Raw genomic sequence first — 288,358 nt, forward strand, 5'->3', positions numbered from 1 at the left:
AGCATCTCTCCCCCAGGAAACCTTGTCCTTGTGTTTGAAGCCAGTGTGCCCACTGTGGCCCGCTCCCGGTCTCCCATGTCCCAGAAGATGATTAATGGCATGACTGCATCACTGTGTTGTATTTAACTCTGTCCCCAAGCAGATAGATTGTCTTTGCAGATAAAGTGTTCCTGGGCCCTCCCTGGGCTGTGGCTCCTGGCCCACTCCTCCCTCTGGGTTGGCAGCCTGCTACAGGGAACTCTGAAAGGTAAATGAATTGATAAGGCAGCGGGGGCAGGGAACAGACTGTATCATCAGTGGCTCTTGTAAACAGTGTAAAGTCACCTTGATGTGCCAGAACTAATGACGCTGGAGTTGGGTGGCACAGAGCCAGTACAGGGCCACGCATCCCTAAGGCAGAAGGAGCTACTGGGGGGTGGGGTGTGCCCCTCTCTCTGCCTGTGTCCTCTCCCCGCAGTGACACACTCAGCTCTGTGTCTCAGGGCTCCACGTCTCTGTCTATTCCATACATTGACATTGTATGCCCAACCTGTCCCCTAAAAGACTATGAAATCCCAACTCCCAATACTTGTGGCTATGACTCTTGTAGGAAATGAGATCTTTGCAAATGATCACATTAAGATGAAGACCAGGCTCTTCACAAAAAGGAGCGGTTCAGACACAGTGACAGAGAGGCACACATGAATGATAACATGCAGCTGCCTTTATAACCCAAAGACACCAAAGATGACCAACAGGCCTCTTCTAGAATTCAGGGGAGGTCATGGAACAGGTACCAATATGGCATCAAAAGGAAGCAACCCTGCACTGATCTTGGAACTCTTGCTTCCAGGACAAAAAGTCAGTATATTTCTGTTGTTCTAGGCCACATATTTTGGAACACTTTATTATCTAACCTTTGAAAACCAATTCAGAGTAGTAATCCTTTCCACAGGTGTGTGGGGAGGAAGTGTCAAAGAGGGTCCCATGAAGCAGCCACATGGAACAGGAATTGGATGTTAAGTCTGGGAGGCTCACCCCAGACATGGCTGAGAACTGGGATGGCAAGAGACAGAAGACCAGAGAAATCACACACAGCACATGGCTGCCATGAGGTCATGGCCACTTCTGTTTAGGAGTTTAGGAGAGGGCTCACACACTGCATGATTCTTTGTGTATGAAGCTCTCAGGCCAGGAAATGCAGCAGAAACAGAAAGAAGATAATCTTACTGGAGGCAGAGCCACCCCCAAATTCACATAGTAAAGAGAAATTGATTTCTCTTGCTTAAGACACCCAGCCTGAGGTGTTGTGCTGGGGTGGCCATTGCAGATTAATCCAGGGAGAAAGAGAGGCACCTGTATAGTATAGGGAGACTCCTTTGGAAGTGCTGTGAACATTCTAGAAAGAGATGTGTAGTGGGACTTACTGTGCCATGTGTGGGTGAACCCCGCTCAAGTGCGTGCTTCAAGATGGTGTGCTTACGGGAAAGTGTACTGTACTAAAATCAAACCATTCCGGGATGGGAACTCTCAAGACAATCTCAGCCGAGTCTCTTTTGAAGGAGAAGAAGCCTCTACTTTCATGGAACATGGTAGGTGACTGGGTTGTAGAAAGATGGGGATCACCTTAAAAAGAAGATTTTTTTATTCCTCTCCCTCTCCCTCTCCTCCCTCTCCTCCCTCTCTCCCTCTCTCTTTCTCCCCCCTCCCCCTCTCCCTCTCCCCCTTTTCCTCTCCCTCTCTCCCTCTCCCTCTTTTCCTCTCCCTCTCTCCCTCTCCCCCCCTCTCTGTGCACGTGCATGTGTCTTGGGGGTATGTGTGCATGTGAAGGTCAGAGGACAGCCGTCAGTGTGTCCTCAGACATCCTTACTTTTTGCTTGAGACAGTATCTCTCCCTGGCCTAGGACTTTGCCATGTGGGACACACTAGTTGGCCTGCTTCCAAGGATCCACCCATCCCTGCCAGCCACCGGGGTTACAGCTGTGCATCGTCACATCTGGCTTTTCACATGGGCCCTGGGGATCTAAACTCAGGCCATCATGTCTGCAAGAGTACTTAACTGACTGTGCCATCTTTACAGCCACCTGGATTACTTGAGGTTTTAAAAAATCTGTCTATCTATCATCTATCTATCTATCTATCTATCTATCTATCTATCTATCTATCTATCTATCTATCTATCTACCGACATATATATGCCTGTGTATATTGGGGGGTGCCATGGCATGTGTACAGAGGTCAGAGGACAGCTTGTGGGAGTTGATTCTCTTCAACTGTGTGGGTTCGAATTCAGTGCATCAAGCTTGGAGGCAGACAAGCACACTTCTCTGTTGAGCCCTCTCTCTGGCACCTGAATCAGCTGTTTTAGACTGACTTCTGGATGGGAAGTTCAAGAAGGTGGAGGATCTCAACTCTTCAGAGAGCCTAGGACACGCAGAACGTGTGGACTGTTTCTGGGTGGGTGGGTGGGTGGGTGGGTGGATGGATGGATGGATGGATGGATGGATGAATGGGTGAATAGATGGATGGATGAGTGTGTGTGTGTGTGTGTGTGTGTGTGTGTGTGTGTTGTAATGAACCTGGTCATTGACGTGACAGGTAAAAGGTAAAATCACAGGGAAGGTCCAGGGTCTTCTTGTTTTGCTTTTTTCTTCCCCTGCCTGTGGTGTGGGTGGACACACTAAAACTCCAAGAGTCCCCAGGCTTCTCTTCCTGACCTCTGACCTCCAGCCAGGGGCTATATGGGCCAGAGCATTTGTCATCAGCTTGTCCTGCCAGTGCTACTTCTCGATGGGGGAAGAATCAAGCGAGGCAAGGAGGGAGGGGGTGAAGATGGGCAGGGGCCACATCCGGAAGGAATGCAGGATGCCCGTGGGGTGATGCAGATGCCCAGAGAGAGTGTTTATGCAGGACCCTCCGCGGTCCAGGAACTGTCCAAAGCCTGTTAGACTGAGTCGTTTTATTCTCATGCTGATTTTGTGAGTTACACACTTGGAGTTTCCAATTGCAAAGGAGGAGAGTGAGGCTCATAACTGTAAGGGTCTTGACTTTTGTAGTAATGGACAGACAAGGAAAGAAGTCAGCTGATGGGCTGGTTTATGGAAGTAGGTGTCCTGCCGGAGGTGGGACAGTGAGTCTCTTGAGAGCAGAAACTGGTGGTTTCCCACGACGATGACCAGCATTCAAAAGAACTCTGTTAGTTACCACTGGGGTACCCCTAACCCACAGGGTAGCACAAATGGGTAACTCCACGGCTGGGTGCAGCTAGAAGAATTGAGACTGAGATTGGAAGTCAATTCAGAAGTCAACCTGGGGTTAACAGTCAAAACCAGGATTTTATGGGGTCTCTCTAAGCAAATGCCTCCCGGAGGTACGTGTTCAATACTTCATTGTGCACTTGAATCAGAGCAGGCACTGCTCTGAGGATCTGGGGAAGCTTAGGAGAACTGTGGCCACAGACAGAAACACGTGCACACACGCACACACAGGCACACACACACAGCTTTCTGCCAGGAAGCAGTGAGGGGTCAGTGAGAAGCCAGACAGCCTGCTGGAGACGGTACAGAGAAAGACGACTATGAAGGGAGAGGCTCAGTCTGCAACAGAAGAGGAGTTTTCCCCAGGAAGGCGCCTGGGGAGGAATGTGTGCCAAGTGCCTCTGAATCCGGTCATCAGCAAGGACCTCCCTCAAGTCCCATCTCTGCAGGCCTCTCTGCTTCCCTAGCAGCAATACTTGCAAGCCACCCTGCATATGGCCAGGCTGGTTAGAGGGATGCACTTGGTGGCCATTAGCCACCCTGGCCTGGTACCCAGAACCATGCATAAATGATGGACACATCAGACCGATTCTCCTCAAGTCCCTGTCTTAATTCTCTCCTTTCCTAGGGGCGTTCTCATGTAATACACACATCTGACATCCCAGAAGAACGACTCTCAGGGCCTTGGGTAGCACTCATTTGAGCACCCATTCAAACACTCATTCATCCGTTTATTTAGTCAACCAGGAAGTCCACAATCAGGAAGCCTTGCTATGCATCCGTTACCATGGTAACGCCAGGTTACAAGCTAAGACAAACATGGCGTTTACCTGCATGAAGCTTTGCTCCGTTGGCAGACTGCAACAGGATATTCTACAAGTTAAACAGATTCGGGGTTTTAATAGCTTGGGTACCACATAGCCTTGTGGTTCCTGCTAGCCTAGGGAGGGAAGAATTGGATCTAACAGGATCCAATGGATTAACAGGATCCAATGGATTAACAGGATCCAATGGATTAACTTCTTCCTTCAAATATTGAGATCAAGATGTTTAAGGGTTTTCTACTGTGCTATCTACACCCGCAAGGGCTGGTTCCACGACCCCCTTGAAAGGGGACTGCATATGGCTAGCTCTGTGCCCAACTGAGTATCTATAGCTCCAAAGCTGAGGCCCATTGCCCTGCATGATCAAGCCATTCCCTGACGATGCTACCTTTTCCTGGAAACTTCATTGCCTGGTTTAGCACCTAGATAGGAACTGACCTGTCCCCGGGAGCTTATGTCAACTGTGTAGAACCTGGAGCAGGGGATGCTCTTTAAAGACCCTTCAGTACCCAAGGAGTGAGGCTCATTTCTGGGAAGAAGCCTGTGCAGATCCTGGCCTCCTAGGAAATCTTTCGGGGGTGGGGGTGGAGTGGGGGGGGGAGACAGGCGCCCATGACCCCGGCCACGGGCTTTTCACTCGTGGAGAATGCCACCTGCCTTTGCAAGGGCCCTGCTTACAGACAGAGCTGGGCTCAGCTTCTTCCTGGACCCCTTACCTACACAGTCTCCCTGCCCTCCTGGGCCTTCAGCCTGGCCCCACAGTCCCTCTGGCCCTCAAACCAGGAGAGCTGCACACCCTCCCTGCCTCCTGATCTGGCAGGGGGAACGGAAACTTTCGTGGAAAGCACTTGAGCTGACGAATGCTCCCAAGTCAGATTGTTGACTGCACAGGCCCTGACGACCAACCGGGGCTCAGGAGATGGGGGGGGGGGGGCTTTTCCTTCACAGGGTCAGGACCTCCTACAGACTCCTCCCCCACCCCTCTCCACAGACCTGTACTCACCGGCTCTCTGTGCCCAGTGTAAGCTACGCCACTCAAGAAGCCATTGTCTTCCCAGCTCCCACAGTACTTGCTAATCCTGGTCCTCCCCCTTTGCCCATACATGACACGTCCCCTTTCTCGCGCCCCTAGGAGACTACGAAGCTTGCATGGGGCTCTGTGGAGTTGGAAGTCCAGAGGTTTTGGCTGTTTTGCTTGAGACCTGGTTATGGTTGTGGGATTTTTTTTTCTTTTCTGTCAGCTGCCTGTTATATCAATCACGGAGTCTGGATCTATTTATAGTTTGAGAGTACTGTGTCCTTAGTCACAAAGAGACACAGACAGGGGACTGTCAGCTGGTGTTGGAGGAGCCAAGCAACGAGTCATGAGCCGCTGGAACACCTGAGGGTAACCTTTCCTTGCGCGCAGCCCCGTCCTCCAGCCAGCCCAACCATGTAAGTAAGCTAACTTCTCCTCTCCCTCCTCCCCAGACTGCCCTGTGCCTTCTGTCCTCCCGACACATCCTCCTCTCTCCTGTGTTTGCTCTCTCTTTTTAATGGATAAAAATATCTCCCCACGCCCGCTCTTTCATCCTAGTTTCTGTGCACGAAAGCATCCATCCCTGTGTGGCTGAGAGGTAACTGTTGCCTCTCTCAGACTGTCATGGGAAGGTCAGAGGGTCTCCGCGTGGCTGGATGGGATGATTACACAGACTCGTTTGGAATCAGTGGGTCCCCCTCCGGTTTTTATTTGTTTTCATGGAGAGAAAGTGAGTCAATCAAAAGGGCAAAGAAAAGTTCGTACTCGGCTCAGTGGGGTGGTTATGTCTCCCAGCGTGAAAACTTTTATTTGCTAGCAGCTCCTGGCATTTGGTGAGAGAGGAAGGTGATAAAGGGGGCCGGCCTGCGTCTCAGGGTGATGATGTAGGGGTGCTGACAGACTTGGGGGCAACCCTGGGAGCGTTCAGGTTCCCCTAGAGTCATGACAGCTCCAATAACTATCTTATTTACAGAGACTCCAAGAAAAAAGCACACACATACACATGCCTTTCCGTGGAGTGATTCTACTTTGCAAAGTGGAGACAAAAGCTGCCAACCCGATTTATCTATCTATCTATCTATCTATCTATCTATCTATCTATCTATCTATCTATCTATCTATCTATCTATCTATCTATCTCTATCATCTATCTATCTATCTATCTATCTATCTATCTATCTATCTATCTATCTATCTATCTATCTATCTATTTCCTTTTTTGCTGCCTGGGGCTGGCTTCATTGCTGGGTGTATTTTCTCAATTCTGGAAGGCGTTAGGAAGCTTGGTCCGGAAAGAGAAGGTATTAGAAAGTAGAGGGCCAGTTGTAGAGGGCTCTGCACCCTTCACTGAGGGGGGTGGGGGGGGAAGAGTTACCAGTTTTGTCAAAGCTAAGCTCAGTATGCTCAAAGTGGGCAACTGCGCATTAAGTGGCTGTGGAGCACACGCCTTCCACGTCTCCACCCCCACCCCCATCACTGTCCTGAGTGAGTCTTAGCTGCCTTGAGTTTCATGGATCCTTGAAACTTTAATTTTTAGATAATGGGTCATATTTTCCAGAATTCCTGTTCTTGGGAGAGACTGGCTTTATAGCATTTCTGAAAGAGAAGGCCTTAAACTTAAAAAAGAAAAAAGAAAAAGAAATCTATATGTTGGTATTTAATGTATACGATGTACAACCTTTTAAATAGACTTCATTCTTTTTACAATGAGTTTCTATTTACTTATGCATTGGTTACCAGATGCTATATTGCTAAGGACTACTCCTAGATTTGTTTAGGAAAACAGTATCCGAACAAAGAAACAATCCTCTCTACAATGTAAAAGCATTAAACAAAGCAAATAGGCCTGAATTGGTTTTGATTACAAGCAGAATAGGTTTGTCAGCAAAACTGTTGAGGCAAGTTAAGTAACTTGCGGGGGGGGGGGGGCCACACATAGGCTTCCAGGAGCCATTCCATCCCATTTCCATTTTGACTTTCCTTCCTTTTGGCTCCTTATTTTTACATTTGATGTTGGGTTATTAATATCTTTAATTTGCTTTTGTAGAGGGAGGGTTGGGATGAAGAAGGAAAAAGAAAGGAGAAGGTGAACAGCGTGTGGTCACCAGTGGAAAAAACCCAGAATAAAAAAAAAAAAAAAAAAAAAAGGAGATAGCCTGGTGTGGTGGTGCATGCCTTTAATCCCAGCACTGGGGAGGGCAGAGGCAGGTGGGTCTCTGTGAGTTCGAGGACAGCCAGGACAGCCAGGGTTACCAGGGTGCTGTAGGTACACTGTCTCAAAACTGAGAAGAAAAACAGCAAACAAGAAAGGAAGGGAGGGAGGGAGGGAGGGAGAGTAAAAAGAGTGAATGTCATTATTTTAAATCTAGTATCAAAAGCATAATCAAGAACCCAGGGAAGGGGAAGCTAGGCATACTGTCCATGTAAGGCTACTGTTATTTCCTATTCCAAGGTCTGTGTGACAAACCAATCCTGCTAAGCTCTCCCCTCCCCGTGTTGGAGTGGGATTTTGTGGGTTGTTGTTAATTAAGGCTCCCGTGAATCGCGTGATTGAGACATTGTGCACAGAAATCTGAGCGGTCGGTCCACTGTTTGTAAAACTGAACTTCCCAGACCTCCTGAGCTCAGTGGCTTTTAAAACAGTCTGGAATCTTTTTTTAACCTTTCAGTGTAGGAGCAAATCCTTTCCCCCACCCCAACTCCACACACACACACACACACACACACACACACACACACACACACACACACACATACACCCTCTCTCTGAGACCAGTCTGGTGGGGACTCGTGACTAAAGGTAATAAGGAGAGTTGTGTTCTTGTTAGTGTTCACTGTCCAGAGAGGAGAGCGTTTGTTGAAACATATAGAAACCAGCCACCCTTCCCCCTTGACCTGCAGAAATGTTTGGATGGGCTTGGGGGTTGCTGGGTATCATAATTGAGCCCTTGGCATTGGTCCCAGTTTTTAGGATGTGGTTTGTCCCTCTTTGGGTTCCCTATGGGGGATGCAGTTGGGGGAAACTTCAGGAAATTTGCATACAGCCTCTGATTACTTAGTTTCTGCTTCAATAACCGTTAATTTTATGTGGTCTGAGCTCCCATCAGACTCATTTTCCCCCCTAACTGATTTCTTAAATGCAATTGGTCACGGAGCTGTCTGAGACTTCCTATGAGCAGACTCTAACACTGTTCTTGGAATGACCACTCATTGCTGTGCGTGAGGACAAGCTGACTCCTATGTGAGTGCATTGTGGTTTCATGGGCCCTCCTTCCCTGGAGCACGCAGGAATCCATTCTGACCTCTTCCCGAATTGGGGACAGTGAGGCCAATGAGCAGGTGCTTTGGAATGCTGCAGGCTCAGGTGCAGGCCCATCAATCTCCAGGAGAAACGATGACAAGTGCCAGAAAGCACTCCCCTGACTCAAACAATTCAAGTAGTTGAGGTCTCTCCAAATACCCCATGAATAGAACCTGGCAGCTGGCAGGGACTTTAAACCAAAGGCTGTGGCAGAGCTTCCTCCCTGTCGGTACAGCTCCACTGTATCTCTGTCCATCTCTTTCTTATCTCTAGTTTTACATCTCATTATCTGTTCCCTCTTCCCCCACCCCACCCCCCATCCTCCATCCCCCAACCTCTCGCCTTTCCTGAAAACACATTTCTATCTGGCACAGAAAATAAACTCAGATTGTGGGTAGTTATGTTAATCTAATTCAATCCTCCGAGGGTTAGGAGCAAGATTCTAATAGTAGAGCTGTTGAGGGCTTTTTTGTTAATGGCTTGGGGATTACATTGAGTTAAAGGCTCATTTCCTAATCAAACAGAGAGGGAGAGAGTGATTCCGAATATTTATGAGTCTCCCAGTGAGAGTTTAAACCTTCAACTCCAAAAGCTGGGTTTTCTGCGGGAGGAAAGAGTTAAAACCCCTCAGGGCTGCTGGGGAGAAAGGAAAAAAAAAAATTAAACCAGTTAAGTCGTCAGCATTTCCAGGCAGCTGTAGAACTTCTGGGCTCTTCAAAGTGGAAGGTGGGATGGAACTGGGGGGTTGGGGGGGGGGGACTGAAAACTGGGGCCAGAGTCTGCTAAAGAGTTCCCAAAGAATCCTACAGCAGACTGGGTTGCTGGGTCCGCTGGAGGCTTGGAGGAGGAGTTAGTTGAACAACTCTGGCCCCTCAAATCCATCTTTCTCCAGTCTGGAGGTGAGAAGAAGAGACTGGAGTGCAGCTCAATTTGCCTCTCGTTGCCTAGGCAGCGCAGAGGACCAGCGTCTGTCCCTGTCCCTGGAACGCGGGAGCCACCATACCAGCCAGTGCCAGGGTTCTCCACTGGGTCTGGTAGCTTGATTTCTCCCCCGCCCCCAGGCTCTCTGGGCCTCTCTGGCTTACTGTACCAGGTGCAGGCAGGTAGGGAACTCTGGATCTCAAGCCAGAGAAAGTCAGGAGCAACTGGGCCAAGGTTGAGTCATGTCAAGGTCAATGGAGGTCAGGTGTCCAAACCCAGGCAATCCTGGCCTTGATCTGCTGGCTCTCTGGAGTCCAGTAAAGAAAGGAGATGGCAGAGCCATGTGACCTCTGAATAAACCCTGGGTCCCTGCAGAGAGCTGTGGCGGGCAGCGGCCCCTGAGTCGTGCATTTGCTTTCAGGGTCAAGGAATACACTTCATGTACTCTCAGTAACTTTCCGTCAAGTCTAACTCTGCTTGGGCTTTCACTCTCCGTGACTCCCTCTCTGCTGCATTCATGTCCAGTGGAATGCTTGACACACCATTAGACCTGGAGCGTCTACACTTGGCTCCCACGTTGGCCTGATGCACCACTTATCAGAGATGCCCTAGGTACCTCTGCTGACTCAGACAGCTGGGACTCTGATACCACCAATCTCCTTTCTCATGTGACACTAGAACTGCGGGACCCTCACAGTCACTACCTCCCAGGGAAGCCCTGGATCCAAACAGTGTATACACTTTTTTTTCTCTCAGTCCAGTGTGCTGGCTTCTGCACATCTTGGAGGCTAACCCAAGGAGCAGGTTGCACACCTTCCTAAAGGGCTGCTATCCCTGATGCATTGTTAAATCCTGAGTCAGAGGCACTGTCAGCTAACAGCCAGGACAGTCAGCAGCTGTCCCTCCAGTGGACAACCCCCTGGGAGCAGAGCTCAAGGTATCCTAGGGAGGCCTTTGGACCTCAAAAGAACTTGGAGTTCTAAATCACCATGAGAAAGCAGAGAGGACAGCGGGGCAGCCTTGCTCAGTCAGGGATAGGTCTGACTCTCCAGAAATTGATTTTTTCTCCGGCCTCTGGGCTCTAGTTCATACTCCCTGGAGAAGTTTGGTTCTTGGGTCTCAAGGCCTTCCTGCATCTTGTCCTGTTCCTCACACTCTCAGAGACCAGTTTCTGTTGTTACATGCAGAAAGGCTGATATGTCAGGGTAAAGCCAGCATTCCTGTGACCACAGGGCCACAGGTGACTGTCAGATCCCCATTTCTCCTGCTAGAACTGCTTAACTGATCAATTCTAGCACCAAGTGGGTACCACTCTAGTCTCAGGCAGGGTTATCCTGTTGTATGATACTCCAATCCTCAGAGCCCTGTGTGTGCCAGGGCTGTGTGTGCCCAGCCCCTGGTACAGTGCCGGGCATACAATAAGTGTCCAATGAATGTATCCAAATGAATTTCAGATTCCCTTCTCTCAAGGGGCCTGTCCTATTGCCTAACCGCAGGAGGAGGGACCTGAAGCTTTATCCATCTATATTATCCATCCAGATCAGTGCTTCTCAGCCTCCTTAACACTGCGACCCTTTAATGAAGTTCCTCGTGTTGGGATGACTTCCGCCCAAACCTTAAGATCATTTTTGTTACAACTTTATGACTGTAACTTTGCTACTGTTATGAATTGTGATATAAATATTTTTTGGAGACAGATGTTTGCCAGAGGAGTTGTGACGAGCACATAGGTTGAGAACCACGGTCTGACTCCAGCCGTCTCCCCTCCCTGACCCTCCCACTTCAGAAAGAGAGAGACACACACACAGAGACAGAGACAGAGACAGAGACAGAGACAGAGAGAGAACCAGCTTAGTCACCTTAAGAAGCTTTATCCAACTTGATGTCAGATTAATTGCTGAGCAGGTGCCTCTCCTTCACCAGTTTCTCTCCTCCTTTCTCAGGCTGTCTCCTCTCTCCTTTCTCAGTGCCCTTCCACCCACCCCCACCCCAGCTTCCTCTGACTGTTCAGACTCTGTCAGGCCCCGTCTCTGGTCCCAGGGGTGCACATAAGAGGGAGCCCTTCTCTCTGAGGCCTTGCAGAGGGTCTGCTTCCTTAAGCACAGACAAGACCTTTGAAAGGTGGTGGGTCATGTGCTGGATTCCTCCCAGAACAGCATCTCTGTCGGGAAGAAGCAGTGCAGAACCTCGGGCTGCTGAGGGTTAAATGTCAGCAATGAAAAGTCTGGACATCCCTTGGGGACCGGTGGCTGGCTGAGACAATTGATTAGCTTGTCGTAGTGATCTTTCTAGCAATATTCAGGAGCAAAATTCTTGCTGATTAGGCTCTGTGTGTGGACGTGTGAGTATTTTAGGGTTTCTGATGATGAAGGGGGCAGGATCAGACAGCAGAAAGAGCAAGTATGGGTGCATTGGTTGTGTGCCAGTCTCAGGCAGGGCCCTAATGCCCCTTGTATATGCCAGGTCAGGTCTCAACAGCATGCTTTTGTGTGTGCACAATTCAGTTGAGGGAGGCAGGAGGAAGGGATGCAAGACAGTTTGTTTTTTGTTTTTTTTTTTTTTAGTCTTCTCTTTGTGACTCCCTGGGAAATTATAGTTACTTTGAAGTTCAAAGGACACCAAAGGGCTGAAATGATGTGGGATGTGGGGGTGGGGAGAGGAGGTGTTAGCATAGTGACAGCATTTATAGTTCTGGAACTACAGAAATGGAGAGAGGCAGACCCCTGGTGCTCGTGGGGAAGCTAGCTTACCCTAATAGTGAATCCCAGGCCAATAAGAGACTGTCTTAAGAAACAAGGTGAATGACACTCCTGATAAACATGAACACACACACTAATACCCATGCACACTCAATAACATGCACACACACTCTCTCTCTCATGCACACATGGTCACATGCACACACATACTCACATGCGCACACACACTTATATGCACACACATACTCACAGGCATACACACACTCACATGCACACACTCTCATATGCATACACACTCTCACAGGCACACACACACACTCTCACATGCACACATGCATGCTTACAGCATCGTTGAACACTTAACGTCAGCTAGAGAGAGAGCCTCCAGGTTGAGGGAGTACTCTTCCATTTGATTTGCAGACCCTGGTGGTCCAAGGATAGCCTGCTGCCGTGGGAGGAGATAGATGTCAAGGGGTTAGTCCGTGGGAACATAGGTGCTCTGCCTGTCCAGAATGTGGCTCCCTTGGTCAGGACAGGGGGTCTGGCAGGAGGACTCTTAGACTCTAGCTTAAGTGGTTACATGTTGAGAAACAATGATTCTAATGAACCCGTGCCTGTAGAGTAAGTTACCAGTCTCGGTTGGGCAGCTAGCTCTCTCATCCAAAGTCTTGGACCAAGATGAGGTCTTGCTTGAGTTTTGTGAGTTTGCTCTAATTTCCTTGGCTTCCTCCCTCTTCAGTCTCATACTCTGCTACCATTAAGCACACTAGAGAACTACTAGAAAAACTGGGTAGAGCCACCTGTCCAAACACACAGATACAAAGGTTTTAATGTTTGTCTTCACTTTGCAGAGACTACAATTCTGTAGCTTGTGGGCCTCATAGCTCCCGTCCCTTCCTCCCGCTCAATGGCGCCTGTGCTTTCTCACACTTGGAGAAGCCCCCACAGCAGCTTCCCATCTACCAGCCTTTCCTGGGCATCAGCTGAAGGAAGGGAGGGAGGGAGGGACACAGTGGGGATTCCGGAAAGAAGTTAGCTCCTGGGGACTTCTGCAAGGCTTAGCTTCTCCATAGCAGGCTTTCTTTGCCTGCCAATTGGGGCTGGTCTCTGCTCTGTGTCTCCTAAGACTATTGAGAAGCTGAAATAAGAATCAGAGAAGAAACAGCCCCTGAGAAGTGGAAGCACTTAACAGTTTTGGACTAGCCCATCTCCCCGCATGGTGTGTGTCATCCTCTGAGATGACATCTGGGTTGAAATCAGGCTTCAGAGTCACCCATGGTTGTCATGGTTAGGTTTTATTGTCAACTTGGCACAAACTAAAGTCACCTGGGAAGAGAGAACTTCTTCCTAACAATTGCCTAGAACAATTGTCCTGGGACCCTGTGTCCAGGAGAGATTGTCTTGACTGAGGGTTGATGGTGTTCCCATCCCTTGGCAGGTGGGCTGGGACCGTGTGAAAGAAAAATGTCTGAGAAAGCCAGTGGTCCAGTAAGTAGGGCTCCTCCGTGTTTTCTATCAGAAGTTCCTCCCCTGACTCAATGATGCTTTGTGATCTGGAAGTGTGAACAAGGGTCATACTCATCTCCCATCTGTTGTAATGATGGACAAAAGAGCTGCTGTCCTATCTTAACCCCGACTCTCAACATCTACAAATGGAGGTGGTGAGAGCCCCTCCTTAATAGAGTGCTGAGGACCACAGCAGCCACGTAAAGGTCCCCTGGGCAGTGCTCACAGGGTAGTAAGTGCTCAGACTCATTGTGGTGGAGGAGACGACATGGTGGCGGCTGAGGCTTTGTAGATGCCTACAATCCTTCCAGAATCTTCCTGGTCAGTTTACAAAGATCAGGGAAGGTGTTACTGCTGAGATAGTTTCACGACACACCCGGTCCTGCACTGCACGTGGCAGTGTGCACGGTGCGATGCGCGTGGCAGTGTGTGTTTAAGCTGGCTGCATGTGCTGACACCTACCTCTTTTTTATAATAACTTTTGTTATTTTTTGAAATTATAATATACTTACATCATTTCACCTTTCCCTTTCTTCCCTCAGACCCTTCCCATGTATTTGCTCTCTTTCAAATTCATGTCCTCTTTTTCTTTAATTGTTATGATATATATATAATCATATATATGATTATACATATGTTTTGAATGACTTAAAGATGGAAATATGCTTAGGGTCTTGGACTGATCGCTAACTAGATTACCAAAGCATAGCTGTAGATATTTCTGTGAGGACCTTTCCAGAGACCATGGGGGCTTTGGCCTAATCAATGGCTTAATCCATTGATCGAATTAAAATCTGAATAGACTCTTGGGAGGCTGGGCCACTAGAAATGTGCCTTTAAAGATTACCTTAGCCCTGGCCGCTTTCTGTGACTTCCTGGCACAACCCTAAGCAGATGTCCTGGCTCCCATGTGGGGAACTGCTCTATGCCCCTGCCCCGGACACTTCTGCTGTGAGATTCTGCCTCTTCGTGGTTCAGAAAAGCAGTGCCCGCCAACCGTGGACTGACACCTCCATGCCCATGAGCCAATGCAAACCCTTCCTTCCCCAAGTCTTCATGTTGCGCCAGGGATTTTGTCCCAGTGACTACAAGTCTGACTAACATGGTGACTGTATTACCTACCTGGGGATTGTCTGCTCTGACAAACCCTTTCACCTTGTGTGCAAGGCTGCTCTTCCATAGGCCAGCGTATAGGACTGCTCGGATGTAGACGTAAAGGCAGAAGATGATTTGCATAAGTTGCCTTGTGTGTCTGTGAGTCTAAGTCCCCACAGTGCAGTTCCTGTGTAAGGCCAATTCTTCTCCGCTGTAAAGAGTAACTAAAGGGGGATTGCTTGCTTCCCACATGTTTGATGGGACGTCTTCTGGGAGTACTCAACAAGGAAAGAAAAATGGGAACAGGGAAGGGCAATTTCTAGTGCCTAAGTGTGTGGGGGTGCACGATGTGTGTATTCCACAGAATGGCAGAACTGCCATCCTGCTCTTAAGGGAAAATTCCGAAGCCAGGCTTGTGACCAGACTGCGTGTTTGTGTGCACGTGTGCACGTTCGGGGTATTGTGGTCAGCCATCCATGACTCTTCTTCTCCATCTCAGGCTGAGAGCAATCTAGAAGGAACGTGTAATTACTATTTACTCTGGGGCACTCAATTGAGAACACTCTCATGTAATGACTCTTGCTAATTCCACGTTCAGCCGCCCATCTGCTGCAGTTCCTTGGCAAGCAGGGAGTGAACACTGCTCTTAGCCCAGAGGAAGGGATCCGGAGATGGAAACTAGGCCCTGTGAGATGCTGCTCTTGGGCCACAGATAGACGGAGATGGCATCTTTCTTGGCAGACTCTGAACTCAGACCTCAGGCATGGGGGTTTCAAAGCAAGGCCAGCTATGACTAATGGGCTCTGCTGGGCAGTCAGTCACATTGATCAGAGAATCATAGTTTAAAAAAAAAACAAAAATCTTAGAGTCAGGCAGATGCCACTTATATAAAGTTATAAAATGTGTAAACGAGGTTGTTCGTCACATAGAGATGAGAGAAAAGATGAGAGTGGGGTGAGAAATGCCACCCTCAGGAGGGTGGGGGACCATCTGCGGGCACTCTGTATACTCATCCGTGGTATCCAGTAACTTTGGTGTTTCCTGTCACCTCCTTTGCTCTCTTGACTTAATTTTGGGAGATTTTTTCCAATCATTTAAGATAGGGAATGGGGAGAGCGAGTGAGCGAGAGAGAGAGAGAGAAAGAGAGAGAGAGAGAGAGAGAGAGAGAGAGAGAGAGAGAGAGAGAGAGAGAGAGAACAAGTGAATGCATTATAATTAAACCCATGGAATCTGTTTGCTAAAAATATCAGAAATATTACCTTGAAATATGACACCCTAGTGCTGTAGCCCGGCACTGTTGTGGAGGCGACCAAACTGTGTACGGAAATAAAACAGAGTTTTTTAGATCAGCACATTGAGCAATCGCTTACATTAGCTTCCAGAGGCTACCTACCGCCTGTTGGCTTTCTACAAGCTGTCTCCCTTTGCCTCTGTGTCTCTGTAGAAAGGATAAGAGGGGATGGACGAGCCCCAAGGACTTCTCAGCATCCTGCTCTGAGTGTCTCTGTCTGGGTCCCAGGCAGGGAACTTCTTGTTTCACAGCTACCTCTAGGGTGAAGGACTCTGTTGTAGGAATAGGGGGTCTACTTCCCAGTAGTATCTGGATGTGACAGGCACCCAACACACTTTGCATGTACTGACAAAGCCATTGTATAGCACAGGTGTGTGATTCTAGCCCTCGGGAGGCTGAGGAAGGACTTTGTGAGTTTGATGCTAGCCTGGAGCATGGAGTGAGGCCTTGTTTGGAAGAAGGGAAAAAAAACTGTCTGTGAAATAAGTGATGCCAGCTCCCCGATCCTACTTCACCCAGCAGGACCACAAGTGTTACAGGCCTGGCTGCCTGAGCTCAGCACCTCTGGTTTCTTCTCTCTATTCCTCTGTGGGCCAGGAATCAAGGGCCTTGCTCTCATGGTTTGAACAGGAGCATCTTTCAGTAATAATATAAATTGAGCTGTGTGGGGAAAGCCCACACCCTGGTTGGTGAGATGGCTCAGTAGGTAAAGGCTCTTGCCATGAAAGCCTGGCAAACTGGATTCAATCCCCAGGACCCACGTGAAAAAGTGGAAAGAGATCCAACTCTATCTACAAGTTGTCCTCTGACTTCCACATGTATGCTGTGGCGCGTGTGCCCGCCCCCGGTGGTGCACAAACAGTCACACACACAGCAATAGTAATAATAATAGTTAATAATAATAATAATAATAACAATAATAATAATAAATTAAGTAAGTGGAGCTGCCCTGTTTAGGAAGGCTAGTCCACAGGGCTGTCCTCTTGTCTCTTTCTGTCCCCTCTCTATCTTACTCTATTAATTTAAAAAGTATTACATTTGGAGACACGCTAAATAAAGAGTCCTCAGAGCAGAGTGCGTGTGCCTCATCCATTTTCTCTGTCCCCGTGTGCCCCTTTATAAAGATTATCTCTCAGTTCTTACTAAATGGCCTTGATTTTTATCATTAATCGCTGAGTGATAATTCCTTTTTCCGTGTCTAACTTATTTCTAAAATATTCTCCCCTGGGTCCTGCAGTCTACTTTTAATGGTCTCTGTACCCTCTTTCCCCTGTTTCTGCCATTTTAGAAGTCGCTTCAAGAGATTCCTTCACACATTGGACCCTTGATCTCCAGCCTTTCCCTCTTCCTCCACTGTATTTCCCAGAAGAGCAGTCCTTGTGGTTTGATTTCTGCCGTTCAGGTGGCCCTGGGTCTCTGTCTTTTCCACACAGGACCTGGGGATGTGCTTTGCTCTCCAGCCCCCAAAGCTTCATCTTTTCTTGAACCTGAAGTTTTCTCACTGGGGTGAACCACATCATAAATTTAAAGCTTGAAAAATGTCTATTTTTTCCTTCTACTTTATATTGGGAAGCCTTTAGCTCCCCCACCCCCATTCTCTCCTCACGTCAGCTGCGGGTGCTGTTACTTGAGACCTAACCATGACATCTCCTGAAGATATTTCTCCACTGTCCATGGTTTAGTGTCTCCTGCTGTCTTGGCTTCCCCATGCATTCTTTTCTTCGGTGACTCTTCTGAGTGTGGGAAAGGGACAGACATTTCTAAGGAGCTCTTATGTGATGGAGACCTTCCTCTATTTGTCCTACTCATCTTTGTAAGGACTGGAAGGTGTAGGTGTCATGATCCTTCCCATTGTACAGAAGGGGAAACTGGGGCACTGAGGTTAGGGACCTTGCTTAAGGCCAATCAGGTAGTTACACCATCTAATGTTACCTTGCAGATTCCTGTAAGATTCAGTACAACAGGCAGGCAGTAGAAAATGTGTGTGTGGTGTGGTGTGGTGTGGTGTGGTGTGTGTGTGTGTGTGTGTGTGTGTGTGTGTAGTATGTGTATGTATATTGTGTGGTGTGTGTGTGTGGTTTGTGTGTTGTTGTGATGTGTGTGTGGTATGGTGCATGTATGTGGTCTTGTATCTGTGTATGTGGTTTGTGTATTATAATGTATGTGTGTATGTGTTCTGTGGTGTGTGTGTGTTGGTGTGATGTGTGTATGTGGTGTTGTATCTGTGTGTGTGGTTTGTGTGTTGTGGTGTATGTGTTCTATGTTGTGTGTATATGGTATGTTTGTGTTTATGTGTGTGTGTGTGGTGTGTTTGTGTGTGTGTGCTCATATCAGTTCATTTTCTTGTTACTTGACCAAATACTGACAAGAAGCAGCTCAAGGGAAGAAAGGTTTATTTCAGTTTGCTGTTTGAAAGTATCCAGTCATCGTGATGGAAAAGGACTTCAGCAGGAACGTGAAGCAGCGGGTCACAGGTCATGGGTCATGGGTCACAGGTCACGGGTCACACACACGTCATGGGTCACATTACATTCCCAGCCTGGAGCCAGTGGGAGATGAGTGCGGTTACTCAGAGTACTTTGTTGCTTTTACTCCCTGTTTCTTTAGATGGGATCCCAGCCTACGGGGCTGTGTTGCCCATGTTCAGGGAGAGTCTTCCATCTTCAGTTGGAGCACCTCACAGACAGGCCCATCAGTGTCCCCCAGGTGACTCCAACCCAGCCAAGTAGACAATGAAGATTAAAGCACGCAGTTGCTCTGAGGACTGTTGAGGCCCCGTTCATGCCAGGCAAGCTTTCTATCAGTTGCACTCCCAGCCTTTTTTACTTTTATTACTTAAAATATGTGTTATATGTGTTCACTGATTTTGTGTTGATGAGTGCATGCAAAGGTGCACATGTGGAGGCCAGCAGGCAACTTATACTAGTGAGTTGTCTCTCTGAGTCTCGGGGATCAAATGCAAGCAACTCAGCTTAGCAGCAAGCCCCTCTACCCATGCAGCCATCTTGCCAGCCCACTTTCATTTTATTTTAAGATAAGATCTTGCTAAGTAGCTCAGGCTAGCCTTGAATTCATTCTGTAGCCCAGGTAAGCCTTGGACTTTTGGTCCTTCTGCCTCAGTCTACCATTTTGTACTATTGACATAGACACAGAACTTGGCCTAACAGTTTCATATTTTCATTTATTTTATTTGAAATGTGCCCTGTGTTTCCCTTCATATACCATGAGAGTCAGCCTGAAGCTCTGTTACTTATTCACGGTATTACGTCACAGTGTAACATTAAGAAAGTCCCCTTCCTCCCCCATAGCTCTTGTTTGTCCCTCTCACAGACTCACTTTTCCACATATCATGTGTGTTTGTGTATACATGTATGTGTGCATGTGTGTGCACATTTTTTTGAGACAGTCTCTCACTGGCCCATAGATCTCCAAATAAGCTAGACTGGTTGACCAGCAAGCACTGCCTGTCTCTGTCCCCCTCAGTCATGCACAGGCAACACTCTCCCCTTTATGTTTCCTGTTTGTTTTCCACACCACACTCTTTTAATGTTTGATCTTTCCAGAAACATGAACCTGGTGGGCCATCACCTTTCCTATACGAATATCAGCACACTTCTCTATGAGACCTTCCTCTCTTGGGGGCTATCCCTTCCTTCTCTAGGTACTGTCTCTTTTTCTCTCTATGTGGGCTGACTCCACTTTAGCCCACTACCAGGCTTTCTTATGGAGGAGGGAGGGAGAGAAGGAGGAAGGGAGAGAAGGAGGGAGGGAGAGAAGGAGGGAGGGAGGGTCTCTTGCCAAGGCCACAGCACCTGCATCTGGACTCCTTGCCCACTCTCCTGTGACCCTGATCTCCTTTTTATCCACCCACCTTGGCTCTCAAGATGCTAATCACATTCCCAAGGCGAGTCAGACTATCTTCCTACATTGGAAGGCGTCCAACATGTGCTCACCATTTGGGACAAAGCGTTTATCCTCTGTGTCTGTGACCTTCCACAGACAAGAGTCCACTGGGCTCCTGCTGTTCTGCCTTCCTCTTCTCTCTAGAGCTGCTGAGAGAAGACCTCCCTCCCAGACTGCGGGGCAGGGGTGTGGGCTGAGGAGGGCAGCTGGCATAGACACAGAGGCCATCCGCAGGGTTTGGCACCTCCCCCTTCTCCCTAAGCTGAAGTGTCACATTGGGAACCTCAGGGACACTGATGGGGACATGGGGACACTGGACCGTTCTGTGGGGGCCGCTTTCCCTGCTTCTCTGCTGTTTGTATCATTCCCGGTTCTGGCTTACTGTTTTGTAGGGAAGTTGCTAAGATGCTCCAGCAGAGGTATAGAGCACGGATAACAGTACTCGTGTTGTCTCTGAAACCTCCCAAATGCCAAGCTGCAGCGCAACAGGTTATCAGAGTAAGCTACAGGCTTTGACAGCTTTCCCACAGCTGGCCTGGCCTTGGGCTCTGGTTCTCTAGCCTGGAGCACACTGGGGAATCCAGAAGAACCTTCCTAGATTCTGGACCCATTGCGAGACCTAAGGGCTCTCCTCAGACTGACACAGTCCTTGCTTACCTGGCTTCTTTTCACCTGCTGGGGTTGTGTAAGGATCTCTGTCAGATGGGTTTAAGCAAATAAATATACCTTGGTGGGTTCCACTCTTGCTGCTATTTGAGGGAAGCTCTTAAGGAGCTGGGGAGATAAATGCCTTAGGTCAGGTTCCCCAGAGCAAGGATGGAGGGGTGTATGTGTGTGTGGGGTGTATGTGTGTGTCTGACCTCAGGAGGAACTTGGGAAGGGTAGAGTCAGCCACCAAGCAAACTCATGGGTTTAGCTATGATTTGTCTGTCCTCATGGACCTCTCTATGGAACTTCCCATCTTGAGGCAGAGAGACTGGCTAGTTCTACTCCCAAATCAGTTGGCAATCAGATGACAGTTGTCCTAGCTGACAGAAGAACCTATGAGACTCATCTGGACTGACTGGGCACTTCTGATCAGGGAAAATTGTCAGAGATGGCCGTTTTAAATGGAAAGGAAGCACTGTGGGGCATAGGAACTGAATGGAGCTGAGTGAAGCCGAGTGGAGCTGAGTGGAGCTGAGTGGAGCCGAGTGGAACCTAGTAGAGCTCCGACCGGTTATCTACATTTAGGCAGAGGATGAGAAGTGACCTATCGTGGCTTCTTTCCTTTCACATTCACTTATACCCTTCTAGAATCTGAATTTCTGTCACTCTCCAGGTTGGTCCAATTTAGAGTCAACATAGGTGAGGGAACCACTCACCTCCTCGTGTTTCCATTTCATGAAGAGCTGGACCATCTATGGCCTCAAGCCTGGCTTCTGAAGATGTGTTGGGCAAAAGTGTGAGGAGTAAGGTCGGGTTTGCTTTATCTACCCGGAGCTGTCTCACGCAGCAAAGTGGCGAATGTGTGTGTATGGAGAGCAAGCACAGAGGCAGAGGACCTCAAAATGCAAAGAATGATGTTGGGTGGAATTCCTGGTGTGTGACTGACATCTTCTCCAACAGTTCCTTGACATGGGTGGCATCTCTCATGTACTACCAAGGAAACAGAGGTTCCCCAATCTTTCCAACAGAGAGGATGCCGGTCCTAGGAAACATCAAAGACAATTTCAAATTCAGTTACTGAACTGTGTGGCTGTGGCTACCCTGTTCTTGGGGTACTGTGGAGCAGGGATGGGGGCAGGTCCATGACAACATGCTGGCTCAGTGACTCAAAGTGGCCCAAGCTATCTCATCCCCTGCCCTACCCCAACCAAAGCCCTCTATTTCATGAAGGAACCTCATCTTACCCCTCTCTGGAGGAGATGTAAAGCCCAAAAAGCAAAGTATATTCAGTTCATGTACCTAGTACCCCACATGTACCCATGTACCTGTGGCTCACAGTGGCTCAAGTCCACCCCCCAGGGGCTGGCTGGAACATGTGTTCATTCTGTGTTCCCCGGCCAAATGTCTGCTCAACAGCCCCTTGTTTACCTACTCAACGCCACTCACAAGCGTCTCTGATACCTGCCTTATTATCCCACTGCCTGAGTCCATGCTGGTGGAGCCCATGGCCCACAGGAACCTGGTGGCCACCACCAACATAATAGATGGAAAAAGTCCAGACTTGGGCAGATCTGGGTTTTCTCTCTGGCTTATTAATTTTATGGCCACTGGAGAGCTCACCCTATCCGTGTCCCCGCTCTCAGGGCACTGGCTTTCTCATCTGCTCATAGAGTCATTAAAAAAAACAGTCCTGTGGGAGTTTTAAGGAAGATGGGAGATGAAGCACGATGAAGCTCTAGCTCTGGGTTGGCTCAGAGCTCCGCTTTCCCTGTGGCTTCATGGCTCAAGCTCGTGCGTGGACTGTGAATGCTCTGAATGCCCATGTAGAAGAGAGATGAATACTTAGCCTCTGCTTCCTAGGTCTCTACCAGACTTTCCATTTCCCACAGGATGATCTGGAAACTCATCCGGAGATGTCTACGCTCACACAGGCGAAGCAGGGGTGAGGGGTGGACAAGAACTCAGAAAGCAAGCCTTGAAAGACTAAATGGATATGGGCAGGGAGTTTCTAGCTGTCTCCATGGAACCATGTGTAGCTGTAGTGATACCAGCAGCTGTGGGCAGTAATGGTGGTGATGAGGAAGAGGGAGAAGGCATTCCTTGCCCTGAGCACACACTGCGGAGCAAGCTCTGTTTCTGGTTCTATTCCTGACCCTTCCCATGTTCCGCAACTCAAGAAAGTAGGTGCTGGAACCACCCCCTCCTGTGTGTGCGACAGATGAGAAAAACAAGGCCCAGTAGAGTTTTATGACCCAGAGGCTCCTGAATTGCAACCCTGGAATCCCAGCCAAGGCTGTACTCAAATCCTATGCTTGTGGCTACTTTCTGGCATAGTGAATCAAACCCTGACAACACCATGGAATCAGAACACTGGAGCTGCAGAGGAGGGCCTCTAAACAGGCAAAGAACATCTTCCCATTTTGTAGGTGGGAAAATCGAGGCCAGGGTCAGAACAGTCTCAGTCTAGCAGTGCTCCAGTCAAGAAAGGAATCTGAGGAACTTTGTCTCTCCCTGGGGTGAGCTGCAGTTTGCTGGGTGTTGAGTATTTATTTCAGCTGTCACTTCATGGAGGCAGGAGTGTGTGTGTCATTGTGTGTTTTAGTCTACTTTAGCACAGGGAGGTAGAGGATTGAAAGGAGGCAACTAGATAAAGCTGTCTGAGGAGTCTGCATAAGCTGAAAAACCTGCCTTCAATCCCCAGAACCCCTGTAAAGGTGGAGAGAGAACCAAATCCACAGAGCTGTCCTCTGACCCCTATACATGTGCCATGGCACAAGAGCCCCATTCTAAACACACATCTCATACACACACACACAGAGTAATGAAAGGGTATGGAGAACTATTGAATGACGTCAATCTCAGGTTTAAGTGCCCTTTGAGTTCATGTCCTTGTCACCACCCCTGGGAAAGCAAGATACCTCTGTGCGCCTGTTTCCCACCTCATCCCTCCACAGTGAGCTGGCAGGCTCTGTGCATCTCCCCACTGATGCTGGTGATCCCAATTGGAAAGAGCTAAGACTGTGGATGACATATCCCAGCCCCAGCTGACCTATGCAAACACGGGCAGAATTACAGCCACCCATAAACAAATTAGCATCCTTTAAAAGGTGAAAAGCACCATAAAATGTCTGGGTTTTGTTTACGGCTGTGGCCAGGAGCTGGATTAAATCACCGAGGTGTCTGCAAGGAGCAGCAGACTCCCTTCTCATCCTCTTAGCTTCCCCCAGCACCCTGTAGGGGCACATGGCCAGGCACACCGCTTGCACGTACACACTCATACACACTCGTGCACATTCGGGGCCAGCTTGCAATGGCCGCTCAGTCCATCCTGGTCCTGCCTCCGTTCCTGCCAGCCTGGGTCCCAGCAGGTGTTCCCTAATTAGCAATCTCTTCATTTCCAATCAAAGCACAAAGCGGCCCCAAAAGCCCGTCTTTATGAGGGAGCCGAGCAGCGGCTAGGGATGCGAGGAGGGGGGGATAATTGTCTTCGCCAGTGGCGGCAGTAAGCGGGCTGGCTAATTCATTATTGTAATAACTTTGCTTGTCCTTGGGGAGGAGTGAGTGGGGGAGGAGAGCAGGAGAAGGGGGAAGGGATGAGAGGGCCTGAAGGTGGGGTGGATGGAGGTCTGGGGCAAAGGGTAGGAGATGGAAGACCATATGAATGGTGCCCACTCCTATCCTCCTTGATGACCTCTCAGACTCTGGCCCATGTGCAGGGCGTGTCCTCTGCTTCAGCTGTAGAGCTGTCTAGGCTGTGTTCCGTTCCGCAGGGGCAAGGACCAATTGCTGCCCTCTGAAGCAGCCACCTTGCAGTAGCGAGAAGTCCAGGCTTTGCACTCTTGGGACTCTCTTTACTGAGGGAGACCCAGTGGGTACTTGGGGCTGGCTTCTCAGGCTGTGGATGGTTGTGGAAGAAGTCTTAGGGTTGAGACTTAGAGCTCTGGATGCTAGTTTTCCAAAGACTCAGGTCCCACAAACTAGAACTAGCCCCTGCTTCTTGCCTCGTGGACAGAGCTATCACTAATGTCTACACTGCGGCTGGCTGGCTGACTTTAGAATTCGGCTAACAACTCTTTCCCTCCCACCCAAATCAGGAATTCCCAAGGTAGTGCAGAGTGTTATTAAAAGGGGACATGGTAGTGGTGGCCTGAGCTATTGGTCTGTCCTATTATACTTGTATACTAGTGTTTGTCTCGCAGAGAGCAAGGCCTCCTATATATAAGAGGTGGGGGAGCCCGCTGGCTGGGGAAGAACAAGCGACTAAGCCCAGGCAGGGAAGACAGCTGTGTGGGCTGAGTGGTCAGGTGGCCTTGTGAGGGCTTTGGGTGAGGTGCAAGGGTGAGGTGTAGAGGAAGGGTAGAAGCGTGGCATGGAAGATCAGTATGTGCCAAGGGCTGGGGTGACCTGGTGACAAGGACAGAGGAGTAGCTGAGGGCCACCGGGGAAGCTGGGACTGCAGGTTAAGACTGCCTCAAAGCCTGAAAGTCAGGCTGAGGTTGTCTCTATCTCTTCTTCCCACAAAACTAGCAAGAGCAGGCCCCCTGCTAGTCTGCTACCCTTGGTCCCTGGAGAAAAGACATCAGTTCTCTGTTTGGGGTCAGGGCGAGGTGTCAATCAGCCAAGGCTTGCTAGGACTAACTGTGCCTAATAGACTGCCGAAGCAGAAGGCTGGCCATCACAGCCCCTGCACGGCTGCTTATCTTCCTTGGGCTTCTGAACACTCAGTCCCCTGGCCTTGTTGTGTGGGGACCAGTTGGTGCTTCCGACTGGGGTCAGGCGATTCAGAGGTGGAAAGACCTGGGATCAGAACTTGGCTCTTTTATGATCATACTGCTTTGTGCCTCAGTTTCCTCATCTGTCACATGCACTCAGTAAGAGTGGCTGCCTCCATGAGCTCACACTTGTGACACGCATAGCACAGGCTGGTTCAGAGTGAACCTCTGAACAGAGGTACACTAGCTCCTCGGTTCATGGTGTGAGTGTAGCTCAGTGGTAGGGCAGTTGCTTAGAGCGCACAGGGTCCTGGGCACAGGCTCAGCACTGCAACAAGGAATAGATGTGGGGAGGAAGATGTGGAGTAGAGAGGGGAGGGAGAGTCAGACCCTCTCCTCTTCTCTTTACCTGTGTTCCCCGCACTTGGAAAGTGGAATGGGGAAGTTAAACACCCCACTCCTCTCTCTCACTCATGTGGTGTGATATATGTGTGCATGTGTGTGTGATGTGTGTGTGTGTGTGTGTGTGTACATGTACAGAGAGGGTCTTCCTCAGTTATGGTCCATCTTACTTTTTGAGACAGGATCTCTCAGTGACCCTGGAGCTCTCTGATTGGTTAGACTGGCTGGCCAAGAATTTCCTATCCCTTTTTTTGAGCACACATACACACGTATACGCATACACATGTACACACACACACACACACACACACACGCACACACACTAGCATACCCCCAGATGCATGCACATACACCCACATACACATGGGCACACACACATATACACACACATACACACTTGTGTATACATACATGGCCACACACCCAGCACTGAGGCTGCAGACAGACTAATGAGCACAGCTTTTCTGTGTGTGGGTGCTGGGCATCTGAACCCGGGTCCTCATGCTCCCGTGATAAGCACTTTACAGACTGAGCCTCTCCGTGGTCTGTGTTGCTGTTGTCTATGTTTGTTTCGTGAGACAGGGTCCCTTGTAATCCCAAGCTGGTCTCACGTTTACTGTGCAGCAATGGGTGAACTTCTGATTCCCCTGCCTCCACATTCTGAGTGCTGCATGGTAGTTTTATAGGCCTACAACACTAGAGGGGTACTTGAATCCTTTCCTGGTTGAAGAACAGGTGCTGGGGTGAGCAGCAAGCAGCCTGTCACACACACTGGCTTACCTTGGAGAATCAGTCTTGAAATGCATCTTTCTCCCCAGCAGGGAAGCCCAGCTGTGCCTCTCCTTGGCCCACTCTCTTCCTATTTGGTCTGTGAGAGAAGCCTTGCAGCAGACCCTGGACCCTAGGCACGAGCCTGCCTCTACTCTCCGCTTGGTCTGGTTCATATGGCCATTTGGTAGGATGGGGGCCCAACTCTTTCAGTGGTCACCTTCTTGGGACATTGTAGCCTTGATGAGTGGCTGTCATACTAGTTTAAGAGAGAGAAAATTCAAGCTGGGCGTGGGGTGACACACTTCTTTAATCTCAGCTGTTAAGAGGTAGAGTTAAGTGGATCTCTAAGTTTGAGGCCAGCCTGGTCTACAGTGCAAGTTTTGAGGACAGCCAGGGCTACACAGAGAGAAATCCTGTCTCAGCTCCCCTCCCTCCCAGCCCTGCTCCTGCTCACAGATCAGACTGCAGAAGCCTATGGAAAAGGCTTCTCTGAGGAGTAGCATTTCAGTTTCCAGATCAGGCTAGGTGAGACCAAACACAGTACCAGCCGCCAGCGGGCAGTGCGCACTGCTCTCAATCTCTAGCAGCTACGCCTCTTAATGATGAATTGTCTTTAACCTGACAGATGAAATGGAGATCATTTCCAATCTAGCCAATAAGAAGAAAGGCTTCTACTGAATCACTCTGCCTTCTTTTTGTTGACCTGAGTGCTCTGTAGTTCACTTCTCCCCCTCCTCCTCCCCCACCCCTCCCCCTCCCCTCTCCCTCCCCTCCCCCTCCCCTCCCCCTCCCCTCCCCCTCCCCTCCCCCACCCCATGACAACATCAACAACATCCTAAGTGGCCAGTAGCCACAGGTGCGAGTCCAGAGATGAAGGGACACAAACTCTGGAGTCACTTTATAGCTGTGTGTTGTTGGCCAAGGTGTGGAAGTTCTCAGTGCCTCTCCCCTTTCCTATCTGTGCAAATGGAGTTGGAATAGAACACACACACACACACACACATAGGGCTTTGAATTACCTAAGTTCATACACATAAGGCAGCTCAAAAGGCAACTGGCAAAAAGAGAGCAATGCCTAAGTAATAAGAAGCAAAGATAGATAGATAGATAGATAGATAGATAGATAGATAGATGGATGGATGGATGGATGGATGGATGGATGGATGGATAGATAGATAGATAGATAGATAGATAGATAGATAGATAGATAGATAGATAGATAGATAGATAGATAAATGGAAATATCATTGCTATCACCTTGAGGAAAAAAAGCTGTCAAGGCAGGAAACAGCAGAAGAGAAGGTCGGAGGGGCAGGGTCGGCATCAGGAGGGCAGAGAGACCAGGCTGAGCACATCTAGCCCCCCAAGAGCTTGGCTTCCCTTTCAGCCCTGAACAGAGCCCAAGATAGAGAAAAGTTCAGAGAGCTTTTGCCTGACACCTGTTCCTGTCCCCAAAGATGGTGCAGGAGCCCTGGGGGAGGGGCTGGTGCACACTCCGTCTCCCCCACTTGCCAGGACTTGAAACTGTTGCATGCCTGCCTCTCAGCTGCATGGGAAGCGCCGGGCACCAGCTGCAGGGGGAATATTAATGATTCAATTTTCAACCGGGTTCCACTCCAGGGCCTCGCCTGCGACATGCATTTTTAATCATAACAAAACAGAATGACAAAGGGAGACATTTGCAGCAAGGCAGCCCCTGCTGGCTGCCCCCCCCCCCTGAAGGGTCTGCTTGTGAGAGGGGTAGCTGGTTCTTCAGCACCAGGGCTGTGGGATGCAGCCTCTGCCTCTGTCTCTCTGCTTCTCTTTCTTTTTGCTTCTCTGTCTGTCTCCCCATCTCTCTGCCTCTTTGTCTCTGCCTCTGTCTGTCTCTCTGCCTCTCTGCTTCCTGTCTCTCTGCCTCTCTGTCTCCCCATCTCTCTGTTTCTTTCCCCATCTCTCTGCCTCTTTGCTTCTGCCTCTCTGTCTCTCTGCCTCTCTGGTTCCTAACTCTCTATCTCTCTGCCTCTTTGCCTCTATATATCTGTTTCTGCTTATCTCTGCCTCTGCCCCTCTATCTCTCTCTGTCTCTCTCTTTGCTTCTCTGTCTCTCTGTCTCTCTGCCTCTCTGTCTCCCAACCTCTCTGTCTCTTTCCTCATCTCTCTGCCTCTGTGTCTCTGTCTCTCTGCCTCCGTCTCTGCTGGAGTAAGACTTTTTTCTGGAGCTGTACCTCCTTTCTGGGTTGGGGAAAAGAAAAACCTGGGTACCATCAGGTGAGAATGTTGGTCTCTGGAGGTGCAGAGCTCCAACCAGACCCTCAGTATTCCTGGTTACCAGCAGGCCTGAAAGCCAGAAATGAAGAGGATGTGAGCATGGAGTTTGTAACAGACCTCTCTCGGCATCCTATGAAGCCAGAGTTCATCTTCCTTCCTCCTGGGTCTGAATATGGCAGGGTCTTCTGTATGGCCTGCCTGGAGCTCCCGGATTCCCTAACTGTGGGCCCTGGTCCATCCTTTTTAGCAAACTGAATTTGCACAGAATCAGTCCAGAGTGTTCTTCTTCACCTTCCTTTTTGTTTTATTTATTTGCTTGTTCGTTGAGTGTCACTCTACATAGCCCTGGCTATGGAACTCACTATGGTAAGTAGACCAGACTAACCTTGAACTCGAAGAGATCCTCCTGCCTCTGCCTGCTGAGTACTGGGATTGAAGAGGTATGCCACCAGGCCTGGCTGTCTTTAGCTTTTCCTGATTCCCTTGAGAATCCAGCTTGAATACCTACCACCCTGATTCTGCACTGTTCCCTTGCCAGGCTGCTGCCTTGGGCCATTAGACTGTTCAGATTAGGGCCTCTGAACATGCAGTATACTTTAGGCAGGGTCTGGGAAGAGCTGGAGGAGGTGGCCATAGGAAGGGCTGATTGTTATTAATGTGTATACTACTTACTCATCTGACATTTGTGAATGACTTACTATGTGCCAAGCATTGGGGATTGTGGGTGCAATGGCAAAGAGGATGGACAGGCTGGATCTCTGCCTTCCCAGAGCTTTCTTTTAGGCAGAGAAGGTTAAACACCACTGCCCCTTGCTCCTTCCCATGGCTTCCTGTGCCTCGTGCAGAGAGAATGTTCAGGAAATGTTCATTGGCTGTGGGTTCTCAGTTGACTGTTCTCTGGCTCACACACACACACACACACACACACACACACACACACACACCCTGGCTTGTATTTGTGAGACTGACTCTGACATTAGGCCTTTAGCTGCTTTGTCCTGGTTCGTCATAGCTTGGTAACGGCAGTGGACAGCATTTACGGTGCTCATCGTATGGTGGGCCAAGCACTTAACTTTGGCCAGTCCCTGGCATTTGTTTTTATTGCTCAACCCATTTTTATCAAAGAGAAAAGGGAAACAGGAGACGTTAAGTCACTTATTTCAAGGTTGCACAGCAAATCATGGGCTGGGCATGGGATATAAACCCAGGGAGTCTAGCCCTATGATGTCTGCTCTGTGGCTCTGTGTCATTTGGTAACCACCTCTTAATCACATGGAAGAGCAAGTCAGAAAGAGCTTTCCAACCCCATCTTCACAGTCTTATGAGTCAGCAGAAGGAAGGCCTGGCCTGAAGGCTTGTGGCCGCCTCACCTCTAGGTAGCACCCAAGCACCGTTCTCTAGGGCTCAGCAGAACCTGGATAGCATGTGACTGGTCTTAGGTGGTCACACAAAGGGGCCTGTGACCTTGACTCTGCACCTTGTTCCAGGACTCTAGCCTGTTGTTCCCTAACACCTCTCTTCACCTGGCACTTACCCCTCCCCTCTATGTCATACAACCCCCACCCCACCCTGGGAAGTGAGGAGTGGCAGAAGCTGGAGGGGTGGTGCAGTAGATGAAAAGGTGAGTTGGCTCCAGGGCTCCTGGAGGCCTCCACTCCCTCACTCAGTTCACAGATGAACTGGGTGTGGAGGACCTCACAATGAGCAGACCTCCATCCCCACCACCATGTGTCTTCTATTAACCCAGCGAGCACCAGGGGGCTGAGAGTACTTAGTGTAGGTAAGTACAGTAGATAGGAGGTGAAGCTGGAGGGTCAGGGAGTCACTCACTCTGCTACACTGCTCCTGAAGGAGGGGAGAGAGTCACCAAATCTGAGCAGCTCGAGAATGGGAAAGACACAAAAGATGCAAAGGCCCTGAGTTGGAAGTGAGCTCAGTATGTGCAGGAACAGCAAGGAAGCACACAGTGGGAATACAGTGGGCATTGAGGGAGTGTGGACAGACAGGTATGGGAGTGACCCCATTAATAAAGGCGTCTGTGAAAAGCAGAAATCACTAGTAGTAGACTGACCCTGTGGGGGCTGAGGCGTTGTGCTTCCATAATGAGAGGAAGCTAGAGTGGAGATCTAACTGTACAATGGGGCCCTCTCCAGCCAGAGCAGACTTCTCTCTTAGTTAGGATTTCCATTGATGTGAAGAGATGCCATGACCATGGCAACTCTTATAAAGGAAATCATTTAATTAGGGCTGGCTTACAGTCTCAGAGGTCTAGTCCATTATCATCATGGAGGGAAGCATGGCAGCACACAGGCAGATATGGTGCGACAGAAGGAACTGAGAGTTCTACCTCGTGATCCACAGGCAGCCAGGAAGAGACTGGATTCCACAGTGGGCGGGGCTTAAGCATTAGGACACGCACACGCACCTGCCACAGTTACATACTTTTTTTCCAACAAAGCCACATCTAATCTAACAAGGCCACACCTCCTAATAGTGCCACTCCCATGGGCCAAGCATTTGAACACATGAGTCTCTGGGGGCCACACCTATTCAAACCACCACCACATCTAACTGCAGAAGCCCTCTGCAGTTGCCCTGCTCAGCTTAGGACCCATCAGTGATATAGACAAGGTATTAGGGACAGTCAACCGTAGGTGTTTCTGGTGTCGCACCCCTACTTCCTGAGCAAAGGGGTCCAATTGCTCCTGTGACCTCTCTTTCCTTTGTAGTAATACAGGCAGAAGCTGTAGAACTTTCTAGAGATTGGGTTATAGGGGCCAACAAGGAGTACTGGAAGGAATAAGGTATTAGATTATTACTGAAACTGTCATTGGAATGCCTTACAGGTGACAGGATTCTCTCTTCTTCCTGACTTCCCTCCCCCCTTCCTTCCTTCCTTCCTTCCTTCCTTCCTTCCTTCCTTCCTTCCTTCCCCACTTCCTTCTTTCCTCTTTCAGTATTTTACATGACCTCACTATATAACCAGGGTTAGCCTTGAACCTGTGATCCTCGTCCCTCAGCTTCCATGTTGAGTGCTGGATTTACAGGTGTGTGTCACCACATCCACACAAATGTCCTTTGGCTCCAGTAAACAGCTACCCTGGACGGAGGCATACCAGTCATCGGACTTTCCTAGGACTGTAGAAGAGTCGTTCTGACGGGAGTTGTCAGGGACGGCATGCTAAATAAATGCTGTCTCATTTGGTCCTAGTTCCTGTGTGGTGGGGAGCTCCTGCTGCGCTTGGAATCTTGTGGCAACAGAAGCCATACAGCTAAGGCCATTTTGCCTGGAGGGTCCACAGCCTCAGCTTTCTGTTGTCTCCTCCTGCCTTCCTACCACCGCCTCTCTCTCTGATTTAAGGGCAGGTTTTATTCCCAAGCTGCCTCAGGGCTCCTCTTTCTGATTGCATTAAAGTCTCCGTAATTCTCCCCTCATTAATGATTGGCATATTTTTACCTCTCACGAAAGGAGCTTCAAGGCAACTCCCAGGGGGCCCTGCTCTCAGAATGAAACAATTTCATCTTGCTCCAGAAACGCATTAAAAAGGGTTTGTCAGGATCTTATCACCAGTTAGAGAAAGCTAATCAAATTACTTCTATTTATTAGTTGGTACAGCAATGTGCCATTCCAGCAAGCCCCTGGCTCCAGCAGGGTGGGCATGCACCCGGTACCCTGGCACCCTGGCTCCTTGGTTCCTGAAGGGATAGTACTAAAGGGACCACCTACTGCTTCTGCTCGCACTAAGATGGGTGATCGGAAGAGCTAGGATGAGCTCTACCAGCTACTCAGCAAAGGCGACCCCTTGAACTCACCTGTGTGTGTTTCCCTCAGCCACAGGGCAAATCTCGAGCAAGGCTGTCTGTCCTTCACAGAACTAAATAGGAACATCAGAGTTATAAGGCACAGCCCAGGAGTTGGGGTGTGCGCCACCTTGACTGGGTACCCTTTGCATCCTGTTTCAGCTGCTTAGGGAAGCATGGCTCATGGTGTTCTAACAAGCAGCCGGTGTAGTCACACATCTGTTCTTCCCAGCACTCTGAAATTTTGCAATCCACTACTCAGAGTGGCCTATAAAGAGGCAAGACTCACTTGAGGCCCCCATCCCCTGAGCAGACTCCAGCTGGAGCAACAGTGAACACCCCTACACACACACACACACAAACACACAGGGCCAGCCTGGAGCAAGGGGCCATCTCAGCTGTACTGCCTCTGTGACTCCCGGAGTGGTTCAAAAGACTGAGCCTCGTTGCCCCATCACGTCGCACAAAAGGACATATTGATTGTTCCGCAGAAGCATTTCCTGGGGTCCTTTATATCTCTCTCCCTCGTCAGGCGTAATGAGGAGGCTGAGGCACGGGGGTGGAGGGTGGGAGGGGGAGGCCAGCACACATCCATCCGGGTGGGATTTCTTCATCTTATCAATCAGGACTTTAATTAGACACGTCCGAGAGGGCAGTTCCATCTCGGGGCAGGCGGCAATCTTTATCAAGCACGCCACATCTCTAATTACTGTGTACTGACAGATAACAATTGGGGAGCATGTGAAAGGTGGGGGAGGTGGGAGGCAGAGAAAGGACGGCGGGGCTGGGGATGGCCATTTGCCCAAGGAGAATGGCCTTCAAAGACAACCTGGACCAAGTTATTGTAACCCCGATGTCCAGGGACAGGGATGTGGCCCCAGATAACACCCTTCAGAGTGACAGCGGGGAGTGTGGAGAATGGCCAGGCTGGCATCTGGGCAGATGTGAGGATCATGTCCCCAGCCCTTAATCCGTGCCCTGATACACATAGCTTTCTTTTCAATATATATAGTCTGGAGAGGGCACAGGGGTGTCTCTACACAGCTCTGGCTGGCCTCAAACTTACTTTGTAGACCAGGCTGACCTCAAATTCACAGAGATCCTCCTGCCTCTGCCTGATGAGTGCTGGAACTAAAGGCATGCGCTGCCACCACCTGGCTCTTTTCATCGTGTTAGAACTCTGTTTTTGTTTGGTTTTTCGAAACAGGGTTTCTCTGTAGCCTTGGCTGTCCTGGAACTCACTTTGTAGACGAGGCTGGCCTCGAACTCAGAAATCTGCCTGCCTCTGCCTCCCAAGTTGTGGGATTAAAAGCGTGCACCACCACTGCCCAACTTAGAACTCTGTTATTACTCAGGGTTTTTAGTAGTCTAGTAGAAATATCAAGAAAGACCAGGTCCAGGGCTATACAGAGAAACCCTGTCTCAAAACAAACAAACAAACAAACAAAAAACAATCAAACAAACAAAAACAAAAAAAGAAAGACCTAGGTTTGGATCCTACGGGTTGGATGGATTCTTCGGTCCATACTAACCAGCTTATGTGACCTCAGACAACTGTGTAAACTGGGCCCCAGCTGCCTTCCCCACCAAATGAAATGGTTCCATCCAAGGAGTTCCTTGACTGTGTGGAAATGATGTATGTGGCGCTGGGGAGGTTAAGTCAGTAAAGTGCTTCCATACAAGCACGAGAACCTGAGTTTGATGCCCAGAACCCACACGAGAAGTCAGGAACTATGCATGGCACACACTTGGAATCCCAGCGCTGGGAAGTATAAACCAGCAAATCCCTGGAGCTTGCTGGCCGGCCAGCCTAGCCTAATTAGTGAGTCTCAGATCCCAGTGAGTGATCTTGTCTGAAAACACAAGATGGACTGCAGCTGAAGTTGATCCCTGGCCTGTGTGTGTGTGTGTGTGTGTGTGTGTGTGTGTGTGTGTGTACATGTGTGCATACACACATACGAAATGACCCATGTGCAAGAGCGTGTGTGTATCTGCTTAGCCTCCCGTTAGTTAGAGAATAGTGCCTTTCTGGGATGACTCTTCTCTATAGTGTTGACCTAGAACTAAGACTCACAGGAGCAAGCCGGGTGTGGTGGCGTGCGCCTTTAATCCTAGCACTTGGGAGGCAGAGGCAGGCAGATTTCTGAGTTTGAGGCCAGCCTGGTCTACAGAGTGAGTTCCAGGACAGGGCTACACAGAGAAGACTCACAGGAGCATGGATCACCGGCCAGGCAGCAGGTACGCACACTGTCTTGGGTCACGGCTCCTTAGCGTGTATTCTCTGTAGTGGTCTTGAGTTAAGATGCCCATTCTCATGGTGATAAACTGAGGTCAACAGCTGGTTTTCCCTGAGCCTCAGGTTCCTTAAGAGCACAATGAGTGTATCATGTCCCCTTGAGGACTGGACGGTGGACACATGAAGTACTCAGACTCAGTCCTGCCCCTGGTTGCTGCCCTGACTGGTGGATTATCAAGACAGACTGCATGGATCACACTATAATGGGTGTCGTAGCTGCTAAGTGTAACATTTCTCCTTATTCTGCTCTCCCTACGGAGACAGGGCCTCCTATACATGGGGACTCTTACCCAATCCTAGTGCCCCTCAAAAAAAAGCAGCCTGAATTGTCCCTACTGCAGCCTCAGTATTTACACACTCAGCCTGAGGGCTGTGTCCCGCCATCTGCTCCTCCCCATGCTACCATGTTCCATTCTTCAGAGTGACTCAGTTCTCAAAATCTATTCTCCAGCACTCTGGAGGTGGAGGCAGAGGAACCAGGAGTTGAGGCTAGCCTGAGCTACATTAGCCCCTACCTCAAAAAACAGAAACCAAACATAAATTCACTCCCCTCTGTCTAGTCTCCAGTAACAGTTGCTCCCTGTAGTTTCTGTCCTCTATAAAGACCACCTGGTCCTGTCTGACATCCCTAGAGTCCTTGTGCCCAGGCCCCGGGTGCCAATATACTTTTTCCTGGGAGTTGACTTGATAGTCCTCAGTGCTCTGGTCTCTAGGGTCTCATGCTAGTTGGCTCTATGACTCTCCATGGGCAGAAGCAAAAATGAGCTTGGTCTCCTCATGCGATAGACAGAGAACTCAAGTCTCACTTAGAATGGTTAAAACGATGCTTGAGCCAGTATTTGAACCCACTTCAGGGTGGTGTTGGGGAGGGTTAACTAGTGTGGAATGTATCACCAGACTGAGAAGAGGGTAAAGCTGAGAGCCGTGGACTGAGGAACACCCAGGGGTGTGCCTACAGGAGAGTTCTCATAAGCTTTGACAGATTTAAAAGCCTGGATCTTCCGGCAAGTGGATGCTTGCATTCTATGATGAAAAGGTTGAAGGGGAGAGGACGAGGCTATGAGGCAAGAGAGCACATGACCTGGGGAATGCCCAGGGAAGACTGGGCTGAGGAGCCCAGACTTGGACTGATGGCGACCCCTAGGTATAGTTTCAGAATGCCAGCCACACTGGGACACCACATGGTATTGATGAGGACCTGTCCCACCTCTGAGATGTCTAGTGTAGATGAGGACACGAAGCTGTCACACAGATTTTATTTTGCTGGAGACAATGGAGGGCTCTGTCAGTCTCACAGTGGGCGAGGCAGGGGTGACCCTGGGCTTAGAGTCAGTCAGCCTTCCTGGAAAGACCCAGACACCCCTCTCTATCTCTCTCTCTGTCAGATACAGCTTTCTGGAGAGATGAGGATGAGAGATGGGGAAGCAAGAATAGCATGCACCTTCATCTGAGGGCAGCATAGATGTAACAAATCCCGAGATGACCTGTGAACAATGCCTAGTTGTGAGTGAGAGTGTCCCCTCACCCAGGACATATAAAACCTTTCCTTGGCTGGATGGTGGTGGCACATACCTTTAATCCTGTCACCCAGGAAGCAGAGACAGGTGGAACTCTTGGGTTCATTCGGGGCCAGCCTGATCTACAGAGCAGGTTCCAGGACAGTCAGGACTATAAAGAGAAATCCTGTCTTAAAAAACCAAACACACACACACACACACACACACACACACACACACACACACACACACTCCCTTCCCTTGAAGCTGATGTGGGCTCAGCTCCTCTGATCCATATGAGGCCTCAGACAAGCGGAGTGAGCACTGTGCATGGGATCTAGGGAGCCAGTGGAGCCTGGATTCTGTCCATGTGAGCCTTGCTTTCTTTGTCTATAGAATGGGAACTGTGCCATGTCGCAGAGTTGCTGGATGCATGTCCATCTCTGAGGGTATTTCCTGATGCGGATCTTGGTAGAATCTCAGCAAACAGCAACTGCCTTGGCTATTGATTGATTTATTTATTCATCAAGAAAATGCCTCTGCCAGATTCTAGGATCACAGAGCTTGGCAGCTCCATTCCTGCACTCAGGGCACAGATGTCCCAGCAGCCAAGGACTGAGGAAGCCAAGGAGGAGGCCGTGAGGTTATTGCAAAGTGAGTGGGGCCAGGATGTCTAGATTCTAATCCAACAAATGTAACCAACTCCCTGAAAAATGTGATGTTTTAAAACAACAAAATCCACTTATTAAAAATGGAACTACCAACAGAGTTCTGTGAGCATCGATCTCAGTGGCTTGTCACAGCGTCTGCCTGGGTGGCTTGGCCAGGGCTGGCTCTGTACTGGCTATGGCACTTGTCATGGACTGGAAGCTAGGCGAGGAGACTCACCCAGAAGCCCCCATTCTTTCCCACTAGGGCCTCTCTCAGACTGGGCTTCCTTACAGCATGGTGGCTGCTTCAGCATCTGGTGTTGTCAACGACATGATTTCTTCTGGCCTGATCTTGGAGATTGTGTGCAGGGCCTTCTCTGACTCAACTGACTGAGCTGGTCTCTAAGGCAGGCTACGTCCAAGGGGACAGGAATTATGCTCAGTGTCTCTATAAGTGCAGCAGTGCACTTACAGGCACGTTCAACCTCTTGACATTGCGACATGACATTGTCATATACACTTCAGAACTACATAATCAAATACTTTTTAAAAAGAGTCATGCAAAAAAGTCTCATAACATTTATGTTTTGCTGTTGTTGTTGCTGCTGGTGGTGGTGGTATTTTCCACTCTATGTAGTCCTGGAACTCATTCTGCAGACCAGGCCTGCCTTGAACTCAAGAGACCTGCCTGCCTCTGCCTCTCCTTCCTGAGTCCTGGCATTAAGGGCATGCACCTCCTTGTCCAGCCCATAGTTTATGATTGTATGTTAGGCTGCATTCATAGTTATTCTCGGCCACACGTGGTCCGGGGGGTATAGGTCGGACCTGCCTATAGTTTGGTCAGCAAGAAACTAGGCAAGATCTTGTAGGTCACAGTAAGGAGTTCTCATACTTTGATGGTTAATGTGAGGTCACTGATAGTAATTCATGCTTGGGGTTTTCTGAGGTTTTAAACAGGATCCTTCCCATCCCCCTACAGTCCTGGCTAGCCTGTAACTCATAGAACCAGCTGGCCTTAACCGCAAGGCAATCCTCCTACCTCTGCCTCCTGAGTAGGGGGGTTGCAGGGACACCCCCCCCCCCGCTTTATTAATGGCTTTAAATTCCATGGAAATGGAATGGGTTTGGGGATTTGATGGCTGAGATCTAAATGGTGCCTATCGGTATGGTTTTCACCATTTTCTACATCTTTGTGTGCTCAGTTTTCCTATTTGTAAAATAGAATTGATAAGAGTACTTACCTCGGAGTATTTCCCTCCGTCTGAGGATAAAACTAATCCAATTTCTGTGAAAGACATAGCATAGTGGTACCCGGCCCATCTTACATACTCAGAGCTTCACTGGGGTTGTTAAAGGTTTGCATTTATTTAGAGAGAAAGAGGGTGGTAGTGGCATGGAGCACATACGGAGATCAGAGGAGAGCCTTAGCTGTCTGTTCGCTGCTTCCACCTTGTTTGAGACAGGGTTCCTATTGTTTGCTATATATGCTGAGCTAACTGGCCCAGGAGGTTCCAGGGAGTCGTCTGTGTACTGGGGTTACAGATGTGTGCTACCAGGTCTGGCTTTACATGACTTCTAGGGATTGGAACTCAGGTCCTCATACTTGTATGCAAGTGCCTCACCCACGGTGCCAGCCTTAAAGGTGTAAACCCTTGACATAGCCACTTCATAGAATGGCTTCAAAAGGCTCTTAGCTGACAGAGCCAAACCTTGAACTCAGGCCCCACTCACTCAGCCTACATTATTTTGCTTCCTATGGCTGTGTGCAGCTGTAACAGTGTTTGCGTTACTTTTGCCGTGACAATTTAAAAAAAAATTTTTTTTTTCTGTAACAAAATACCCAACAAAGCAGCTTAAGGAAGGGAGGGTTTATTTGGCTCACAGTTTGAGGGTAGAGTCCATCGCGGCAGAAAAGCATGGCCGCCCAAGTGTGAGGCGGCTGCTGACTTGAAGCACTCAGGAAGCAGAGAGCGCTGGACGCTGGCACTTCCTCTTTTCCTTCAGTCCGAGACCCGCTGGAACGAACGCTTAAGGTGGGTCTTTTTAAACCTCAGTTAGCCCAGCCTAGAAGTTCTCTCACAAAAACATGCCTAGAGGTCTGTCTCCTAGGTCACTAGAGATCCCATCAGTTGACACTCAACAGTAACATGTCGCAAGCAGCCACAACTGGGTTGCTTCAAACAGAAGGAATGTATTTCATCCCAGCGCCTTCCCTGGCTTAGAGTTAATCCCTCCCATATAAGTCTCCCTTCTATGTGTCACCGTCCAGAGCGTCCTCTTCTGGCCATGTGTGGTGGTAGGTGCCCCTAATCATAGCAATAACATAGGGGACTGCCAGGAGTTTGAGACAGGCCTTAGCTACATTATTCCAGAGCAGACTGGGGCTCCGCGATACACCATAAGATCCTGTCTTTAAAATGAGGGGTCATTTTTTTTCTTTTCTTACAAGGACGTGGGGCCCTCTCAATCTATCATGGATTCGGTAACAACGTCTAGTGACACTCATAGTGGACACGAGTTTGGCAGACTACTTTTTAACTCAGGATAAGATCAGGTCTTATCAGAGCTAACAGGAGGGGTTGAAGATCCGGCCCCTGGGGAGATGGGAAACTCTACCCTAATTCCGGAACTGTCTGGTATGGGGCTTCTGGCTGTCCTGAGCAAGAGCCATTGACATTCCTAATCACTGAGTCACCTAGATTTAGCCTCTGCTAAACGCAGAAAGCCAGCCCTGAAAATGACCACCCCAGGGTGCCTTTTCCTGCCTCCCTAGGGTGGTACCCTTGTTTTAAAAGAAAACAAGATGCAGAGAATGAGGGTTCAACAAGTGTTTTTGTTTACCCGGGGCTAGCCTCTCCATCCCCACCTCCACCCCCAGCCCCTGCACGCACGTCCCCTGTGCTTAGAGCTGGCAAAACTGTCCGAAGCTTGGTAGAGCTGGAGTGCCTGTGGCCTAGCTCTCTCTCTGGCAAGCAGGACCTCGGCTCTGCCCACGCACTTCCTTTGGTGGCTGATCTGGGCCCCGTGTGGCCAGGCCGTAGAGGTGCCCACCCTGGCTAATCCTAATGGCTGGCCCTAACCAGCCCAGCTCAAGCCTTGAGGGGTTGAGGAGGATGCCTGGGATCAACGGGGATCCGTAATTGGACTGTTGTTCTCTCATTTTGCTGCGACGCAGCGTGTGGATTATAGACACCACTTGCTATAGATTTCCTGTCAGAGCTCATGAATCAAACGCCACTGACTTATTTACTGCGGCCAGCATCTGTGTGTGAATAACCCGGTGCCAGCACACACTCAGAGGCACACACTCACAAGGACACTGCCTAAGAATCCAGGCCTGAGAGCTCTTGGATTACCTATGTGGTGGCCCAATACACTGAGACGCTCTCCCCACCCTGGAGTATTGAAACCAGCAAGGGGCTGGTCACCATGCCACAGCCTCGCCTCATGGTGACTGCTCCATTCTTTGCCCATCAAACTTAAGGTGGCTTCTGTGAACTTAGGGAGAAGGACAGATTCTGACTGCACTAGGCCACTGCCACTGGAACTGAGCAGTGGGTATTGATTCATACTTGGGATACAAATCCTGGGGAGGCCTTACTCCCCATGCATGCCTGGGCTAGCATCTGGGTCTTCAGTTTCCACATCTGTAAAATGGGATGATTAACAATGTTAACTTGTGGGGCAGAGTGGAGAAAGAGAAAGGGTATGAAATGGGACTTCAGATGGGACCTTTGACACTGTTTGCAGGCCCAAACTCATAAAGAACCAAGTTACGGCTTAGAAGGAGTAGGCGATTTGCCCAACACTATATGCACCTATAGTACATAATGAAGCAAGAACTCAACGCCAGCTCTGCCTGGCCTTAGAGACCAGAGCACTGAGATTACACTTTACTGCAAGTCATGGACCCTGAGCAAACCATTCCTGCCTAGTCCATGCAGGAGCTTCAAGAGTGGATTTTTATCATCTTTATGAAATGTAAACCTGATTTTTCTCATTCAGTGCTTATTAGATATTTGCCTCTTTTTTTGGCTAGTGTTTCTTTTTTAATTTTTAAATTCATTTTAATTGAAGTAGAATTGCATCATCTTCCTCCTTCCAGCACTCACTCTGGTCCTCTCACGCCCCATCCCAAATTGATAACCTCTTTTTATTTGATTATCATTATTGCATACCCACACATACACACATATATGCACATATACATACACATACATATACACAGATATAGCCTACTGAGTCTGACTTTTGGTGTCTGCGTGTATATGGTCTCAAGGGTGATGTTCCTGAGGGAGGATATCAACAAAGAGTCTCATCCCAGAGAGAGGCTAATTGCCCTCTCCCAGAAGTCATTAGTTCCCTACAGTTCTTTGTGTGTGTGTGTGGCCGGGGGGGGGGGGGTTGTCCCATGAATTTCCCTCCTTCAGATTAGCATGTCTTTTGATATTGCCATGGCCCTGGTCAGGTTTTTATAGCCCTTTCTAGGAGAGCTACTTTCTGCTATTCTGGCTCATACAATCTTTCCAGATGTTCCCTGAGCCATAGATGCTCCGATGCACATGTGTTCATTGAAACTGGGATCCCTACAATCCATTGATCTTTAGATTGCGGTTTTTGGTAACAGTCTCCATTGGATGTGAAGAGAAACTTCTTTGATGAGGATGATAGCCACACTTCTCTGTGGGTATAAAGATAAGATTTAGAAGGTAGTAAGAGAATTATGCTGGTCTAGCAAAGTGGCTATTTGGAGTCTCTTATCTCTTATGTCATATGCTTTAGACGGAGACTCATGTGAGTTTGCTGCAGATGTAGACCATACATGTCTGGCCCACTGTTTCTACATCTTTCAGGAAGTATTTGGATACATGGTAGACAGGTGGGTGGGTGGATAGATGGATGATGGATGGATAGTGTTCCTATATATCAAAGGATAGGATTTTAATGTAAGCACCTGTCATGTTTCCCACCATCCCTGTCTTGTTTTGTCTCCTTTACTAACAGTTATTCAAAGTGTCACAACCGGAAACAATTGTCAGTAAATATAGATGCCATTGCCTCAATATTAACAAAGGAAGCATAGCTCGCGTTTCTCTCAAGCTCGGGGTGGACCTAGCCACTTGAGTTTGACACCGTTGGTCCATGGGCTGGCCATAGTTAGAGGATGGTAGGACATTGCCAGGTTTGAAGCCCATTTTCATCACAACCATAACACACATGGTTTTACTGTCTCCTCTTATGTCTTTAGATTGTAAGTCAAGAAAGAGATCCCACTACTCTGGGCTATGCTCCCTGCCAATCATTTGTACCATGACTAAGCCACCCTGGCTCGATCCATTCTTTATCTTTCTTTAATTTTTAAAAAAAAATTATGGATGTTTGGACTGTATGTTTATCTTCCCTCCTTCGTGTTAGCATGTCTCTTAGTGACTCTTGTCCCTGATGGCTATGGAGGCCAGAAGCAGGCATTGGGTCCCCTGAGACTAGAATCACAAATCGATGTGAGCTGCCATGTGGGTACAGCAAATGGAACCTGAGTCCTCTGGAAGAGCTACCAGTCCCTAGACCTCCACTTCCAGATCCACCAAAAGGGCCTGAGAGTCCCTGTATCATAGGGGGCTACATAGGAGCCTTTAAGTTTGTCCTCAAACCCAGGGTGGAAGCTCACACCTTATTTCTTCCATGTCTGGCTGGGGACATAGACGGTCGCCAATAAATATAGGTGATGGATTGTGGAGCTTTGAGGTGATGCCAAAGCTTAAGGGATTCTGAGCATAGTGCAGTTGTTTCTGCCAGGGCCTGTAACACCCCATGGTGATGAATAAATAAATATATTAAGGCCATTTGCCTAGGAAGTAGACACATTTTCTTCCTTCCTCTCAACGAGAGACTCTTGTCAAGGACTAGGCAGATTTGAGGTTGGTGGGAAGCCACTAACCTCCAGGTTTGTCCCATGAGTCATCTCCAAAGAGACTCTCCGCCCCTCCTGGTTGTCCCACTCCCACTGCGGGCTTATCACAGCCTTGCTCGTCGCCCAGAGGAAAATGCTTCATCCTCAAATGTAATTGTGTCTGAGGAGGGTGTCCTTTGCAACCAGGCGGGTCACAGAGCCAATGAGTGAGTCAGCACATCCGGGCAGAGTTAATTAAAGCAGGGAGGGCAGCTGGAGTTGTGGAGCACGGAGCCTCAAGGCAGGGACAGCTCCTGTTGGGAACGGGGCTCCCTCTGTGGTCTACTGAGAGGTAGGGATGGCTCCCCTGCAAGGCAGAGATGGCTCATTTGATAATAGGATTCCCTCTGTGGTTCGCTGGCCTCCAAAAGTGCAAAGAGAGGTCGAAGTTAGAAAAGGAGCAACCAGAGTGTGCAGAGGAAATGAAGAGTGGAGGTCAGGGCCTCTGCAGACTCTCCAAAATTGCTCAGCACAACTGCTAATTGCAGCTCTTAGAGCCTCCTTTGGATTCCATTCACAACATCTAAGAATCCCCAGGAGTCTCCCAGGATTTCTCTGTGCCTAGAGGGGATCGGGAGAGACAGAGAGGAGGAAGGAAGATGTTATCCCCTTAGATTGCTGCTGCCAACCCAGGAAGGTGTCGCCTGACAGATGGTAGATGTCCAAGCCGTCCAGCTGCAGAATGGTGCCCAGTGGTACTCAGTGGGCAGCTCTAGAGTGAATGAATGAGCGATCGTCCAACCAAGGTGCAGTCGAGCTACTACTGTTTGATAGGTGATAAGGGGGAAATGGGCTAAAAGGTAAATTTATAAAAGGGAATGAAAGAGCTGTACTCACTAGGATGATGTGGTTTGCATCGGTATGACCCTCATCGGCTCATGTGTTTGAATGCTTGGCCCATAGGGCATGGCACTAATCGGAGGTGTGGCCTTGCTGGAGGAAGTGTGTCACTGTGGGGGTGGACTTTGAGGTCTCCTTATGTTCAAGCTACACCCAGTATGGCACAGAGTCTCTCTCTCCCTGATGCCTTTGGATCAAGATTTAGAAATCCTGACTCCCCCTCGCCTCCAGCATCATGTCTGTCTGGGCACTGCCATGCTTCCTGCCATGATGATAATGGACTGGACCTCTGAAACTGTAAGCCAGCCCTAATTAAATGTTTTCCTTTAAAAGAGTTGCCTTGGTGAAGGTGTCTCTTCATAGCAATAAAACCCCAAGACAGGTGTAAATTTCACAAAGGTGAGGCGCATTGGTTCCTCGCTGCTAAGGTCTACAGCTATATCCAACTCACAGCCCACAGGCAGCCAGATGTGAATAAGGACAGCCGTGCACGCAGCACAGCACAAAAGTGGAAACTTACTGGAAACATTGAGATGGTTTTGTGGGATCTCAAAAACTAACGTCATTGTGGGGCTCTGGAGTGTGAACTTTGTAAAGGACAAAGTCATATTGCAATATGAAAAAGTTGGATGGACCTGGCCCTGGGACAATACTCAGCTTTTTTGTGGATGCTCAGTAAATGTTTGCTTGATAATGAGTGGACAGAAAAAGAAGGAAGGAAGGAAGGAAGGAAGGAAGGAAGGAAGGAAGGAAGGAAGACGGATTGGAAAAGGAAAGTGACTTAGCCCCTAGGAAAACACTGTTGCACATCTAGGGATGCAGGGCCCCTGAACCAGGGTTAGTCTAACAGACCTTCGAGAAAGGTTGATGTCAGCAACAGCATCTTCTATGCCACCTTCTACCCATTTTTCAGATACCCGTTCCTATGGAAGAGCATTAAACAATCTTTCTCCTCCTCTGCATCCTGAGGCCACCCACCTTGGAAGTGTCCACCCAACATGTCCCATGTCTCAGGCAACAGTTCTCTCCTGTCCTACACATGGCCCTTCTTGAGTCTCTGCTCACTTCCACCTAACAAGCAAGGCATGGCATTTCAGAAGGCCTCTGTGGCTCCCAAATGCATCCTTCTCTGTAGACCAGACTGGCCTCAGACTCACCTGCCTCACCTGCCTCTGCCTCTTCTGAGTGCTAGGATTAAAGGCATGTGCTGCCAAGCCAGGCTAAGTGTACCCTTCTGAGGCCAGCAGGTGCCGTGGGTGGGGCCAGTGCTGACTCTGGGTTTTGAAGATGCTGGGTTAGACACTGATGGCTCTGAGCAGCCCTGCCTGGTAGAGTTTGCTGACTTCCAAGGGAAATGAACACGTGGACGCAACATCTTTGTGCCCAGTGGAATGTTGAGCTGAAGGAAAAGCCAGAGAAGTGATGTAAGGCTGCCTCTGAGATAGAAAGAAGAACTTCCTGAGCAAGCCAAACAGTGTCCTGCCTCCCTGAGTCTGGAGCCTCAAGCTGATCTAGCTACAGTGACAGCTCTATCAAGGCTCTCTCTGGGGACACTGCTGAGTGAGAGACCCAGATAGGCATGGCTCACCAAAGGACTGGCCTCTTCCTGCTACTGTCACAGACCACCTGGACACAGCGGGATTGACTACCCCGACACGATCTCTCCCTTTGTCCTCGTCCTTCTCCAGGAACCAAACAGGCAATACATCAGCGACAGGAGGCTTTGGCAATGCCGAGAGAAGCTGGCAGGGCTTCGGTTGGCACACGAGGTGCAGGGGCCCTGGGCACACCTGCCTGCTGTCTACCCTGCCTCTGCCAGCTGAATACACCTTTGTCAGCCAAGCTGGGAACTGGAGGGTTGGTTCTGTCAGAGACAAGACAGGGATCGTGACCCTGAGGTCACTGGCTTGGACTTGAGGCCATCGTGGCCAGAGACCTTCAAACTTAAGGTTAGACATCCAAGAACAAGGTGTAGGTAGGCCATGTTCCCTCTGAAACTAGAGGGAAGATTCTTCCACGCCCTGTCTTCACTTGGGCCGTTCACTGGTGGTCGATGGCATTCTTCGGTGGCTGTAGCTATACTCCATTTTCTAACTATTATGAGGGGCAGGTGGTCTGACCTTTTCTCCTAAGGACACTAGAATTAGATTAGGCCTCCTGTTCCTCTATGCTTCATCTTCACAACACAGCCATTCTATTTCCAAATAAGGTCCCATCCTCCGGGACCAGGGGTTAGGTCAGTGTGTGCCTTGGGGAACACGAATTGCAACAGCCATCAGTCCTCTACCTCCAGGGGAGGGGCAGGCGCATTGTGTCATAAATGTCACAGTGAGCAAAAGGCTGGCTTCTTTTCTGTTGAGTGCACATGTCCTTCCTCATGAACCCTCAGGAAACACAAGCCAGGATAATGTCGTGGGCATCCCTATGGCTAGTGGAAGATGGGAAACTCCAGGATCTGTAATTGGTCCTGCTCACTGTGGAGACGGTCACCTAAGCAGAGAGTGTGCTCAGTGTGTGTTGAGTGAATCATGGATGACTAAGGTGCCGGCATCTCCAGAGAATGGGAGGGGCCTCAACCATGTGACGGAAAGAAAACCACTTGCCTCCAAAGTTTCTCTGGGGGCTGAGGCAGGAGGATCTTGAGTTTGAGGGCAAGCTGAACTCTACAGTGAGTTCTAAATCAAGACTAAGCTACATAGCAAGATCCAGTCTGGAAAACAAAAGAAGTTTGCAGTGTTCGAAGTTCCACCGTCATTGGTAGGGTGTTCACGAGACCCCATGGACATGCGTGAACTGCAATGCTGGTATTCAGGAAGTGCTCAATCAGATTCTGTTGGGGACCCTGGGTGTGCTGGGTCTTTAGCCTGCTGCGGTGATTTGGGGAGGCGGGGGCACCAGTCCCAGGAGTGGGTGACGTTGGGACTCACTTTCTTTGCTGCAGGGACTGGCTGGACTGTCTCAATCAGAAGTCATGACAAATCCTCCGAGAAGTGGGAGATAAGAGCAATGTGCCTTTGGCGACTGTACCACAGATCTTGACACATGAGTGACCAGTTAGTTTTGTTTTCTTGGCATCCGTTTTCGATGTCTTCCTCCCTGGCGGCTCGGAGCTAGATCATCAGAAAGCCCTGAGCGCCGAACTTTGGGCTGACTGAGGCTGCTGCCTTTCTATTCTGGCTCCCAGTCGCTCACCTGGATGCTCACCCGGGCTGCACAGCTTGCCCACTCGCAGCACCTCTGCCGACCCGTCGAGCACTCTGAGACCCAGCGCGCCCTCTGGTGGCGCACAGACCCGGACCGGCTACAGTCCCTGAAGCGCTCTTGCAGCCCTGAATGTTACCGGTGGTCTGACTCCAAGGTTTCCTGCTTTCAGGAGCCAGGCACCCTTGACCTTGGGTTTCCTCCCTCAGTGGCATAGGCGTGATCTTTCTTTCTTTGTCCCGAGTGCAAGTGGGTGGGACCCGGGCGGGAAATGGATGAGGAAGGTGAGGATGATGGGTGTTGTCCTCCCTGACCAGTATGAAAGAGCAAACAAGCACCGTTGACCGTGGCTCTCTTGAGAGCTCCAACTATCTCGCCTTTTTCTCTTTTACTGCGATATCAAAACCCACTGATAGCTAAAGAGATCTGGCAGCTGCAACTCGGCTCTCGGGAGAGGGAGATGAACACGCAGCTATTGTGTAGGAGACCACTCAGCCCCATCACCTCTGAGCCAGGTGCTGTGCTAAGTACCGTGTGTGTGACCCAGTTAACCCCGAATAGTGAGACCTATCGGTATAGTAGCACCTACGAGGAAGCCGAGGCACAGATACGTTAAGGATGGGTTCAAGATAACACAGATGGAAATGTTTATCCTGACAGTCAGGCTCTACGCTAATGTCAATCCCTGCCCTGCTTCTAGCGTCCATAACCAAACACTGTGCAGTCTCTTGCTCACCTGCCCCTGAAGATGGTACCCCTCATCTGTCCACCTAGAATGTCCTACTGTCCTGCCCTGATAAATAAGCATGGTGGGCCATCTTCCTGCTCCCCGTTGTTCCCAGACCCTGCACTCTTCCCAGTCTCACCAGGAGGCTGTTCTCTTTGGGACTCTCCCGCTTTTTCTGGGAGACACGGATCCTGCCAGCAGCTGAAGCTACTGGCTATCTTTGCACCCCAGCACGCAGCAGGAAATTGTCCCATGCTAATTTCCTATCTTTCCTACTAACCATTTCCTGCTGGATCCCAGCATCCTCTCCCACCGGGGAAGGAATAGCGAATGGTGTTCTCTTGGCCTCTGAGGGTCCCCAGTGACTGGGATTTTTCAGTCTTTCTCCTGGCTTCTCTATCTAAGGATTGAATCTGAAGCAGAGGGAAATAGCAGGGGGCTTATTGGGCTCCAGCAGAGTGGGGATGGGTCTTGCTTGTTTGCCCAGCAGGAGCTTCAGGTAGAAGTTTAACTATTGGCTATTGCAGGCCTGACCGTCTTAGGAGCCCCTTGCCGCTTCCCACCTAAATAGCAATGTCTGGGTGGGGTTAGGGACAGCTATGCAGGGGGCATGAGATAACCCTTCTCTGCCCACTTGTGTCTCTGTGTAAGGCTCTAGCTCTTCCTGGCCTATACAGGGACAGTTTCACTGATGCTTTCTTGCCTTCATCCTAGAAGGCAGATGCTACTTCTGACAGGCAGAGAAATTGAACCACAGAGAAGCAATGGGACACGCTCAGCTCATGCAACGATCCCAGAGAGTCCCACTCTGAGGCTGTGGTGGCCACTGCTATCCTATGCTGTCTCCCAGGTGATAGAGAACTTAAATTCTACAGCCTGATTTCTTCTTGTCAAAGCCTGCCTTTTGGTACAGGGCTACATGGGCCAGCTTGTTTCACTTGGCCCCATGCTGTTGTTCTGAAGACCTTCCCCTTACCCCCTTTAAAGGGAACACTGCCCCCTGGGGACAGAGAACAAGTGGCCTACCAATGGTGGTCACTTCATCTGGCCCAATAGGTGATATCCTGAGGTGGTCCCGGGGCTGTAACCTCTCTTATGAACGTTTGTGCTCTACTATGGCAACCACAATTTCTGTCCCTCTTAAAGAAAGGGGCTTGGCAGTCACTGTCCTAGTTTCATTTCTGTTGCTGTTATAAGAAACCCTGGCAAAGCCAACTTAGAGGAGAAAGGGTTTCTCTTAGCTCATAGCTCCAGGATGCCGTCCGTCATAGCAGGGAAGCCATGCTGGCGGAAACTTAAGACATCCTGCATATCACAACCAGAGTCAAGGGAAGGGAGAGTGGCATGCGATCAGGCTCGGTGCTCGGATCTCTTTCTCTGCTCTTAATCCAGAACCCAAACCCAGGTAATAATGTTTCCCGTTTCCAAGCTGGGTCTCCCTGCTACAAGACAACCCCCTACAGACGTGGCCACACGTGAACCTGATCCAGTCAGTCCCTCAGTGAGACTCTCTTCCCAGGTGATTCTAGATCATGTCAAATCGAGAATTAAAACCTGCCACCACAGTTGCCACCCACTTCTGCTTGGACCACCTTGCCCACCAGGCACACCAGTGAGAGAGGTTGTCTGGGCCTCTGCCTGGGGTCCCTGCCACACTGATGCATACCTAATATCTCCTATCCCTTTCTGATGGTACTAAGCAATTTTTTTAAATCTAAATTTATGACAATTGACCAGAGTATCTATACCTAAAATTCTAAGATGCTAGAAGGAGCCCAGGAAACCACAAGAGTGTTATCCAAATGGTCTTTGACTTTAGAAATATAGTAAAACTAAATATCGAAGAGCTCTAATACAATACCGAGGGCTCTTGATTCCTTAGTTTGCTTTACAGAGCTGATCTCAGTAATTTCAGGAGGCCAGGAGGGTTCGATGTAGAATAGAAACAACCTAACTATGGAGGGATTGTAAAATGATTGACATGCCTGTGTGTGCCATGTAGGATCCTTTTAATGGATGCTGATGAAGAGTATGTGACAAGGGAATGTGGGTGAAGAGAGAAAAAACCCAAAATCTGTGATGCTCCCATGTGCCAACGGGAATGGGCAAATGGAAACTGATCCTAGAAAGGGGGAAGGGACTCTGGTGGTAACTGCCCTGCTTTAACGTAGTTGGCCTTGCTTAAAATTATTCCTTAGATTTAGAAATGGAAGTAAACAGGGCAGGGCCTATCTCAGCTAAGATCTCTGCTGCTGTGCTAACACACTGATCAAAAGCAACTTAGAGAGGAAGGGATTTATTTCACTTTGGGCCATCTTCAAGGAGAGTGGAGGCAGGAACCTGGAGGCAGGAACTGAAGCAGAGGCTATGAAGGAGTGACTTACTGGCTTGCTCTTCATGGCTTGCTCAGCCTGGCTTAATTGCTTAATTGCTTTCTTTGTTCCTCCCTCCCTCCCTCCCTTCCTCCCTTCCTTCCTTCCTTTTTTTTTTTTTTTTTTTTTCCCAAGACAAGGTTTCTCTATGTAGCCCTGGCTGTCTTGGAACTCACTCTGCAGACCAGGCTGGCCTTGAACCTAGAGATCCACCTGCCTCTGCGTCTCAAGTGCTGGGATTAAAGGAATGCACTATCACCACCTAGCAGCCTAGTTTCTTATAGCACCCAGGACTACCAGCCTACAATGACTTGGGCCCTCCCATATCAATAAAAAAAGAGTTGTCCACAGGCCTGCTCACAGACAATCCAGTGGGTGGTATTTCTCAGTTGAAGTTCCCTCTTCCCTAATGGTCCTAGCTTGTGTCAAATTGACATAAAATGCAACTAGACAGCAATTGAACCCTTATTGACTTGACACACAAACATATCACTATGCAACCAGAACCTTTCTTCTCTCGTTTGCCCCCAAAATGGTATGTTAATATTAATATCACAATATAAAATAGTTCAACTTTTAAAAGTCCCACAGTCTTTAAAATTTCAAACAGTTTAAATATTTAGTCTCTTTAAAACATTCAAAGTCTCTTGCAAACTTTAAAGTCTGTCTAAAATATCTGTAAAATTCCAACTTTTCTTACTCTAAGAGAGAAAAAACAAGGCATAGCCCAAAGTCCAACAGTGGCAAGGTACTGTTCTCAAAGTCTGAGACCTATTCATGATCCTTTAAGCTCCAAGGGCTTACAGCGGTTCTCTGGAGTTACACCTGTAACTGCAGGGTATCTGGGCCACTTCTCTAGCTCTGCCCACTGCAGTTCACACAGCGTGTCTCCTAGGCTCAGGACAGCTCTATTCCATGGCTGTTGTGCCCAAGGAGACACTAAGGATGCTAGCAATATTTGATTTCTTGAGGGACATAACTGAGTTTGTTTCGTGAAAACTGAATTCATTGAACACCTAGGATAGATGATTATTTCTGAACGTAAGTTGTTCTTAATAAAAGTAAGGAAACAACCTGACTCTACCTGAATTAAAAAATAATAATAATAATTTGTTAATGGTTGTTGGGTTTTTGTTTGTTTGTTTGTTTTTTTCGAGACCGGGTTTCTCTGTATAGCCCTGGCTGGAACTCATTTTGTAGACCAGGCTGGCCTCAAACTCAGAAATCTGCCTGCCTCTGCCTCTCAAGTGCTGGGATTAAAGGTGTGCGCCACCACCGCCCGGCAGTAATGGTTGTTTTTAAAAGATGCTTTTTCCTTGAATCTGAAGACATCACCATTTGGCTATGAGAAAAAAGACTTAAGGACTTAAAATATTGCTGTTTCTGAAATTTAGATTAGTGATTCCAACACTGAAGAAATTCAGACATCTGCAGGGTGGGGCTCAAACACAGATGACAGCAGATGTGGGCCTGAAGATATTGAACAGCTGTACCTGCAGAGCCCCACCCCCACTCCTTTGAGACAGGGTTTTCCTATATAGCTATGATTGTCCTAGAACTCTCGATGTAGACCAGGCTGGCCTCACTCTCAGAGATCTTCCTGTCTCTGCCTTCCAAGTGCTGGGATTAAAGGCATGGACCACCACGCCCACTTCTACAGAACGCTCTTAAGAACCACTAACCTGCAGAAGGATCAGAAGTTTATCCTCTGCTACATAATGAGTTTGAGGCCATCCTAGGCTAGGTGAGATTCTCTCTCAAAAAGCAGAAAGAGGAGTAAGAGACACCACCTTCTATCATCCCTGATGGGGTGGGCGTTGCTGATGTATACCAAGACATGTTCCTCCTTCTGCAAGACTATAACTGCCACTAGGTCTGGATGAGAGGATTACCCACTGTTCCAGAAGCAGTCAATGGCTGGGTGTGCATGCCTTTAATCCCTGCACTCAGAGGCAGAGGCAGGAGGATCTCTGTGAGTTTGAGACCAACCTACTCTACTTAGTAAGTTTCAGGGCATCCAGGGCTATGCAATGAGACTCTGATTCAAACCAAACCAAACCAAACAGAGGCTAGCAGTGCCTGTGATCATCCAGAATTAATTTATGTTGAAGGCCTTATTCATGCATGCTTTCTCTAAAAACTCAAGCCTACGCTGCTACTTGAGGTAGGAGGAGCCTTAATCCCTAAATCTGAAAAACTTTCAAAGCACCAGTTTGACAATGCAAGTAGAACACTCGGCCAAGGGGCACACTAAAAATTGTATGGAATTGCCTGCAGGCTGTGTGCATGAGGTGACTATGAGACATACATGAATTTTACATGTAGACAGGGCTCCTATTTCTCCACCATCTCCTTATCTGTCAAATCTTATCAAATCTGTCATATCTTATCAAATATGCCCTAATGAGAAATCTAAAACAGCTCCGGTCTCAGGTCTCAAGCACTTTCAGTTAGAGATCTACACCTGTATTGGTATTTCTAGATATGAAAGGAACATGAAGGCACACTTGTGTAAAGACAGGGAAAGGCACAAATTTAAATTATTGACATTGAATACTTAAACACAAAAGGATGAGTTTTTCCCCCTAGGTCTGTCTGTCTGTCTGTCTGTCTGTCTGTGTGTATGAATACACTGTCACTGTCCTTAGACACACCAGAAGAGTTCACTGGATCCCATTACATATGGTTGTGAGCCGCCATGTGTTGCTGGGAATTGAACTCAGGACTTCTGGAAGAAGAATCAGTGCTCTTAAACACTGAGCCATCTCTCCAGCCCAACCAATGCAACTCTTTTTAGGGGTGAAAAAAAAGGACAAACTTTTGTTGAGCAATTGCGTGGTGCAAGGCTCTAGGGAAGGCAGGCATGTTGACAAGGGGGGAAAGAACATGTATGGGCAGAGTGTAGCCCTTATTGGCCAGGACTCTTTGGAGTAAAAGACATCAAGACCCAGGAGAAAACTTCCCTAAAGGTCATGCTGCTTCTGTGTCTAGGGCAGATCCCATCTTCAGGGAGAGCTGGATCCAGGAACCATCAGGGCTCCCTATGTCATCACGCCTTTTCTCAAGGGACACAGTAGAAAAGGATGGCAAAGGTAACAAAGCTGGTGTCCAGCTGCCAGGTCCCCATTTTCAACTGTTGGAGTGACTTGCTGAAGTGCTTCAAGGCCTGAAAGTAGGGATGTGTCTGACTTCCCAGCATCCCTCCGTGAGTGTGGCAGAGGGAAGGCTTGTTTCTGAAAGCCCGTGTCCTCGACTCTCCGCACCAGTGTTCTAATCTGGGTTCCTTGACCCATGTCCTGGGCTGCACACTCTCAAGGTCTCTGGAGCAGACCCTGGTGTCTCAGCTGTAGACAGAGGAGGTAGAAAAAAGCAGACACTGAGATCTTCAGAAAGTACAGAGCTGTATTTCCCATGAGACTGGGAAGTCTAAGGTCGATAACTTGTATATGGTAAGAGTCTTCTGTCTCTGTCCTCCAATGGTAGAAAGAAGGGGAGGAAGAAGACACACCCTGGCTACCTCTCCCATTCCACCATTACAGTAAGGATTACGTTTCCTACACGTGAGTTTGGAGGGACACCTTCAAACTACAGCAGAGACAAAATAGAAATACTGACCTTGGAGGTGGCTCCTGGAAGCCCCGCAGAACATTTGGACAAGTGAAAGCTTTGACAGATGTATAATCTTTAAATAATACACAATGGCCTGAGTACCATTGGGGTGTGACCCCGAGAAGGTCCTGGGTGCTGACCAATCAGACCAACAGTTCCTCCCTCTCTAGTGGCTGGGGGCAGCAATGTGGGGAGAAGAGGCTAAGTCTCGCCCTTTCTGTTTAGCAGTCATTGCCTTTGTTGGTGGCACCTCCCAGAGTTCTGATCTTATAAGCTGCTGTTAGTCCTTCAACTAAGATTTAGATGAAGAAGATTTGCCATGTCTCTGCCCCAAGAGGTCTCAACTCTGTACATACCTGGTTACCTTTCTGGGTTGCTCCACCCTGTCCTAGGACACACTACTCATCAATAGCTTTCTTCTTCAAGTTGCCTTGGTCATGGTGTTTTATCCCAGCAATAGAAAAGTGACTGGTGCACACCTCATACACGGCCTCCATCATGCCTGGATGTGTTCCTTCTCCGCCCCTCCTGCAGAAGTTGGGCAGGGGGTTCTCCCACATTATGGGTAGCCTAGAACACACTAAGAAGCTCTATCTGTGTTGTCATGTTCAGACAACTGCTTGGAAGAGGTGGAATGGTTGGCTGGGGTAGCGTCCAGACAAACGAGGTCACAATCCACAATCACCTCCGCCTACACTGTAGCCTGAGCCACTCATGGGGAAAGCACTGGGCAGTCCATTGACATGGGAGACAGTCAGCTCAGCTCCATCTGCTGGAGCAATGAGCTGGCAGACGGGGGTTGAACCAGGCTTTCTCTCTCTCTATTCCCTCCCAGGGTCCTTGGCAGCAGAAATGGTTAAAGCTTAAACTTGCATATTGATGACGCTTCTTCCAACATGAAGGGTTGAGAGTAACACCTTGTCTGCACAGGGGACAGACAAGGATTTGCAGCCATGGCTAAGTCTTAGGCTTCTGGAATGGCAGTTCTTTTTATACCTGTTGAAAGACTAGGTTCTCTCTCGGGGGATGAGTTGCCATGAATCACAATAAGACTCAAAATATACCCACAGCAACTCGCAGGATGATCTTGCCTCTGTGGTCTCATCTCTGCCTCTGTGTGGGAGCCCGTGGCTCACTGTGATCAACCATGCCTTGGGTTATTAAGTTGGGTGCTTACACGAAGTGGAACAGTGGGATGATCACGCTCCGGGTACATCTTGGAGAAGGGTTAGACTCTTCGAGGGTTTGCAGATAGAATGGGAGAATCAGAAGCATCGAATATTACTCATTGTTAGTAACGGCAGACACTAGCTAATTCCTCAGTTGTGCTATGCTCTCTGTGGGCACCTAGCCTCATCAGGCTGGAGTGCAATGTGGACTGAGGGCATGTTACAGTGGGAGACACCACTTTGGAGATCAACCTCGCTGTCTTCCTTCCTCTATTTAGGAAAGGAAGAGGTAAAGGCAGCTGTGTACTAGGCATATGCAAACTGCATACCCACCTGCACCAACCTTACATTGGTTGATTAATTGATTGATTGATTGATTGATTGATTGATTGATTGATTCTCTGTCATCCTAGATGGCCTGGAACTCACCATGTAGGCTGGTCTAACCTTGAACACAGAGATTTGCCTGTCACTGCTTCTGCTTTTGCCCGCCCACTAAATACTAGAATTAAAGGCATGTGCTTCCAGCCCAGCTTTAGACAAACCACAACACTGAGGTCACATCACAGACGTATATATTGCTGCAGAATCATGTTGTTAACAAAGAACATAACCAAGACTTGAACTAAGCTTTGCAAGACTCCAAAGCCAGTGTTCTTTGCCAGTGATAACATTCACAGTAACAAGTTCTGTGTCTGACTCCAATCCGTGTAGACATTGTAACACTAGGCATGAACAACCAAGTCACAGTATCCATCAGGATGAGCCTGGTACTTGTCATGAATGTGCTTCAAGCCCAGTCATGGAGATGATATCAGCTTGATGCCGAATAGATGGAAAAACAAAACAAAACAACAAAAGCAAAGCAAAGCAAAACACACACATAAGCAATGGGGTGGGGGAGGTTCCCCAGACTGAGTGTTTCATTTTTTTTCCCCTTCTTGTCTGAACTTGGATAGCTACTTTTTGGCTGCTTTATATATCAGGGTCCTAGGTTCAGTTTCAGTGGAAGGCAGCTATCTGGGGGCTTTCTTTTAAAATCTTAAAACCAGTGCTCTCAAATGGTGTTTCTGCAATCCCACAGGCAAAAACATGTCTGCTAGTGGCACGTCTCTCTTCTGTGGATTGAAGACATCAAGAGCTATGAAGGAATCAAGACACCATAAAACTCCACACGCTAGCTCATCCTTTGATATTGGGAGCAAGGAAACACTCTCTATACTGGAATGGATAAGTTAGCCAGGACCCACAGAATTAAAGGGAATGTGCACTGGTTGAAGTTGGAAGAAACAGGAAAATAAAATCACTTGTTTGTGCTTGAATAGCCTTTCGAGTTGGAAATGCTCAGGAACTTCCGTATGTAATCCTAGGACCTATCCTAGTGGCAGAAGATACCTCCTGGGTACCATTTCTTGGGTATCTGTGCAGAAAATTGTGAGAGCATCCATTTGGCTTAGAAGTACTGACCATTTGAGCTGCCCCAACCAAGCACATTGACCCTGATGAGAAACTTTGGCTTAGCAATAGAAGGTCCTCTTTTTCATCACCTCCTCTGTCTTCTTCTGTCAGCACTTCACTTTCTCTGGGTCATGGAAAGCTAAAATATACCCTCTGGCTTCTATCCATAACTGGGTAGTCCCTTCCTCAACACCACATTCCTTCTCAGATTTTCTCCCCTCCCTGCTGATAACAAGCCTCATTCCAATTTGAAAGAACTCTTCAGTAAGAGCTAGGTGTGTTCTGTTAGACCCATGTGCCATGCAGAGAGGTCTGGCTCACAAGGGCCTCCCAACAGGCTGTTTTGCTAAAGCCCTGACATAAATCTGTTGGCTGTACAAAGCATAAATTTCCCCTGTTATCCATTCTGATTAGATTCCCAAGCTAGCCCCCAAAGCCACTGATATTGATTCCGCTGAAGGTAGCAGGGTATCAGAGAGTAAATTCAGGGTGGATTTGACTTGGTTTTTAACTCTAGATTTTCTTCTGGCCCAAGCAATGTACCTGCAGACCTTCAGTTCCCTCCTGAGGCAGAAAGAGGAGGGCACTGGTACCGACCCTAGCTGCAGAGTGTCTTGTTTACCCTGTGGTAAGAATAAACTGTGGGGCAGTGTCTAGTGGCCGGTTCTGAGTGGACACTCAGAAATGTTGGCTTGCGCACCTTCCAGCTCACTGAGCCAGAAAACACAGCATAATTAGTACACTCCTTGTGTGGCTTGAGAAGTGAATCACAATGAAAATGAATCTTTAATGATGAACTGTGGTGGGTTTGAATGAGAATGGTCCCCATAGGTCCATATATTTGAAAGCTTAATAACCAGCTAGTGGAAATGTTTGGAAAGGATCAGGAGATGTGGCCTTTAAAATTTCAAAAGCCCATGCTAAGCACAGTAAATCTCTCTCTCTCATCTATCTCTATCTATATATCTATCTATCTATCTATCTACCTACCTACCTATCATCTATCTATCTATCTATCTATCTATCTATCTATCTATCTATCTATCTCTGCCTGCTGCCTGTGGATCAGACTGTAAAGCTTTCAACTACTGCTCAAGCTCCATGCCTGCCTGCTGCCTGCCATGATGAGCATAACCCTGTGAAACAGTCAGCAAATCCCTAATTAAATACTTTCTTTTACAAGAGCTTCCTTGGTCATGAAACAAGAGCTAAGGCACAGGCCCAAACAGAAAGTCCACCGTAAGACTAACTAAGAAACAGACTGTCTTAAATCCAGCACTTGAGAGGTAGAAGTAGAAGGGTCAGGGGTTCCAGGCCATCCTTGGCTATCTAAGGGGTTTAAGACCAGTTTAGGTTACATGACCAACAGTGTGGCTGAGTAGTGAGAGAAGGGAGGAAGGGAGGGAGAGAAGGAGAGAGGAAGAAAGAAAGAGAGGGAGGGAAGGAGGAAGGGAGGGAGGGAGAAAGGGAAGGAAGAAGAAAATAGAAAGTCTTCATTGGTGATATTTGACAAAAGGCAGAATTATTCAATTTGGAAAATAAGAGGGGCAGATCATGACAGTTCTGTGAGCAGCTCTGAACCCTTTCAGGGCCTTGGAGATGACCATTATTTATCTATGGGAAGAAGTTCTCAGAACTCACTGTGATATCTCCTGGTGGAATCCTTTGAAGACAGGCAAGATGATTGGGAGTTTAAGGCAAGAGCCAGACAACTGGCTTGCCTGCTAGAGGCTCGCCTGCTAGAGGCACTTGCTATCATGTCTGGAAACACTAGTGCCAGTGCCTGGAACCCACATGGTGGAAGGAAAGAACCAACTTCCAAAAGTTGTCCTCAGGTGTCTGTGTGCACAACGCAGCAGGTGTGAGTACCAGCAGCTGCAGCTTCTGTATGCACATCACAGCAGGTGTGTACACCTTCAACTGCAGCAATTGCTTAGGACTTTGGCCAGCAAAAGACTTTCTTGGGAGGAGGTTTTTTGTTTTTTGTTTTTTGTTTTTTTTTTAATCAGTAGTTTTGATTTGCTGGAGAAAATGCTATTTATTAAAAAGCAACCTAACTTTCAGTCCATTTTATTTTTGTTTCTGTATCCATATAAACTAGGGTCCTATTTATGTTCACAGACATGGTAACCTGATCCCATCACCTGCCCATGACACACCACCAGTTGTGGGAGACTCTACCGGAGTTGCCCACCCATGAACCACCTCTACTTTCTTTAACAGAACTGAATACCTTGGTTTTAAGCATTCATGTGTTCAAGAAAACCGAGCCTTCCCCTCCTGTGAGTAAATACATTTTTAAGGTAGTCCTGATAGAATAGTTCTTCATTGGCAGTGAATGATTGGAAGGTGAGTGTGTGACTGAGTTCTGGCCACTTTAGGAGTGAGCATACTGGTGTGGCTGCACATGTTTGTAATCTAGGCACTGAAAAAGCAGAGGTGGGCAAATAGTTCCAGGCCAGCGGGGGCTATATAGCAAGACCCCGTCTCAGAAGGATAAGGGCTTGAAGGCCTACCACACTGTGGTAGACAGCTTGTCTAGTGTTCAAGGCCCTGAGTTCCATCCCCTAGAAAGCAAGCATGAAGATGAATCTTCTGCAATAGGAATGGAGAACTCCCAGGAAAAAAATCTGTCTGGATCAAATACAAGTCGAACTAAGCAAAGCAAACCAGAGAAAGGAGGAACAGTGTTTGCTCAACACAGGCAGGCAGGCATTCAGCCCTTCCTTAGAGTCTACACAGCAGGCAAGTGATTCAGGACCACAAGGACCACCCTTCACCTATAGCCCCTTCCCACCCAAAAAGGCCCAAGGAGAGTAGCAGGAGCTTTAAGTAAGAAGTCACAGACCCAGGCAGTTTTGTTTTGTCTCAGCCCTGGTACTTCACACTTATAATTCCAGCACCCAGGAGCAGGAGGCTTGCCCCCATCTTGAAGACCAACCTGGTCTACATGGCAATGTCCTGGCCAGCCAGAACTATGCAGTAAGACCTTGTCTAAAACAAACCAAAAAACTAGAACAAAAGAAGAGAAGAGAGGCCCTACCCCCAAAGCCATCCATAGAGAACACATGAATCCAAAAGGACAGAGTTTGGGAGACTCTGGAGACAGCTGCAGGTGAGAGAAAGCAGGGACTAGTCAGTGAGTCTGAGACCCAAACATCTGTGCTTCGGTAGGCCAGAGAGCCCGCCCCTCCTTGTCCCGTGTTTGTCCCTTTCTCTCTGGGGTTCACATGCCCTCCACAATGCTGCTGACGCCTCCTTTCTCCAAGTCCCTTCATTGCCAGGTTTGCAGTTGTCTTTCAGAGCAAGTCCCTGGGGTTGAGTATAAACCTCACCGGCGCCTTCAGTCAGCAGGTGTAAAGAGGAATTACTGCTGTTCCCTGCTCTGCTGGGTCTGGCGGAATTACCCCAAAGCCGTGTTTATCATGCCATTGAACCTTGTGCCCATGTTTAATGTGCTATCTACGCTGACCCCAGGTGTCTCTCTGCTTCACTGCTCTTTCCCGCAGCCATCCTACAGTCTGTGGCTCGGAGGGTCATCCCTGACAAGTGTATTACTGGTGTTTATCCATATTAAATCTTGGATTGGTGACTGCCTTTTTACTCATCTTTCTAAACTCGCTTTGGTTCTCCTGCAGCCTCGCTTTCTGCCTTGTTTCCTCCTAAGTCAGGGAACCTATTGTGGTCTCCGGTTTCCAGGCGCTCATGAAGAAGAAAGATGCTATGGATGGTCCTGCCTGCAAAGCTCCAGCCTTCATCTGGAGTTGCTACTGACCCATTCATAATTGCATCATTGAGAGCAGTGGGGGAGCTCACCAAGGGGATTGGTTTAGTTACATCATACATCTGTAAAGGCAATGGTGGGCCTGAGTTTTCGCCTATCAGAACTCTATTGAAGGCTATCTTCTTTATCATGTCTTGCATAGGCATAGCACGTTACACTTCACAAAACCTTTCATATTTTCCCCCTAAAGCCTGGAAGCCCATGCCAATCTCGGTAAGACATTCCGAGAGAGCGAAAGCAAAGTGCATTTTATTTAACTGCATCATTAGGAAATCAAAACATGTTACACGATCCCTAGTTGATCGTGGGCATCTATTTGGTTTGTGTTTTTATTTTGCCTTGTTGATGTGTTTTGTCTCAAACTTCACACTCCCCTGGCCTCAGTTGCCCCCTGGCTGGAATCTCAAGCACGTGCTGCCACACCTAGCTCAAATGACTCCAATTTTGATTTTCCTTTTCTCTTGTTATGTAGCCCTGGCCTGGAACTCACCATCCCAGTTTTGAATTCTGGTGTCAGTACTGAGACAGGTTCAACTGATGTGATTTTTTTTTTGTTCTTACTTGATAATAACATTTCAGTGTTAGGTTTAATTTCCCCCAAAGTTTCATGTATTTTATGTTTTATTTAAAATAATTATACTTGAAACTAAAATGTAAATGGGGAAAGTAAGTGTGTGTGTGTGAGTGTGAGTGTGTGTGTGTGTGTGTGTGTGTGTGGTGGCACAGTGGGTAAAGGCACCTGCCACCAAGCCCAATAACTTGTGTTTGATTCCTGGGCCCTACTTGGTAAAAGGCCAAAACTAACCCTTAGGACTTGTCCTCTAACCTCTTATCATCTGCACAGGGTCTGCAGGAAGAACCAATCTGAGTGCTGAGCAGAGAGCTTTAATATACTATTCAGCTGTGCTAGGGAGCAGGGGATCTTTGGGGTGTGTGATGGGTGAGCAGGTAACAGAATTTTGACCTCCACATATGTCCCAGCGCGCGCGCACACACACACACACACACACACACACACACACACACACACACACACACACACGGACTTTTAAGAAAGAAATGTAAACAGAGTCCAATTTTCCATTTTCTTCGTGGCGGGAGGACTTTGACAGCGGGACATTTGTAGCTAAACTATCGTCGGTTGAGAAGTTTTTCTTTACCAATAATACCCCAGATGAATTGCTTATATTATCATTTCTAGTCAAGGATGTTTTGTGCTCAAATTGATGCCAGAGTCACAAGAAATTGGATGATAAATTAATATGTGACACAGACAAAAATAAGGTCAAGTTTCTTTGTTATAAGAGGGGGAAAAAAACCAGAATGCACTGTAATGGAAAATACTTAATTAGATCATTCATCCAGTCAATAGCTCGTTGTTCAATGCCTCTTGGCTACCAGGTACTGTCAAGGCACAGTTTTCCTTCTTGTTCTTTCTCCTCTCCCATACTTCTCTGTCTCCTCTCTCTTTGTGTCCTGCCAACACTTCTTTTCCTCCCCCAGAACTTTGTCAACAATTTGATTACAGCCATGATGCCCTCTGATTGTCCTGGCGATAGGGAGGAAGGAAGGAAAATCTTCATTTCTCAATTTTCTGGTCCTTCATTTTTCCCTACTGGCTTCTATTGTCTTCTGCACAGGACCTACAGGAAGACTCAATCCGTGTGCTAAGCATGGAGCTTTAATATACTATTCAGCTGTGTTGGGGAGCATGAGATCTTTGGGGTACATAATGAGGGGGCAGGTAACAGAGTTTTGAAACATCTGGACTTTCTTCCAAGACCCTTGGTATGGATTACAGATAGTAGTATTAAGCAAGAAGCCTAGCATTTATCAACCCAAGATCCCCCTCCCCCTTCATAGTTTTTGGTGTTATGGTAACAGTGCTAATACAACACAAGCTTTCTAGCCCCAATAATGGCCCATTAGAGCTTCAGGAAAAGCCATCATGTTTCTGTAGCATTTGTCTGTCAGCAGGAGACTATTACAGAGCACAAACTCACATTGTATTAGTGTTATCAGTTCCTTATGATCCTTGGCACAAGTGCCAGCCAATGGGCTGGCAGTCTGCTGGCCCCCACTGGATGATATAACTCCATACCCAGAGTCAAGCATGTGAGAAAGCAGCAGGTCTGCAGAGGTGTGTGGCTGAGGACATTCCTCCAGCCTGGAGCCCATGACACATGGTTCTAGAGATGCTCAGGCTAAGGTCACTGTCTTGGTCGGGACTGTCTTAGTCACTGTGGACTGTCCATGGATGCCCTCCCAGGATCTGCCTTCTCCAGTCCTCACCGTGGGCTGGAGCAGAGTTGGGTTTGGCTTATGATCCAAACAATTCCATGGAGTCAGCCTCCTCTTCCCAGACTGGTGGTAAGAAGCGTGGGTGTACACGTTGGGTGTTTCCCCCACAGCCTTGTTCTCTCCTGCACCCTTGACTTCAGGAGATGTGGGAATGGATGAGGGATGGCAGAACCAAACTGTGAACCCTAATATCTGCTGGACTCAGTGACCAGAGGATAGATTTCCTAAAACTGCCTGGTGTGTCTTATTCAATGATGAGGCCATTGAGCTCTCTGGGTGTGGGGGAGAGAACAAACTGGGTCCACCAGTTCCGTTGAGTTTTTGTGGCTTGAGAGATACAAACAACTTCATTTAGCAGTTGGTCCTAGAGCATGTGGGAGGAGGAAATTATGGAACTTGCCAGACATTTAACTACCACCGCCTTATTTGTGGAAAATAGAAGGCTGGTTTGGGAAGGCTGTCCCAAGGGACGGAGGATAAAATCGAAACTGGGCTCTGATGGAACAAAGGTGTGCTTTGCACCACACCAGGGACAAGGGCTGCTGTGCTTGGAGTGGTTGCCAAGATGGCAAAAGACCCCAGGTGCAGACATGTGGCAACACTAAGGATGGAGACCAGGTAGGATGGATCCGTGTGGACCTGTGGATTGATTGAACTCATGGCGTACTTGGAGCTTTCCATCCAAAGGGAAACACGGGGTTTTGGAGTATAGTAGGCTGCATTAAATGGCCAGGGTTGTAGACCGTATATTAGGTCAGGAGAGCAGGTCATGAAATTGGTCTTTACCAACTAGCAATCCCTTTTGCCCTCTCAGGACTCCACCATGATGTAAGAGGTGGACACAGATGCCCAGACCCCAGTGTAATACACCCAGAATACGCCCAGAAGTTCATGCTACTGACCTCACAACTAATGAAAGAACTTGTGCTCAGGGAAGGAGGAGGCAGGGAAAGGAGAGAGACCCGTCTGCACACATTGAGAGGTGGTTTTAAGCAGAGATCCAGACCCGGGCTGGCATGTTTTGCCAGTATTTGTTGTGTGACCTGGAGAAGGACAATTCTGCACACAGGGAAGTGCACGAATCTCTCCATTTATCGAACCTGATTTAGAGTTCTAAATGCAGGTGCTTCTCCGCTGAGGGTGGGGTTACATCCCCATCAACCTATCATGAATCAAAAGGCTGGAAAGGCATTGAACGTACCTATCCTAGTGAACCTTGTGGCAAAACTACACAGTGCACTGCGGGCCCCTCCTCCCCCTGTGTTTTGGGGCTGAGTACGGGCTGTAGCTGTCACTGCCTGGCACGTCGAGCCAGTATGGCGTACATCTGTGTGCTGGGAAAAGGATTTCCCACCCCCCAAAAAACCCTTGCTGTGTAACCTTTGTCCGTGAGCCACTCTTCACAGTGCATTGCTGGGTACAGGATGCTGGAATTCTCCAGTGAACATCATGCGTGCGCGCGCAGTCACTCCTCTCATGAGACTTCCAATCTATGGAGAAGGGGCGGTACCTCTCACATCAATAAAGTCGTGATTGCTAACTGTGTTAAGCAACTTGAAACAGTGTGACTGGCAGAAGATGTGGGTGCTGTCTGGGAGGGAGGGGGGAGTCTATTAGATGGCAGTTGTAGTGATGGGCTGCGGAGGGGTACAGAGTCACCTACAGCATTCTTTCATGTGTCCATGGCCATACAGGCCAAAGAGCAGGCTTCATTCCCCACTGCGACAGGAGTCATTAACTGTGCATTTTCAAAGCCCTGCCAAGCCCTGAGTGTGCTCAGGGAAAGGAAGAATTCAGAGAAGCCCGTCAATGAGGCCTTCACAAGAGATGGGAGTCATGTAGAAACCAACTCAAGGACAATACCTCTGCGTCGCTTTGTCTCTAATAAAATACCTATTGGGTTTTGTTTATTTGCTTGTTTTGTTTTAATGATGCAGGTCTGCTGGAGGTCTGTTGATAGGGCAAACATCCCTGTCCATCCCTTGATGTGATGCCTCAGGTCCACCCCACACTTTCCTCCACTTCAGCACATGTGGACAGTGTCAGCTGCCCTCGCCAGCCTTGACTAGTGCATTTGTTCAAGTCAAACATCGCCCCTTGAAGCTAGCACCTACTCCCTAAGTCCCTCCACAGTGGCTAACCCCTCCTGAGGCTCTCAGCACCCGCCCTCTCGCCCTCTCGGCTTTATTCCCCAAACACATAGCACTGCCTACAGGTACACTCTGCTTAGACATTATTTTGGTGATAAAATTATATCCCCCTTCCCCCACACACACCCCAACACTGTTCATTGTCTTTTGTAGAGACTAAGGTAATACTCTCTCCTGAGGGCTTTTCCTCCCCCTTTTAAATAATTCTGTATCCACACCAGCACACATAATCAAATTGATTATTATCCCTGTGGCAGGTATATCCCCAAGGTGAAAAGCCCCACAAGAAGAGTTGAGACTTGACTTATGGCTCATTTTGGTACAGTGGCGGCCCATGGTACAGTGGCGGCCCATAATGTTCTGGTTCATAGAGGGAGAGGCAGACAGGGCTGCAGGTGCGCTGATAGCTGGGAATTCAGGTGTGCGTTTGAAAGTGTCAACGAGTGCCTGGGAGAAGCTGTGACAGGTAAGTTGGAGGTTTTAAAGGCCAATCATGTTTTCCCAAGCAGACAGGGATTTATGCCTGGAGCCTAGGGCCTGAGTGCACTGTTGAGATTTGCCAATGGGCAAAGCCTGACTTTTGTAGTCTCGAGGCATTTTATGGACACACACCCTGCATCAAGCCACATGGCAGAGGTTCGGAGCAGACTGGCCCAGGTGATAGGAGCAGGGGAAGGGGAATCTGTCTCTCTCCTCTGGCTGGCTGCACCTCACCTGCTGGCCTGACCCTTAAACACGAGGTTAGAGCCTGCGAATTTCTAAGCCACTGGCCGCTTCTCTATGGTGGCGATGGGGAGGAATGTGACTCGTTTTTAATTTAGAGAACAAACCAGTTCCAAGAAACTCAGAGGGGGTTTGCAAGCCTGTCGGTTCATAGAGCTGTGTACCGGTGTTGGTGGAGGTGGGGGCGGGCTTGGTGAGTATGTTAGCACCCTCCCTTCCAACAGTCCCACCAAGCAGTTTGAATTTCCCCTCTGTTTTTCAGCTGCAAAAGCAAGAACACAAGCTTTAGGACTCTAAAACCCAGCCTTCCTACTCCACAGGAGGTGGGGACCTTGCATGCCCGCCGGAGTGTCCTATTCCATTGAAGTCTCTTGGGCTGGCCCCCCTTCCCCCACCCCAGCTCGATTCTGTCACTTTAAGTCCAGCCCCTGAGAGATAGCCAATAGGAGCCAAATCATACATCAGTCTCTCAGCCTTAAAGCTACAGTAGGGTTAGTGGGCTCCAAGTGTCGGGCGCCCCAGCCTCCTCCACGGCTTGGCGTCCCCTCTGCCCGTTCGCTGAGCGCGCGGATGAGTGGGAGCGCGGAGCTGCGCGCGGCTCTCTGCCTCCGGCTCCCCCGCCGCGGCCGCGTCCTCCCACTCCGCCTTCTCGCGCTCACCGTGCCCGCCGGCCGGGACTCGCACCTCGCCTGTGCCCTTCACTCGTCTTCCGCGTGATTTGCCCGCCGCCTTTCTCCTCCAACTGGGAATGCTAAAACGGGACTGATGGACGTGTCCGAACTCTGCATCCCGGACCCCCTTGGCTACCACAACCAGTAGGTGCCTTACTTTTCCTTCTGTCTGACTGTCCTTCTGCCCATCCAAGTGTCTCTATCCTGGATGTCGCAGTTCCTCTTCTACACATTCCTGAAGTGGCAGGGACCTAGGAGGGGCGCTCCGGACGTAGGAGGGGGCAAACCGCACACTTGCTCCGGGTTTCTTAAACCCTCCTCTTAACTTTTCCCGCATCATCTTTCATGAGCCCTTACTTTTAGACAACAGCGGCGCTTTCTCGCTCACTCTGAATTTGCTCCGCGGTGACAAATATCACCATTTCCGTGACGGGCAGGCGGAAGCCCAGAACAGGTGCGGGAAAGTGACCGCAAGGGTGTTCTGTCCCGTCCTAGGAATCCTCCCCACAGGCGCTTTGCTTTCTATCCTGGGTACCCAAAATTATTTCAGCCAGGGCCAGAAAAATCAGGTGTGCTGGGGGTCCAGTGAGGGGAACTACAGGCGACCAACGTTGTGCGGGCGCGGGGCTCCCAGCGGGACGCCCTCTGGGTGGCGGTCCTCAGGAGCCCCTGGGGCACGGCAGGGCCCGGAGCGCTGCGCTCCGCACGTCCTGCTTGGGGACCAGTGTCCCACCGGGAGCCGGGTGGCTCGCTCCGTGCTGCGGAGGTGAAGTCGGGTGGACGTTCGGGGCTGCATATCGGGTGTTCGGGCTGAGCAACGCCAGTACGTCGGTTAAGTGAGCTATATGGGTGGTTGAGGCTGCGGGGACCGGACACGACTCTGGGTAGCTCCTGGTTCTTGGGACAGTTTTCCGAGTGTACCGGGTGGGAAGGGGAGAAATGACCCTAAGCCTCGATTATCACACGGGCCACCCGCGCTCTCCAAGGTGGCTGTGCCACCTGCTCAAGCACCTGCCGGGGTCTCCCTTCTGGCGCTCCGCGTCCCATCGCGCTTCGGTGGAACTCGGAGCGTTCGTTGTGCGGTCCTGGAAATGATCCTCCGCAGGCTTAATAATTAAGATTAAAAAGAATCTAATGAAAACTCTAGCTTCTCACCGGCAGGTTTCCTAAGTAACTTTCTGTTTTTCTTTTCTCCACCCTCAACGCCCCCCTCTCTCTTTTCTTTTTTTCCTTCTTTTTTCCTTTTTTTCCCCCCCTGAACGAAACGTACAGACTCAGGTTTTCTTCCCTATCACGGTCCTTTCCTTTCCACACCACCCACCCTTTCCTCGCACCATCCGGCCAAAGAACTTGAGTGACAGCTTTAAGATAAAGGCTGTGTGTGGACCACCTCTGGTTAGGTGAAGTTTCGAACCCTCCACCTCGCTTCGGAGACTACCTCCACTTGCCGGGCCAGCGCGAGGAGGCAACTTAGCAGCGAGGCTGCTGTGTTAATAGCAGGACTGTCCTGCCCCCTACCCTCACCCCAGAAACAGTGACCCTTTCGCTTCAGGGATTTTTTCCCCCTGGCGAAGAGTTCTTTTTAGATACCTGCAGAATTTAAACAGAGGTTCAGGAGGTCTTGAGGGAAAGGAAAGCGGTCCTTAATTATAATGGATTCTGATTTCCATCAGCTTGAAAAGTGGCTTTTCAATTCTCTTTCAAGGTTATGCCGCTTCTGGAGCTGCCGGGTGGGAGTAGGGGTTCTTTGCTTGGGGAAGGTCAGGCTCCTCCCCAAGGGAGTATGAGAACCTCGGGAACCCCGGAGAGAAGAAGAGGGTTAGGGGTGTGGACTGGAATGCTTGATGGACATTTCCTCACATAAAATTACCAAGTACGTCAAATATTGGATATTTAAATTATTTAGGCTCCCTTTCTCCGGAGGTGACCTCTTCCCTTGAGCCTGAAATATCTCTGTGTTTGTCCCTAGCTCAAGTCATCATCGATCAATATGAGATTGTGTGTGCAAGCAGGGGCCGGAATGTATGCATGGATAGTGTTGAGCAGACCCTCAGAAGGCCTGATTACAGTTTGGGGAGAAATGTGGATTAAGAGGCGACTCCCAGGGAGGCAACAAACAGGACGATGGAGCCAAGGTCTTAGAGGTGTAAGGCGAAAATCATTTATAGAGTAGCCTGGTGTGGATTCTTTCCCCTTTCTGGCTCTTTTCTTTTCTTTCTTTCTTCCTTTTCTCCTCCTTCTTCTTCTTGAAAATAGTAATAACAATAAACAATAGCTTCTCCATCCATGAGTCATACCAAAAGTCAAAAGTATGCCTGCTTAAAAAGAAAAAGCAAGCAAGCAAACAAACAACCCCAAACCCAGGACCTGCCGAGCTGCAGCTCTAAGCTATAGTTCATTTGCAGGTGTTTGCTGAAGCTGTGGTTTGCATTTGCCTTGGTACAGAGGTGCCGGGGCATAAATGTGAGCATGGTGAGGACAGAGGCTGGTATGTGGGGGAAGCAGGCAGCTTTGGAGCCTCCTCTAGCAAAGTAACAAAATCAGGGAGAAGGGGAAGTAGGGGGGGTGCTGCACACTCTGGTGTGTTGGAAGGATGGTGGCATGCATGCATTTATTACAGGCTGATGTTTCTCAGGGAACCCGTGATGGGGTGCTGTGTGTGTGTGGTGGTGGTGGTGGGGACATCATGTGCTCTGTATAGATGGTTTTTACCCTGTGTGGATTCATTGACATTCTCAGACTTTAGAAAGCCCAAGGGCACAGGGAATGTGAGTTGTGGGTGGGGGTGCTGCTCTCCTGTCCCCTCCTAAGACAGAGAACATTTGTCACATTCTCTGTGTCATCCTCACCATCCCAGGTGAGAAATGAACACGCACGTGTGTACCTTCCTGCCTTCCTGCCCTTCCTTTTCATTTCCCCATAGTCTGTCCCAGAGGTGACTCCCTCTCCTTTCCAAATCAGTGTTTTATGTACACAGGCAGGCTGAGTGTCCTCTCCTGTGAGTTGCCTGTGTAGGAATGACTTGATGAGGCACTGACTGGAGACCAGAGGCACAGAACCCCGATTTGTGCATCTGGGGATGGGGTGGGGTGGGGGTGCAGTTGCCACCTTCTGAGGAGGAGGACCATTGCACTCCGATGTTGTTAAGGAAACAAAGAACAAACTGTCCTGAAGGTAAAATATGTGGGTTCACACGTAGGAAAAATGCCACATGGTAATTCAAAATCAGTGACCTGGAGAAAAACAAAGGGGGGAATTAATTTTTAATGGTACATTCGAAAATAAATCAGAGAGAAGGCATTAGTCGTGGTTTTCCAGGGGAGGGGGCTCCAGAAAGGAACTCTTTATGTGTCTGCACTCCTCTGGAGGTGTCCAGAGGGGTTAGAGGATAGTGGTATAGCTAGCCGGAGTTGGTCAGCCCTGAGGAAATAAATAGAAAAAAAACATTAGGTCAGTGTCACAGGGCCCTAGTCAGGACTGAGGCCCTTCCGGGTCGGTGACAGCGCTAATCTCCTTGGAAATTTCCTCTTGGGATAGATTATTTTACCAATTCCTCCTCTCATCTTAGAAACAATTTTCTATTCTGCCAATAATTATAATGTGTGTGTGTGTGTGTGTGTGTGTGTGTGTGTGTGTGTAAGAAATTTTCTTTTATAAGAGCATGCACGAGAGAAAAACTTGATCCCCCAAACAGGAACCTTTTCATTCTATTGATTTGGAGTGATCAATAAATATCCCATTTAGTCGAGAAAAGGGACAGAGGAGACTTTCGGGACAGCGGTGTATGTAGGAGGGGGTGGAAGCTGTGACAGTGTGTTGATGTCGCCCTCAGCCTTCTTGGAGGGCCCTGTCCTCAACCAAGCTCTCACAAGTCCGTGCTTGGGCCTCGAGTTCCTGTAGCCGGACATTTTGTCAGATGGCTTTTGAGGAGAACCTAAAGTCATTGAAAAGTTTCTCTTCTTCCTTGGTCCTCTGCAAAATGTCTTGCTTCTCTGGAGCAGGGCTCTCTATCATTTCCAGGCTGTGGTAGTACCTGAGAGGGTGACTGGGGAAGACCTGGGAGCAGGCAGGCTGCAGAAGGAGAGTGTCAGGCCAACAGCACACAGACCAGGCACAGGGTGCTATTGGCCTGGCTCCCTAGAACTTAGCTGTAAGAACTTGTCATCTCAAGATGATTAAGCCACGGTCCAAATTTTAAAGGAAAGAATGGTAGATCTTTAGGCCATGACCTACCTTTTCAAATAAACCCAGACCCGTACCCTGAATGGCCTTGACTCTGATGCCCTCCCTCACCTGCTAGCTTTCCTGAGGTCTGCCCATCTCTCTCAGCAGGAGACCCTCAAATTGTTCCTCCCGCATACATAGAAGCTCTGCCCAGCATTAAAGAGCCCTGCTGATGGGCTCTGGGAATGTTGGGCTTGGATTCCGATGACTCTGAACTCAATGTTACTGCAATGTTCCAGCTTGGCTGGAATGTTTAGCTCCTAGTGTCCCTTCTCTGTAACTCCCCAGGGGTGCCTGGGCAGGCATGGGCAGTGGGTGCAAGGTGTGCAGATTGCTCCCTGGAAGCCATAGGGTAGAGTGGAGGAGGATGGGCTGTAGCCAAACCAGTCAGTCAGCTTGGAAGCATCCTGAACATTCTGCTGTGTGCCCTTGAGATGCCTGCTGCTTCCAGCTCTGAAGGGGAGTGTGTGTGTGTGTGTGTGTGTGTGTGTGTGTGTGTGTGTGTGTGTGTGTGGTATACATCTGTGACCCCTTAAAGAACCTTCTTTAAGCCTGCTGAGTTTCCCATCTCTGTCCAACACACTCATACCTCTATGGAATGCTTACAGAGAGGACCATTCCTCAGAGGTACGACCCACAGGCTTCAGCTGGCCCTAGTCTCTTCTGGTGGAACCAGAGTGGCCTGGGGCCGGGTTACATCTGGTTGCCCCATTGGCCCAATGTGGTCGGGTCCCTGTGCAGGGAGGCTGTGGTGCTTATAATTGCAAATGTAATTAGCAGACCAGCCATGGGGGACTGGGATGCTCAACTTCTCTGCACATCTCAGTGACCCCTGTGATAGCTAGCCTGGCAGATTAACCCTCGAAGGACCAGCCTGCCTCTTGCCACCAGTGGGGCCCACTGATCTTTTGCTGACCACAGCAGAGCTGTGCTGAGACCAGACCCCTTCCTCTGAAGGGCCTCTCCGGGCAATGAGTGGGAGAGGTTGGTACTTGGAGATTTTTCTTCCCTTGGACACTGTGTTAGTGACCCTCAATTCTTGTCTGCTGGGACATTTCCTTCCCCGTTTTCCTGGTCACACCGTGACACGGTGGTGGGAGCCTTTGGCTGCATACTAGTTGGTTCTGTGACCCTGGGAGTCACAGTACTGGAGAAAGCAGAGCTCTGGAAAGAACTCCTGATGACTGCTGCCCAGAGCACTGGGGATCAGGGGCAGGGGCTTATATTCACCCATCTCATCAGTCTCCGCCACAATCAGCTTGCAGGAAGTGATTGCTTCCCCCTAGCGTGAGCTCTTCATGAGTGTGTGCTCTGCAAGGCAGCCCGGCTTCTGCTGTTCTACTCGGAGATTTGTAGAGAGCTGGCCATTGAGTTCATCACCCAAAGCTAAACACCAAACACATGCATCAGCCTGTCTTCTCCCTACCCCACCCCCACCAAGAGCGCCTTTCCTTTTTTTTTTTTTTCCCTTTCTGCCTTGGTCAAGATTAATATCAGAGAGGATCTTAAGGAGATTTTAATTTACAAGAACTGGGGTAAAGAAGTGTCAAGCCTTTGGGTGATCCTATCAGGAGCTGCATCCAGCCCTGGGTCACTATGCTCTAGAGAGCTGTGTGTGCCCATGTGTACAAGCATGCACTATGGGCATCGCCCCCTTTAAAAGGAGTGACAGTGTTAAAAAAAAAAAAAAAAAAAAAAAAAAAAGCTGCCTGCCTGTTCCTTGCCTAAGCTGAGATCAGGTCTGGCGACATTCCAGTAAAAACTCTCACCTTGACATCCAGAGTATGGAAGGGACCACAGAGGGACCCACTGGCTGGTGTTCCTGTGGTACAAAGGATTCTGGCTTTTCTCAGGGCCTCTTTCCTGTCTTTACCCTGAGCTGGACTGGGGCAGACTGGAGAGTGAAAGCAGACCTGCCCCCCTCTAACAGATGGCCACATTCCGAGGAACACTTGAAGACGTGGGCCATTCTACTGCAGGCCTCCATGTCCTCTGCTCTCCCTGGATAGTTATGTCACCAAAACCTGAAATTTAAAGGGTAGGATGGCTTCTTAAATGGAGGAAAATAAACTGTAGTTCATCTGTCCTTTCTGTATGGGATCTGATAAGATAAGGCAGGGGGATGAATGGTCAGCTGAATAGCTTACAATTAGGATCATCTCAGTGTAAATTAAAATTATGTAAATCTAAAGTTTGTTTTTCAGAAGGTGAATATATGTGCGTGTGAGTGCGTGACCACTCTTCATTTTGTTGTGTTTTAAGACCTGTATAGATTTTGATCTTAAAAAACAAATTTCCCTTTTTTGTTCATTAAGCCCCCCCCCCCACACACACACACAACTGACTGTTCCATCTTACATTCAGCTTTGTCCAGAGTGGGGTCTTTTCTATTCCCGGCTTCCATTCAGCATTGCTGGCCGGGATGGAGCCATTTCTGGGAATGGGCTTCTAGAATATGTTATTTTATTCTTCAATATCATCTTATTCGGGGGTCAAAGGGGAGGAGTTGCACGAACTCTGACGAGGTTTTGTTTTTATCATCTGGCTTCAAATGAGATCAAAATTTTTTGTTTAACAGATTAGCATGGTCCTCTCTAGACCATTACAGAAACAGCTAGCTGGCAGCCGGTAACTGGCATTTTACTAAAACATGGCATTTTAAACAGAGCAAAGGTGACACACCAAAATCACACCGGGCACTGCCATCCCAGAGCTTCAGATCTGAAATATAAAGCATTCTTTACATGTGGCACTTTAATTTTCAATTGCTCAAATTAACTGGAGTTCATGTATTAGTTTTTAAAATTATTGATTCTTTTGCTAATTCACTTTGGGTTTCTGGTTTGAGATTTTATTATTTTTGTTTGTTTGTTTGTTTTTTGTTTTGTTTTGATCTGACTGTGTAGCTACCTGAAACTGGGCATAGCGGTGCATGCCTGCAATCCCAACCCTTGTGATGACAGGAGAATCAGGGGTTCAAGGCCATCCCCAGCTGCATATAGAGTTGGCGGGTAGCCTGGGCTACAGGAGATCTACATTAAATGAGGAAGACTATGATCTATGTTAAAAGGAGAAAGAATAAGGCAGGGGAAGAACGACCTGGAAATGTGGTTTTGAACATCACCAGTTTTTCCCTATGCTCTTGGGTCTGGAAGGATGGAGAACAAGGTCACACAGTCCTAAGGACACATCCCGGGGAGAAATGGGGTAAAGGGGGATGTCCTAGGTGACCTTTTGCTCATGTCTTACAACTCAGCCTCATCTTCTGTCTTCATTCATCAACCCTCGCCGTTTCCATCCCAACCTGATACAGCATGCCCTCGTCAGCTATCCTGTTTCCATTTCACTGTTTGGAGGGAGACTGTAGGTACGTGAGCACACATGCCTTAGTGCAAACCGCGTTTGAGCTGTCCTGGGGTGGAGCGGTAAAGTCTGATACAAAGTATCATCGGCCATTCCCGTAAAGTCTGATACAGAGTATCAGAGTATCAGGCTATTCCACTGTGACTCACTCATCGATCTCTTTATCCACTGTTGCCCACCTGCTCACCTGTTTTGGTAAAAACAGCAAGAACAGCAAAGAAAGACCCAGTCTTCATATTTCATTCAAGCTGGCTGTGTCTGTTACCTGGGAAACCAGTGATGGAGTATGAATGGAGGTAGCAGGAAACGAGGAAACTCTTCAGAGTCAGTTTTCAACACCCCCCCCCACACACACACACACTGCCTGGTCCTGGCTGCCCTCGTTTGAGGTTCCTGGTGAATCAGAGTAAGCAAGCTTGTATGTCCGCATGTTTCTGCTTCCCTGATCGACCTGCAGAGAACATCGTTAGTGATAAACCAGACCTTCGGCATGCATGAAACAATATTTAGGCGTCTCCTTTCAGGCTGACTCTTTGTCAACCATTTCCTGGGTCTGTTGACACCGCCGTCTACCTAAACAGTCAAGCTAACAAGCACTGTCAGAAAGAACACCGCTTTTCACAGAAATAATAGCAAGAAGGTGGTGGTTGTAATGATTATAAGAATGGTAATAACAGCTTTCACCTTTTCAGTCCCCCAGAGTGCCAAGCAATTCACATGATCTGCGTTCTCACAGTATCTGGTTAACGGTGACCACATTTTGCCTCAGAGCATAAATATATTTGTGGGAATGTAAACTACGCAAAGGCCTCGGGCTTGCATATTTGAATTCATCCAGGAGCAAAACCAGCCCAGTATCTGGATATGAGCAGGCAGGTGGCAGAGAATCTGGTTGGTATTAACCACATGCGCCCAACTCCAGAGAAATGCCTCTCTTTAAGGATGCCGGTTCAGTGGCCCCACTACATCAGCAGCCGCTGTGCGGTTCCAATGTCTCCTATTGCCATCGGGTGGCTCTTCTGGCTGGGTTCTCACATGTTTGCAGGTTGGGGGCCTTTGAAGGACAAGGGGGCGGTGCTTTGACGTGGACGTGGAGCATCTTCAAGAGTGGCATGAAGTGAGCAAAGTCACCTCCCTAGCCTTGGTTGGTCACCTTCCTGGCCATTCCATTTCTGCTAGGCTCTTGTCCCAGCTTGCAGGGTGGGGACCTCTCTAAGAGCCTCTGAGTTGCTCCTGCATCCCACAACACCACAGTTGTGTTCTCTTTCGCTTGCTTGTGTCCTTGCTTGTGCGTGCATTTTATGGAATGTAAGACACAGCTCTGTCTCCCCCTAATACGTCAGGGGCCCTGATGTCTGCATTCTTTTGAACAACATAGTTATCACTATCACTCAGCTTCTTACCCTCCCCGCAAGGAAAATAAAATCGAAGTTTAGGATTATGAGTTGATTAGTAAGCGATTTAGCAAACAAGCCAGTCCCCTCTGGAAAGGCAAGCCGGGGGAGCTGTACAGTTCAGGTTCAAATCTGATTTTCATTCAATCCGTGAGAAATTTTATAGCTGCAATTCCCTTGTTGGATTCAGAAGATTTGCTTGTTTTGTTTTTAATAGTGAATAATAACAACCGATCAGTTTTGTTGAATTTAAGAACGATTAGGAGAAAGTTTTTTTTTTTAATTTTTTTAATTTTTAAATTTTTATTATTTTCTTCCAAAGAACATTTTGGAATCTGTGTGTCATTGTCACTGAGAGTTCAGGGATGGCCTGAGCACACCTGCCTGCCGTTGTAGCAAATGAGCTAGCTGTTCATTATAGAGAGTCATAACAGTATCTTCAGCATGTGTAAGGTCAACTTACTATTGGCTGTCGGGGCATCCCTTCTGTGTGTGCCACATCCTATACTGATTCCAGAGGCAACCGGTTGAAATGAAGATATTTTCCTCTATCACCAGCACACAACCAAATAGCCACAGCTGTGGCACTGCCTGCTTACTGATTACGCAGGATCTTTCTGGTTTCTTTCCTCTCTTCCCCAAGAAGTAACTAACTGGAAATGTGCATGCCTTTGGAAGAGTCGTGGAAATAAGATTCATGGATTTATAGGGTTGCATATGTTGGCTTTTATTTGTTTTGAGACAGAGTCTGACTAGTGAGCCTGCTAGGTAGACAGTTTGTCCTCCAACTCAAGGAAATCCACCTGCCTCTGCCACCAGCGTGCTAAAGCTAAAGGCATGTGCCACCGCACCCAGAGTCACAGGTTTTTGCAGAAACTTTATTCTCTCTTTCTTTCCACAGATAATATCTTTAAGTTGCTGTGGTGAACAAACCAAATCATTGACAAGTGCCAGGCACTTAGCAGGCGTGCAGTAGGCGTGCCTCAAATGTTTCGTGTCAATGAAAGTGGGGTGCCTGAACTGGACTTAGCTTAATGTGGTCACTGTGGCTGGGATTTCTGTATGTGTGACACAGGGGATTAGAGAAGGGATTAGCGGGGGTGGAGGACTGATGAATAGGACATTTTCGTCTGAATGAGTATGTTTATTCTCAGCCTGTGGAGTGGAGTGTTTGATGAAATAGAGGCTGCCACACAGTTTTTTTTTTTTTTTTTTTAAAGATTTATTTATTTATTATATGTAAGTACACTGTAGCTGTCCTCAGATACTCCAGAAGGGGGCATCAGATTTCCTTATGGATGGTTGTGAGCCACCATGTGGTTGCTGGGATTTGAACTCGGGACCTTCGGAAGAGCAGTCGGCGCTCTTAACCACTGAGCCATCTCGCCAGCCCTGCCACACAGTTAAATGTAATTTTGACTTGGATAATTTGATTTAGTTTAGATAAATAATGATTTTTTTTTAGTGTAAATCTCATGCAATATTTGCTAAATCTTAAATTTGTCTGATTAAGTAATGCGCTATCATATTTTCCTTACCATTATTGTTATGGTGGTTGTTGCTTTGGGCAAAACATCAAAGAGTGGTTATATGTTTAGGGTTTGGGGAAAGAGCAGGGTGGTGCGGGGAGGAGTTCCTTTTTGTTTTTTTAATACAATTATCTTTTTTCTTTTCAACTTATTTATTTGTTGAATTTATTTTTGGCGTTTTCTTACAGAGTCTCACATAGCCCAGGTTGGTCTGGAGCTCACTGTGTAGCCTGTGAACTCCTTACCCTCCTGCTCCTTCTCCCAAGGGCTTGGATCACAGGCTTGCAGTATTACGCTCCCGGCTAATTATTTCTAATTACATTTTTATTAATTTATTTTGTGTTTCTGTATGCATGTATACGTAGGGGCACGTGTGTGCCATGGTGCCATGTGGAGGTCAGAAGGCAACATGTGAGAGTTGGTTCTCCCCTTCTGCCACGTGTGTGTCTCTGGGGATCAAACTCTAGTCCGTGGGTTTAGCAACAGGTGCCCTTACCCGCTGAGCCATCTTTCTGGCCCCTCAAAGTATTAAGTGACCATCTCCCGCATCTTGCCTATATTAATCATTTAGATTGGTCATAGCCTCGGGGGTTAGCGGGTATAAGTGAGTTCGGCTCTCCCAGTGTGTCAGTGAAATCCTGCTTGTGTAAGCAAGTCCTTGGGGTAGATAGCAGCCACAGCTGTTGAGTTTTGCTTTAGAGAGAAGCAGAGGAAAAACTCTTTCAGAGACCTGTATTTCCTTGGTGTTCTGCCCTCCACCCCACCCTCAGACATTGTTGGACAGCATTGTTGGACAACTGCTACAAGAACCCAATGCTCAAGCAATGAGAAGGGACCCTTGCTCTATCTAAATGGCCAAGAAAGATACTATCCCGTCTTCCTATGGAGAACACGGGTAAGACGCTGTGGAAAATCCACTCGCATCAGTGTCGTCATTTTGGAAGCAGAGGGGACTAGGGATCAAATCTGAACAGGGCCATCTGGGAGGAGGTGCAGATAAACTAGGACCCAGCTAGTAGCAGAATACCAGCGAACCCCAGCTGCTACTCACTCCCAGAGCTAGTAAGTACCATTGTCTTACCTAAGGTCTCCTCGCTGCCTGGATACCTGGAATAAAAGGGCTCTAGAGCCCCCTACAGGCTCTCTCCGACTCTGCAGCCTATGGACACCAGTCCTACAGCTGGGCCTTTCTAGAGCAGAAAGGAGAGGCACACGGAGAGCTCAGAAGCCAGGATCACAGCTCAACCCTAGTGTTCTCCTTCTGAGCAGTGGTGTAGCACTGCAGCCGCCTCCAGCTGTGAAGCGTCTTCCCCTACCGCATGCGCGCATGTGTGTGCGCGCGCACCCCGCACCTCCCTCCCCCCCCCCCCCCCAGCAGGACAGGACACACTCACTGCCTCTGCGGCTTGCCTGACCTTCAGACAGCCTGGCAAGTGTTCCAGCCCCACTTATTCTGAGGAATGCCCTCTGGCTGCTGAATATGCAGAAGCATTGCTGCCAGGTGCGGAGCCCGATGGTGATGCTCAGATCCATGGATGATCTTAATAGTAATAGTAATAATAATAAATAGTAATAATAGTAATAGTAATAATAATAATAAATAGTAACAGTCACAACAACTGACCTTAATCGGGTGCTTCCTATGTGACACATGTTCCTCAGAGATATTTTACATATTCACTCATTGCTTCCTCACAACAGCCCTGGGGAATCTCACTTCACAGCTGGATAAACGGAGGCGTGGGAATACTAAGTCACTGAGCCCTTCCTTGCCTGCTGCCCTTTCTCAAGCATCGTAAGGGCATTCCAGATAGAACCCTCTCTTGTGGCCTGCCTTTCTCCCTTCCCATGCCTCCCAGCAGCTCTGCCTCACTCCTTCTCCATCAGCCCCCAAGTCTGTGTGTGATGCTGGAGCCTGCCTTGAACCTCGTCTATGCCTGTCAGCAGTGCACAGCCCCAGTGGCAGCAACTCCGCCATCCTCCGTGGATCTTCCCTCGCTCCGCCCAGTAACCCAGGGATTCCCAGCGAGACAGTCAGTATCTTCAGTTCTTTTCCCTCTCTTCTTTGTCTAAGGTCCACTGACACCTGAAAACTTATACAAACACTCACTTGAGATCTGTTCCTCCCCAGAAGGCCTTTTCCCATCCCTGAGAGCATCTATGGATCCTGTGAAACCCCGCCCAAGTATATTCTTCTTTGTGAAGCCATCTCTTACACTCCCTATTAGACTGGATCTCTCTCCTTGAGGCTGCCCGAAGGCCCTGGCCACAATCCTGGCATAGAGCAAGTGCTTACAAATTGCTGTTTGAGTATGATAGAGAGGAAAGCAATGAGGAAACCGGAGCCTTGGGACACAAAAGGGACTCTAGACCCCTTAGTGATGACCAGGACTCTCTGTGGCTCCACACCAGTGCCGTCTAGCACAAGGGCAGGTAGCTGGGAGTGTGCACACTCTTCTGAGAAGCAGCTAGTTCTGTGGCTGAGAAGAAACCTAGCTCTAGGTGTCCAGGCCCCAGGAGACTCCATTGTTAATGTTTCAGTTTTCTTGAAGCTAATCATTAAACACAATCACTATTGAGCATATAAACGTGTAATTCAACACATTATAGTAAAACCAAAGATCATAATACAAAAAGTTCAGCATTTCCTGAGGCTGTGGGACACTTTGCTTTCAATGTTTGAAGCAGGTAGCCATCTCTGAGCTTGTTGAGGGGCATGCTGTACCGTACAGTGGCAATTTGTGGTCCATCCCTCTCAGCCTCTCAAAGTTGTCACACTGATCGCTTAAAATAGGACACCACAGAAACTCGAAAATACTATCGGTCAGTCATTACCTCCTCTGACTCCTGAATGTGTTCAGCGTCGGCCACCAACACACTGTCTGGCTCCCTTGCATCCTGCTCTGTGACTCTGGATAAATGACTTGACCTCTCTGAGCCTCCGATTCCTTATCTGCAGTGAGCCTTCTCGTGGCGCTGGCACAACTAAAACATGGTAAACATCAGGAGCTTAAGCAGAGACTGGTACACAGTAAGTGCTCAATAAGCATTGACTCATCGTACTTATGCTCCTCCCTGTCCTGAAACGTGTCCAAATCCCACCACCACGGAAGACTTCCCAGATAGAGGAATGTGCTCTGTGTGTCTGGATTCCAAGGCTCATTGCTTTTCCCTTCTGCTCCCCTGCCCATGGCGTTGAACCTGAGTAGCTCAGAGCAGGAAGCAGAAAGGACTGAGTGTCCCAGAGGAACAGCCCTGTAGACTAGAGGATTGTGCCCCAGGGCCTTTGAGGCTTTGAGGTCAGGGCTGCAACAGACTGGGGAGCCGGTGCGGAGGCACAGATGAGGTCAGGTGGGTGTGGAGCTTAGTCAATATACATGAGCAGGGAAGGTTGGCACACCGAAGCACTGAGAAAAGACTCCTGTCCTCCCTGTGAGTGTAGGACACGGAAGCTGTGCCCCAGCAGACAGCGACTCACTCCCCTGGTACTGGGAACAGAAGCCGCGGTCCAGATGATCTCAAGGGGAGCATGCGCAGTGAATGTCCTGGCTTGACCGTATGGACTGTGCTGTTGTTTCTTGGGATATCGAGTGAGAAGCTGAAAGACCAAGTCAGTCCCTGGGCTGCAGCGACTCAGGAAGCAGAGGCCGAGTGGGCAAAGGTGCTCTGGCTCTTAGTCACCTGGCTCAGCTCTGGCCCTAAAGAGCCGTTTGCTCTCAAGTTAGCCGACATTGCTAAGTCACACCCAGACAGGCCCTACCCAACCCCAGCCCAGCCCATTTCCAATAGTAAGCTAACTGTGAGCCTAGGGATTCCCAGGAAGGGTTACAGCTGCCTCGGCATGGGCCTGAAGGTACGACCCACTGATTGTTGTGGTCCCGTTTTGGTTTTTAACTCTGGACTCATAGATCAACGCCCCTGGAAGTGTCTAGAATGGGCAGCCTTGAAAAGTCTGTCCCGGACTTGCTACTTCTCATGAGATTCTGGTCTTTCCCTGAGCAACTCTGGGGCCTGCCTGGGTCAGAATTATCTGTGGATTGGAAGAGCCTCCAATAAGTGTGATAGATCTGAGAACGTTTTGTTAAGCTGGGCTGCTCCAGTGTCTACCGTATAGCTGTACAGGTTGCTCACGGACCATGAAGGCCTGTTTGAGAGGATTGGTGACATCCAAGGCTTGATTTTTCCTTAGTCTTGAGGCATGTATAGCAGGGAGAAGAGGGGAGAGAGTGTCTGAGAACTGAGGGTGTAGAGAGGCTGAGGAACCTGGGCCTATTCATTCGATGAGGGCAGCCCCATCACTAAGTCACCCTGGCTTGTTCTTACTGCTGAGAATCCAGTGGTCAGGGATAAGAACCATGCTGACACCCTGAGTTGACCATTCCCTGGCTGACAGGGGGCTGGGGGTGGGGCTTGGGGAAGAATGTTCTGGAGTAATACTGGGCTCCTCGGGCTCCTCGGTCTTAGTGAGCAGGTTTGGGAGTGTGCCGGTACTCCAGAGGATTGGGGGGGGGGGGGGAAATGACCTCTGTGCACAGTACAATTTGCTCTTAGGTTCTGACAGTGACTCTAAGTGGGAAACCTTGCCCCGCTTTACAGAGTACAGAGGAGGAAGGACCTGCCCAGGTAACCCAGGGGTCCACTGGAATCAGGCCCAAAACAAAGCCATTTCCTGCAATAACTCTGATACCCACAACACCTGGGAAACACCGTGTCTGGCACAGCTCATGGTGGTCCAGAATGGACCAGTTCCCACATGCTCCCTTCCTGCTTGTGAACAAACAGCTTAGAAAGATGCTCTAGAGCCCCTGAGAAGGCCTGTGGCTGTTCAGAAGATCTGAGCATCTGGAAGTGACCCAGTCCACGGTGGTCCCTTGCCGGGAAGGAAGGAAGAAGCCCCTGTCACCTCATCCTATAGGGACAAGAAGAGTGCCTATCATGGTGCCTATTATTAGTGCTGTGGAAGGCCTCTGTGAAGACATATGGCCACTGCTCTATTACATAGACACACTACCCAAGCCATCTTTATTACAGTGAAAATATTAGCTGGGTGTGGTGATGCATGCCTTTAATCCCAGCATCCAGGAGGCAAAGGCAGGCAGATCTCTGAGTTCAAGGCCAGCCTGCTTTGCAGAGCAAGTTCCAGGACAACCAGGGCTACACAGGGAACTCTGGAAAAAAAAAAAAAAAAAAAAAAAAAAAGAAAAAGAAAAAGAAAGAAAGAAAAGAAAAAAATAATTAAAGCATTCAAAGCAGTTCTATCTAACAGGGCCCTCAGGAGGTAGTAACAGATCTTGGTACCTATGGGGAACTGAATCTCCAGAGCCTTCATGTGTCCCAGACACCTGCAAGACTTGGACACCCTAGCAAGCTCTGCCACCCGACCAGACAAGAGAGAATACTTCAGATCCTGCGCCTCTGCTTTCCTAGTCCTGGCACATGGACCAGCCTGAGATTATGCCTGTGACAGGCGGGCCTTCTTCCAGACAGAGCAGGAAGCAGGGGGCCCTACTTGGCAGCCTACAGGGATCTCAGGGGATCCAGGGTGAACCCTCAGAACAGAGGAGCCCGCCTGTGTGGCCACTAGCAGCACGCACGGGGACTGCCACTTATCTCTGCCATCATCACCAGAAGGGAACCTTGCAAAAAAGATCTGTGGCGCAGAGTAGTGTACAAGGCAGGCATAGAAAGAATGTGAGACGGGGAAAGCCCAGAGCAGGAGCAAATGTGGCTGTGTTCTCTGGCTACCTCACTGTGGCCCAGTGCTCAGTGCAGAGACACTGATGCTGCCCTACTACGTTCCTGCTGACTCCCAGCTATTACAGCTGTCCATGCTCACAAACTCACTTGGCCATCCTTATTCAGAGGTGGCCTCTGGGACTGTGTGTCTAAGATCTCTGACTGAGGACGAAGGTTGTAGAGGAGGAGGTGGGGAGGGGACTCGTGACCCCAGCAGCTGGGAGATGCCCTCACGGATGGAAAAACAGGCGACCTAGGTGGTTATCATCATCATCATCATCATCATCATCATAAGTTTTAAAAGTAATGGAATAATATAAACAGTGAAATCAAAGATCTTTAACCTCTAAAATGCCAGATATGAGCTTTGGAAAGTTCTAGAAGGAGACACACAATATTGTCACTTTGAAGGACTTGTGGAGAATGGGTTTAGGAGTCCTGATATTGATATTTTTTGCTTTTGTATTTCTTATGATCACACATGAGTATTCATCAATAAAAGCAATAATTTGTGCTAATGAAGCAAGGTACACAAAAGCCAGAAGAAAAGCAAAGTCCCAAAGAACCCCTAACCCAACATGGAGCCCAAGTTCTGGGGCCTGAAGAAGCTCTGGCTGTCCTTGTTCCAGTGTTCTCTCACTCTGCCAGCAGATTGACACCTCTGCTTGCCTCCATGACAAAGTCGTGTGTGTGTGTGTGTGTGTGTGTGTGTGTGTGTGTGTGTGTGTGTGTAGGCTGGATCAAAGGCTCAGGTCTTGGGGTGGGCGTTAACAGTGGATGGATACAGTGGCCGGCTCTGCCTGCTTTGTGAGGGCTGGCCTCCCTGCCAGGCTCTTGCTACGCTGTGTGCCTCACACAGCCTGCCTGGGCCATGGGAGCTGGCAAGGGACAGCAGATCACCTGCCTCAAATGCCATTAATCTTGTGTCTCTGCGGGCCCTTGTCATCCTATGCCAGCCTGCCTGGCACTAACTGTGGTGGAGAAGGACATGACTTGGGCCCTGGGCTTCTCTCCATGGGAGGCCAGGACCCTGGAAAATACCATCTGCCTTGTTTGAGTCTTCTGACACCCATTCCCCAGGTCAGGATGCATTAAGGAGAGTCCTGCCTGGTGAAATCTCATTGTTATCCCCTTGGCAAGACCTTATCATTCAAGGTCATGGCTATAAGGCACCCTTAGAGTCGCCTGTGGGTCCCCACTACACATACCTCCAAGGAGGCTTCCAGAGGATGACCTGGAGGCTTTCTGCAACTAGCTGAGCAGCTTGCACATGGAGCTGCAGAGATTCTAGTTTCCTGCTCTGGCTCTCCCTGTCTAGCTTATCCTTTCCCCACAGATTGACCAAGTGCAGACCACAAGCCATCTGGGTACCAGATAGATGGAGTCTGAGCCTGGCCATGAATATCTCAGCAGTAGCCTAGGAACTCTATCTTCTTTACGCTAAGAAAGCCAACATTAGGTAGGGGCTGGAGAGATGGCTCAGCAGTTAAAAACATCGGTTGCTCTTCCAGAGGATCTGGGTTCAATTCTCAGAACCCACATGGCAGCTCACTATTGTCTGTAATTCAGCTTTGACACCCTCATAACAGACATACATGCCGGCAAAACCACCAATGCACATAAAATAAATCTTTTTTTTTTTTTTGCCAAAGCCATCTGCATGGTAGAGATACGTTCCTGTAATTCTAGCTCCTAGCCCTCAGAACCCAGCACTTGGGAGGTGGAGGCAAGAGATCAGAAGTTCAAAGTCTTCCTCTGCTACATATCAAGTTGGAGGAGAGCCTGGACTACATAAGACCCAGTCTCAAAGGAGAAATAAATGAATAAGCGTTCTTGTTTATGCTCTTTACCCCGTAGAACGACCTCTTCATCCGGGTCAATGCGCACTGTTGAGGGAGCCCCTGGCATGGTCTCACCATTTCACTCCTGATGTTTGAAATGTGGACAGTACCTCCTCAGCCTGCTTGTGGCCATTGGAAAGTGGTTCTGTGGTGGGGGTGGGGGAGATGGGAGGTAAGCACAGGTGTGTTTTACTCTGCCCCAGGCACACTGCAGCGTGCTTAACTCCCTGTTGTGCACGTACATTTTCCTTATCATGGTGAGGGGTCGGGAGATGGAGCAGTGGTCCCAAAGGCACAGAGCTGGTTTCTATCACAAGCCTGGGGATGGAGAGATGTCTCTGTGGTTAAGAGAGTTTGCTGTGCCAGAGAATCTGAGTTCTGCTCCAAACATTAGTGTATGGCCGTTTACAACTGCCTGCTAAACTCGAGCTTCAAGGAATCTAATGCCCTCCTCTGGCTTCTATACACACACACACACACACACACACACACACAGAGAGAGAGAGAGAGAGAGAGAGAGAGAGAGAGAGAGAGAGAGAGAGAGAGCACAAAAATAATAATGCTTTAATTCCTTTTTTTTTCTTTTTAAGAGATTTATTTATTTTATTTACATGAGTACACTGTCGCTATCTTCAGACACACCAGAAGAGGGCATCTGATCCCATTACAGATGGTTGTGAGCCACCATGTGGTTGCTGGGGATTGAACTCAGGACCTCTGGAAGAGCAGTCAGTGCTCTTAACCGCTGAGCCATCTCTCCAGCCCCCCCCCCCCCCCCTTATTTAATGTCAAAGCAAGGATATGAACCCAGGTCCACTCTGGTCCACCATGCTGGGTGCACCCTCAGATGACGATTCCTGTATCCCTCTCCCACCTGATTTAAATTTTGCTCACTTATGTAGTGTGGGGTGCACATGCCCCAGCCTCAGTCCACAGGCTGAGGTCAGAGAACAACTTTCAGGAGCTCCCTGTGGGTCATGGGGATGGCGCCCGGCTCATCAGGTTTAGTAACAAGGGCTTTCTCTAACTGAGCCATCTCAACTGCCCCCACCCCCATTAGACAGAGTGTTGTGTATCCCAGGCCCTCCTCAAGCACACCATGTAGCCTAGGTTGACTTTGACTTCTGATCCCCCTGCCTCCACCTCCCAAGTGTGGGGATTACAGGTGTGTGCCACCAAACCCGGTTTCCAGGGAACAGGTGTGTGCTTTGTGCTTCATGCAGGCCAGGCGAATGAGTGCCTCCTTTTGTGACATTCCCTCCACGCCCCACCCCGCTAGAGTTCAGAGGCCACCCAGAGAGTGAGAGGTCTCTGTTTTGCTGCTCACAGACTGGACTTGTCACCTATTCCTAGCAGGGGTCCAGTGAGTGACAGCCTTAGACATCACTTTCCCAGCAGTTACTGTGGGTGCCAGATAAATTACACATGGGGCCCTTGCAACAACCCCTGAGACAGAAGCACCTCTGTTCCTTGTTTCAAGATGTTGCAAATACAGCGTGGAGAGGTTCTTTGACTGGCCCAGCGTGGCTCAGCATTACAAGCACAGAGCGAGACTCAAGCTTGAGTCTGGCTCACTAGCCGTTCCTGTGTTCTGTACAGCCAGCCCGCTGGCCCCCGTTTGCCTCTTTCCAGGCATGCCCAAAGCACAGATGCTGATGCTGTGGAAGGGACTAGTCACCATGGTGGTGCTTAAAAGTACAGGATGGGACAGTTTGTGGGTGGACTGGTTGATACTTTTGTTGCTTTTGTTTTTGAAAGGGAATTTTGCTTTGTAGCCCAGGCTGGCCCTGAACCCCAGGTAGTCCTCCTGCCATCACCTGCCAAGGGTTGCAATTACAGGCATGAACTATTGCATCTTCATTGATTGTTCTTCAATTCGGGGTGAAACCTTTGTTTAAAAAGAGGCTTTGGGTAATGTAAAGAAAGCTCCCCGTGATGGGGTACAAAGCCTCTCTGGGAGCTCTGGACTCTTAGAAAGGCCTTCATTTGTAACCTTGTGGACTCACTTAGAGAGTGGGTATAGCAACTAGCTCATAGGAGAACCAAGGAGACAAAGCATACTGTGGGTAAGGTATGTTAGACCCAGGTCTGGGGTTCTAACAGCCCCTTCCTCCCTCTCACCCCCATATTCCCTGTTTCTTACCCTCACTATGAGCATTGCTCCAACTAATGGTGAATTCTTTCCAGGAGGTGGGGGGCAGGGTGGGGTTAATGTGTCCAAGGTCATTTATAAGACACGGCTGGGGGATTAGGTAGGTGCCAAAGCTTAGCAAAGTTTCCAGGACAAAAAGAGGCTGTGACTCTTTCTCAGAGAATCTGACCCCCAAAGGCAGTTCCCAAAAGAAGCGTCAAGAATATGACCAAAGGCAGCATGGCTGGGAACAGAGATGTCCAAGGTGACCATTTTGAAGGGGACTGCACTCTCCAGGTATATAAATATCACCGGTCACAATGGGTCTCCTGACTTCACAGTCACAGTGGATGTCCTGGACCAGCTGTCCCTGCTTCGTGCTGTAAACTTGGTGGGAGTCCGTGTAAGTCTCCGAGGGAACAATTACTTCATGAGTAGCTGTGGCAGCCACTGGTCAGGTTCCATCCAGTTCCATGCAGAATAAGCGATGGCCCAGCAAGATATCTGTAACTTTCTCATCGCACCTGCAAATTGCCAGACAGAACCCACGCTGGTTTGGCCTGGAGGACCAAACGAGCCAGAGCTCATGGAGCTTGCTGAAGGCGGAGGAAGGATGCTTAGCACAGTGGCTTTCCTGCTCCGAGCCCATCCTCTGCCCTTGACAATTAGCCTGGCAGTGGGACCCCGAGTGGGCAGCTCACCCCCCTTTTCTCGTACTAGCATAAGCTGGCATTATCCTTCTGGAAAACCTTCTAGAAAAATCATTTGGAGAGGCAGAGACCTAGGAGTTTTGAATAGGAATGTAACAAGCCCAGAGATGACCTCAAAAGCAGGCCTGCAGGTTTGAGAACAGAGGTAGAACATTGAAGGCAAAGAATTTTCCAGAACTCACTTCAGCTGAGATGACCAATGGTCTAGTTTTATTCTGTTGATGTGATGAATTCTGACCAGACACAACCTGGGGAGGAAGGGATTATTTGGCTTATACTCTCTGGTCTCATCACTATGGGAATTCAGGGTAGGAACTCAAGGTAGGAACCTGGAAGCAGGAGTAGTGGAGGGATGCTGCTTGCTGGCTGAACTTCTGGCTCTTTTACATGCTTATGCTGAAACAACTTTCCCTCCCTCCCTCCCTCCTTTCCTCCCTCCCTCCCTCCTTCCCTCCTTCCCTCCTTCCTTCCTTCCTACATTTTTGTTTTGTATTTTGAGACAGGGTTTCTCTGTGTATCCTGGAACTCACTCTGTAGACCAGGGTGGCCTCAAATTCAGAGGTCGACTTGTCTCTGCCTCCCAAGTACTAGGAAGATAACTTTCTTATTACAAACAGACCACCTGCCTAGGTATGGTATCACCCTTAGTGGACTGGGCCCTCTGACATCAATTAATATTCAAGACAACCCCGCCCTCAGATGTGCCAACAGGCCAATCTGATGTGGGAAGGTCCTCATTTAACGCTTTGCTCTCTGCTCTAGACTATATCAAGTTGGTGATTAAAGCTAAGTAGGGTAAGCACCTTCCTTATTTTGGCAGGTAAATGGCCTTTTTTTTTTTTTTTTTTCCATGAAGGATGGCTGTGTGGGCACCTATTCACCTTTAATGTTGTTACTTGACACAGTGTCATCCCTGTATTAGGGGCAAAGTTGATTGACCGTAGACAGAGAGGGTAATGCCCTAGAGATTGAAAGATAGGGGAATCCTCTCACCCAAACCTAGCAACCAGAAGCTAGGTGAGGCCATGTAGGGAGCTCAGAACAGAAAGCAAAGATGTGGGAACACACATTTGTGTCTGGTGTCCCTGAAGGTCCACCTATCCTGCAGGGCTCTGGCCTACCTCATGACTGTGACCTGCCTTTCTGTGCTGAGCCTTCAGCTGGTTGGCCAAGGCCCGCCAACACTTGGGATGACAGCATGCTTTCATTTGACAATGTCAACTTTAATCTTATCCAGTTAAACCTTCAAAGAAATGTGTAAAACAATGGCTGGACAAATATGTTGACATTCTATAGGCCAGTTGAGTTGACACATAAAATAAAGATATAATTAGTTAAATGTATTTGTGAAATACTATAAACTATATACCATACCTCTGCCTTTTGCCTTCTAGGCCCTGTTATTATATAAAGGCTTTAAGAAATTCCATGCCAGGCGTGGTGGCACACACCTTTAATCCCAGCACTCGGGAGGCAGAGGCAGGTGGATTTCTGAGTTCGAGGCCAGCCTGGTCTACAAAAAAAGTTCCAGGACAGCCAGGGCTATACAGGGAAACCCTGTCTCAAAAAAACAAAAACAAAAACAAAAAACAATAAAACAAAGAAACAAAAAAAGAAATTCCACAGTGCCAGGCAGTGGTGGCGCACGCCTTTAATCCCAGCACTTGGGAGGCAGAGATAGGCAGATTTCTGAGTTCAAGGCCAGCCTGGTCTACAAAGTGAGTTCCAGGACAGTCAGGACTATACAGAGAAACCCTGTCTCAAAAAACCAACCAGCCAACCAACCAACCAACCAACCAACCAACCAACCAAACAAACAAAAAAGAAATTCCACAGTAAAACAAACAAAAGCCTGTCTGACTTATTTACTTCAAATAATTTCTTTTTGTCTGTCTGTATTTCTTTCTCCTTAATTTTTTAAAGATTTATTTATTATTATATCTAAGTACACCATAGCTGTCTTCAGATGCACCAGAAGAGGGCGTCACATCTCATTTTGGATGGTTGTGAGCCACCATGTGGGTGCTGGGATTTGAACTCAGGACTTTCAGAAGAGCAGTCAGTGCTCTTAACCTCTGAGCCATCTCTCCAGCCGTTCTTTCTCCTTTTTAAAAATTCTTTTTCTTAAGACAAGGTTTCTCGGGGCTGGTAGATCAGGCTGGCCTGAAACTCACAGAACTCTGCCTGCCTCTGCCTCCTAAGTGCTGGGATTAAAGGTATGTGCCACCACTGCCTGGCACTAGTTTATTTATTTGAACATGGTACATTTTGGGGAAAAGAACATATTAAGTCCCATCGAGTTGGGTCCAAGGCATAATATACCAGGACTGCTAACTCTGGCACTGTGTGTACTCAGTGTTGCTCAGAGCCTAGGTTTGGCTTCTGGCTTGCTCTCTTCCATGCTTTCTGCTCTGCTGTGCCAACCTACGATCAAGGACATTGTGCAATGGAAGCTCCCGGGTCCCCCTCATGATCTCCGGACATCTAGAAGTGAAAGGTCTCAGAGAATTTTTAAGAGTTGCTTTTGGTTTTTGAAACAAAGTCTCACCGTGTAGTCCAGCCTGGACTAGAGCTTTCAGGAGCATCCCAAGCCTGCCTCTGCCTCCCAGCCTCTGGGATCACAGGAATAAACCCCCACTCCTGGCTCGGCACTTGCTAGGTACTCACTCAGGCCTGAATGCTCAGCCTGGCGCACACACAATCATCTTTCCAATTAGCCTTTGAGGCCCACGAGAGTATCCTAGTTGACAGATAAACGGACTGAGAGAGGCTGTGGGATTTTGCCACCCGTCAGGTTTTAGATCCTGACCCATGTTGAGTTCAGAGCAGTGATCTGGCCACAGCCTTGCCCGGGTGGGTGTCATGGGTAAGGGCAGCTCTGCAGAGTAAGGGAGCTACCCAGCCATACTGTTTGGGTGACTCAGTTCATCTGAAAGCCCTTGGTCGACAAGCAAGCGCTTTGGTAGCAGAAAGGGATAGGAGAGAAGGTCAGGGCTGGGGTGAGCCTAGGGCTGTGTACTAACCTGATATTCCCACACCCAGAGGCATTGTCAGAAAAATAGGAACACTGGGCACAGACTGTCCTGAGCTGCCATCTGCCTCGCTGGTGAAAGATCTTGCTGAGTTCTGGTTTCATTAGCTGTGTGAGGGACCAGGATTCTTCGGAGGCAAACATGACAATGGGCAGAAAGACCAACTAATGAGGGGCAGGAACTTCTGATCTAGTGCTAGGTGTATCTTGGAGAAGTCTGCCTACTCTCTAGCACCCAGCGTGTTCTCTGCTTGTGCCCTAAGTATTCTGATTTTCATGAGAGCATTCCATCAAGAACTATGTGCGTGTGCAGGTGTGCATGGGAATATGTGTGTGTACGAACCATGTGTATGTGAGCATGTGAGCCTGTGTGTGTGAGCATTTAGTGTGTATGCATGTGCAGCCAAGTTGTGTGTGTAGATGTATACACAAGTGACTCTGTTACCTGCTTACCAGGGACTGGCCTTGCCATCAAGGTTCCCTTAAATAGTATATCTACATCTATAGTGTGTAGACTATATGTAGATATATCCCTGCCTGCCAGTGAACTTTAAAACTATATTCCAACAGCCTTCTGTCCTTGTTCACCATCTGCCATTCTTACGACTGTAAAAACACACAAGTGCTCTAAACGTGCAACCAGGCTCCTATTATCACCACCCGAACAGCAGCCACATCCCCAATATACGAATGAATAACCAGACAGATCTGGTTACAGGGTGATCTTTTGGTCAGTATTCTAGAATTTTGTGGACATATGAACTGTTGTCCTTCCACCAGCTCTTCCCAGGACACTGTAGTTTACTGCCTTGGCCCCAACCCCAGCTTCTTCTTCACTCTTCTGCACACTGTGCTCCATCATGCAGTGCCTAGAATCATCGTGGCCACAGCTCCTGTCTAGTCTTTTGAGTAGGCCTCATGATGGTTTGGCTTTTCTCTAAAAGCAACAGAAATCATTCAGAAGGAGGCATTTGAGTTGGCCTGCTGGCTCCTTGGTAAATCCCAACCCTAGAAGTGACTGTAGCCATGAAACAGTTATTTTTGCCAAATGAGGCTCATGCCTGTAATCTCAGCACTTGAGTTCAAGGTCAGCTGGGTTACACAGCAAGATCTTGTCTGAGGAGGAGGGCAGTGAAGACTGGGAGTGGAGCTCCGTTGGGAGAGTGCTTGCTTGCCTAGCATTCACAAAGCCCTGGGTTTCATCTGCAGCACCTCACAACCTGGGTGTGACGATACACACCTGTAATCGCAGTACTCATAAGTTAGAGAGAGGAGGATTAGAAGTTCAAGGCCACTGTTGGCGATATAGTGAGCTCAAGGCCAACCTTGGACCCAGCATGAGGGCAGAAGAGAACCTGGGGGTCCTGGAACTGGAGGCCACACCAACAGAAGTGGAAACTCAGGCGGACACACTTCTCCAAAGCAAACTAAGTGAGGAAGACGTTAAGGAGAACGTAAGTTGTCTGGCAGTTGGAGGGGGAAGAGAGTTTTCAGAGTTCGTAGGGTCAGTCCTGGGGTAAGAGCCAGAGGTGTCTCAGGTCAGTTTTCTCTTGAAGCAGGAATGGGACTCTACCTTGAGCCTGTGAGTCCACAGGCTAACCAGAAGAGGTATATGGGTCTGGAGAGATGGTGCAGAGGTTAAGAGAGATGTCTCAGGGAGTTTGTACTGCCCCTTGCAGAGGACAGAGTTTAATCTGTCCTCTTAGCACCAGGATTCTTAGCACCCCTGTCTGTCTGTAGACTCATAACTGCCTATAACTCCAGTTCCAGGAGATCCAGTCCCTCTAGCCTCTGCAAGGATCCAACTCACATGCACACCACGCTACACTTTATTAAAATATAAATAAATAAATAAATAAATAAATAATCCAACCTGGTCTACAAACTGAGTTCCAGGACAGCCAGGGCTATACAGAGAAACCCTGTCTCAAAAAACAAACAAACAAACAACAACAAAAGTGTGAATGAATGAATGAATGAATAAATAAATAAATAAATAAATAAATAAATAAAAGCTGTTTCTATAGCAGCAGCACACACTCATGAGTACCTCCTTCAGAGTGCAGGAGGCCTATTGTAGCCAGATGTCAAATACATACAGAGTTTAGCTGCCTCTCTGGTCTTTTCCTGTCACTCTGGACATTACGAACCTTCTTATAAGAAATGGTCTTTAAAGGGTGGCCTTGAACTCACCAAGGTATCAGAAAATGACCTTGAATTCTTGATCTTTCTTCCTTTACCTCCCTAGTAGTAGAGCTACAGGTATTCAATACTGACTGACTGACTGATATTGATTGATGATGGATTGATGGATTGATTATTTGAGTTTTATTAGAGTTGCTTACGGAGCATGGGTTAGGGGTGGTTAGGGGTGATCTACAACAGTGTGGAACCTTCCTAGTAACTACACTACTGAACAGAATATCTCTCCCTCCCCCAAACCATTAACTATTAACCTCACCATGGAGGGTGGGGCCTTGTGAGCTCCTCCTTCCAGATTGATTTTTGTTTGTTCTGAGACAGATTTTGGATGCTGACATGGGTATAAATATCTCCTTCTACCCGAGTGCCATTTGTAGCTTGAATTTTCTTAGAAAGAATCTCAGAGGCCAGCAGTGGGAGCGCACATACATAATCCCAGCACCTCGGGAGGCTGAGGCAGCAGAATTGCTGTGAGTTTGGGACCAACCAGAGTTATAACGTGAGACCCTATCTCAAAAACAAAATACAGTAAAAGAAAGGAAAAACTTGGTTTGAGACTAACCTCCATGTCAAGTTTCAACTCACCCTGGGGTACTTTAGTTCTTGTTTAAGAAAGAAAAATGAAAAGGAAGAAAGAAAGCCTGGTGTGGTGACCAAGACCAGTATCATAGGACACTTGGAAAACATAGGAGAATTAGGAGTTCAAGGTCACCTTCAGCTACAAAGCAGGTTTGAAGTTACCCTGGCCTATAGGACACTCAGACCAAACAACAAGAAGAAGGAAGCCATTAATGTTCTACAGACAGATAAGCAGTTTAGGAGAGTGGGGCATGACCCTTTGTCACTCCAAGCTGTCAAAAGACTTCTCAGTACAAAAGTCGGGTCCTGTTGGGGCACTAGGGCAGTAGAATTTGGGCTGAAACCCTTGCAGCTGATATGGATGGGAACTGTGCTGTTCTGGAAGTGTGGCTTCTAGGAGTGCAAAGGCTCTTCAGGAAGCGATACAGCTCCTTGAAGCTTCCTTGGCCTGTGTGGGCGGCCTATGGTTCTGTCTGGTCTAGCCACAGCATGGGTGACTGTGGTACAGGACCACAGGCTCCTGGCAGTCTAGTTCTCAGATAGATGCTAACAACGCATGGAGCTGAGGCTCTGTCAGTCACCATCCATGACAGGGCCCATCTTTTCAGTGATGGGGTATCAGGCTTGAGATGTTTACGTCCCCAGAGTGCCTGGGTCCTGGTCACCAGACAGCTTTGAGGAGCCATCAGGAAGTGAGAAGGGATTTAGTGTAACCTATAGTGTAGGGAAAAGGAATAAGATCACTTTGGCTGAGAATGGTTGTTCCAGAACATTCTATTTCCTTTCCCTGTTGTCCATATTCCCAGTTTTCAGTTACACAGCTGCAAGATCAGGAAAAAAAAAATCAAGTTCTTATCTGAGGCCACACAGTCAACAAATGACCATCAGGTATAATCGTGAGATCAAAAGATTTAGGGGACAGCAGGCAGTGGAGGTGTACACCGTTAGTCCCAGTATTGGGGGACACCAGACAGTCAAGATGTCCACCTTTAATCCCAGCACTCAGGAGGCAGGAACAGGTGGATCTCTGACTCTGAGGCCACCCTGGTCTATAGAGAGAGTTCCAGGACAGCCAGGGCTACACAGAGAAACCCTGTCTCAGAAACCAACCAACCAACCAACCAACCAACCAACAACCAAACAACCAAACAACCAAACAAAAGATTTTGGAGAAAGAACATCCTGATTAACTACTGGGTCCCTTCCTGGATTTCTGGTGGGCAACCTTAAGTGACAAGAGACACTGTGGGAAGAAGTCAGGTTTGGGTGAGGGAAGGGAAGGCTGGGAAGGAAGGAAGAGGAAGGACAAGGGCTGGCAACAGGCTTTTGCTTGATCCAGCATGGCCATTTTATCTCCCCAGACTTCACTCAGGCAGGCTCTCAGTAAAGATTTCAGCTCAATACCATTAGTGTCTATCTGCAGAGGCCCCTCATAAAACTGATTAGAAAGCGGGCTTTTGCATGTGGGGTGGGGACTGTGGGCCTAATCGCATTTGGGCATGAGATGATATCTAATTCCCTGCATAGAGCAAGCAGACTGGGGGGCCTCCCCTGGAGCCAGGGACCCCCTAATTTGGTTTGCGAATACATTAGCTAAGCAAGCTGAGGGCACTCCTTAGGGGAGTGGGAACAAAGCACCCCTGGGGCCTGAAGGAGAGGAGTGACCACTGCTCTCATCCTGAGGGGTGAGCTGTGCCCGACATTGCCCCTGGTGTATTTCTGATGATGAGAGGAGCGGGCATTCAAAAGACTAAAGCAGCCATATAAGGATGTTGTTATTGATTGCTTTGCCATCTTTTGAGCCTCTTTGTGTATTTTCCTGTTTTATTTTTCCATATAATAATAATAATAATAATAATAATAATAAAAAGGGCCCAGAAAGGTGGCTCACTTGCTGCTCTTCCAAAGGACCTGGGTTCATTTCCCAGCACCCACATAGCAGCTCACAACCATCTGTAACTCCTGTCCCAGGGGATCCAATGCCCTCTTCTGGTCTCTACAGGCGCTTGAATGAATGTTGTGACCAGACGGACATGCAGACAAAACAGTCATACACATAAAACGTTAAAATAAAATCTTTTTAAAAAGCTATGCCGTGATGGTGCCAAGAAGAGGCAGAGGCAGGCTGATCTCTGAGTTCAAGGCCAGCCTGATCTACAGAGTGAGTTCCAGGACAGCCTGGGCTACATAGAGAAACCTGGTCTAGAAAAACAGCAAACAAAGGAACATGGTGAGAGGAGTGTGGTTCAGTTGGCTAAGTGCATGCCTGTCAGGCACAATGCCCAGACTTCAAGCCCCAGCATCCCATAAAATCAGTCACTCAGGAGGTGGAAGCATTCATAGGCAGCTTTGTAAATCTCTCCAACAAGGGCTGGCGAGATGGCTCAGCAGTTAAGAGTACTTGTTGCTGGGGAGTTTTTGTCAACTTGACACAAACTAGAATCACCCAGGGAAGGGGAAGCTCAATTGAGGAATTTCCTCCATCAGATTGGTTGGGGGTGGAGGTGTGGTTGTCTGTGAGGCAGGATCTAGCTTAACGGTAGATGTAGGAGGCTCCAGCCCCCTGTGGGCGGTGCCACCCCTAGGCAGATGGTCTTGGGTTGTACAGGACACCTAGCTGAGCAAGCCGTGAAAGCAAGGCAGGAAGTAGCCGTCAGCCTTCCTCCTTGGGCTTTCTTCAGTACCTTTCAGCTACCTGCTTTGAGTGCCTGCCCTGATGTTCCTTGGTGATGGGTTGTGACCTGGGAGCTGTAAGTTCAAACCCATTCCTCCACAATGTTGCTTTTGGTCAGGGTTTCATCACAGCAACAGAGAAACAAAGTAGAACACTGATTTTTCCAAAGGACCTGAGTTCAATTCCCAGCACCCACATCAGGTGGCTCGCCAGCACCTGTAACTCTAGATTCAACAGATCTGAAACACACCACAAACACATATCAATTAACTAAAAATAAAAGTACCTCTCCAATAAACTTATAGGAGAACCCTAGATGTTCCCACTTTGCAGATGGGTAGAGTGGAGGCTCAGGTTAGCTAGGTGACAATTGCTGAGTGACAAGCTGAGTGACAATTGCCGAGTGACAAGGTCTGGTTTCGGATCCTGGGATCTTTCAGTGATTCAAGGTCCTCAATGGTGTACACAGGAGACTACTGACAAAATGAAAGGACATACTTTGGCTTTCACTTCTAGAACTGTTCCTTGCTGTTACTTTTTGGCTTGTGCTTTCTCAGAGTGGGATGGAAACTTTCAAGGGCTTCTTTGTCAGGGTCTCTTTTGGTGGGGGGTGTGCTGCCTTTGATGAGAGCTTAGGGGAGTGACTTGTGTGACATTCAACAGCTTTATCTAGATCTGTCTTCTTTCCTGCAAAAAGCTGTGAGTTGGTTGAGACAAAAGGATGTTCAGGACCAATAAGATGGCTCAGCAGGTAAAAATGCTTGCATCAAAGCCTGATGCCCTGGGTTGGATCCCCGGAACCCAGGTAAAGATGGAAGGAAAGAACTAACCCCCTGCCAGTTGTCCTGTGACTTCCGCAGTGCACCACAGGAGGATGTGCAAACACACAGGAGCTAGTCATTACTAGTACTGTGAGCTTCCGTTCCTCTAGAACCCTGCCACCGGTCTGTTTAGACCTCCTCAGGACCGCAGGAGGCTGGTTTTCCTCTTCCCTGTAGTGAAGCCGTTCTCTGATCCTTGTGTCTCAAGCACACTCATCTTTTTTTTTTTTTAAAGATTTATTTATTGATTATATGTAAGTACACTGTAGCTGTCTTCAGACACTCCAGAAGAGGGAGTCAGATCTTGTTACGGATGGTTGTGAGCCACCATGTGGTTGCTGGGATTTGAACTCCTGACCTTCGGAAGAGCAGTCGGGTACTCTTACCCACTGAGCCATCTCACCAGCCCCAAGCACACTCATCTTGAAGCACACTCAATCTATGCCCAACACAACCCACCCAGCTCCATGGCTGCCCCTGTACCTCCTCTCTCTCTCTCTCTCTCTCTCTCTCTCTCTCTCTCTCACACACATACACACACACACACACACACACACACACACACACACACACACACACGCACACCCTTGGCTACTGGGGTATATGAAACCTTGTCTCCCAGCAAACAAAAAACCAAAGAACGAGAAGCGAGAAGCCAGGCCCAGCACTGGGGACAGAGGCAGGCAGAGCTTTGTGAGCCAGGGATACATTACTTCCTTACTCTGTGCCAGTTGCTTCTTCCGAAGTGTAAGAATACAGTTGTCCTTATATTATTCTGCTTTCGATGGCTTATGTTTAAAAAAAAATGCATTTACGTGGTAAGACAGTATTGCTTTAAATAAAATTAGCATCATGCCAAGGTCTAGGAGAGGCCCAGGAAGTGTGACTTCTCACCCCGTTCCCTTACTGTAAACTTTAAATTCAGAGACTGGCCAATCATGGTGTACACTTTAATCCCAGCACTCAGGAGGCAGAGGCAGGCAGGTCTCCATGAGTTTGAAGCCAGCCTGGTCTACATAACAAGTTCTAGGCCAACCAAAGCTCTGTAGTAAGGCTGTGTCTCAAAAACAAACAAGCCAACAAATAAATAAATAGAAACTACTTTTACTTTCTCTGTATTCTGTATCTGATTTTAGGTTCTTCTTAACACAATTATTGAGCGCTTGCGGTTTGCTCGCTGGGCATCTGGTTGTATGGTGGGGCCGCAAGGTTGGACAGTCCCTGAATGGAGCTTACTCTGGAATGCCTGAGTGCAGAGAGGAGCTGTGGGGAACAACGGGAGCGGGAGGGGCTGGGTTTGGGAGTTTGGGGTAACCAGTACAGAATGGACTTTGCGACTTGTGATGTGCATCTCAGTTTTGCATTCTGAGAAGTTTGGAAGATGTGTATCCACCTGGCTGATAACGATTTTTGTCCTGTTGGGGCTGGAAGCACTGAGTCAGGCTTCTTCCCTACAACCAAGTAGCGCCAACCCCCTCACCACCCTCTCTTTGCTCCCTCCTTCTTTGGGAGCCTACAGGCTCTGAAATGCTTACAGACCTGCAGGAGCACAAGCTTCCTGCTCTTGTAGTGCCCTCTGCCCCTATCCTACTACAACCCACGCCTCCTGGCAACCTGCTCCGTAAAGGACAGACACATCTTATCATCCTTTATCCAGAACCCATCCTCCGCCCCACCCCCACCCCCCAGTGAAGAAAGGTTTGTAGGGACCAGGACACCCCAGCCTGAAGCTGTGCTGTAAAATCCTGAATTGCGTAACAGCTGCATCATGGAGCGATTATTAGCCTTACTTAAAGATGTTCCATTTGCATGAGGATTAGCTTTGCGGTCCTTTAAATAGCTAGCTAGCTTTGCTGAAGCCTTCCTTGATGCTGAGGAGAAAGGAGGGGCTGGAGAGAAAAGGGGGGCCTGTGAGGCAAGAGGTTTTGAGGCAGCCATAGGCCTGAGAGCCTTCCTGTCCTCTGAAATTCACCAGCTAGTCCTATTGCCTAATGACACCTTCTTATCTCTCAAGCCTGGCCTCACCTCCTCCAGGAAGCCTCCTCTAACCTCTTCTCCTCAAGAGTGCAAGTGGACGCTTCTCTGTGAATAATACTGCATTTTGTGACCCAATTGGACACATTAGGACACTTTACCACCTACCTAATGGCTTTATTGTCACTAATTATCTGGTGGTTTTTTTGTTGTTGTTGTTGTTTTGTTGTTGGTGGTTTTTTTTTTTTTTTTTTTTAAGATAGGGTCTAACCAGGTAGCTATAATTGGCTTGGAACTCACTATGAGGCTACATAGGCTGAGTTCAAGCTTAGGGTAATCCTCCTGCCTCAGCTGAAGTGAGCTTACCTGGCTTCCCTGAACATCTTTAGGTGCAGAGCCTATTGTATTTGACTCAATAAATGAGTGGAACATCAATATTAAATGCATAATACCTACTGCTTGTAGGAAGGACATGTGTTTCCCCATGGGTGTAAGGGATGTTTGTGGAGAACCTTGTATCGACTCCCACAAGACCAAGAGAACACCAGCTCTGCTCTGGAAGGTATAAGCCCTCCAAAATGCTATCCGTGACTCTTCCCATCTATAGAGCCAAGTGCTCACTGAATAGGTTTTCCATTACAGACCTCAGCATAGCACTGAATCCCTGCATGCCCACCATGAGGCTTTCTTAAGCCTCGTGTCACCATGGCAAACGTCAAACTTATCCCTGCTAAGAGACAGACTTTGCTCCACCGCTGTGAGCTGGGTAAACTCCTCACTCTTCTCACGTTCTGTTGGTTTTTCTGCCAGATGCCTCCTTCTCCAAACCCCACTCTTACATTTTGTTGTCATGTCTCTTGAGTCATCCCTGGTCCGTGACATTTTCTCAGTTCCTTAGTTCTTGTGCCACTAATAGTTTTAAGGCACACAGGCTAGGTCTTTTCCAACTCTTAAGTTGTGATGCTGAAAGGCCGTGAAAGGTTAAAGTTGAATCCAGAACTCAGAAACAGTGGCTCTTTAGGAGTTCTGTGGGTGGGTCCCTGGAGCAGTGATCTGCAGATAGAAGTTCTTAGCCTCTCCCTAAACTAAGGTAATAAAATGCAGATGGGGAAGACTGAGAGGGTGGGACAACTTTAATGGAAGTTGACACTGTGCAAGGCTTTTGAAGATAACACTCTAATTCAGTCCACACAACACATATTCTACCCTTGGTTTTGTTTTGTTTTTTAATGGCTTATTCCGGTTTGAAAAGAAAAGCTGGGACTTACAGAAGGTCAAGCAAGGACTTTCTGGAGGTAAGAGGGAGAGAGAGCAGGCAGGTATTTGAACCTGGCCCATGGGCCCTGGTGTTCCTCCCTTCTCATGGGCAAAAGGTTCCTGGGTGTTGTAAGTGGCAAAGCCTTGCCTTTGGCTCCTAGGCCATGGTCCCTGGCCCCTAACTCCTGGAAGCATGGCATTTTGACTGGCCAGGCACAAGGAATAGAAGACAGTAAGTGTGGATTCCCAGTCTCTGTCTGTCATATTGACTCCAGCCATTGTTTTATCCGGCATTTGATTCTGTCCTGTGGGTTTTCTCTACCTTTGGGTGATTTCACTTTTTGTTTGTTTGTTTGTTTGTTTTTTCAAGACAGGTTTTCTCTGTGTAGCTTTGGCTATCTTGGAACTCACTTTGTAGACAGGCTGACCTCGAACTCACAGAGATCTGTCTGCCTTGGTCTCCGGAGTGCTAGGATCAAAGGCCTGTGCCTTTATGTATGTGAGTACATTGTAGTTCTCTTCAGACACACCAGAAGAGGGCACCAGATCTCATTACAGATGATTGTGAGTCACTATGTGGTTGCTGGGAATTGAACTCAGGACCTCTGGAAGAGCAATCAGTCTGTGCTCTTAACCACTGAGCCATCTCTCCAGCCCCAAGCTTGGGCATATAGAACACTGTACAGATGTCAGGTTGTTTGTTTGTTTGTTTTTCTGGTGTCCTTACAACAGGCCAGTGCCATGGAATTATTTCCTGGGACCAAGTTTACTGGTGCAGTATCTAAGGCTCAGTGGCATGTGGTGGCATCTGAGGTATTGCTGCAGAGCTGGGAGCTCAGGCTGGACCCCCAGGTCCTACCCTTGCTGACATGACTGGCACTCTCCTTCCTCCCTCTCATGCTGATTTCCCCAGAAGCAGCGCCTCAGTCTCTTCAGTGCTGGCGGAGGATAACCACCTCCATCTCCCTAGCTTGGGGCAGGACCACAGCCACAACCAGCAGCATCCCTGCAGGATGAGCTCTGAGTCCCGAGCCAGCCATAATTGAATTGCGGAATACCATTTTGATGGAACCAACCAGCTGTTAATTTATCAGATCAATAGTTAAACGCCGGGGGTCAGTCAGTGGTGAGTGACAGCGTAGCCAAGGGCAATCCTTGCTGCCCCAGCCCATCCCACAGCGGCTTGGATTAGGGAGGCCAAAGCCGGTGATGATGTCACTCCTGCCTCCCCTTTTCAAGTGATAAAGTAGGGCCAGGAGATCTAGCTTAGTGGGCGAGTGCCTGCCTAGCACACACAAAGCCCCAGGGTCAAACTCCAGCACTGCCTTAAATAGGCACGGTGGCACAAGCATGAAACCCTAGCTCTCAGGAAGTAAAGGCTGGAAGAGCAGAAGTTCAAGGCTATGCTCAGATACATAGCATGCAGAGCATGGTTGAAGGCTAGCCTGGGCTATATGGGCTTATGCTCTGACAAAAAAATAAATATTACAAATAGGGTGCACACACGTGCACACTGCTTCCTCATTCTCTTCTTGTATCTGGTTCACTTTGTAGACCAGGCTGGCCTCAAATTCAGAAATCTGCCCAGCTTGAGATGTCTAGTTTTAATCTGGCATGTTAATTATGTAAGTCAAAGGGGGCTTTTGATTGCTGGACCTCAGTACTTCAATAACTGAACCTTAGCGGTCAGCCTCAGGAGGAGGAGGAAGTGGCCAAAGGAAGGGATAGACCCTGGTGTCTAGCTTTAGGAATGTAATGTTTTTTAGCAAGGCAAAGGGAATGGGGGAAGAAGGGTAAGTAAGGTCTGTCAGAGCCACGTTTGCCAAACCTGGGCCTGTTAGAGCCCTTGGTACTTCAAATGTGAAGTATCTAAACAGAGATTATTGGGAATCTGATAGAGTGAGGGGGAGGTAGATCTGATAGTCACTCTCAGAAGACTGGGGGTCCAGCCTCTGTAGAGCATTGGCTGTCCCCCTTCTCAGACCCTGTTTCTGTACTGATACTCAGCCTGTGACCTCCACATCTTCTCGGGACTATCTGAAGCCAGTTTGGCACAACCAGTTCTCAGCCTGTCCTTATTACTTCTTATTCAAATAATACTTGTCTATGTTTTAGTTAGGGTTTCTATTGCTGTGATAACACACTATGGCCCAAAGCAACTTGGGGAGGAAAGACTTTCTTATAGCTTGCAGTCCATCATCCAGGGAAGTCAGGGCAGGAAGTCGGGAAGTAGGAACTAATACAGAGGCCATGGAGAAGTGCTTACTGGCTTGCTCCTCATGGCTTTCTCAATCGTCTTTCTCATACACCTCAGAACCACCAGCATAGAGGTGGTGCCACCCACAAAGGGCAGGGCCCTTCCACATCAATCAACCAATTTTTAAAATGTACCAAAGGTTTACCCATAGGCTTCTTTTCTCAACTGAGGTTCTCTCTTCCCAAATGACTCCAGTTTGTCACAAGTTGACATAAAACTAGCCAGCGCAGTCTATCAGAGTTCTAGGCATTGGTGGAAAGCAAGGGAGAAGCCAAATGGAACTCCTAGTCTCATGGAAGAATAGGACTTGATCTACGCAGCCAGAATAGGGCAGGTGGCTGTACCTTGGTAGAGCCAGGAACTGGTGTGGTGCAGACCCTTGACCCCAATCCCAACACAAGTGAGGGAGGAGGTGTTGTGTAACAATTTCCTCTCATTAAAAACAAACAAACAAGCCGGGCGTGGTGGTGCACGCCTTTAATCCCAGCACTCGGGAGGCAGAGGCAGGCGGATTTCTGAGTTCGAGGCCAGCCTGGTCTACAAAGTGAGCTCCAGGACAGCCAGGGCTGTATACAGAGAAACCCTGTCTCGAAAAAACAAAAACAAAAACAAAACAAACCAACCAAACAAACAAACAAACCATTCCCTCCTGCAGGGAGGTTCCTTAAGCAGGTAAACAACTAAAAAGTAGCCCCAGGAACTCCCTGAAATTGGTAGGATTCACTAGGCTCCTCCCTGCCAGGGTGAATAAAAGCAGAGAGTTGCTTAAGAGAAAGTAAAAGTTAAGCTGTCAAGAAGACTCTCCCAGGAGAACAGCTCAGAGTTCTTGGAGATCAGACCAGCTGCCTGGAGGAGGTTAGACCGACAACCACCTAGAGAGGACACTCTCCAGCTTGTTGAGCTGCCTGCAGGCTATGCAGTGTGTTCCAGGTTCCCAGCTTTTGGGAGCGTGCTGGGTGGGTTTTGGTGATGCAGCTGTCTTTGAGTCATCTCTGCTCCTGTGAGTCCTTGGTTCATCAAGCTGAGCTTTGGTGGTATCCGTACTTTGCTTTGTTGTGGGTTCCCTTTCTATCTGGGGTGAGAAGACCAATGTTATATCTCTCCAAGGAAAGTTTTGTCTCACCGCAGAAGGTTATCAGGCTGAGATGGGGCAACCCTGAAGGCAAGTGGACAGGAAAAAACAGCAGAGGCAGTGGGCTGATCTTGGATGGTCCCAGGCTGGGTAAAATTCCTTGTTTATGAGTATGGGACTGTCCCCTTTGTGCAATAACACACTTTAGTGTTTCTCTGACTTTGCAACCCCTGCCAAGATATTGACTCTTTCCCTCCTGGGCCTCAATTTCCTCAGTTGAAAAATGGGAAAACAAGAGCTAGGCACAGTCACACATGCCTATAATCCCAGTTGATGGTAGGGCTGAGACAAGAGGATTGCTATGAGTTCCAGGCCAGCCTGGTAAATGAAGTGAGTTCTAGACCAGTCTGGCTATAGAATGAGATCTTGTCTCAAAACTGTTAAAGGGCTAGAATGAGTGTGGGAGGCAGTAAAGAGCAAGGGAGTGACAGAGCCCACCTCAGCAAATTACAGTGAATGAACAACCTCATACATATGTGTCCTATTCCTGGCAAAGAGCAATCCTTCTCTAACATTGTCAGTGATGCTGTTACCAAGATCAATCCTGGACTGCCAGTTGACTGCAGAGCCTGGTCCCAGTCTGAATGAAGATGCTTTCTCATTTGCCTAGATAACACAAAGATTAAAAATTGGCCAAGGAAAAGGGAAGAATGCTGAGCCCCATACGCAGCTAGTGTCACCTGTGCTGTGCATAAGGGCACATAGAAAGGGCCACTTCTGAGATCAGAGAGTGGATAGAAGTGTCCTCTCACTGAGCTTGCACACACTGCTTTTGAGGACTATGCATGAGCTGGCAGTAGTAATACACATGAGAATCTGGTTTGTGGCAGGATGGGGCGACAGCTGGGGTGTGAGGGGAACAGAGGTCGGCAGTGTGCACCAAGCACCTTAAGTGCTGACTTCTCTGGCTGTCCCTGGGATCCATAGACAGAACTACAGTGCCTAGGGAAAAGAAGGTGCCTGTCATTCATTGCTATCTTTCTCAGCACTGGTCGGAGCTAACCAGGAGAGCTCTTCCACTTTAACAGCCATGGGTCTCCCTGGCCCTCCTGCAGCAGAGCTTCCCCTGAATAGCTTCCTCCTTTATTTAGGCCTCTAGTAGTGAACCACCTAATCTGAGAAGTCTCCTCTCTGGGCACACCCATTGCCTGTTCTTTAGGATCCTCATCACTGACTGAATTTGCACCATGTGGTGCCTTGCTATTGGTATTAGGGGCAGCACTGGCTCTTACATCCTATAGTCAGAGTATTGTGATTGTAACCCAACCAGAAGTGGGTCTTGTTCCTCTACCAATTCAGGGAGGGTGTTTGACAGGGAAGCTTTATCAGGTGATCTGTGTCCCAGGATCCTTCCACATTGTGACTCTGCTATCTCTTGAGTGCCCTTCTGAATCCTCTATACGTGGCCTGCTGATGGGACATGGAGAAAGGGGATACAGGGACAGAGTCAGGGAGGATGAAGTGAAGAACAGAGTGCTCTGGGAGATTTTTATGTGCCAATAGGAGAGTGGCTTACATCATCTGCCTGTTCTTATTTCATTGGCTAAGACCTGGTTGTATAAACTGATGACATGTCACTCTGTGGTGTGGTAGGGGAAGGTTTTTTTATTGTAGATATGAGAACAAGAACAGCCAGAGGTATCTGGAAGAGTCCAGATCAGAGAAAGAAAAAAGTAGCCTGAGTATATATAGCCAGCAGACTGGATACAGCCAAGGCTGTCCGTGAGAGAGCAGAGTAACCATGGATCAAGAGTAGAGAGGGCTCAGCAAGAGGAGAAGGAGCAGAGCATGGAGAACATGGTGAGAATAGTAGGGTTATATGGAGAGTGAGCTGCTGGGGGGAGGAAGCCCACGAGCTGGAGGGAAGGGAAGAGGTGAGAAGGGCTGGGATGCCAGCCCAGGCTCTGAAATGTGAAACAGGGACTTACAGAGCCTGCAAGCCAGCATGGACTTTGATACTGTAGAGGCCACAGGTAGCCATGTGTCCCTTCTGCCAGAGGTGAGGAAAATGATTCCCTTTGGAAAAGGGGAGCTAGCTTTACATGTTCCTGAGAAACGCTAGCTTTTATCTATCCACCAGAAAATCCTCCTGTGGTTCAGGTTGAGCTCATTTCTGGATAGTTGGACTGCCTTTTGGAGTCTGGGGAATTGGTTCCCCTTTGGACCTGACACTAGTCACATGGTTACTTCCAATGCAAGGGCATCTGGGAAGGAGGATGGCCATTGGGTGAGCTCTTTGCTGTCTCAACTGCATTTTGTGTGTGTGTGTGTGTGTGTGTGTGTGTGTGTGTGTGATGTTTCATTGCATTAGTGACATCTTTGAGGAAAAGCCCCGTTATTTTCTGAACCACCATTTAAACTACACCTCATGATTAACTTCAGGTGCATTCTCGTCACCCAGATGGCAAAATGTCCGGTGAGGGCGGGGCAGGGAATGTGCTGCCTAGAATTAATGCAATATGGTATTGTCTGCCCTGGAGGGCAGAGGCCTGTCAACTTTGATGACTAGAGGAACAAACAGTAGGTTGTATTGTAGATACTCAAAGAACAGCCATTGAATCATGCTTTCAAGGGCCTGAAGCCCCCTGTGTGGACTCACCTCAGGGATGAAGCCATGCTCCATGGTTTGAGCAGAGATGCAGCAGAAGAGCCTCCCAGAATTCTCTGCATCTGACTCTTGTTCTTTGTTGCTGCCGGCTTCAATAGTCTCCTTTTCCACTGCACATTGGAAAGGTACATGGCCTTACTCAACAGTGGAACTCTGTGCCTTGCAATCCCTGGCCCTGAGGAGGCAGCTCCAACACCAGAAGTCTTCTGGGAGGACTTGGTAGCCTGTTGTGGGTCAGGTACCCAGCCCTGTCAGAGAGAGAGAGAAGTGTGTTGGGATTGGACGCCAGTCAGTTCCCCAGAAGTGCCTGAATGATGGTACCTTTTGCCTGTGGGAACTTTCTCAGTGGAAGCAGCAGGTGTGTGAGTCTATGATTAAAGGGGATGGATGGACAGATATCTGGAGACAGATGCATGGAGAGAGGGTAAGTATAGACTTTCTCCTCATTGCTAAGTAAGGATGGCAGAACTCCTCATGCGGACGAGAAGCTACCATGTGCCAGGGTCGTCTCTGTGTCAAGGTGTTGATTCTCAAGACTGCCCTGAGAGATGTGCACTCTCGTTCACACCCCCATGCCATGAACGAGGAAGCTGACGGACACATCGAGAGGTTAAATAACCCAGATCATGACCGACAGAACTGGGGTTCAAGTCCCCACTGTCCAACTCCAGTTCAGCGCTAAGTCCCCGCCTGTGGCTCCTGCGAGAAGAAAGTCAAGCGTATTCCAGCAGCAGTCTGTAAGGTATCTAGGCCACATCACTAACTGACCCAGGGTGAAATATATAAACAGGTTCAAGACCGGTTGTAATAATTCACAAATGCCATGTCGTCTTCAGTAGTAGGACTTGAGAGGTGGGATAGAAACAATTTTAACATTTACATTTTTTGCATTATATGTGAGTGTGCCCGTGCCCACCCACATGTGGATATGTGTGTGTGTGTGAGTGGTTTGTTCTACCATGAGGGTCCTAGGAATAGAACTCTGATCATCAGGCTTGGCAGCAAGCGCTTTTACCTACTAAGCCATCTTGCTGGCCCTTTGAAGTTTTTTTTGTTCATTTATATTTATTTTTATGTGTTTGGGTTTTGGTTGTTTTGCTTTTCGGTCCCTTTTTTTGTTGTTTCTGTTTTATTTTGTTTTATTTTTGAGACAGAGTTTCTCTGTGTAGGCCTAGCTGTTCTGGCACTCACTCTGTAGATCAGGCTGGCCCTGAACTCAGAGATTGGCCTGCCTCTACTTCTAGAGTGCTGGGATCAAAGGCACCCTGCACCCCCCCACCCCGCCCCCCAGTGTTTGGGGTGTTTTGCTTGCATGTGTGTCTGTGCACCAAATGTGTGCCTCATACCCGCAGAGGTCAAAGAAAGCATCATATGGTTGTGGAGCTGGGGTCACAGATCATCTGAGCTGCCACATGGGTGTTGAGAATCAAACCATGGTCCTCTGGGCTGAAGTTTCTTAAAGGTAATAGTGGCCACCTGCGCCACTGGACAGGGACCTCATAGCTGTCCCAAGGCAGCCACTCTGTCTAGTGGTTTCTTCCAGACATCCCTTCTTCCTGCTCTGGTGTATATGGCCTGAAAACAGATGGATAAAAAGCCCCAATTGAAAGGCGCTAATTACCTATCATTATTTTCCCTCGCTGTAATTTGCGTGCAACGAGATTTCCATCAGTTGTCTGGGATCAGCCTGGTTTTGACTAATCTTTCAAGCGACACGGTACTTAATTACAGATTTCTGCCTGAGCTCTGGAGCATGTGAAAGGAGGAAGGATGTCACTGGTGCTGTTATGCTGTTAAGCATTCAGTTGTCCTGGGTCCCAGCGAGCCCCAAGGCGGGGGTGGGGGTGTGTGGGAACACCCTGTTGGGAAAATATTCCCAGGGAGGGGACTAAAAGTAAAATCCAGACTTTACAGAGGAAAGTGTCTGAATAGCAAGGTGACCTGGAATGATGGCAGGTGGGTGTGGCATCCTCTGTCAGCTTGGTTTCCAGGGCAATTCCCCCAGCTCAAGGCATCTAAGCCCTACACTTCTGGGGCCCTGTCTATCAACCTGTCTAGTCCTCTAGTGGCTGGGACAAGCAGGTTTCCCAGGCTATGGTTACCTAATCTAAAAGTGGCCAGGTTAGGCAGAGAACTTGAGAACCTGTGGATCAGTGGCTGCTGCTAGGCAGGTGTGTGCCTGTCAAACTCACAGCAATGATAAAAAGCATCTTCTATTAAAATGAGCAATTCGGGCTACTAGAATTAATGAAACTTCCGAATTTAAGAAAAGAACTGCATCTGTAATTAATGAACATCAGTGCATAGAACCTGGATCATCATAACGCTAACATGCATTATCCTTGGCCCACCCATTTCTTCTCTTCTCCTTCCTCCTCCTCCTCTCCTTACTTCCATGTAGTAAGCACCAAGAAAGCTGGGACTTTGACAGTCATTTACATCCTGTGCACTGTTAAAGGCATGCTGCTTTGAGACAGGGTCTAATGGCCTTGAACTTTCTGATTGGTGAGGCCAGCCTTGCATTTCTGATCTCACCACCCCCCTCCCCCCGCCCCTGCTTCCATCACCCCAGTGCTGGGATTTTAGGCATGTACCAATGTGTCCAACCTTCAATAAGGGCTGGTTTTAAAGTGTCAGGATCTCATGTGGTTGAAGCTGGTCTGGAACTCTCTGTAGAGCCAACCTGCTGTGCATCCCTTGGCAGGAAGTTTAGGTGTGATCCTCCCAGGTGCCCGAGGGTCTGAGGCTCACCTAAGGGTCCCTGGCTTCCGGTTAGGTCAGTGATTACTGAGACGTGTGAGTCAGTATCTCAGACCCCCCCCCCCCCCAAGGTGGATTCGAAGTCCAGGTCTGTCGGTCCTCTTCATTTGCCAACTCCTCCTCATACTAGTATTTTGGCAAATTCCTTTCATTTTACCCTCAATTTTGGATGAGGGTGGGGTTTGTCAGCGAGCGCAAGTCAGCTAGGTGCTAGATTTCACCGGAAGCTCTCCGAGGAAATTAACACAACCGCAGCACCCGGGCTTTGCCGGCTTGGGACCAGTGCTGTTTGGAGCTGGTTACCTCCTCAGCTCTGTCATCGATACACCCCTGGGAAATAGAGGCTGTTCCACTCATGAGCACCCCAGGTCCAGAGAAGGCACTACCTGGCTACTCAGAAACAAACATACTTGGAGGCAAAACTGGTATGCTTGGCACAGATGTTTGCCCCTGCCCTCAGGTGCGAGGCATTGCCTGAGCAGAGAGCCAGATGGCTGTAGCTAGGGAGACAGGTTTTTTTTTTTCTTTTGTGACTCAGATTCTTTTTAGTGGTGGGAAGACCCCACCCCACAGTAGAAAACAGGCAAGCCAGTCTAGACTGCCTTCCACCTGCCCACCCACTAGGAGGTCACCTCAAGTAGACCTGTCCCAGGATTCTTCCTAAATTTATGAGTACCAGTTCTCTTCCCAGCATTTGAGGTTCTCCTGGTCCCTTTGTAGGTAAAGAATCTTCAGCCCTGTGTAGTGATGTCCAGCAAGATGGAGGCCACATTTAATCAGAGGGTAGTGACATTGAGGCCAAGGTGGCTCATTGGGCTCCAGTTACCAGACGGATCAAAGAGAAATGATGCCTCGTGGGGCTTCGACCACCAATGATTGCTCTTGCAAAGGCCATGAGATGGGATGCCTCTTCCCTTCCCACGAGGAGTCAATAGTTATTGATCCAGCCGGTCCCCGATGAGGGACTGGCCTGAGCCCCCGCCTAGAGCACATCAGACTTGCCTCATACTCTCATCCCGAGACGGTGCCCTTCCTGGACTTGCGCGTGGCAACCTATCCACAGTCACCTCTAAAATCTTTTCATTTTTAATTTTCTTCTCCTTTGTTTTATTTTATTCTATTTTTTACTATGTTAGCCCTCCTTGGCCTAGGACTGACCTGTATACCAGGCTGGCCTTGAATTCACAAAGATCCACCTGCTTCTGTGTCCCAAATGCTAGGATTAACGGTATGTGACAACTTTTTGGAGCAGAGTTTCCAGCAGCCCTGGCTAGCATCCTACTCAACTCACTGTGTACCTGAGGCTAGCCTTGAACTTCTGACCCTCCTGTCTCTACCTCCCAAGTGCAGAGTTATTGGCAATCACTGTCAGGCATGAGTTTTTGCAGTATGGGGGATGAAACTCAGGCCATTATACAAACTGGGCAAGCACTCTACCAGCTAAGCTATATGCCCCACCTCTCCCCTACCAGCTAGCTATATGCCCCACCTCTCCCCTACCAGCTAGCTATATGCCCCACCTCTCCCCTACCAGCTAAGCTATATGCCCACCTCTCCCCTACCAGCTAAGCTATATGCCCCACCTCTCCCCTACCAGCTAAGCTATATGTCCCACCTCTCCCCTACCAGCTAAGCTATATGCCCCACCTCTCCCTTCCCTTCTTAATATCAGTAACTGACAGAAAGCGCAGTAGACTCTAATCTGAAAATCTGAGATCAAAATTTGCCCCCAAATCTGAATTCTTGTTTTGTTTTGTTGAGTCCAAGGTATCATACACGGCTTTCACCTGAATTGTATCCGAAGTAGTAGGCAAGTATTTCTAATAATTTAAAACTTGTAGCCATTAAGTCATTAGACTTGTAGCATCAGGATAGTTCTCCAAAAGTTTGGGATTTGGGGGCTTGCTCCTGGGTTTCATCCCCAGAATTAAAAAAAAAAAAAGTATAAAATTACTTTCTGGCAGATTGATAGCCTTTGGAGAAAATAAATCCCTTGCATGTTTAGACTTTCCCATCTTCCAGGTCATATTATTTGTATTCAAATATTCCAAAATCTAAACAAACAAACAAACAAAAACAAAAAACCTCAAATCCAAAATACTTTTTGGTCTGAGGTATTGCATTACGAACTACTCAATCAGTGATCTGCAGTCTGTGTTGAGAGAAATGGGGAGGAAGATTTAGTGGGGCGGAGCTAAATTAGTGGTCCCGGGAAGAACTGAATTGCTTGGGGAAGACTGGAAAGTATGGACTGTTATTCTTAAATACCTTAAATTCTTTCCATTCTCAGTGAATGGCCTCTCATCCCAGATGAGACTCACACCAGTCCAAAGTGCATCCTGTCCCCACACCCTGCCTTGTGTGTAAGCAGGTGCTGCTGACAGCTGGTAAAGAAGGCACTTCCTTCCCCCCCCCTCCCCTACCCTCCCCCCATCCTCTACCTCCGGCAGCCAAACTTCCTGAAGAATTGTCTGCCTTCACTTCCCCTCTGGCCATTGCAACACCACATCCATCCCCACCATAAAGGTGAGCCCGCTCTGGAGCCAGGCCACCTCCTAATGACTAAAGGAACAGAGGACCAGCCCCTTCTTCCTCGGTTTCACCTTGTGGCCCCATCTAATGTGCTTCCAGACAGCTCTGACCATTGCATTTACAGCAGGCTCTTTTTAGTCTTTTCAGTGTGCATGTGTTTGAAGAGGGGGTGCCTGTATGTTTATGGGGGCTAGAGGTTGACATTGGGTATCTTAATTATAATACACTTTTTTTGTTTGTTTTGAGACAGGGTCTCAGCCAGAGGAGGTGGCACACACCTTTGATCTCAGTACTCAGGAGGCAGAGACAGGTGGATCTCTTGAGTTTGAGGCCAGCCTAGTCCACAGACTAGTGAGTTCCAAGACAGCCAAGAATATATAGATCCTGTCTCAAACAAACAAACAAACAAACAAACAAACAAACAAATACTTGCCTACTACTTCGGATACAATTCAGGTGAAAGCCGTGTATGATACCTTGGACTCAACAAAACAAAACAAAACAAAACGGGCATGGTGGGTCACGCCTTTAATCCCAGCACTCGAGAGGCAGAGGCAAGCAGATTTCTGAGTTGGAGGCCAGCCTGTTCTACAAAGTAAGTTCTAGGACAGCCAGGGCTATACAGAGAAACCCTGTCTCGAGACAAACAAACAAACAAACAAACAAACAAAAAACACTAAAGAAATAAATGCAAAGAGAGAAAGAGAGAGAGGGACAGAGGAAGGGAAGAGGAGGGAGGGGTAGGTGTGGGAGGAAAGTAAATAATGACATCGTTAAATCATATGCCCCTCTACTGGGATACAGATACTAAATTTCTGGCTGCTTATCCTACACCAACTCTGACTGAGACCAGGATCCAATGAAGGTTTCTGAATCAAGACACAAGGCTGGAGAGGAAGCCAGGGCTTGGGAGCACAACCTGACCCCTCGAGTGTCTTTCAGAGCAGGCTGAGTTTCAAAACTGGGAAGGCAGTGGAAAATTGTGGCCCATACCCTCCCAGGAGAAGCTGCAGCCTCCCCTCCCCTCTCCCTCCTGGAAAATGCTTCTTGTGCCTCAGAGATGAAGGGGAGCAGGGGCTCATAGGGCACACTCAACAGAAGCTGCTACTGAGACTTCCTGTGTCCGGTGTAAATTGGGAAATCTCTGGTGCTCTCAGAGCCTTTGGAAAGTTGGGTGGAATTACAGGATTTGTGAGTTCTGGTTCCCCCAGGCCTTCACACTGAGCCCAAGGTGCTGTGGAGAGGAACACAGCCCAAAGCAGTCAACAGGGAAAGCTAGAGAGGGTCAGACATTCAGTCGAGAGGAGTCAGCTGCCCAGCAGAGGAGGACAACGCTTTAGGCCGTGTGCTCAGTCAGACTCCCCTCCAGATGGTGCCCTGCTATTCCCTCAGGATACCTTGTTGGTGGTTAGACAAGGTAGCCATACCCAGGAAGATCACAAGGCACCAGCCAGAGATGCAGAAAGGATCCAGAGGAGACCCTTAACTGGGGACCCGCCGCTTATGATGCAGAGAATGGGGGGTGGGGGTTCGGAAGGAGAGGATTCCCAGGGTTAAAGGAACATTCCATCTAGAACAGTAGGGACCTGGGGACCCAGTCTTTACCAACTACGAATGTGGGCTTGTAAGCTGGAGTGCTGGGCCTTTAGTGGGCCTTTCATTCCAATACCTGAAGCTCGCCCTCTCTAGACAAGTTCATGTGCAGGTGAGTGAGTGACACCCTCAGGAGGTGTGCTGAGTGTCATTGCACTTTAGTGAGACCAAAAGCCCAGTCACATTACCAACTCCGTGGTCTGGGTTTGAGGCTAGACCAGGAATTGCTATGTGGGTGCAATGATAAAGGCTCCGTCCCCATTCCCTCCGGAGTCACCCTTTTTTGTGGGCACTTTACTAAAACGAGGAACTCACAAGCAAGTTACCTGCAAGTGGCACAGGAGGAACAGACCGCCACCCACCCCCGCAGCTCTGAGGTCTTCCTTCCTACCCAGGAGTCTTTCTTTCTGTGTTGTTTCCCCTGCTCTTTTCCTTGTTCTGGGTGCCTAAGCCAGTACGGACTCTCTCCACTGAGGCAGGCCTGGGATCGAGGCTACTTTCAGGGATCATACCTCTAGACAGTTTTGTTTCTTGGAGACAGGGTCTCTCTTTGCAGTCCTGGCTGTCCTGGGATACTTTGTGTAGACCAGGCTGGCCCCAAACTCGAGATCTTTCTGTCTCTGCCTCTGACGTACCACAATATTTGAGACCATCTACTTAGGCCTCCTGCCTCAGACCCAAATCCTAACTGAACATGTCGAACAACCAGGTTCCCCTGAACGGTCCTTCAATCCAGTCCCCTTTACGTGAACTTGGCTGGAGAGACAGAACTCCCAGTAATGGGAAAGGCATGGTTATCCTACAGTTTTCAGGGGTCCCAGATGATCTGCCTCATTGGTGAGGCCCCAAAGCATTCCAGAAGGTTCTGGGCTAACAAAACAAAACAAGGTGAAAGGATGATAGTAGGTGATGAGCAGAGTGCTTTTGAGCTTTATGTGAGTTAGGGGTGGGTGGGTGTTTAATCTCTAAAAGAAAAAAACAACTCTGGCTAAGTATTACATGGTGTCATGCCAGGCTTTGAGGAGCATGCCTTTAGTCCCAGCACTCAGGTGGCAGAGGCAGGCAGATCTCTGTGAGTCTGAGCCTAGCCTGGTCTACATAGTCAGTTCTAGGCCAGCCAGGGCTACACAGAGCGACTCTGTAAAGTTACACGGTGGTGCAGACCTGTAGTCCCAGTTTGTTCCTGGCTGAGGCAGTAGGATACAGAGTAGGATGGGGGGGGGGGCTTCATGCGTTCTCATGGAGACAGCCTTTGGGGACTGGGGGTGCTGGATGCAAGCTGGATTATCTCAGAGCTAAGAAGGAAAAATAAAAGCCAGAGCAGATCCCCCCTCCCCGGGGCAGGGGCAGAGACTGGGGGATCTCTGAGTTTGAGGCCACTCTGTTCTACAGAGCAAGATCTTGGTGGCCAGAACTACACAAAGGAACCCTGCCTCGAGAAACAAAACAAAATAAACAAAAAAGCAGAAAAAGAGAAGACAGGATCAGGAATCATACTTTAGATGGGACCGCCATTATCCAGCCCGGACCACGGGGAAAAACTCACTTGGTGCCTTTTGGTTAAACGGTCTCTCTCCGTCCAGTTAGAAAACTTGGCAGTCTTGGTGACTGTGAAGTCCTATTGAAGCAAATCCCAAGCTTGGACTTCACAGCTCTTTGGGACAGGCACACGGTCAGCTTCCACTTTTTGTGAGGTAGGCAGGTTGGCCAAATATTTAGGAGGGACAGCTAACATCTTGCCATCCTTAGGCCAGCAATTTGCAAAAGACAGGGTCTCTGATTTGAAGTTTACGAATTCAAAGTTTCTTAGAACTCTGAAGTCGCAGACTTTTCTGGAAAGCAGCTACAGACCTGGCCACCCTCGCAGCTCTCCTACGTCATACCCGTAGACACGCCCATGTGGCCCGCCCACTAGGCCATAGCCCCGCCCAACCTCTCACCTCACTTAGAACTGACTCCCGCGTTCTGTGTTCGCAGGCTGCTGAACCGAATGTCGTCCGAAGACAGGCACCTGGGCTCTAGTTGCGGCTCCTTCATCAAGACGGAGCCATCCAGCCCGTCCTCGGGCATTGATGCCCTCAGCCACCACAGCCCCAGCGGCTCGTCGGACGCCAGTGGTGGCTTTGGCATTGCCCTGAGCACCCACGCCAACGGTCTGGACTCGCCGCCTATGTTCGCAGGTGCGGGGCTGGGAGGCAACCCGTGCCGCAAGAGCTACGAGGACTGTACTAGTGGTATCATGGAGGACTCCGCCATCAAATGCGAGTACATGCTTAACGCCATCCCCAAGCGCCTGTGCCTCGTGTGCGGGGACATTGCCTCTGGCTACCACTACGGAGTGGCCTCCTGCGAGGCTTGCAAGGCGTTCTTCAAGAGAACCATTCAAGGTGCGTGGTGGGCAGCTCAAGACCTGGATTCAGGCTTTGGGTGGGGGCCTTGGTCTACAGGTCTAGTTGGGTTATTAATTCCAAGTCTCGTTTCCTGGGGGCAGAGGTGCTCTAGAAGTCTCCTGATCTGTGTCTCTGGGATCCTAGACAAGGATTTCAACTCTAAGACTCATAGATATACCATGTTTCTTCCTGCTTGGTCCCTGAAACGCCGTAGAAAGAGCCACAGGAATACCTGCTCTTGGACAGCTCTCAACACGCATGCTGTCCACTGCATGAACCCTCCCTCCAAAAGCCTATTTGTGTGTGTGTGTGGGGTGGGGTGGGAGGTTGAGGGGAGGAATAGGTGCTACTATTATTTGACTCACTATCTCATACTTTTGGCTGTCTTTTTGCTTCTATCTTAATCACACCTGTAGAAAGGTAGGCCCGATTTCACGTGGGCAGGAGCTGACTGGGATCCTGGAAGCTCTGGGCTATTTTTCCATACATTTGCATATCACTAGGGTCACATGCTGATAGCCCTGCGGTATTCAGCTCTTTCATCTCCATGAATGTGTTTGGGAGTCCTGGAGCCTCCCTCTGTGCAGGTGAGTGGAGGATAATAATGGTGGATCCAGTCCTCACTGGGCGATATTCTTTCTGGCCCTGTGGGGCTGGGAACGAGACTCCTAATGCTTCAAACTTAGTGGTGAACACTTAACTGACAGCTGTTGGTCAGTCAAAACATCTGGCGAGCACCTCCTAAGCACCATCTATGCAGGTAACCTACAAGGGCCAATTCCTCCAGCCTGGGCGGACTCACCGCCATACCCAAAGATGCTGGCCATTCCTCCCATTCTGGCTCCCCACCCTCACCCCCCACCTACATCCCACTTACCTCCCCACCCTCCCATCCCCTACTCCCCCTCCACCCTACCCCACCCTCTTGTCCTGTCTTTTGGCTTCAACTTCATTCTGTTCAACTAGTCTCACATGACCACTCTGGAAGGCATTGGCTAAGCTTCCCTAGGGTGATTCTGTTTATTCAACAAGCTTATGTTTGTTAATCTCATTGGATAATGATCTATTAGACCACTTGAGGGCATTAAATGTTGGGTATATTTACAGTTCTACTTAACCATTTGGAGGCTGGGCTAACCCACCAGGCTTCTGGGTCAGACTGACACTTGAACCAGCTCTTACCTGTGAGCTCAAACGTGGGTGTGCTGCCTCAGTTCCCTTATGTGCTTTACAGAGTGCGTTTTATTTTTAGGGTTTTATGTAGCCCTCTGTAGGCTCAATTTACTGTGTCAGCAAGACTGGTCTCCGATCGCCGTCTTTACCTTCCAAATTTCCATGTGCAGGGACTATGGGATGGTCTATCACCACCACACCTAGATTTTCCTTCCTCTTCTTCCTTTCCTCCTTTTCTTTTTTCCCTATACACTATTGAGAATTGAACCTAGGAACTGATTGTCTGTGCTTATCAAGGCATGCTTGTAGAAGTCAGAGGACAACTTGCTGGAGCAGGTCCTTCCTTTAACACGTGGGCAAACGCGTATCAGGAGCCTTGGCAGTAAGTGTCTCTCGCCACTGAGCCATCATGCTGGCCCCTAGCTTAATGTTCATTGCTATTTTTACTTTTAACAATATCACTTACCGTACACTTTTACTATAACATCAAGTTTCATTGTTCAGAACAAGCTTTGTCATAGGTGTATATTTAAATAAAGTAGTATAATTACTTTGATCTAATAAAATTTAGATTACTAAACTATTTTAGGGCCTCTGAGATTGCCTAGTGTAAATATGCCCGTCACCAAGCCTAATGACCTTTCGGTCCCAGTGACCCACGTGGTGGGTAACTTATGACCTCACATGCACACACACGTGCACACAAAATAACTAAACTACATTTAGTCCATTGTGGTCATGAATGATATTTATTTGGTGTTTTGTGACAGGATCTTTCTGTATAGTCCTAGCTCAGCCAAAACACATGAGACCCACCTGCCTCAGTTTCCTGAGTACTGGGATTAAAGGAATACACTAGCCGGGCAGTGGTGGCGCATGCCTTTAATCCCAGCACTTGGAAGGCAGAGGCAGGTGGATTTCTGAGTTCGAGGCCAGCCTGGTCTACAGAGTGAGTTCCAGGACAGCCAGGGCTACACAGAGAAACCCTGTCTCAAAAAAAAAAAAAAAAAAAAAAAAAAAAAAAGAGGACTACACTAACAGGCCTGGCCACAAATGATTCTCCCCTTCCTACAGAGTTTTGCTCTGTAGCCCTTGCTGTCCTGGAACTTGCTGTGTAGACCAGGCTGGCCTCAAACTCAAAGACCTCTGTTTGCCCCTGCTTCCCGAGTGCTGGGACTTCAGGCCTGTGTCACCACAGTGAGATATGAACAAAATCTCCCTTAGAATCTTTTTGCCGAGCCAGCCTGCCTATGTGTAGGCTGAACACATAGGGCCATCTTGTTGTATACTAGGAGCAGAGGCAGGCAGTAAATGCCCCCTGGGCTGCTCCTGCCTTGTAGCCCCCTTTTGTTGCTGGGGTGTGACTCAGGATATGGCACCTGGGGCTTTTGCTGCTCTATACCCCCACCCTTGGGTGGAGGGGACCTCAAGGTGAAATGAATGGTATGGCAGACAGTTGTGTCTCTTGCTTCAGCCGGTGCCTAGAGCTTACATTGAGCAAGTGCTGGCCACGTATGTTTGAAGCATGGCATGCCACCGAAACACGGGCTTTTCCTGGTTAAATTGGGAAGTGACCTTGCAGGTTTGTTTTATACTCCTTAAAATAATTTTTTTTTTGAAAATGGGATTTTAGAAGACAGTCACGTTTTCTCCTTTCCGTGGGTTTCTTTAAATGGGGCAGAGATATTCTAGATCCGGTTTTTCTAGAAACCAAGGCTGGTATGTATAGACCCAGCTCCTCTGCTACCCCCTTTCCCAGGGACCTAGGGAAGATCTGTAAACAGTATTAATTACGTGCTACCGTGAAAAGGATACAGATCTTCTTCCTAGAAGTTGGCTGAATACCGTGGCCCTTATCTCCGGGAGAGGTCTGAACTCATTACAGGACTCGCTCCTCTCCAGAGTCGGGGAAAGCTAGCTTGAGGCCAGAAGTTGGCCGGATGCTCTCGCCTTATTAACTCTTTAGTTTTGTGCTGACGGAAGATTGCTATCGCCCTGTAGCCCTTGCGGGCTAGCTGTTCTGCCTCTGCCTCTCACCCCGTGGTCCCGTGGTTTCGCAATTCTCTGGGATGGTTTGATTGTTTCCAAATGGAGTCAGCAGCACAGGAGTGAAGCAATCACCTAGACATTCCTACACAGTACCCAGCAGGAATTTGAGACCGGAGATGTAGTGTCTCCAAAAAAAAAAAAAAAAAAAAAAAAAAAAAAGACAATGCTAAGTGCCTAGGGTCTGCAGGATCTGCAGGTGTGACAGTCAGCTGCAGAACACGGCAGCTTTCTCCTAAGCAGGGCGATCCAGACCATTTTTCTTTGTGTGCACGGTCAGGGAGGGTATTTCCAGGACTGAGGCGCTGTGTGGGCTCAGTTTTGTTTGTTTGCTTAACTTTTGAGACCTGGTTAGCCCAGAATTTTGCTATGTAGTCCAGGCTGGCCCTGAATTCATAGATCCAGCTGCCTCCTTCCCGTGAGCTGGGATTGGAGCCAGCACATGGGAAGTGCCAGACTGGAACCTAAACTTCCTTGAGGGCAAAGCTAGAGTTCTATGGAACTACACACCTCAGCTGCGGGCCCTCTTTTAAAAGTCTGGCTTTGTGAGCTGGTGTAGTGATAGAAGCCTCTGAAACCCTGGGAGGCAGTGGGAAAGCCAGCCTGGTCTATATTAGCACGTTTAAGGCCAACCTGGGCTACGTAGAAAAAGGCTTAGTCTGTGGGTTGACATCCAAGCACCTGTAAAAAAAAAACATCTGTAGGCTCTGAGCACAGCAGAGGCCCCGACTCTGCTATCCCTTCCAGTTTGAAATTTCTGTCTGTTCCTTCCTTTAAGGAAGGAAGTTTACAGAAACCAGCACGTGATGACAGACTTTGGGAGACCACCCCTGGTGGTTCATCCTCTGGGCTTGGCTGCAGATGAAGAAAGAGGGGTGGCTCGCCTGGACTAGCGACTAGTGACTAGCCTGCCTTCAACTTTTGTAAATCAAGTAGTTGCTGGGACCCAGACACTAGCATTGACTTACTGTCCCCAACACGTGACTGAGTTGAAACAGCTGTCTGTTGGACCCCAAAAGCCTAGACCTTTATTTTACTAACCACCCCTTCTAGAGAGCAAGGCACGGTCTGTCCCCCAGCTTCTGCCCTTTCAAATCAACTCCAGCGGTGTAAGTGGAATGTCAGAGCTGGGAGCTGTTAGGAGCATAGCCCAGAACAGATGAGCTCAGAGATAATCAAAGGCACCTTACTGCTGACAGACCAGTGGCTCCAGGCAGAGGGAAGATGGGGGTCTGATTGAATTTGCTAGCATATCTAAAGGAGGGTTTGTGACTGTCCAGGACGATTAGCCTGCCCTTGGAGCAGAGAGACTGGCAAAGGTGCCCTCCTGCCCAGGGAAAGGGAAGCTGAAGCTAGGGGCAGCCTGGGTGTGATGTATTAAACGTTCATGTGATATGATTAATATCTTCCTGATTATGACCTAGTTCTCTCAGTCAAGTTATGAACTTTCTAGCTAGGTAGACAGATCAGTTTCTCAAGTTACAGGCTTTGTTTCTTTCTGTCTCTGGGGCTTAGACATCAGGCTCTTGAACTTGGGCAATGGGAGTCTGCCCCCTCACAGACAAGCCCCTTTCTGTGGCTGGTATCATCTGACTTGTGGGGCCTTAGGGATCAGATTCCTGCCTGTGACGCTGACCCCAATCCCATACTGATGAAGGCTGTAGATGTTAGGTCTGAAGAGCAGCTCCAGGGCCCTGGCAGTCAACCTTGACCACACTAGCAGTGACTGCCTACCTTTTCACCGAGCGGGATCCTTCTTTTGCTTTTAAATGCATACGAAGGCGCCTCCAGTCCTCAAAATGTCCTCAACCCTCAGCCTCCCTCCCTTCTTCCCTTCCTCCTTTCAGTTATTTTTAGTGGTTACGATAGAGGGGCCATTTTCAGTGAGGTTCCCTCTTGGAGCCTCTAAGTCTTTACCCATTTCCAGCCCTTAGGATAACTCAGACACTGTTAGCACTGGTCTGATTTCCTGAGAGGGTAGGAAGCTTAGATTTGGAATCTCGTGATGCAAGACAGTTATTTTTTAGACAGAACTTCAAACTTGCAGTAATTCTCTCCTGCCTCAGCCTCCTGAGTGCTGGGATCACCATGCACAGATTTTGTTGTTGTTGTTGGTGGTGGTATTTTTATTACATTTGTTTACTGTGTACCACCACAGTTTGTGTCGAGGTCAGAGGATAACCACCCTGCGGGAGTCAGCCAGCCCTCTGTGTAGATCCTGAGGATCCCACATAGGTTTTCGATCATGGCAGCAAGTGCCTTTACTTGCTGGGCTGTCTCCAGTCCTTCAAAAATTAAGTGTGTGTGTGTCCCAATGTGTAAGAAGCCCTGGCAGGCCTCAAATTTTCTGCAGCTCATCTGCAAGTGGAGAGTGGCGCCACACCCAACTGATACTTTGTTTTGTTTTGAGATAGTCTCCTGCATCGCTGGCTTCCTTCCACTTTCCAAGTACTAGGGCCTGTTTTCATTTTTGAAAAGCTTTCCTGTGCGCATTTTGTGGGGTAGACTTTATCGAGTTTGCCCTTTGAATCTTGGGTCTTTGCCAGCCTTTCGAGCTACATTTTGAGTTGTTAGTGTTTCAGGTCCCTCTATCCTTCCGGGTTAATTGAATGTGTGTGATGCTCTTGTTTAGGTTTTTTAAAAAAAGCCATAACACATGTGTGTGTGTGTGTGTGTGTACACCATTAGGAAAAATTCTTTTACGTGTTAGTTTCCAGGTGTTGGGCTTAACTAGGCAGTACAGTGCTTTTGACTCCCAACACTTCAACTCACAATCCTGAGGGTACTAAAATTTGCCTCACATTTCTTTGTTTGCTTGTTGTTGCTGATTCATGCAGGTGACCAGTGTTGATTGCAGTCTTCAGACAGTGCCATTGATTTCTAGGAAGTTACTGAAAGGCCAGGCATGTTGGTGCATACCTTTAATCCCAGTACTCTGGAGGTAGAGGCAGACAGATCAGAGTTCAAGGCCAGCCTGGTCTTTAGTGGGAGATTTTATGTATGTATATATATGAGTTTGTGTTGAGTGCCAATCATTGCACTGGGGACTGAGCCAGGGCCCCTACTCTAGCCTCTCCGATGTGACAAAGAAGTCAAGGAACAGACTGAGATGGATCAGCCTTTAGTGACAGATGGAGACCAAAGGTGAGGGAGGGTCTGGGAAGAAATAGCTCTCAGGGTAAGTTGAGGCCCAGGTAAGAACTCTGGGATCCAGTGCTGTGAGCAGAGGAAACTTCAGGTGTTTCAAGGACCAAACTGTGACTTTGTGAGCCAGTCAGTGAAAGCTTCATCTCAGCTGCTCCAGAGGCCGAAGCAGGATTGCTTGAATCCCGGACGTTCAAGGCCAGCTTGGATGTGAGGTATCATAAAAAACATCTCCTTAAAAATGATACTTGTGCACCTGGGGGAAGGTTGTCTGCACATGCATGCCTGGTGCCTATGGAGGCCAAAGGAGGTCCTCAGATCTCAGGAGCTGGAGTGAGAGGCAGTTGTGACACACACACACACACACACACCTTTTTATTTGAGACTGATTTTCTCTGAGTAGCACTGGCTGTCCTGGAACTTGCTCTGTAGATCAGACTGGCCTTAAACTTTGAGATCCTCCTGCCTCTACCTCCCGAGTGCTGGGATTAAGGACACCTGGCTAAAGTTGTGAGCCCTTTAATGTAGGTTCTAGGAACGGAACTTGGGTCCTCTGCAATAGCAGTATGTGTCCTGACTCGCTGAGCCATCTTTCCAGCGGCCACCTCCACCCCTTCATTTTCTTTCCTTTCCTTTGCTTTGCTTTAGGGATAAGGTCTCTTTGTGGTCTCGGCTGGTCTAGAACTTGACATGTAGAGCAGATCTTCCTGCTTCCACCTTCCAAGTGCTGGGATCAAAGGTGTGCATTACCTACGACCTCTGCACTGATTTTTTTTCCCCAAGAGTGGGAACTGAGAGTGTGGCCTAGTGGTGGGACAGATACTTAGCATGTGTGAGGCTTGGGTTCAGTCCCCAGCGCAGGAAAGAAGGGCAGTGTGGGGCACGAAGCCAATCTGTACCCACCCAGACCGCCTGGAAGAGGTGATCAATGCAGCAGGAGTGAGACACCCTGCTGACACCTACCTGGATCTGTCATTTAAGACTAGGAGCAAGTGAGGAGTCCTGGCTTGGAGCGCCTGCCCACCAGAGGCACAGCTGCAGGCTCAGCTCAGTGGGGAAAGTCTCCACGGAGCAGGGCTGAGCCATGACTGATGGGTTGTTCTGTCTGGGACCACCTCCAGGCCTTTTGTCTTAGAGAATGAGGCTGGTAGGTGAATCCTGGGGGAACCCAGGACAGGCATGGGGACAAAGCCCAGGATCTGAAGCAGCTTGCAGGCCAGTGACAAGCCAGCTGGCTGACCTTGGACAGGGGCTCGAGTCCCCTGGCCTCAAATTCCCTGCCATCAGAGTCTGTTAAAATGGAGCCACCAGAAAATGGGAAGAGCAGCTCATGATCCTCTGTTGAAGACCGGTGGATGCACTCAGGATGTGGCTTTGACTTGGTGAGAGTCCAAGGAGGGCAGTTTAAACAAATTCACAATCATATCCATACAGTTTTGTGTTTTTGTTTTTTGAGCTGTATCCTTGTGAACTGTATCCTTGTGAACTAGTGACTCTTTGAACTTTCATTTCTTTATTAGCAAGACACTGCTATTAAATATCTCCGCCCCCTCAAGTGTTATTGCTGAAACTGAGCCATGGGCATAATGTGTGTAACTTACTGCCCGCCCGGTTTGTAATCTCTAGGAAATGAACAGTTCACTGGGCTTGACCTAAGGAAGCGTTGAAGGTTTCTGAATAGGGAATAAGATGTCCTCTTAGCAAAAGAATTTTGGCAGTGATGGGAAGGAAGGATCTAGATGCCAAGTATATCTGAGGGAAGAGGATGGAGTTAGGTACCATTCAGTCAGAGGAGAGTCCAGAAGGGAGGAGAGCGGCAGAGGGTTCAGAGCACAGTGGCTGGTGACACTCTGCTAGAGGCAGGTGCAAGGGCATGTGGGAAAAGAAACATAGATGGTGGGATCGAGGCTGAAGGGTGAGGAATAGAGGAAAGTTATGAAATAGATAAGATTCTGGATGCACACAAATCTGATCAGTTCAGGGACAGTTGAGAGACACTGGAGTCCAGGACCATGTGCTCTGAGCTTTAGGTAAAAAAAAAAAGAGATCCAGGGCTGTGGCTATCTCTCGTTGTGTGTTGTCCCCCCACCCACCACCACCTATTTGGCTTCCTTGGAAATGCAAATTTAGGGTCCTACCCCCTGGACTGAACAACTTGTGAGAGACTTGTGACTACCACGCCCAGCCAGCTCTGTGGGCAGGTAGGGAGGTGGAGGGGTGATGGGAAGGAGGGGTGATGGGAAGGAGGGAGGGAGAGCCCTAAAAGGAGTTGAGAACACCATCCCATCAGTTCTGAAACACTGGCTCGCCCTGTTTGTGGCTGAGCACGCACACCTGTCCGGATGATGGTGAGGTGAGCAGCCTCATGTGCACACAGGAAACTCCTAGAATCTGGGGAAGACTGAGGTAGCAGTGGTTGCTCCTGTAAAGGAACAGATTGTCCACTCCTCCTTAGGAAGTTAAGGCCTGTGAACTGATGACCTTAGTAAGCAAATACAAATAAAAAACTCCTTAGAAGGAGCCAGGCGTGGTGGCGCATGCCTTTTAATCCCAGCACTCGGGAGGCAGAGGCAGGAGGATTTCTGAGTTTGAGGCCAGCCTGGTCTACATACAGAGTGAGTTCCAGGACAGCCAGGGGGATACAGAGAAACCCTGTCTCGAAAAAAACAAAACCAAAACAAAACTCCTTAGAGCATATAAATATATATGACAGGGTCTCTCTACACAGTCTGGCTGTGCTGAAACTTGCACTGTAGACCAGGCAGGGTGGATCTCTGCCTTCAGGGTGCTGGGATTAAAGGAGTGCACACCACACTGCCTGGAGCAGAGGTTTTAACTGGTGGAGTTCTCTTTTTCTTTCTTGGCGCCACATTGAAAGTTCATTTTAAGACCTGTGGTGGCACCTTCAAGGTCAATGGCTACACAGCAAGTTTGAAGCCAGCTGGTCATAAATGAGACCCTGACTCAAAAATATCGAGTGTTTTTAATCCCAGCATGCAAGAGGCAGAGGCAGGCAGATCTCTATGAGTTTGAGGCCAACCTGGTCTATAGTGTGAGTTACAGGACAACCGGGGCAGCACAGGGCCATCTTGAAAAACCAAACTAAACCAAACAAAACCACAAAGGACTCTAAAGTCCTTACAGAATTCTTCAGTTCAGATAGGGAGGGAGAGCAACACAGCCGAATTACATCAGTTGCTGTCAGTGGGAAAGATGGAAGGGAGGAAGGAATTGTCCTGAAGGCCACATGGACAGACCCAGAACTGGGAGGAGATTGCCTGGAGGGACAAATGAAGGAGTTTGGGGTGTAGGGAGTTGACAGGTTCCAGGTTTCACGGGCGTCATAGATGGTATTGGTTATTCAGGTTTTCCCGGAGCCTCTGTGAGGAAGGATAAGGTTACCCTGGTCAGAGGTCCCCGCATAAAGGGCTTTGCTCTGGCGTTTTGATTTCTTCCTTTGCATGACCGACTGATATGCTGTTCTCTTAGTTCAGAGTTTGCAGAGGACCAAACCTAGGGCTCTCGGCCTGCCAGGTAAAAGGCCTCTCTATCACAGAGCTACACCCCAGGCCACAGAATTTCTTAAGTTTTCATCAGGTATCATTTAAAGATAACTAAAGACCATATAGAAACACTGGTTCTCTTTTTTAAAATTGGTGTTCCGCTTTGTTTATCATGTGTGCGCCCTTATGCCACAGCGCACACGCACACATGTAGAGATCAGAACTTGGAGGACTTGGTAGATCTCTGCCCCGGAAGTCTTGATCCTTCTCAGGTTCTCAGGCCTGGACACAAACACCTTTACTCACAGAGCTATCTTATCTCGGTGGTCTTAGAAATACAAATGTCTAAGGGAAGATAAGAGCAGAGCCCGGCCCATCTCGGTACCTTATCCAAAGATAATCTTTAAAGAAACCCAACCCAACCAAACCAAACCAAACAACAACCAAACCAAAACAAACAAACCTAACAACAACAACCAAACCCCTCTAGCATATTCTCTGTTACTGTCTTTATCGCTTCCCTCCGGTACTTACTGCCTTAGATAGCTTAACTTTTTCAAAATAGGGTCACTTGCAGTTCAGGCTTGCCTTGAACTCCCAACCGCTTAGCCCTGAAGTTATAGTTATATGTGTGTGTCATTACACCCAGTCTTCCTGTTTGTCTGTCCCTACCCTTGTCCACCACCCCCCCCCCAATCATTTCCTCCACTTATTCGGTTAAAACCTATTTTCCTGTTTTCCTTCTTGCTTTGCCATCCTCTTGTTTCTAGGTTAAATGATGGTTTTGGTTTCTTCCACCTTTTGTAGTTTTTGTTCCCTGTGAGGCCCGGGCTGCTTGAGCATGCTGGAGAGGACTCGCTTCTTTTCTTTTCTTTTCTTTTCTTTTCTTTTCTTTTCTTTTCTTTTCTTTTCTTTTCTCTTCTCTTTTTAAAAGATTTATTTATTTGAGTACACTGTAGCTGTCTAAAAAACACAGTAGAAGAGGGCATCAGATCCCATTACAGATGGTTGTGAGCCACCATGTGATTGCTGGGAATTGAACTCAGGACCTCTGGAAGTGCTCTTAACCACTGAGCCATTTCTCCAGCCTGGAAAGGACTGTATATATATTTTTTTAACCCTTGGACTCCTACTATATTCACACCTTGGTTTATGTGGGATTCTGGCTGACTGTCACCACCACCTGCCACTCTCCTAACCTGGACACTTGTTGTTAAGGAGAAAAGCAAGGGCAGGGAACGCGATGCAGGTACTTCCCCTGAGAGCAAAGTGCAGCTCAGGTTGATCTGGGGCTCACCGTGTAGCCTGTGCTGGCTGGGAACTCCATTCCAATCCTTCTGCTGTGATATCCCCAGAGCTTGGCTGACATAACCTTTATAACTCTTGCACACCCTGGAAATCGGTAGAGATGCAGTTCCCAGGTTGCCCTCTCTCTGGCATGGGGTTCTGAGTGTGACAGGGCATGAAAGGTGTTCCTTTGCTTATCTTACCCTGTGCACATGCTGTTCCTGCAGAGCAGAGCCCTCTGTATCCCTCTCTTGGTGTGTGGGGGAGTCCTCTGGTTTGGCTATGGAGGGGGCCGAGCAGTCCCACCGTCCATTCCCGTTTTGTCTCCCGCTTCCCTGCTTCACTTATCTTTGCCTTTGATCCTGTGTCTAGGACATCTTTGGTTCATGTTCTCCACTGACTGTCAGTTTCCTCCTGTGTAGACCTTGGAGGGACCCTTGGTGGCCAGGAGGAGGCTGCAGAGCTGGTTTGCTTCAGCCAGACACTCCCTCTGCACACACTTCCAGGAAATCTGTTTTCCGCTCGGGCCGCCACCTATCTTGCATTATCTTGAATCTTCTGTGCCTGAGGCCCTGTGAGGGAGCGGATCTTCCTCCTTCCAGGTCCTTCCTTTTTGAAGCTATTCCCTTTATCCTGTTTTGTTTTGTTTTGTTTTTCGAGACAGGGTTTCTCTCTATAGCCCTGGCTATCCTGGATCTCACTCTGTAGACCAGGCTGGCCTCGAACTCAGAAATCCGCCTGCTTCTGCCTCCCGAGTGCTGGGATTAAAGGCACGAGCCACCACGCCCGGCTTTATCCTTTATTTTTATCTTGTGTCTGTATGTGTGCGTGGAGGTCAGAGTACAGCTTTCACGTGTCTGTTCCCTCCTTCCGTGGGTTCCAAGGATGAAATCCAAGTCTTCCAGCTTAGAGGCAAGCTCTTTTACCAAATGGGAGGTGGTCTCGAAGATCCGACAGCTTCTCATCTGCATCCATTTGAGCTTTGGGACTTTTTACTTTCTCCTCTGTCCTGTTCCTCTCCCCACCCTCCCTTCCTTTTGAGAAAGGGTCTCCCGTATCCCAGACATGCCTCGTACTCAGTACATAGCCAAGAGTGGCCTCAACTCTTGGTCCTCATTTTTTTTTACTGGGATCATGGGTGTGCCATGCTCATGCTATTTTGGTGAACATCACAGGGCCTGACAAAGCTAGACAAGGACTCTGACAACTGAGGTACATGCCTAGTGCCTCTACCTGCTCCATTCCCCAAACTCTCCCTGTTGGGGCAACCTTTAACAAGCTTGGGGAAGGTACGGAGATGTGTGTTTCATTGTGGCTGCCTGGAAGGGACGGAGATAGCAGAGGCCACACTGCTTTACAACACAGACTGAGTGAGAACTGGCCCATTGGAATGTCGCCTCTGGGGAAGAAGGAGGCTGGAAAGGGCCTTGGGAGCAAATTGTGTAAGACTCCAGAAACTTCCTTCCTCAGTGTTGGACCCAAGAGGCAGGCTGGGGAGTCACTCTCTTTGACATGCCGAGGAAAATGGAGCAGGACTTCCCGAGGATGGTTTCAATTTGAGGAAGCTGAGAAGCCCAGAGGCAGTGTGCAAGTCCAGGACAGACAGACCATCTGTCCCAGTGCAGAGCACTGCCACGGTGTGATGGAGAATCCACACAGGACAGAGGGTTGAGGCCAGGGGACCACACAGACAGAAAGGGATGTCTGTGGCCTACAGGACTGAGGTGAGTGAGAGCTAAGCCTTTCTCTGCAGCTGCTCACCACAGCCCTTGAGGTCAGCTGGGGCCTTGGAACCGTTTGAGCTTAACAGCTCCTCGGAGCCTGAGCGGGATGGGGCTGCTGGCTTGCTTACAGCCACAAGGACAGCTGCTGGGGCTTCCCCTGGGGTTCCCTTCTCAGGGTGGCCTAGGATCAAAGAGACTACCCCCTCTGCCTCAGGGTCACACTGAGTTCCAGCTCAGCTCCGAATGTTCCTCAGGCACAAACAGGAGCTGAGGTCCAGCCACACCCATAGATAGATTATAGTGCTCTCAAGTGTCCTTGGGTGGACAGGACAGCCTCTGTGTGGCACTGATGGGCCAGATGCCAGCATCCTCTGCATCTATTCCAGCAGATCTGCCTGGATGTACGATTCAGTTTGCTAGCCTTGCCTGCTTGGATGCCAGGGGTCTGGTGTGCTGAGCTCATCCAACTTTGAGATGGAAACTATACCCATTTTATAGATGAGGAAACTGAGGCTCAGACAAGTTAGGAGACTCAGTTTGGGACCTGAGCTTGTGCTAGCTGTTGGCTAATGTCCCTGTCCTATGAGGATCTGTTCACTAACTTAGTCACAGCTGAGTCAATGGTGATGTGTGTGCGCGTATGTGCCCCACCAATGTCCCCTCCCTGTGCTGAGTTCTCCCAGACTTCCCTTGAGACCTCGGGAACAATGATGAATTAATCTCATCACTTTATCAAGGAGGCACTTAGAGAAATTACAAGAGGAGGCCACCAGCCTGGTTTTGCTGGCAGCCAGCCGCCGGGCCCATAAAACAAATTGAAAGGAACCAAATAAATAAGTAGAATTAGGGACACACACACATGCACTCCCGTGTGTCTGTGGGTATGCGTGCGCACACTTGTACCCTGAAAGGTCAAGAGCATTGTTAGCACTCTGGCCCCAGGAAGCCCTCTTGTCCTGTTTGTCACCTTGCCTTAGGAGGACAGCACAATCAAACCCACCCCAACCCCGTTCTGAGCAATAGCCCATGGCCCTGCAGCTGAGAGCAGGGCACAGAGGTTTGCACTGTGCAAGTCCCAAGCAGGCCACCAGGGTTCAGTCCTTAGGCTGTTTCGGCTAAGGACAACAAAATCCCCAGACTCTCATGGTATAACCTACCCCAGCCTGATGTGGCCTTCCTACCACACTATCCCTGACTCTCATCTGTAAGAAGTGTGGGATGTTAAGTTAAAGACAATTTATGTTGATCAGGGCTGCAGCTGGGTTACTCAACGCCTGGTTATTTAGTGGTTAGCGTCCCATGGGTACTTATGAGTGTCAGGTACTTGATCTGTCAAGAGGAAGTGGCAGCCTGCATGAGGAAATAGAGGACACAGACAGCTGGGCAGCGTGGCGAGGTCAGCACAGAGAAGCAATACCTTCCCAGTGGGCTCTGGATTGGTGGCTGCAGGCCTGGGACAGAGGGTACTTGGTGGGCCTGCCTGTTTGCCAGTTCCAGAATTAGGCATGTACAGTGCTGGGGAGTGGGAGGAGCTTGGGGCTGTGCATGCTGTGGGGATGGTGGGGTGGGATAGGGGACAGCCTACCGAGCCTCAATACCTACACACATGGAACAGATGCATCAGCGGAGCCTGTGTGCCTCCTCTCATTTATCTTTTAATATTACCATGCATAGCCTGGTGTAGAGACACATCTGTAATCCAACTACTGAGTTTGAGGACAGCCTGGGCTACAGAGTAAGACCTTGTCTCAAAAATTAAAGATTACTGAAAAACCCCCAACAAACAGAAACTGCATTTATATAGGTTGACATTACTACCACACCTCAGTTGACTTCCTACAAAATTTCACAAGTGAGTTCTAAGAAATAACACTAGAGGGGTTGGCGAGAAGGCTCTGTGGGTGCTTGCTGCTAAGGTTGATGATGACCTGAGTTTGATTGAGCCTCAGGGTCCACATGTTGGAAGGAGAGAACCAGAAGTTGTGCTCTGATCATGCAACAGAGAGAGAGAGAGAGAGAGAGAGGGAGAGAGGGAGAGAGAGAGAGAGAGAGAGGGAGAGGGAGAGAGAGAGAGAGAGAGATCATTGGTTGAGGGCTGGGGAAAGGAATGAGAACATGTGTGAGAAAATAGTCCCAATGTCCACAGGGGTTGGGGGGTTCCCCGGCCTGTGCTGTGGAGCTAAGGGGATGCTGCAGTGCTGTGGTAACTTGGGCCCATCCCTGACACTGCGTCAGAGCCCTTATGGTCCAGGAGTCATAGACCTGGCAGAGTTCCCATATCCCACACCAGGAGGCTGTGGTGTGCAAAATGCCCTGGGCCACTTACCTCCCCTCCCAGTCACCAGGCCACCCGAGCTGTAGGTTATCAACAGCCTGCCTCTGTTGGTGAGGTACTTCCCAATTCTGTCAAGTTCCTTGGGAGGTACAGGGGAGGGGTGTATATAGGGTTTCTGGGCCTGGGGTAGTTCATTTTGGCTTCCTGAGTCTCTGTCTTAGTCAGGGTTTCTATTCCTGCACAAACATCATGACCAAGAAGCAAGTTGGGAAGGAAAGGGTTTATTCGGCTTACATTTCGATACGCTGTTCATCACCAAGGAACTCAAACAGGTCAGGAAGCAGGAGCTAATGCAGAGGCCATGGAGGGATATTCCTTACTGGCTTACCTCCCCTGGCTTGCTCAGCCTGCCCTCTTATATCCAATATTACCAGCCCAGAGATGGTCCCACCCACAAGGGCTCTTTCTCCCTTGATCACTAATTGAGAAAATGCCTTACAGTTGGATCTCATGAAGGCATTTCCTCAACTGAAGCTCCTTTCTCTGTGATAACTCCAGCTGTGTCAAGTTGACACAAAACTAGCCAGTACAATCTCCATTCCTTGGTCTGTGAATTGGGCACTGATAGGCCAGCTCAGAGTTGTGCTAAGGGTCTAGAGAGCTGATCCAGAGGCTGCACATAGTAGGTAGACGGGGAGCCAGGGCAGGTCCCCAGCTTCTCCCTCGATCTCTGGGATGGATTGAGGACCTGGTGCCTTTCTGTTGTTCCTCTTCTAGTACCAGGCGTGTTGTAGGCACATAGCCCACATTTGTTAAATAGGTGTTGAATAGACAGGGAAGCCAGAGTAGACACTGTCCCTGTGTCAGGAAGGCAGCCATATTTGCAGGATGAACATGTGTTTATAAACCAACCAGCCCATGTGCTGAGTGGTTTGTTGTTTGAGACAGTCTGGATGTGTAGCTCTGGTTGCCCTCCAACTATTGAGCATCCTTCGTTATCTCCCCAGGTGCTGGGACAAAGTGAATGGGTTGCCGTACTTAGACAGTGGTTCTGTATGAGACAGGCTATGTAGTTTTTTGTGTTTTTTTTTTTTGTTTTTTGTTTTTTTTTTGAGATAGGCTGTGTATCTATGGTATGTGTATATCTAGACTGCCCTCCGACTCCTGGTCTGTAGCTAATGGTGACCTTGAATTTCTCACCCTCCTGCCTCTACCTCCATGTGCTAGATCACCAGCAGGCCTGGTGTATGTGTTGTAACCCGCAACCAAGGACTTCGAGACATTAAGCAAGTACTTACAGCCGAGTGATGTCTTCAGACCCATTTTGTTCTGAAGACAGGGTCTCCTAATTCAGGCTGGCCTTGTACTTGATTCCTAGACAAGAATGACTTGACCCCTGACCTTCTTCCTGCCTCCACTTCCCACCCAGCTGCTGAAATTGCAGAGCCAGTGAGATGGCTCACTGGGTGAAGGCAGTGTGCCGGCAAGCCTGAAGACCTAAGTACAATCCCCACGAACCTCGTGGTGGGTGGAGAAAACCATCTCCTCAAAGGTTGTCTTCACACACACACACACACACACACACACACATAACCAAATGTTTAATAGTAAAAAAAAAAAAAAAAAAAGACAGGAACATAAACTATCATGTCTAATCTGGGCTACAATTTTTATTTTTATTTTTTTGAGACAGGGTCTCACTGTGTAGTCCTGGCTGACCTCAAACTCAGAGATTGGCCTGCTTCTGCAGGCATTAAAGGTGGGCACCACCACATCCAACCTAGGCTACAATTTTTTCAAGACAGGGTTTCTCTGCAGCCCTGGCTGTCTTGGAATTCAGGCTGGCCTTGAACTCACAGAGATCTGCCTCCTGGATGCTGGGATGAAAGGCATGTGCCAAGGCTACATTTTTTGTTGTTGTTGTTGTTTTTCCTTCTTTTTCTTTTGGTTTTTTGAGACAGGGTTTCTCTGTGTAGCCCTGGCTGTCCTAGAACTCACTTTATAGACCAGGCTGGCCTCGAACTCAGAAATCTGTCTGCCTTTGCCTTCCGAGTGCTGAGATTAAAGGTGTGCGCCACCACTGCCCAGCTGTTTTTGGTTTTTCAAGACAGGGTTTCTCTGTGTAGTCCCTGGCTGTCCTGGAACGCACTCTGTAGACCAGGCTGGCCTCAAACTGAGAAATCTGCCTGCCTCTGCCTCCCAAGTGTTGGGGATTAAAGGCATGCATGTGCCATCACTGCCTGGCCAAGGCTGCAGTTTTTAAAAAGTGATCTTTCACATAAGATTTTGCTTAACCCTTCCTTCAGGAGCTAACAACTGTTTTGTAGATGAGAGAACTAAGGCTAGGTGACCAGAAAGTGTTTCCTAGACCCAGTGGGGGACAGAGTCCAGGTCCTTCCAGAGTTTCCTGGGCTTTTCCTAGTGACTGGTGCAAGGCAGCGTCTGGAGGAGGAGCTGGGGTGGTCTGTGTTAATGTTCAGCTCTGCAAGGTGGCTCTTTTCCTGAGGTAAAATGCTGACTCAGCATATTTTGATTCCACCCCTCCCCCAAATCTCGTGGCCGTTTCAGAACTCTGAGAGACCATTCTCAGAAGAACATTTTTCTGCAGGTGGCTTTTTGGCCTCCCCCTGCTCACTGGCTGGAATTGGCATAGGAGAGTTTGAAGCATTCTGACAGCCACTTAGGACCCTGCTTCTAGAAACAATTCCCGATGCAACCCTGGGGTGGGGGGAGGGCAAGTCAGCTCTGGCCAATTAATGCCCAGATTGTCAACCTAATTGGTCGGGGATCCTGGACAAACCACAGATACCTGGCAACCATCTCTCTGTCATTGCAGGCAACATCGAGTACAACTGCCCGGCCACCAATGAATGTGAGATCACCAAACGGAGGCGCAAGTCCTGTCAGGCCTGCCGATTCATGAAATGCCTCAAAGTGGGGATGCTGAAGGAAGGTAAGAGGCCCATAGCCAAGCACCAGGGTCGGGGCTCCACTTGGTTTGTCTTGGTGGGGAGGGTCAGACCTGTGTAAGGGTGCTATAGGCTGAGGGCCTCACCAAGGACCTTCCCAAGGGCAGTATGTGCGTACATGCAGCTATAGGCTGCTTTGCATCATAGCTGTCATATCATAGCCTGCTGGGCATCTCTTCTTAGAAAGCTGTGGGCCAGCAGTATGGAAGCCCAGAGGTCCTAAGGATCCTTTTGGGACTTCAGACCCTATTTGGAGCCTCAGCTGTAAGCTTGTCATTCTGGGACATCCTCATTTGGACTAGCAGCCTCTCACCCACATCTACCCCCACCCATCTTGTCAAGTGACCTTAGACTGGTCCTCACTCAGGTTTGCAGGTAAGCCCTTGCACTCTCCAGAGTTGCTCCATGCCATAGGTGACCCAAGTGCCAACTGAGTTTTATTTAGTTCCATGGAGCCCGGGTGTTTGGTTCTTTTATTTTATTTATATCTTTGGCTCTATGAATAGCTTTTATCCTTCATAGATTTTTTTTAAGATAGCTTTCTAAGGAAATTAGCCTTACAAGTTTGTATTTATTCTGTGTGTGTGTGTGAGTACCTGCATGTTTGTGTGCATACCTGGTGCTCTTGGAGGTCAGAAGAGGGCATCCATGCCCTGGGAGTAGTTGTAAGTTGCCCAGTGGGTGCTGGGAACTGAATCCTGGTCCTTGGTTGAGTTAACTGAAGCGCAGTGAAGCTAACAACCTGTGAGTCTTTTTCCTTTTAAATGTGGCTCCTAGGAACTGTGAAGTGATGTCCGACTTACTCTATGGCTGCTGTAAGGCCCTTCTTTCTTCATCATCTCTGTGGATGGGCCTGGTTTGAATCTTATTCAGTACCATTTTGGGAATGGCATGCGTGCGTACATATGTCCATGTGTATGTGTGTGCACGCGCGGTTGCATGTGCACACATGCACATCCGTTGCATGTGCCCACATCTTTGCATGTGCACACTTTGTCTCCCTCAGAGAGAGCCAGAGTAAATTCTTACAGATCAGCTTCTGAGTCTTGATCCTTCTTAACACGGAAGGAAACAGGGGATGAGGAACAGGGCAGGCAACAAGAAAGGGGCACGCTGGGGGGTGCGGTCTTCCCTGAGAAGGGCAAGATGGGGTCACTCACCTCCCAAACCTAGCTCAGCCTTCAGCAGGCTGGGGACTTTCTCCACCCCTCTCCTGTGCCCTGGAGACATGTCTGCCTCTGAGCTGTTTTGCCTATGAGACAGCTTGGGCTGGACCTTCTAGTGTGAGGGAAAATTCCGGGTCCTTTCTCTCCTCACCTGGGCTCAGCTTAGCATCTGCACCGATGAAGAAGCTCTCGGGGCAGATCCCAAATGCCTCATGGGTCTGCGGTGTGATGAAACAACACCACGACCAAAGCAAGTTGGAGAGGAAAGGGTTTTATTAGGCTTACACTTCCACATTGTAGTCCATCATTGAAGGAAGTCAGGACGGGAACTCAAGCAGGGCTGGCACCTGGAGGCTGTGCTGCTTACTGGCTTCCTCCTCATGGCTTGCTCAGCCTGCTTTCTTATACAACCCAGGATCACCAGCCCAAGGATGGCCCCACCCACAGTGGGCTGGGCCCTCCCACATCAATCACTAATTAAGAGAATGCCCTGCAGGCTTGCCTGCAGACTGATTTTATGGAGGCATTTTCTTAATTGAGGTTCCTTCCCCTCAGATAACTTTATAGCTTGTATCGAGTTGATGTAAAACTATTCGCCACAACTCCCTTCTTAACCCCTTGGTGATGTGTTGGCTGTGGTTCGGAGGGCTCTGTGGAGGAAACAGCTTCCTTCTCCTTTGAAATGGGCTGTGTTGGGCCTGCTGTATGGAAGACCGAGGCATAGGTTTGGTCTTGGTTGTATGTGGGTGTGACTAAGATGGAGGTTGGATTCGATCCGCTGCTGCCCACACCAGACTCTCTCTCTGGTGAGAGCTTCCTGGTGTTCACAGATGAGGAGGCCCACAGAGGCAGGCCTGGTTGGTCTCCTTACACACCATCTTTGGTGCCGGGAGCCGGAGAGTTTCTAGGATTTGAAGAGCCATAAGCCTCCTAAGCCGCAGAGATAGAGCTGCCATCTTGTTCTGGAAGCGGAGTCAGACACCAGTCCAGGCTGGAGCCCGTGAGCAGATACTTCCTTGTCTGGAGTGTGCCTCATTCTCTGCCGGTTCTCCACATCTAAGGAAATCAAGGCAAAGGCAGCCTCTCACCCTTAGAGAGATGATGGGCTGTTGCACTTCAGCCACCCTCTCGCTTGAGAAGATCAGGCCTGGGTCTGGACTTCCTGTTCCATGCCTTCTGCTCTCCCCTATTCCCCATGACAGAAGCCATGAATGCGGGAATGGCTACTCAGCCTCTTGACAGCTAGCTGGAATGCTCAGGATTCTCTTTAGGAGTTAACCAGTGCTGGAAAGAGGAGGATACTTTCTAGTGGTCCCCAGGAAGGTTTCCTGTCATGTCACCAATGACAGGAGAGGCATGACCAAGCACACTGAAGGGTGGCGGTGGCAGCGGGCAGAGGCGGTGGTGGGGAGATCCCTGGGCTGGCCCCTGAAAGATAAGCCCATGGATAATGCAGGCCTCCAATGGTGGGAGTCGTGCTGGGAGGATGCACACTGGCCAAGTGGGAGGACTTGCAGGGTGATCCCAGAGTTGCCTCCCCTCCAGGAGTGGCTTTCCCCATGGGCAGCCAGATGTCTCTCTGTCCTGATATACTGAGCCTGATTTGGCTATTAGGGAGCTTTACTTGAGGGAGGAAGAGACAGTCACCAGGGCACATCCCACCACACCTCCAGTGCTGGCAGGCCTGTATCTGAAAGAGAAAAACTGACAGGAAGCCCCCTGCGTGTGGATGAAGCTGAGCTCTTGGCTTGGTGTGGGTCCCCATAGAGCTCTGTGGTACCTGGCATCAGAAACCCCACAGGGACCCTGCCTTGGAGGAGCCTGCAGGAGTCTGGGTCTCTGCCAGGAAGAGCTTTTGGCAGTAGTCCTGGCTCCTGCTTTGTTTGGGTGTCCCTCCTTGCTTACATGTTCAAGGTCTAGTCCCTGGGGGCTAGCCTGGGCTCCTGCCCCACTCTGACTTGATTCTGGAAACAAACGGCCCACTTGGCTGTGCTGCTTGCTCCCTGTGTTAGGGTCTCACAGTCAGTGGAATAACAGTGGTTCCCGAGTCTTCAGGGAAGCAGGGAATAGAAACATGCCCTCCCCTGCCCCTGCCCCTGCCCCTGCCCCTGTTCTACATGTCACAAATGTCAGAACCATATTTTCCATTATAGGGAGTATTTTTTTTGCTACCCTGCTTTAAGCTGCTGGGCTCTTCTAATCTCTCACAGCTATTGTGCCCTTCCCAGTACTCTTAGCTCAGCACCCTACAGCAGTTCAATACGCCACCAATAACTTTCTTAGTAAAATAGTTCATGTCACTGATCCATGATTTGGGGGCTCCAGCCATTACTAGGGATAATGTCAGATGTGTGGTGTCTCTCTGTTGTGGGATCAAAGCTGTCCCATTCCTTAGCTGGTTGGAGATGGATCCTGTTCCCCACGTGGCTTCCTTTGGCATTGCCCTCTCTATCCTGGGGTGATTGGAATAGTCAGTGAGTGAAGGCGGTGTCCTAGAGTCTTTGTGCAGATCCTTTGAATGGCAATTCATATTTTCTTGGAAAGTCGACCTTTTTCAGAGTGTAGAATTGAATATAAAGTGTGACTTGGGTTCGGAGCCGGTGACTGGCATTTGTGGTTCCTGTACGGAACACTGGACCCTTTCTTCACTTGTATTGATACCTGCTGTTCACCAGGTGTGTCAGCTCCCTGGCGCCAGTTCAGCTAGCTGTTAAATTCACTCAGGCTCTGCTTGTCTTTCCTTCGGCTGCCCACAGAGCTGAGTGAGGTCAACAGGACCCATTGATCTCCTTTGGATCTGTTGGGGGCACTCTAAAGGGGGTGGCATTACTTTAAGCAGATCCTCTCTAAGTTCTGGGATCAGAATGGAATGAGACAGGCCTCCAGAAGAACTCTGAAAATCAATCCACTTGCTGCCTCTACCAGGCACCCCCACCTCCTGGACTTGCATACGACAACCGTCCCCCCTCCCCCGCCACCCTCCCCCACCGCCGTGCCCCCCACAGCTACGCCCCCACCCAGGCAGGTTGTCCCTGCCAGCCCCACCTTCTCCTCTCCCGACCTACCCACTCTCCAGCCACTCCTGCTGTTTCCTCCCTGTTCAGCCCTGCCTGTCTCTTCCCAAGTGTTTTCTGAGAGAAATTTGATTTCAGCGAGAGCTGGGCTGACGGCCATGCAATATGCTTTCACTTGTTCCGTGCGCGATGGAAAAGTGGAAAGATCCTCCAGGGATTCTGGGTAATTGGGTTAGTGGCCAGCTCATGTCAGGAAATTAAAAGGGGGCCTGATCAGGTTCCTGCTGCATGGGCTCTAATAGTTTTGTATTTATAGAGTGCTCTGCCTCTAGTCTGCCAGAAATACTACTGCTCTTCTGGTCTTGTGAATGAAGGAAGAGACGTTCTCTTGCTTTTCCAAAATATATTAATGTTTTGAAACAAACCAACTCTCCAGCATGTCAGAGGACAGACAGTGTTGAACTACTTTCTGCCTATACACATGTGCCCTCCAGCGCCGCCCCCCCCCCCAAATCTGATAGCTCAGAAGGTCTCCCCAAAGCATCCTGGACATGCAGGTACAATGACCTCTGGCTGGACAGGTGTTGATTGAATACAGACAGCTGCTTCTGGCTGTGTGGAATTCTTATTACCTTTCACTCCAGGCATTTGACACCAGAGCATTGGATCACAAGCTCAGCCCATCTCTTCAGACCCTGCTTGACCATTTAGCAGCTCCCTGGGAAAGCTACTTAGACCTCCCTAGGCTTTGCTTCCCTCCAGGAAAATGAGAGTCATGGTGTGCCCATTGTCATCTTGGGATGACTCCTGGGATGGCTCTTGGATTCCACCATGATGTACAATGTTGATTTTTTTTTTTCTTGATAAGAGATAAGTGTAATAGCATTGATTTTTTTTTTTTTTTTTTTTTTTTTTTTGCTGTTGTTGTTTTGTTTTTAACTGGTGGGTAGCTTTAGGTATATACTATATGAAGATAGTATTCAAGCAAATTAGTGAACATACCTATCGCATTGCCACTTCATTTTGTCTGGTTAAGAACATGAAAGTCCTTTGTTAGCAGACATCTGAGTGCAGTGCTTTGGTCGTTGTGGATCCAGGTAGTGCAGGGCACAGACTAAGCTTTCCAGACTCACCAGACTCTGTCTGGTGTTTGAATCTTCCCTTTCCCAAAACCCCCCAAAGTGATTTTTCTCTTTTTTGTATCTAGCAAGCAGTTTGGGGTCCCCATACATACACACTTAGCTAATGAGCCCTGCTTCATGTTGTCTTGAAAATAGAAATAGTAAAATAGAATTTCTCAATGGTAGTACTGGGATAAAACCCAGGACCAAGTATATACTAGACAGCTGCTCTACCTATCTGAGCTACAACCCAACATGGTTTCACTAAGTTTCTTGGGCAGGCCTTGAACCCTGACTTTCTCTGCCTCTGCTTCCCAAGTAGCTGGGATGCCACCACGCTGGGCCAAGTGGAAACTTTTTATCCCGCTACCATGGAGTCTTCCCAGTTTGAGTAGTAGGTCTTCTGCCTCAGTCCCTTGTATAGATTTCTGTTGTTTGTTTTGAGACAGGGTTTCTTTATGCAACCCCAGCTGTCCTGGAGTATGGCACTGTAGACAAGGCTGGCCTTGAACTCACAAAGATCCTCCTGCCTCTGCCTCCCAAGTGCTGGAATTGCAGGCATAAGCCACTACCACTCAGCTCCATTAGTGTCAATTTCCTGATTCTCTTTAATAGTAATGTAGTCGTCCAAAGGTCTCTGGCTGTACAGGACGGGTAGCAGCTCCACAGTCCACTCAAGCCTGTGACCCACACCTATGACTCCAGTTCTCCAGGCAGGACAGTCAGGACACAGGGTCCTTTCATTCACAGACTTGGCAAAGTCTAATCACATGGGCGTCCCGCTCAGTACTCTGGGGATCGTTTTTAGCTGGGATGTTGTGGGCTCAGCAAAAGCCTGGTTGGTATGGAAGAAAGTACACCCATCTTCAAATATACTTTCTTACCTTTATTTCGTGTGTGTGTGTGTGTGTGTGTGTGTGTGTGTGTGTGTATAGATACTATGGCATGTGTATGGAGGTCAGAGGTCAACTCTCGGGAGTCAGTTCTTTCCTTCTAATGTGTGGGCCACAGGTTGTCAGGTTGGTTGGTGATGTCCTTCTCTGCTGGGCCATCTCAGGCGAGGCCAGGTGTGAGCATATGCCAAGCAGGAAAAATACCTACACCCCTACCACAGGAAGGCAGAAGCGCCATTAAAGGTCCCGTCGTCATTCTGTCTGTCGTTTCTTTTCTTCATTCTTGGAGGAAACTGTTATCCTGGCTTTTATGTTTCCCTGCAGGTTCATCTGGAGGTTTTTGTTTGTCAGAATGGGTTTTCATTCTGTAGCTCAAAATAGTGTTGTCAGCAACCCTCTTGCCTCAGTTTCCCAAAGGCTGGAATTGGAATTGGAAGGCTGGAAGATGGATGAGCCATCTTACCCAGCTTCTAGTTTTATTCTATTATTTTGGCTTTTAGTTTTTAATGACTTTATAAGTGATTTTTTTTGGGGGGGGGAATGGGATTGGGTGGTTGTTTTTTTGAGATAGGGCTACGTAGCTCTGGCTGTCCTGGAATATACGCATGAGTTTGTCTTTAATTATTATGTATGCTGGGTGTAGCCCCACACGCAGGTCTTTAATCCCAGCATTTGGGAAGTAGAGGCAGCCAGCTTATGGAAACTTATTAAATTTCCATACAGTCTGAGACCCTGCCTCAAGACAAAACAAAAGTTGTGTCTGTGTGCCATGTGTTCATTGGGTACCCTTGGAAGCCAGAAGAAGGCCTTGGATCCCCTGGAGCTGGAATAGCTGGGAGCCACTTGACACTGCTGCTGGGATTTGAACTCAGGTCCACTGATCCTAGCCTTAGGATCCTGGACCAAGGTAGCCAGTAGAAACTCCTAGGCGGTGCTGCTTCTCACAAGGTTTGTTTATCTTTTGTTTCTCTGAAGTAGAAGCCACTAAACAGGATGTTTTTTCATAAGTACTCAACACCACTGATGTAATGATAGGCCGAGCCGTGTTTTCATAAAGGGCAGAGGTTGGACTTGACCAGCGGACTGGAGTTTACTAACTCCTTTGCTTAGTTAGACCCACACAACTGGGCCATGACGGAGCTGGGTGTAGACTAGGCTGTCATAGAAGCATTGTGCTTCTGTTTGTCTCCCAGATGTGTATGTGGAAGAGTTAATCTCCCAGGAGAAGGGCCTGGAATACATCTTCAGCTCCTGTGTGTGTGTGTGTGTGTGTGTGTGTGTGTGTGTGGTGGTGGTGGTGGTGATGGGGTGTAGTATACAGTATATATATGGTATATGGTATATAGCACATAGTACATAGTATGTATATACCAATGCCCAGGCCAGAAGAGGACACTGACCACCCTGCTTTCTCACTTTTTCCCTTATTCTCTTAGACTGTCTACAGAGCTTGGAGCTAAGCAGGCAAGCTGCAGTGGTCTTCCCATCTCTGCTCCCATGCAGTGCTGAGTTAGAAACCATGCTAGCTTGTGTGTGGGGGTGGGGTGGGATGGGGTGATTCAAGATAAAAGGTTTCTCTGGCTGTCCTGGGACTCACTCTGTAGACTAGGCTAGCCTCAAACTCAGAGATTTCCCCTACATCTGCCTCCCAAGTGCTGAGATTATCGATAATGTGCCACCTCAGCCAGCTCAGAACAGTCTTTTAAAAGCCTTAGTGAGAGTCTGCCATCTTGTTTTCCATCCTCTTAGAGTTCTCCATTGCACTTAGAATAATGCCAAGAATCTGACAGCAAGGTTCAGGTGTGCCCTGCTACTCTGCCATCATCCGTGCCACCATGTCCTATCCGAGTTCCTTCAGCTCCAGCCTCAAGGGCTTGCTTTCAGTCAACTTCTCTCCTTAGAAAATCTCCATACTGCCCTCCCTTGGAGTGCGTTCCTGAAGGCAGGTTTCTTGTCCTTTCAGTCTCCGTGTAGATGTCACCCTCCCCATCACTGGCTGTCACAGACCCCCATCACTGGCTGTCACAGCCCCCTGTAGACCTTGTCATTGAACTTCCCCTCCTCAAGAAATGACCTTGTTTGTTTGTTTATGCACTTGCCTTATTTTGTTTACTCTGCGGTCTCCTAACACCTCCGTTCTCAATTCAAGAAGCAAGGTGGCAAATTACCTTTCCACTGGACTGTCAGCTCCAGGGTGGTAGTGTGCATGATTGAAAGGCCCCAGTGGAGTATCTGAGACCAGCCGGCCGTGGTGCTGTGATTGATTAACAGTGTCTATCACAGGCAAGAAAATGCAAAGCGGTGGCCCTGGGATGAGACCTGCCTTGCTTGATCTGGCCCAGGTGCACTTGGGTAGTTTTTTTTCCCCCTAGACCCACACAGAGGGGACATGACAGCTGGGTGTGGTCTAGGCTCCTTGTAGGGAGCTGGTCCTAACCTCAGGGTGCTTTCCATGCCCAGCAGGAGTCTGCAGTTCTTCCACAGCAAGCTTAGATCAGGTCTTGGCTGGACTGACTTTTCCATGGTAGGTGTAGTTTTAGGCATTGGCCAGTGGGAACACAGGGATGACACAGGCGAAATGTGCGCACTGGTGTGATGTCATCGACCAGAAGGGTCTAGGGGAGAGAGAGTGATGGTAAATAGACATTGATAGCTAGAATACTGGAGTTCCCCCTTAGATGTTTGGGTAGCTGGAATCCACAGAAGAGTTGGCAGGAGCGCCCCCCTCCATTCCCCCCCAATCCCCATCCCTAGGTGTATTGGTTAGTTTTTTGTCAACTTGACACAAACCTATCTGGGAACACGTATCTGGGAAGAGGTAATCTTAACTGAGAAAATTTCTCCATCACATTGGTCTGTAGGCAAGTCTATGGGGTGTGTTGTCTTGACTATTTATATAGAAGCACCTAGCCCACTGTGAATGATACCATCCCTGGGCTGGTGGACCTGGGTTGTATATGAAAGCAAGCGGAGCAATCTGAGAGGAGCAAGCCAGTAAGCAGCATTCATTCCTCCATGGCCTCTGCTTCAGTTCCTGCCTCCAGGTTCCTGCCTGGAGTTCATTCCTTGGGTTTCCCCCAGTCACTGTAGCCCGTAAGCCAAATAAACCCTTTCTCCCCAAGTTGCTTTTAACCATAAGCTTGTTTATCACAGCAAACTGGGACACTAGGTTAAGCTTCAACCCCTAATCCCTCCAGGAAAGACTACTCAGAGCAAATAAATGTATCCTAAAGACCCAGATCCAGTATTCAACCACCAAAGAGCTTTGAACAGATACTTGTTCTAGACAAGACCCCAGATCCCCCAGACTTCAAGGAACAAGTCCTCCAGTCTCCAGGGGGTTCTCGCCATGCAGGACTGAAATGGAATGGCATTTGGTCACCCACAAATCCAAGTGCAGAGCCTTTGGACTTCCTGGCTGTGTGGCCCTGACCAGGTCCTATGTATCCCAGGCTAGCCTTTGAACTTCGCTATGCATCCAAGAATGAGCCTGCATTCCTGATCATCTTGCCTCAGCCTTCGAGAGTACTGGGATTACAGGCAGACCCCATCACACAGGTTTATGCCAGAGCGGAGACCGAATGAAAGGCTTTACGTGTTAGTGTGTTAGTACACATAAAGTGGCCAGGACTCCACTGCCCAGGCTACATCCTCAAGTCCACCTGACCTTTCTCTAGTCTTCTTGTTGTCTCCCCATGACAGCCATGAACAACCCCTTCTCAAGAGTTGCCGTGCAGATCAAAAATGAGATGATCAGCTTTGTAAGCAGAGTCCCGTTCAGTTCAGGACCTGCTTCACTTCATAGAGAAACAGAAGGTGGTATAGTCAGTGGTGCTGCTGGGTTTTGGAGAGGAAACATGTCAACCCTGAATACTTCAGCAAGGTCAACAGGGATTTTTCCTGGGACAGAAATGAGGGAAGGATACTGGCTTCCAGGCCTGCCACCCCCACCCCATCGCCCCGAGGGTAGAGAGAGAGACACCTGATAGTCAGAGGGCAGCACCAGGACAGGCTTGGGGCCAGGTGGTGGGACCGAGCTTCAGCTGGCTATTTTTAGTGTAAATGAAAGAAACTTTAAACTGGCTGCTGCCCCAGTGCAATCAGCTATTTTTGCATCTGAAAGACTGGGATCCTGTCCAGCCTTGGGGGAGGGGGTTGCGATTGAGAAGCAAGGCAGGAGGTGGCGGGAAGTGGGAAGTGTTGCTATTCCATTAAGAAAGAACAGTAGCCCAACTGGAGTAAAGATGTCCATTTAATCCGTGTAGGGGATCTGGAGCTCTGAGGTGCCTGCAGTGAATGGCAGAGGCCAGCAGGTGGGCATAGTTTGAGACCCTTCCCTCCTCTAGTGAATCTTTTTTTTTTCTTGGTTTTTTGAGACTAGGTTTCTCTGTGTAGCCCTGGCTGTTCCTCTAGTGAATCTTGTGTGCTGATTTCTGGGCTCTGAACTGGGCCCCTGCAGGTCCCTGGGCTAGTGTCACAAGGCTGGTGAAGGGTGACTTAGAGCAAGAGTGACTTAGCCAAGGCCAACAGTTCTGTTCTTGGGTTGGACAGAGGTGGCTGCTGGGTTCTGTTGCTGTCCTGTCTGACAACCTGACATTTTTACTTTTACTTTTTTTTTATGGTTGGAAAGGCCAAATGGAAGCCTTTAGAGTTGCCTCTGCCAAAGAAAATAGTGAATCAAAAACAGTATCGTATTCCTGGAGGAATTGCAGAAATTACTGCCACTATCAAGGACTTGAAAGATGCAGGGGTGGTGGTTCCCACCACATCTCCATTTAACTCTCCTATCTGGCCAGTGCAGAAAACAGATGGATCATGGAGAATGACAGTTGATTACCGAAAACTAAATCAGGTAGTAACTCCAATTGCAGCTGCTGTACCAGATGTAGTTTCCTTACTTGAGCAAATTAACACATCTCCTGGCACCTGGTATGCGGCTATTGATTTGGCAAATGCCTTCTTCTCAGTACCTGTCCATAAGGACCACCAGAAGCAATTTGCTTTCAGTTGGCAAGGCCAACAGTATACCTTCACAGTTTTGCCTCAAGGATATATTAACTCTCCTGCCCTGTGTCATAATTTAGTTAGAAGGGATCTTGATCGTTTGGATCTTCCACAAAATATCACATTGGTGCACTATATTGATGACATTATGCTGATTGGACCAAGTGAGCAGGAAGTAGCAACCACTTTGGACTCATTGGTAACACATATGCGTATCAGAGGATGGGAAATAAATCCAACCAAAATTCAAGGACCATCTACCTCAGTGAAATTCTTAGGAGTCCAGTGGTGTGGGGCATGCAGAGATATTCCTTCTAAGGTGAAAGATAAGTTATTGCACCTGGCCCCTCCTACAACCAAGAAAGAAGCACAACGTTTAGTGGGTCTATTTGGATTCTGGAGACAACACATCCCTCACTTGGGTGTGTTACTTAGGCCTATTTACCAAGTGGAGGTCTCAAACTGTAGCTGAGGCTGACCTGGAACACTGTAACTCCCAAGCTAACTTGGAGCTCATGTTGATCCTCCTGCCTCAGCTTTTCAAGTGCTGGGACCACAAGCACAAAACCCTCATGCTTGCTCTTAGTGGGACTAAGTCTACATTCTAGATTCCCAACTCTCCCTTCCCCAGGTTTTCTGTGTCTGACCATGCTGACTCCAGAAACCTCAAAGGCAGAGCTAGGCAGTAGCTGCCTTTCTGTCTTATTTCACTCAGGATGACTAAGTCGTAGACAAGTACTTTAGGCCACATTTGTTTGCCTGTGGCATCTGACGGCCACAAGGCTGCTCCCTGCTTGGAGCGTCCATGAATTGTGCTGCAGCTAACACTGGGTTATTTCCATCTTCAGTTCTATGTTGGAGTGGAAACCCAGGAGTGGGGTTTGTGGTGATGCTGGGAAGTTTTTTGAGCTACCAGCACACACACTATTCTACACCTCCACCAGAATTTTCTAGAAGTTTTTAAACTTTTCATTTTGAGATCATTGAGTTATAGTCGTCAGAAAATTCAGATGCCACATACTTACCCTTCACCCAGTTTCCCCATCATGGTGTCTTGGGGGGGAAAAAAAAATATATATATATATATATATACTATGCAATCAAGACGCTGGTGTTGGTAACAGCAGCAACACAGAACCTCCTTCAGGTTGAGGTATTTTGTTACTAGCATGCATTTAACAGATACTGTTTGCCACTGAAGGTTTTCAAATTCCCACATGAAGTCACATAAGGATTAAGTGAGCTGTTGGCCCTGTGAGGTTGCCTATTACCCCACCTTAGAGGCCAAGAAATGGAGATACAAGAAGTGTGTGTGTGTGTGTGTGTGTGTGTATTCATGAGGTACTGTCTAAGCATTAAAGTTCTCTGTACATCTGAAGGGGTTAAACAGTATCCAACAGTAGTTAGGACAAGGGCCACGTGTTACTAAGTTAAGTATTTGGAGATCAGCAAGGATTTTCATATTAGCATTATTAATACCTTTTTATATTTGGAAAGTCTCAATGAGATGATAGACTCTACTAATCTGAGACCGCAACTATAAGTTAATTAGTATTTTATTTGTTCCTCCTGACTGCTTTTTAAAATATATATATGTATATATATATATATATATACACACACACACACACACACACACACAATAAGACATTTTTATTTAAAGACTCCCATTTTCTCTCTCCCCAGGTTTGAAGTCATATTCTAATTTAGAAGTAATTGTCTATTGTATCAGTCAGTAGGGATAACTCTTTACTGCCACACCCTTTGAAAATGGAGATGTTTACCCCCTCTGTCCCTAGTAGCCCAGACGAGCCTCAAACTTGGCTGTATAGCTGAGCATGACCTTGAACTGTTGCTCCTTCTGTCCCGGATTCCCAAGGGCTGGCATTACCGGCTGGTATCACCTGATTTACGAGGTTGCTTTCTTTTGCTGGTGGTATTCAACTGCAAAGTTGAGCTATCAAGTCATTGGCAAAGAGGACAAAGCCTTTGGATTTGGAGGTGGCCCACGAATTCCACAGATCCGGGAAGCACAGGCCCACGTCCTCCACTCCAAAGGATCATTAACAGATCCTGACTGTAGTGGTGCTGACGGCAGGGAGTATAGAACCCACAACGTGACCGGAACAAGCCTGTGGTGATTGCCCGGAAAGCAGCCAGGCCACCTGCAGCATCCCTGCTTCAAGGTCAACTGAAAAGCCTGGGCTCCAGCAGAGTGGCTTTGACCACTGCTGCCTCCTTTAGCCAGAGGGTGACACTGGAGCGTTGACCCACCTCCTCCAAGGGTCAGGAGTTAGATCAGCCTGAACAGGACCACTGGGTCCTCATAGGCTTTGTAGGTTTGAATGGGACAGGAGTTTCGAATGAGAACAGACCCATTTTGTACCAGTCCTTGATGTGCAATCCTTGATTAGTTCCAGTCGACACATTCATCCTTTGGATGGCTACCTGGCTATAAAAGATCTGAGGTGTTAGTGCAGAGGAGAGTTTGAGCCCGGCGGTGGTGGCCCACGCTTTTAATCCTAGCACTCGGGAGGCAGAGGCAGGCGGATTTCTGAGTTCGAGGCCAGCCTGGTCTACAGAGTGAGCGCCAGGACAGCAGGGCTATACAGAGAAACCCTGTCTTGAAAAACCAAAACAAAAAAACAAAAAAAAAAGTTTGAGAGGTGTCCTGGGAGGTCACTCCTCAGAATGGCAAAGGAGCATGGGCAAAAGGTACTGACACTTACTGGGCCAACCAGCTAGCTCCTCAGTCTGTCTGTTCCTGTTGAGGGTAACCACAGCCACTCCACGTTGTGGGTTAAACAGTGTATATGTAAAGTCCTCTGTGAACCATGCTGTTAACCATTGTTGATATGACTTACGAGGGAGTTGAACACAGTCTTTCTTCTTAAGCACCAATGGTTACCAGATGCCATGGCAGAACCTGACCTTAAGGGACACCTCCCTAGCCAGCAGGGGAGGCCCCGGTGCTGTGAAGAAACACATGGTGTGTGGGGTATGGGTTGGGGATGGGGACAGGGGATGAACAGCCACTTTAGGGTTAGGAAAGATAGGGGAAGAGGCGACCCCCTTGGAGTGACTTCTGGGCAAAAGGAGTCGGGAAAGCAGATTCAGAGCAGAGAGCCAATCAGTTGCTGGTACATGCTGGGCACCTGGGGGTTCTCAGATTCAGAGCAGAGAGCCAATCAGCTGCTGGTACATGCTGGGCACCTGGGGGTTCTCGATGTCCACTGTGAAGTTGGTAGTAGCGCTTCTTAGGTTGTGTTGCCATTTCAAGGAGTGAGCGGAGCTTTAGTGGGAGAACCGTTAAGCAGGAGTCTCCTGTCTACTCCTGTCTCTGCCTCTACTGCAGGGGATTTCAGGAGTGAGACAAAGGCCTGTGCTAGGAGGATGGAGCTGTTTCCTTTGTCCCTAATGTCCAGGACGATGGAGGTGGAAGCTGGAGCAGGTCCACCAGAGTGTCCTGTGGCGGTTACCCACACAGGCCCTGCACATCATAGCTCATCTTGATAAGATGCTCATTCTGGGGCTGGGGATATAGCTTGGTTAGCAGGGTCTTTGCCCAGCATGCACAAAGCTCTGACTGGAACCCCAGGTATTGCATAAAGCGCATGGTGTCCCAAGCCTAAAATCCCAGCCCTGGGGAGGCACAGGCCGGAGGATCCGAAGATCAAGGTCACCCTTGATCCTTCACTTCTCAGCAGTTAGGAGGTCAGCTAGAGGGGCATGAGAGTGACAGGTTTATTTGATCCTCCTGCCTGGGGCCTGAGAAATTGGTTTGCTCTTCTAACAAGCCCCAGATGTTGGTGATGCTACTGGTCTGTGGATCACACCTTGAGAAGGCGACGACCACCCTTCTCACCTGTCAGCACTAGCCATCCTCTGTGTGTGCTGATTTAGCATCCTGTGGCCACAGTTCTGCCCCAGCGCTTTGGCTACCAACTGGCTCGGCCTGGGCCAGACCACCAGTTACTGACCGCAGTGTGGGCTGACAGAGCTAGCGGCGGAGTCCAGAACAGGCCTTTCTCTTCTCCCTCACAGCCTCCTGCTTGTTAATCCTTTACTCAGGTTCTGCTCTTAGAGAGATCAACGCAGAGGCAGTGGGTTATCACCATTTGACCCTCTGAACAGAGGTAGGGAGTTGCTGGTAGCTTCTCAAGAGGTCCAAGGATCAGACTTAGAATGTGGAATGAGAGTAACCTGGATGGTGCGGCCTGAGGCTGCTGTCATACTCTGTACCATTCTTGCTTCCCATTGGATGGGCCTGTGTCATCGGTCTCACCTATAAGGGTAGAAATAAAGAGCCCATTTCAGTGGAGTGCAGCACAGGCCCTCCAACAAGACCACCCTCCCTCCATATGGGAGTTGTTAGCATTAAGGAGAATGGGGGGGGGGGATCCTGAGATACTCCCCCCCCCAGCCCCTATCCAGCGTTCATTATAGCCTTGTGCCTCACCTGTTACAGAAGTTCCAGTGAGGGATTAAAAGGCTGAGGGTGTAGCTTCCTTGGAGAGTTTTCCTAGCGCAGAAGGAGCCTTGCCCTGCCCTCAGTCCCCACCTCACCCCCTGCATTGTGTAAACCTGGGGTGGTGGCACACACACATTGCTTTCTGAGGTGAAATCTGGCAGATCCAAAGTTCAAGGTCAGTTTTGGAGGCCAGCCTGGGCTGGATGTGGCTGGGAAGTAATTGGTTCAGTAAGAAGTGGTTCTTGCCGGTTATGGCTCCAGCACCTTCTTTCCGCTCAGGGAGAGGATGTTAGTTACAGCCTTTAATTGGAAACTGGGTGTGGATGTGTGGACATCTTCCCCCCCACTTCTTCCCCCCCCCCCAAAGGAGTTGCCCCACCTTCAAAATCTTTGCACTTTCAATTGCTCTCTTTCTCTGGTCCCTTCCTCTTTTCTCTTAGACTGCTTGCACATAACTAGTTGTATGTACTATCAAAGAGGTAACCAGAGGCATGAATGGGATGCAAATCTTCCCTCTATCAATGGCCTCTTTAGCTTTCTCTTCTGCAGGGTGGTAAGAGTCGAGTATTGGCGAAGGCCGCTGACAACCACCCACCATCTTTTTATTTCCAGATCTGCAAGTCTTCCTGGAGAAGGAAGGGCCGACTTTTGAGGCGCACTACCTTCAGGGGAAAGTACATAAGCACTTAGGCTCGGAGGCAGTAACCTGTTTTCTCCTCAGGATTCTTTCTCCATCCACCTTTTTACTTTTGAGGCAATCTCATGTAGCCCAGGCTGGTCATAATTTCCCTCTGTTGCTGAGGCTGACCATGGGCTCCTGGTCCCCCATCTTCACCGAGTGCTGGGATTACAGGCATTTGTTGACATCTCCCCCTTTTAAAAGGTGTGGTGTTAGGGATTGGACCCAGAGCTTTGGGTATGCCAGGCAAACACGGTACCAACTGACCTACATCTCTAGCCCTCCTTTCCCAGCTTAACGAACCCAGCTCTCCCTGGATGCAGAGCAGAACTGAGACACTTGGTTGGCAGAGAGCTTTGTTGAGCCTCCGCTTGAGGTCTCAGAGGCTAGAGGTGTCAAGGTGATTTTTAGGATGGAGCTGTACCTGGAAAGGCAGAGCCAGGCTAGCTGGTGGGACGGACTTCAGATGGTACTTCTTGTGGCATGACGCTGGCCATCTGGGCATGGCCATGAAACTCTCAGTCAGGGCCGCAGTTCTAAAGTCAGGGCCCATTCACCTGGAGATTTGGAACAACTCTTTTGTTGTTGTTGTTGTCGTTCTTGTTTTGTTTTGTTTTATTTTGTTTTGTGTGTTTTCGAGACAGGGTTTCTCTGTGTAGCCCTGGCTGTCCTGGAACGCACTCTGTAGACCAGGCTGGCCTCGAACTCAGAAATCTGCCTGCCTCTGCCTCCCAAGTGCTGGGATTATGGAACAACTCTTGATGCCAATATCTTTCTTGTCTGACAGGTGTGCGCCTTGACCGAGTTCGAGGAGGCCGCCAGAAGTACAAGCGACGGCTGGATTCGGAGAACAGCCCCTACCTGAACCTGCCGATTTCCCCACCTGCTAAAAAGCCATGTGTGTATCAGGCAGGCCTGCTGCCTCTCTCAGCCCGGACCACCTGGCATCTTCCTGGGGCGGCTCTGTCTTCCCTCCACTGGGTGGTGGGCAGTGTGGATCTAAAGATGGCCAACAGTGCCTGCTTGCTATTGCCTGGCTTCATCCGAAGGCCTGTCTATATGGGATGACATAAACCCTATTTCCATGTGAAATAAGAGCCCCAGTATACAGACCTTGTCTCCATGGCCACCCTCTCCAGTTCAGGGTCCTCTCAGCAGCTTCCCATTGCAGGAACATCTCAGTGCTCTCATCCTTGTTACTAGCAGCTTTGTGATGCTAGCAGACAGACAGACAGACCCCAGCCATATTTGACCTCCCCATGGGCTCTGTCCCCACTCTTCCCCAGGCATTGACTGTTTGCTCCCTGTTTGGTCGTTACAGTGACTAAGATCGTCTCGAATCTACTAGGGGTTGAGCAGGACAAGCTGTATGCTATGCCTCCCAACGATATCCCCGAGGGAGATATCAAGGCCCTGACCACTCTCTGTGAATTGGCAGATCGGGAGCTTGTGTTCCTCATCAACTGGGCCAAGCACATCCCAGGTGAGTCACGGTAGGGGTGGGGTCAGGGCAAGAGTGCTAAGGGGCTCTCTAGATTCATCCTGTCCCATAGCTGTGCCTCTGGTGCCTGGTACCTGTCCCAACAAAGCCTAGAAGACCTTTGCCAGCCCATGTTTCTAAAAGGCCTCTTTCTCTTCTGTGGGATTGAAGGGAGTAGCATTTGGAAGGTTCAGCAGTGTTTATGAACTGCCAGGGCACATTAGAACCACTTAATCCAGGGCTGGAGAGATGGCTCACCGGTTAAAAGCACTGACTGCTTTTCCAAAGGTCCTGAGTTCAAATCTTAGCAACCATATGGTGGCTCACAACCAATGAAATCTGATTCCTTCTCCTGGAGTCTCTGAAGACAGCTACAGTGTGTTTACATATAATAAGTAAATAAATCTTAAAAGAATCATTTTGGTAGATTTTGCAATTAGAAGTTCACAAATGGAACCCCCAAGAAAACAGTAGATTTTCCCTGTAGAGTTCACAGCAATGGTAATGGAAGACAGCCCTCTTCCTTCCCATTAGCTGCAGGCAGATAGAAGGAGTTAGGAGCAGGTTGGAGAGTCGGCTCAGATTCTGATTCTAGGCCTAGAAGCTGGGGGCCTGAGCCTACCACTCATCCTGTCACATGGGAGTATAAGAAAATGACCTTTTCAGTTTAACCCAAGGGCCAAATGAGGTCGTGAGTCCCAGGTGTGGCATCTGGCTGGCATGAGCCAGTGTCACTTGCATGCTCACCATGGCCACCTGCTAGATCTTTGCCTTGAGATGCCATGGCAGAAAGTGCATGCGTACTGTGTTTCAGGCCCCTGGGCCTTTCACTGTCTGGACCCAGGCCCTACTGTAAACCTCTGGCTGAGTCCAGGTGAACAGTGGGCGCCTATGTGATTCCGTATTGCCCTCACATGGGGGCTTCTCTGTACAGTTCAAGTCCTGCCCCTGCGGATTGTGTGGGAGACATGCTGTAAGCTCTGGCAGCGAGCCCCTCTCCTGTGGCCTCTTCCTAGCTGTGTGGCACATGGGTTCTTTCTGTGGGCAGTTATTTTTTCCCTCAGCTGTGGCCCTTAAAGATGAGCATAGCACATAGCAGAGGTCTCCTGGCCTGTGGATACAGCAGTTAACTGAGGTGCTTCAAGTGGCTCGCAGGTCCCACTGGAAGGCACCAACTTGTGGACAGGAGATGCTGCTGCTGACACTAAGCTTCGGGAAGCCGAGAGGTTTCTGACATGGTCTCCACTCCAGGCTCTTTCACCCCTGAGTGGGTGTGCCAGGAGCCTGACTAGTACGTCCTCTGTAAGATGCTCAGTCTCCTGGGATTATACACTCCGTAGTTTTGAAATCCGGCCTGTGCTGACTCAGCACAGATGTGGCATCAGGCTGGCGCTTAAGACACCTCAGCCTGGATTGCTCCACTAACCCCAAGCCAAATTGGGCACAGCCCTAGAGACTACTATTCCCGGTCAGACAGGTCCAGGTACAGAGATGACTCTGGAGTGACACCTGGCGGTCTCCTGGACATTCCTTTTGTCGCCCTTACTTACCTGCGTAACACCTGGAGGAAGGGAGTGTCCTACGTCTTACAGATGGTTTTCACATCTATGCCAAGTAAGAGGAATAGGCGAGTAGGGTGGTTTCTGGGTACATAGGCTCTGGAGCCAGACAAGGAGGGCTCCTGTCCCGGCTCTGCCCGTGGTGACCTTGTGTAAGCTTTTTCTGAGCTTCATTGTTCCCATCTGTAAAATGGGAACCACAGAAGCCCCCACTAGGAGTCTCAGGAGGATGTTGCACACTCAGAACTGCCATACCCGCCATGGTTGTCATGGATTCTAAGAGTGACACAAGCCTTCACCACCCCGGTACTTCATCTCCAAATCCTGTGGATTAGAGGCACTAGCTGGTGTGGTGGCTCACCCCTGTCATCTCTGAACTCTGGAAACAGAGGCAGTGGGCTAGCCAAAGGGTTGAGGCCAATCTGTTCTGCATAGCCAGTTCCAGGCCAGCCAGAGAGGAAGCAGGCGCTTGCTTGCTTGCTTGCTTGTCCCATACCCTCATGCCTATTTTGCATAAATTTGCATGTTGAATCACTGGGACTTGACTTTCAGGTGTTTAAGGTAAAGCTAATTAATAAGGGTCTCCCGCCGCTGGTTGTAAACCTCACACTAAGGGCAAAGAAAGAGCAAGTGTCTTTTAGAAACAATTTTCTTTTATGTCTTTGGGCAGGTGTTTTGCCTGCATATCAACCTGTGCACTGTGTGCATGCAGTGCCTAAGGAAACCAGAAGAGGGCGTCATCCCCTGGAACTGGAGTTACAAATGCTAGTGATCTTCCATGTGGGTACTGGGAGTCTACCCTGAGCTCTCACTATAGGAGCAGCAAGTGACCTTGCCTAGTGACCATCTCTCTTAGCCTCATGTCTAGTATCTTATTTTTAAACTGTTGACTGAATCCTATTTCTGATTACAGGGAAGACAGGCTTACAGAGGGAGTAAGTGAAGGTTGGTTAGAGGGCTAATATAGTAGAGCCTACCCCAAGACCATGTTTGAGTCTGTTTATTCTGGTCAGGGACACTGAGAAGGGAGGACTTCAGACTGCCTAGGACTGTGGCTTGTCCTTCAGGGTCTTTATCCTATAGTCTGCAACCAGCGACACAGAAGGTGCTTCATGCTTGTGGAGTAAGCCTGGGACCGTGGGTCTCTCCCAAGATGTGGCTTAGACAAAGTTGTAGGCGTGCCCACTCATTGACCAGAGATGATTGGAGACCCCCGCCTCAAGCTCAGAAGCCTGAAACCCATACCTACTGTATTTTTATAATCCCACTGCTCTAGATTTTATTTATCCTTTATGTGCCTGTGTCCCGGTGCCTCCTCTTGCACCTGGGGCCATTAGTGAGTAAAATGAGGTCCACCTGAGCATAGCTGTGCACTGCGTTACCCTGATGCTTCACAACCGAGGTGGCTTTGTGGGACAGCCTGGGAGGCAGCACACACAACTTGGCTACATCAGAGAACAGCTGGATTGATGTGGGGGTGGGGGATGACCCATGGGAGCCAGAGATGAGAGTCAGAGCCTGCAGCGGCTGTAGCTAGGCTGCTGGCAGTACTCAGTGAGTTTCAGTCTCCTGCATCATTGTCTGCCCCTCCCCAGGCAGCCTGGATTCCACCTTGGCCAGCAGAGCCCTTCCTCAGGAGTCACCACTGCTGCCCCAGCCCAGGCTGCTGTGTGCAAGGGGGATCCCCAGAGGCCACTTCAGGGAGGCTCTTTGGACAGCCTGCTCCCAGGGAACCGCTGTCTGGCTGGATGAAGGATGAGCTGCCCGCGCAGCAGCAGCAGCTGTGTCTGAAGTGGCCCCAGATCCTATAATTACATCTCCCTTTATTACCTCTCTAATGGCCCTCCAGGTCGGCAGAGACCATCATAAATTAGCAGATTATGAACTCCACTTGCTACAAATTATGTGCCTTTTTTTTTCTTTTAAATTCTAGGAGCACATAGTGTCAGTGGGGGGATGGGGGCCTGCTGTCATAAGATCCACTGGTGCAGATAACGCAGTTTTCCTGGGGCTGAGGCGCATACGGAGGAGACCTGAGAGCCAGGGGTCCTGGGCTGGGCAGAACCACCCAGGGTGAGTTGCAGGGAGGGCAGGCCAGCCTTGCTGGTCCGGAGCCCTGGCCACCTGAGCCTCTCTCAGACTTTCTCCTCCTTGCTGGCCTAGATCCCGATGAGTTGTTCAAGGCCCAGCCTGATTGGAAACACTAGTGGAGGGTGTTTTCCCAAAGTTGCTTGTGTTTTACACGACTGGAGAATCTACTCTGCTAATGCCAGGTGTAACAGAAGTGAACGCAAAAAGCCTGGAGTCTTGGGGGGTGGGGGGGATGAGCCAGCAGCCAAGGTGTATTCCCTCCCCTCATGGGCTCGCATTTAACACTCTATTACTCTACTTTATCACCCAATGATAGTAAATACTTGAGCACTTCCTCTGTGCTAAGCAGACCAATAAGTCTTATGTGTGTGCGCACACATTTAACCTCTGCACCTCTAACATGGGCACTGTTGGCCCCATTTGACAGGGGAGTGTAGAGACAGAAGGTGGCCTTGCCTAGGGTCACCTTTGGTGGCCAGCAGAGTGACTACTTTGACCAGTAGTTGGCTCTGGAGTCTGTGCCTCCAATGTGTCTTTGCACATCTACATAAATAGTCCTCCCTCCCGTGTTGGATTTATATAATAATACATGTATCACATTACATTTCCATAGTTTCCTGCCTGGCATTTTCTGCATGTGAGCTAGCAACAACCCCTTCCTCACCTCCACCCTGGTCCCTCCTGGAGTTGACTATCCCCGTTTTCTCTTGTAGTGTTTCTTTTCTCAACTGTTAGAAAGCATTCCAATGGTTTCAAGTAGTGCCAGCACGCACTTGCTGCTGCCTGGTGGCTAGGAGGCCGCATGTGTGTTGGCGTTTTTTTGGGGACCTCTCAGATGTTGGAGAGGAGGAAGGGACTCTTTCCCAGGGATGAGCCCGCTGCTCAGACCTCCCAGCCAGCCGGCCCAGCGGTATGAGAGTAAAGCCTTCGGCACGTTCTCTCCCACAGCAGCCTAGAAATTTCCAGGTGGCTGTTGTGCCCCCACCCCTTCCCATGGCACTCCAGCCTCTTACAGGGGATCTAATGGGGTCTCTAAGCAAATGTTTTAGGTTGTTTTCCTGCTGTCCCAGGGTCAGGCTGTGGCATCTGTCTGTCCTTCACTGTGACTGCTTTTGAGGCTGGGTGGGTAGGAAGGCAAGCTTAAGGCTCGGGAGTTTCCCTTCAGAGCTCAGCCCCCCAGGTTGCTTGTGCAGGGATTCACTCCCTGGACTGTCCTTAGTTAGCATCGATACGGGTTGCATGTTCTCAGAACCTTCCAGTCCAAAAGTCTTCTGAATTTTTTTCTTTCTTTTTAAAAGTCTATTTATTTTTTGGTGGGTTTTTTGAGACAGGGTTTCTCTGGGTAACTCTCCCTGGTTGTCCTGGAACCTACTCTGTAAACCAGGCTGGCCTCAAACTCAGAGATTCACTCGGCCTCTGCCTCCCAGTGCTGGGATAAAAGGTGTGGGTCACCCCGTTGGTTGGTGACATTTAGTGACTGTGACGTCATCTCCACCAGTGGGAGTTATGGTTTGGGCAAGCCATCAGTCTTGCAGAGGCCATGCCTTGAGAGATGAGCCTCACCAGCCTGTCCCCATGCCCAGAGCCTGGCAGTACCCCACTCCCAGCATGCCTGATGCCTTCCAGCTCATTTGTCTGTTCACTTCACCCTGTGTGCCTCCTCCTCCCTCCTCGGTCGGTCCTTCTGCTCGGAGACTGCCCCTCCCTGTGCGGTCCACTTCTTCCCCACCCACATCCTCCCACGCCAGCTGATTGGTATCTGTTAATTAATGTCACCCAAAGCCTCTCATGGACCTGATAAGGGAAATTGGATGCCCGTTTCTATCTATCTTTTATTACCTCCAGCTTTCTGCCCCATCCTCCCAACCCCCACCCCTACCCCCATCCCCGCAGCCACATACCCTCCGTGGTACTACTGAGAATGTGGGCAGATACACAGTTTAACCCCCGTGTTCTGTCCTGTGTCCTCTACCCCCAGTCCCAAGGATGCATGTCACCAAAGCATTCCGTGATTGGTCACCCATGGAGTCTGACTGCTAGGAGGTAATCCAAGACAAAGGCCCATGATGGTTGGACTTAGAAAATGGAGGCGAGATAATTGGCCTTCAACCTCAGGTTCCCTCAAGAGGGAAGCGACTTATCTTGGGTAGGTAACGAGAAAAAAAAAAGAGACCACACAGGCCCTAAAGGTCATCCAGAAACTGGGCAAATCCAAAGAGGAGAAGGAAGAAATAATGACTGTAAGGATGTTGGCAGCCTCCTCGGTCATCCTTGGCAGTGGGATGCTGGCCTACTGTATGCCAGAAGTGGTGTGAGGTCTTCCCACGTGCCATTCATCCTCAGGCCATGAGCAGTGACTAGGTGGGGCTAAGTTCTACTCCAGCAAATTCCTTCACTGGCAGGGATTACCCAGAAACAAATCCCTTGATTTCAAATTGCACACGGCACATTGTGCAAATGGTGGACTCTTCCTGGGAGTTGAGTTCATAGCCTTACAAATGACCTATAGTCTCAGCCCTGTTTTGTTTGTTTTGCTTGAGACAAAGTCTGGCTTTGAACTCCAGCTCCTCCCAAGTACTGGGATTATAGGCCTATATCCTTCATGTCCAGCTATCCCCTTCTCTTAATAAATGCTTAAAATTTGACTAACCTGCGTGAGCCCCCCCCCCCAACTTACTGCCTCCTGTTTAGTGGTTATGATGGTTGAAACTTACCCTTTTCTGTTGGCTTCTCATAAATCATGCTGTTAGGTAACTTTGCCTAAATCAAGTCCACACAGTCCAGTCTCGGTGTGTCATCCTCATCTGGCAGACATAGACCTTTGTTTTGTCTCACCATTAATAAGAGGAGCTTATGTTTTCTATAATTGTCTTCCCGTATAGTGCACAGCCAGCCACTCTAAAGCACACTCTGCTCTTGGGACCGCTCATCTGTTCATTCCAGTGACAAAGAGGTCCAGGTTTGCAGAGGTTACATGCCCTAATCAAGTTCCACCCACAGCTAGTATTTGGGCCGTCAGGGTCAAGCCCAGGCAATCTTTCATAGCACATTGGACAAAGCAGTGTCCTGATTCTAGAGACTACTGTCTTAGTTGGGGTCTCTATTGCTGTGACAAAACACCACAACCGAAAAGCAAGTGGAGGAGGAAAGGGTTTATTTGGCTTACACTTACAAATCATGGTACATTGTTGGAGGAAGTCAGGACAGAACTCAAGTGGGGCAGAGATCTGGAGGCAGAGCTGATACAGAGGTCATGAAGGGATGCTGCTTATTGGCTTGCTCCTATTGGCTTGCTCAGCCTTCTTATAGAGCCCAGGACCACTTGCCCAGGGATGGCACCACACACCATGGGTGGGCTGGGCCCTCCCCCATCAGTCACTAATTGACAAAAAGCTTTACAGCTGGATCTCATGGAGGCATTTCCTCAAGAGACTACTTCCTCTCTGATAACTCTAGCTTGTGTCAAACTGATAACACAAAACCAGCCAGTATACCCTCTTAGCTCCCATTTCCCCTCTCTGGAGGGAGGAGGTCGCGTTCCTGAGTAGTAGTGTCCAGAGCACATCTGCTGAGTCTTCTCAAGGCAGAGTGACGACAGTCCAGGCAGCCAGAGTACGCACAGGCTGTCTTTGGAGCCTTGCCCTCCCAGTAGCCTTGGCCCAGGCCATGGGCAACTGAATCCACCTTCCTGGCTGCAAGGATCTGGTATTAAAGCAGAGAGCTTTCCTGGAGCTTGCAGTATGTTGGAGACACCCATCTTGCCACCCCCAAATCCTGCTATTAATTCAGCAGCTCCTTCAATTACAAATGCACCTTATTAATCAGTGTTGTCTCCCCATGCTGGGAAAGACCTAGCTAGACCCAATGGGCATGGTGATAATAACTGTCAATATTGACTCAACTCTTATTATGTAAGTCTTTTCCATGAATTCCAGTGTGACTGATTGACTAAGGGGATAGCAACAGGCACCCCCAGGGCTCCCCCCATTACTCCCCACCCCTGCCTCCAGCTGGGTCTGAGGATGCAAGGACACAGCTCACCCTCCCTTGAGGCTGCCCTCCAGCAAGCGCCAAGGAAGCCCCTGGGACCATTTCTGATCATTGGCTTCTTCCCCTTCTGCAGGCTTCCCCAGTCTGACACTTGGGGACCAGATGAGCCTGCTGCAGAGTGCCTGGATGGAGATTCTCATCTTGGGCATCGTGTACCGCTCGCTCCCATACGATGACAAGCTGGCATACGCCGAGGACTATATCATGGATGAGGAACACTCTCGCCTGGTAGGGCTGCTGGACCTTTACCGAGCCATCCTGCAGCTGGTGCGCAGGTACAAGAAACTCAAGGTAGAGAAGGAAGAGTTTATGATCCTCAAGGCCCTGGCCCTCGCCAACTCAGGTAAGGGTGGCACGTGACCCTCAGAGGGCTTCAGGGGTTCTGTGGGAGCCTAACAAGCGCCGCAAGCGCCGCACCGCTGCTCAGTCTGTGGGCGGGGCTGGCTTACGGATGTGGGAATGACCAGCATTGCTTTTATCAGCGGAACACGGCATTAGTTACTTTTCTTTTCTGGTGATGAAAAGCAACTTACAGAAGAAAGGGTTTAATTTTGTCTTAGGATTCCTGAGGGATAGAGGAGGTACTGGAGCAGGGAGCGAAGGTTCCGTGTGGCAGCCGGAAGTGGAGGGATAGCGTTTTATTCACACACAGGGAGCAGAGGGAGCGAACTGGAAGTGGAATGAGGTTATAAACCTCAAAGCTGGTCTTCCAGCAAGTCTATGCTTCTGAGGTTCCATAACTTCTATATACACCACCAGCTGGGGATCAAATGCTCAAATCCAGGATCCTATGGGGACCGCGCCCATTTAAGCCACTACATCCCGCAAGGGTAGCCTGGAGTTCAAAGGACAGTAGTCATGGAGGCCAGCACTGGTTTAGGATTTTCTAGGACTTTGACTTGCACAGATACCAAAGGACATTGATTATTGCTAAAGGTTAGGTCTGTGTCTACTGCTCTTATGATTTGCATCACTCTGAGCCCAAGTGACCATAAGTAGTTCCTATTCCACAATTTATTTATATATAATTATGTTCACCGCATAAGTAACACACAGTAGTGAGGGCTCAGCTTGCTAAGTTGGCTAGGACATTATGTACACAACTCTTATTATAATCCCATTTTACAGATGTGGACACCGAGGCTGGGAAAGTTGTAAATTTGTCCAGGGTAACACTGTTTAAAGATGTCAGGGTAAGTTCAGGCCTTTAATCCTAGCATTAAACAGGCTGAGAGGCAGGAGGATCTCTGAGTTTTAAGCCAGCCTGGTTTATGCAGTGAGGTCCAGGTCAGGCAAGGTTACACAGTGGGATTCCATATATATGAAAAAAAAAAGTCAGAATTAGGATCCAAGCCACAATCATGCAATTCTCAGAGAACATTGGCTATTGGCTACTCTTAGAATCTTCCCATCACAGATCACCCAGGTGGAACACATCCAACTTCTCATGTGGTGGCTTAACCTAGTATTAAAAAGTTCGTAAATTATTCTGAGTTTTAAGCCAGCCTGGTTTATGCAGTGAGGTCCAGGTCAGGCAAGGTTACACAGTGGGATTCCATATATATGAAAAAAAAAAGTCAGAATTAGGATCCAAGCCACAATCATGCAATTCTCAGAGAACATTGGCTATTGGCTACTCTTAGAATCTTCCCATCACAGATCACCCAGGTGGAACACATCCAACTTCTCATGTGGTGGCTTAACCTAGTATTAAAAAGTTCGTAAATTATTCACTATTTCCTAAGCTTCCTACAACTTCAACTGGATTATCTGGGTAACTGGCAGATCTGCCTGTGCTTGGAGCCTCTATCCTACTGGAGGTACTCTGGGTGCTGGGGAAAGAGAGACATACAGGGTCTCTATGTGCATGAGAGTAACATTAGAAACACGCACATACAATTGTAATTCCACTGCAGGGGCACTACGTGGCAGAGTTCTTGCTCTGGACAGGGCCAGGTGGACCTGAGTTCAAATCCTGTCTCTGAGGCTGAAGAGAGAGATGGTTTAGCAATTAAGAGCACCGGCTGCTCTTGCAGAGGACCAGAGTTTAGTTCCCAGCACTCACAAACTTCCAATTCTAACTCCAAAGGATCCAATGCCCTCTTTTGGCCTTCACTGGCACTGCATACACATGGCATATATACATACTGGCACACACACACACACTCTGTCACACTAACAGCATGACCTTGGTTAGCTCTGTCCTTGAGTAGGAGGTATTCCCAGATACCTCAAGTACCTGTGAGCTTTAAAGATCAATTTCGGATAATGCAGTCCAGTGCCTGGCCTAGAGGAGCACTCAGTAAATATTGATTATTGTCCCTGCTGTTACAATGTCATGAGAAATGGTGTTCCCAGCACATGATGCAGGAAAGCTGACTCCCAGGTAGAGACACTCGTACCAGCAGACTACCGCTTCACTGTTTGTGCTGGGCTTTCCCCGAAAGTCTCTTATCTCAGGAACACCCAATCCTTAGCAACTTGGCTTTGCTGCTGTTAGCTCCCCAGAAACACCCTCTGCTGCCTTTCCTGAGGTCAGGCATTGTCAGCCGATGGAGACTTCACACAGCCCAGCAGTCTGCCTTGGACATCTGTGTTGGTTCAGGCCTTGACATTGTATTGTTCCTTTTGACTTCCTGCCTCCTTTTCCTTCTGTAATCCTCTTCCACTCCCTCCCCCTTTCCCCTCCTCCTTTCCCCTCCCCTTCCCCCTCCATAAATCTTTAACCCTAAACCCCTGCCTTAGGCTTTGCTCCTAAGGACCTAACCTAATACCTGTTGTTGCGTTTTCTTTTTTGCTGTAGCTGTGTAAACGAACAGCGCATGGAATTCCATGTGTCCTCCCTGTCCCTCCCCATCCTCTGTACACTCTCTCCACTCTTCCTGTTAGGTAATTTGCTGCAATTAGTAAGCTAATGAGGACTGACGCCTCTCCAGTTTTTGAGACAGTTTCAATCTGTCGCCCAGGCTGGCCTGGGATTGACTCTATATCTCAGGCTGATTCGAAACTCACAGAAATCCTCCTGCATCAGCCTTCCAAGTATTGTAATTATAGGTGTTTACCAACCACTCATGGCAGTGGCCCTTGCCTGCTACCAGAGACTCCTTACTCCTGCCTTCCATAGGTTTCTAAAACCCAGTACCTTGTGGTCTAGGAAGGGAGATCTGGATGGACATGCCCCTGCAGGTCACAGTCCTGAGGCAGAACAGTGACCCAGGAGCCTACAGAGCATATTGGATGGAGAAGGGATGTCTAGGAGACCAATCAGACGCCCCCACCCCCCATGGCTAAAGTGGATAGGGTGACTCAGGTACCTGGCAGAAGAGCAAAGCTCATCAGAGGCTGACCGGGTCCCCTTGAGAATGTGCCAGCTGTCACTCACTTGCATCCCAGCCATCTCTAGGGCTCTCTGACAGCAGAAAAAAAAAATTCATAGCCATTGATTTTGTAATTAACAGTTTATCAATGCCATTGATACAGACTTGCTGATGGATTGCAAAGAAATTGATCTTGCAATGTTATTTTATTTCATTTTTGGTTGAAAGCACCTGCCAATTGTGGCTCCTTGGGGAGGGTGACAGGATGGAAAATGGGGTCAGAGGTGGCTGGGGCCCAGCCCTGTAGGAATTCCGGAAAGTACAGGCTGGGAGGAGATCCCCAGGGGGCATGAGCAAGCATCGCTATGCCCAGCCAGCTGATGCAGCTGCCTCGGCGCTTTGGTTCAGGCGAGCTCTGAACTTGTGCACTCCAATGAACACAGAAGGCTGGCTCATTGCCCTGTGTCCACACAGCAAGCTTTGAGGCTCCAGTTCATGCAGGCATCACGGGTTGTTTTAAAAAAAGTGTTTGGGTAGTTCTCCCACAAGACTGGGAGGTTCCCTTTGTTTTGCTCAGACCTAGCTGTATCCCAATGTTTCAGACGGCCGGCCGAGTTCATGGGCTGTAAGCATCCCAAGCCGATGGTGCTAAGGATCCAGATTCAAGCAAGGCCAAGCAAGGGATACACTCATCCCTGAACGATATCCCCGCCGGCTCCCTCTATCAGCACACCCTCCCCTCGCCCCCAAACACCTAGACATTGACTTCCATCCCTTTATATCTGTTCTGAGTTGTAAGGTTGGTGGCTGTACTGCATGTGAGTGGTACCCATGGCCCAGCATCATCATGAAGACGTGATGATGTCAGGGTTAGGTGATAGCCGTGAGGTTCCTAAGACCCAGGTGCTTAATTGTTGCTGTATAACTGTATGAGGTAGGTATGGCTAGGAAAATGGGGGACAGAGAAGTTATATAATGTCTCACATAACTCAAAAGGGACTGCCAGCCAGATCCCAGAGTCCCCCGAACGCCTCTGAGACATCCAATAGGTCTGCCCATGTTCATCGGCAGTGCCCTCCTGGTGGTCTCTCTATGAGATCTGAGCTCAGTTCTACCCTCCTCAGTCTCTGACTCAGCCCTGCATCAAAGATCCTCATTCTACTCTGAATAGTCAGTCAGCAGACAGACAGACAGAGACAGGCTGGCTGCTGGTCTGTCCTCCACTCCAGAAATGCCTTCCGTGTTGGGGGGTGGCAGCCAGCCCCTGCTGACACTGCCCCTCTCCTGTGTCCACAGATTCGATGTACATTGAGAACCTGGAGGCGGTGCAGAAGCTCCAGGACCTGCTGCACGAGGCGCTGCAGGACTATGAGCTGAGTCAGCGCCACGAGGAGCCGCGGAGGGCCGGCAAGCTGCTGCTGACGCTGCCCCTGCTGAGGCAGACAGCCGCCAAAGCCGTGCAACACTTCTACAGTGTGAAACTGCAGGGCAAGGTGCCCATGCACAAACTCTTCCTGGAGATGCTGGAGGCCAAGGTGTGATGGCCCAGCACATGGACGGACGGACACGATCCAAGTGGAGACCTCCACAGCCACCAGCCTCGACTTTTTTCACACCCGCATCGGGGCTCTGAGCTGTCCCAGAAGAAGGGGTCTTCTTGCTTCCTGGCCATGTGCAGACTCCTGGGGACAGCAGATGGGGAGGTGGGGATGGGGAGGGTAGGGGCGGGGGGCTCATCTGTCACCCGCATTTTCTTTGGAATTTTTTTTTTCCTTCTCCATGGGCAGTGCTAAGGCTTGGGCCAGGGACGACTTCCCTTAGAGCTGGAGACCACCAGAGGAAGCAGCCTTCCTGCAAGGGATCCATTTCTGGACCTCTCCCTATTTAGGACCTGGAGGTATCTGGATGGGCAGTGCTTAGTGCCCGGGACCCAAGAGACATAGATTGGGGGCTCCTGAAGGTGTTGGTGTCACGGTGGGCAGTCCCTTGGGGCAGAACGTCTCTGTGGCCTATCCCGAGGCTCTGTTCCTCCTCCATCTAGCTGGCTCCCTCCACTTTCCCCTTTCTTATTGTCCCAGTACACCCAGTTCTCAGTGGATGCTCCTGCTAGAGTAGCCACATCCCCACCCCGAAGAACCCCTCCCCTGCTTCCTGCCCCTACCTCAGCCAGCCGGAACTCACTGGCTCAGAAAAGAGTTGGGTTCTGTACCCACTGCTCTTTTTGCCTGCTGTTTCTCCTTCTCCTCTTGGGCATGGCCAGTCTAGAAACCTATGGAGAATTCAGGACCTGGCCCCACCAGAGGTCACTTGAGGGACTCTCAAGGTCAGTAGCTTAGGTTGGGGTGTAGGATAGCAGAGAGACCCAGCGGTAGAGGGAAAGTCTCATTGCACCTCGGAAAGGAAGGAGCTCTAAAGGTCCCCCTTGGCCCCTCCCTTACCTCATAAAAAGGCAAGGCTTGGCTTTGTGCCATAGGAGGGCAGCCTCCTGGCATTTGCACCAGGGATGTTTGATGCAGCCCTCCTGGGTCAATTCCCGGCAAGACCCTGCAGTCTGGTTGTCGTATAGGGTGCTCCACCAACCCACCGCAGTCCTAAAACCCCTCAGCCCTAGGCACATGAATGCACCTTTCACCCACCCAAAAGGCAGTCCCAGGCTCATGCTGTGTGTGTCCTTGGGTTTGGGTTGACAGGATGTCCTAAAGATGAAGCGGTTCATTCTGGAAAATGGACACGCCACTTTCATGACAAGTCCTCCGGCTTTACCTGCTCTGATCCCTTCCTGGAGTGCAAGGGTCCCCTCTTTCAGGCGTTCTGGCACCTGCCACTACTGCTGGCTCTGCCTCCCGGGTGACACCTCTAGGAGACTGGTCACTTCACAGACTTAATGCTAAACTTCCCCAGAGAGCCTTTCCCTGCCCTTTTGCCCACAAAGGGGTTCATGCCTCTGCATGGGCTCTCCTTGCCCATGATCCAAGGTAGATACCACTTTTGTGTTAAACTGGGTTAACTCTTAGGGGCTGGGTTTAGCTATCCTGGCTTCTGAAAACTCCCCCCAGCCACACTGTGGAGAGGGGGTGTCACCTAAAATTCCACCTAGTTCTCAGAATGTCTTCTGGGCCTATGAACACACCAGCAAGGGTTGGACAAACACCCACAGCTGCCTGAGCGGACACACTGCTTTGAAGCAGCAGCAGCAGCAGTTAAATGGGCACCTCGGCTCGGCTCCTTGATCTAGTGATGCAAGCACCCCATACGGCTGCTTACCTGCCGAAGAGAATGGACCAGTGACAGTTGGGTGCCCTGTAGGGAAGCTGGGTGCCCTGGGCACCTGGAGTCAGAGGGTAGAGCCCACTTGTTCAAAGACTAGCCAGATGAGAGACATCTGTGATGCCAGGGTGCTCAAAACAGGAAAAAGCAAGAGAGACCCTCTCCTATTCCCACCTCCCCCCAGTCAGAGCAAAAACCCAGGCTACCTTCCATATCCATTTCTGGAACCCATGGAGAGGAGGCCTCTCTCTGCTAGTGTGTATTCAGATAAAGATTATTTCAACCCAGAAATATAAACATAGCTAACCTTGTACCTTGTAGAAGGAGGTGCTGGCTGGGATCTCTTTCTCTCGTTCCCTAACCTTTCTGAAGATTCTGGATGGTTCTGGCGTGCCTCCCAGGTTTTGCATCCGTGAACAGATGACTTCCCATGGACAGAGCTTGAGAAATACGAGGCTCTCATTTGGGCCTAGCAGGGTCAGAGCCTTTACTATCTGTGCCTGGTCCTTCCCTCCAGACTTGACTACTCATGAGAAACAGGTGGCAGGCAAGGATGACAGACGTGTGACAAGGAGACAGGAGGGCCCAGAGTCCAAGCCCATGGAACAGCACCAAAGAGAAGCACTATGTGGAGAGATTGCTTTATTTTCTGATAATGACGTTGTGGCTGGAATGACTTAAGATGTATATATTTTTTAACCGGCAGTCCTTCGTGCTGTCTCACCCCCCTGTATGGACATGTCCTCCCACGGCCCTCATGTAAACTACATGCCCTGGGATTATCTCCCATCCAGTCCCATGTATCTGAAATCTAATAAATAAGGAAAGGTCTGCTGAGTCGTTCATGCGTTGTCTGTTGGAGTACACGGCCCTCTGGACAGCATCGCTCTTAGGGCTCCTGTTGATAACTGGAGAGGTCAGGGAGAGAGCACCTGTGCCTGAGAGGCCTCGTGGGTCCCGGCTGCATGGATATTGCAAATGTGAGCAGGGCTTAGCCAGCATGCAAGAGGCCCTGGGTTTAATATCCCTAGCGTCGCATGCATTGTGAGCAGCAACAGTTGGGACATCTGATGGAGGTCGGGGACGCCCCGAGGCTGCTCTCCAGGGAGATGTTCTTCTCCATGAGTGCCTGAGAGGTGGGACATCACCCACCTGAGCACCGCATGCGTCCAGGTTCTTGGTGTTTTGTTTAACGCATTGAAGTTCCCATAACTTGCAAAGTCACAAGGAACTTCATTCAAAAGTAAGGTACCGAGCAGACATGTTGCTTTGCAGCAGGCTCCTTAAAAGAACCCAGAGCCCTGGTTACTTAACCTGCTTTTGTGGGTAGGAAGAGTTGGTTGAAGGGACATGGGGTAAGTGGGTCTCTGTTTTCATTGACTGGCTTGGGTTATTTAAGACTTAGCTCACTGCTCATATGCCATGGGGCCTCTGATTTTAATCATGCTTGTCCAACTATACATAGGTATAACATGGTAAATAGGGTATTTTTGCATTCAAAACTAGTTCAGATTGGATTGGTGCTCCGCCTCTAGTTTCCAATTGTGTTCTGGGACATGTTTGAGTGGGAACTGATCACAAAAGAGCAGTCACTGAGGGGCTGCTAGGAAGGGGGCCCCTTTCTCCATTGTTTGAAATGGGTTATATCTGCAGCTTGATGCTAGGTGCATTTTTGGGAGAGGGGGTGTAAGGATAGCCCGAACTAAGCAGGAGTCCAAGTCTGCTACAACCTCATGATGCTTGCCTGCCAAGATCAGGAGAATCCAGGATTATAGCAGGATGCCTTGTTAGAAGTAAAGGACAGCAGACCAGTGTTATCTAGAATTGCAAAGTCAATATAATTCTAGTTTGACTTTTTTTGTTTGTTTGTTTTTGTTTTTGCTTTTTTTTGTTTTTCGAGACAGGGTTTCTCTGTGTAGCCCTGGCTGTCCTGGAACTCACTTTGTAGACCAGGTTGGTCTCAAACTCAAGATATCCGCCTGCCTTTACCTCCGGAGTGCTGGGATTAAAGGTGTGTGCCACCACGCCCAGCCTAGTTTGACTTTTAAGAATCTAGTAAAAAGGTCTATTAAGTTGGCTTTCATGATATAATTGTTGTTGTCAACAACTCAACTTTTCTGACTCAGTTTAATCCTGTTCTGTCTGCTTCATCTTTAAACTAACTTCTTTCATGGGAGCAAGAGACTGTTAGGGTTTTTTTGTTTTGTTTTGTTTTGTTTTGTTTTTTGTTTTTGTTTTTGTTATCGTTTCTGTTTTTTTTTTTTTTATACCCTGGGAGGGGGTGGGAGATTCTCACATTGCAAATGTGGCAAATGCCTGGGTCTCATCCTTGATTCCAGTGTTTCGAGTTTTTTTTTTCCCCCCTGGAGGAATCATTAGTCATCTAGGGCTCAATAAATCCCATTCAGCAAACATCATTGCTGCTAAGCAACTGGAGAGGAGCAGGCTGGAAACCCTCATAAGCAGACCGCAGACCCCACATCTGCGGACAGCTCAGAGTCTGGCCAGCTTTCAATGAACCGTGAGAGCCACCAACATAGGGTCCCCATCATAGTCTGTCCTCTAATCTCAGCACACTGGAATGCACACAGCAGCTACCATGCTTCTTCCTAAACGGGTGTGAATGTGTGTGTGTGAATATGTGTGTGTCTCGGGGGCGTGTCAATCATAACACAACAGCAAATGAACTGGAAGAGGGGGCTGGTATCTCTTGAGGTGGGAGGACTTGGCGAAGGTTGGGGCCAGAAGAACTGATGTGATGTTTAAGATGCTATTGCTTATCTAGGGAGACACGATCAGGGTAAAGAGTAGCGCTCCCGCTAACCAGGAAATGCCATGAGCCTTCTCAGTCACAACTTCCACAACACACAGCTTCCACTGTACAGAGGCAGGCTCTCTCTGCCAATACCGCCTTCTGCAGGGTTCAAGTTGCCAGTTACCAGGCTGAAAACACTATATGGAAAGTTCCGAAAATAAGCAGCTCCCAAGCTTTAAATAACCTTTATTACACTGCATTGTTAAGATTGTTGTATTCGTTAGTACTACTTGCTTATCTCCTATTATGCCTAAGTTGAACTTTATCATAGGTGTGTGTGTGTGTGTGTGTGTGTGTGTGTGTGCATGCGTGAGCATGCAAGAAAAGCAGTATGCTCTGAGGTACATGTCTGCATTGGATCAGGGACCACCTTGTATATCATTATTTACCAGTACGATTAAATAGGACCAAAGAGGTCTTCTAGTAAAAATACTTCCTGGAAAATCCAAGCTGTGATCCAAGAATGTCCCTGCACAGGAGTCTCAGGAACGGTCTGAGTGCCATCAGGCTCACCAGACCCTAGTTATTTTTTATAACTGGTTTTCATTTTCTTTAATTTTTTAATATTTATTTATTTATTTATTTATTTATTTGAGACAGGGTCTCTCTACAGAACGCTGGCTGTCCTGAAACTCACTATATAAACCAGGCTGGCCATGAACTCAGAGATCTGCTTTCATTTTCTTTAATTTTTTAATATTTATTTATTTATTTATTTATTTGAGACAGGGTCTCTCTACAGAACGCTGGCTGTCCTGAAACTCACTATATAAACCAGGCTGGCCATGAACTCAGAGATCTGCCTGCCTCTGCCTTCTGAGTGCTGGGATTAAAGGCCCGGCTTCATTTTTATTTTATTTATTTATTATATATGAGTACACTGTAGCTGTCTTCATACACCCCAGAAGAAGGCATCAGATCTCATTATGGATGGTTGTAAGCCACCATGTGGTTGCTGGGATTTGAACTCAGGACCTTCAGAAGAGCAGTCAGTGTTCTTAACTGCTGAGCCATCTCTCCAGCCCCTATTTTATTGTTTAGTGTTTATGTGCATGCGTGCATGTGTGCGTACAAGTGTGCATATGTGTGTGTGTTGTGTGTGTGCATAAAGAAACCAGAAGTCAACTGTATGGAGTCGCTACTCTCCTTCCAGCATTGCATGGGCTGTGGGGATTGAACTCAGAACATTCATCCAGCTTTCACTGTTGGGTGGCAAGTGCCTCTACCCACTGAACCGTCTAGCTGATTGGTAGCTGAGGATAAGCCAGGAAGAGAGAACACACACTGTAGGAGTCCTGGCTTTGTCAGCCTTGAGGCTCTTCAGCAGTGTTGGAAGAACAATGGCAAACCATGTCCCAAGCAAGGCATGATGGGTCAGATCTACCAGTAGATGTAGGAATGATGTAAGACCTCAGTCCAAGGCTAGCAGGATCCCAGGAGCCAGCATAACTCCTCCCCTTACCCCTGTGTAATAGAGCCTCACACTGGGCACAGCTGCCCATGATCAGTGTCAGTAGGTTTCTTGATAGATCCCAGATGTGTTAGATGCAGTGACCACAGCCTTTACTTGATGGGTCTGAGACTTCAGCAAGGCTTGAGGTTCCAGAGGTCAGGTTCATATCCAGACTTGTACAAGTGCAAAGGAAGTCTCTTCTCTAATCCCCCCTCCCCCCATCCCAAATCTGGCTATGGCTAGTCACTGAAAGGACTGAGTATACAGTAGCCACTCAACAAATCCCCCCATCTTTGCCTCTTCCTTGGTTATGATGGAGCCACAGTAGCCATCTCCAGTCACAGATGTCTGCTCCCACCGTGCCAGGGCTAGCTCAGGCACATCCATAAGGACAGGTGTGCTCAGGCACATCCATAAGGACAGGTGTGCTCAGGCACATCCATAAGGACAGGTGTGCTCAGGCACATCCATAAGGACAGGTGTGCTCAGGCACATCCATAAGGACAGGTGTGCTCAGGCACATCCATAAGGACAGGTGTGCTCAGGCACATCCATAAGGACAGGTGTGCTCAGGCACATCCATAAGGACAGGTGTGCTCAGGCACATCCATAAGGACAGGTGTGCTCAGGCACATCCATAAGGACAGGTGTGCTCAGGCACATCCATAAGGACAGGTGTGCTCAGGCACATCCATAAGGACAGGTGTGCTGGGGAAGGGATCTAAATGATTTACTGGAGGCTCTCTAGGTGCCCCACAGCCTACGCACACCAGTGGGGCCACTGGAGGAGGCGCTGTTGTGCTGGGTTGCTGGCGATGTGACTACCCTAAGCCATGCCCCACTGAAGTCCAATCACTGGTGGACCACATTAATGGGAATAAAAATATCAAGACTTCCAACCTTATTATTTTTTTTTGCTCTTCATCTTGGAAGAAAACACTAAATCTAACCCCGTGGCTAATATGGTGGCAGTTTTTTCCTCATCATACTAAAGGTCCCTGGATGGAAAGCTTAAACTCATTTATAGCAGAAATTACCTCAGCTGTGCAATGTCCAAGCTTAGCAGTCAGACAGAAGGCGTATGAGTCTCCAGACATCCCAGAAGGATCAAGAGGCCAGCCCTGGGCTTGCAGCTTAGGGGTGGAGATGGCAGAGATTTTGTCATCCTCAGCCAGGTCTCTTGGGAGCTGGCACTGGCTACAACTCCCCTCCTGTTCTAATCATAGGCCTCCTGGGCGGTGGGGGATGGGGAGAAGATACCAGCACCAGGTAAGGAAGAAGGCTGAATAACTCTGTCCTAGTCCTGGCCAGGGGCCATTGTCCTTCATCCTGCGCCCCATGCAGCCAAGCTGGCGCCCCTGCAATGCGGGAGGTTAGTAGATGAGAGGGACCCAGGACCCACGGGGGAAAGTGTTGAAAGGAAAGGGACTTTGACTCCAAGGAAAGATTCCTGGAAAGAGACCAAGCTCCCCCAGCTTCCCCTGGAAATTGCTTTGTTTAATATGCAAAGTACAACTGTCTTCAGAAGACATCTCAGCATCCATCACCCTATGCAAATTCCGACCCTAGGGAAGAGAAGCCCCTGTAAGTCACTCCAATCCTCTAATCAGGTGTGTGTAGGTGACAGCAGTTGTGCCCAAAGGAACAGCACAGGGCAGACAATAGCTTAGCACAGCCAGTGACTAGATAAGGAGCCCAAACGGGTGAGAGCTGGCCCTAGGTTGGCATGTTCCCATCTATGCCCAGTGGTCACTTGCATCCTTGATTCCATAGGTCTTGGATACAGGATGCTATAGGCAACTAAAAGGTGGGGAATCTAAGCACACTGCTGGTGGGTCAGAAGCCTTCCCTGGGAGTATAGGGGATGCCTGACTGTGGGCAATGTCCACTTCTCTCTAAGCCTACTATCTTTCGGCTCAGGCACTCCCCAAACTCCAGCCTTCATAGACAAGAGTGCGTCAGCCTTGGCACCTCTTCGGATGAAACACACAAGGCCAGTTAACTTTGTTTCAAAGATATTTTAAATTACATGTTTGTTAGGGAGTGGGGTATGCCCATGTAAGTACAGTGACCTTGGTGGCCAGAAGAAGGCACTAGATCCCCCTGAGCTGTCATTCCTGGCAGCTCACAGCTCAGTGTGGGTGCTAGGAACCAAATTAGGGTCCTTGCAAGGGCAATACACACTCCTAACTGCTGAACCATCTCTCTGGCCCTGTTTTTGTTTATTGAGACAGGGTCATGCTGTAGTGAGATGGTTTGCAGCTCACTATTTTAATTAATCAATTAGTTAATTAGTTAGTTGATCAGTTAAATGTATATGTGTCCTCACAGTATACACGGGGAGGTCAAAGAGTAACTTACGGGAGTTGGATCTCTTTCTTCCATGTAGAGCCTAGGGATTGAATCTAGGTAAGCAGGCTTGGCAGCAGGCACCTTTACCCCCTGAGCCATCATACCAGTCCTTAACACATGAACCTTGAACTTGCCATTTTCCTGTTTTAGTCTTCTGAGTACTGTAATTACAGGTTTGAGTCACCATGCCTGATGAGTCTAGATAACTTTGAATTTCAGGTACATGAGAGCGTAGTTTTTTTTAAAAAAATTTATTAGGTATTTTCCTCATTTACATTTCCAATGCTATCCCAAAGTCCCCCATACCCTCCCCCCCATTCCCCTTACCCACCCACTCCCCCTTTTTGGCCCTGGCGTTCTCCTGCACTGAGGCATATAAAGTTTGCACAACCAATGGGCCTCTCTTTCCACTGATGGCCGGCTAGGCCATCTTCTGATACATATGCAGCTAGAGACACGAGCTCCAGGGGGTACTGGTTAGTTCATACTGTTGTTCCACCTATAGGGTTGCAGATCCCTTTAGCTCCTTGGGTATTTTCTCTAGCTCCTCCATTGGGGGCCCTGTGATCCATCCAATAGCTGACTGTGAGCATCCACTTCTGTATTTGCTAGGCACCGGCATAGTCTCACAAGAGACAGCTATATCAGGGTCCTTTCAGCAAAATCTTGCTAGTGTATGCAATGGTGTCTGCGTTTGGCGGCTGATTATGGGATGGATCCCCGGATATGGTAGTCTCTAGATGGTCCATCCTCTTTTGTCTCAGCTCCAAACTTTGTCTCTGGCTCAGTCGTTAAAGGCTAGGCTCACAACCAAAAATATGAGAGCGTATTTTTACAAAAGTATATTCTGGTGCAGTGTGGGCTTATGTTTTGTTTATTGGAAAGTCACATTTCCTCGCCTGTAACAATGGTGGCTGGTTCTGGGACTTAGACAATGCGCCTTTGACATTGCACATTTAGTGGTGGAAGGATCTTATTTCTCTTTCTTCCTTCTATTTCCTCCTATCTGTTCTTGAAACAGAATTGACTCCCCTCCACAGCCAGCCCTCTCCTGAACGACCTGTCTCAACTTCTCTTCCGTAGGATTCATGTGTAGAATGTGCAAAGAGCCCCAAACAACAAAACTGGCCAAGAAATCAAACAACCCAATCAACAAATAAACTAATGACATGGACAGATAGTTCTCACTGGATGACATAAAGGGGACTAGAGAGATGGCTCAGTGGTAAGAGCACTGGCTGCTCTTCCAGAGGACCTGTGTTCAATTGCCTGCATGCACATGGTGGCTCATAACCATCTGTTACTCTAGTTCCAGGGGATCCAATGCCCTCTTCTGGACTTCACTGGCACAGTACACACCACACACATGGTACTCAGACACACATTCAGGCAAGCGACTCTAACACATCAAATGAAAATAAATTAAAATGTCAAAAAAAAAAAAAAAAAAAAAAAACAAAACCCATGCAACTTGAAGCTATAGTAAGATCCCACCTTGGTCTGGTTAGAACAGTAGCTATTAAGAAAATGAGTATCAACAAGTGCTGGAAAAAATGAACAAAATGGAAACCTTGTGCGGGATTGGAAGGCAGTTCGGCCAATATGGAAATTGATATGGAAGTTACCAAAAAAGTGAACAATAATAAGGCCTGGCCATTCTACCCATGGGCATTCACCCACAGGACTCCAAGATGACTTATCATAGGGATAGCTAACTGCATAGCAATGCTAATCATTTCATTAAATGTAACAACTACACTATGGAGCCTACCTAAGTGTCCCCCAACATAGGATGACTAAGGAGAACACCATCTGTAATCAGTGGGGGCTTTTTTCATCTATAAAGAAGAATGAAACCATGTCATTTGAAAATAAAATAGGTACAACTGGGGCTAGTCAGATTAAATGAATTAAACCAGTCTCAGGCAAGTATCACATGATTTCTCTCATTTGTGGGTCCTAGACTTTATATAGGGACATAGGAAGGACTAACCCAGCTATGAGAGTCAGGAAACCTTCCTGACCTTGGGCTTATCTTTGTCACTTTGCCCAGGACCCCAAGGTAGAAAGTGTCTTTGGTTCTGCTATCCTAATCCCTTACTGGCTGGGCAGAGTAGGAGAGATAGCTCAGTAGTTAAGAGCATTAACTGCTCCTCCAGAGGTCCTGAGTTCAGTTCCCTGCAGCCACATGATACCCTTTTCTGGAGAGCAATGGTGTACTCATATACATAAACTAAATAAATTAATTCCAGGGTCTCCTTGGGGTACTCTTCAACACTCCTCTTGCTCATTCATTCATTCATTCATTCATTCATTAACTCATTCATTTAGTTACTTTGCTATGGTGTCTTACGTAGCCCAAGCTGGTATCAAGCTCACTATATAGCTGTGACTGGCCCTGAACCCCTTATCATTCTGCCTCCACCTCCCGAATACAATGATTACAAGTATCATTTTACCACTTTACCAATCATACTGACCTCCCCATGGGGAGGAACTTGGCCAGTCAGACCCGGACCCTGGCATAGTTCTGTGATTGCAACTTTTGAGGGATCTGCTCAGGTTGCAGCTACTCAGGTTCCTCCCCTTCCTGTGAACAGGCTGTCATCAGGAGTTGCTCTAGGGAAATGTCCTTTTCTTGGCATCAGTACCTGAGCCTTGCAGACAGTGAATTCTGAATCCAAGAAGTGACTATGGACCATATCACAGGGGTGTTGATCTCAACATCTATCAGCAAGGATGCTTTTAATAGAAAAACAACAACGAACGGGGCTGGAGGTGTGACTTAGTTGGTAGAATGTTTCTTAGTCTGGGTGAAGCCTGGGACTCAATTCCCAGCATCACATAGACTGGATGAGGATTACAGCCGTGATCCCAGCAAGCAGGAGGCAGAGGCAGAAAGATAGGAGTTCCAAGTTATCTTAGACGACATGCCAACTTTGAGGTTAACCTGGATGGTACAAGACACTGACAGGGAAGGAAGGAAAGAAGGAGGGAAGGAAGGAAGGAAGGAAGGAAGGAAGGAAGGAAGGAAGGAAGGGAGGGAGGGAGGGAGGGAGGGAGGGAGGGAGGGACACACAGCCACTGGAGATCCCACCAGTTCTTGGAGGTTTACCAGATTCTGAGGTCCCATGGCTGTGATTCTGCCTTGGCATGTGTGGCACCTGTCACCCAGATGATGATTCTTGTTGTGACAGTTTGTGCCCAGGTGAGCCAGCAGTCAGAGGCCCAAAGCAACTGCCCTTCATCCTGACAGCAGCAGCAGGCCCTTTCCTGGGCTTACAGAGAGATCGTACCCTGGCCTCCTAACTCTCACAGTTAACAATATGTGCTCACTGCTTGTACTGCTTCTGCCTAGCAAAGACCCAGACCAGCCTTTCCAGTTCCCTCAACACGAACAGTGACTGAACAGCAGCAGCTGGGCCAGGCTCCAGGTGCGGAGTATGGTCTTTGTGCTCCCCGCTTGAGATTTAAGCATCACATAGAACCATGTGCTAGGTTGGGTGTGAAGGCACGTAGCTGTAATCCTTGAAGGTAGGAAGAATGAGCTGAAGGCCAGCCTCAGCTACCTGGCAAATTCAAAGCCAGCCTGAGCTACACGAGACCCTGTCTCAAAACAAAAGAGGCAAAACACTGCAGATTCCAGACTTTGCCTTATACCCATTACTCTTCATCCAGCCTAATTAGGATTCACAGAATAACTGGACTATTCTCATATACCATATAATGATTAAGAATGATGGCGATTCCCGCTTCTCTTTCCCTCTCTCCGAATCTCCCCATTTTCTCCCTCCTATAAGAGCTGCAGCTTCGTGTCTCATCTTCTTTGATCTTACTCTTCCGATGCCCTATTACCCAGACCATAGCCGTGTGATGAGTGTGATGGCCACGCCCTGTGGCGTTTTTTCCACCTGACTCTCAGTGGCAGTTCCAAACAGATTGGGTGATTTAAGATCTGGGGGTTTTGGAGTTTGATTTTGAGTTCCTTATTCTGTGTTATATGTTAACCCCCAGTGAGTATGCCAATGGGGTGAACAAAGCTTTCTCTTCTACTCTGTAAGCTGTACCTTCACACACACACACCCTTTTTTTTTTCTCAGCATAAGCTTTCTAATTTTATGCAATTCTAATGATCAATTCTGATGTTTCTTAGGTTCTCAGAATCCTTTTCAGAGAGTCCTTGTGGATGGGCCTATCTGGTATTATTTTTTCCCTATAATTTGCCTTCATAGCTTCAATGTTTCCTGTCTTGCATTAAGGCCTTTTAACAAGTTTGAAATGATTTTGAACAGGGTGAAAATAGGGATCAAGCTTCGTTCTACCAGTGGATGACCAGTTCCCCCGTCCCCTGTCCCCCCCCCCGTCCCCCCCCCCCCCCCGGCATCATTTATTGACTCCTCTGCTATGGGTTTGGGCATGTTTGCCTACAGCCGGCAGGTTTAACTGTGTGTGTTTGTTTCTGGGTCTCTGTGCTACTCTACGGGTCTGTATGTCTGTTTTCGTGACAGTACCTACTGTGCTGCGTTTGTTACTATGGCTCTGTGGTACAGTTTGAGATCAGGTGTGGTGACATGTGTTTCTTTTTTGTTTGTTTTTTAGATTTATTTATTTATTTATTTATTTATTTATGTCTATGAGTACACCATTACTCTCTTCAGACACACCAGAAGAGGGCATCAGACTCCATTGCAGATGGTTGTGAGCCACTGTGTGGTTGCTGGGAATTGAACTCAGGACCTCTGGAAGAGCAGTCAGTGCTCTTAACCACTGAGCCATATCTCTAGACCATTTTTTAAAAAGATTTTTTTTATTCATTTTATGTATGAGTACACTGCCACTGTCTTTAGACACACCAGAAGAGGACATTAGATTCCATTACAGATGGTTGTGAGCCACCATGTCGTTGCTGGGAATTGATCTCAGAACTCTGGAAGAGCAGTCACTTCTCTTAACTGCTGAGCCATCTCTCCAGCCCGATATGTGTTTCCATATGGACCTTAGGATTGATTTTTTTTTAATTTTGTGAAGAATGTCATTAGAATTTTGATGGAGATTGTATTAAATCTGTAGATCACTTTCAGATATATATATATATACATATTATCTGTTTTCACATTGCAAGTTCTGCCAATGCTTGAATGCCAGAGATCTCTCTATTTTCCAGGTTCTCCATCCCTTACTCTTTATGGTACTGAGGACCGAATCCTGGGCCTCATGTGTCCTAGCCCCCACGTCCCAAAGCCTCTTTGTCCATCTTCTAATGTCTTCTTTGGTTTATTTCTTCACCATTTTAATGTTTTCATTATAGCTGTGTTTAACCTACCCAGTTAGGTTTATTCCTAGATGAAAATTCAAGGCTATTGTAAATGGAATTGTTTTCTTGGTTTATTTCTCAGCATTTTTATTACTATTGCATACTATTTATACTATTGCATAAAACTACTGATTTTTCTATAGTGACTTTGTGTATGTGTGTGTGTTTGTGTGCAAGTGCACACATGTGTGTGTTTGTTTGGTGGAGGCCAGAGATCAATATTGGGTGTCTTCTGAAATGACTTCTATCTATCTTACATTTTGAGACAGGGTTTCTCTTTTCTCTTTTCTTTTCTTTTCTTTTCTTTTCTTTTCTTTTCTTTTCTTTTCTTTTCTTTTCTTTTCTTTTCTTTCTCTCCTCTCCTCTCCTCTCCTCTCCTCTCCTCTCCTCTCCTCTCCTCTCCTCTCCTCTCCTCTCCTCTCCTCTCCTCTCCTCTTCTCTCCCTCCCTCCCTCCCTCCCTCCCTCCCTCCCTCACTCCCTCACTCCCTCTCTCCCTTACTTCTTTGTTTTGTTTTCCAAGACAGGGTTTCTTTGTGTAATATTCCAGGCTGTCCTAGAACTTGCCTTGTAGATCAGGCTGGCCCTCTGTCTGCCTCTGCCTCCCGAGTGCTGGGATTAAAGGCGTGCCCCCACCAGACAGGATTTCTAACCGAAGCTGGAGCTCATCATTTTTTTCTGGCTGGCCAATAAGTTTCAGGGATCTGCCCATTTCTACCCCACCCAGTGCTGAGGTTATAAATGAACCCTGTCCTTGGCTTTTTACAGGGATCTGAACTCAGTTCCTCATGTTTGCACGGAAGACCCTTTATGGCTGAGCCATGCTGGAATCCCATCTTCATGTGCTGACCTTGCCTTGTGTTAATTACGTTGATAAAACCATCAAAAGCTAAGGGTTTCCTTGTTTTTTGTGTTTTTTTTTTTTTTTTTGGATAAGCATTCACACACTGTATTAAATAAGAGTAGAGAGAGGGCACATTTGAATCACTCATTACTTTAGAGGAAACTTGAATTTTCTCTTATGTTGGCAATAGGTTTCTTCTATTCCTATTTCTTCAGGACTCTTATGAAGGGGTGCTGAATTTTCCCAGAGGCTTTTTCTGCGTTGTTTGAGATAGTCATATGATCCATACCCCTGAGTCTGCTTACATGCTGCATCGGTTTTATTGATTTGCACATGTTGAACCATCCTTATGTTCCTGGGATAAACTTGATCACAGTGTGTCATATTTTTTAATGTGATTTTTTTAAAATGTGATTTGCAAATATCTTATTTCAAATATTGTTGTTGTTTTGGTTTGGGTTTTTCAAGACAGGGTTTCTCTGTGTAGCTTTTGCTGTCCTGGGACTCACTCTGTAGACCAGGCTGGCCTCGAACTCAGAGATCCACCTGCCTCTGCTTCCCAAGCAATGGCATTAAAAGCCTGCGCCACCACCACCCGGTTTTCTTTAGGATCTTTATGTCTGTGTTCCTCAGTGAAACTAGTCTATGTTTTTTGTTTATTGGTTTGTTTTTATGTTGACCATCTATATGTGGTTTGGTTACCAAGGTAATACTGGCTTCATAGAGTATTTCTTCCCTTTCAATTTTAAAATCTAAATACAAGTGAAATGATTTTCTTTATTGCAAGTGTATGTGTGTGTTCATATGCATATTTACATGTTGCATGTGTGCATGAGGGAGGGAGCCTGAGGCTGATATTGGCAGTCTTCCCTGGCCATTCTCCAGTTGAACTTGGAGCTCATTGTTTGGCTACTCCAACCAGCCAGCTTGCTCTGGGGAGTCCCCGTCTGCCTTACCAATGCTAGAATTACAGGGAGCTGTTACACACACGGGGCATTTGTGTGGGTGCTGCTGATCTGAACTTTAGTCCTACACACCAAGCACTTGACCTGCTACTGAGCCATCTCCCTACTCAATTGTTCTCAGAATAGTCTGAAAAATCATTAGTGTTATTATTTTTATTTTATAATCTTTTAAAAAATAATTTTTATTACATTTGTTGACTTTGTGTGTGTGTGTGTGTGTGTGTGTGTGTGTGTGTGTGTGTGTGTGTATGTATAGACAGACACCTGTGTGCCATGGTTGGTGTGCAGAGGTCAGGACAACTTGTGGGAGTCAGTTCAATCCTTCTACCATGTGGGTCCTGGGGAATCAAACTCAGACCACCAGGCTTGGTGGCAAGCCCCTTCACACAGACTCGTCAGTCCCAGTGTTAATTCTTTGCATGCTTGGAGGACTCAGTAGTGAATTTGTCTGGTCCTGGGTTTGTTCTGGTTCTCTCTCTCTCTCTCTCTCTGTGTGTGTGTGTGTGTATGTGTTGTGTCTATGTATATCTCTGTGTCTGTGTCTGCCTGTATTTGTGAGTCTCTGTATCTGTCTGCATTTCTGTCTTGTCTGTCTTTCTCTGTCTCTATTTCTCTCTGTCTCTGTCTTTCTGTCTGCCTGTCTCTTCCTCTGTGTGTGTGTGTGCGCATGTGTATGTGGGGTTGGTGCTGGGTGTCTTCTTTAACTTCTTCCCACATTTTTTTTTTTTTGGAGACAGGGTTTCTCTATGTAGCTTTTGCTGTCCTGGAGCTCACTTTGTAGACCAGGCTGGCCTCGAACTCAGAAATCCGCCTGCCTCCGCCTCCCGAGTGCTGGGATTAAAGGCGTGCGCCACCATGCCCAGCGTGTTAAGCTCTTTTATGGGGTTATTGTTGAGGTGTATTTGCTGGTTTTTTTCCTGACTGCTTCAGATACTGTTTGTTTGCTCCTCCTACCTTTTCTCAATGTAGGGATTTCCTGGATTATTAATCTGAATACATTTTACACTTTCTTAGTTTTCATTTATTCATGTATTCCTCTCACGTAGTTATTCTTTCCTGAGTCTCTGTGTTTGATACTGTCTTTCCCCCCTCCTCTGTGTGTAGGAGGCCTTTAAGAATCTTCTATAAATGGTCGTGAATTGCTTTCCTTATGTTAACCTGAAAGCTATTTTCTACATCGGTTTTAAAAGGCCCCTGAGAGATGTCCTCGAGGTGACTGATCCGTGGACCACACACTGAGTGGAAAAGTAGGGTATGGACATTAGAGTAAGCACTCCAGTTGAAGATGTGCGTTACCAACCGTCCACAGCTCACACGTTCTTACAGCGACAGTGGTAGGAATCCTGATTCTCAGCTGTGTAGCAAGGGGTGGAGGAGCAGAAGCCAGAGTAAAGTCTAGAGACCAGAGACTCTACTGTGTCTTCAGCCACCTTAGCCCAACCTCAGCCGAAGGACCCAGTTCTCTCAAAGGGTCTATTTCCAAGAGTCGATTACGGTTAAGCACCATTAAGAATGCTATATTACGTCTTTGCTGTAAACACCCTTTTAATTCTTCTCCTTCAAATCAAGTAGGCTGTTGGGGCCTCGTTGATTTGACCCTCTGACAACAGCTGGCAGACCCTTCCTGACTGGTCCATGCAGCTGTAAGGCTCACTGCCACCACAGCTGCTGTGGCAGCCCTGACTTCTGCTTTAGAAGCTTTGCTCGGGTCACGGCTGCTCCATGGGACTTGCATTTGCTTTGGAAGGCTCCACTCCAGGCGAGCAGCCTTCGGTGAGCTTCAGATGACCCTGCTCACCCTGCGGGTTCTCGCTGCTGCAGCATCTCTATACTGACTCAGCAGACGCTTGTGGCTGGTGGGTGTTTGAAGCCATGCACACGTGGGGCCATTGCTGAAAGAACTGTGATCTAAGCAGGTGCACGCCACACCCCTTACGGCTCCCCAGTCTTGCAGGCTTAGTCATTGAGGCTTCTCTCCCTCAGACTAACACCTAGTGTTGAAATAGTAGGTCCCACGACAGTTTCTCCTGAGGAGTTTTGGGGGTTGCTTGGGGTCTTTATCACGGGCCTAGTGGGTTGAGCTGCTTGCACAGAGAGCGGATAAATCCCCTGGCTCCCAGTCCTGATGGCACCACTGAGGAGAGAGCTGAATAGTCCAGCCACTTAGAGCTGAGTCCTCCAGTGCCCAGATTTCAGGGCTATAACACCAGGAGAGGCTGAAGAGTTCTAGAAACTGACTAAGATGGCCAGCATTAATAGTCCACTTGATTGTTAACTCCAAGTTAGTAACCACTCAGGAGGTGGATCTCTGAACACACCTGTAGGGGGGATTATCTTGAGCATATTAATTGATGCTGGAAGATATATCTGAATCATGGGAGACACCATTTGATGGGCTGAGCCCTGGACAGAGAGAGAGTGAGAGAGAGAGAGAGAGAGAGAGAGAGAGAGAGAGAGAGAGAGAGGAGAACAGTTATGTATTTCTCTTCTGGCTGCGTGTTTAGTACAACCAGCTGCTTTAACTCCTGTTGCCTTTCCTGCCATGGTGGATCACAGGTTGAACTATGAGCTAAAATAAAACCTTCTCCCTTAAGTTGCCTTTGTTAACTTGTGCCCAGCCACTGGAAAAGAGCTAAGAGAGTGGGCAAGCATAGAAGCTGAGAAGGGAAGAGCATGAAAGTTAACAGTCTTGGGAGTAGGAAATGGGGGAGGCTGAGGTTGTAGCAAACAGGTACAGGTGCATAAAGAGGGGTAAAAAGAGGCCCAGGCTATTAGGATTCAAAGCCGTGGTCACTAGAAAGGTTTGAAAGAGAAAGAGAAGCCAGGGTGTTCTGTGAAAAAAAAAATTTCCCAGGGAGATGCAACATACAAGTCTTCTCACCTTTTAGGGAGCCCACGACAGATCAAAAGTACGTTTACCAGTGAGTTTTATTGGGGTTATTTATAGGAGTATGGAGGAGGTAACTTACAGCAGCAGGGATGGCTCAAAGGCAGCTGTATTATCAAAGTTCACCCAGCATGGATGACACCTCACAAAAACCAGGAATGTGGTTCACACTGCACAACCTGCAGGCAGCTCAACAGGTTGGGGAGTGTCCTTTCCAAGTGACTCTGGTCTAAATTTCTCCCAGGCAACTCAGCCACCGGTTTCTGCTTTTTCCAGGCAGCTGGTCTGGTCTCAGAGCCTTCTTTGCTGCTCAGCTTCCTTCTGTCAGGGAGGGGCCTAATAAATCTGCTTGGTTTCAGGAACTACCTGAAGCTGTGTTATTTACCTTCCTGTTTAAGAAGCTTCCTTCAGGATAGAAGGAATGCTTTAATTTCTGAGAAAAGTGTTACACAATTTTCAGGGTATAAAGAGATGAGGCTCAAGAGCTCCAGCTTTAGCTGCACAATGTTGAAACTGTCAGTTCAGAGCAATACTCCTTAAACAATAGGCCTCTGCCTTGAGCACATAGAGCAATATACCCCTGGCTCTGATGGCTAGGAGCCATAATCCTCTACTCTTCCAGGGTTAGAGCTATAAGCCTCTGAGTTTGGCAGTCCAGCTTGTGAAATTCTGAAACTTGAGTCAACCAACACTAAGGGGCTGTTTCTTGGCTATCTGATTTCTGTCCAGATAAAACCCAGAGAACCCCTAGCCAGCTGTTAGTGCCTGCAGGATTATATAGGACTGGAAACAGCACGCATGGGGTTAAAACCTCTGTTCTTGCTGGAGACAAATGTTTTGTGTTGAGGAGTTGCTGCTGGGAAGGGGAAGGAGGGGGAGAGAGAAAGCCCCTTTTTTATTATTCTGAGGTGCATTTTAATTTGCACAAGCGATGCTGTGTCTGTGATGGATGACACAGAGGGAAAAATTACAGCCCAGAAAGCCCAGCAAAGGGGGAAAAAATAAAAGAGATTCTAAAAGGATTAAAATGCAGTCCGTTGTGATGCTGCATCCTGATCAGAGGCTGGGGGGGGGTGTTAGGGAGGCTGGGGAGGCTGGGGAGGGGTACCTTGGTGGACCTGAGATGTCCAAGGACTAGGCACTAAGGGTGCAAGGCAGAAGTAGGAGTCTGATGGGAGTTCAGCCTAGACTGCAATCACCCTGGTACCCAAGGCAACATTCCCTCTGCAGTCCGGTCAGTCCAGGGTGTGGTCCATTAGAAGAAGGTGCTAGCCCAAGCCAGCTCTTGGCCTACTGAGAATTTGCTGGAAGTTTGCTTTTCTTCCCGCTGGATCTCTGGATCACCTTTTCCCTCTTTGCTGAGCACTTGTCCAATCTAGAAGCTCCCCCTCCCTCCCCAGGGGGGTGGGGTGTTTGGAGCAGCCAAGAACTGGAATCTAATCAGGCAGCTAGCTCACTTTGTGATTACCCTAGAGCAGATCCCAGAAGGTAGCCTCCAGCAGGGGTAGAGATGTTTGTTTTTCTGCGGTTTCTAGTCAACAGTTTAAAGAGGCTGCTCTGGAATCAGATGCCAAGAGCTGGTTTGAAGCCTGCCTGTTTCATAGCTGTGTGACCTCGAGCAAGGTACTCAAGCTCTTTAGCGATCCTGTTTCCCCCAGTCTAGAATTGAGATAAAATAGACCTTACTTCCTGGGGCTCCTGTGAAGATCAAATAGAACGTTGAGATCCTCCACACCGGAAGAAAGCAGACCCACCAGGGTGCGTGCAGGTAGTGACACCCTCCAACTCCCCATCCATCACCTCTGGCATGGAACCAGCTAGTCCTAGTGAAGCTAGGTGGTTTCAATACTCACTGTCAAGACCCTGAAGGGAGAAGGAGCCAGAGCCTATGTGATCAGTAGCTACCCTAACCAGACTCTGTGACAGTGATAAGGGTAGCTTCCCCCCAAACGAGTTCTTGGAGGAGAGGAAAGCAGTCAGCCACTGACAGCCACCCAGAGAAGTTATCCTCAACCTTCCCAACACTGGGACCCTTTAATAGAGCTCCTCATTTTGTGGTGACCCCAACTATAAAGTCATCTTTTTTGTTACTACCTCATATCTGTACTCTTGCTACTGTTATGAATTGTAATGTAAATATCTGTGTATTCTGATGGTCTTAGGTGACTCCTGTGAAAGGGTGGTTTGAATCCCTCACAAGGGTCACGACCCAAAAGTTGAGAAACACTTTCCAGGGACCCAGCCAAATGCCCGTAAAGAGTACTGCCAGGTCTACATAAGTCCATCACTGATGGCAGGATTATCCTGGGAGACTGCCCATGTTTGCCCCAACCCCGGGAGGAAAACTTCAGCAAATCTCAAAGTTCCTTATGCAAGAACCCCAACCCTCAGCCAAGCTTCTCCAGGGCAATAGGTAGTCAGGGAAACAGCAGCAGCAACAGCTCCTGCCGGCAGCTCACCAGATATTGATGGCTCAGTAAGAAGGATGGCTGAGAAATCTTAAGGCGCCCTCCTGGGACACCCCTTCTGCAAAGAGCTGGCCCCTTTCAGACAGCATTCTCTCATTAATAATCTAAATGGCCGCCATTTGTTGAATGCTATGCGCTGGGCTCTGTTTTAGGCATCCTGTGTTACCCAATCACTTCCTCTCCAGGGCAAGCACTATAATAGCCTGCCTCTGGCAGAAGAGGAGATGAAGGTGCCGGAGAGCCCACGAGTCTTGCCCAAGATCTGGAGGCATCAGAGCCAAGGCTCATACCCAGGCAACCTGGCTTTGGGGTCACATGTGGATAGTACCTCTGCCCTCTGTTAAGGCTTATGAGAGACTGGAATACTTCATGAAAGGCTTACAGCCCCCTTTTCTGAAACTGAAGCTTACTACACCCTGGACATCAGTGCTGGGAACCCCCCTGGGGCTTGGGGGTGAGAAGGTTAGGGTGGCACACCATTCACTTCTATGAAAGCCCAGAAGTGCAGCTGTCAACTACCTGGGAGAGTCCTGCTTCCCAGAACATTTGGAAGCATTGTCTTGTGAGTATCTAAGAGAGCACAGATGGGGGGAGATACTCTATCCATAACTGGAAAATCAATAAAGTGGATCTAAATGTTTAAAATTAGGATATATTAATTGAACACGGTGACAGGTCTTATAAAGACATTTAGACAGAGCTCGGTAGAGTCTTGCTTCTGCTGTGTTAGCTCACTAAGCCTCAGTTTTCTCATCTCTAAAGTGGGGGCTAATAGTTCTTCCTGCCTCTCAGGTTACTTGGTGGTCCAGATAAGGTTGACATTGTTTTTAGCTGTAGATCTGTTGTTTCATATGTAATACCCATAATGGTGAGCCCTGATGAGAAATATGTTAAGTATGGCCTTTCTCCCCAGAAATCTCTCTCACATGAACAGCTCCTGTGGAGACTAAGATTAAACCATTAGCCATGTTCTTGTTTCCACCGGCCACCGTCCATTCTAAGTCCTGATTCTTGAGCTCTTGAGCTGAGTGTACCTTTGATTAGCTCACCCCCTAGACAAGTTGCTCTTACAATTCTTGGCGTCAATTCAAGACTTTGTCAGGGAGTCTGTGCATCTTCTGTATCTCCCGTGCAAAAACATGCACACTGGGGGATGGAACCCAGCACCCAGCTCCTTGTGCTGTTCAGAGCTCATGTATTATCAGGGGCTCAGCTGCAGTCTGTGTCTACACTATGCCTACCCTGCATTCCTGTTTCCCATTGACAACCTCCTCCTATCTTTCCTTGGAGACCCTTTATAGAGAGCATCAATGACCTGCGGATCTTCCTTAAGCACTCAGTTCCAGGCACACATCGAGGTCTTAACCAGAGCCCAAACACTAGCCACCGTGTATGGTTGGCTCCCTGAATGGAGTTGGGGCCTGCATTGAGAGTTAATGACCAATGCTCTTCCCTCAACCAGTGATGAATTCGTGTGCTGGTAAATATCCGTCAGCTTCCCCTGCACCGTGTTCCCAAGGCTTCGGTGGAACAGAGTCCCCCTTGTCCATGACATGGCCTGTGCAGTGACTCACCCTCTGTTGCTTTCTTCTTTCCCTAGTCCTTCACTTATATGTTCTTGCTCCTGCCTCCTGGGCTCATCTCCTGTACAAAGGGCTCACTCTGAAGCCCTTGTCTCAGTGTGTATGGGTGGGCAAGCTCAGTGAGAGCTGCCTTCAGCTTGTCACTCTGGACTTGTGCTTTTCTGGTAGAGCAGATTCTATCCTAGTCCTTAATGTGGACACCAGGCCCAGGAGCCATTGACAGTCACGGCTGGGGCTTTTGATGAAGCCGCAGGAAATGTACCTAGAGCTAGTCTCTGGGGTCGCTGATTTCCAAGGAAGCTATCAGGGTTAAGGCCAGTCTTACTATCAAGTTGAGAAAAGCCAAAACAAAGGAAGGCTAGCAGAAAGCTAGACTTCTGACATTCTAACTGGGCCTTTCCTGAACTCACCCTGGGTAGACTTTTCAATGGTGCCCCAGGGAATTCATGTGTCTCACTGGGTCTAATGCTCCCCAGGTAGCCTATTACACAAAGCCACAAACTCCCCTTGCAAGTAGGCATGCCCTCCTCAGTGCAGAAGCTGTCCTGTCTGCACTGTGAGCCTGTGGCTCAAACCAAGGACCATCTTCTCCATAGTAGGCCAGCAACCTGGTCTGCACAGTGAGTAGGGACACCCATGTTCAGGGCCATATGCCGCTGCAGGACATGTGCACATTGGTGCAGCGGGTGGGGCAGGACAGAGGCATTTCACACTAGGGCACAGGCCAGGGTTATTTGCAGTGAATCTAGGTTGTACCTGGATTAATCCTAGTTCCTCCTTCCATAAGGAAATGAAGATGAAGCCATCAGCAAGTCCCTTGGCACATAATGAGCATTAGTAAGTGAAAAAGTCATCCCTATTGATTATTGACAAACCACCCAATGGCATTTCCATGCCCTTCTTGTCATCACTCTTGCCTGGGCTCTAGCATCTACCTACCGTCTATTCCTTTTCCAATTCAAGATCTGTCCTCAAGAGCTTCCATCCTTCCCTTCCCGGGCCCTATTCTTGCTTTCTAACACTCATTTCCATGGGTGCAGCTACAAACTCTTTCCATCCATGTGACCCCTTCTTCCCCTGGCAGCTCTGCCTGCTGGGAATAACTCTCATATCTTCTGGTCAGAATCCCACCTCCCTGAGTGATCTTAGCAATTTCTGAAGACAATAGCACTGAATCACAGCACTCAGGGTGACTTAAACAGGAGCTGTTCCCATCGCCCTCCTGTGCTTGCCCAGCACTGGCTGGGGGGTAGTCTCCACTCCATCTTTGTTAGTCAGGTTTTTTCCACTGTTCTGACATATACCGCAGAAACACAAAGAAAGGCAGGGAGGATTGTGTCGGGTTCCAGCTTCAAAGGTTTCAGTCCTGTACACTATTTTGCTTTTGGGCTATGGTAAAGCAAAACATCATGGGAAAGGGAAGCTGCTCAATGAATGAAGCCAGAAATAAGAGGAGGAAGAAGAGGGGGAGGAGGGGGGAGGAAGGAGAGTGGGGGAGAGGGAGGAGAGAGGGAGAGTGGGGGAGAGGGAGGAGGGAGGGGGAGGGAGGAGGGAGGGAGAGGGAGGAGAGAGGAAGAGAGGGAGGAGAGAGGAAGAGAGGGAGAGAGGGAGAGAGGGAGAGAGAGGGAGGGAGGGGGAAGGACCGGATAGCAGGAAGCAGCAGCAGGGGCAAGACATGCCTTCCAAGTCAGAGCCCAGTTGTGCACTTCCCCCAGCAGCCCCTGCGTGCTAACAGTCATTCAGTATGTACCCCCATTCTGGGATTAACCCATTGATGAAGTTAGCACCTTCCTCATCCAATCACCTCTCATTAGTGCCAGCAACTGGGAACCAAGCCTTCAACACAGGAAACTTTGCAGGCCTTTAAAAAAAAATTCTAATTCACATGAACTCTCATAAAGAAACAGGGGCTACGGGGGGGGGGGGCATTTCTTTTGGAGTGCTTGGCCTGTGGCTGTTGCTCCATTTCTCTAAGATGGGCAGCAGCTGTGCAAGCTCTCTCAGGATGGTTTCAGGTCGAGGCTGGGCTCTTATTAGCCAATCGCAAGTCTAGGGAGGTTTCCTTGGAGCTTTGGAAGCTCTTCACTCTGAGCTTTCCAGCACACAGCTGCTCCAGAAGACACCCAGCTTCCCAGCAAGCCTTGTGTGATCTCCCAGAGACTCTTAGACTAAGGCCCCACAAATGAATATTAACACAACAGAAACCGCATTCTCCTACAGTTCTGGAACAGCACGGCCAAGTCTTTCCAAAGGCTCTGCGGTGGCAGCTTCCTCGCCTCTTCCACTTCCTATCTTAGTTTGGATTACCACTGCTGTGACGAAACGCCATGGCCAAAAGCAAGCTAGCAAAAGAAAGGGGGTTATTTGGCTCATACTTCTGCATGTAGTCCATCACCGAGGGATGTCAGAGCAAGAACTCAAACAAGGTAGGATCCTGGAGGTAGAAGTTGATGCAGAGGCCATGGAGGGGTGCTGCTTAATGGCTTGCTCCTCACATCTTGCTCATCTGGCTTTCTTATAGAACCCAGGACCACCAGCCCAGGGATAGCACCACCCACAATGGGCTGGGCCCTCCCTCATCAATCACTAATTAAGAAAATGCCCAAGTTGGTCATGGTGTTTTATCACAGCAATAGAAACTCTAACTAAGACAACATATATCCAGGCAAAACCTTCATGCACATAAGAAAAAAATTAATTAAAAATACAAAACCCAAAAGTTTCAGTTTTCCTTTATAAAGGATCCACATGTGTCTGGACATGAACATGGCTTTTTGGGGGGTTGGGGGATCAGCTTCACCTCATTAGTCTCATTATAGGCATTGCTCAGTCATATGCAAAACCAGCTTTAGGCCAATATTAATGGGAGAATGGGCAAAGCCAAAATATGGTAAAGAAAGTAATCCCAGATCAGGTGGCCGGGGTGGGTGGTGGGTGGGGGTGGGGTCAGTGGGTAAAATGTTTGCTTGCAAGCACAAGGACCCAAGTTCAATCTCCAGAAGTCACTGCTTTAGAAAGGAGGGCATGGTGGTACGTATATGTAGTCTCAGCAGCGGGGGAAGTAAAGACGTGTGGATCCTTGGGGTTCCCTAGCCAACTAGTCTAACACTAAAAAATCGCAGGTCAGAGAAAGACCCAGTCATAAGAAAAAAGGTAGACAATGCCTGAGGTTACCCCAATTCACCCCATGCCCACCCCATGCCCCAACTCCCCCACAGAGAGATAGGGAGAGACTGTGGTGGTTTGAATAAGAATGGTCTCTCTGTGGCCTTTATATCCGAATGCTTGGTCATCAAGGAGTGACATCACTTGAGAGGGATTAGGAGGTGTGGCCTTGTTGGAGTAGATGTGTTAGTGGAAGTGGGCTTTGGGATGTCAGGAGTCTGAGCCCAGTGGCTCTCCCTGCTGCCTTCAGATCCGGATGCAGAACCCTCAGCGACCACGTCTGTCTGTGTGCTGCCATGCTTCACTGCTGAGATGATAGTGAACTCAATCTCTGAAACTGCAAGCAAGCTCCTATTAAGTGTTCTTTTAAAAATAAGAATTGCTGTGGTCTCGGTATCTCTTCACAGCCATAGAACACTGACTAAGACAGAGGATGGGAGGGGTGGGAGGGGAGGGAGGGGGAGGAAGAGAGAGAGGTTAAGCCAGGGCCTTGGGGTCCAGGCCCCTCGAGGTCCCCTCTGTCTTACCTGGACTCACACTTCTGCTCCCAGCTGGGAGTTGCTGCTTCAGGTACTGGGCACCCTGCTGTGCAGCGCACACTAATTTGGGGTGAGCATTTTGCTCTGTGTCCATCTCTCCTGTCTTCCTCCCTTAGCTTTCCATGTCTGCCTGGCTGAATTACACACACCCATTTCACCTATCGACTATGAACCTCACATCTGTGAAGACGGATACTTGATGAAAGAGTCTGCTTCTCTCATCCCGCCCCTGCCAGCTGAAACCCAAGCCTCCCCCTTACCCCCCCCGTCTGTGCCCCCCCTCACCCCGTTTATCACACCTGGGTTTATAGACTTTCAGCCAAGCTCCATCTCAGGGACGATCCCTGTCCGTGCCAATTGAAATTAATTTTGCCGGTCAGATTTCACGAGACACTGAATCAAAGGCTTTTCTAAAATCAAAAAGCACTAAATCTTCAGTTGCCCCTCTTCCCACTCATGTTACAAATTAGTTAGCATAAGAAGGCATCATGGCTTCCCGGCATGGCTTCTGTGTAAACCTGCCATCGGAGTTGATGGCTCCGGCTTCTGTTACCCTCCAGCTGCTTACTGGATTTTCTACTCATAAAATTTATCATAAATTTTTAATCGTAAAAATTTTTTTCTATGACCTGTCTACAAACAGAACTTACAGCTTCCTTGGGGTGGCAGGAGATGGGGTGTGTGAGGTGGGGTGATGCTAGAATCGGTCTTCCTCCTGTTTTTCAAGTTCCCTGTTTTTCTTCTCCAACTATCTCTTGTGTCTGTCCACTCTTGTCCCCTGGAAGCAGATGTCAAGGGCTCTCTCAGTTCATCAGCTAACTCTGGCCAGACCATTCCATTTGCGTGCCACAGAACCCTATGATTTATATATCTCTCTAGCATTTAATTTTTCTAAGTGACCCTTTACCTGTTTTTTTATTATGACTTACTAATTGCACCCATTTCCTAACTTTATTTTTCTTATTAAAGACAGGTTTTAATAGCTAGTTCATTTCTCAGCCACTTAAGGATTCTGATTAGTTCCACAAGCCTGCCAGTCACCTAGGAATGGATCTTTCCTTATGATGGGTGCTTTGTCCCTGAGTTGGAGGGTCTGACTCTGAGAACCAGAGTGAACGGCCAGTTAAGTGTGCCCTGAGGTCAGGAAGACACACAGAGCTCGTTTAGTTATTAGTCTCTTCTTAGCAAGCATTTGAGCAGCATCTCAGGTTTCAGAAGTGGCCCCTTATGAAGGGCTGACCCAATAGCAGTGTTCCTAGAAGTGGCAAGAACCTGCAACTTTCCTAGTCTAGTTGGTTCGCTCATCACGAACCAGTGGAAAACAAACAAAGAACCCCCAATATTTTCCAAGACCTGGCTCCTCCTCATTTCCCAGCTGTCAGTTCTACTTGCCACACTCCGGTCAGTTTTCAGCAACTCGAATGAAGTGCAGTGCCTCACTTGGCCATCTGCTGCGGTACTCTGGGACGGCCAGTACAGGGGTGTTGTGGTTCTTTCTCAAGGACCTAGCCCAACGCCGAGGTGGAAACATCCCTGTAGATGTGGAGTCTGAGCTTCTGTGGAATGAGCTTTTTCCACAGAGGGGAGAAAGCTGACAGGAGCCTGAAGGCCAGCTACAGCTTGAGCCTGAGAGCCACGGGGGCAGACCTTGGGTGCATTAGGGCTGGCTAGGCACAGCCTGGAGGGAGGCTTTGAGTAGAGCAGAGGCCTTGACCAGGGAGAAAGCACCTGTCATTAGCAGCAGACTCCTCTAAGATCCTGATAGAAGCCTAGTCCCAGGATAGATTCAATCACAAATAAAGGCATGGCTAGGAGGCCCCAGCTGGGGAAGACATCAGACAGGGCTGTAGCTGGCTGTCATATGGGAGACATATGGAGACCCTCACAAAAGCAACTATCATGTCAAAGAAGGGAGGCTTTGACCTTTAACCTTACACCACTTTAGAATCTTAGCCCTGGCATCTAGGCAGGAGAAGAAGGGCCAGAGTGAGGAGTAAGAAATAAAGAGTAAGCCGGGCGTGGTGATGCATGGGCGTGGTGATGCACGCCTTTAATCCCAGCACTCGGGAAGCAGAGGCAGGCGGATTTCTGAGTTGGAGGTCAGCCTGGTCTACAAAGTGAGTTCCAGGACAGCCAGGGCTACACAGAGAAACCCAGTCTCAAAAAAAAAAAAAAAAAAAAAAAAAAAGTAAGAAAGAGAGAGTACGTAGGCTAAGGATAAGCCTTTTATTTTAATTCTTTTTATTTCATGGTATGAATATGTGAGTTTTGCCTACATATTTATCTGTGACCAGAAGATCAGAAGAGGGTGTCTGATCCTTTGTGGCTGGAATGACAGATGTTTGTAAACTTCCATGTGGATGCTGGGAACTAAACCCTGGTCCTCTGGAAGAGCAGCCAGTGAGTGATCTTAACCACAGAGCCATCTCTCCAGCCCCAGCATAAGCTTTTTGAGAAAATCATCTCTCCATCCTAACGCGTCCCTGGCAAGCATGATGGACACATTACAGGAACACAGCACTGTACCCCAGTTCCGTGTGTACCCACTCGAGTGTAGCCAAACTCTGGATCAGACAGTAGGAGATCTAGACATAACCCCAGCTCTGTGCCCCGACGGAGGGGGACCCTCGCGTGGGATCAAGTACTCAAAATTACCATTCAGTTCCTGCTATTCCAGTAATTCTCAGGATCGCTACATCCTAAGATGGTGAAGGCTAACACCAAAGGAACGAGGATCAGAGAGGACCAGCCGGAGCCAGGTCCTGATGCTCTCACATCTGTAAAATGTTGAGATTAAAGTCGGCTTCCAGCGCTGATCTTTAAGTACCACGGACAGCAACCAAACTCTTCCCGCAGACTGGGCTGCCTTCTGTCCAATTTCAGGCAAATACATGAAAGACCAGAAGGGACCAGTCACATTCCTGAGTGTGGATGACCAAGAAGAAGGTGAAGAAGGCAGTCTCACTGTTGTCCCATGGCCACAGAAGAATTCAGAGATAGGAGAAACTTGTTCCCAGCCGCCACTGCTGGATGGAGCCCTCTCAGCCAAGGGCTGTTCCTGACAGTTCTGCCTGAGTCTCACCTAATCTTACAGGTGTGTGATGCCTTTTCCTGTGCCACCCCCAGCTGCAGGCCTCTTCCCCAGAACTCTACAGGGATTCCATGCAGAAAGAGTTGACTCCAATAAAAAGGAGACATTAGAAAAACTGTGCCCAAACAGGAGAAAGTAGTTAATTAACTTGAGTATGTCATTTATTTAATCCTCCATTTAGCAGGGAGAGGTAGTTTTCACCCTACAAATGACAGCTTCAGTCTTTATAAGAGACCCTGTGGGAACTTTCAGCTTTCCACACTGAAAAGTGAGGAACTGAGGGCAGATTAACAGCACAAAGTGCCCCCAGATGCGAGGCAGCCAGGATCATACTGTTGTGAGTGCCTGCTCTGCGGTGCTGCCATCACGGCCCATCCTGTGAAGATATGGTGGCCAGGTAAAAGGTAAAAGTTCTCAGCAGTGCTCTGCACTCACAGGGTCACACCAGGAAGCTCCTACCCACCAGAAAACACCTGCCATATTTACCAGGGAAGGGCTTGCCCTCCCAGCCTGCTTGCTGGCATACAAATGCCCTCCATTTGTTTATATAAGAAATGTTCCTTGCTTAGTCTGTTTAGCTTCTTCATGATGTCTCCCCTCCTCCTGCACTCATTCCCCAGTGCACGTACTCCCCTGGCTCCCAAGATCTCAACAAAATCGAATGAGTCTTTTCTGCGTCTAGCTTGTGGTCTGCTCTTTGATAGTTGGTGGGTAGATATAGAGATCTACATGAACATGGGTGACATGCAATATTCTTTGGCAATGTGGAATTTCAAAATAATGAATTATTAAGTCATGAAAAACATGAAAACTCTGGCTTCCATTTGAACTCATCCAAGAGATGGAATAAATTCACACACACACACACACACATACACACACACACACACACACACACACACAGAGAGAGAGAGAGAGAGAGAGAGAGAGAGAGAGAGAGCAGGCCCCCAGAACTTAGCACAACTGACACCATGACAGAAGTACCCAGCATGTAGGCAGCAACAAAAGTAAAGACCCAATCCATAAAAGCCCATAGTTCCAGAAAAGTTCCTAAATGTACTACCCTTGTTTTTTGGTTTCTTTTCTGCTTCAGACTAATCGGTCGTTCTTCATAACCGAGGTACCTCAATCCAGGATGTGATTTTTGTGCTTAAAGATGCTGAAAGGGGCTTGAGACTGCACTCATGTCACTGGCCAGCTAATAATTTTCTATTGGCTTAAATTATGTCTGAGTGGTTTTCTGTGGTGGCCACCTTACAACACATAAGAGTTCTCTCTCTCTCTCTCTCTTTCTCTCTCTTTCTCTCTCTCTCTCTCTCTCTCACGCACACACACACACACACACACACACACACACACACACACTGTTGCAGTGGTGTTGATTATACATGCTAGGTAATTGCTGTACAACTATGACAGGGATCCATCCTAGCCTCATTTTTAATTTAATTAGTAAGTGATGAGAAAGAAAAAACCACCTAGCCTCCTTCCCTCCTGTCTTTCCTCCCTGCCCCACCCCATCCCTGCCCCCAAATGTTTCTTAAATCTTTCATTTGTTTGTCTGGTTCATTGGTTGGTCTCTGCTCTGAGCCTCGAACACTGTGTTCAACCAAGGGAGAGATGCTATGTCCTCTCCTAGCAGAAGGAAGACAGGCAAGGAGACAAATTCCTTTCATAAACGTCCCCAGCTTTATTCATGGGGACAGTCCCTTTAGGATTTTATTGTCTCCCAATGGCCACACCTCTCAACACTGCTGCATTGGAGATTAGGTGTCAACCGAATTTTGGAGGGGACAAAAACCATAGCAAATGATAACCCAAAACTGGCCTGGAATCCAGTGTGAACCTATGCTTTCTGGGGAAAAATAAGCCACATCCATCAAACATTCTGCCAAAGAGATTGGCTAACCATAGAGACTTGGAATGTAACATGATTGGATGTTACAAAATTGGCTGGGGTTACCTTCAGACCCTTACTGGACATTTAGTGCCTATCTCTGTGTCTTATGTTACATTCTTTTGGAGTGTGCAGACCCCTATCTTCCACTAATCTAAAGGCTAAGAATGTCATTAGCACTTAAAGCCTATACAGCAAAGACTCCCCCACTCTGCTAAAACCCTCCTACTTGATGGCTCCCATTCCATGTATTTGAGAAGTGCCTTAATTTCTAGCTTTCTATGTTCTATTACTGTAAACATTTTATGTGGGGCTGAAGAGATGACTTTAGTTAGCACCACTTGCTGTGCAATCCTGAGGATCAGAGTTCAAATCCCAGCACCCACACCCAAGCTGGGTGTCCCACAAACACTCCATAGGGTTTAGTGCCCTTGTCTGACCTCTACAAACACACAGACACACACAACTTAAACGCACATGTGTGCATATGTTCATGCAGACACATTAAATAAATAAATAAATAAATAAATAAATACCTTTCGAAACAAACTTCATGAAATGGTTAGCAAGTTGGAATATGATATCTGGGGTAATCTGAATCTGTGTTTCCAAGTTATGGTCATTCATATTTGGCTCCAGAATAAACTATTCTTTATACATTTTGAGGTGACAGCTATATTTTTACACCGACATTACTTTAGAATTTTCAAATTTCCAGGAATGTATAATTCTCAAGTGCAGTCACAACCATGAGCTATCAGGAAGGCCAGCACGCAGAAGCCCATGGTGAGATTCGATCTCTGTCCCGGGCAGGTGCAGAGGGGAACAATCGACACCGCCCTTGTTGGTTTTAGAACTGCCCTGGAAACCCTCACTCCTAGGCTGACCTGGCCTTCTCTGATCTCCATCAGGGAGGGCAGAAACAAGTAATAAATGGAAAAATAAGTCCTTTCCCTAAGGTTACAAGGTAAACCAGATCTAAAGACCAGGCTAGCCCAGTATGTCTCAAAGTGTGCACAGAGACACCTAGTAAGCGTGTCTACCTTTCTAGGCCTGGGGTATAATCTTGAATTAAAGTCCCTTGGAGTGAAAGTAGCTTGGCTATCAGGCTCTTGGGCCAACTAGTCCACTGTGAAGTTTTAGCTTTATTTTGGATGGGAAGATGGCTTGGTCACTAAAGTATTTGCCATATAAACCTGAAGACCTGAACTCTAATCCCCAGCACCCACATAGTCAGTTGCAAGTTGAATTTATGGGTGCAGCAGCTAAACTCTTGCTTTCCCAGCTATTGGGGGGAGTTAAAATTCACCTCAAGCACACGCATTTTTGGGAAGGACAAAGTTAGGCTCCTGAAAGTGAACTAATATAGAGTTCATTTTAAGAAGCAAAGAAGTAGGTAGTAGAGTGGCACAGCGGAAGCATGCTGGACCCATAATGCAGAGGTTGATGGATCGAAACCATCCTCCGCTATCAGAGACTTTGTTTGCCAGGCAGTAGTGGCACATGCCTTTAACCCTATGCTTGGGAGGCAGAGGCAGGTGGATCTCTGAGTTTGAGGCCAGCCTGGTCTACAGAGTGAGTTCCAGGACAGCCAGGGCTACACAGAGAAACCCTGTCTCAAAAAAAGAAGAAGAAGAAGAAGAAGAAGAAGAAGAAGAAGAAGAAGAAGAAGAAGAAGAAGAAGAAGAGGAGGAGGAGGAGGAGGAGGAGGAGGAGGAGGAGGAGGAGGAGGAGGAGGAGGAGGAAGAGGAGGAGGAAGAGGAGGAGGAAGAGGAGAAGGAAGAGGAAGAGGAAGAGGAAGAGGAGGAGGAAGAGGAGAAGGAAGAGGAGGAGGAAGAGGAGGAGGAAGAGGAGGAGGAAGAGGAGGAGGAAGAGGAGGAGAAGAGGAGGGGGAGGAAGAGGAGGAAGGAGAGGAGGAGGAAGAGGAGGAGGAAGAGGAGCAGGAAGAGGAGAAGGAAGAGGAGGAGGAAGAGGAGGAGAAGAGGAGGAGAAGAGGAGGAGGAAGAGGAGGAGAAGAGGAGGGGGAGGAAGAAGAGGAAGGAGAGGAGGAGGAAGAGGAGGAGGAAGAGGAGGAGAAGAGGAGGAGAAGAGGAGGAGAAGAGGAGGAGAAGAGGAGGAGGAAGAGGAGGAAGGAGAGGAAGGAGAGGAAGGAGAGGAAGGAGAGGAAGGAGAGGAAGGAGAGGAAGGAGAGGAAGGAGAGGAAGGAGAGGAAGAAGAGGAAGGAGAGGAAGGAGAGGAGATCCAATGCCCTCTTCTGACTTCTGTAGGCACCGAGCATATATGTGGTATTACGCGGATACATACAGGCAAAACACCCATAAAATAAAATGAACAAATATAAGTGTATTTTTTTAATAAAATAAAATAGGATATGTGTGGAATTGAAATGTTGCCATAGTCCCTGAACCACTAATGGCTGAGGTCTGGCTGGTTCTGGGGTGGAACAGGAGCTTTCCACAGTCTCACAAACAGCTTCAGTGGCTGACTCACATCACAGGTTTTGTTTATGATACTATTATCACCGTGAAAAACCTAAGGGAGGACGTAGCCTCTTTCCAGGGAGAGCCAGCCTTTTCTAGCCTTTCCTTACCTCCGCAGCTCAGGAGAACCCCAGAGGAAAGCTCTGTCTGAGTTTATAGACCAGGACATAGGCTGGGCTTGGATTATTGTTGCTACAAACTCCAAAGGTAGGGGATGTCACCTTCCCACAAGCGATCACCGATCACAGTGAGTGCTGCTAGATCTCACAGTGGCTCAGCTGCCCACAGTCAGACTGGCCAGAACCTGGGAGCAGAGGACAGGTAAGAGGCTGAAGAGGCTGAAGGGAGAGGAGAGGACAGAATAGAAGATTGGGGAAGGGGAGGGACCAGAAGAGAAAGAAAGAAAGAAAGAAAGAAAGAAAGAAAGAAAGAAAGGAAGAGGAGGGGGCCGTTAAAGCATTTGTAAAATGAAAAGGCAAAGCGCTTTGGACTGCATTGGGCAGGGGAAGCGTGGCCCAGGCAGGAGTAATTGGTAATCGGAGCTGATGTGAAGAAGGGATGATTTATGCGAGCATGCAGACAGGGGTGGAATAATTTTTGGAGCAGAACGGGGAACTTACTGAACGCCTGAAACTCAGCTACTTATCCACTCGCACGGTGATGAATTAGCTCTTGTTTAAAGTAACCGGGGCTCCATTTTTCATTCTGATTACTACACTTGATATCTTTCTCTCTCTCTGTTTCCTTCTGACCACTGTCCCCTCACTAGGCTCTGAATGCAGAAATACTGGGTTTATAAAGACTCACCCCCCCCCCCCAGCTTCCCCTAGACCCTTTTACACACACCCTTCCCATGGCAACATTAACTCATAAATAGCCAGGTTAAAGCCTAGCCCTTTGAGATACTGCTGGGATTAAGACTGTGGAATTAGCAGAGGCTTTGGTGGTAAGGCCAGCCTACTTATGAGCCCTGCCTGGGTAATTGTCATTCCTTTGCCTATCTGATGCACAAAGTCTCACTCTCAAACTGCCAACAGGATAGAATGGAGAAAACACCCCTTCTCACCTGAGAGCGCCATTCATTTTAGAAGTGGAGAGGCCTCCAATGACCCGGAAACTAAAATGAGAGGTAAAACCCTGGTGAATTTTCTATATCCCTTTCCTTGCCAACATTAAAAAGAAAAACAATAACAAACAAAACCAGGCTTGTTAATACATACACCCAGGAGGCAAATGGAGGTAGATCTATGAGTTTGAGGCTAGCCTGGTCTACATAGCAGTTCTGGCCAATCAGGGCAACATATGAGATCATGTCTCAAAACCTAAATAGCCAAATGAATACTTTTTAAAATTAAAAGTCAGGTTTTAATTGTATAGGTAGGGGGGCAATCTTTAGGCTTAGTCTCTGAGTGTGCAATTATTATATAGTTTGATTATTTTAAGCTTGCTTTTATTTAAAAATACAGCCCTCCATCATGAAAGCTCTCGACAGGCCTTGGCTCCCCAACTTCACCTCTGTCTTGCACAGGGTCTTTTCCTCTGTGTTCCATGTGTATTTCTTTATCCTGATAAAAAGCCTTTCTTGACTGGCTGGAAATTCAGAGTTTTTTTAATGGTCCAAGTTTGACATGGATTTCCATTAAAAATAAATCTGGTTTGGAAAAATGTGATTAAAAGCTTTGTGTGATGGCGCCTGTCCATTTTCTAGTACCCGAGAGGCTGAGACTAGAGGATGGGGAGAATTTAGCTGGACCACATTGTGAGTCCGAGGCCAACCTTGGGTCCATGGCAAACCCCTGACTCAAGACCAAAATGATTAAGGGCTTTGAGGTGTAGCTCAGTGGTAGAATGTTAGCTTGTATAAGGCTGTGGTTTTGACATTAACAATACATAGTTATTAAAACAACTGAAATAAGGCCAAGTAGGGTGGCACATGACTTTAATCCTAGCAGAGGCAGGTGGATCTCTGAGTTCAAAGCTAATCTGGTCTATAAAGAGAGCTCCAGGACAGCCAGGGGCTACACAGAGAAACCCTGTCTTGAAAAACAAAACAAAATTAAAATATTTATAGCAGTTACTTGTCCAAATAGCAGACAAAGATATTCACCTAGTACCCAGTACTGAGAAATGCACTTCTAAGGCACTCTTAGCATCTGTTTTCTTCCCCAGTGATCAACGGTGACCCAAGGAAGCCCTGGAAACACCAGCAGTGACTCTGGGTTAGGAAATGACCGTGCCATCCTGTGTGTCAATAGATTCCCTCCTCCTCTCCATCATAAGGACGCCCTGCTCTTCCTCAGTGAGTGCTGCCCGCACCTCTCTGCCCGAGTCAGCCTGAGTTTGCAGATGGTGCCTTCCCCTTTCTTCCTCAGGGGCTCTGTCTCCACACCACCAGGACTTCTGCCTCAGCAGATCCTGGACTCTGCTAGCTTCCCTTTCAGAGCTACCCCAACCCCAGCAGCCTCCTGGACAGGGCCTTCTCTCACACACTTCCTGGACCCATCCCAGCCGCCAGCAAATTTCAGATTCCTTCTTACTCCTGCCTGACTCCATCTTTAAAACAGCTTCATGCAGACCCATCCTCACCTAGATTGTTTGACAACACCTTGCTGGTGCTCGAAGACCCTCTCCCCTGCTGACGTCCCACTAGCTCTGGGACAAGGGAGGGGAGAGGAGCTGAGTTCTATGCGTAGCACAGCAGAGGAAAGCAGGGCATGAACACGGAGGATACTGTCCTAGCTCTGCCACTGACTCCACTCCAGGACAAGGGATTGCCCTGTCTGTAATGGAGGCCCGAGTGGGTTGCCACTGAGACCCTGGATCAAATCTAGGAGCAGGTTTTCTGCTGGTCTCTCTGAGCCTCTGCAACCCCAGCTTCCTGGATTCCTGGGAGCATTAAAAGGAGAGATGCGAGCAACAAAGTGCCTGGCATGAGGTGAATACCCTAGAGGCACCAGCTGCCAATGTTGTCCCTTATCGATGAGTTCATTCTGCAAGGCTTTAAGATTGGCGTTTAACTATGCTTTACACCGTGGAAGATGTAGTGTCTTGGCCTCAGCCACTTTCCTGCCTCTTCACACTTGCTAAGAGAGGCCTGTTCTCAGTAGTCCACTGAGATGGCTCCGTCTATCAGAATCTATGGGGAAGAAGGAAAGTGCCACAGGACAGGCAGTCAGCCCTTAGATGTGTTGCCTCCTCTAGGCAGACAAAGCTTGTTAAGGAGCTGAGACAGCCTGACAGCCATCCACAGCACAGCCAATCAGCAGCCAGCACTTACAGAACCCTCAGACTCATCCATCTGCAGGGGCTGGAAGTCCTATTTGGACTTTGGAGAAAGAAGATGGGTGCGGGGAGGGCCAGGTTGGTTGGGAGACTGAAAGCTAAACTGAGAGTCAGTCATTAGTATAGGGGGAGCTGGGAGGAGAGGTGGCGCAAGACACAGACACCTGGACCCTACCTCCAGGCCTCTGCACACCCATCTACACCATACTTTGGACAGCTCCTATACACTGTTGGAAACTGAGCCCAGAGGGATTGGGTGCCTGGGTGGCAGACCTCCTCTGCTGGCTTCGGTACTGGGAGTGTCAGACCCTTAGGCAGACAAGCTAGGAATAGAAGACTCACTCTGGTTCTGCCCACAGCAATGAAGTCTTTAATGTCTCGCTGCCATCAAGCTACAGTGGATACTTCCTTTGTATTTTGCTGGGTTGTCACCTTTTGTGACTAGCGCTTGGACGAGGATACTTCCTGTGAGCTAAGCTGGTGGCTCTTGCTTTCTAGAAAGCAGGCTTTCATTCCTGGGGCCTCAGGGAGAGACTCTGCACTTACTCTGCTCACCAAGGTTCAAAATTCCCTACTCTGGTTACCTTCCTTTCCAACTGTGTGCATTGACCATCCAACTCAGGCACTTAGTGGGAGTTGAAGCTGACTCCTACGAAGGGCTGGGAAAGCCAGTGAGCTCCCTCATCTTGGGGGATTAACGCATCCATAGCAGCTGGGTGGTGGTAGGTCACACCTTTAATCCCAGCACCTGGGAGGAAGAGGCAGCTGGATCTGGGCAGCTGGGGACTGGATCTTCAATGTTGTTATGTTCTCAGCACAACACTTAGCCCAGCTCATCACTTAGCACTGAGTGCTCTCAGCATTTAGCATCATGCCTCGAAAATACCAGGCACTCAGGAAATGCCCCTGAAACTTCCTGAGAGGGGTTGTGGGTTGGTGAATTGCGTATTCCAAATGAACCTTGGCCAGTATTGACAACTGGCACTACTCCACAGCATGTGCTCTGGGGACACCGACCAGGCGCGCCTCTCTTGCACTTTCCAGGATGTCCTCTCCCCTCCCCTTTCTAACCCAGAGTGGATGACATCATCACCACGCCCCTTTGAGAAAGGGGAGGAGTCAGAAAAGATTACTAAGACTGCCAAGATTAGCATATGAAAGAAACCAGTGAGAGGAAGAGGAAGTCAGGCAGAGTACAGAATAGGAAAGAAAAGCCCACAGGACGCAGATACAGATGGTGGGCACTGTGTAAATGAACCGTCTTAGTCATCTGAATTCAACATGTCACCATAGGCTCAGGTGTTTGAACACTTGGTCCCCATTTAGTGATGCTGCTTGGGTAGCTGTGGGCTGTGCTGAAGGAAGTATGTCACTGGGGTTGGGTTTTATAGCCCGCCTCAACTTCCTGTTCTTTGCTTCTTGACTGCCAGGCTGCTCCTGCTGCCAGGGCTTCCTCACCACGATGGACAGTATCCCCTCTGGAACCCAAAGCCAAAATGAACACTTCCTTCTCTCTGTTGCTTTGGTGAGGGTATACTGTCCCAGCAATAGAAAAATGGCTAATATATTTATAAGGATCACAACACTTGGTGGCCCAGTGTCACTGAGCCTTGGCCTCTCTTCAGCTATGGCTTACTTCTACCTTGGGAAATCCTTTTGCCTCTATTTGTGTGTCTGTTTACATTTTTGTTCAGGGACACAAAAACCTGGAAGTCCCAGAGTCCTCCAGACTCTATTATCTGCCTGTGACACTACCATAATTGGATAATCCTATAAAATGCTTTCTAGGCACCAGAGCCAGTTGCTAGGGTGTGGTCAAGCCCCAAAGATGGATTCAAGGCATTCAGAATGAGGCTGTGGAGGTTGGAAAATGAGAAAGAAGGTGCCCATGATGGCGCCTTTAATCCCAGCACTCAGGAGGCAGAGGCAGGTCAGTTCCAGGCCAGCCTATTCTACATAGTGAGTTCCAGGACAGCTAAGGCTACATAGAGAGACCTTGTCTCAAAAAACAATGGCGGGAAGAAGGCAGGTGTGGAAGGTACAAAGAGCACTGTTTTGGAGCTCTGCAGCAGGAGGCAGCCAGGACTCAAGACGTACCTTTAGGATGCTGTGTGTGCTTCTCAGAGAGGGCAGCGTGGTCCTCCACACCCTTCATCCCTGTGCTAGACAAAACACTGCGAAGTTCTGATTGGCTGCCAGCTTGCAGTGGGTAGACAGGGTGCAGGCATGGCAGGATGGAATGTGGACCTAGCTGCAGTTTCCTCCCAGTGGTCAAGTGGGATCTGTTTTATCGGGGATCTGGCGGCCCAACCACCAAACGCCCTCTTCCCCGGAAGCCCCACTCTTTAAAGGTGAACTGCGCATCTTAAGTTAATAATTAACTTGTCATAAGCTTCATCAATGCCCCATCTGGAGAGCACTAGAGGGAAAAAGGAGGGGGTAGGAGGAAAGAAAAAAAGACCCAGCCCAGCACCCCAGAGGCCAGCCTCAGCCCCTGCTCCTTTGGCCCATAATAAATAGGATGAAAGGCACTCCTGATAAATGCCCGTGTCCAGGGGAGATTTTACCTTCACTCAGAAACAATGTAATATCTCGGCTATTACCCAAAATAATTTATCAATGTGTAATAGCTTTGTGCAGGCCTCAGATAGGAGGGGAGCCGCGCTATCAGAGATGGATGTGGCCTACCTTCGCCTTTTAATTTTTAATGTTCTCAGCCAGCTTTGCATTAAAGGCCAGGTGTCATATAAAGACTTAATGTAAGAGGGGAGTTCATGAATTCTAATCAAGGGAGGAGCCCTCCCTAGCTGGCTGCTGTCATTTCCAGGCTGTTCTTATTGATCTTTTGTTTTCGGCCCTCCTGGTTTCTCAGGCCTACTCCCCACTCCTTTCCATTCACCCTACCTAGTACACTTCCCTATCCCGTTGGTGAGCTCCCCTTTATCCAACAGTCCCTCTGTTTCTCCCTTTCCCGAGAAGGAGGGTATGGCTTTCTGGACTAAGAGAGCAACTACACTGGACAAGACACCCAGGGCACCGCCCCTTTCACTTATTCATTCATTCATTTAAAAGATACTTATTTACTTTTATTTTTGTGCTATGATTTACCTGCACACATGCGCATGCGCGAAGTACTTGCAGTGCCTACAGAAGCCAGAAGAGGGCGTCTGATTTGGAACCAGCATTACAGACCTGAGCAGCTATTCAGGTGCTGGGAACCAAACCAGGGCCCTCTGCAAGAGTAGCCAGTGTTTCTAACTGCTGAGGCACCTCTCCTGCCCCTCATTTACTTCGTTTCCCCCTTTTTATTTGTTCATGCATTCACTGCGCCCTTCTGTGCCTTAGTTTCCGCAGAAGTATTTATCGCCTTCTCCTATAGTGCACTATGCAGATTGACTGTGTTTTACAGAGTTTCACGGACCTAGGATGTCCTTAATCTTTTGATTTTCTTGCTACCACATGGGATTTGTGCTGTACTGGGACTTGAGCCCAGGGCTCCATGCATGCCAGGTTAACACTCTACTAAATGAATTACATCCTCAGCTTTTCAATTGCCACTTAATGAAACTGACCATTGTGGTACACTCCTGTAATCTCTGCTCTTGGGAGGCAGAGACGGGAAAGATCTACGCATGTTCAAGGCTAGATTATACAACATGGTGAGTTCTAGGCCAGCTGGGACTATCCAATGAGATTATGTTTTAAGATTTAGTTTTTATGTGTCTCTGTGTGTCTCTGTGTGTGCCTGTCTCTCTGTCTCTGTCTCTGTTTCTCTCTCTCTCTCTGTGTATGGAATATGTACATACATCTCTATAAGTGTGTGTCTCTGTGTGTGTTTGTGTATGGAATATGCACATGTGTATGTGCAGGTGCCCTTAGAATCAGGTCCCCTGGATCTGGAGTTCCAGCTGGCTGTGAGCTACCTGACATGGGTGTTGGGCACTGTACTGGCTAGTTTTGTGTCAACTTGACACAGCTGGAGTTATCACAGAGAAAGGAGCTTCAGTTGAGGAAATGCTTCCATGAGATCCAACTGTAAGGCATTATCTCAATTAGTGATCAAGGGAGAAAGGCCCCTTGTGAGTGGGACCATCTCTGGGCTGGTAGTCTTGGGTTCTATAAGAGAGCAGGCTGAGCAAGCCAGGGGAGGCAAGCCAGTAAAGAACATCCCTCCATGGCCTCTGCATCAGCTCCTGCTTTCTGACCTGCTTGAGTTCCAGTCCTGACTTCCTTTGGTGATGAACAGCAACATGGAAGTGTAAGCCAAATAAACCCTTTCCTCCCCAACTTGCTTCTTGGTCGTGATGTTTGTGCAGGAATAGAAACCCTGACTAAGACAGGCACTGAACTCTGGTTCTCTGCAGGAACAGTACGCACTCTTAAGAGCAAGCTACCTTTCCATCCCCAAGACAATGATTTGTTTTGATTTTGAAAAAAATGACAAATTTATTCACATTAAACTTTGTTTTGAGCAATGAGAGAGTCAGAGCTAGTGAAGTGTCCCCTAAGCAGCAGGGGACAAGGTCTATGGAGTCGCACATGGTGAGAACTCCCCCTAGGTGTCCACAGACAAAAGACAAAACAACTACTGGATGATGGGTTAACATGGAAAGCTAGGGGTTGGTTGGCTGCTTCTTGGTTTGTCAGAATTAAGTCTTACTGTCCTACCTGTGAGCATCCTCTCTGAATGGCATCTCAGTGTGCACACTTGTTTATTGTGCTTGTAACCTGTCTCCTCATACAAGCATTTTGCTCATGTTAGATCAAATTGGGGAACGGGAATGAGAGGAATTTAAGAGAGATGTGTGTTTGTCTCCTAGGGGTTTGAGATGTCCTAAGGAGTTGTTAACACTGTGTACAGCAGGGAAGGAGTCTGGAGATAGCCCTCAGTTCCAGCGCACGAATTGTGGTTCGAGCTCTGGTAGGTTTCTAAAGGACAGGCGGCCCCAAGGATGAAGTTAGTAAGTGGCCAGCGGTGTTTGCTTCTGGTGCCCAAGCAGCATGGTGGAGGGGACAAGATTGACCCTTTGTGACTGCAGGGTCACCACAGATGGCTGCCCACTGCCTGAGATCACAGCATCTGTGATCTAACAGTTCACTGTAATGGCCCTTGTGCAGGGAATGGTGCTCAACAGTAGCAGGGGCGTAGAGTGAGACACCAGCAGAGTATCCTGAGTACTAGAGGGGGCACTGCTGTGTGATGGGGATGGAAGGGGTGCTCCTGCCTGCAGTCCTCAGGCTTTTTGCTCACTGTCGGGTTCCTGCCCTGCCTGGGCACCTCACACCTCTGTAAAGTGCACCATGCGTCTCTTCTCCCTCTCTTTGCTAGTCTCTCTCTCTCTCTCTCTCTCTCTCTCTCTCTCTCTCTCTCTCTCTCTCCCTCTCTCTCTCTCTCTGTCTCTGTCTCTCTCTCTGTCTCTCTCTGTCTCTCTCTCCCTCTTCCTTTTTCCAATCTCTACTACTTGACTTAGATCACAGGATGCTGCAGAGCCAAGAGACAGATGTCTACTGTCAGAGAGAAATGCTGTCAGGGCTTCCATGTGGGTCTTGAGACTCAATCTCAGGTCTTTAGACTTGGCAGCAGGCACCATTACCTGTCAAGCTATATCATGGGCTAAACACGGAGGGATTTTCGGTTTGTTTGTTTGTTTGTTTGTTTGTTTGTTTGTTTTTAATCTATATTGTCTTGTCTGGACTTCTTTCTCATCCATAAACCTAAATATTGCCCCCCAAAACACCTTAATACTTTATTTATGAAAAAAAATCCTCCTCCCTTCCTCTCTCCTTTCTTTCTGGCCCCATGTATTGTATTTGTGTATAGAGGTGTGCTCATGGGCCAGAGGAAGGTGTTCACAGTCTTGCTCTATTATTCTTATTCCTTCAAGAAAAAGTTTCTTGCTGAGCCTGAAGCTCCTAAGACCTTCCTTACAAGCACAAATAAACATCCCTGCTTGCTTGCTTGCTTGCTTCCTTGCTTGCTTCCTTCTTTCCCTCTTTCTCTCTTTCTCTCTTTCTCTTTCTCTCTTTCTCTTTCTCTCTCTCTCTTTCTTTCCTTCTTTCCCTCTTTCTTTCTTTCTTTCTTTCTTTCTTTCTTTCTTTCTTTCTTTCTTTCTTTCTTTCTTTCTTTTTTAATGTGGGTTCTGGGGATTCAAACTCAGGTCCAGCTATAGGCTGTCGGCATCTTTATTCAGCCAATAGTTTTAAACTAAGGAGGAAGGCCACATAGCATCACTTTGTGTAACGTGAGCGTTCTCTCGTCCCGCAAGCACTCTTAACCACGAGCTGTCACTGGAGCCTCCACAGAAAAAGGCTTCAGATAAACAATAAGTATAGCAGTGGTAGCATGGTGGTTCATACCTATAACCCCAGTATCTGAGGGATTGGGGTTGGTGGATGATGGGTTCAAGGCCAGCCTGAGTAAGATGATGATGATGATAGTAATTGTAATCAATTTTAATCTCAAACGGGGGTTTCTGTCCTGCCTCAGATCATTCAGTTCCCAGATAGAAGACACAAAACTTTTATATTTACAATAAGCCTTAATCAGGACTAGAGCTGGGCTCTTCCCTATAAACTACTAATGTCTATTACCCTATCAATAACCCCGAGTTATTACTTTCCATGTTCTATTTGAACTGCTCTTACCTCCAATTGGCCAGTCCTCCCTGCCCCGCCTCCACTCCCCCATCCCCCCCTCCCCGAGTCTTCCCCTCTCCCTGTCTTTTTTTTCTTCTCTCCATTGATGTCCTCTACAGACCACAAGCCCAGGAACTGAAACCCCACCTATGCCTCTTCTGCCCAGCTATAGGCTGTTGGCATAGAGCTTTATTCAACCAATAGTTTTAAATTAAGGAGCAAAGTCACATAGCACTACTTTGTGTAACGTGAGGATTATCTGGTCCCCAAGGCAACCAGGGACAATATTTAGCATTACATAGCAACAGACCAAACCTCAACAGGTAATGTATACAATTTTTTTTTCACTTGAGACCTGGATACAGTGTAATTCCAAGAGCCACACGATCACACATATATAGCAAGAGCCTGAGCTTATTTCTTTTCCTGTTTTAGCCGGGTGCTTACTGTGTACTTTCCTTTGCTTAGGAAACTTCAAGTTTGCTATCAACCAGCTCCCATGGGCATTCCTTTCTGCAGTGTAAGTCAAGAACCAGGTTGCACCCAGTAGGGGTCTCTGAAGAGCGCTATGCAGCCGGCAGTTTCTGGTTATCACAGATTTTACAGCAGCAGGGCTATTCGCTGTACAACTGGGTTTTAGCTAGTTAGCTATTAGCAGGCTTTGGGGCTGAGCCTCCTCCCTCATAATCAGCAGCTTGTGAAGGAAGCCAGGAGCTGAAGCTGCAGGACTGTTGTCACTGGCCAAAACAATGGGATCTGAGTGTATGGTCTGCCCTAAGTGGAAACTGGGCCGTCTAGGTCGCCTGGAAGGTCCTGGGATTGATTGGTTGATTGACTGATTGATTGATTGATTTCTTCCCATCTTCATTACTTCTTTCTTTTTCTTTTTCCTCTCTCTCTCTCTCTCTCTCTCTCTCTCTCTCTCTCTCTCTCTCGACAGGTTTCTCTGTATAGCTCTGGCTGTCCTGGAACTTGTTCTGTAAACCACTCTGGCCTCAAACTCATAGAAATCCATTTCCATTTATCTGCTTCTGCCTCCTGAGTGCTGGGACTAAGGGCATGCACGACCACTGCCCGGGTCCTGAGAGTTCTACCCAGATGGCAGCTTTCTGGTAAAGAACAAAGACATATTATCTCCTTCCTAAAGAGTTAGTTCAAACAGATCTGTCAGGCACCCGGACAAGAGAGCAACCCCGCAGGAAACTGTTACAGAAACCTGAAACAGTACAAACCCAAAGCCTACCTAAAGCTCTAGGTTGGCACCATGGTGGCATTGCCCACTTTCAGCCCTGAGAGTGTCCTCACTGGTTACTGCCCTGTGTCCCTTGAGAGGGCTTCACCCTATTCTGCTGTCCTCTACCCAGCACTTTGAGGGCCTTAATGGAATTCATTAAAGGTGATCACGGGAGCTGAGGTCACAGTAAGGTCCTGCTAGTATCACGGTTATTTTCTATTTTGAGAAAATATCTACCAAATATCCAAATCCAAATCTGAGTTGTTACCTGCTATCCTTTCAGATAAAAATAGTGTTCCAGAAGGAAAGTCTAAATCTACTCTTCAACACAGAGGGCCTCGTGTATGTGTCTCTTTAAATACTCACCAGAAAAGCTATGTGTGTATGTGAGGTGTGTGTGTGTGTGTGTGTGATGTATGTGCTCTGTATGTGTGTATGTGGTGATATATGTGTGTATGTGTATTATATGTGTGTGTGTAGTATATATGTATGTAGTATGTGTATGTATGTGGTGTGGCATGTGTGTGTGTATGTGTTGGACTCCATCTCATCACATGGGATATCAGAAAGCAGGGACTTAGAGCCAATGAAGCGGCTCAGTCAGTAGGTAAGGGCACTTGCCACTGAGATTAACAGCCTGAGTTGGAGCCTCAGGACTCGTCCAGTGGAAGGAAAAGAGCAACTCCTGCAGCTTGCCCTCTGACCTCCACACGTGCTGCTGTCACATGTGTACCCACAAGCTCAGACCCCATCCCAACAGATGACTAGGTAGCAAGCAAACAAACAAATTCATGAAAAGATGAAGACTCGGGACACAAGTTGTTTTTGTTGTTGGGTTTTTTGGTTTTTGTTTTTTTCCTTTTTTGTTTTTGGTTTGGTTTGGTTTGGTTTGGTTTGGTTTTTTCGAGACAGGGTTTCTCTGTGTAGCCCTGGCTGTCCTGGAAATCATTCTGTAGGCCAAGCTGGCCTCAAACTCAGAAATCCACCTGCCTCTGCCTCCCAAGTGCTGGGATTAAAGTGTGCCACCACTGCCCGGCATTGTTTGTTTGTTTGTTTGTTTGTTTGTTTGTTTTAAATCTGGGCACCCTTTTAATCCCAGCAGTCAGGAAGCAGAGTCAGGCAGATCTCTGTGTGGTCGATGCCAGCCTGGTCTACATTCTGAGTTCCGGGACAGCCAGGGCTACTTAGAGAGATACTGCCCCAACACCTGCCCCCTAAAAATGATTTAAAAATTTTTAATAATTATCTATGTATAGTCCCTCCCCCACCTCTCTCTCTGTCTCTCCCTCTCTCTGTCTCTGTCTGTCTCTCTTTGTGTCTGTCTCTCTCTGCCTCTCTCTCTTTCTCCCTCTTTCTCCCTCCCTCTCCCTTCCTCCCTCCCTCCTTCCCTCCCTCCCTCCCTCCCTCCTTCTCTCTCTCTCTGTCTCACTCTGTCTCTCTCTGTCTCTGTCTCTGTCTCTCTCTCTCTCTGTGTGTGTGTGTATGTGTGTATTACTGAGCTGCTGGACACAGGTGCTGGAAACTGAACTCAGGTCCTCTGCAAGAACACTACTCCATGCTCTTAATCTCAGCCATATCTCCTGCCTCTGGACTCAAGATGTTTTTAACTTAGAGTTGCTGCTCAGCCAGCATCGTTCTTTAGTAAAATGTTTCCCTTGTGAAGTGCTTGTTGGTAGAAGACACCATGACAACTGTACAGTTCAAGGTCACTGCCTGGGCTGCTAACATGGACTCACTGTTGTCTTACCCTACCAGGCCAAGCATCTTCCAAATGGCAAATAGCATCTTGGTGCTGTTCTAAGAGTTTTAACCTTGAGACCCCCCCCCCCCCTTTGGAAGCATCTCAGAATTCCCTGGGGTTGGGAGAATCCCACTAAACAGATGCTATCATTAGTGATTGGTTGTGTGCCTCTGACACGGACTGGCCCCTCCCACAAGGCTGCTGAGCAGTCCTTAGCCTCACTCCAGCCAACAAGGTGGGAGCAATCACCATGCCCTGGCTATCATTTGGTGTAAGCCAACTCTTAGCTGCCCACTGCAGTCAGTAGGAAATGGTATCTCATTGTTACACAAATCAAACAGAACATTTCAAATAGGGTTAGAATTATCAAACATTTTAATGATTGGTAATTAAGTGGCATTTTCTTCATTGATTAATAATTGATATCATTTACAAGGGTAAAGGTATAAGATCTCTTTCAATGTGTTTAAAATGTGTGTGCGTGTGTGTCCTAGATTTCCTGTTGGCAAAATATGTCTAAGTTTAATTTTCCTTTGCAATTTACCAAATGGCACTGCTTCTGGGAATGCTATTTTAGGGTTTTAATCGTGTACACCCTGTATGCATTGCTAGCCCATATGTGATTTGGGTTTTGAATTGCAGCTGATTACACAGCAGATCCGAGCCTGCTGTTCTCCAGGCTGGGGCTGCTGCCAATGGCTGCTCCATGAAGCTTCTGGGGGAAGCTGGTGTTAACTGGAGTCTCACGTACCTCAGGCTTGCCCCAGACTTACTTTGTAGCCACAACAAGGACTTGATGTCCTGATCACCTTGCCTCTACTTCTCAAATGCTGAGATTACAGGTGTCTGCCAACACGCCAAGCCAGCTCTAAGCATCTTGTGGACAGATGAAGCTGAGATGTTCAGTATAGATTCCTTGTTATAGGTAAAGCTGGCTGCTCTGGACTTAGTAGAGGGAGAGAACTTTCCAGACAACTCTAAAAGATTGCCAGACTTTTCAGTACTGATCCCATGGTATGCATTTTAGGTTTCTAGAGCCAACTCTTTCTGTTACAACTCCTCAATTCTCCATTATAGGGAAAACACTCACACACATTTTCCTTAAGAGCTAGCTAGGTGTGTGGCACACTTCTTTTTTTTTTTTTTTTTTTGGTTTTTCGAGACAGGGTTTCTATGTATAGCCCTGGCTGTCCTGGAACTCACTCTGTAGACCAGACTGGCCTTGAACTCAGAAATCCACCTGCCTCTGCCTCCCGAGTGCTGGGATTAAAGGCATGTGCCATCACTCCCAGCCGTGCTGGCACACTTTTAAAATCCCACTTGGGAGGCTAAGGCAGGAGACTGTCAGCATTTGAGGCCAGTCTAGACTATAGTGCTAGTTTCCCACTCAAGAAAACAGGCAAAGACTCCTTTAAGAAGGTGGGTACAGCCAGGCAGTAGTGGCCCACATCTTTCATCCCAGAGACAGGTGGATCTCTGTGAGTTCGAGGCCAGCCTGCTCTACAGAGTGCAGCCAAGTACAGCCAAGGCTACACAAAGAAACCCTGTCTAGAAAAAATAAATGAGAAGATGGTATGGTGGGTGTTTAAGAGGGTAGGCAGGTCAGTTTTCTAAGATCAATTCTAACACGACCCCTTTTCTGAGTCATTCCAGCCCAGGAACACTAGAAATTCAAGCCTCTTTTTAAATGTATGAGTGGGTTTTGTTTTTGTTTTTGTTTTTGACCCCTGGGCCTTCTCATTGCCCAGGCATGGAGAAATGTCTGTTATTATAGATCAAAGCTTCTACCTGTAATATTACTGTTATTTTGGGGGAATGGCAGAGAGAGAGAGAGAGAGAGACAGACAGACAGACAGACAGACAGAGACAGACAGAGACAGAAACAGAGAGAGAGAGGAGAGAGAGGGAGAGAGAGAGAGAGGGAGCAAGAGCTGCCTTCCCCCAGCTCCTGGCACCTGAACCCTTGCCTGGCTTTTTGCAGCCAGCACCCTGGCACCCTCACTACCCCCCACATTCCCTGCCCAATGGCTGATAGAATAACTGGTCCTAATATCCGCTAAGGTCTCTGGTATCACTGTAATTCTGATCTTAGGTCAGGGCTCCAACAGAGCTCTCCCGGGTTCTGCTGGTCTCAGTTGCTTCTCCCCAGGTCTCTGGCTGTTGAGCCCCGTTGCTAACCTTGTGACTCCAGCTGCCAGTACTACAAATTAATCCTTTCCTGTAGACCTTGCTGCTCAGTAACTGGCTGTCACTGCAATCACCCTAGTCACCCTGGGAGCTAATTGAGAGTTGTGATCCATGGCTGTATTTCCATTAGTAGCATGACAGTCACTGTGTATACACAAACACACAGCGAAGCACAAAAGATAGGCGCGCACACACACACAAACAAAAACAAACAAACAAACAAACAAACAAAAACCCAACTCAGGCAAGAAAACACAGGTGGGCTCAAGTATGTTAACTCGAAGACAGTCGGGAGGCCAGGTGATGTTTAAGTTCAATTGCCAGCTTGATTGAAAGATTAACTAACAGACCGGGCTATGTGTGGGTCTCTGAAGCACTGAGGAGAAAAGACCTTTCCTCAGAGTAGGAGGCACCCTTAGCAGCTGGCCAGAAACAGGGAGGTTTGTAGTGTGTGTGTGTGTGTGTGTGTGTGATGCAGGGGATTGGGGGGTGAGGGGGATGGGAGAATGGCTGCTTTTGCCTGCCTGCCTTTATGTCCTGGTAGTGAATCCATCTCTTTTGTTAGTGCTAGTCTGTGGCTGCTCTTGTCCTTCGTTAACATTGGCACCCAGCTTCTTCAGCTTTCCAACTTGAACTCAAGACCATTGACTCCCCAAGAGCGTTCCAGACCTTCACTGACAGGCAGAGACTACTGAGATATCCAACTCCATGAACTGAGCAACTGCCAGGCTCTCAAGCCTCTGCAGTGTACAGACAGCCACTGTTGGACCATCCAGTCCGCAGAGTGTAAGTGTGTCTAACAGAACCCGCTTTGTAACATGCATTCATGGATTCTGCTCCTGTGGAGATCCCAAGACACATGGAATTTTCTAGAAGAAGATGTAGCTCTGGGAGCAGACCACTGACTGCTGTTTGGAGCTCAGGGTCCTCCGCCATTTTCATGCTGCTGCACCTGGGCTCAAAGGTGTTTCTGTGGCTTTGATTCAGGCCACTTCCTTTAGCAGGGGGAGGGCAGACTGGGAACCACCTGCACCTCTGAGGGGTCAGGGAGGTCTGCAGTGGCTGGTGTGGGTGATTGCCACAGTTTTCAGTTCACCCAGGGCTACCCGTTCTCCATCTTGTGTCCCGGTGCAGACTAGCGCACCTGGTGCTTGGCTCTTGCTGTCCTTGATTGATACCCGTTCTCTATGATCCATACTGGAACTTGAATGGCTTCCAGGAAGCAATCTAGGTTACTATTTGATGGGGGACATGGACTAAGGAGGAAAGTAGGAGATGCCAGAGAAGGAGGAAGGAAGGGCTAAGGGAAGGAGGGAGGGAGGGAGGGAGGGAGGGAGGGAAGGAGAAAGGGAGGGGATCTTGGGAGGGTGCAGCTCACCACAACAGGCACCTGGAGCCCATTATTCTGGAGTCTCTGAGTGCCTAGAAGCAGTGACCAAGGGCGCTAGCTACACTGAGCAGAGATTTGGGGAGAAGGTGTTGGTCTTCAGCCATCTTTGGATGTCAGTTGAGAGTTACTCTCAAGGCTTTACGCTCTCAAGAGACTAAGCATGTGCCACAGCTGCTCAATGTCAGAGTCAAGGTTCCCCAGTGAGTGCCAAGAGGGAAATTCAGGGGTGCTAATGGGCAAAGGGGTGCTGTGGAGAGAGGTATGGAGGAGATAGTACAGGGGAGGGGAGTGGAGAGGGAGTGGGGGTCCCCATGCAGAAAGTACAAGGCCAAACTAGCCCATTACTTAACTCTCTAATTTCAGACATACATAGTCTACCCCTGACCTTAAGGGTTTTTGGTTCATGAGTCAGGATAGTAGATGACTCTAGGCACCTACTGGAACAGGATTGGGAATGCCTCTGCCAGTCCTCCTTCTGCTGTGCTCCCTGGAGTGTTGGTGCTCCTCTTTTGTCAGAAGTCCTCTGTATCACACCCTAGCCCATCTCCCCCAGTCACTTCCCTACACCCACAGCTTCACTCTCCAACAGGTGGTCACCCACTCACCCACTCCTGGCCTCTTCTCTGGGCTCCCGAGCTCTGTACCCATCTGACACCCCACTGAATCTTAGAAAACCTTGGAAGAGTCAAGTCAAAAACAATCTCCCCTCCCTCTCCAGGTCTGCAGGAGGCCTGTGTTTGTGCTCCTTGACTCTGGCAGGCAGACTCTCTCTTCCAAGCTAGAATCCCAGAATGCAGCCTGGGTGCCTCCTTTCCACATCACTTCTGGGGGACCAACATTGAGTTCTATTGATTTTTACCTCCTAGCGACATTCGTTTGGTCTCTACCACCAACCCCCTAAACTAAACCACTGCCCAAGGCTAGAACATACAGGCATGCAGATACCTGCCAGGCAAGACGTGCTGCAGATAGATGGCTTGCACTCCCAGGAAAGCCAAGGCCTTCCACCACACACACTACCATGTGGAACCAACTTTCAAGATAACATTTAATTGCATTAACTCAAAACCTATGTCTACCCTAAACCAATCTTTTGGATTATAGGGGTAGAATGTCCTGACTGGAGAGTGGAAGCCCCCAAAAGAGAGTCTGAAGGTTACTCATCAAGGAATGGAGACCGGAGGCCAAGATAAAGATTGTGGACAACAAAGATTACTGCATGTCTGAAACAGGATGGAACTCTCCCCCCGACCCCCAGTAGTAGGACCTTGGATAGAAGGCCACTGTGTGTTCAAGTCCTAAGGAGGAATCCTTAGGAGCAGGTCATCTCAGACACCCATGTTTCATTTGTACCGTAGTGGGGGGGGGGAAGCTGAGGGTTGTCCCGTGAGGGTTACAAGACTCACTGGGATGAACTTTGAAGGTGTCTGGCTTCCAGAGGAGGGAGGCACAAAGTCTCAGTGGTTCCTCCCTCTTACATGCTGTGTGCTTAGCCCATACATGCTACAGGTACCACTGAGAACCACGATGAGAAAATGAGAGAATAGGGTCCACTCAAGGCCACCCGGAGACTCCCCTGCAAGGAGGTGGGATCTATGTAGACAAGAGACAGCATCTCAACCAGGTCTAGAGCATGCACAGGAGACTTCAAGAATTCAGTATCAGTCATGATAACAATGGCCCTGCAGGGACAACAGAAAGGAAAAAGGAGGGGGAAGGAGACCCTATAGATGGAGCAGTCAGTGTTCAGTCATCCACACTCCGTGGGTGGAAATTTAACAAAGCTAATTGATGGATGGCACACCACGCCGTCACAGAAGCAGGTGTGACGTTCCAGCTCATTGGGCCATGGTGATAAGCTAGGACATCCTGGGCTGTCAGGACAAAGGGCCTTATATATATAGGCCAGAATTTCCCAGACATTTGCATGGTGTGAGTGGTCCTGGGTCTGCAGCAGCACCTGAGACCCTGCATCTCTGGTAAGCTTCAGGTGGTGCAGAGGCTGGTCCTTAGCAGGAACCTCATGGCAGGTACTGGACCAGTATTCATTCAGGGGCGAGGGAGATGGCATATGGGTAAAGTGCTTGCTGATCAAGCATGAGGAGTTGAGTTCAGAGCCCCAGCACCCATGCAAATGCCAGGCATGTGATCCTAATACTGGAGAATGGAGATGGGAGGATCCCATGGGTTCAATGGTCAGTCTGGGTAGCCGTTATATTGAGCTCCAGTTATATTGAGAAAACCTGCCTCAACAAACTTGTACACATGGGCAAGCATGTGTGTGTGTTTGTGTGTGTGTGTGTGTGTGTGTGTGTGTGTGAGAGAGAGAGAGAGAGAGAGAGAGAGAGAGAGACGACAGATTGCAGGCATCTGATCTCTCCTTCTACCCCGTGGGTCCCTGGGATTAACCTCAGGTTGTCAGACATGGCAGCTCTTACTCCTTGAGCCATTTCACTGGCTCTAGATTCTTCACCTGCTTAAGGAACCTATTCCAGCTTTCTTTTACCATCCTAAAGATTAAATTAAAAAATACACACATGTAAGCCAGACACACAATACAATGGCCTTGTTCTTCTCTCACTGGAGAGTAAAGGTACTTCTGCTTGGGCCAGGGTCCTCGTGCCCTGCCAGCCTGGAGCCGCACCCCCCACGTGCCTCACCCCGGTGCCACACAGCTGCCCCACGGGTGGCACAGCCCACTGTGAAGTGCTCTGCATCTCCCCACCCCAGCTGCCTGCTGATAGCAGTATTTACTTTTAATCTCTCGTGCCTCGATGCCCGATAAAAACTTTGTCACATTAGATGGTGACGGATGGGGGCAGAAAGAGGGGCAGGCCTTCGCGGGAGCATCTGGGCCACTCCACCATCCTTCACCACTCCAATTACGTCCTTCAGTGCTCGCTGGCGTGGGCACCCATGTCAGCGTGGAGGGAAATGGAAAAGCATAAATAAAGACAAAACCAGGCTTAGTGAGGCTTTAATCTGCAGAATAACATTTCTCATTTGTGTGAAATATCACTAGGTCCTTTCCCTATGCTCTGGGGTGCTCAAGAGTGCACTCTTACACACCCAGGCGGGGAAAATGGGGTCTCTGGGTTCCTGGGAGGGGGGTGACGTTAACTATATATTACTAGCCTGGCTTTGAAACTGGGTTAACCTGTCCCTTTTCCTTAAGTAGCCTGTGGAATGGTCTCTGCAACACATTCAGAGACCGGGAGAAGGGAGAGGAGAAAGGAGAAGAATCATTATCAGGTACAAATCAGGACTGCATGATGGAGACCACCCCTGCTATGGTGGTAAATAGAATTATTTCCTAATTGGGTGTGATTGGTGCGCCACAGTTTCCAAGACCTGTCTCTCATCTGCTTTGCCTTTCCAATCCTCAGTGACTCTGTGAAGCAACGAAAGCCAAATCCTTCATGTGCTTCTCTCTGCATGCCCCTGGTGTTGCAGGGTGCTTTTGGTTCAAGGCCTTAGTAGCAAGGTGTCAGCAATTGGTTGGATCCAAATGCAAATGCTTACTGTCTCAGGCTCCTGGAGGCCAGAAGTCAGAAGCAGGGGGTCTAGCTTTGCCTTGCTCCCTGCAGAAGGCCTGGATGAGGGGTCCCTCCTGTTTTCGTATGGCTCAGGGCTGTTCTGGTGCCTGGTGACTAAATGCCTGAGTATTACAGCATTGTTTCAAGTCCTTCTTCACTATAGCACACGTGAGATCTTAGTTCTTTTTATGGCCTCATAGTATTCCACTGATGCTATGCCACATTTTTTCATCTTATTTTGAGATTATAATTAATACCACATTTTGTTTATTCATCCACCCATGAGCATACTGTCATCTGGGATCCATCCATGGTGCTGATTCTGGCCCCTTAGATAGATTGGGGCTGCCTCCTGGTAGCTGTACCCAGACTTCTCTCTTATGGAGACTTCACCGTCATGGTTCCGTCTTAGCTTGATTTCGTGGGCACAGATTTCTTTTCAGATAGAAGATCGAGGTCAGAGCTCAACCCTGTCTTCTGCAGGGGACAAAACTCCAGTGCACAACCCAGATGTACAGTGATTTCAAAATGTTTTGAAGTCTGACATATTTATGTTTAACCTCTAATTTAGAGAGAGCTATACAGTAAGGGGAGAGAGATACTATCTCCTAGACCGTGCTCCCTCCTGTTTTAGACATGGAGCTAAGATGTTGGGTCTGGTCTCCAGCTGCAATAGGAGACTTTGAAATGAGCTCCTGTGATTTTTTCCTGTCTACCTCTGCACACACGGGGGATGCGGGGAACAGCCTCAGAGGAAGGAGGTGATGCAGGCATGGATACAGGCATGAAGAGGGGAAACCACAGTTCACAAGAGCCATCATACAAAGGCGGGGGCCTGTTTCAGAGAGATCCGGAGATGCAGGCAGCAGAGTCAGGAGTAGGAAGCCCCTTTAGATCATTTTGACTCCTCAGAGTAGAAATAACTCAGAGCTGAGCGGACTGTAGTGGCGCTGAGGTGGGACTGGATGATGGAGAGCCAGCCAGGAAAAACTGGATGCTAACAACTCCAACCCCTCCTGGTGACAACTTTGCCAGAGCCCTAGCAGGATAAGAGTAGGGACTAGTCGCTCCAGGGGTTCATGCCAAATTAGATGGATAGAAACCGGCTTAGAGAGAAGGAAGCTGAGGTCTGGCTGCCGGCAGGGGAACAGGTAGGCAGCAGGGCCAGGAGAGGTGTTCAGGCTGGTGAGAAACAGAAAGGGAGGTGAGGGTGAGTAGGGACTGGGTTATCAGATACTGCCAGTGTTGCTAAGGGTGAAGGAAAGGGTACTGAAAAGTCCTGAGCCTGTTAGATACCACTGTGATGGGTTCCTTTCTTTCATAAGAACATCTTTTCAAGCACTGGGGTGAAATCCATATACCAAGCCAGGCACTAAAAGGATTGCAAGTGAGTGACCCTCCGGGGCACACAAGGCACTGCACATCATCGTGTCTAGAAGCCAGCCAGGCTTCTAGTTACGCTTATATCAAATGCTTGTATCACTCTCAAAGTAGACCTAGTGTTCCTCAAACAACATCTAGTCATTGTTCTTTCCCTGGGGGTCAGAGGGGACCATGACTCTACTGTCTGTTTCCAGGGCTTTGCCTCCTTGGGATATTCCCTATAATGAAATTATACATAGGTGTCTGCCTTCTGCTTATCAGCATTTTAAGTTTATCCACAGTGTGGCTCGTGTGAGACCTTTATCCCCCTTTATGGCCTCACAGTGCATGGACATGCCACATTTTGGATACCTATCCACGGGCTTTGGATGCCATCTGGGCTGTTTCTATGGCTTGCTTTTTATGTGTGACACACAATTTTGATGGGGGTCTCTTAATTCTGCTGCTGCTTCCAGCCAGGTAGAGATTGAAAGGAAAGAGTGGATTGCGTTCTTTCTGGACATGCCATCCTTTCCTCCTAGCGTTCGCCCCCTCCCCGACTCTGAAAGCTCAGTGTGCCAAGCATACAACTTTAGTATCAGAGGGTCTGGGTAGCATTACCTCCAGAGTGACACCTTCCAGCAACCCAGAAAGAGCCAAATTTCAGAGCCTGTTCCCGCCTGAGGGCTGGCTCCCCATTTGCTCTTCAGAGAAGTAGAGATAGTGGCCAGTACCCCAATGGGCTTCTCTTCAAGGGTGGAAAGAGTTCAGTCCAAAAGACAGAGCCCAGGACCCTTGAAAAGGACTGTCCCTGTCTCCCCCCAACCCTCAAGGCCTATCGGTCATGGTCCTCCAAAGCACAATGAGGGCTTTACTTGTGCTGGCCTCAGAGTTGGGGGCAGTGAACAGCAAACCATGCTTCTCATAACTTGGTACATGCGCGAAAGGCAGAGAGCCAATACAGCAGCAAGGAAGGGGAGGCGGGGGAGAGAGAGACAGAGACAGAGAGAGAAAATAAGTGAGCGTGACTGATGACATAGTAAGTTCACAAGAATGAACTGAAAAAAGGTGATGTGACTCCACAATATAATTTCTTTAAGCAAAGTGTATTTGTATGTTTATTCAAACTGGCTATAGCTTATTATTATAGAGGTCTGCCTATTCTGGAACAATTCCTTTCTTGTTCTCCTAAGATCCTGAGTTAAAATCTGCCATTTTAACTCATTGGTGGGGACTTATGTGAACAATCCCCAGAGATTTTCTCCAAATGGAACAACAGACCAGGCTTAGCTAGCTGCTCAAGGATCCATCTCAGGGAAGCTGTCCCACAGTGATGCTTACAGTAAAGGTCGGGCCAGGTCCTTTGTTTGCTTAGATCTCTCTGATTTACGTTCCACCCCCAGCATCTCCTTGCTCCTCTGTCCACTGGCAGCATCACATCTCCTCCTAAGAGCACTTTGCCAAGTCCCCACTTGAAGGAGTGGGGACAGTGCAGTTCTGACAGAATTATTGCATCCCTGCTGGTGAACCCCAAATCTGGCTCCACCTGCCCTTTGGGGAGGAGCCTGATTAACAAGTCAGCTACTGCAACAAGTTGCAACTTAATGCCATGAAAAACCAAGAAACAGATTTATTATCTTACAGCTCTAGAAGGTAAACACACAGCATGGGTTTCCCTGGAGCAAAACCAAAGTATCAACATGATTTTTTTTCCTCCCAAGAAGCTCTGGAAAGATTCCATCTTCTGACTTTTCTGGTTTGTAGAAACAAGAGTTTAACTTTTTTTTGTATGTGTGTTTGTCGGAGGGAGTGGGATGCAGTATGCCATAGTGTATGTGTGCAGAGGTCAGAGGACAATTTGGGGAAGCTGGTTCTTGCCTTAGACTTTGTTGGGGCAATCTCTCTTACTGTGTGGCATATTCCAGGCTGGCTGGCTCAGGAGTTTCCAGCCAGGTCTTTCTCAGCCTCCTGTTGCCCCAGAGGTGTTCTGGGAACATGAATGCTCACTGCTGTGTCTAGTTTTTCTCATGGACTCTGGACTCAGGTCATCAAGGCTTGCTACCCCTCAAGTCGTCTCCTCAGACCTTTTCTAGCTCGAGAGGCTGCTCAATGTTTTGTTTTGTTTTCCCACTGTGGAACTGAGAGCTTCACTCACAATAGGCAAACACTCTCCAAACCCAGAGATGCACTCCCTTCTGCATTTCTGCCCTCTACCTTCGAAGCCAACAAGGACAGGTGTGGTCCTTCTCAGGTCACAACCTTCTGACTCCTCTGAGGACCCGCCGGGTTCTATGGGGTCACCAGACAAGCAGAAGAACCTTCCTGCAAAGGTCAGCTAATAGGTAACACAAATGTCACAGCAACCCCCAACCCTTTCGCTGTACACTAAAGCATATCCCAAGGATCAGAAGACATGGACGGCTTTGAGGGCTGCGACTCAATGTCGCTTCCCTGTCAGAGACCCAGCAGACACGTGATGGATGGGATCGGAGGGTCTTTTCAAGGACAGAGACCCAGATACAACTGAGAGCAATACAATACCTCAGCTCCTCAGCAGCATGGCTGTTTGCCTCAGACAGAAGGCAGGCCACACTGTAATTACTTCTTCGTCTATTGGCAGCAATTATGCCCAAGTCAGTAGGAGGTCTAGAATTATGTAGACTCAACCTCTTTCTCAGGAAATTCCATTAAATGTCTGTGTAACTAAGAACTCATTATAGAGCCTTGGAATTACAGTGTCACCCACCCTGGAGAGCTTCCCTCCATCTCCTGGAGAAAGGATGAAGAACGGGAGGACAGTAAAGGGGGGGGGACTTATGGGTGGTCTTCAGGACAAGTCCAAAGGTTCCGTAAAACCTGGAGCATCCTAGATCTTAACAGAGTGCAAAGGTGTGTGTGTGTGTGTGTGAGAGAGAGAGAGAGAGAGATAACATTTAGTCATTGTTACCTCTTGATGGGAAGACACAGAGCTGGCCTCTGCTCACCACAGAGCCAAGTTCCTGAGTGATGTCCATTCCAAAGAGGCAATGGACATACACTCAGTGTCCCCACTGCAGACCAAACATTACCTCCAGGAATGGAACTAAGAGGGCCAGTGGTGGCTGAGAAAGGCCAGGGCTCAACGTGCCACACACTCCCATGAAACCTTAGGTGCTAGTGAGAGACAGACAAACCAATCAAGAGAATTCCAAGGATAAAGCATGAAGTTTGGAGCAGAAGGTGGAGATCAGAGGGGCAAAAGACAGGCCTAGCTTCCCTGTGAAGCCCCACCACGGAAGGGTAAATGTTGTCATAGAGTATATATTAGTGTGTCCTTTAAACAGAGCCTCTGGTGATTGTATGAACCAGGAGTTAGCGAAACATTGTTTTGTAAAGGACCAAATAACAAAAATTTTTAGGTTTCGAAGAACAGAAAGCTCCCATCAGCAGCAGACCTAGATCATATGCAAATATGTGCTCAGCTCTGTGTCTGTAAAACTTTATTGACAAATCAATCAGATTGTGAGTCAAGGTTTCCAACTAGTTGTGAACCACCATTCACTAGCCTTGTTTGTATATATGGACTGGTTAGATTGGTTTACATAGTGTGGACCAGGCAGTCCAACAATGGCTGTCAGCATGCTGGAGAGGTGGATGCCTTAGCAGTCCCGAACTGGTACCCAAGACCTGAAAGGTCCCTGCAGAGCTGCTCTTCAGTCCACATTGGAAGGCTGGTGAAGCTAGGTTCTGATGTTGCTCTTCATCTCCAGCAATAGATGAAGGCAAGCATCCTTTTGCTCGGACCTCCTTCTATTTAGGACAGATCTTCCCAATTCAATTAACCTAACTAAAAAAAAAAAAAAAAAAAAAAAAAAAAAAAAAAAAAAAAAATCCCTCACCAGTGTGTCCCGAATCTAACCCATTCTAGGTAGTCCCTTCCAGGCAAGCCCAGAGGCTGATCTCTCTAGTGATTCTAGATCCTGTCAGCCTGACAATCAATATTAACCATCACAGACTCTGATGTGCAGAACACTAATGGATACAGACCCAAGAAAGTAACTGGGAAGAGGACATGGAGCCAGTTCCTAACAAGGGGGTGACTCAGGGCAGCTGGCATTGCAGGCCCAAGTTCATGGCTATGGGTGTGAAGAGAGTCAGCCCCAGTGTAAGGGATGAGTAAGAGGCTAAGTAGGGACCTGTGGTTTGGATTCTTCCTTCTGGGAGGGAATGGAAGACACTGGCACTCTCCCTGGGTGTCAGTGGATGCTCTAGGGATACCAGCTCCTGGACACACATAGTGTAAGCTGCACAAGAAAGACCACCTCATGACGCTTGGGAACTTGAGTGCTGCCTGGTCATGTATGTGAGGAACTTGCTCTAGGCAGGTCTGAGTCTGGAACTTTCTATTTTAAACATTGCTTTGTGTTTACAAAGCTACCCCCTCCCACGCCCCCTAAATCTTAACATTTCCAAGTCTTCCATGAAATCAACTCTTGTAAATTAAGATAAACTTGGATTTGTTGTTTATGACATTGATAAAAAAAAGCTGCATTCAGGGACACTAAGTATTTTGTTTATTTGACAGGATTGGTTTATAGCTGTTAAATTCACAATGAGTCCACCATGATGGTGTACTTCTGTCCTCTTAGCACTCAGGAACTGGAGGCAGGAAGATCCAGAGTTCAAGGCCACCCCTTGGCTACATAGCTAATTAGAGGTTAACCTGGGTTCCAGGAGACCCTGGCTTAAAAACAAAACAAAACAAAACAAAACCAGTGAATCAACAAATAGATGCAAGCTTCCAACTTTTAAACCATTTTTAAAAGGCAAAAGATCTGCAAGATCTGAAAAAAAAAAACACAGAATATATTGAAAAATATTTGAAGCTTGTGTTTTGAGATGGTCTCAGCCTCATAAGATGTTGGGTAAAGAGTACCTGTTCCCACAGTGTGGAGCCATTTCTTTCCCATGACTCAAGTTCTGATCAAAACAGAAAGCATCAAGTATCTGCAGCCTTCCCTCAAGTGTTACCCGCCGTCTCCAGCTTCCCATCACTCACAGATTAAAATAGACACTTCTTATTGCTAATGACCTGTGCTTTGCCATTTTTTTTTAAAAAAAATTATACCTAGCACTGCACTTTAAAAACTGCATTAGTTTTATTGTTTCTTCTTTATGTTTTATTTAGGATGTGAGAGTACCTGCAGATTACTCAATTTTGGAGACCGTATCACTATGGATTTCATTTTTAAATAGAAAATAAAATATTGTCTACTGAGATCTTTATTTAGGGGGCAAAAACGCTGTGGCAAATCTAAGATGTCACGTAGTACACAGGCCCTTCTCCGGTAATATGTCTGACCCGGCCTACAAGCTTTGCTGTTCCTTCACTGTGAATAACATGCTACAGGGTGGCTATTCCCATCTTTACTTTGTAAGCAGAAACACCTAGGAGCAGACAGGGTATGTGGCTTTTCTGAGACCTGGATAAGTAAGCCATAGAGCCAGGTGTCATCTGAAACCACAGCCATGAGCACGGATGTCTCCAAGCCACTCTCATTACCTGTGTTTGTGATGACCTCTTTGTTATGACCAAATACCTAGCAAGAACAATTTAAAGCTGGAAGGGTTTATTATGTCAATCTAGTCAGCCATGTTGGTGAGGGCATGGCTGTGGCAGTGGCTTGAGGTTCTTATGGGAGGAAAGGGAGGCTGCTTGTTCACTTCTTGGTGAACCAGGAAGCAGACGAGTTCTAGACTTACTTACCTCTCCTTTCTCCCTTTTTCTTCAGCCCATGGTACCAGCCCATGGGTTAGCACTGCCCACATTCAGGAAGTCTTCCCTGTCTCAGGTAAGCCTCTCTGGATACACCCTCACAGATGCACCCTGACATGTGTCTCCCAGGGGATTCAAGTCCAAGTGAATGGACAACAAAGATTAACCATTATATGACCTCTCCTGACCACACTGTTGTCATAGTTGTTGTCTTGGCTACTTTTCTAATGCTGTAGTAAAACACCATGACCAAGGCAACCTATAATAATAGAAAGCATTTAATTTGGGGCTCACGATTGCAGAGGGCCATCATGGACTTGCATGGCAACAGGCAGACAAGCACCCTTTGGTAGTGGTCCCCTGCTTGGCAAAGAGCTGCACCCTCTGAAATCGTATTGAGCCAACACCATGCTGGGGTCTGTGGTTCAGGCCTGAACACTCCTAGGTGAGATTGGCCTTATTGATTGGCCAAGGGCTCCTAGTCCCAGCAGACAGCCACCAGGCAGAGACCCATTGAGATCAGCCCCTCATCTCCCCACCAACCCCTGCCTGCTGTACAGGCAGGAAGAACCAAAGGCCAAGCTTGTCAGCTGTCTGAGTCGTGTGGGGTGGGCACAGAAGTGGCACGCAGAAAGATTATCTCATAGTTCCAACTCTTTAATGAAAGAAATAAATTAACCAAGCTCATTTTTCAGGGAATTCTTGTGTAAACTGGAAATTTTCCAGTCTGTGAGCCTTGTGCCAGGCCCTCCCATAAATCACAGCAAGTCAGCTGCTGGCTCTGCAGAGGGGGAAAGGCAGAGGGGAGAGCCTGAGACAGAGGGATGCCAGCCGCTGGCCAGGGTGCTGGTGGGAGGGGGAATGGGGCTCTCATGGTGACCTTTCCTTCCATGAGCCACAGAAAATAGAAAGAACAGCCAGCCCAGCTCTGCAGGTGAACAGGGTCAGGCAATGTTACAACACTCCTGTCCCCCTAACCTGGGAGCAACCCCCCAAACAGGTCATTTTAAAATTGAATACAATATTAATTACTGAGTGCATCATTAACGGTTTGTGGGATTTGACTAATTAATGTAATAGTTTTTGAGTCACGCTCATTAAATATGAAAATTACGCTGTTGGAAGGTATTGGTTTCATTTATCAATCTTATATGGACAGGATGGGGGCAGGGACCGGCGAGAGACAGACCCCTGCCCATTTACTCCTGTCATGAAGCATTGTGTGGTGATCCACACTTGAGAGGAGCCCATAAAGAGAGATGGGGAAGGGAAGGCGGGCCAGGAGAAAGTTGGGGGGCAAATTCTCATTAAGCCTTGATTCAGCAGCTGTGGCTCTGACAACTAGACTCCTGGAGCCCTTTCTACCCTGTACATGTCTTGGTTGCAGCTCCTTCCAATTGACTGATTGATTGATTGATGATTGATTGACTGATTGATGCATTGATTCATAGACCCTGTCAGTTGTCTCTCTAGCTCCATGTCCACTTCCAGCCCCCTCCCCTTCGAAGCTCAAGAGGGAATTTTTCTATACCTAAATGCCTCATATCATTTGTGCTGTTATAACACAATACCCCTTTCTTGGTAGCTTAGAAATAACAGAAAGTCCTCTTCACAGTCTAGAGGCTGAACAGCTTGAAGTCAAAAAGCACCAAACAGTTTCCTGAACCATCATCTTTTCAGGAGCCCTCACATGGTAGAAGGAGTGAGGGAGTTCCCCAGGGTCTCTTTCATGGAGCTTGACCTTCAGGATCCAATCCCCTCCCAACGGACAACATCCTCCTTATAGGTAAGAATGTTGACACTTTTGAGGGTCAGGTGCTATGAGAAACCCAAGGAGGTTTCCAGTGGTCGGGACAGAGAGAGAGAGAGAGAGAGAGAGAGAGAGAGAGAGACAGAGAGACAGAGAGACAGAGACAGAGACAGAGAGAGACAGACAGAGAGACAGACAGAGAGACAGAGACAGAGAGACAGACAGACACACACACACAGAGAGAGAGAGAGAGAGAGAGAGAGAGAGAGAGAGAGAGAGAGAGAGCACAAAATGAAGGAAGGTTTGAAGAGTCCCACATATAAGGATGATAGCATCTATGGTCTGTGGTTTGCACTGGTAGCCAATCTGGCAGAGCCTTATGATTTGCAGCAGACAGATTCTTAACTAACCAGGGCCTATGCAACTGGTGAGCAAGGCTCAAATGGTCACCCTTAAGAGGCCACTGAGCCACATGAGGAAAACCAGAACAGGGTCTGACATCTGGGGTCTGGGTGGATTTGAAGGATGATGGGATTTCTAGAAACTGACTCAGGGGAGGGATTGCAGTCCTGAGCTCCATAAAACTTAGGGTGCATGAGATGAAAAATAGCCTCAGTAGGTCCCATGGAGGAAATGTGGGGTGCTTGCTCCCCACTGCACCCCAGTCCTGACTTGTGGGTTCTTTGCACTGTGACTATTAACTTTCAGGGATTCTAATCTCAGCATCTGGCTGGCCTTGACCCAAGGAAGGCCTCTTTTTCATCTTGTGTTCTTTGAGCTCTTGCCAGGACCTGACCCATGTGTAGCTCGCATTTCATTAAAGTTAATGGAATAAACAAACATGAACTACAGCAGTAGAAACAACGACATCTTAGTTTCCTTCCGTGTTTCTGTGATGAAATGCCCCATAAAAGCATCCTAAAGAGGAAAGGGCTGGAGGGAGGAAAAAGACAGGGTACATGATGTAATTATATTACAAAAGTAAAAGAATGTTTTTTTTTTTTAAAAGAAGATTTTGGGGAGTGTGGTCTTTATTTAAGCTCACAGTTCAAGGCATTGTCATCATGGTGGGGAAGTCAAGGCAGCAGGAGCCTAAAGCAATGTCCATAATCAAAAGAGAGCAATGAGTGCCTGTGCTCTACTACTCTTTCTATATCATTCAGGAGCACCACATAGGGAATGGTCACACCCACAGTGGGCAGATCTTCCCTCCTCCATTGACATGATCAAAATAACCCCCCCCCCAAATCACGCCCAAAGCCCTGTCTTCCAGGTGATTCTTGATTCATCAAGTTGACAACTAACATGAGCAAAGGCAAACATCTCTTGGTAAGAGCCTCTGTTGGGCCAGGCACTTCATCGCCTCGGCTTTACCAAGCAGGTTTAGTTTCCCAGTCAACTCTATCCCAAACTGGGTTATCTTCACCAATCTCTGTCACTCTTTGAGTATCAGTTTTTTTTTTCAGCTGGATATGTGAGTGGGACAGAGCTTTTCAATGTATTTGTTGTAGTTGGGTAGATGGGTGGGGCAGCTGTGGCTTGAGTCTTATTTCTCCCCACCCCCTCTCTTCATGTGTATGTTTTAAACAGGGCCTTGAACTTGTGCTGGGATTTCAGACCCCACCTGTTGTGGTGACTAATGCCACCACACCACTCAGAGCCCAGTTTTATTAGTATATGCCCCCCTGCCAGCTACTGTAGCAAAGGCTTAATGGTCATTGTTCCATCTAGTCCTTATAATGAGCCTCAGAGGGAGTGCATTTATTATGTGCTTATTATAGACAAAGAGCTCAGGGTTTAGAGAGGTTAAGTAACTTGTCCAATGACATAGCTGGCAGTGGGAGATGCCAGAAATACCGATGTGTAGAGGATGCTATGGGAAGTCACAAGAAGGAGGTGTGGATGCTTTCTTTGGAGAGCTGGATATGTGGCCAATGGTCAAAAAGGGGATAAAGAATCAGGCCAAAAAAGTCAGAGTGACCTCTTCCAGAGGAGGAGCTGGGCAAGAGAATGAAGCTCCATGGGTTGGAAAGTATAACAGCCAAGATGGGTGGGGCAGCTGAGGCTTTGAGTCTCCAATCTTCACAGCGGAGCCAACCCAACACCCACACGTTCCGGAGATGGATGGTTTGGAAAGTCCAGAAGAGTAAAGGCATCCTCGGGTCCAGGTTAGCTCTACCCTGGGCTTAGAGTTGGTGATGTCTGCCAGATTCACCTATGACAGACTCCCATGAGCTGGGGGGTGTACCACCTCAAAATCTCCTTACCACTCTGGAGATCAGAGCCCATATGGATCTAATGTAGCTAAATCCAAGGTCGTCATGGCTATGGGACTTTCTAGAAGCTTTTGAGAGGTCTGTTGTTCTGCTTTTCAGTTTCAGGAGGCTCCCTGGGTTCTTTAGTTCTCAGCTCCTGGGATGGAGTTTCTGGTATGGAGCCCTGGGTGACTCATGTTCCCAACCTCCACATGTTGCCTGTGGGTCTCACCCAGCCCAGGGTCTCCAAGGTGAAGCATCACATTGAAAGCAATGTTCTCACTGGCATGAGACAGGGTATCTTGCCTCCTTCTCCATTCTCATGTGGCATGGTGGTTGGCTGGACTAAGGGATACCCAGTTAGCTGGTCAAGTGTTGTCTTTACCCAGGGTGTGTCTGGGAGGTGTGTTCATGGTAGATTGGCAAGTGAGGCACAGACTTGATAAGGAGAATTCACCTCTCCCAATGAGAGTGCTGTCCAATTGACTGAATAGGACAAACAGACAGAAAGATGAGAGTAAGCTTGAGATCTAATTTTTGTGAGGTGGGGACATTCTTCTTCCTGTGACTCTGGACATTAGAACTTAGTGTCTTAGTCACTGTTCCATTGCTGTGAAGAGACACTATGACGAAGGTAACTCTTTCAATTGGGGGTTTGCTTATAGTTTCAGAAGTTTAGTCCATTATCATCATGGTGGGGAGCACGGTAGCATGCGAGGCACTGGAGCAGTAGTTGAGAGCTACATCCTGATAATTGGCAGATAGAGAAAGAGAGAGACCCTGGGCGTGGCATGGGCTTTTGAAACCTCAAAGCCTGTCCCTAGTGGCACACTTCTTCCAACAAGACCACAACTCTTAATCTTTTCAATCCTTTCAAACAGTGACACTCCCTGATGGCTAAGCATTTAAATGATGAGCCTATGGGAACCATTTAAGCCATCACAATTAGGTTCTCTGGCCTTTGGATTTTAGGACTTGTACCAATAACCCCAGTGTTCTCAGGCCACCAGCCCTGGACGGAGCTGCAGGATCGGCGCCCCTGTGTCGATGGTGATGCTTATACGGGCCAGTCAGAGATGAGACTTTTGTTGTGGTAACCAGGTAAACTTAAACTACAGGTCACAATAAGCTCGGTGGAGCTTGGGAGCAAGAGGAGAAACCTTGGGTCTTTCCCACTTCCTCCTGCTTTTCCCACTTTCACAGCAACACTGGGGGAAGGTGGACAAAGGAATAGAGCAATGACACAGACACACGCGCACACACACACTTATTAGAGAGCCTACCCATCTCTATATAGCAGGGTAAACAGGCTCCCGATAAACGAGATTGTAAGATGCTTTGGGGAAACAGAGAAAGAGGATTTTAATCTCCAGCTCCCACCCGGAGTGTGGCACTCAGCCAGCTTCTGGATGCTTCAGAGAAGGAAGACTGTTCCTGAAGTTTGTCAGAGGAGACAGTCGGAGACCAGCCACCTAGCAACCAAACTTGCTCAGAGTTCCCAGGGGTGCTGCCCCTGCTTGCTTTTTAAGGAATTTATCTCTGCCATTGGGGGTGGGGAGGTAGGCCACTGCTTCAATCTCAAGACCCATCATTCCTGCTGTTGTCTTCAAGACCTGCCAGAGACAGAAATCTGCCTCTCCAGTGGCCTGATTCTCTGGCTGCTCTCTCCAGTGACCTGTCTCTCTTGCTCCTCTTTCCAATGACCTGCATGTCCTGCTGGTCTCCCCCGTGACCCGACCTCTGCAGACTTGTTCTGCAATGGTCTGCTTCCGGTTGTCATCCTGGATGCCGTGGCACTTGCCAACATTCTCTCAGCTGGCACCGAGAAGCCTGCTGAGAGCTCAGAGCTGTGACATACATAACCTCTCTGATGGCATCTACCTGCCACCGAAAGTCTCAGAATTCCTACTTTCCCATTCATATTTTTGCTTACTTGGCTGCGAAGGTCTGATTGCCTTTGCACCCAAAGTCTTCAGCCCTGGCTCCTGCAGTAGATAGAACTCAGATTCCTGTTGGTACCCTCCTGCTACCACCTGCTAATATTGCAGATGTCTGCTTGCTCTGCTCTTAGAGGGAGGGCAAGACGAGAACCCAATCAGAGAATAAAACTCAGTAGAGGATTCCCCTAGAGACCTGTATGTGCACTAAGGAAAAAGATTGTCCCAAGGTGACCCAGGACTGATGCATATGGATGGAATCTCATGCATATGATTATAACGGGATCATGAGACAATGCACATGTACTAAATATGCAGTTACATAACCCACAGTGCCAATCACCTATGTCAGTCAAAGAAGTATCCTCCCTTCAAGGAACCCCTCCCTTCCCTTTAGTACTTAAAGACCTTGAGCCCAGAAAAGAAGAGGCCCTTAAGCCACATCTTTTTCTCAAGTTCATTCCTGCTAGAAGATATTTTTGCTTTTATTTTCACTTGATAAAGCTACCCTATCCTTATAGCTTTTTCCATATTTTGCTTACTTCTTTGTTCAAGACACAAAGCACCTTGAAATCGTGTCATGGATGACCCCCAGCATTCCTCTCCAATAGTAAATTTAATTCACTAAAATTACACCTTAGATTTGGGGTCCTTGCTTGTTCTAGAACCTGGATGGCTAGTTGGCTTCCAAGGTATGGTGACTGTTAGGGAGGGTGGTGGAATTTTATGTGTCAATACTGGAGCTAACAGTGTAGGAGGTGGCTTCTAAAAGAGAAAGGTGGCGATTTTGATCCCACCAAGAAAATAGTAGATGGACAAGGTCTTGAGCAGGAAGCCAGGAAGGATATCTTGACCTTAACCACGCCCCCTACCCCCACTCCCACCCCAAACAGAACAAGAGCTCAGAGTCAGAACAGGAGGCCTGGAAAACGGCTTCAGTGAAATTCCTGTAAAGTGGCCAGCTTGGGGAAAAGAAAGAGACATGGCTGTCAGAGTTTTCAAAAACCATAATTATGCCCAAAGCCAGAAAATTAAAAAGCAAGAAATTAAAGCCTTTCTGGGAGAAAAGAGTGAATGGAAGATTTTGTTCACACAAACTGATATGGGCATAATGGTTACAGATAAAATCCTCAAGTTCTCATGAATCTCTCCTGAGAAGCCTACGAAAGATGAACTCGGACCATCAAGATGATTGGAGTGTCTCCTCCTCAGGTGGGTGCTGAGCACGAAATGAGGGCATGTGCTGATAGAGTTGGCTCTCCTTAGAACCATATGCATTTTGAATTTCTGGTTTTCATGATTTTGGAATATTTGTATATATGTAATGGTATAGATTAGTCATGAGTCCCAAGTCTAAACATGGAATTCAGCTTTGCTTTGCATATACCTCATATACATAACCCATTTCATGCGCACCTTACACACCTAACCTATATCATATGCACCTTCTACGCACTGCCCAAGGATGATTTCAGACACTTTGGTGTGGTGCGTGCAAGTCATACAAGGTCAGGTTGGGAGGTTTGGATTAAGAATGTCTGACCTGAATGCACACACACACACACACACACACACACACACACACACACACAATGTTTATAAAAGTGTATATGAATGCAGTCAATGTCAAAACAGGAGGTTGACACTAAGTGTACCCTCGATGGGCAGAAAGCACAAACAAAGGACTTTGCAAGGGAGGAAGACAAACGGCTCCCCAGCCCCTCATGTGCAATCTTGAATGTATGGCTTCTTCTTTCTGATGCTCTGTGACTCTAGACCAAGACTGGGAATAAAGCTTTCCTTACCTAACCTGTGTGTTATGGAAAGTGACCAGTAATCTATAAACACTGGCTTCTGGTGTTCTGAGGCCTGGAAAATCCACGTTCACCTAGAACTAAGGAGACCAGATTGGGGTGGGGGTGGGGTGCTCTACACAGGCACCTGATGGTCAAGCAGCCACCACAGGACAATGCAGCCAGCCCAGCGATGTGCAGATCTCAGAGCCACCCTCTCTTCCTCCCTAGTAGGAAGGGACACGTGACCTTTCTCACATACCAGCCACATCATAGTGGTTCAAGGCATCTCCAAGACCTCCAGAGAAGGTGAAAAGTGGGGAATCCACGTTCAGGAACCTGGGGTGCTCTGAGACCCACGAGGCAGAGCTGGTGACTGAGACCTGGCTTCAGCACTGCCACCGTGTCCCCAGGTCCCTCCCCAAGGAACGCCACACTCCATTTGTCAATTGTAAGTGATACTTTCTATTCAATCTGATACATATTATAAGAATATAAACAAATGCCTCTTCCCGTATCAGTGCCATAATCACTTTCTTTTATAGGTATCATTTATTATAGGGTGACAGATGGCCAGTTTACAGAATTCCAAAGAGGCCCCCGCAGGCCAGTCACCTGGGAGCGCCACACATTTACATTTCTCCAAAACAGATGGGAGAAGGAGGGGGGAAGGAGGCAGATTCCTGTCAAAACTTTGGCTCTTTCCAAAAAGTGTTCCCTCTATCCCCTTGTCTTCCTCACAGATGGTACCAGCCCCCTCTCGTTCCTTCCCAAAGCGCTCGGTAACCTCCCACTCCCTCAGTCCAGCAATATGGTAGCCTCAATGATTGAGATGGGGTGGGCACTTTGCAGACCACCTTCTGGGGACTTCAAATCCCACCCTTTCCATCTTAAGTAAGAGGCCATGGTAGGCTAAGATGTTAGTCTATGGATAAGATGCTGGGGTCTGCCATTTGTCACAAAACTACAGCAAGGGAGTTCTTAGACCAGGAAAGCATACAACATTACCTGAGGAACTTTTAAAAATCCATACACACACAAGTAACAAAAAAGTCTCAGAAGGTTGTATTTATATATTTTGTGCACATATATTATATATATGTATATATATACACACACACACACATATATATGTATATATGTATATATACATAACAATAATAATCAAATAAAAAGGCTATCAATTTGAGGGAGGCATGGGAGAGGTTGAATTGAAAGGAAATGGGATGCGCTATAAAGAGAAAAGAAAAGGGGGAAAGTGATGTAATTATATTTTAATTTAAAATGTATTTTTAAAAAAGGGTATGGGATCAATGTGGTGGCACATGCCTTTAATCTCAGCATTTGGAAGACAGAAAGCAGGTGGATCTCTGCAAGTTCAAGTCCAGCCTGGTTTGCACTGAAAGTTTCAAGCCAGCCAGGCCTCTGCACTAGGACTTAATATGTTATCTATAAATAAATAAAATAAATAATACAGTGATGCCAGGGCCCCAGGAAGACGATTAAATAAGAAAGCATACTGTGAGAGAGAAAGTCCTGAGAGATGTGCAGATAACTTTGAGAATTCTTTGCCATGGAACAAAGGACAAAGGACCAAAAATGGAAGCGGCCATGGAGAAGAGGGAGTGTTGCGCACCAGTGCATTGTGGGAGTTGTAGTTAGAAATCAATGATGGCAGGTCCCTGTTCAAAGTCCATGTGGCTAAGGCAAGTAAATGGAGTCCAAGATGAGAAAGGAATGGGCAAGGGCCTCAGGGATGGCTCCCTAGAGAAGAGAGTAGCCTAAGTGAGCAACAGGTAGGAAATAGGATTCCTCTGTGACTTGTGAGGCAGAAAATGATTTTCCTATATGCAGAGAACATAATCGGTAAGGAAACTGACTGGTACGTTTCCCTACACGAAAATGGAGTTCTTTTGCTCATGCACATATCATGGAGGTGAAAGGAAAGCCACACACTAAGAGATGATTGTAACATAGGTGGCCATAAGAAGACGAATATACATGGACTATAAAGAAGGTATGTGAATCACAGAAAACCAGCCCAATAAAGGGAGCAAAAGACACGAAAAGGAGCCATAGGAACTAAAGGAAACAGGAAAAGACCTTAAGTATAGGAGACAAACCCTTGGCTCAGCTGATACAGATGGAAAGCTGTCGCACCTTGCTACTAAGGTTGTAGTCTACCATGTCTGGACAGCTGTCTTGAGGTCAGTGCAAAATGGAAGATTCCCTTCTCTTACCAGGCCTTCCTCTTCTCCACCTGATCTGGGGAGCCCAACCCACACTCTACCTGAGGGATGTCACCTAATCCCTGGGGAAAGTACAGGTTCAAGTTCCTGAATGCTTCTCCACGCTAATGAGGTACCCTAGTACCTTAAGCCTCAGCCAATAAAACTTCACCCTAAGAAGAAGCCCCTTCCCACTCTCCAAGGTTCATATATGCATATATAGATATGCATATTATATATGTTTGTTTGTATGTATATATACATATTATATATGTATGTATTTATGTATATGTGTTATACAAACACACACAGCCCTGAAAAAAAGTGTATTCGTATAAGCCCTCTCCAAATTCATTAAAGATCATCAAAGGCAGCCTTAGAGCTCTAACACTAAGATCCTCAGAGTGGGTCTCCCCCACCCCAGATCACTCCCACCTGGACCAGGATCCTGTAGACCCCACCCATTCTGGACTCCACTTCATCCTTCAGTGATGTCTGGATACCCTGAGAGGGAAGAAACAGAAGGCACAGAACCACAGCTGGACTCCAACATGCATACCTCAGAAAGGAGCTACCACCTCAAGGAGCTACCACTGCACACCCATTGATTTACAGACTAACTCTGACCACGTTGTGAGATAGTGGGGGTGTAAACTGATACATCCACATGGTAAGAACCATTCTGTGATATATAGTAAGGCTCAGCACAAGAGTGAGGTATCTGGAGGAGGCAGGAGTGGGTTTCCTTAATGATGTTAGAGTACAAAGGTTTATCAGAGGGCAATGCTGGGTTAGTGAACAGGTAGCTCCTGACTCCAGAATAGGACTTGTCTTCAGAGGCCACAATCTGCTGGTCCCCAAAAGAATGGGAGCTGGATTCTGAAGAAGGTATCTCCTGGTGTGGAGTACGAGGAAGACCTGGACAAGGAGAGAGAAAGCACAGCAGCGACAGCAGGGCCAGCTTCAGAAGCTGGATGGTGCTGATGGCACAGAGGTGGTCTGGGAGCTTCCACGGAGGGACCCCTTCCTGGAGAGGCAGCCTCAGTTCTGCATGCCCACTGGTGGGCAGGGCTGTCGGGTGCCAAGAGCTCATGAAACCACGGTGTAGGGAATGAGAGGCTATGAACAGATACACCAGTCACCTCACAATGGATCTGAGAGCTCAGCTAGGTTTGCTTCTGTGTCCATTTCACAGAAAAAGGTTACCGAGGCACTCAGGTGGGTGAAGGTGGAGGTAGCTGTGACTTTGGGGTCTGACTTCAGACCTTCCACTTGCTCTTCTGCCTCTGATCACCTTGGAACCTCCATACCTGCTCCAGGAGTTTTTAGAAAACAGATGGTTTACAGCACATAGTTAATTGACTGTAGAGTAGAGAATTGCCCATGATGCTCGATGGTCCCTTTTGTCTTGTTCTACTGCACTGCATGGGGTAGGGAGATAAACTGACAGGACTGAGGCATCTGCCTGGCAGGCATGGAATTGACCAGAGTAAGACCACTGCTGAAATGACCTTTGCATCAAAGGAAAAGGCCATGAAGCCAGCCATGTCCTACTGCTCTGTGCTTAGCAGTGGGTTAGACCCTCAGTTAAAACCTGAAAAAATATGAGATAAAGGAGCCCCTCCTGTGTTAGCTGCCTTTCTCACTGCTATGACAAAACACCAGGCAGACACAATTTAAAGAAGGGAAGGTTTATTTTGACTTATTGTTGAGAATACAGTCTGTCATAACTGGGAAAACAAGCGGCAGGGGCACCGGGGACTGGTCACGTTGTCTCCGCAGTCAGGAAGCAAAGCGAAATGGATGCCGGTGCTTAGTTCAGTTTCTCCCTTTTATTCATGCTGGGATCTCAGCCCACAGCATGATGCTGCCCACGGTTAGGATGGGATTTCCCACCTCAACTGCCCTAATCTACAAAATTCCTTATACAGACATGCCCAGAGGCTGGTCTCCTGGGTGATGATTCCAGATCCTGTCAAATTGACAGTCAATATTGGCCATCACACCTCCCAAACCCCTAGGATTATATAACCTCATTCCATTTCACCTAAGAAGAAACTGAGTCTGCCCAGTAAAACATCTGGTTTGGGCCCTGGGAGCTTGATCCAACTTTGGAGCTGTGTTCTAACTGCCAGGTCTTAGGGTTTTACTACTGTGAACAGACACCATGACCAAGGCAACTCTTAGAAGGGCAACATTTAATTGGGGCTGGCTTACAGGTTCAGAGGTTCAGTCCTTTATCATCAAGGTGGGAGTGTGGCAGCATCCAGGCAGGCACGGTGAAGGAGGAGCTGAGAGTTCTAAATCTTCATCTGAAAGTTCCTAGAAGACACAGTCAGGAGGAGGGTCTCATTGCCCACTCCTACAAGGACACACTTTTCCCAACAAGGCCACACCTACTCCAACAAGGCCATGCCCACTCCAACAGGGCCATGCCCACTCCATCAGGGCCATGCCCACTCCAACAAGGCCACACCTACTCCAACAAGGCCATACCTCCTAATAGTGTCCCTGGGCCAGCATATTCAAACCACCACATGACATCAGGCTCCACCTTTTGTCATTGCAAAAGCAGCATGCCCATGAACCATCCAGTGATGGGTAAAGACTCAGGACTCCAGAAACACCCAGTTATTTCCTGTGTGCTGCCTGTTGTGGACAGGAGAGGGTCCACATGTGGGTCACATTAGCTCTGTGACTCTAGAAAACCTGGCAGCGGACTCTCCATGGACCCAGGTTCCTGGAGTACCCAAAGGTGGAAGATGGATGTGGAAAACAGTTTCCTAATCATTTCTCCAGGCAAGGAATCTGGGTGTGGCAACGTGCAGCTACAGTACGATGGGATCCTCTGGAGTGTAAGAGAATTTATTTTCTTCCTGTGGCCTCATCTCTCCAGCCTCTTACCTGCTCTGTTGTCACCATCTCAGCCCTCAGCACAGGAAATGAAGATCATCACTCATGACATCGGTAAATACAGGCATCTCAGGCATCGGTAACCCTGAGCACAGGAAGTGGAGGTGGGAGCCAGAGGCTTGCACTCTCCTTCCTGCCCAGCTCACCCGATCATGACTCGTGGAGCTCCTGATAGCATTAGATGTAAACCATCACTGCATGTGAAGATGTGTAGTGTTCAGGCCATCAGAGCAGAAGCTGCCCCTAAATGTCTGCCTCGCACTCAGGGCTGAGGTCTGACACCCACCGGGACTCTTTCCAGGGTTGTTTAGACACAAGACTGATCACTCACTGTCAGGCATTTGCAAACACAGGGAAGCAGTATTTTACGAGAAAAGAGCTCTCTGGACGCACAGACCATGCCGCCCGGAACAGTGGTCTCAAGACTCCCAGTCATCCTTGGAAGTGCTCCCTCTTCACACGCTGGATGTTAAACTCAGCAAATGCAGCCCCGAGGGGAGCCTGGCTGTGGTGTGAGCCCTGTGTTCCTGGAACCCAGCCATGCCCACTTGCTTACCAGGCACCTTGGCAGAGATGAATAGCTTCCAGAGCTTGAAATACTGTGGCCCTTTGCAGAGAAAGATTGTTGTTTGGAGAAGCTGGGATGCTTCCTTTCACTTGATATCAGCGCATTCCTATAAGTGAGCTATGCTATTATTCCCACTTAACAGGTGTAAAAACTGAGGTCAGAGAAGGAAAACAAACAACAAAACCATTGATTCCAGATGGAAAAGCCAATGACTCACAGCAGCAGCACTGGGGACCCTCCAAATCATGCTAGGTGGGGATTCTTGCTCTGTGGGGATTGTCAATTTAGCAGTTAGAAATAAAGGACGTCCAGAGAACTCTGGATTTCAGGCAGACCGCAAGTCTCAGTTTTGGCATATGTAGGTCATGTGTCTTATTTAGGAGTTACACTAAAGCATGATACGTTGTTCACCGGAAACCCAAATTCTACTGGGCATCCTCTTATTTGACTAGCATCTCACTTGAGGATCTCAGCAAAAAAAAAAAAAAAAAAAGAGGACACCATGAGCCTGACCATGGTCAGTGCCCTCAGGATCTGGGCCTAGCGAAAGGCTCTCCCCTTGAAGGCTAATCAATGGGTCTTCCCTTATACTTCAATCCCTTCATTCCATCTTAGGGCTCTTGGGGAACACAGGACCCTCAGCTCAGGTCAAAGCATCCAGAAACAAGGTGAAGGCCTCCGGACAGGTGCTCAGCCCTTCTCTCTGATCCAAAGCCAAGAATCCCCCTCCTTTCTCACCATAGTGGTCTCAGACTCTTGTTCTCTTCTCCTGAGCCCCATCGTCCTGGTCAAAGGTCACAACCAACCCTCTCCCTCCTTGAGACTATAAAGGAATTTAAGAAAGATGGGGAAGGCATGACAAAGTGGAGTGACAGTGGCTCAGGGCCAGAGGCCTGGAGAATAAGGAAGATGGGAAGAAGAACAGGGTATGGGGGTGGGGTGGGGAGATGGGAGAGGGTGTCTAATTTTTAATGGACAGAGACATAAATGCAACATGATTCACTCTGAGTGGGCCACCTGCGTTAGATAGAAGTTAATTAAAACAATCCCTCATTTCTCCGTGTTTCAAACTTCTTAAGTCTCACTTGGGGAAGGGTGCGGCAGGACTTTTTATTACTCTTAGATGGTGCTCAGAAGGCCCATAAATACATCTCCTTTCCCCGTGATCCCATTAATCTTGCCGCCTCTCCTGCTCCTCTCTGCCAACAATCAGATCCCAGTAAACAACCTCAAGTGAAATTTGCAACTGTCAGATAAACATTAAAAATGCTTCCCTTGTCCTTTCCCATTGATAGTCCCATTAATATTGTAATGGAACAAAAAGTTATGAAAATGAATGCATGCTGGTTTGGGAAATGAATGATGCCGACAGCGGCCAGGATACAGACATGCATATGGATGGGCTCAGTGGATCACGGATGCTGCCCACATCCATGCTAGGTTGCATGCCCACAGGACCAGCCGGGACCAGCCGCGTGTGCACCGGGACCAAGGACACCTCACAGAGCTGGCACACATGGGCACCCCTGAGTCAGGGAGGAGACGGCTCAAGAACGGAATAAAGGAACTGTACCAGAGAGGATACCGGGCACCCAGCACCACCCAGCCTTACGCAGAGTAAATTATGGCCCCCTTTTCACTTATCTCAGCTTTTCTCCTTGCTTATCTCTTTGCAGTCAGTGGTTGGGTCCCTCGAAAGATAGCGAGATCTCCGTTGATAAGGCTTCTTGACATCTCTTCCTCATTTATTTTCTGAGTGGAGACCTTTTTAATACACATGCATGCTAGTGTGTGTGTGTGTTTATCTATCTGACAAATGAGGCTTGAAAACCAGAAGGTATCTGCATGAGAACTTTTTGAGCACAAAGTTCTTAAGGAGTATTTTAGGTCAAAGAGGCACCTCAGAGGTAGCAACAGGGTACAAGTTTCTTGTATGCACATGTTTACTGGAGACACATCAATTAAACAAACAAAAAGGCCTTTGCCCTTTATACTGTAGCTCTTTAATGCTTCATTCTTTTTATAAAAAATATTTTTAGTGTGTATGTTTGCCTGCATGTATGTACATGTACCATATGTGTGCTTGGTGACCTCAGAGGCCAGAAGAGTGCCGGCTCTCCTGGGACTGGAGATTCAGATGGTTGTGAGCTTTCATTTGGGTGCTAGGAACCAAACCTGAATCCTCCCTCCAGCTCACCTCTCCAGCCTTCATCTCCCCCTCCTTGGCTAGCCTGAAATTTGCTACATAGAATGGGCTCGCTTCAAACTCACAGAGATCCACTAGCTTCTGCCTCCTGAGTGGTGGGATTAAAAGAGTGCACACCACGCTCAGCTCTTACCCCCTTCTATGAAAAAATTAAATTGTGTGTGTGTGTGTGTGTGTGTGTGTGTGCACATGCACATATGTCATATTGTACATGAAGAGGTCAGAGAACAACTTTTAGAAGTCATTTCTCTCCTTCCACCATAGGATCCAAGGATCCAACTCAGGTGTCAGGCTTATGTGGCAAGAACCTTTGTCCACTGAAGAATCTCACCAGCCAGCCTTTTAATGGGTATGGGTGGCCACTCTCTCTAGGTCTTGTCCTGGGCTCTTATTGGACAGATATGGATTTGGGCTACATCTAACTTAGAGCTGAGCATTTAGAGGCTCGAGAGCTGTAAGCTGGAGTGAGGAAGAGGAATCGAGGGGAAGGGGATTAAGACCCATGTGAGTGGCCAGGGTGGTCTGTGAAGTTAAGGCCTGGCTGTTAGACTCTGCTCTGTCTCTGGTTTCCATGCCCTTTCTTTCCCAGCTCTTCATCATACCAATACATTCCCACAAAGAGTAGACAGCCTCATTGAGAACAAGCCCCCCACAGACCACATCCCCTTCTCAACCCTATTAGGAGTTGGGAAATTCAGCCTAGTTGGTTTTCTGTCCTCTAGGCCTAGCTCGGTGTCCTCCTTCTCCTGTGGCTGTGATAAAACACCCCAGAAAAGCAGCTCAAGGGAAAAGGGATTTGTTTTAGCAACAGTTCCAAGATGCAGTCCGTCATTGTGGGGAAATAAGAGTGGCAGAGGCTTGGGGGAATTGATCACATCACATCTATAGCCGGATACACGGACTAATGCATATGACTATGCTTGCTGGGCTTGAGCTGCTGTGGTGGTCTGAATGAGAGTGACTCCCATAGGCTCGTATATGTGAATTCTTGGTCACCAGGGAGTGGAGCTGCTTGGGAAGGATTAGGAGATGTGGCCTTCTTGAGGAGATGTGTCGTTTGATGTGCTTGCTCTCTCAGCCCTGTGACAATATAGACTCCCAGCTACTGCTTCAGCACCATGCCTGCCTGCCTGCTCCCATGCTCCCTGCCATGATGGTCGCAGACTCTAACCCTCTGAAGCTGAAATCCCCAATAAATGTTCTCTTTTATAAGTTGCCATGGTCATGGCATTTCTTTCTTGTTTTATTTTAAATATTTATTTATTTATTTATTTATTTATTTATTATATGCAAGTACATTGTAGCTGTCTTCAGACACTCCAGAAGAGAGCATCAGATTTCGTTACAGATAGTTGTGAGCCACCATGTTGGTTGCTGGGATTTGAACTCAGGACCTTTGGAAGAGCAGTCGGCACTCTTAACCACTGAGCCATCTCACCAGCCCCGGTTATGGCATTTCTTCACAGCAATAGGAAAAGTAACTAAGACAGCTGGCTGTCTCCTTTTCATTCAGTTCAGGATCCAGCCCATGAAATGGTGCCGCCCACATCCAGAGGGGGGCTTTCCATTTTAATTAACTCAGTTAAAACACACACACACACACACACACACACACACACCAACCTGACATAGCAGTTCTTCATTAAGATGCTCATCTGAAGGGATTCTAGATTGTGTCAAGTTGAAAATTAACGATTATGGAGCTGCAGAGACAGCTAATTGGTTAAGAGCACTGGCTTCCCTTCCAGAGGATTTGGGTTCTAGTTCCAGTACCTACCAATAGCTCACAAACAATTGTAACCCCCTCCCAGGGGATCTGATGTCCATCTCTGACCTCTGAAGGCAGTAGGCACATAAGTGATACACAGACATACATCCAGGCACAAAACTCATACACTCATACATATAAAACATACACACACACACACACACACACAAAACCCACTAACCATCATACCAGGAAACCTTTTGCTCCCCTAACAGGGGTCAGCTTACCATCTCTGACTTCCCACAGTGCCTTCTCCTTACTCTTGGGCAGCAGCCCACATCACTTGCCTAAACTATAGTTACCACCATCGTAGAAGCCTGGTTCACAGCATAAGCTTCAGCCAACAGGGCAGTGACTTAAACAGTCATGAAACTCTCCACATGCCTATGTCATTTATAATGTGATAGTAGAGGCCACTGGCAGTTGCACAGGGGCCGCCATTCTGTGGTGGAGCCATTGCACAGCAAGTGTGAGGTGTTAGGTTCAATCCTTAGTAATTTCAACCAAACCAAAAGAACGTTACTAGCAGTTTAGCCAACTGAATAAATCCTGATTTGGCCCCCACATTTGAGCTCTCTGTGCCTCAGTTTTTTTCTCCTGTCTACCAGGGGGCTTCATATATAATACAACTCTGAGGTAGATCAAAACTTAATGAGATACCGACCTAGTCACTTAGCTCTTCAGTAAGAGACTCCAAAAAAAAAAAAAAAAAGTAAATAGGACCTGAGTTTGGCCTCTGGCCTTTACACACATGCATGCACACATGTATACATATGTACACATACACGTGCAAAGTGACAATTTTCAGCCAGACGTGGTTTTGAGTGCCTGTAATCCAAGAACTTGAGAGCCTGAGACAGGAGGATTGCTTCAAATTCAAGGCTAGCTTGGTCTACATATTGAGCTCTAGGCTAGCCAAACTTCTGAAGCAAAACTCTATTTTGAAAAATTAGAGAAGCGGCAACAAAAAGCCAAGAGTACCAACATCCAACTCCAACTTGAAATGGAAAGTGGAAGATTTGATTTTGGCTCAGGGTTTAACATTGTGCAGAGATAGAAGAACATTGAAGAAAATTTTACGCTTGCCTCGTTAGCTCCACCAAAACGGAGGGTTTTTTTTGAGAATTATTTGCATATTTGGGAAGGTTCTATTTGTTAGCTCAAGATACTGGCATACTCTGTTAAGGAAGGAAATAAAATATATGACACTCATAAATTCTGTTTAAAATGCTTGGGAGTATTTGATGAGCTCAGCTTCTCTACAGAACAAAGTAGATTCCAAAGGCCACTTAAAGAAATTACTGAACTCAGAACAGAAAGACGGCCTCCCTCACAGCTCCTTCCTCTTGGACCTGGGCAGTCAGTGAATGGAAAGTCTAAGGACTGAGTGGGACAGTGGAGGGCTTTGGCAGGGGAGAGACACTGGTAATCACTCCTCTGACTTGCCTCTGCTACTTTTTTAAAAAAACTTTTTTTTTGATTCTTTGTGAGTTTCACATCATGCACCCAGTCCCACTCATACCCTTCCCTTGCAACCGCCCTGCCAATAGAATACACACACACACACACACACACACACACACGCGCGCGCGCGCGCAAGCTGTAGTATATCACAGTGTGTCCCACAGTACATCTCTTTGTCCACACATCTTCCCTGGCAAATGTTCATTGCAATGGGACATTGGTCTGGTTCCAGGTCTCTGGCTTCTGTGACACCATCCGCATTGGATCCTCACCGGGACTCCTCCAGATCATCCCGTGGTTACCCTGTGTCATGGAGATCCTGCCACTTTGGATCAGCAGGACTGGCCTTTCCATGAGTCCCAAGCATTCACAGATGATATAGATCTTCTGGGTGGACCAACTCAGAGCCCTGAATGGAGCTTCCTGGGTGGTAGCTCAGCCTCCTCCTCATCAGCAGGATGAGCTTTGCTCCAGCACTGCTCCAGCTAAGGCTACCCAGTGCTACCATGGGCTACCCAGTGCCACTATGGGCAAGAGGCTGTGTTCTTGCTCTTATACCCTCAGGGCCAGCTCCACTGTGCTGCCCAGTGTGTTGCCCAAATAAGGTGCAGGGCCAGGCTCTCCCAAGTGCTACAGCCAGTCAGGGGGCAGGGCTAGCTCTCCAAGTTCTCATGCTTTAGGGTCCAACTCTCTGGACTACTGCAAGTAGCAAGGGAGGAAGCGTGAGGAGGGGAGGGCATCACCCCACACCCAGGCCACCTTGTGGCAAACAAGTGCCAGGGCCAGCTCTCCCATGCTCTTGTCCTGGAACTGGCTCACCCGAGCCCCCTTGACCAGGGCCAATGCCAATGTACTGCCAAGGTCTTATTCTTTTCTTCTTTCTTTTTAAAGATTTTAAAATTTTATGTATATGAGCACACTGCAGCTGTACAGATGGTTGTGAGCTTTCATGTGGTTGTTGGTAATTGAATTTTTAGGACCTCTGCTCACTCTGGTCAACCCGGAGTGACCGCTCCGGTCAACCCCACTTGCTCAGTCCCTGCTTCCTCTGGCCCAAAGATTTATTTTATTATTATAAATAAGTACACTGTAGTTTTCTTCAGACGTCAGATCTCATTACAGGTGGTTGTGAGCCACCATGTGGTTAGTTGCTGGGATTTGAACTCAGGACCTTTGAAAGAGCAGTCAGTGCTCTTACCCACCGAGCCATCTTGCCAGCCTATGTTCTTCTTTGCCAGCCCATGTTCTTCCTTTCTAACAGCAGATTGGTCAGGTCTCCAAGAAAAATGTTTCATGCCCCCCGCCCCCCAGCTTCAAATACATAAAAGAGAAACCAGAGAGAAGCTTGTATTGGAACTAAGGAGACACCTAAAAAATGCCCCCAGGATTTCAGAGCACACAGGTCAGATAGGCTCTTCTCAACAGAACAAGATTCCAAGCAGGCTAAGCAAGCCCTTTTACATCCACTACTTTATATTTTATGTCTCCCATTTGAACAGTTTGGCCAATACATGTCTGGCACCCAGAGCCAGGAAATGCTCTCCACCTGAGCACTGGGGCATGGAGGGAGGGAAGAGTCTTGGCTGACTGCTGGCATTGGGTGAAGGCCAGCCAGTCCTGGCTAAGTGTTTTGCTTGTAGTGATCTACTTAAATCTCACAGCGAGCCTTAGGGCTTCAAATCTCTACTTTCTGAATGAGAAAGCCTCCCCTGGGAGAGATTAGAGTGGCTGCCCAGGTTACAGGGTTTACAAATGATAGGAGAACCTCACTCCAGGATCCAGTCTCTCACCTGAGCTAGTCCATTGCTTCAGCTCTCAGCTCAGCTCTGGTGCTGAAAGGGAGCCTCAGGGAGGCTGGGTGATTTGTTCAGGCTGCTTGGCTGATTCTGGAAACATTAGCCCAGCCCCCCACCTCCATCCCCCATACTATGTGCTAGGCTGAAATGTAAACCCAGAAGTTTGAGTGGGACTTAAAGAGTGCCAGCTATTAAGACACTTTCTTTCCATTCATTATTGACCTGCAGATCTCTCTGTTGTCACCATGAACCCACATTTTTCCATGGTGGTGAGAGAGGCCACATTACTATTGAGTGCACTAGCTCCTAACAATGGCTCCACTTTTAATCCCCCTGGGGCGCTTAATAAAATATGGATACTGAGGCTCCATGTCTGACCAATAAATCAGCATGTCTAGGTCATCAGTATTTTATAGATGCCACCCAGATGAATTTAATATAGAATCAAGGCTGAGAACTACCAACTGAGCCAGTCCCCAAACACATGTGGGGTTCATAGACTGGGACGTTGGCTCCCAGTGTGGTGATGTTCAGAAGATAGGGTTTCTCAGTGTAACAGAGCCCTGGCTGTCCTGGAACTTGCTTTGTTGACCAGGCTGGCCTCGAACTCACAGAGATCCACCTGCCTCTCTGCCTTTGATGTGCTGGGTTTAAAGGTGTGCACCACCATGCCCAACAAAGTAGTAGAATCTTTAGGAGAAATGAGTCCCACAGGTAGATTATTAAGTCGGTGGGACACACGGTCCTTGGAAACAATGAAGTAGTTCTTGAGGGACCCTAGTTAGCTCCCCCTGAGAGGATTTATTTTAAAAGAACAAGATTTGAGCTAGGGAGGTGGCTCATTTGATAGGGTGCTTGCCTGGCATGCACAAAGCCCTGAGTTTGATCCCCAGAACTGCATAAACAGGCAGTTAGATTTAAAATATCCAGCCTCAGGTATTTTGCTGTAGCAATGAAAAGTACTAACACAGCAAGAATACATCAAAAGGGTAAAGACCTTTGGGAGAGCTACAAAAACTACTCAGTAGACATTTTCAGAGTTTTTAGGAACTTTAGGATTAGGCACTATAACAGAAGAAAGAGGCTAAACTTGTAGTCTATGACATATTCCGCATAACAATAATTCTTAAATAGAAACTGCTCAGGACCTATAAAGTCCTTTCATTTTAAACTAGTTCCTTGAACTAGCAAGGACCATGGGACAAAAATTGTACGTCTGAGTCATCTGGTGGAGTAGGATTTTAATCCCAGCACGTGGGAGGCAGAGGCAGGCAGATCTCTGAGTTCGAGGCCAGCCTGATCTACAGAGTGAGTTCCAGGACAGACAGGGGTACATAGACAAAGCCTGTCTTAGAAGCAAAAATGCACTTCTGTTCCTGGAATTAATAATAAAAGGAAAATGGTGTTTTAGGATGTCACTATTGGCATCGAAATGTGGGCTCACCACACTAATATATTCTTCCAGTGTTTGTAGGCACCAATTGAATGTCCTGCAATTTAACTCAATTCTGACACCACAAAGAGTTAACACAAACACAGTAACAAAGGGCTCAGTCCAAGGAGCCTGCCTCTCTACTTCAGATACCTCAAGGTACCTTCAACTCCTTTGTAACTTGATACAAATCAGAGGTTCCAATGAACCTTCTCTAGAGGTTCACTAATGTGCTATGACAGTTCTATCACATGGGTAGGTCTCACTTCCAGTTGCTCAAAGGGAAAGCTGGAGAAGAGGAAAGGAACCCTTTTAAGTCAGGAGGTTAGGTCAGGAGTATTTATGCGGTGATCGTTCATAGAGTCAAACTCAGCTGTATGTACAGCAAGTCTCTGTGATCAGTGGTAATTATGTCATCACTGGTATGGAAAACTCACAGTGCAGTGACCTGGAGGATCCCGGTGTAATTAACTTATACACAACTTGTCCCACTAAAATCAACCAAGAAATCAAAGGTTGTGTCAAACAGCTCATTTAAGCCTTCAGGAAACAGACATGGTGGTACCGAGAAAGGGAAGCGATCATTCATGGAGCACAGTGCAGACAGAGTAGGAGACACACAGAGGGACAGAAAGAAACCAAGCAAAGAGTATCAGTCCTGAGTTCAGTTCCCAGAATGCACATGGGTTCACAACCACCTATAACTCCAGCTCTGGGAGACTTGATGCCCTTGTCTGACTTCTGTGGTGAGTACCTGCATGTATATGCTACACATAAATGTATATGAGCACGACACAACCAAGCACACACACGAACACTACAGAGAGGGAGGAGGGTTGCTGGAAGCGCTGCATATTTAGGTAAATACGAAGCTCTTGCTCTTATCCAGCTTCCTTTATTTAAAAACAAACAAGCAAAATCAACCAACCAGACAACATCAACAAAACAATTGCCCAGTTGCACCATGAGAAACTCCACTCGGGAGGGAAGATGGAGAAGGCAGGCAACTTAACCATCCCTCTGAGTCTTGTCACATTTTTCTTCTGCTCAGCACAGTTTGTTTGATGGTACTGTCAGTGGTTCCTAGCTAACCACCACAGACCACTTCCCAGGGTGGGTCATGCCACTCCCAATTCAAGGATGGTCCAGTCTCACAGCCACCCTATCACACATCATAGCTTAAAATGAAATTAGAGCCTCTATTGAACCACCGTCTCTCTGAAATCTGTTGGTGGCAGCTTCCCTGTCTCTTTCAGCTTCTTGCAACCTCCTTTGTCCCTTAGCTTACAACAACATAGCTCCCATCTCTTCCCCAGCCCTCCTCATGTTACCCCATTCTCTCTATGGCTGCACCTCTGCCTCTGCAGTTAGATTAGGGATCAGCAGTTTAGTATGATCTCACATCTCTATTCCCAAGTGAAATTACTCTTACAGGTACTCAGGGTTAGAGCTTCAGCTGGTAACACCAGCTCCAAAACCACTTCCAAGATGGGGAACGGTATGGACTGTGTCCTCCAGAAGTCTATGTGTCCCCAGTGGGGTGACATAGGAGGTGGTAGGACCTTTGAAGGGGTCTCATTGGAGGCCCTTAGGTCATTGGAACTGTGTACTTGGGACGTATTAAAGTAGCTCTTGTGGTAGACTGAGAACCCATCCCCTAATCTCAAACCAACCAAAACAAACAAACAAACAAACAACATTAAAAAACAAACCTCCAAACCAGTCATTCTCTTGCTTCCTGTTTTGAGATTCCTTCCTGTCATTTGGCATGGGGTCGACCTTCACCAGAGACTGTACTTTGTATTTTGTTATGATAATGAAAACATGGTCTTACACAAGGAAAGAACTTGCCAGCTAGGGCAGAGTCCACTCTAGAAACCTTAATCTAGCAAGGATTTTGCTCATCTGCTCCTTTTCTCTCCAGCGGAAGGCCTTTCCTACAGCTCCTGGGCTGGGATGTCATACCTTAGTCACTGTGATCACACGCACACGACCCTTGGTTCCAGTGATATTTCTCCACTGTAAAAATAAATTGAAGGGTACGTGGTTCGTGGCTACCAAGATTGTTGTGTGGATGCCAGGGGCCAGGTTGGCTACATGGATTCATGACTTGCAGACCGTGAGACCTTGGATAAGTGGCCAATCATCTCTGGGTTTCCTCCCCTATCAAGAGACCTCCCAACACTGCCATCAAGATTAAATGGGTAGGAGACCTGAAGTTGAAAACTGAAGAGTATGAGCAGAAGTACGTGTGCTTTTGATTGCAAGCCAGGGCCTGAGGTGCTCCGTCCGTCCTTCCGTCCGTCCGTCCATCTCTGCCTCAGATACAGGAGTTCCGGAATGGAAGAAACCTTAGGGATGACAAATAAAAGGATGATTTCAATGATGCCTCCTGCATTAATTTTCACAGCTAATGCTGAGCTGACTAAATTCTTTTCTTAAGGACTTTATAAGTCCATCATTAATAAAATCAGACGTTCAATTAGAAGGAAACTCCGACTGATAGCAGATCTCTTCATTGATACCTTTCTTCTCATTCTTTGCAGACTCCCTGGGTTTCCCTGGCCTTTTCCTGCTGATGTTCCATTTCCCATTTCCAACCCCCCCCCCCATGCTTGTCAGTGCCCCCAACAAAAGCCAGAGAAGAACACGGGCCGATTCCATTAACCTCTGTCATTGCTTAAATCTCTCTCTTAATTAACATGAGTTAATATGATTAATCAAAATAATGAGACAAACCTATTAAATTAGGGGCTCAGATGACAGAACTCAGCAGGCGCAGTGACAGCAAGAGGCCAGGTGGGTGGTGAGGCCAGAGGTGAGGAGGGCAGGGAGCCAGCACTACAGCCCCATTCAAGCATGGGGTGGGGACGGTGGGGAAGATGTGAGTGGAGGCATGGAGCGATCACCTTCAAGGACACTAGCTCATCTCGGCTAGCTATTACCTGATCCCCACATTTGGGGAGGGGGTGCTGCCCTCCCCAGTCAGCTTCTGAGTCCTTGGAGTCAAATGGGGTGCTATTTATCTCTGAAGTTTGTCCCCTTCCTCCCTGAGCTCTTAGAACTAGCTGCTCTGCCCTAAGGACCAATGACTAAGTCCTGCTCCCTGCTGCACAAGAAGGGTAGAAGCAGACCTTACATTCTTGGAGCCCTGGGATCACATGCACACACACAAATGCATAAATATATGCACACAAATACAGATACATACATATGCACACACACAAATGCATAAACTTAAATACGCATACACAGATACATACGTATTCACATATGCACACACACACACACAAATGCATAAACACTCAAACACACATGCATGAACACAGGCACACATGCACGAGCACCCTTCTACTCCTAACATCAAGTGGTTTGACGTTGTTCCTGAAGGGCCTGGCCCCATGGTAACACTGGTCCTCATCTGCCACTGTGGAAGGCCTAACTATGTCCTTCTCTGTGCCTGTCACACTCAAGTCTGCACTCAGCCTTCTGAGCTTAGTGCCATTCTCCTTCATAGCGGTGAATGGGGTACAGCACATGGGATTGAGGCTGTCTCCTGGTGTCCAGCGCTGCCCACGACACCACCGGTTAAAATGATTGCAGTGATTTGTAACCAAAATAATACTAATTATAATAAGATAGATCTTGAGCAGGAACTGAGGGCAACCTCAATTCTGATGGCTTTAAGGCGATTGGCAATCCTACACCTAGATGTGTGCAGAGTATTCCAGCTTTCCCTGGTTTCTCCCAGCCTTTCTCCATCAGCTGAGGTAGCAGCTCTCTGGGTCACTTTCTCACTGCCCTTATTCTGCCTCCCCTGCATGTACTACTGTGTAATTGACATCAGCCTGGGCATTGTTTTCCTGCTAACTCTAGAATCTCAGTGCCCAGAGCCGTGCCTGGCACACAGTCACTGAGTATACCCGAATGACAGATTTCACCCACCATGACACTGTGATAAAAAGGCAGGAGACTGCACAAGACAGGGAAGTTCCCCTAAGAAACCCAGACCACCATGAACCTGCCCACCACACACTGGTATGCTGAAAACTTCCCATGACTAAAGGAAGTGATTATCTCAGAAAATGACACTGTCCTAGGGACACTGTGGAAGGACACAAGAGAAAGGAGCCTGTGGGACTGGATAGGAGTTCAGTTGGCAAAGTGCTTTCACAAGGGACGACCTGAGTTGGATCTGAGTTAATAAACAAACAAAAAAACTGGGCAGGCTTAATCCCAGCACAGAGGAAATGAAGCAGATGGTAACCTAACAGCCTAAGATACTTGAGGAGCCTCAAATGAGGGAGAGACCCTGTTTCCAAACAATAGAGGGGGGCAGCTGCTGAAGAATGACACCCATTGACTTTTGGCCTCTACCTGAGTAAACCAAAGGTCATGTGTATGCATGTATGTATGTATGTATGTATGTGCATGCGGGTGCCCGCATGCACGCGAGCTCGCGCACAGACACACACACACACACACACACACACACACACACACACACACACCAGAAAGGTACATCCATCCAGAACTGGAACTGCTACTCTCTAGTCCATATTTTCAAACTTAGTCCCCAGACATGGGGCCATTTACACAGTGCATACAGAGGCCCCACATACCCATCCTTTCCAGTCCCCTTGCTCCTTCTGTAGAGGCTGGAAGGCCACACACATTATATTTCAATCTTGCCAGTTGCTGGAGGTGACTAGGTGATGGAGTTTTGCTGTTGAGGTAAGTGAGTTCCCAGGAAAGATCACAGGGAAGCTAAAACCTTACAATGTGGATTTTTTAAAGAAAACTGCTTTGGTTAGTGAGTGTCCTTTGTCTTAGGATGATGATGGAATGGGGAGAGATTTATCACACATCTCATCACTGTGACCCTTGCCAGCACAGAGTTCATAGACACAAAAACAGAAGGGATTGGACAAATTAGTCACCAACATCTCACTCACACATTGTAAAATGCACCAGACAAGCTCAAGAGAGCCCAGGTCCAACTGTAAAGCAGCCATGTGAGTACCAACCTGCTCTGGCTGACCAGGGCCTCTCATTAATGTTTCAGGCATTCTGAGAGTCAGCTCTTGCATTCAGACAGAACAGCAGGTCCATCATGAGGGTACTTGCACCAGCAAAGATCTCTCTCTCTCTCTCTCTCTCTCTCTCTCTCTCTCTCTCTCTCTCTCTCTCTCTCTCTCTCTCTTTGTTTCTCTGGAGAGGAAAGTTGTTAGCATACTCCTCCCAGGAACAGCCATGTTTGTGGTGGAGACTTGCTTTCTGCAGAACGCCGTCTAGTCCATTAGAGCTTAATGCTGACTTCTCTTGCTTTGGTGCTTTTTTGTATTTACTTTGCAAATTGGGCTTAGTTGTATGATCCACAGACAGGAGACAGAGGTCTGTGGGGAGACCAGTCATGAGAATTGGTTTGGGTGATTCTGGAGGTCCAGAATTCCCCAGATGGCTCTTTGTGATCTGGGGGATGGGGGCGGGGGTGGGGGTGGGATGGCATAAGTCACATCACAGTGAAGTCCGGCAAACAGAGTAAGTAGGGTACTGGTCAGAAGTACAGACACAGGAAGCAGGAGCTCCCAGGTCTAGGGACAGCAGGTGTCTCTGTTCAAGGAGAAAAAGAACTCACCATTCCTGTTAGTCAGCACTCCATTGCTGCAGCAGATGCTTGGAATAATCAATTTATAAAGAGAAAGGGTTTGTTTTAGCTCACAGTTTGGAAGGCTTCAGTCTATGATGGCTTTGCCTCATTGCTTTGGGTGAGTGGTGGCCAGGTCCATTATGGTGGGAGCGAGCACAGCTTGGAGAACATTGTTTGCTTCCTGACTGGAGCATGAAGAGAGAAAGAGGGCCAGGTCTCATAGTGCATTCCTGTAATCTCACCACTTGGGAGGCAGGAGGATAGGTTCAAGGTCAGCCTGGGCTGCCTGAGACCTTCTTATGAGAGGGGGGGAGGGGGAGGGGGAGGGGGAGGGAAGAAGAAGAAGAAGAAGAAGAAGAAGAAGAAGAAGAAGAAGAAGAAGAAGAAGAAGAAGAAGAAGAAGAAGAAGAAGAAGAAAAGGAAGGAAGGAAGGAAGGAAGGAAAGAAGGAAGGGAGGGAGGGAGGAAGGAAGGAAATAAGGAAGGGAGGAAGGAAGGAAATAAGGAAGGGAGGAAGGATGGGAGAAGACCTATCCCAACCTGACTTTTCCCATCTCGAACTCTCTGCTGTAGCCAGTAGAGGCCTGTATCCCTCCTGGCATTTAAGTGAGATATCAAGCAAGGAAATATGGTACCTCACACCATAGCCTTCCACCTGACTCCATTGGCCCTTTGCTGCCTGGCTGGGCTGTGTGCTGTCCCATGGAGATGCTTTTGTTCCTCAAGGAATGATCCTTTTCTGCATTTGCCGCCTGCTCTGTGTGTCTTTATTAAGTGATGCCACTCACTCTTGATTAGAGGAAAGGGTTATAGCAGGGAGAGTTCTGACAGCCTGGCAGTCACTCTGAAAGTCTCCCTCCACCTCTTTTCCATAAGGGAAAGCTATGCTTATTTTTTCCCTAAGCCATATCCTTTAGCAATGGCCCTGAGTGTAATCATTACAACCAATCCACCAACTCTCTTCTATCTTCGTCTTACATCTTTAATCTTTCTCTTCTTTCTGCGTTATTCCCTTAACCTTAGACATCCTTTATCCCTAAAGTAAGGTAAGCCATCAATGACACTTGCAGATGCGTTTAACATAAGTCCCTCCATGAAGCTTTACATAATAGTGAATGATTAGCCCACACTAACAAGAAGCTGGATAGTGGGCTATCTCCAGGGCAGGCAGAGTCAAGGCTGAGCTCTGTCATGCTCATATGGTCACCATCACCAGCTGAAAACACACACACACACACACACACACACACACACACACACACTAAGAAAAATTGTCCCTTTGATCAGTCTGATCGGACCACAGTTAAATGTCAATGCCTGGACAATGAGCCAGTGACCGGGGATACCACACTGGTGGGCTTCAGCCAGTAGTTAATGGTCAAAATTACAGCAAAGAGGACTGGGGTTGCCATGATTGTCTTGAACTCATCAGCTCACATCTCAGAGACTCCAAGTCAGAAAGGTGACACTGGATTGTGGTGGACCACGCAATAACTAGGGTTCTGAGACTGCGGCAACAGCTCAGTGAAGTATTTGTGCAAGCTTGAGGGCCTGAACTAGATGCCTGGCACCCTGAAAAGCTGAGTGCATCAATAATGGCTGTAGCCCAAGCACTGGGAAGGCAGAGACAATAGATCCCAGGAGTTTACTGGGGGTCAGCCTAGACAAATCAGCATACTTGAAGTTCAGTGAAAAGCCCTGTGGTGCTTAACAGTGATTGTCAACTTGGTAGGATCTAGAATGACTATTCTAGTTAGGGCTTCCATTGCTATGAAGAGACACCATGATCAAGGCAACTCTTATAAAGGACATTTTATTGGGGCTGGCTGACAGGTTCAAAGGTTCAGTCCATTATCATCAAGGCGGGAAGCATGGCAGTGTCCAGGTAGGCATGGCACAGGAGAAGCTGAGAGTTCTACATCTTCATCCAAAGGAAACCAGGAGCAGACCACTGTCTTTCAGGCAGCTAAGAAGAGGGTCTCAAAGCCCACACCCACAGTGACACACTTCCTCCAGCAAGGTCACACCTGCTCCAACAAGGCCACACCTCCTAATAGTGCCACTCCCTGAGCCAAGCATATTCAAACCCCTACAGTGACCTAAGAGACAAGCCTCTGGGCATGCCGATGAGGGGTTATCTAGATTAGGTTAACTGGCATGGGGAACCCACCCACTCTGTGGAGCACCTTTCTGAAGGCTTGAGTCCAGGACTGCACAGAAGAAAGCTATGTCCAGGCCAGCATTCATTTCCATCTGCTCCCTAAAAACAGGTAATTAATGTAGACCTTGTTGTTATCAGGACCTCTGAGACCCATGCCATCACATAGGCAACAATGCAACCCGAACACCCATTGCTAAGGCAACAGCCACCATATTCCCAGAATCCACTTGGCTTACCTTCCACCTTTACCTATGGCTATGTCACTGTCCATATATAAAGGAAGGCCCCTCTGATCTCGATCTCTGTCTCTCTCTCTCCACCTCCCCATTTCCACTGCCATCTTGCCCTTTTCTCTCTCAATAAACCTCATGTGGAACTGTTTGGCCTGGTGTGGTCTTTCTGGAGTCTCAAGATGATCACAACTGACCTCGTCTCAAATGACAAGGTGAAAAGTGATTGAGAACCTGAAATAGATGTCTCCACTCCATGCGCATGCATACTGTACCCCCACAAAATTAGGGTTCTCTTAGGAAGTAAGAATGGAGAAACAGAGTGTTGGGAGACACCATTGTCTACCATCCCATGGACTCCTAGCCTCTGCCTACTCCTTTGCTTAGCTCCACACCTCTTCAAAAAGCCACTGTAGCCACTGCCTGTGTCACCAAGTGCAGCAGACTCCGACCCCGCTGCTCAGCTGCCACTGCTCTTCTGGATGTCATTTCTATCACAATTTGGGCTCTTTATGCTGTGCCACCTCCATCAAGCCTCTTCTTGACCCCCTCCCCCCATCGGCTTTTGCATACCTTCACATGACCAGTGTACCTTCCTCCTAGTATGCCCCATCTCCTCCCAGATGTTCATCCTGCAGACGCTATCTGAGCACCCATCACCCACCCCCCATTCCCCACCAGTGCCTCCTGTGCATCGTGTTTTACAAATTACTCTTGAATACCTGCTTTCATCTTGCCATTTTTCACTGCAACAATTGCAGTGACTTCCCAGCGGGTCCCTCTGCTTTCAGTCCAACACCCTCAGCCATCTATCTTCCTGCTGACGAGTGAGTTTCTCAATGTGAGTATGATCATCACGGTTTCTGGAACAGACAGTGGAAGATCCCAGTGCAACCCCCAAGGCCATGATAAAGAGGAGTCTCCCATTCTCTGCTCTGAAGGCCACTCACCCTCATATTAGGGGCTTGGAGTGTAATGGCCGTTCTCTCCCAGGCACGGTGTGGGCTTTCTTTGTTCATGTTGCCCTCCCCTTACTTCTACTGTGAGGGGCCAACCCCACTCACTTTCCAAGAACAGGTTCAATGTCACCCCCAACCCCCATAATTCTTCTTAAAGGCCAAGTCCAGCGTGTCCTCTGCAATCCCATGCGCTCTGTCAGTATCAATCACGAGAACGTCTCATGGTGAGTGCAGTGAGGTTTACACCACAGAGTTCCTGAAGGAGAAGGATGAGACCTAAATCATCCTTCTGTACTGAGCATAGCCTCCTGGCAAACACGCTCAACACTCCACTGTATAGTTCAGACTTCTCATTTCCCAGACAGGCACCTGAGAGAGACAGAGAGACAGAGACATAGACAGAGAGGTGATGAACAATGGCCTCATGTATTTTTTGTCAGGATTATTTCATGGAAAATGGAGTGTACTGGGGGGGGGGGTGAGAGTGGGTAGGGTATCTTTAAAGTCAAAAGGAGGAAGCCCAGTGTGGTTGCACATTTATAATCCCAGCAATCAGGATATAGAGGCTACAAGGGCATAAATGAGAGGCCAGTCTGGATTATATAGTGAGACCCTATCTCAAAAGCAGCAAAGGTTGGGGTGTGGCTCAGGTACTAGAGTGCCTTGCAAGTACAAAGCCCTGGACTCAACCCTCAGCACCACACAGAGGGGTGTGTGGTGCACACCATCGACTTCAGCTCTTGGGAGGCAGAGGCAGGAGGACTTAAAATTCAAGGCCATCGTTGGCCACAGAGTGAGCTGTGTTTTATTTCTTTTAAATATATGACTCATGGAAGGGAGCGTGAAGGAAATGAAGGGTGAACACAGAATGGAGAGAAGGACGTTCCTCTCACAGAATTGAGAACTCTCTCTCTGCAAGCCCAATTGCTAGCTGAAGATTTGAGAAGTATCTGCTTCAGAGACTCCAGGGTGGAGCCTGGAAGGTGATGGTCCACAGCCCTGCAATGTGAAAACTTCTCCTCTGATCATCAGACCACTGGCATCCCAAGTATCATAGGAGTGGTCACATCCCCACGCCTTTGCTCTTCCCACTGCATGCCTGGACAACCAAGGAGAGCCTTTCTCATACACTGAGAGCACATCCCTTCCCCATCCCTACAGTGAATGATAGCTGTCACCTCTTCTGCTGTCCCTGTACAACACAGATGCCGTGCTCACAAGCCTATCTCCACAGCCAAACCATGAGCTCTTCCGAGATGACATCACTGCTCTGTGCTCCAGCCCCAGCATTCACAGGCGACTTGATCAATATTCAGTGAATTGATGAGTGAATGTGTGGACTTGGTCCAGACTATAGCGTGAGGTCAAGGCTGAGTCCAAATCCCAGGGTTCCCTGTCAAGTGACCACCATGGCCTGGGTGGTTCAGGTAGAGACTGGACTGGGTGATAATCCAGCCATGTACTTGGCTGGCTCTGTGACCTTGTAGGATATACCCGAGCTCTCCAAGTCTCGTGACATCATCTCTAAAATGAGAAATCTGATCCGGTGCACTGACCTCACAGAGCTCTTCTGAGGCTTAATTGGGATGAGCCCCGGAAGCTGTGGACACTAAGGAAGCATTTGATACATGTTCATTTCAGTTCTTGTGTCCTCTGATGCCTTTGTCTGAAAGCCAGGCCAGGCGCTCACCCAAGAGGGAGACTGACAGGAAGCCTCCTCGGCCCTTCTGAAGTAAGGGAGCTGTAGGGACAATTCACACTCAAATGTCAAAGTCAGCCAACTCCTTTTCTTTTGTCACTGAAAGCCTCACAGCAACCAGAAAACAAAGGAAATCCCCATGGCTTAGGGCTGCCCATTCAGATACAGGAATTTGGCTTCTAAAGTCGGGGAACCCCAGCTCATAGACCAAATCAGGAAGCTAACCACAAGCACCAGCCAGCTTCCCAGTCTTTAACAAGGAAGGTGCAGAAAGGGAGGTATCAAGGATGACTCGCAACAGTGGACTTGGCAAAGGGCTGCTCTCCGGGTGGAGCAGTCGTTAGCACTACCATATAGCACTGCACATGCGCTCTGCTGGAGAGCTTGGCCGAACTACAGGGGAGACAAGCTTGCCATGGTCTGGGCCTGTCCCACACAGGCACAGCATGGCACATGTGGGGACTCAGGATGAGGCTTTCCCAAGCAGAAGTCCTCTGTGGTTGTGGGGACTGGATTACAAGCTTGGTCATGAGGGCTTTGTCCTCATCACTACATCCATGCTGCTATCCTAGGAGAAATTAGTAGTGACGCATTCCTGACAGACTGTCAGCCCTGTCTGTCTCCCTCTGACACACACACACACTGTCTTGCCATTCTGCCTCCCAGCCTAGGAGGAGGTGGCAGGAAAGCCCTCACAAGAAGTAGGCCTCTCCCCAGCTCTGCCTTGTACTTCTTGGCCCCCAGAACTGTAAATTACATAGGTGCAGGCACTTGGTTAGTGTAGTGCTAGAGTCTGGTGTCCTCCACACAGTTTGACATGGTGCACTCTTCAAACCTGCTGATGCAAGTTGTCCTTTGACTTTTACATATGTGCGTAAGTGCACACACATACACACATGCACACACACCATACATAAGCACATGATAATATGTGTAATTTAAAATTAAAGCACAATGAAAATAAATAGAAAAGAGACTCAAGAAGATGGGGGCGGGGGCTCTAACCAAAAGGAAGCTTTAACAGCCATGAAAAGGCACTATATTTCTGTGTGTGATTTACTGTCCAGGACTGGGGTCTTCTCCATCCCCTGACACCCCTGGGGCCATACTCTGGATAACCTGTAGTTTTTCTATGATGTAACCACAGAGGGCCACATGGAGGGACATCTGAGTAACAAGACTTTGTTTTAGGAAAACTCAGAGCACAGGGCAGGCCTCAAAAAATCCAAGCAAGGCCAAGGCATGACATCTCACCCAAAGCACAGAAATGTCTTTTGGAAAGTCAAGTAGTTCTTTAATCAGAAAGTAATTGTTGAGGACTCACCATTACCATTCAAGATGTGTCCAGTGGCAGTGAGGTGTCCTGTTTCATGAACTATCTATCGTAACAGAGGTTATGAAAATAAACGTCATCACTAACCCCTGCCTGTTGCCCTTAGATTATGTACAAACATCTTCCAGGAGTTCTCCAACCTTGGGCATTTTCAGACACATGCCCTGCCAGCTGTGGTGGGGGGTGCCATCTACATCTGAACCCTAGAAGTATCTGAGGCTGCTGAAATGCAGCAAGGTCCCTCCCTGGTTAGACAAAGCTAGATGTACAGTTGAAAGAACACGTTCTCTTCAGAGACCAGTTCTCTAATAGAGTGATGAGAAGCAAATTGGCTCTTCTGCCAGGGACTCGAGCCTAGCAGGTGCCTTGGTTGACCCAGGACAGTGAGTGAAACCAGGAGATTTTCCAACCATGAATGGGCTTTTAGATGACTAAGGGATGGAGCATCAGAAAAGTGAGCCTTGGCTGACCCCTTGTGGTCCCTGGCTCTCAAAGACTGCTCATGGCTGTCCAGTGAGGTTAGGCAGAAGATTCAGTTGGATGTGAACAGAGTTCCTGTCCTGGAGTGTCACTTGGAATGATAATTGGTCCCAGTATGCTCTTATTTGGGAAAAAATACATCTGAAGATGTAATTAGATCAAGGATCTTAAGATGAGATCATTATGGATTACCCAGGCAGGTCTTAAGCCCAGTGACAACTGCCCTTAGCATAGACAGAAGCAAGACACACAGAAAAACCACATCGGTCAGAAACTGGAGCCTTTCTAGAAGTTACAAAGGAGGCAAGAATGGATTTCTCTTAGCGTCTCCTGAAAGAACCAACCATCCAACACCTTGCTGACCACCAAATAAGGAAGTAAATTTCTGTTTGAAACCAGCAAGTCCAAAGTGATTTGCTTCAGCCACCTTAGGAAACTATGAATTAAGTCTTTTATAGTCTTTTGGGAACAGGGTTGCCCAAAGCAAGTTGTTTCTCAATAGTGTCCTGTGGGCAGAGCACACTGGGCTCACCTGGACACTCACTGACTCTGGGTGATGGCTCAGGTTAGCCCTTTCCCACCTGCCCAGTTCTGAAGAACTCGAGGGCACCTTCATGATGGTTGTTGTTACTCACAGGCTGCTCCCAGGTCTTTCACCTCTGACAGATCCAGTTGTTATTACAGCGTAGCCTACCCCAACCTACTTAAGTATAGCATGTTTTCTTTCATTTCAGTCACCTGCCTGAGGCACACCCGGGACAGTGATAAATATTTTGAGTGTATGGAGAAAGATGCCCCAGACTCACCATATCTGTGCCTTCCCAAATCTTAGAGGACTGAACTAAATTTGAGTTTTAACTCTCAAATGAACCCCACAACTCTTTTTCTTATTATTTTCCTAATTCACTAGAATGAATTCTTTTCTAGCCAATATCAACTTGAATTTGCATACACAATCTCAGAGACTGTTAAATATACAATATAAAATTCAATAGTTTGGGGCTGGAAAGATGGTTTAGCAGTTAGGGCATTCAGATCTTGCAGAGGATCCCAGTTTGGGTCCCAGAACTCACATTAGGTAGCTCACAGTCACCTGTAACTCCAACACCAGGGGGATCAGATGTCTTTGACCCTCGTGGTACCTGTATCACCTGCACAGACATACACAGACTTACACATAATTTTTAAAAGAATAAAAATAAATATTACTGTATTAAAATTCAGTAAATCTAGCATGATAGACTGTGTTATCAGTTCTCATGCCAAAGCATATACCACAGACTGTGTGGTTTGAGCAACAAACATTTATTTCAAGACAAGATGGAAACCTGTTTGGTATCTGGGGAGAACCCACTTTCTGACTTGTGGGCCATGTAAGAATGTGCTTAGAGGCAAGAGCTGTGTCTTCCTATGGCAGTCAGCAGAGACCAGCTCTCTTCTTACAAGGGCACTGACCCTATTCATGGGTTGACCTAATCACCTCCCAAAGACCTTACCTCAAACACCAGCCTTTAGGGAACTAGGGTTCACCATATGAATGTGGCGGGACCCAGGTATGAAATCTATAGCAAATACATTTCAATGTTCTTCCAACCTCAGACCATTCCAGTTCTGCCAACCTGTGGCTCACATTTTCAATAGCAAGGGACTACTCTTAGCATGAAGTGATGAATAAACTAAGTTGTAACATTCATAATCGTAACAAACCACATCTGTAAAGTCAGCTGGGGTTTCACATCTGTCCAAATGTAGCCTCTTAATGGCCTTGTCCGTGAGGAGTGAACAGGTAGGCATTTTTGCCTTACTTTTGGGCAAAAACAAAAATTAAGAGGGATGAAGCTCATTCCTCGGGGTGATGTCACTGGGGATGTCAGAGATCAGAATCAGAATACAAATCTTGTTTATGCACTGTAATGCCCTGGAAACAGTTCCCATTATTATCTGAGCTGCTCAGCAAGATTCTATATATGGTGTGTGTGTGTGTGTGTGTGTGTGTGTGTGTGTGTGTGTGTGTGTGTGACTGGAAACCATTTCCAACCCAAATGTTTTAGTCATTTCTAACCCAGCCACTCAGTTGTACTCAGCAGGTTGATTGGGAATCCCTTCATTCATGGAGAAAACATTGCCATCTGGTGGACTTTGAAAATATTAATTCTCAGGACACACTCCTAGACCATTTTCTGTGGCTATAACAAAACACCAGAGACTAGGTAATTTAGAAAAGAACTTTATTTTGATTCATGGTTCTAGCGACTTGGAGAGCCTTTGGGTGCTTCAACTCATGGCAGAAAGTTAACCAGATACATTCGCAGAGACACTACGGTCAGACACAATTCATGGCAACCTGTTCCCTTTGTGAGTAATCTAGCCTTATAAACAAAAGCTCACTCAGTCACCTAATCGCATCTTAGAGGTTCCATCTCCCGACACCATGACACTGGGAATCAGATTTAAACATGAGTGTTTACCACACCTGGATCACAGAAGACACTGAACCTGATCGCATCTCTTTATCTTCCCAGTTCTTCCAGCCCAAGTGCATTCTAGAGTCTGAGATACAGACATGGCCTATATTGTGGGCCTTAGCTTCTAAGACTATTGAGGGAGGCAAGGAGATAAGACTTTACATGAAATAATTTGTCCACTGTATAAAGAAAATGGCTATGTATTAATATGTGTGATCTTAGACATGACCCTTGATCTTTGATCTGCAGTTTTCTTGCTTATAAAAAAGAAGATAAAAAAGGCTTGCCTATCCAGGTGACTAGGATAGAGATGGGAGATTAACCTTGAAAACCATGGGATTTGGGAATGGGATTTTATAAAGACTGGAGGTCATGATTCACGATGGCATCAGGACTTTGAGCTTGGTTGGTAGCAAGAGTGATAATCCCACTGGGAAACAAGAAAGATGGCTCATTTGAAGGAGGAAATGGGAAATTTAGATTTATATATGAGTATGAAAGGATGCCAGGACAAGTAAGTGGCGATATCCAAGATGGACAGGAAGAGATGTGGAATGAAGAAAGATATGGGTTGGGAAACAGAGGAGCATGTAGTAGCTGGAGCCAGCGTTGTCTTGCTCTGTAAAGCAAGTTATCTTAGCTGTAAAGTGTAAGACCAATGGTTGCTGTGTATTAGTCAGGGTTCTTCAGAGACAGAGGACTGAGAGGGGGAATATAGATGTATTAAAGGGCTATTTAGAGTGGCTTACAGGCTGTGGTCTGACTAGTCCAATAGTGGCTGTCTCCCTAAAGAAAGGCCAAGAATCCAGTAGTCATTCTGGCAACAAGGCTGGATGTCTCCGTAGGTCTTCAGTCTACATTGGAGTCCTGAAGAAGTAGGTGCTAATGTCAGTGACAGAATGCCTCTGCAGCAGAATAGATGAACTTACCATCAAGAGTAAGGCAAAGCAGGCAAAAAGCAAAGGTTTCCTTCTCCTATGTCACGTTATGTTATGGCTGCCACCAGAAGGTGTGGCCGAGATTTAGGGTGTATCTTCTCAGCTCAAACGATCCAATCAAGCCCAGTTTTGGTTGATTCCAGGTACAGCCAAGTTGGCAACCTAGATTAGTGGTCACAGTCTGAGACTGACAGGAGAAAGAGAACCTGCATGGCTTATGATGCAAGCACCCGTGTGGCTTATGGTGTGCGTTCACAGTTCTCTGCCCCTGGAAGCTAAACTCCCCTCGGGCAAGCATTCTGTCATCTGTGTCTCCATCTCCTGACGCATGTAGGCACTCAAAAAACAGTAACAAGTAAATGAGCAAACAAAAGAATCAAAGGCAGAGGCAGGTGGATTTCTGAGTTCGAGGCCAGCCTGGTCTACAAAGTAAGTTCCAGGACAGCCAGGGCTACCCAGAGAAACCCTGTCTTGGGGGAAAAAAAGACATCCACACAGGGATTGTGAGCAAGAAAAGCTCCTGAAGGGATGAGCTGATGGGGAAGCCAAAAAATGCTGTACACTTGCTGCAGCCCCCCGCCCCCCAATCCCATTGTGGTTTTTCAAAATGGTAAGATGGAAATTCTTTCCACAGAAATGTCTTCAGAGGAAACTGGTGGGGGAGGGGAAAGCATTTCCAGCAATCATGAGTAGGAGCTGGGTATGTGTTAAGCAGCCGCACTGCACTGAACAACACCTTAAGCACTGCCGTGCTGCAAATGCAGACAGCACTGAGGCCGAAAGGCCCTGAAGTCAGTCTACTCCCAGGCGTTTTGAAGTGATTCTGTGGCCATGGCCATCAAGTTCATTCTGAGTTTCCCTCCTTATCCATCAGTGGGTTTATAAAGCACAGGATGATGGAGAACAGAGCTCAATTGTAGCAGTAGGCCACGATCCTTCTACAGTTCTCATTAGTCATTGACACTTGACATTGACAGCAGATAACCTAAATAAAGCCTCATCTTTTGGGAGAATCCCCAAGAGCAAATCATGTTTACAGAGCTTGAGTCATGCCCCTTTGAAGAAGCCAAAGCCACTCATTCCAGCTCGCCAGGCCTCCATACAAAAGCCAGGCTGCCAATACAGGTCTCCAGCCTCCTTCATCTATGTCAAGAACACGGAAGAGGGTACAGGGCTGGGGATGACCGCCGACCTGTCATTCATATTAAGACAAGCTGAGACTCCTGCCCTTACCATTGGGTCAGACACCGCTCCATACACTCCAGGCCTGACCCAAGGCACACGTTAGCCAGACTGAGTGTCCCACCAACCACAAAGCATGCAGTCACTGACAACATGTTATGGCGGGGGGTAAACTATCGGGATCATAGGAAGGATAAGGTAAAGTCCCCATCTTTGCTGGACTACTGTCATTCTAGACACTAAGCAATCCTGTGTCCTAGCCCTGTCCTAGCATTACGTTCTCCCTCCACGTACCACTTAGGAGTGCTCTTCCTTTCGATCCAAACCTATCAATGAGGGAGATGAGAATCGGAGTGGGAGGTGGTATGCACTGCTGAGGGTCGCTCATAGAGCAGGATCTGGCAGGGAACAGCAGGGTTTACAGGAGATGCCTTTGCAGCAAAGAAATCGAAGTCTGGGCAAGGCTTAAGAAGGCTGCATTCGGCCAGAGGAGGCTGTTGGGGGTTGCAGGTGGATAACCTGGCATGTCTGTGGTGGGTGTGTACACTGCACTCACATAACACCTCCCCTACCCCTGGGCCGAATCCCAGCCCAGGATGGTGATCGTACCCAAAGGGTGACTTTTCCCTCCAGCACCTCCATTTAGAGATGACTGTGGCTGAACAAAGGCATCTTCATTTTTATGAGGGGGACAGCCAAACATCTGTCCTGTGCCCTCAGGAGAGTTGGGTAAGGTAGGGTGACACAGGACATTCGGGGAGAAAGTAGAGGATAGTGAAGATGTAAGAAACAAAGAAGGTCCCTCCATAATTAACATTAGCTAAGGTTTTCTGAGAAGCCCTTCACCTGGATTGTGCTGATCACCTCATCCCTGTGAGCTCAGCGTGAGCTTTACAAAAAGAGAGAGGGTGCCCTAAGGATTGGGGTGCTGGAACCCAGCCCATTCTCAGTCTATGTAAGGGGGTTGAAAGAAGAGTGTTATTACAGAGGGCTCTTCCCACCCAGCAACTCCACCCACACCCCCCTTCCTGATGACTAAGGTTGTTACCATGGCCAGAAGACAGGGAAGCCACAGGGACTCACAAGCAAGGATGCTAAACTCGACCCTGGGTGAGTGTCACCGGAGCTTCAAGTGCCAGCACCTCACTCTACATGTGAGGATCACCTACGCTAATGAGGAATGAGGATTAAACAAGGAGGCCATGTGAAATGTTCAAGATCCCACAACATACACTACTCTAGGTTCCCCCAGCCACACCCGTCAGCATGCAAGATTCCCAAGCAGCCAGACCCACCTCCACTCACTGGCATCTGTGTCTCTTCCAAAGGCTTCCAGTCATGAAACACACTGTACTCTCCTCCGTAAGGAAAGTGGATAAGTGTTAACTCTAACTCTCAGTGCCCATGTTGGTTTGTGAGTCCGATCCCGCTAGAGCTGACAGGAAGGGGTGTTTGTCTCCATGTAGTGTTGCTCATAACTGTATAACGTGAATTATGTCAGTTCCTCTCTCTAGGTCATCAGCAATATCATTGAAAATTGGGTAGGGAAGGTGGCTCATGAAACCTCACAAAACGTTAATGGTTCTTTCCCAGATATCATAAGCACCACAATCTTCACCTCTACCCTCTGCCCTCTGCCCTCTGCCCTCTGTCCTCTGCCTGTAAGGGAAAGTGGATCCTTGAAGGACAACATCAAAAGTACTCAGGTAGTGAGTGGCCAAGCAAGCTCTTGGGAGAGGCCTGTCTGCTCTCACAGGAGCCGTGGGGCACCACTGGTCAAACAGCTCCTCTTGAACACCAGAGGTGGTTTACGAGGCACTCAGAGCAAGGTTCTGACTAAAGGGGCAAGCATGCCACAATACAACCCCAAACCTGCCTGTTCTATGAGCCCTGAGCTGGCTCTCTGCACCCTGAATCTGCCCCGATCTTACTCATTGCCCACCTCTCTCTCATTAGCTGCATGCGGGTTTAGAGGGGCACCTGAGCAGGTATGACTTCCTCATGGTGGAAGGTTGCCTGAGGATGATAACGAGTGGCGGAGCTTTGATGAGTTGTCACCTATGCTGGGACTCTGCATTTCCTAAGTCACCCATCCTCCCATAAAAAACCCCTCACTTGTACTTGTATAACTAATTTCAATAAACTCATTGGCTCACCAGGGCACAATTGTTCCTTTGGTCTATTGATGTCCTATTGTGGCTGAGTGGGCGTTTCTGTATAGCTTCCTAGAGAAAGTCACCAACTCTAGCTGTGATATGCCTTCCTCTGTAAGCCCTCAGTGGCTTGCTTAGCATTTACCTTCCATATGCCTGCAAGCAAGAGCTTCAGTTATTCAAGTCAGATCCCACGAGTGTGGCAGGAAGTTGTAGCAATAAGCCCTCCCGATCATGGCTTTATGGCTTAGGAGAGATATCTAAGGAGGGAGGCATGAGTTTCTGGTGTGTGATATCCTCTTAATAAATGGGAACCCGGAGTTAAGGCTGGCAGCAGAGGAGAACCAGAAGCCTCCATAGCATGAATTCTGCACATAGTGCTTGCTGAATCCACATCCGTAAGGAAGAGCACGCCGAGGCAGGCTGGGATTGTAACTCAAGCTGCTTCGTGCTTACTGAGCCCTTAGCAGACAGTGGGTTCTTCTTCTGTCTCTTTAGACTGTTTCCTACTTCTGTGGTTTCCTTCTTCCTGCTGAGATGCTGCTAGATCTCCACCTGCCTCCGTCTTCCAGGGAGGTACTCATCAGATTAGTGAGCTAGCGGGAGAGAAACTATATCTTCAGGCTCAGCGCCTTCCTATCATTCTGCCCTTCCTTTGGGGGCAAGCTCCATCACAGACCTGGCTTGTGGAGCAGAGGAGCTTTGCCCAGGTCGTAAAGTCACAGGGTTCAAGGGCACAGGTAGAAATGTCAACTCTGGGAATTCAGGTCAGAAAATCCTTCTGCCTGGAGAGGCATATGTGAACAACTGGCCTTCAGTAATGAAAGTGGTTTGGGGGCTATAGACTCTTTCACCTTCTTCAGGAACCAGTTAAGGAAGGAAAGGAGGACTATTTTTTTTCTACCCCTATATGACCTTAAAGCAATTTGTACCCCATCTCTAGATATGAGTTATATTATCCATTTATTTTTATTGTAGATTTAATGACTAGCCCAAGGTCACACAGGGCGAGCTAGGACTCAGACTTGTACATGTTTCACACCGAAGAATGACTGAAACCTGTCCTGTTGGCCTCACCTGGGAGCCACGGAGTCCACCCACAGCAGATCGCACTTTCAGTCTTACAAGAGAGTAAGAAAAATGCCCCACCCCACCCCAGAGGCATGGCTTGGGCCTATACAGTGAACTTCCCCAGCACATCCTGGTGAACATGGGGCCAACGATGTCATTAACTCTGTCACTTGTTTTTTATCAAGCCCGAGAAGACATGTCATTCCAAGAGTCTCCTCCTTGCGCATGCTCAAGGCTCACCCAGTTTGGCTCAGTGAGCATTTCTCACCGCACACTGTCAGGATGAAGTGGGCTTCAGGCCCATTTGTTCTCCAAGGTTTGTTGACATGTCTGTATGGCTCTATGAACCACAACAGCACTGAACCCATCTCTTCTGTGACAAGCCTTTCAATATCTTGGCAAATGTTCTCGCAGGCTCCTGGTTCACCATGTGTCCACAGACAAGGAGTTTAGAGTCTGGCAAGGCCTCTGCCTTCACCTTCCTTCTTTCTTAACCCCTCCCCTTTCTTCTCTCTTGATAACAGCTTAGTTTTCTCCATTTTAAATAACATGCCTGGCTATAAACTTCAAGGATGGCGAACTGAAGGGGGCCCTGCTTCTCTGGCTCTGTAGATGAGGGACTGGGGCACAGAGGAGTTAAGGGACTTGCCTAGGGCCCCACAGCAAATGAGTAGCTGAGCTTTACCAACTCAGGTCCTTGACTCTCCAACCCACAGGCATCTCAAAATGCTTCAGGGTCAGTTTCAAGGACCAAGTAACTCAATGAAGCACAAACTTTCCATTTCCTTGCCTGCCTTGTCAGCTCTGCTCCATCAGAGCTTGGTCCCATCATCTACCTCTCTGCTCTTCACAGTTTTTTCCTGACTTGCAAAGATAGTTCTGAGCCATGGCCTCTGTATCCCTTGACACACTAGACACCCCTCCTGTGTCTTTTTATAGCTCTTTCCAGATTGTTCTGGTCTCTACTCAAGTGTCCCCCAACTTACCTAAAACTGTCCCTTCTATCATTTTTTATGTCCCTGTCCAACTTCACAGAGCCCTTATGTTTTGTAGAAATGTCACCTGTTTGTTCCGGTACAGAGGTCATGGCTTTGCCTTGTCCAACACTGTATCCCTGGTGTCTGCCACTTGTGGGTGATGAACACATAACTAATTTGTTCACTACTAACACATTAATGATTGACAGTCGTGAGGAATAAAGTATACCACTGAATATGAGGTGACAGCTACCCAGGAAGCTGCCATGAGACGCAGGAAGAAATTCAACCACCTGGGTTTTGATGTAGGAAGGCAGCCATGAGAGTAACCAGATTTTGGCCTCATAAAATCAGATATTCTGCAAAGCCTGGGACACTGGGCTCTGAGGGGAGAAAGCAGAATCATCTCTACTCCTTAAGTGTGAAGCCAATGAGCAGAGATACAAAGAGAAACATAGAAGAACCCATACATACATATACATATGCATATATATCACATTACTGGATTCCTCCTCACTAACAAAGGCTCCCTGTCCCACCACACCTCATGGCTGCCTCTTCTGTCTCACTCAGCATCTCAGACACACAGGCTGTTGGCCATCAGTCACTCTTTCATCTGCCTGCAAAGGTAACAAAGAAATTGTCACCTGTAAACATTGAGCCTGCATAACCTAGAGGTGAGCAGGAGCATCCTAGCTTCTAGTCCTAGATCCTGGATGTCAGAGATGAGCAGGCCCATACTGCCCAGCCTACTGGTCCCCTTTCCATGACCAGCAGCATCACAGAGCACATGGAGTCCCAGAAACAATTCCCTGCCTCCTAACTCCCCAGTCAAATGAAGATGGCAGGACCACATCAAGAGTGGTGGTGGTTTGAAAGAAAATAGCCCTCATAGGCTCATAGCAAGTGGTACTATTCAAAAGAATTAGAGTGTATGAAGTAAGTGTGGCCTTGTTGGAGTAAGAGTATTTCTGGAGTGTGGATTTGAGGCTTCACAAGCCTCTCTCTCTCTCTCTCTCTCTCTCTCTCTCTCTCTCTCTCTCTCTGTCTCTCTCTCTCTCTCTCTCTCTCTCTCTCCTGCTGCTGCTGCTGCCTGTCAGTCCAGATGCAGAACTCTCAGCTCCTTTTTCCAGCACCATGTCTGTCACCATGCTTCCTGCTGTGACAATAGCAGACTAAACCTCTGAACTGTAAGCCAGCCCCATTTAAATGCTTTCTTTTTTTTTTTTCTGTTCACAGCCACAGAAACCCTAACTTAGACACCGGGGCATCCCCTTATATTCCTCTCTGGTGTAACGCTGAGATGTTCAGATGGTAGCCCAAGTCTTACCCTGCTATTAGTCCAGGCTGGAGCAGCTCTGTCTGCAGAGAGTGCAAAGGAGCTAAGCAAGTGCTTGGGACCCTCTGCTTCCATTCTCCATTGTAAGCCGAGGACCCCAAAATGTCGAGGGAGCCCCATCCCACATGTCTCTGGAAGACTGCACTGGCATTCATGTTGTATTTTGCTTTCTATGCTCCTATAATGATTTCGCCAGAACACTAGCACTGCCAGACATTATCCCAAGCAAGTCAGGTGTATAAGTTAATTCTCACAATTGGCCTTTGCAAGGTAAGAACATTTTTAAATGTGGAAACTGAGGTATAGAGTGACTTGTGATCATACACCTGGTAAGTAATAGAAAGGGATTTTAGGGGCTGTAGCAGTGCTTAGCTGTTCTTGCCGAGATCAGTCCCCAGCACCCACACAGCAACTCACAACCATCTGTAACTCCAGTTCCAGGGAATCTGACACCCTCTTCTGGAACCCTATTCTGGCTTCTAAGGGCACCAGGCACATGGATGGTGCACAGACATACATATACATAAAGCACCTACACACCTAAAAATGTAAAAAGAGATTTTAACCCAGTCCATTTGATTCTATTGCTCTATGATTTAGTGGTTTTTGTTATCATGAGTGTATATGGTGTGTGTGTATGTATATGTGTGTGTATGTATGTGTGTGTATGTATGTATATGTGTGTGTATGTATGTATATGTGTGTATGTGTGTGTATGTGTGTGTGTGTATGTATATGTGTGTATGTGTGTGAGTGTGTGTATGTGTGTGTATGTATGTGTGTATGTGTGTGAGAGTGTGTGTGTGTGTGTGTATGTGTGAGTGTGTGTGTGAGTGTGTGTGTATGTGTGTGTGAGAGAATGTATGTGTGTATGTGTGTGTGTGAGCGTTGTGTATGTGAGTGTGTGTGAGTGTGTGTGAGTGAGTATGTGTGTGTGTGTGTCTGTGTGTCTGTGTGTGTGTGTGTGTGTGTGTGTGTGTTTGGGTTAGAGGACGTTCGTTCTCTCCTTCCATCTTTACCTAGGCTCTGGGGATCCGACACGTTTGTCAGGCTTCTGTAACATTTACCTTTTACTTTTTATTTTTATTTTTTGCTTACCATCCCCCCTCAAAATTTTAAAGCAGTGAAATTTCTTCAGGATGGCTTTATCAATATCCACAGTTTGCAGTTTGTATTTCTTTGAATATGATAACTGTATAAGTGTTTTAGGGTTTCACTATAACCAATCTGACCTGTAAGTTCTACTCTTTCAAATCCTTTGAGGTTTGGTTTATTTGTGGGTTAGAGTTAGCTTATTTCAAAGGAAATGACTGCAGCTAACTTAAGTGCAGAAGGGGGATCAGTTCTTAGAACATAAGTACCCCACACAAGGGCAAGGACACTGATCAGATGAAAGGACAGTCAACAAATGTAAGGTCATGAAGCTCTCCCCACCTCTGGCCACCTGATTCTCCTGTGTGTCTATCTCACTCTCCTGTGTGTCTATCTCACTCTCCTGTGTGTCTATCTCACTCTCCTGTGTGTCTATCTCACTCTTCCTTCCTCTCTTTTTCTTATTCCATTTTCTCTGTCTTCAGTGCACATGTTAGATCACAACCACGTTCACATATTACAGGTCCAGCAGATTCCAATGAAAGACGCCTCGTAGTCAAGTATCCAAAGCACTCAGCTAAGGCCAGACGCTTGAAACAGCTTCTTATTAAACCGTTTCTGGGATTCTAAACATAGAAGTGAATGTGGCGGGGGGTGGGGGGTGGGGAGGTGGTAAAATGAGTAAGAATTGCTTATTGTAATCAAACTGAACATACGAAGTGTTACTTGCTACTGTCTGTTTTTTCTGATGTTAATTATCTCTGGGCTTAATACATAATGGACAGAAATGTGGTCCATTTTGTTTCTGCCTCCAGAAGTTTACAAAGATTTCCTCATTTATCATTTTGTTCTCATTTACTTTTATAGACACTATATGTGCTCAGAATTTTTTTCTATTACCAGTGTTTTTGACCAATTCTGAGACTACTTTAATGCAATACTGTTTGGTACATGAAGTATGTTGCATTCAGCATAAGAATGAGAAATGCATTCTCATTTGTGGGGGTGCACAGTGGAATAGTAGACAAAGGTTATAGGAGACTCGTAGCCATTTAGCTGACTCTATCAGAAGCTTGGTGTCTCTAAGATTTCCCCTACAAAGCCCATTCAGATTTTTGAGTGCCCTCAACCTACCAGGAAGTCCAGTCCATTCATAGACTTCTCAGACAACCAGGGAGTTCACTCTCTCGTTGACCCAGACCTGGACTTTCCCAGGATATGGAGTATCCTTCCCTGACAACATCCTTTCCTGTTTTCAGATCCATTTTTAGAAACACAAAACAGAGTCCCTCCTTCTTGATGCCTTTCCCGGCAGCTTCAGTCACACTAAACATATCACAAGGTTTAATTGGGAAACAATTACTTTAGCCTCGAAAGTTCCATGTTGAAAGTCCTCCTTTAGAAGGGATCCTTGGCAAAGCTAGGGTATGCTTGCCTTGCCTTAGTTTCCTAGGAGGATGCAGCTGTGACAAAGAACATTGAGACTCCTCCTGCCCTTTGCCTTCAGAGGAGATTGCAAGTCCATTCCTGGATCTGGGCAGGCCTGGATGAGCTGTCTCAGTAAAGGATGATGCTCTTCTGTAAGACTTTACAGAGAGGGTCTGGTAGTTTCCACTATGGCCCCCTCCTGCATAGCCTATAGCTCAGTGGTTCTTAACCCGCGTGTCACAACTCCTTTAAGACCATTGGAAATAGTAGATATTTACATTATGATTCATGACAGTAGCAAAATTAGTCGTGAAGCAGCAACGAAAACAATTTTATGGTTGGGGTCACCACAACATGGGCAACTGTATCAAAGGGTCACAGCACTGGGAAGGTTGAGAACCACTGCTCTAGCTCCTCACAGTGTCAGCTAATAGGAACCAGGGGTGTTACACCAACAACTGTACTCTCTTTTGTCATGTAGTCCAGGTTAGCTGTGTAGCCAAGGCTGACCTTGAACTCCTAATCCTTACCTCCAGCTCCAGAATGCTGAGCATATAGAGATAGATGTACCACCATGCTCAGCAATCCTCTAGCAAATGAATGAATAGATTCTAATGGTGTCCAACTACAGAAATGGCTAATGATATCACCAGGGTCTAGCAAGGAGCCTGGCTCAGTTAACGCATGTAGCACAAATGACCCAAGGAAGAGACTCCCATCTCATACTACAATCTGGCACTTCTCTTACTTCTTCTCACTGAGATACACTCATCCCTCTTCAGAAAATGGGAACCCGCTTACTCCATGGTTGACACAAATGGGGAGGATGTGTGAGAAAAAAATAGAAATAGCAATCTGTAAAGACCACTCAGCAGTTAAGAGCACTGGCTGTTCCTGTAGAGGACCTGGCTTCAATTCCCAGCACCCACATGACAACTGACTGCCATCTGTAACTCTAGTTTCAGGGGATCTAGTACCTTTTCTGGCCTCCACAGGCACCAGTCATACATGTGGTACACAGACATACACACAAGCCAAATACTCATACACATAAAATAATAATTTTTTAAAAAGTAGAATTCAAAAGAGTGACATTCTCTCTTACTGTCACGCCTTTGGCAGAGATGACATTGAGGCCCATTTGCTGTTTGGGGACCCCACCCTTCTGCTCATCAAACACATTCTAGCATTACATGTTCTGCATCAAGTCAGATTTATATCCAAGAGCTGTTGCAATTATCCAGCTGACGTATTGCTATGATTTATGAACATAAATTAAACAACGAAGTGGTAATATTTGGCTTGTTTTCTTTTTATTAGATCCTTGACATTTTCATAGGATCTTGCAAAACTCTGAACACACACGCACACACACACACACACACACACACACACACACACACACACACGCAAAACCACAGTTGTACTTGCTGTTCATCTGGGCTACCCATTCCAAACAGTCAGGGACAATGTCGGGGTCACCAGGAAGCTGCTGTACATTACACTTCCTCAGACATCCAAGGGTCCCTGTTTCCCACGGCCCATTTGGTCATCTTGGTTAAACAAACAGTCTTAATGAATGGCCTCCATTTGATGTTTGCAGAAGGAAGAAACAGTATTCCAAACAGTAAGAGCAGATTCCAGCAAGCTAGGGTAGCTTTGGTCCCATCTTCAACGTGTCAGTAGCAGGTTCTCGCAGCCAGGGACCACACAGATATTGACGCCACTCTTAGGAAATGGTCAGTGGGAACACAGAGCGTTTTAGAGTTTGCCATTTCAAACATGTATTTTCTAATAGGGGACAGAAAATACTGCTATGCAGATGTTATCATCTGTCTCACCCACCACCAAGGAACGTGAGTCATGGGAGTCATGGGAGCAGACATCAGCTTCACAGAGGGGCGTACTCTCCTCCCCCAGGCAAGTCCTCACACACAGGTCAGCTGTCCTGTGTGGCCAGAGGACAAAGCATATAGCAGGAAGACAAAGCCTCAAGCCCTGGCTCCATCACAGCACCACAGCGTCACACTGCCTGTGCCACGGCTGATATCTGAAAGCCCTTGAGATTGCAGAAGAGCCTGAGGCTTAGGGCTCAGACGTTTCTTGACTCTGCCACTTCTCAACTGTGAAATGTGAGAAAGCTTGATGGATCTTTCCCCCCATTTCTTTACCTCTAAAGTGGGGGGAGTCCACCTACTTCAAAGGGTAGATAGAGGTTTGAGGAGGGCTTTTTTTAAATAAAGAACTAGTTCTACAGTAGTCAAACAAACTCTTCCTTTTCTGTTCTATGTAGCACATTCCTTTGACCACCCCTATTGAAGCCTAGCCAAGAAATTGAGAACCTAGATGAGGGGTGGAGCGGGGGAACATGGATTTCAATTCACACTTGGCTACTCACTATCTGTGTGACTTTGAGATAGTTACTTATGTTCTCTGATTCATCTAAAATAGGAAAATGCCACCTATGTCGAAGGCACTCTAAGGGTTAAATGGACACAGAGGACTCTTAATCAGTCACACACACACACACACACACACACACACACACACACACACACACACACACACCATCCTTACCATCCACTAGCCATTATGATCTTTTAACAATAGATGCTGAATCGATTCTAACTGAATCTCAGATGGTCCACAGGTGCCCCAAGAAAGAGATGGGGACTCTTTCATTAGAGGCAGGGGCTCCTCCTTTCAGGACATTCCCAGGAGACGTTCATGTCTTCAAAATCCACTTTCCTAGTTTAAAAAAAAAGGTCTCAGTGGAATGAGCCTGAATCATTCCCCATGAGTTGCTTTCTGTGTGATTGACTCTCATTCCTCATCTTCAAGTTCCTGACAGGTATCTATGAGGTGATGTTATGCCAACTCCATTTTCACAGGGAGAACGGTGTCGAAGGAAGAAAAATTCTTCTTTCCCATTTGTAACTCTTCTTCTCTGACAAAGCTCCACACTGGAAAGGTAGCTTGTGTGCAGGATGACAGAGGCAACAGCGAGCAGAGATTCTCAAGGGACACTACCTGCTTGGGATCTGTGGTCTGACAGGGATGGTAAGAGCCCACCGGAAGGCACCGTGGTCTGGGTGGCCTCTGCATGGGACAGAAGACAGTGGTACCCATGCCAGCTCAGAGAGCTCATTAGAGGCACACTTAGGACCCTGCCACTTAGCAGGCTTCCCAAGCAATATTTTTCTACACCAAGGTTTTGAGAAGTGGTGCTCTGCTTCATACACTGAGGAGTTTGAGGGCCACGATACTGGGGTTTTACCCTTGCTCCACTATTCATTTGCTTCATAACCTTAGAAAATGGGCTTAGCACTTCTAAACCTCCGTGTCCTCTTCTGAAGAGAGAGGACAACCAAACCACCCTCCTCAGCGGGTTTTGAGGATTTGGAGCCTATCTGTAGAAGTGTTTTATAATATATTAGCTGCTACATGAGAATAAGATATTTTCTTTCTTTCCACCGCATGTATTTTTTTTCCAAGTAGCTTGTGGTCTAAGGTCCACCTTTTGACATAGAGCAGGAGAAGCCACCCAGCTTAGTCCATTCACATTGAATGACAAAGCCCCCCCCCTCTAGTATAGACAGTCTTCATGTCTCCCTAGGTCTCAGAGGGACTAAGCCCAGGGAATTTCCCTATGTCAGTAAGCTAAGCCGTCCATAACCCCCCGGAACACCTACCAGATGAACCTTGGTCTGTAAGATGAACTCTTCCAGCAGAGAATGCACACTTTGGGAACTCATGGATCTGCCTTGGAATTCTGGCCCCGTCATTCCTTTGCTATGATGTTGGCTATATCTGCCCAGTTTTCTGAGCCTGGGTTTCTTCATGTGTACCATAAAGAGGGAATAGAGACTGGGCCAGATGGTAGAGGGGATGCTGCTGTCTTACATGTGCAAGGTTCCAGACCAGCGTCTGTCACACATGCTCACTAACTGACACCAGCATCAGACATTCCTGTTACAGTTAATAATGGTTATGAGAACGCCCATTACATATACATACTTTCCAGAGTAGAGAAGAGTTTGTCCTAAGTAAGTATTTCAAGCCTGGAATCTTAGTAGAAATAACCAGCCATTGACACATACATTATATTATTATTACTATTATTATTTATTCTATATATTTTATCATGTATCATCGTACTAAAGGATTCTCCTTGCAGTGGAAAGGGTGTATTCTACTCTTTGAAAGTTAGGGCTCGTCTCTACTCTCAGAGTCTAGACTATATCAAGTTTTAGGGTACGGGGGTGGAAAGAAAATTTTCTCAGAGTAGAATCAATTTTGAGTGTGATTAGATCAGAGAGGACAGATCTCTCCATTTGAGAAAAAAAATGCCAAGAGTGGATGTAGAGACAATGGAAGAGAACACAGGAGAAAGCCCCACTTCTCAAGCCTTTAGGGACAACCCGACTCTAGCACCGAGCCAGGCTGTAGTCCCTCACCTCAAGCCACAGTGATGCTTGTTTTGCACTCTTCCAGCAGTTGGGTTGCTGGTATAATGTCTTAGAGCAGAAACTGTCAGGCTTTAGTGTGGGGCAGCCACCTAGAAAGTGTTTTAGATTATACAGATGTGTACTGGCTCAGAGAGTCTAGGTCAGCATCTGTCAGAATCTGTACATTTACATATATCTGGTGTGAGCAAGGGAAACTTTACTACGCAGTAAAGTCAAAAATTCTATGCAGTCACATAGCAAAGGCATAGCAGCATTTAGACTTGAAATCTTATCTTTTGTCCACAGCTTTCTACAGTGCCACAGCTCAGCAACTTCCCTGGAGCACTGTTCCCCTGACCCCAAACCTTTTTACCCTTCCATCATATTAGAAGACTCTGGGTAAGTGGATGGATCAATGAGATTGGTGGGTGGATGGGTGGGTGTGAGGGGGTGTGGGTGAATAGATGAATGGATGATTGGGTGGGTAGATGGATGGATATATGGAGGAAGGACAGAAGGAAGGAAGAGTGAGTGGATGGGTGGATGGATGGATGATGAGTGGGTGGAAGGATGGATGGATGGATGGATGGATGGATGGATGGATGGATGGATGCCCTATATACAGGGTAAGAGAAACTGTGAATCTGAAACTGTCTCTACTTAGCATTGCTACAGATCCTGGGGAGGGGCTGAGCTTCAGTTGATGCTGGGATTCTCTGCTTCCTGTCAGCAAAACTGTGAGGATAGGAGAAGTCCCAGCTGTGCAATCCAGCTGCCATGGGGCTACCTGTCATCCAACCTTCCCCATCGTGATGTACTCTGTCCTCCCTTAAGCTATTCTTATCGAGAGTTTGGTCTCTGCAACAAGAAAAGTCACTAATGCCAAAGCCAAAGGACAGGCTTGGCTACTAATATAAAATGCACAGTTTTTAGTTCATGCCTGTAATCCCAACACTGAGGTGGTGGGAGTCAGGGATTGTGGGCACAAGACTAGCTTTAGCTCTATGGCAAGTTTCATTCCAGCCTGAGCGGCATAAAGCCCTGATTATTTTTAATGTTTATATTTTTTTAAAGTGGTGTGTGGAGGCTATGATATAGCTCCAGTAGTTAAAGGCTCCTGTGGCCAAGCCGAATGACCTGAGTTCAGTCCCAAGGGATGACACAGTAGAAGGAAGATCAACTCCTACAAGCTGTCCCCTGACCTTCACATGCATGTTGTAGCATACGTGTGTGCACAGTTACTTACATGTGTGCATGTGTGAATGCACATTCCCATGTGCATGCACATGCACACACTAAAATGCAAATTTAGAAACCAATGTTAAAGGGTTGGATAAGCTGAAAGACTTGCTGGGATCCGTTTCCCTCTGAAACTATCCTCAGGCAGTTCCATGGACTTTGCCCCTCTGGCCTTCAAATGGCATCTGTGTCCTAGCTTCTGATAAAAGAAGTTTGGGAGCCCATTTGTTCTTGCTCTGTTGTTTCAGGAGTGCTTCACACAAGTAACTTGCTGTGTGTGCTAGAAAGGAAACAGTAAAACGCACGGTTAAGAGTGTGGTTAATGCCTGTTGGGGAGGCAAGCTCTCTGGAGGTCACATTTCCCATAATTCATTGCCTTAGGCCGTGTTCCATAGCCTTCAGATGGGCGCTGTGGCAGGATGTCTACCTCGTCCTTTTCCCACTCTGCCACATAGAGTTGGGGATTAGGTGGGAAGTGAGGAGGGAGAACTGAGGTGCTGGGGGGACCCCACCTGCTGACCCTCCGAGGTGAGAATGGGCCAGTCTCCCCACCCCTGCTGTGAAAGTTTTCTTCTCAGTGCTACCCAAGTTTTACAGACATGGCCCGGCTGTAGCTTCTATAACTCCGGATGATCTAGAGCTAGCGGATCCTGCTGTGTTGCTACTTTTCTCATTCTTTAGGTAAATGGACATCTTCTGGGTCCTATCCTTTTTTTGGAGGGACTGGAGAGATTGATTTTTTTTTTCTTCTGAAGTTCTTTCTGCAAATCCAACTAAACTAGACTTCCTTCAAGTCACATAGACCCAGAAGTAGGGCAGTATTACTCCCTTTATTTTCAGCAGGTGACTGTTGTTTGACCCTTGTATATTATTCAGAGTCCCCAGAGAATTAGAACGAACAGGAGATGATAGATAGATAGATAGATAGATAGATAGATAGATAGATAGATAGATAGATAGACAGACGATAAGTAGATGGATAGGTACAGACACATATACATACATACATACATACATACATACATACATCACAGACTTGTAAGGAGTTCGCCTATAACCATATTACGAGACTGCCAAGCCCAATTGCCGTCATGCACAGGAATTCCTTGTCTCTTGTGGAAAGGTCACCTTTGGTTCTATTAATACCATCAATTGACATGGAATATGGTATAGAGCAATTGACTTCACTCAGCTTACAGATTCTCAACTGAATAATATTTGGCCAGTTATCTGGGCACCTCATTCCAACCAAGGTAATACACAGATTAGCCGGCTCCCTGGGGAAATCTGAGGAGGTTCCCACTCCTGCCTGCCCAGCGTATACCCTGGTGAGTTGCCAGTCCTACGCCTCAAGAGCCTGTATGTCATAGAGTTGGTCTGAATCCAGAGAGTTATCAAGAAGCTGGGAAGTATCATTAAAAGGGTTCTCTAAGCTCAGGACCTGGCACATAATCTTCAAGTGACTCCTGTTCTGGGAGCTTCAGCCTGAGGGAGATGTGGCCTGTGGTGTCTTTAAAGCACATTCTGGCGGCTCTGGTATTCAGGTTCCTTGGGTTGCAACTTGATGGCTTCTACCTTCAAGAGAGTCCCGTGTGATGACTTAGTCTCTTACCCTGTAATACCCAAAGCGTTGAACAGAAGAGGCAGCGCCCATTGGGAAGGAGTCCCAAATAGACACGCAATAACGTTTGACTTTGAGAAAGACATGGAAGGGGCTGGAATGATGGCTAAGGCAGCATGTGGTGCTCTTGCAGGAGACTGGGGTTTGTTTCCCAGCACTTACATGGTGGCTCACAACTGCCTGCAGCTCTAGCTCTGAGGGATATGATACCTTATCTAGCCTCCACGGGCGCCAGACATACACATGGTACACCTTCAAGGGGAAAGAGCTATGTATTTATAGTTAAGAATGATCTTTTTTTAAGAAGAAAAAGGGAAGCCACCTATGGTGGTGCATGCTTGTAATCCCAGCACTCAAGAGAAAGAGGCAGAAGGATCAGGAGTTCAAAGCCAGACTTGACTACATAGTAAGTTCCAGATCAGCCTGGACTACGTAAGACCCCGTCTCCAGAGGAAGAAAGCAAGGAAGGAATGAACGAAGGAAGGAACGAAGGAACGAAGGAATGAATGAAGGAACGAAGGAATAAATGAAGGAATGAAGGAACAAAGGAACGAAGGAAATATTTAAGGGATGATTATCAAGGAAGTCTGTATGTTCGTGCACACACATGTGTGCATGCATGCATGTGTGCATGGGGGGTGGGGAGAGTACACTGTCGTGCATGCACATGAGATGCTGGCGGCGTTCACGTGGAGCCCAGAGGGGGTGGGGGATGCACTGACCCGCACTTGAGTGAGATGTAAGGAGGAACCCAGGAGTTAACCTCAGGTGTGATGGCTCAGGAGGCTATTACTGCCTTAGTTTGTTTGTTTTTGAAACAAGACCTCTCACTGATTTGGAGTTTTAGGATGGTTAGCTGGCTACTGAATCCCAGAGATACCCCTATACTCACCTCCCCCAGACCTGGGGTTGCAAGCATCTGAGACCACCATATCCAGCCTTTTTACATAGGTTCTGGGGTTCAACCTCAGGTGCTCATGTCTATACAGCAAGCACTTCACTGACTAAGCCATCTTGCCAGTCCAACCTGCACTTTTAAAGCAGGTACCCAGAAGGGTTTCTAACAGTGGACATTCCCACCCTTTCCAAACTCCACCCAAACCTACTTCGAGACAACTATCCCGGTGGCATTCTCAGATCCAGACTTCTGGACATCAGTAGAGGCATGCCCACTGATGGGTCTCCCAAACATCCAAAGACATTGAGAAAGTTTCAAGCCAGCCAAGCTGGGACAATGGATGTGACGTCGGGTCCTCAAAATTAGGCTCTGCTAATTTACCAGGAAGCCATTTTGCACACATGATAGTCACCACGTCACCACGCAAACTATGACAAATCAGATGGCTACTGTCAATGTGGGGGTCGCGTGTGATTCTTTCTGCGTTGAGGTTTTGAGCGTCTCTGTGTGGGATAGTGGGGAGCTGTTGGTGGTGTAAAAGGGTGGATTAAGTGGCTGGGTTTCTTAGCTGAATGAGAAGCACCCGGGCAAAAAACAAAGCCGGGGACTCAGTGGGGCTGGTGCTGCAGAGCTGAACTTGCCCGCTTTGACAAAGCTGACTTTAAGGCGACCTTCAGCGGTGCTTCTTAGCAATGTACACCGGGCAATCGCTGGTAAATCTTTATTAATTTTAATTGGCGGCACCCATTTATAAGAACCATTAAAAAGGATAAATTGAGCCCATCCGGCGTAATGTCTTTTGTTAATTAGTTTGTCAGCACTGTTTTAATATCCCCTAATGACTTCATATTTCAGACCTGACATTAAAGGAGACGCTGCGAGAGAGGAAATGGTCTTATCACAGTGTACTGGACCGTTTTTCTTTTTTGAACAAAAAGTGTCCTTCCAAATGCTGACCAAGGTTAGATGTCATTTAATTTTCAAAGGTAGATGTGTGGAGACTTTAGAGGCCCCTAATTCTGTACCTGGGTCCCACTACTCCATCTTCCTTAGACTTGCCACATCCTTTCAGATACCCCAGGTACCCCAATATGCTCATTCATTTCTTCTCTGCTTCTTCCCTTCATTTGTTCAACAGACATTTATTGAGCTCTTCAGTATCAAAGAGATATGTTGGGCTGGAGTCAAACAAAACACAGATACTTTCTAGGAAAAAAAAAAAAGACTAGAAGTTTCTCTATTTCTCTTGAGGGTTTTTCCTAGTAATTCAAAGTTAACGGTGGGTGACAGGGGCGTGGGATGCCGAGGGACATGAAACAAACAAGGAAGGATGGGAAAGACAGATAGAGTGCCCTTGACTCCCGGGCCATTTTGCTGGAAAAATCAGATGAAAACCCAAAGTAACCTCAAAGTGGTCCATCTCTTAGGAAGGAGGAGGAGACAGATGGAGGCTGTGCAGAGAAAACCATGTTTAGACCTCAGGGTCCACTGCTTTGCCAACTTCCCCTGCATAGACCTCCAAAAGAAAGAAATTAAGCTTTGCTTGAGTGTAATGAAAATTGCACACTGTTGCTGTCTTGGTCTGCAAATCCTAGGGCCAATGAAATGATAGGTCAGTAGTAATTGGGGTCCCAAAGAGGGAGGAAGGTAATGGGTACTGGGCTGGGTGAGCTTCCTGGATGCCCATATGCTGGCCCTGGGCAGTTGTATTTGCTTGGTTAAGTAAATGTACACGCAATATTACCTAATTCTAACTGAATTACCCTCACAAAAAGGACAATTAGAAATTGTAGCTTCACCACAAGTTGACATGAAAAACGAGAGCTGGAACTCCCCACCCCCACCCCCAATGCCTGCTACAAGCTCTTTGTCATCGATACGATGAGATAAAAATAATGTTGATCTAATCACATCTGACAAGCAATTGGCAACAGAAAAATATGAAAAATTATCTGGGAGACAATTTGAAGTGTGGATTTACATCTGCTATTACTCAGGGTAAACTTTGCCCAAGGCATATTCTGTGCCTTGAGATTGTAACTAATGAGTGTGTAGCACTCATTTATGTTTTACAGATAGACAGGTAGGCACAAGCGGAGGGGCATACATGTCCTTGGAAATTCTTTATGACAGGGCACGCATGTATGATCATATGTCTGGAAGTCTCCCCTCGGGAATAAGATTAAGTGCCTAATAAGTACTTAATTCTCCGGATTGGTAAAGCAGAATTGCACCTACTTTGTAGAGTTGTGCGTATGGGAGATGCAGCAGGTGAAGTGCCCGTCAAGGAGCTTGGCACTGAATAGGGCACACCATAGAAGTCATCATCACCATTATTACCACAGTCATCACCTCCATCACTGTCACCAGCACCATCTTCCCACCATCACCACCATCTTCACAGTCATCACCTCCATTACTGTCACCAGCACCATCTTCCCACCATCACCACCATCTTCACAGTCATCACCTCCATCACTCTCACCATCATCATCTTCCCACCATCACCACCATCTTCACAGTCACCATCTTCACAGTTATGGCCATCACCTTCACAGTCATCACTGCCATCCCTGTCACCAGCACCGTCATCCCTCCATCACCGCCATTATTATCACTACTGTCCTCACCACCACCATCTTCCCATCATTACAATCATAGTTATCACCATCATCTTCAACCACCATCACCATCACCTTCACGAATCATCACCAGCATCTTTGTTGTTCACCCTTAAACACCCTTATCTGATCCAGTTCAGCATGGTATGCAGGGAGTGTTGACTCACTGAAGATTACACACACACACACACACACACACACACACACACACACACTTGAGGAAAGGAGGTGCTAAGAGCTTCTTGCAGGGCTTGAAGATCTCTGGGTGTGGTGTCTCAGAACAGTCTCACCCCTCTTTCTTATGAACACGAGAAAGCAGAGTTCCACTAGCTCCCACAGATAATTGTGTATCTATGTGAAGAAAGCCTGGATGGGGGTGGGGAGTGGGAAGAATTTCAGATGTAGGCTAGACAGCCATTGCTTTATGGGAAGACAGACACAACTCTCACCAACTTGCCTAGAAACTGAAAGTGAAATCCTCACTTATTGTGTCTGGCATCTATCCATTTTAATGTCTAAAATAACACCTTGAGCTTTCACATGCTTTTCTGTGATAGGTCACTCCCTATCAAAAAGTAAATGTTCTTGCTGGAGTGCATTAAATTCCAACTAATTCTCCAGGGAGATTTACTTCTGAGAATAAGATACAAGATAAGAAAACAAACCAGGGGTGGTGGCGCACACCTTTAATCCCAGCACTGGGGAGGGCAGAGGCAGGCAGATCTCAGAGTTCAAGGTTAACCTGGTCTACAGAGCAAGTTCCAGGACAGCCAGGGCTGCACACAGAGAAACCCTGTCTCAAAGAAAGAAAAAGACAGAGAGAAAGAGAGAGGGAGGGAGGGAGGGAGGGAGGAAGGAAGGAAGGAAGGAAGGAAGGAAGGAAGGAAGGAAGGAAGGAAGGAAGGAAGGAAGGGAAGAAGGGGAGAGAGAAGGAGGAAAAGAGGGATAGAAGGAAGGGATAAAGGGAGGAAAAAAAAAAAAACAAAACTCTGGGGCTATAGGTCCATGTCCCAGGGCTTCCTTAATACACTTAAGACACTAATCCAGAGATCCATCCTATGATCAGCTTCCAAACGCTGACACCATTGCATACACTAGCAAGATTTTGCTGAAAGGACCCAGATATAGCTGTCTCTTGTGAGACTATGCCGGGGCCTAGCAAACACAGAAGTGGATGCTCACAGTCAGCTATTGAATGATCACAGGGCCCCCAATGGAGGAGCTAGAGAAAGCACCCAAGGAACTAAAGGGAACAGCAACCCTATAGGTGGAACAACAATATGAACTAACCAGTACCCCGGAGCTCTTGTCTCTAGCTGCATATGTATCAAAAGATGGCCTAATAGGCCATCACTTGAAAGAGAGGCCCATTGGACTTGCAAACTATATATGCTCCAGTACAGGGGAACACCAGGGCCAAAAAGGGGGAGTGGGTGGGTAGGGGAGTGGGGGGGGGTAGGTATGGGGGACTTTTGGTATAGCATTGGAAATGTAAATGAGCTAAATACCTAATTAAAAAATGGGGGAAAAAAGACACTAAGTAGCAATAACAAATCCAAGAGGGAGGATGTGGGTAGCCAGCTGAGTAAGGGAGCAAAGGGGCCTGAAATACAAGGTAGGAGATGGGGAATCCCCAGAGTCTTCAGTGCTGCCTACCCCCCAGCTCCACTGAGACTGGACTTTGTGTAGGAGAGAGAATTCTTCACCTTTGAACATCCTTTTGAATACCCTATTTCATTACATCTCTCCCAGCATAAGAATAACACACGCAAAGCAAACATATGCTCACACACACAGAGACAGACATGGAGACACAAAGACAGTTCTGGCCCATACTAAATTGGACAAAATTGAAAGGCAGTGAAGTTTCATGGACTTTTAAAATCCTTGTCATAAAGAGGTCATCATTTAGAGTTGCCAGTGACATACTGTAATAATTTGTTATGCACTGTTTAATTTTTTAAAGTTTTGTGTGTATGCATGTGTGTTTATAGTTTGCATGCATGATGTGCTACACGTGTGGAAGTCAAAAGACAACTTGCAGGAGTTGGCTCTCTTCCACCACATGAGCCTAGGACTGGAGTCGAGCTGTCGCATCTGGCAAGGAGCAAGCACTTTTATCCACTCAGCCATCTCACCAGCACTGTTAGACCCTCTCATTAGGATTCCATTGGGATCCCCTTTAATGTCAGAAACTAGATGTGTATGTCACCTACCATAACTTCCATCCAGTGTCATGCTAGAAGTCTTAGCAATTCAGTAAATTAAATATATATATATATAATATATATTTATGTATATGGATTTTTAAAACCTACATTATATATAATACATACATAATATGTATTATATTATAGTATAAATATATATTTACATATTTAAATTACATATTATAATATCATATATTGTACTACATTCTATAAATAGTTTAATTTTAATTTAATTAACCTATTTAATTATCATAATTATATATTATGATAATATCAATATAATATTTAAAATATATAATTAAATTGTACTGGCTAGTTTTGTGTGTCAGCTTGACACAGGCTGGAGTTATCACAAAGAAAAGATCTTCAGTTGGGGAAATGCCTCCATGAGATCCAGCTATAAGGCATTTTCTCAATTAGTGATCAAGGTGGGAGGTCCCCTTGTGGGTGGGGCCATCTTTGGGCTGGTAGTATTGGTTCTAGAAGAGAGCAGGCTGAGCAAGCCAGGAGAAGCAAGCCACTAAAGAACATCCCTCCATGGCCTCTGCATCAGCTCCTGCTTCCTGACCTGCTTGGGTTCTAGTCCTGACTTCCTTCAGTGATGAACAGCAGTATGGAAGTGTGAGCTTCTTGGTCATGATGTTTTGTCCAGGAATAGAAACCCTTATTAAGACATAATTTACTAAACATATTAAGTATTTTATTTTAATTTAATATAAGTAATATGTTTAACAACTTAAATATTAGATATAGATCTAGAGAATGGAAACACTTGGGCCTGGACTGATTTTGATAGATATCAAAAGAATGACAAAGTGCTGACCAGCTTGGTTGGCAAGTGGACTTGGGAACAAAAGGGCAAAGCTGCTGATGGCTTGAAAATGGTAAAAAGCAGAGAACTCATTACATGACCCGGGGTCACACCACAGGATCAGAGGAAGCAGCGTGAAGCTCTGTATCATAATGTTCACAGCGAGGCTGGTCTCAGACCATCACGCGTCATCTTTATAAATGAAGTGTTCCCGTACGGTTCGCTCCTAATGTGGGAATAAATAGGACCAAAATATTGTAATAAGAGTAGCACAGCTAGGGTTGACATTTCTGCTCTAAGTTATCTTTCCGGAACACAACTCTCTTCCTGGGTGAGGAAATGGAGCGATGAAACCAGACACCAAGACAGCCAGTTCGCTGTGCTTTTCTTCTGCAGAGCACCTGTGCCCGGGAGGGGGAAAGGACCACGCCCCATACACAGGTGGGCTCCTTCTATCCAGGGTGTAGCAGTGAAGGAGCCTTGGGAGCGGAGGAGTGTGACCTTGAGGGGAAGAGGATCGGTATAAGAACTTGGCCAACCTAGGTAATAGGGATGTGTTCCTTTAAGGGCTGCTCCCTGCTCCGGAGGTTGTCTCCCCCCCCTCCCACACACACACACCCTTACACTTCATCTGACCCAGCCTTCAGCCCAACTTACCACCTACCTCAGGAGTAAGGTACCTAAAAAACACGGGCAACAGGGAATGCTCCCACAAACCACCCTCCTTTTTACCATATACTCTAAGAAAGTGTTCCAGGTAGCATCTGCCCTTGCAGCTTGAAGTCTAAAAGCAGACCCAGGATCTAATCGTTAACAATTCGAACCCAAGGTGCACACTGAGGGCCTGGCAAAACTACCGGCAGAATTTTGGAGCAATTTACTATGGATGTGAGAGTTTCTCCGCGGCCACCGTCCTCCACCTCTTCACGTGATTAGCTAAATCAGAAATGTATTCTCTTTTCTTGGTTTTATTAAGGCAATTAAGAATTGTAACTGTGGCACAGCTAAGCCCCTTTCAATTAAGGGTGAAGAGGAAAGGGCCCAGGGATCTTAAAACTCAGCTCAAGAGGTTGTACAAAAGAACAGTACGTATGGTCACCACCAGATGGCGGGCTTCCTGTTTGATTCCCCCAACCTGATCAATTTAATTAATAGAGAAATGATTCTCAACCACCATTATTATATTAAAGTATCCAATCACTTGCCCTTGTTTCTTCAGATCGTATAAATTCCTTGTCTTTACCATAGTCCTTAGTGGGATGTTCTCGTTCTGTTGTGGTGGTGGTGGTTGTTGTTGTTGTTGTTGTTTGGGGGATGTGTAAAACTACATGTCCTCTTTGTTCCCAGAATAACGACTCTGAGACTTAATTATTTATAAATAAATATCTAAGCCATAAGCTTTGGCTCATTCCCCAAATATCTCATCACTTACATAAACCTGTATATTTAGTCTATGTCTGCTACGTGGTTGGTTGTAGCTTTCTCAGTTTCACCTGTCTGACTTCCTCAGAATTGGTTGAATCTCCCGCTCTTGACTCTTTCCCAGAATTCCTCTCTCTCTCTGCTGGATGTCCCACTTTCTAATCCTGCCTCAGCTCATTGGTCATCAGCTTTTTATTGACAGGTGCTTCGACACAGTGCAGAAGAGATTGTCTCTATAGGGGTCGGAGTGTTTTTCCAGACAGGGTTTCTCTGTATAATACTAGCTGTCCTGGAACTCACTCTGCAGACCAAGCTGGCCTTGACTTCAGAGATCCACCTGTTTCTGCCTCCCCAGTTGTTAAAATAAAAGGTGTGTGCCACTACCACCCGGCCTGGTTTTTGTTTTTATTTTGCCAAACCCCACCTTTAAAGAAGACAGTGCCCAAAGTCAGTGAGGCCCAGGTCATTTATGAGTTCTTGTTGGCAGGTTCCATTTTTCAATGTTTCGAAGAAGAAGAAGAAGAAGAAGAAGAAGAAGAAGAAGAAGAAGAAGAAGAAGAAGAAGAAGAAGAAGAAGAAGAAGAAGAAGAAGAAGCCCCAAAACTTTACCCAATAGAGAGGTTGTGAATATTCTGTTTCTGAATACAGTGCAGTGGTAGGATGTCTGTGCCTCTGCCAGAGCACAAGAGTGAGGACAGGAGAGTCACATAAACAGAGCCAGCTGTACACCCACTGCTGTCTTGGGGGTTTGTGTAAGGTTAGTTAGTCCTTAGCTAGAGAACATCTTGAAGTCAAGGGATTCCTTACTGAGCTTCTGATCAACGTCCGCCTCCCCTACAGACATATAATTTAAATTTTAAAAATATATATTTTTAAAGCACCAAGTTGGTTGAAGTAAATTACAGGCTGTGAAACAGCTGGAAGTCTTTAGCTAGGAGCCTGCTCCTGGGGCCTTCTTAGCTCTCTGACTCACTCAAGGATCTATAAAATAAATCAACATCCTCAGAAGAGGGGTCTGAATTCACATCACCATCTAAATCTCTAAGGGAAAAATACTCTGAAAACATGCAGCCATGAGCCTAGGGAGATGACGTAGTGGGTAAAGGGCTTGCTGCTTAATTAAGCCTGAGGACCCGAGATCAGATCCAACAGCCTTGCACACATGCCTATAACCCAGGTCCTAGGGGAGAGGAGCAAGAGGGTGCCTGGGGCTCTAGGCAATCTGTGAACTCCACGTTCAGTGAGAGACCCTGTCTCAAAAAACTGTGGTGGAGAACAATAGAGGAAGATAACAGATATCAAACTCTGACCTACGCGCGCGCGCACACACACACACACCAAAATAAAAACCCCACAGGATACTCTTCTTTTACAGCTTACTATCTATCTATACAGGAACAGATTATTTTCATACACTTAAAACAATATATGATAAGAGATTGATATGAAAATCTATAAGTCATATATAAAAGAGGTTATCAAGAATGTAAAACAATATCAACATTGGTATGAGTCTCTAATGTGAAAAATAGTTATTGTTCATAGAAATGTGTAAATTATGGAGTTTTATACTAACATGTACATAATTTGTACTTTTATATTATTTCAAAACATCTTAATGAGACTTTGAATCTTCACCTATAATTTCTAGTATAATAAGGCAACTATCGAAATGCAAGCTCTTAATAACCATTCTAGCCTCTAAAGAAGTTCTAAACCAAAAGGATTAAGAACTATTTTGGGAGTGTAATCACTCACTTGTTAAACTCTTGTTATTTATCGTTCATTCCTCAAGTAAACTTACATGTTCATGGATATTCAGCACTATCTGCAATGGCTAAGTAAAGAGACACTGGATAGCTAACATTGGGGGAAGATTCAATGGTAAATGCTCCTCTGGGTTTAAAGAGATGACTCAATCAGTGAAGAGCGTGGTGTTCCAGCATGGGCGATCACAGCCCATATCAAAGGCTGGGTGCAGCAGCGCATCCCCATAACCCCAGCACGGGGAGGGAAGAGACAGAGGATGCTAGGGGCTCACTGACAAGCCAAGCCAGCCTAGCTAACTGGTGAGCTTCACTGAGAGATATCACCTCAAACA

At 47.9% G+C, this 288,358-nt stretch overlaps 1 protein-coding gene, 1 long non-coding RNA gene and 1 pseudogene across 6 annotated transcripts, besides 1 other annotated feature; 2 read left to right on the forward strand and 1 right to left on the reverse strand.

Annotated features, from left to right (window-relative positions):
* Positions 1-3,004: 3,004 nt before the first annotated feature.
* Gm40483 lies at positions 3,005-5,128 on the reverse strand. The gene is made up of 3 exons (XR_872890.1): positions 5,064-5,128; positions 4,067-4,109; positions 3,005-3,243 (listed from the first exon to the last, which is right to left on the reverse strand). It is a non-coding gene; the product is annotated as a predicted gene, 40483 (long non-coding RNA).
* Positions 5,073-165,584, forward strand: Esrrb (estrogen related receptor, beta). Of its 5 annotated transcripts, none has more exons than NM_001159500.1 (7): positions 5,073-5,494; positions 114,102-114,511; positions 132,503-132,619; positions 149,771-149,881; positions 150,305-150,466; positions 158,237-158,506; positions 162,777-165,584. In NM_001159500.1, coding segments are annotated over exons 1-7 (1,317 nt in total). In that variant the 5' UTR covers positions 5,073-5,492; the 3' UTR covers positions 163,022-165,584. The 5 variants fall into 5 exon arrangements, with proteins under 5 accessions (NP_001152972.1, NP_036064.3, XP_006515944.1 ...); NM_011934.4 differs by lacking the exon at positions 5,073-5,494 and adding an exon at positions 65,600-65,920; XM_006515881.2 differs by lacking the exon at positions 5,073-5,494 and adding an exon at positions 112,121-112,236.
* Positions 140,754-148,970: a transcriptional cis regulatory region, noted in NCBI's record as "EC(Esrrb) region targeted for CRISPR interference". NCBI's record gives its function as "positively regulates Esrrb expression (allele-specific modest effect) in mouse ES cells" and the evidence as "EXISTENCE:mutant phenotype evidence [ECO:0000015][PMID:27895109]".
* Positions 165,585-191,834: 26,250 nt separating the features above from the next.
* Positions 191,835-197,005, forward strand: Gm52007 (annotated as a pseudogene).
* The last annotated feature ends 91,353 nt before the right edge of the window (positions 197,006-288,358 follow it).

The sequence above is a fragment of the Mus musculus genome, chromosome 12 (genome assembly GCF_000001635.26).
Source record: "Mus musculus strain C57BL/6J chromosome 12, GRCm38.p6 C57BL/6J".
Classification (NCBI taxonomy): Eukaryota; Metazoa; Chordata; class Mammalia; order Rodentia; family Muridae; genus Mus; species Mus musculus.

Bases quoted from the DNA above. Each gene is read 5' to 3' on its own strand.
- Esrrb (NM_011934.4), top strand. From the start codon at position 65,871: ATGGACGTGTCCGAACTCTGCATCCCGGACCCCCTTGGCTACCACAAC. The intron at 132,620-149,770 runs GTAAGAGGCCCA...CTTGTCTGACAG, and splicing joins AGTGGGGATGCTGAAGGAAG to GTGTGCGCCTTGACCGAGTT. The intron at 149,882-150,304 runs GTGTGTATCAGG...TGGTCGTTACAG, and splicing joins CCCACCTGCTAAAAAGCCAT to TGACTAAGATCGTCTCGAAT.